At 40.1% G+C, this 288,358-nt stretch overlaps 4 protein-coding genes and 1 pseudogene across 7 annotated transcripts; 2 read left to right on the top strand and 3 right to left on the bottom strand.

Annotated features, from left to right (window-relative positions):
• Nucleotides 1–824, bottom strand: part of LOC119507571 — a 1,097-nt pseudogene extending 273 nt beyond the window's left edge.
• A 74,185-nt stretch (nt 825–75,009) lies between these two features.
• HNRNPA0 (heterogeneous nuclear ribonucleoprotein A0) lies at nt 75,010–77,825 on the top strand. The gene has a single exon (XM_037801879.1). The coding sequence runs from the start codon at nt 75,313–75,315 to the stop codon at nt 76,228–76,230; it is 918 nt and encodes a 305-aa protein (XP_037657807.1). The 5' UTR covers nt 75,010–75,312; the 3' UTR covers nt 76,231–77,825.
• A 17,854-nt stretch (nt 77,826–95,679) lies between these two features.
• On the top strand, nt 95,680–285,773 carry KLHL3 (kelch like family member 3). 4 transcript variants are annotated; one of them, XM_037801301.1, is made up of 16 exons: nt 95,680–95,776; nt 96,151–96,270; nt 109,799–109,918; nt 147,187–147,293; nt 156,452–156,573; nt 164,928–165,090; nt 203,943–204,052; nt 219,201–219,317; nt 221,966–222,115; nt 250,227–250,344; nt 250,750–250,947; nt 252,463–252,564; nt 255,684–255,812; nt 257,950–258,090; nt 260,109–260,252; nt 281,189–285,773. In XM_037801301.1, exons 2-16 carry the CDS (start codon nt 96,215–96,217, stop codon nt 281,215–281,217), a joined length of 1,806 nt encoding a protein of 601 aa, XP_037657229.1. In that variant the 5' UTR covers nt 95,680–95,776; nt 96,151–96,214; the 3' UTR covers nt 281,218–285,773. The 4 variants fall into 4 exon arrangements, with proteins under 4 accessions (XP_037657229.1, XP_037657228.1, XP_037657231.1 ...); XM_037801300.1 differs by lacking the exon at nt 95,680–95,776 and having other exon boundaries at nt 95,873–96,270; XM_037801303.1 differs by lacking the exons at nt 95,680–95,776; nt 96,151–96,270; nt 109,799–109,918; nt 147,187–147,293; nt 156,452–156,573 and adding an exon at nt 163,157–163,176.
• Nucleotides 123,382–126,591, bottom strand: LOC119507956 (centrosomal protein of 95 kDa-like). The gene is made up of 2 exons (XM_037801306.1): nt 126,194–126,591; nt 123,382–123,511 (listed from the first exon to the last, which is right to left on the bottom strand). The coding sequence occupies exons 1-2, from the start codon at nt 126,558–126,560 to the stop codon at nt 123,402–123,404; spliced, it is 477 nt and encodes a 158-aa protein (XP_037657234.1). The 5' UTR covers nt 126,561–126,591; the 3' UTR covers nt 123,382–123,401.
• LOC119507955 (eukaryotic translation initiation factor 4E-like) lies at nt 271,939–273,123 on the bottom strand. Its single transcript, XM_037801305.1, has one exon. The coding sequence runs from the start codon at nt 273,118–273,120 to the stop codon at nt 272,467–272,469; it is 654 nt and encodes a 217-aa protein (XP_037657233.1). The 5' UTR covers nt 273,121–273,123; the 3' UTR covers nt 271,939–272,466.
• Nucleotides 285,774–288,358: the final 2,585 nt, after the last annotated feature.

Raw genomic sequence — 288,358 nt, 5'->3', positions numbered from 1 at the left:
ATTGAAGATGTTCAAGGGCAGCCAGCAGGCCCCAAAGGTCACTACAATGGAAATCAACATTGTATTGATCCTCTTATTCTCACTGAGCCGGCTTTCGTTTTCCCTCTTCCTTTCTACCTTTCCATTTCTCCTGCAGAGGTACATCACAATCTTCAGGTAGCAGATGAGGGTGAAGCCCAGAGGGATATAATACTGGAGCATAAACAGGGAGGTGGTAAAGAGGAGCTGGTTCATTTTGGAGGGCCAGTTCTCTACACAGGTGACCCAGTGGGCGTATAGATCAGTGGGGAGAGAGAGGTTGCAGAAGGGCTCATTGGTGAGGTGGTAGGACATGAAGAAAGGAGTGGAAAATAGAAAACAGCCAAATCAATGTGATACCCCAGTAGGCATGAGAAACGCTGGGCTTCCAACCACAAGGGTTCACAATCAACTGCTATCTTTCAATAGCAATTAATACAAGTGTGAATATGGACATAGAGATGGAGACGCTCTGCACAAAGGAGGTCACTTTGCACATGGTATTTCCAAATATCCAGTGATCCATCAGCATGTAGATGACGGTAAGAGGGATGCACGTTACACAAACCAAGATGTCAGAGAGGGAGAGATTGGCAATCAATATATTGGTGACATTCTGAGCTTCTCTCTGCTTCTTAAAGATGATGATGATGATGGAGAGGTTTCCAAAAAGAGCCATGATTAAAACCAGAGTATAGGCTATCAGCAATAGGAGTAAGGCTGGAGAAGGGGGTTGACAGGACTCAAAGTAGTAAAATGCAGTATTGTTGCTTTTTTGCACTGGTTTTATTAGATGCTGTATGATTTAGGCTGTAAGGAGAGCTTTTCTAAGCTTACTTGTATTTCATATTTGTATTTCTAAACTCGCTTGTATTTTGCCCATCAGTTCTTGGGAAGTGCTTTGCTCTGAGGCTTCCCATGAGTAATCAGTAGCATTTAATCTTCTTTGATCTCTGTGTCTGCTTGAAGGAGACATGTGGATGCCTTGAGCATGCTCTTGAGACCCTAAAAAAACAAACAGAATCCAGAATATTAATGCAAGCCCTTAAAAATCCAGATAATTCAATGATGGGATGTTGTCTCTGGGAGGGCATAGATATCCAAAGGGTCTCTTTGTAACCTTGTCCTCTTCTCATTTCAGGGTGCTTTATTTGTCCCATCTAGTATAGCCTTTAGAACCAGTGAGGCAGGAAATGTGACAGCATCCTGTTAACTGTATAGGGCAGCCCAAATATAAGATTCCATCACAATCATCTTCTCTTTTTTTCCCACACATCTGGGTATGCACCTACCTGCCCCAGTGGACTGTAAAAGCCGTAAGTTGAAGTTAATTGGAGCATCTTTACTTGCTGTCTGTATGTCTTGTTATGTCACTTACATCTCCCCTCAGTTTTATCATCAGTAAAATGGGGATAAATAATACCTACCTGAGTTTTCGTGAAGATTAAATGAGATAAACTACTGATTGTATCCCTTAGCTTCAACATAGAGCACGTAGTAGGTTCTCAGTATATATGTTGAATAAACTTGTTAGCTCCAGCTTCCCAGAAGTAGTCCACAGCATGTAGTCTGGGGGTTAAAAATCACAGAACATGCCAGCTATGGAATAGCATATTCTTTCCCCTCTTTTCACTTCCTCAACTCTCTGGGGCTGAAGCCATGCTCAGTGTGGGCAGTTCCTGAATACACTGAGCAAGTTCTAGGATTAAGGCATGGCAGCCAGTCAAAATTGACTTTATTTAGAAAAAACTCATCCAATTCTCTTCCTCCAGGTCCCTTCTTTTGACTTTGAGAGGAAAGAGGAGTCCTTGTCCCATGGCTCAGAATGGTTTGGGGTGGTCATATTCAGTGGGATAATTCTTATTAGGATGCACAAAAGACATGATGCACCTCCACAATTCTAAGTGCTGAGGTTTCTGGCCCAAATAGGACACATTGAAAGAGGGCAGACAAAGGGAAAAACAGATATGCTCCTCATCTTGGTTTATTCTTTAGGAATTTGAGGAAAACAGCATAGAAAATATTGATAAAGGAAATGGAGCAGTAAAAAATGAAAGAGAATGAACTCTTATTTGCTGTTTCAAATTACCTTGGCCTGCACTCACATTCTCTCTGAGTTCAAAGGCTTAGCAGATTCTTAATGGAAAGAAATCACCTTAAGAGTACTTGTTACGTCTATTATGGTTTCAACAATAGATACCATAGTGAGGAGCACCATAAAAATTCCACAGATGAACAGAAACTGTTGATAAAGACAGTATATTTTATAAAGAAACACCAAAGGAACTGGTCTGTGGCTCAGATGAGATGTGGTGAGGAGAAATAACAAATTTATAAACAGTGGTATTCAGAATGAAGGTTTAGGGTTTGGGTGATTCAGGGATTCAATAGACCCAGAGTCCACAGATGGCTGGAGGGGAATGGCAAGGCAGATTTAAGCTCTTTATGATAGTTCATAGACTGGAATTATAAATGAGAAATCATAGAAGGCTTCTTGTTGCTAATTAGAGGCCTCATACCAAGCAAGCTTCACTCAGAGGAGGAAAGGAATAAGAAGGAAGTAGACAATAGCTATATATAGTTCGTTATGCTAGAATGAGTACTAGCAGAACTGCCCTGCCACTAACTAGCTGTTTGATCTTGGGCAAGTCATTCTGCTTCTCTGGGCCTCAGTTTCTCCTGCTATAAAATCAAATTTTAAAATGTTCTTTCTACTTCATACCTTATAAGAGCCAATGAAATAATGTTTTTTGAAAATTTTGTAAACTTTTAAGCAAACACTGCAGACTCAGGTACTCATTACTATTATTATTGTTATTGTTATTACAATGTTTCGGTTATTTGGACTGAATTGATCTAACTCCCATCCTCCAAAGAGCTATGGGTGCTTTCGTATCTGATGGCGCTATTTATTTTTGCAACTTCAAGTCTGGTTGGAAGGTGTAGGATTCTTATATTTCTGTTTCACAGACAGAGAAACCAAAGTACAGAAAATTCCAAGATCTTAAAGCCAAACAAAACCAGTAAAGTCTTGTGTTTTTCTCCCCCCCAATTCTCATTGTCTACATGAAAGAAAAGCTTCCAATGAATCCTGCAAAGATATGTATGAATAACAGTCTTCTCTTTACAAAAGTGAAAATTCACATAATTTTGCAGAGTTCCTAGCAGATTAGAAATAGAAATGGTAATAAAAATCAAGAGCCCTTGTGTTTCCCATGCTTGTTGATCCGGGCTGCACTTTATAGTGAATGGGTGTCACTCCCCTTCTACTCTCAAGTAGAAGTCCTTTCTGCAAAAGCAGATCTGAAACTGTGTAGAGACTCCTTTACTCTCCCCTATGCTGATTAGTAGAAAAGTACAAATTAGGTCCCCAGTCAACAAATTCCTGTTGGAGTTCAGAAAATTCAGAAGATCATGTGGGCCTCAACTGGGAGGGAAAAAAGGGGCATGCAAGAGTTACATTGTCTAATGCCCTGTACACAATACAGAGATTAATAGTAAAATTCCCAAAGATGGGCTTTAAATGGGAACATAGGATTTATACTTTACATGTGTGGCAACTATTAAAATATTTAAATCTTGCCTGTGTGGAAGCAAAATAATGCTAAGCCCTGATGCATAAAAAAAATTCCTGGGAAACATTTCTATTTTAGGAAAGATCATATTTAGCTTGTTTGATTGGAAATAACCTAAGGGTATGAGATCTCAAATTACCAAGTGACATTTGCTCAAAAATATGAGTATATGGCAGAAGTAGATAACCTTCAGCCTTTAATTTGAGTTGTATCTAGAGCATGAGGCAAAGGCCTTGAACTGGATCCATTTTATACCTTTTAATGCAAAAGCACATTGCATTTAACATATTTTGGTATTTTTGTGTTTAAAAGCTTTAAGATGACAGAATAAGAACATAACTTCACCAAAGTCTCTATGTACCTTGTTCCTTTCTATATCTGAATGTGTTTTGTTAGTGTGTGTCTTTCTCTCATCTCTTTATTCATACATATCATTTTGGAGGTGTGGGGGAGGAATAGAATCTATGGGTGTCTGCCCCTTGGTGATTTTTCCTTACCTTTCATTGCCTTCCTTTCTCTCTTTCCTTGTTTCATTCTCTTCTTTTGTTTTCCCCCTTTCCCTTAATTGGTCATAACACAGAAAAACTAAAGCATAGTTTAGATTATCTGTTATATTTCTATAGTGTTTTTAGCTGGAAAAGGGTTAAGGTTAGGGTATAGTGTTTTTTAACTGGTGCTGTAGTGTTTTTAGCTGGAAGGGACTAAAGGTCTTCTAATCTACCTCTCTCATTTGGCAGATAGCTTTGCTATTACTTCCTGACCAAACAGCCAAATCTTCTGGCTCTCAGAGAATTCCATGCTCTTTCCACTATTTTCTGCTGCCTCTTGTTCCATGTTTCCTGAATAAAGTTTCTATTTCTTGTTCTTAATTTTAAAAGCAGGTGAGTAGAACATTTTCTCTCTCTTTTTTATTAAAATATGTCCTTATGTAACTTTGGGGAGTCTGTGGCTTTGGGCAGAGTGAAGTTTTGGCCCAGCCTCCCTTGTGAGTATGTATATGAAGGGCCTAAGGTTTGCCTTATGGTAGCTGAAGAATCCTGGGGCTGGAACGGGCTCCCTTTCCAAATTGCCTGGTCTACTGTTCTCTTTCTAGACAGGATCACACTGCAAGCATCCCCACATAGAATTCTCTCTGCTTTTCCTTATACCTCTATGAATACAGATCCCATGGCTGTGTTGATGCAAATAATCTCTCGCACTTGTTTAAGGCATAATGATTTTCAAAGTATTGTCCCATTCACTAATTCATTCATCAGGAATTCATTTGCTAACAAGGCTGTCTTATTAGATCTCTCCAGCAGTCCTGTACTCTAGATAAGAATATTTTAATTCTGATTCTATAAACATGGAAACTAACACCCAGTGACTTATGTACGGTTGCAGTTGGTAGTAGAGGCAGGAATAAGACTTTTACTTTCTAAACCATACACAAAGCAATTATTCTAGTTTATTTGGTCATTTCCTTTTTTAAAAAATCGGTAAAATCATTTGTGTTCCATGAAAACAAATAGAATTAGACATGCCTTAGAGCTTTCCTTAAGAACAAAGTATATCAAGTAACCACAAGAAGCATGAAGAAACAAAAGCCTACCTCTTACAGCCCCATTAAAAAGTGAAGTTGTCTTGATTATTTAACATCTTACAAATTCCTTATCTTATTTGACTATTTACCATTCTACAAAATCAAATTTCACTTCTGTCTAATGCAGAAGTGTGTGCTGTCTTACAAGATTTGAGGATAACATTTGACCCATCCATCTATTCTATTATTACACGTACTTTGATTTTCTCTTCTACAGATGGTTCATCTGTTTTTCCTTGAATTTGACAATTTCCTGCTCCCATATAAAATGTTAGTGGAAAATGTACACACATTTCATTTCCCAAAACCACTTTAAAAATCAAGCCTTCACAGATTGCCTGAATTGGTTTTAATTTTCTTTGAAGTTTAATAACAGAGCTTTTTAATTTGCAGATGTTGGGATTTTTAAATTCTTTTAAAAAACAATACATTAAACACACCAAGAAAGGAAAGCTAAACTCTGCTAATGAAAGTAAATGTATCTAAAATACCTGTTTTTTTTAGTTTATTTATAAACAGATAAACAAAAAGTAAAACTCCATTGTGCCAATGCTAGCTTTTGGTAGTTTCTTTTGATAATTTTCTTACAATTGTGAATTCTAAAGCTGTAAGTTATTTTTCAGATCATATAAGTAAGAAGACATCTGGTACAATTAGGCCTGAAAGCAATACAGTTACAATTTTTAATTATCCTCATATATTTTAAAACTGGAATATTTTAACATAAAATGTACATTCAAAAAATACATTTGCAAGATTTTCCTTTAGCAGTTTAGATGTTTGTTTCCCAGTTTCTTACCTGTTGGAAATCTCAAGCTCTGTTACTATTCTTTTCATCTTCAACATGTTTTCTCTCCATTTCCATTTTCAATTCATTTCTCTGTCAAAAGATGAAATGTTAGCCACCTCTCCAAGTCAAAACAGCCCCCTCACCCTTCTTGGCTTATTTATCCACCAAATAATCTATAGCTTCATTTCAGAACTGCTCCCTGGAGTTGGAATAATTGCACAAAAGATCAAACTCTGAAAGCCAGTAGGTTCTGAAGGCCATTGTGAAGAGCTGGAAGGGAGGAGTCAGAAAGATCAGAAGCCAGTGATATTAGATGGAGCTCTTTTAAAAAATGTTTTCAAAATGTTGCTTTCAGTCATCTCATAGAGATACAATAAGAGTTCATCTTCAAAATCAGTGGCATTTCTTCATGTATACATGTTTATACTTTTAAAAAATTATCTTTTCCAAATTCAGACATGTGATTTAAATATTCCTGGAAAATTATTAGTAAACATTAATGGTTGTATTTGAAGGACTTACTAGCAGCTAGATAGGTTTTGTTCCTGATTTTGGTATAATTTATGAGATCAATAAAATGATTTAAAAATTGAAATTAATCCCAAATCCCCCCAGATAAGTATGGATCATAAATATAAGATTTTTTTTATCAATCACTTTGAAACTGCCAATAACTGAGCTGGTTATGGACTGAAAATGAAGATCTGGAGATTGAAGACCTCTCTTCCTGTGTTAGAAAAATTTTTGCAAGAAGGGGGTTATTCTTCATGGTTACAAAAGACTGAATAAATAAGCTTTAGAGTAAATATAAGAAATATTTCCTTACAGTGACAGTGTTAGAAAACTTTAAGAAACAAGGTTGTAGAATATTGAATGTGGTTGAAAATGTTTCTGGCACAGACTAGTAGATAGACCAGCAACATTTTGAAATATTTCCTAACCCAAGGATTCAGTGATGGAGCCCCAAATTTTAGAATTAAGCCATACAAATCAGTTCTGTTCCCCTATCCAAAACACCAAACTAACCAATAAAATGCAAAATTTCCAGGCAGGCAGCGACATTGAAATTGTGTATTTGTGTTTTATAGAACCCTGCCAGGTCACTGGCTGGGTGCAGGAGGTAGGTGGGATGGGCGTGTACTATGGGAGCAGAAACCAATTTCCTCTATAGGAACTTTTTTTTTTTATTATTAAATTCAGTTTTATTGAAATATATTCACACACCATACAATCATCCATGATATACAATCCACTGTCCACAGTATGATAACATAGTTATGCGTTCATCACCACAATCTATCTCTGAACATTTTCCTTACATCAGAAAGAACCAGAACAAGAATAAAACATAAAAGTGAAAAAAGAACACCCAAATCATTCCCCCCATCCCACCCCATTTGTCCTTTAGTTTTTATCCCCATTCCTCCACTCATCCATACACTAGATAAAGGGGGTGTGATCCACAAGGTCTTCACAATCACACTGTCACCCCTTGTAATCTACATTATTATATAATTGTCTTCAGGAGTCCAGACTGCTGGTTTGGAGTTTGGTAGTTTCAGGTATTTACTTCTAGCTATTCGAATACATTAAAGCCTAAGAGGTGTTATCTATATAGTGCATAAGAATGTCCACCAGAGTGACCTCTCGACTCCATTTGGAATCTCTCAGCCACTGAAACTATTTCGTCTCATTTTGCATCCCCCTTTTGGTCAAGAAGATACTCTCAGTCCCACGATGCCGGGTCCACATTCATCCCCGGGAGTCATACTCTGCGTTGCCAGGGAGATTTACACCCCTGGGAGTTGGGTCCCACATAGGGAGGAGGGCAGCGAGTTCACCTGTCGAGATGGCTCAGTTAGAGAGAGAGAGGGCCACATCTGAGCAACAAAGAGGTACTCAGGGGGAGACTCTTAGGCACCATTACATACAACTTTAGACTCTCCTTTGTGGTAATGAGCTTCATAAGGGCAAGTCCCATGCTCGAGGGCTCAGCACATCAAACTTCCAGTCCCAATGTTTGTGACAACATACGCTAGGGGATCAGCATCTCAAAGTTTAGAGATAGGCCTTACAATTCAGGGATAGAGTTAACTGCTGTAAGAGCTTACAATCTAGGGACTATTACAATTATTGTGTCCATGTTAGGCTATGTTCTAAGATTCAATTCTGAGTTTACACATTGTAGTTAGTCCATATTGGTGAGGCATCATCCCTCTCACCATGTTTTCTCCAACACTTTAACTCCTATATATATATTTTCCTACAATTTTATAGAGTTATATTCACATACCATACATTTATCCACAGTGTACAATCAGTTGTTCATGGTATCATCATAAAGTTGTACATTTATCACCACAATCAGCATTTGAACATACTGATTACTACAAGAAAAATTGTTTTTTTTTTTTAGCAATAAGAAAAAATGATATAAAGAAAAATAACATGTCATACAATACAATATACTACTAAGGACAGCAAATAACACCACTACCAAGAATCCCATATTACTCCCCTATATCCCCTTCTCATATACATTTAGCATTGGCGTATTGCCTTTGTTACATTTAATGGAGGTATATTACAATGTTACTGTTGACCATAGACTCCAGTTTGCTTTGATTATGTTTTTTTCCTGAATACCATCCCTTTTTCAAATTTCTACATGGTTGACATTCATGTGCTTTCCCACATGCAAAAACATTTTTATATTTGTATATTTAGTAACAGTCATTGGCCACTCCAGTTTATGCCACGTTATACAGTCCCAGTCTTTATCATCTATCTTTACCTCTGGTGTCATACATTCTCCTATCCCACCTCTTTCAGCTTTACTCACAGACATCTTTGTTCAGTGTACTTACAATACTGTGCTACCATCACACAGTATTATGCTATCTATTTCTGGATCTATGCAATCAATCCTAAACATTCTGTAGTCCTTCAGTATTGAATGGCTGATCTCTGCCCTCTTTCTATCTCCTGGTCGCCTGTGTTGTCAGCTTTTAACTCCCAAAGTTTGTTCATTAATGTCTGTTCATATTAGTGAGACCATACAGAATCTGTCCTTTTGTTTCTGGCTAACTTCACTCAACATAATGTCCTCAAGGTTCATCCACATTATTACATGATCCATGTCTTTGTTCTGTCTTACAGCTGCATAATATTCCATCATGTGTATACACCACAGTTTGTTTATCCACTCGTCCTTTGATGGACATTTGGACTGTTTCCATCTCTTGGCAATTGTGAATAATGCTGCAATAAACATTGGTTTACAGATGTCTGTTTGTGTCTTAAGTTTCAGTTCCTCTGAGTATATACTCAGCAGTGGAATAGCTGGGTCATATGGCAAATCTATATTTAGCTTCCTGTAGAACCTCCATACTGTCTTCCAGAGTGGTTGCACCATTCTACATTCCCACCAACAATGAATAAGTGTGCCTCTTTCTCCACATCCTCTCCAGCACTTGTCATTTTCTGTTTTTTGGATAATGGCCATTCTGGTAGGTGTGAGATGATATCTCATTGTGGTTTTGATTTGCATTTCCTTAATAGCCAGTGAAGTTGAGCATTTTTTCATATGCTTTTGAGCCATTGTATTTCCTCTTCAGAAAAATGTCTGTTCATGTCTTTTGCCCATTTTTTAATTGGATTGTTTGTCTTTCTGTTATTGAGATGCAGGATTCCTTTATATATTCGGGATATTAAACCCTTATCTGATATGTGGTTTCCAAATATCATCTCCCATTGTGTAGGTTGCCTTTTTACTTTTCTGACAGAGTCCTTTGATGTACAAAAGTGTTTAATTTTGAGGAGATCCCATTTGTCTATTTGTTCTTTGGTTGCCCGTGCCTTGGGTGTGAGGTCTAAGAAACCACCTCCTTTCACAAGATCTTTAAGATATTGCTCTACATTTTCTTCTAAGAGTTTTATGGTCTTGGTGCCAATGTTTAGGTCTTTGATCCACTTTGAGTTAATTTTGGTATAAGGTGTGAGATGGACATCCTCTTTCATTCTTTTGGAAATGGATATCCAGTTCTCCAAACACCATTTATTGAACAGGCTGCTCTTTCCCAGTTGCTTCGGCTTCACTGCCTTATCAAAGATCAGTTGTCCATAGATGTGAGGGTCTACTTCTGAACACTCAATTCGATTCCATTGATCAGTATATCTGTCCTTATGCCAGTACCATGCTGTTTTGAGCACTGTAGCTTTGTAATATGCTTCGAAGTCAGGTAGTGTGAGACCTCCCACTTCACTCCTCTTTCTCAAGACATTTTTGGCTATTCAGGGCACCTTACCCTTCCAAATAAATTTAGTTATTGGTTTTTCTATTTTTGTAAAGTAAGTTGTTGGGATTTGAATTGGTATTGCATTGAATCTGTAAATCAGTTTAGGTAAAATTTCCATCTTAACTATATTTAGTCTTCCAATCCATGAACATGGTATGTTCTTCCATTTTTTCAGGTCTTGTTCAATTTCTTTTAGCAGTTTCTTATAGTTTTCTATGTAAAGGTCTTTTGTGTCCTTGGTTAAGTTTATTTCTAAATACTTGATTCTTTTGGTTGCTATTGTAAATGGGATTTTTTTCTTGATTTCCTCCTCTTGTTGCACATTACTTGTGTATAGGAACACTACAGATTTTTGCGTGTTGATCTTGTAGCCTGCTACTTTGCTGTATTCATTGACTAGTTCTAGTAGCTTTGCTGTAGATTTTTCTGGATTTCCTACATATAGAATCATGTCATCTGCAAATAGTGAAAGTTTTACTTCTTCCTCTCCAATTTGGATGCCTTTTATTTCTTTTTCTTGCCTAATTGCTCTAGCTAGAACTTCCAGCACAGTGTTGAATAGCAATGGTGATAGTGGGCATCCCTGTCTTGTTCCTGATCTTAGAGGAAAAGCTTTCAGTCTCTCCCCATTGAGTGTGATGTTAGCTGTGGGTTTTTCATATATTGCCTTTATCATATTGAAAAAGTTCCCTTCTATTCCTATCCTTTGAAGTGTTTTCATCAGGAAAGGATGTTGAATTTTGTCAAATGCCTTTTCTGCATCAATCGAGATGATCATGTGGTTCTTCTGCTTTGATTTATTGATGTGGTGTATTACATTAATTGATTTTCTTGTGTTGAACCAGCCTTGCATACCTGAAATAAATCCCACCTGGTCATGGTGTATAATTCTTTTAATGTGCTGCTGGATTCGATTTGCGAGTATTTTGTTGAGGATTTTTGCGTCTATATTCATTAAAGAAATTGGTCTATAATTTTCTTTTTTTGTAGTATCTTTGCCTGGTTTTGGTATTAGGGTGATGATGGCTTCATAGAAAGAGTTAGGTAGCTTTCCCTCTTCTTCAATTTTTTTGAAGAGATTGAGCAGGATTGGTACTAATTCGTTCTTGAATGCTTGGTAGAATTCACATGTGAAACCATCTGGTCCTGGGCTTTTCCTTTTGGGGAGCTTTTTGATGACTGACTCAATCTCTTTACTTGTGATTGGTTTGTTGAGGTCATCTATTTCTTCTTGAGTTAATGTTGGTTGTTTATGCTTTTCTAGGAAGTTGTCCATTTCATCTAAGTTGTCTAGTTTATTAGCATATAGTTGCTCATAGTATCTTCTCATTATCTCCTTAATTTCTGCAGGGTCGGTAGTTATATTTCCTTTCCCATTTCTGATTGCATTTATTTGCATCTGCTCTCTCTTTTTTTTTGTTAGCCTAGCCAGTGGTCCTTCAATTTTATTGATTTTCTCAAAGAACCAACTTCTGGTTTTGTTGATTCTCTCTATTGCTTTCCTATTCTCAATTGCATTTATTTCTGCTCTAATCTTTGTTATTTCTTCCCTTCTGCTTGCTTTGGGGTTAGTTTGCTGTTCTTTCTCTAATTCCTCCAGGTGAGCAGTTAACTCTTCAATTTTTGCTCTCTCTTCTCTTTTAATATAGGCATTTAGGGCAATAAATTTCCCTCTCAGCACTGCCTTTGCTGCATCCCATAAGTTTTGATAAGTTGTGTTTTCATTGTCATTTGCCTCGAGGTATTTACTAATTTCTCTTGTAATTTCTTCCTTTACCCACTGGTTTTCTAAGAGGGTGTTGTTTAGCCTCCATATGTTTGTGAATTTTATGACCTTCTGCCTTTTATTTATTTCCAACTTCATTCCATTGTGGTCTGAGAAAGTGTTTTGTATAATATCAATATTTTTAAATTTGTTGACACTTGCTTTGTGACCCAACATGTGGTCTATCCTAGAGAATGTTCCATGAGCACTTGAGAAAAAAGTGTATCCTGCTGTTGTTGGATGTAGTGTTCTATAAATGTCTGTCAAGTCTAGTTCATTTATCATACAATTCAACATCTCTGTTTCTTTAGTGATCCTCTGTCTAGATGTTCTATCCATTGATGAGAGTGGTGTATTGAAGTCTCCAACTATTATTGTAGAGGTATCTATTTCTCCTTTCAATGATTGCAGTGTTTGCCTCATGAATTTTGGGGCATTCTGGTTTGGTGCATAAATATTTATGACTGTTATGTTTTCTTGATGAATTGACCCTTTTATTAATATATAGTGTCCTTCTTTGTCTCTTTTAATTGTTTTGCTTTTGAAGTCTAACTTGTCTGATATTAATATAGCTACTCCTGCTTTTTTCTGGTTGTTGTTTGCATGAAATATCTTTTTCCAACCTTTCACTTTCAGTCTATGTTTGTCCTTGTGTCTAAAGTGAGTTTCTTGTAGACAGCATATAGATGGGTCCTGTTTTTTAATCCATTCTGCCAGTCTGTGTCTTTTTATTGGGGAGTTTAATCCATTTACATTTAGTGTTATTACTGTAAGGGCAGTACTTTCTACTACCATTTTGTTTTTTGGAATTTATATGTCATACCTTATTTTTTCCTTTCCTTTTACCTTTCCTGATAATCTTCATTTCTGCACTCTTCTCCAACTCTCTCTCTCCTGTCTTTTCCTATCAACCTGTAGCACTCCCTTTAGTATTTCTTGTAGTGCCGGTCTCTTATTCACAAACTCTCTCAGTGTCTGTTTGTCTGAAAATGTTTTAATCTCTCCCTCATTTTTGAAGGAAAGTTTTGCTGGATATAGAATTCTTGGTTGGCAGTTTTTCTCTTTCAGTATCTTAAATATATCATGCCACTGTCTTCTTGCCTCCATGGTTTCTGCAGAGAAATCTGTACATAGTCTTACTGACTTTCCCTTGTATGTGATGGATTGCTTTTCTCTTGCTGCTTTCAGTATCCTGTCTTTGTCTTTGACATTGGACAATCTGACTAGTAAGTGTCTTGGAGTAGGTCTATTGGGATCTATTCTATTTGGGGTATGTTGTACTTCTTGAATCTCTAATTTTCTGTCTTTTATAAGAGTTGGGAAATTTTCAGTGAATATGTCTTCCATTACTCTTTCTGCCCCTTTTCCCCTCTCTTCTCCTTCTGGGATACCCATAACACGTATATTTCTGCGTTTCATGTTGTCACTCAGCTCCCTAAGACCCTGCTCATATTTTTCCATTTTTTTCACCATCTGTTCTTTTGTGTGTATGAATTTGAATGACCTGTCTTCCAGTTCACTGATCCTTTCTTCTGCCTGTTCAAATCTACTGTTGTGTCCCTCCATTGTGTTTTTCATCTCCTCCATTGTGGCCTTCATTCCCATGAGTTCTGCCATTTGTTTTTTTAAGTTTATGAATTCTTCTTTATGGTCAGCCAGTGTCTTCTTTAGATCCTTCAGCTCTTTTGCTATATCTTCCTTCATTTCATCAAATTTATTTAGCATTAGTTGCCTCCACTCCTGTGTCTCAGCTGAGCTATTAGTTTGTTCCTTTGGCTGGTCCATGTTTTCGTGTTTCCTGGTATGGTTTGTTATCTTAAGTTGTCTAGGCATCTGATTCTCTTGATTAGTTTATTTTGGAGCTTGTTTTCTGTCTTTTACCTAGTGGTTTTCTTGTTGGTTGGCTTTGTTTTCTGGCCTCTGTTATTCAGTTCAACTTATTCTAGACCTCTAACTTAGGTTCTATTTAGTTGATCAGAATTTTTCCCCTCTTGTTTTTTCTGTTTCTTGCTCTGCCTCTATGTAACCTTTTTGTGAGTGGGTCTCCTCAGATATGGTCGACCCTAGTCAGATTTTCCCAGTCTAGTGAGGCCCAGGTCTCATTGGGAGGGTATGGAGTTTTCCTGAGAATGAGACCCTCCTATGAGGCCTTTAGAATTGGTGCTTTTCCTCTCCTGTCCAGCAGGTGGTGCTGGCCAGCCCGCAGCTCCCCCACCAGTGTAAGGAGGTATGGAGCCTTTAGTTCTCCTGGTGACTCTGATCCTGTCAGGGGCGTGGCTGACTGAAGCTGGAATCTGAATTCCAGCCCTTGGGGTCTGAATTCCCAGAAGGAGGACTGCCAGTTGAGCTGGGCCTCCCTCCACTCTCCCAGTCCTCAGAATTCCAGTTGTCTCCCAGGGGCACTATTCCCTTCTCCTCTCTCCTCTTTGGGGCCTCTCCAGGTAGATTCCTTGGTCAGCCTGAGTTGCCAATTAAAGACAGGGCTGGAGGCCTTCAGTAGTGAATACAGAACTCAAAGACACTGTGGGTACTCTGTCTCCCCTCAAGCCCAGCCTAGTCCCTCAACCTGGGCTTTCTGATAGAAAATAGCCACATATATTACTTTTAGATTAAAAAAAAAAAAAAGTAGAAAAGAAATCAAGAAAAAGAAAAAAGGAAAAAAAAATATATAAAGAGTCTCTTTTAAATGTCTTTCCCCAGCCTGGAAGTTTTGTCAGTGTCAGAATAGAGCATTTAAAGATATGCTTTGGACTATTGTCTGATAATTACTCTCCAAGTGCTTCAGTTCCACCCCTGCCGGGGGCTATTGAAATGCAAAAAGATAAGGGATCAGTGAGAAGCCAGAAGGGACAAAATGTAAGGGGAAAAAAAAAATGGCTTTTTTGGAGTCTGGGAATGGGTGCCCGCTTTTACGTGCCCCCACTTCTTGGAGCCCAGCCCTTCTTTAGCACCCCAGCTCCCAAAGTTAGTTAATTAATTTGTTAATTAATTCTGCAGTTGAGGCTGGGTTGAGCCTCCCTTCTTGCCCTCAGCAGATTGCTGTTTTTTGGTTTTTTTTTTCCCCCTTTCAGGGAGCCAGCAGCAAGACAGTCTGTGAGGTCTGGGTGGGGAGGGGTGCCAGACCCCTGGTCTGGGGAACTTACAGTGTTTGCTGCGATCTCAGCTTTTCCTCCAATTCCAAACTTGTGTCCAATGTGTGACTGGTTACTGGAGACCCCGAAAACACTGTTTCATATAGTTCTTGGGTAATTGCCAGCTGCTCTAGGGGAGAGATGAAATTCTGCTCCTCACCACTCCGCCATCTTGCCCCACCTCCTCCCTCTATAGGAACTTGAAGAGCAGTAATTAAGTTCAGTAGACCTTACCTGTTTGTTCCCCAGTCATCTTTTTAGTGGTATCCCCATTACCTGTTTGTACTTGAAGTATAGAAAGTAGCAAACTTTGGGAAGATTGTGGGGCTTATTGAAGAAACAAATATCTTTTCTATACATAGAATTCTGGCAAGAACTAGCATTGACCTCAGGTTTGGTGCACACTAAGAGATATTTCGGTTGTCTGTGATGCTGCTGATGATTTTGAGATGCAGCTTGAGTTGGACAGAACTGTGTCTGAATCCAGATTCTCCCATATACCTAGCTGAGTGACCTTGAGCTTCTTTCTGTGCTTTTGACTCCTTTTCTAATGTGACTATTGCTACCTTTCATGCAGGATTATTTTAAGATTAATGATAGTACAATAGTGGTAGTTATTGTTGATTTTTAGAATTTTTCTTTAGAAGTATATAATCCAGGTTAAGACCAGAGTTAATTGTTTTCTATTTCTGCTTCCCTTCCCAAAGAAAGTCTAGAATGCATGTGGGAAATTGAGAAATGGAAAAACCATAGTGTTTTTGTTGTTGTTGTGTTCTGGGGTTGAAGTTTATAGTTATTATTTTTTATCACTCAGGTCCGACAGAGAATTATTATAGTCTCAATATTATAAAAGTTGAGGGGCTAACAAAATGTCCCTTTTATTTCCTCTTCCCCAAGGATAGCCCTCTGACATCAAGATTGGGTGTGCCTAGGAACTAAGAGAAATATATACATGGAGGCCCACTGATTAATCTTTATTCCATTTTCTCCAGAATCACCTAGTACACATGAGTGCCTTCAAGAAAGATTTAAAAAAAAAAGAAAAGAAAAAAAGGCATATTTCAATGGAAAGACTGAACATTATATTATAAAGATTTCATTTCTTCCTAAGTTAAATATTAGTCATGTAATTCAGTTCCAATGAAAGTCCTAATAAGGCTTTTTAAATCAACTTAGAAAAAATTAAAAAGTGAGATAGCTTTGACAAATGGAAAAATTAAAATGAATGTTGGGATTAATCCTAACAAATATTAAAACACATTATAAAATGTCAGTCATTGACTCAGTATAATACTGGCTCAGGTAGAGGCAGACAGATCAATGAAATAGTGTGCCGGTTTGAATGTATTGTGTTCCCCAAATGCCATTATCTTTGTGGTCTTGTGGGACAGACATTTTGGTGCTGGTTAGATTTGCTTGGAATGTGCCCCACCCAGCTGTGGGTGGTGACTTTGGTGGGATACTCCCATGGAGGTGTGACCCCACCCATTCAGGGTGGGCCTTGATCAGTGGAGCCATATAAAACATGCTGACTCAAAGAGACTGAATGGAGTGCAGCTGTGAGTGATGTTATTTGAAGAGGAGCAAGCTTGCTAGAGAGGAATGTCCTGGGAGAAGCCATTTTGAAACCAGAACTTTGGAGCAGATGCCAGCCATGTGCCTTCCCAGCTAACAGAGGTTTTCTGGATGCCATTAGCCATCCTCCAGTGAAGGTACCGGATTGCTGAGGTGTTACCTTGGATGCTTTGTGGCCTTAAGACTGTAACTGTGTAGTGAAATAAACCCCCGTTTTATAAAAGCCTATCCATCTCTGGTGTTTTGCATTCTGCAGCATTAGCAAACTAGGACAAATAGGATAGACAGAAACAGACCCTAGTATATATGAAATTTTAATACATGATAGGGGGACATTACTACTGACTCTAAAGAACTAGATCATAAGAGAATACTATGAGCAATGGTATGCCAACCAAACTAGACAACTTAGATGAAATGGACAACTTTCTAGAAACACGTGAACAACCAACACTGATTCAAGAAGAAATAGAAGACCTCAACAAACCAATCACAAGTAAAGAGATTGAAACAGTCATCAAAAACCTCCCAATAAAGAAAAGCCCAGGATCAGGTGGCTTCACCGGTGAATTCACCAAGCATTCCAAGAAGAATTAATAGCATTCATGCTCAAACTCTTTCAAAATTGAAGAGGAGGGAACACTACCTAACCAATTCTATGAAGCCAACATTACCCTAATACCAAAGCCAGACAAAGGTACTACCAGAAAAAAAATTACAGACCAATTACTCTAACACAGATGCAAAAATTCTCAACAAAATACTTGCAAATCTAATCCAACAGCACATTAAAAGAAGCATATACCATAAACAAGTGGGTTTTATCCCAGGCGTGTAAGGGTGGTTGAACACAAGAAAATCAACTAATGTAATACACCACACTAACAAACTGAAAGCGGAAAACCATATGATCATCTCAATTAATGCAGAAAAGGCATTTGACAAAATCCAGCATTCTTTCTTGATAAAATTACTTCAAAAGATAGGAATAGAAGGAAACTTCCTCAACACAATGAAGGGCATATATGAAAAGCCCACAGCTAACATCATACTCAATGGTGAAAAGCTGAAAGTTTTCCCTCTAAGATCTGGAACAAGATAAAGATGCCCACTGTCACCATGTCATTTAACATTGTGCTGGAAGTTCTAATTAGAGGCATTAGGCAAGAAAAAGAAATAAAAGGCATCCGTATTGGAAAGGAAGAAGTAAAACTTTCACTGTTTGCAGATGATGTGATCCTATATTTAGAAAGTCCAGAAAAATCTACAACAAAGCTACCAGAGCTAATAAATGAGTTCAGCAAAGTGATGGGGTACAAGATCAACACATAAAAATCAGTGTTTCTATACATTAGTAAGAGCAATCTGACGAGGAAATAAAGAAAAAAATTCCATTTACAATAGCAACTAAAAGAATCAATTACCTAGGAATAAATTTAATCAAGGATGTAAAGGACCTATACACAGAAATCTACAAAATATTGCTAAAAGAAATCAAAGAAGACCTAAATAGATGGGAGGACATTCCATGTTCATGTACTGAAAGACTAATATAGTTAAGATGTCAATTCTACCCAAATTGATTTACAGATTCAACCCAATCCCAATCAAAAGTCCAACAGCCTACTTTGAAGAAATGGAAAAAGCAATCATCAAATTTATTTGGAAGGACAAAGGGCCCTGAATATTCAAAAACATCTTGAGAAAGAAAAACGAAGTTGGAGGACTCCCTGGCTTTAAAGCATATTACAAAGCTGTAGTGGTCAAAACAGTACTGGCATAAAGATAGATATATTGACCAATGGAATCGAATTGAGAGTTCAGAAATAGATCCTCACATTTATGGTCAATTGATTTAAAAATTTTTAAATTCAATTTTATTAAGATATATTCACATACCATCCAATCATCCACAGTGTACAATCAGTTGTTCACAGTACCATCATATAGTTATGCATTCATCACCTCAATTTTTGAACATTCCCCCCCCCAAAAAAGAATAAAAATAAAAGTGAAAAAGAACACCTAAAGCATTCCATCCCCCCATCCCACCCTATTTTTCATTTAATTTTTGTCTCCATATTTCTACTCATCTGTCCACACACTGGATAAAGGGACTGTGAGCCACAAGGTTTTCACAATCACACAGTCACACCATGTGAGCTACGTAGTTACGCAGTCATCTTCAAAATCAAGGCTACTGGGTTGCAGTTCAATGGTTTCAGGTATTTCCTTCTAGCTATTCCAATATACTAAAAACTCAAAAGGGGTATCTATATATAAGAATGCCCTCCAGAGTGACTTCTTGATTCCATTTGAAATCTCGCAACCACTGAAACTTTATTTTGTTTCATTTCACTTCCTCCTTTTAGTCAAGAAGATTTTCTCAATCCCACAATGCTGGGTCCAGGCTCATCCCTGGGAGTCCTTTCCTACATTGCCAGGGAGATTTACACTCCTGAGAGTCATGTCGCACATAGTGGGGAGGCAGTGAGTTTACCTGCTGAGTGGGCTTAGAGAGAGAGAGAGAGGGGCCACATCTGAGCAACAAAGAGATTCTCTGGGGGAGACTGTTTGTCAAAATTATAAGTAGGCTTAGCCTCTCCTTTGCAGTAACAAACTTCATAAGTGCAAGCCCCAAGATAGAGGGCTCGGTTTACTAAATTGGTAGTCCTTAATGTTTATGAGACTATCACTAATAACCCAAGTGTGGAAGTCCATTTCCACATTTTTCCCCAGTTCCTCAGGGGGCGCCCTGCAAATACATTTTTATTCCCTGCCCAAAATATTTTGAGATGTATTGGAATTTCACACCAACCCATACAAACCTATCAGATCTTACTTCCTATTCGGACTTCCATGTAATTACAGTGGTACCTTGGTAGTTATAGCTAATTGGATTCTGGGAGGCATGAGTACCAAAAATGATGAGTACAAAATTTTTCCTGTAATGAATAATATAAATAAAACCAAAGACAATGCACATTTTTAAGGCAATATGTAAAAAGATGTGGTTGTATATCATTACATGAGAAATAAACCTTAAAATTAATAAATAGATTAAATAAAATAAAAACTTCACTTTACCTGTAATGAGAGGAGTCTATGGCCTAATGGCATGGTAGGAGGAGAGTGGTGAGGAGGAGAGGTTACATGGAGTGTTGCTTAGAAGGCGAGTCCCCTTCCAATACAGCATTGAGCACTTTCACTTCAGTTCTTTCTCTTTTTCTGCCTTTTTCAACTTGCACCACAGGCTCTGACACACTTTGTCACCTTCACTAAAAACTTATGCAATGAGGACTACTTCTGTCTTCTTTTCAGAATTCCTTGAAAATGTGAAATTGGTCATTCAATAAATTCACATTTTGCTTGTCAGTGCTTTGTCTGGATGGTTCTTTTGCTGGTTTGGATGTATTATGCCCAAAACGCCATGTTCTTTGATTCAGTTTTGTGGGGGCAAATGTACTAGTGTTGATTCAGTTGGAATCTTTGGATTTGTTTGCTTCCATGGGAGATGTGACCCACCCATCTGTGAGTGACACCTTTGGTTAGGGTGTGACCTCTGATAGACTGTTTCTATGGAAGTGTGGTCCTGCCCATTCAGTGTGGGTCTTGATTAGTTCACTGGAGTCTTATAAAAGAGCTGACAAACAGAAGGAACTCAGTGCTGTAGCCAAGACAGATATTTTGAAGACAGCCATTGGAAGCTGACACTGACATTTTGGAGAATGCCATTTTGAATCGCATTTCTGGTGTTTTGCAGAATGGCAGCATTTGCAAACTGGAACAGTCCCCTTCTATTTCTTTTAGTAAAGTTAGGTAATTTTCTATGTATAGGTCTTTTACATCTTTGGTTAAGTTTATTCCTAGTTACTTGATTTTTTTAGTTGCTCTTGAGCATCTCTTCAGTTAGGTCATTTCTAGTATATAGGAACATTACTGACTTAGGTGCATTAATCTTGTATCCTGCTACTTTGCAAAATTTGTTTATTAGCTCAAGTAGCTGGGTCATCAATCTCTCAGGGTTTTCCAAATATGAGATCTTATCATCTGCAAATAATGACAGTTTTACTTCTTCCTTTCCAATTTGGATAACTTTTATTTCTTTGTCTTGCTGGATTGCTCTGGGCTAGCACTTCTAGCACAATGTTGAATAACAGTGGTGACAGCAGGCATCCTTGTCTCATTCCTGATCTTAGAGGGAAGGCTTTCACTCTCTTGCCATTGACTACTATGCTGGCTGTGGGTTATATGCCCTTTATCATATTGAGGAAGTTTCCTTCAATTCCTGTCTTTTGAAGTATTTTAATCAAAAAAGAATGCCGAATTTTGTCAAATGCCTTTTCAGCATCTATTGAGATGATCATTTGATTTTTCCCTTCTGATTTCTTAATGTTATATTACATTGATTGAGTTTCTTATGTTGAAGCATCCTTGAATGCCTGGAATGAACCCCACTTGGTCAAGTTGTATGAATTTTTCAATGTGTCTTTGGGTTCAATTTGCAAGTATTTTGTTGACAATCTTTGCATCTATATTCATGAGGGAGATTGGCCCATAGTTTTCCTTTCTTGTAGCACCTTTAACTGGCTTTGGTATTAGGGTTATGCTGGCTTCATAAAATGATTTAGGTACTGTGCCAGTTTGATGTATTATGGCTCCCAAAATGCCATTATCTTTGATGCAATCTTTTTGAGGCAGACTGTATTAGTGTTGATTAGGGTGGAACCTATTGGTTCAGTGTTTCCATGGAGATGTGACTCAATCAACTGTGGGCAAGACCTTTCACTGGATTATATCCATGGAGGTGTTTCCCCACCCATTCACAGTGGGTCTTTATTGGATCACTGGAGTACTTTATAAAGAGCCACATAGGCCCAGATGCAGATCAACTGATAGATTTTGAAGGGAGCTGCAGCTAAGACAGACATTTTGGAAGACAGCTGTTGGAAGCTGACACTGACATTTTGGAGAACGCCTTTTGAAATGCAACCTGGGAGCAAGCAGACACCAGCCATGTGCCTTCCCAGCTAACAGAGATTTTCAGACACCATCGGCCATCTTTCAGTGAAGGTACCCTGTTGTTGATGCCTTACTTTGGACGCTTTAAGGCCTTAAGACTGTAACTTTGTAACCAAATAAACTCCATTTATAAAAGCCAGTCCATTTCTGATATTTTGTACAACAGCAGCATTAGCAAACCGGAACAGGTAGTGTCCCATTTTCTTCAATTTTTTTTTAAAGAGTTTAAGTAAGATTGGTGTCAATTCTTTTTGGAAAGTTTGGTAGAACTTCCCTATGAAGCCATCTGGCCCTGGGCTTTTATTTGTATCAAGCTTGTTGATGACTGATTGGATGTCTTTGCTTGTGATTGGTTTGTTGAGGTCTTTTATTTCTTCTCTGGTCAATATAGGTTGTTCATGTGTTTCCAGGAAATTATCCATTTCCTCTAAATTACATAGTTCGTTGGTGTACAGTTGTTCATAGTATCCACTTATGATTTTTTTTTTTAATTTCTTCAGGATCTTCAGTAATGTCCCCTCTCTCATTTATTATTTTGTTTATTTGGGTCTTCTCTATTTTGATTTTCTCAGTCTAGCTAAGGGCTTGTCAATCTTCTTGATCTTTACAAAGAACCAACTTTTGGTGTTATTTATTCTCTCTATTATTGTTTTGTTCACTGTATCATTTATTTCTGCTTTAATCCTTGTTATTTCTTTTCTTCTACTTGGTTTAGGATTAGTTTGCTAATCATTTTCTGGCATCTTCAGTTGTTCCATTAGTTCTTTGATTTTAGCTCTTTCTTCCTTTTTAATTTATGCATTTAGAGCTATAAATTACCCCCTCAATACCACCTTTGCTGCATCCCATAAGTTTTGATATGTTGTGTTCTCATTTTCATTTGTCTCTATATATTTAGCAATTTCTCTTGCTATTTCTTCTTTAACCCACTGATTGTTTAGGAGTGTGTTGCGTAACCTCCAGATATTTGTGAATTTTCTAATTCTCTGATGTTTATTGACTTCTAATTATACTCCATTGTGATCAGAGAATGTGCTTTGAATAATTTCAATCTTTTTAAATTTATTGAGGCTTGTTTTATGGCCCAGCATATGATCTGTTCTGGAGAAAGTTCCATGAGCACTAGAGAAAAATGTGTATCCTGGTGATTTGGGATGTACTGCTCTATATATGTCTAAGTCTAATTAATTTATCACATTGTTTAGTTTTTCAATCTCCTTATTGGTCCTCTGGTTGATCTATCTACAGGAAAGTGTAATATATTGAAGTCTCCCATGATTATTGTGGAAACATCTATTGCTTCCTTCAGTTTTGCCAATGTTTGTCTCATGTACTTTGGGGCACCTTGACTGGGTACATATACATTTGTGATTATTATTTCTTCTTGTTGAATTGTCCATTTTATTAGTATCTAGTGTCCTTCTTTGTCTCTTATGACATCCTTCCATTTAAAGTCTATTTTGTCTGAGATTTATATTGCTACACTTGCTTTTTTTTTTTTTTGGCTGTAGCATGCATGGAATATTTTCTTCCATCCTTTCACTTTCAACTTCTTTGTGTTTCTGGGTCTAAGATGAGTCTCTTGTAAAGAACATATTGATGATTCATATTTTTAAATCCATTCTGTCAATCTATATCTTTTAATTAGGGAGTTTAATCCATTTACATTATTATTACTGTGAAGGCAGTTCTTAAATCAGCCATCATATCCTTTGGTTTTTATTTCTCAGATGTTTTTCTTTTTTCCCTCTGTTTCCTTTAATGTATTGCACTAGTTTGATATATTATGTTCCGCCAAAATCCATATTCTTTAATGCAATCTTGTGGGGGCAGACGTATTAGTGTTGATTAGATTCAAATCCTTTGATTGAGTGTTTCCATGAGATGTGACTCAATCAACTGTGGGCAAGACCTTTGATTAGATAAATTCCATGGAGGTGTTACCCCACCCATTTAGAGTGGATCTTAATTAAATCATTGGAGTCCAATAAAAGAGTTCACAGAAAGGAGTGCAGTACAGCTGCAACTTAGAGAGACATTTTGGAGATGGCCACTGAAAGCAGAGATTTTGGAGATACTCTCCCAATGTTTGCTCTGGAGAAGCTAAGAGAGGACAAAACACCCCAAGAGCAACATTTTGAAGAATGCACAGGAGCTGAGAGAGGAGCTGGAACCCAAGATCAGCAGATGCCAGCCATGTGCCTTTCCACATAATACAGGTTTTTCAGATGGCATTGGCCTTCCTTCAGTGAAGGTATACTTATACCGATGCCTTAATTACAAAATTTGCATGGTCTTCAGACTGTAAATTTGTAACCAAATAAACTCCCTTTATAAAAGCCAATCCGGAGGGCGGGGCAAGATGGCAGACAGGTGAGCTGTATGTTTTAGTTACTCCTCCAGGAAAGTAGGTAGAAAGCCAGGAACTGCGTGGACTGGACACCACAGAGCAATCTGACTTTGGGCATACTTCATACAACACTCATGAAAACGTGGAACTGCTGAGATCAGCGAAATCTGTAAGTTTTTGCGGCCAGGGGACCCGCGCCCCTCCCTGCCAGGCTCAGTCCCGGGGGAGGAGGGGCTGTCAGCTCCGGGAAGGAGAAGGGAGAACTGCAGTGGCAGCCCTTATCGGAAACTCATTCTACTGATTCAAACTCCAACCATAGATAGACTGAGACCAGACACCAGAGAATCTGAGAGCAGCCAGCCCAGCAGAGAGGAGACAGGCATAGAAAAAAAACAACACAAAAAACTCCAAAATAAAAGCCGAGGATTTTTGGAGTTCTGGTGAACATAGAAAGGGGAAGGGCCCTGAGGCGCATATGCAAATCCCGAAGAAAAGCTGATCTCTCTGCCCTGTGGACCTTTCCTTAATGGCCCTGGTTGGTTTGTCTCTTAGCATTTCAATAACCCATTAGATCTCTGAGGAGGGCCCGTTTTTTTTTTTTTTTTTTTAATCCTTTTTTCTTTTTCTAAAACAATTACTCTAAGAAGCCCAATACAGAAAGCTTCAAAGACTTGCTATTTGGGCAGGTCAAGTCAAGAGCAGAACTAGGAGAGCTCTGAGACAAAACGCAATAATCCAGTGGCTGAGAAAATTCACTAAACACCACAACTTCCCAAGAAAAGGGGGGGTGTCCACTCACAGCCATCATCCTGGTGGACAGGAAACACTCCTGCCCATCGCCAGCCCCATAGCCCAGAACTGCCCCAGACAACCCAGTGTGACGGAAGTGCTTCAAATAACAGGCACACACCACAAAACTGGGCGTGGACATTAGCCTTCCCTGCAACCTCAGCTGATTGTCCCAGAGTTGGGAAGGTAGAGCAGTGTGAATTAACAAAGCCCTATTCAGCCATCATTTCAGCAGACTGGGAGCCTCCCTACACAGCCCAGCAGCCCAGAACTGCCCTGGGGGGACGGCACTCACCTGTGACATAGCACAGTCATCCCTCAACAGAGGACCCGGGGTGCACGGCCTGGAAGAGGGGCCCACTTGCAAGTCTCAGGAGCCATACGCCAATACCAAGGACTTGTGGGTCAGTGGCAGAGACAAACTGTGGCAGGACTGAACTGAAGGATTAGACTATTGCAGCAGCTTTAAAACTCTAGGATCACCAGGGAGATTTGATTGTTAGAGCCACCCCCCCCTCCCTGACTGCCCAGAAACACGCCCCATATACAGGAAAGGCAACACCAACTACACACGCAAGCTTGATACACCAATTGGACCCCACAAGACTCACTCCCCCACTCACCAAAAAGGCTAAGCAGGGGAGAACTGGCTTGTGGAGAACAGGTGGCTCGTGGACGCCACCTGCTGGTTAGTTAGAGAAAGTGTACTCCACGAAGCTGTAGATCTGATAAATTAGAAATAAGGACTTCAATTGGTCTACAAATCCTAAAAGAACCCTATCAAGTTCAGCAAATGCCACAAGGCCAAAAACAACAGAAAATTATAAAGCATATGAAAAAACCAGACGATATGGATAACCCAAGCCCAAGCACCCAAATCAAAAGACCAGAAGAGACACAGCACCTAGAGCAGCTACTCAAAGAACTAAAGATGAACAATGAGACCATAGTACGGGAGATAAAGGAAATCAAGAAGACCCTAGAAGAGCATAAAGAAGACATTGCAAGACTAAATAAAAAAATGGATGATCTTATGGAAATTAAAGAAACTGTTGACCAAATTAAAAAGATTCTGGACACTCATAGTACAAGACTAGAGGAAGTTGAACAACGAGTCAGTGACCTCGAAGATGACAGAATGGAAAATGAAAGCATAAAAGAAAGAATGGGGAAAAAAATTGAAAAAATCGAAATGGACCTCAGGGATATGATAGATAATATGAAACGTCCAAATATAAGACTCATTGGTGTCCCAGAAGGGGAAGAAAAGGGTAAAGGTCTAGGAAGAGTATTCAAAGAAATTGTTGGGGAAAACTTCCCAAATCTTCTAAACAACATAAATACACAAATCATAAATGCTCAGTGAACACCAAATAGAATAAATCCAAATAAACCCACTCCGAGACATATACTGATCACACTGTCAAACACAGAAGAGAAGGAGCAAGTTCTGAAAGCAGCAAGGGAAAAGCAATTCACCACATACAAAGGAAACAGCATAAGACTAAGTAGTGACTACTCAGCAGCCACCATGGAGGCAAGAAGGCAGTGGCACGATATATTTAAAATTCTGAGTGAGAAAAATTTCCAGCCAAGAATACTTTATCCAGCAAAGCTCTCCTTCAAATTTGAGGGAGAGCTTAAATTTTTCACAGACAAACAAATGCTGAGAGAATTTGCTAACAAGAGACCTGCCCTACTGGAGATACTCAAGGGAGCCCTACAGACAGAGAAACAAAGAAAGGACAGAGAGACTTGGAGAAAGGTTCAGTACTAAAGAGATTCGGTATGGGTACAATAAAGGATATTAATAGACAGAGGGGAAAAATATGACAAACATAAACCAAAGGATAAGATGGCTGATTGAAGAAATGCCTTCACGGTTATAACGTTGAATGTAAATGGATTAAACTCCCCAATTAAAAGATATAGATTCACAGAATGGATCAAAAAAAATGAACCATCAATATGTTGCATACAAGAGACCCATCTTACACACAGGGACACAAAGAACCTGAAAGTGAAAGGATGGAAAAAAATATTTCATGCAAGCTACAGCCAAAAGAAAGCAGGTGTAGCAATATTAATCTCAGATAAAATAGACTTCAAATGCAGGGATGTTTTGAGAGACAAAGAAGGCCACTACGTACTAATAAAAGGGGCAATTCAGCAAGAAGAAATAACAATCGTAAATGTCTATGCACCCAACCAAGGTGCCACAAAATACATGAGAGAAACACTGGCAAAACTAAAGGAAGCAATTGATGTTTCCACAATAATTGTGGGAGACTTCAACACATCACTCTCTCCTATAGATAGATCAACCAGACAGAAGACCAATAAGGAAATTGAAAACCTAAACAATCTGATAAATGAATTAGATTTAACAGACATATACAGGACATTACATCCCAAATCACCAGGATACACATACTTTTCTAGTGCTCACGGAACTTTCTCCAGAATAGATCATGTGCTGGGAATATTCAAAGCACATTCTCTGACCACAATGGAATACAATTAGAAGTCAATAACCATCAGAGACTTAGAAAATTCACAAATACCTGGAGGTTAAACAACACACTCCTAAACAATCAGTGGGTTAAAGAAGAAATAGCAAAAGGAATTGCTAAATATATAGAGATGAATGAAAATGAGAACACAACATACCAAAACCTATGGGATGCAGCAAAAGCAGTGCTAAGGGGGAAATTTATAGCACTAAACGCATATATTAAAAAGGAAGAAAGAGCCAAAATCAAAGAACTAATGGATCAACTGAAGAAGCTAGAAAATGAACAGCAAACCAATCCTAAACCAAGTAGAAGAAAAGAAATCACAAGGATTAAAGCAGAAATAAATGACATAGAGAACAAAAAAACAATAGAGAGGATAAATATCACCAAAAGTTGGTTCTTTGAGAAGATCAACAAGATTGACAAGCCCCTAGCTAGACTGACAAAATCAAAAAGAGAGAAGACCCATATAAACAAAATAATGAATGAAAAAGGTGACATAACTGCAGATCCTGAAGAAATTAAAAAAATTATAAGAGGATACTATGAACAACTGTATGGCAACAAACTGGATAATGTAGAGGAAATGGACAATTTCCTGGAAACATATGAACAACCTAGACTGACCAGAGAAGAAATAGAAGACCTCAACCAACCCATCACAAGCAAAGAGATCCAATCAGTCATCAAAAATCTTCCCACAAATAAATGCCCAGGGCCAGATGGCTTCACAGGGGAATTCTACCAAACTTTCCAGAAAGAACTGACACCAATCTTTCTTAAACTCTTTCAAAACATTGAAGAAAATGGGACACTACCTAACTCATTTTTTGAAGCTAACATCAATCTAATACCAAAACCAGGCAAAGATTCTACAAAAAAGGAAAACTACCAGCCAATCTCCCTAATGAATAAAGATGCAAAAATCCTCAACAAAATACTTGCAAATCGAATCCAAAGACACATTAAAAAAATCATACACCATGACCAAGTGGGGTTTATTCCAGGCATGCAAGGATGGTTCAACATAAGAAAATCAATCAATGTACTACAACACATTAACAAGTCAAAAGGGAAAAATCAATTGATCATCTCAATAGATGCTGAAAAAGCATTTGACAAAATCCAACATCCCTTTTTGATAAAAACACTTCAAAAGGTAGGAATTGAAGGAAACTTCCTCAACATGATAAAGAGCATATATGAAAAACCCACAGCCAGCATAGTACTCAATGGTGAGAGACTGAAAGCCTTCCCCCTAAGATCAGGAACAAGACAAGGATGCCCGCTGTCACCACTGTTATTCAACATTGTGCTGGAAGTGCTAGCCAGGGCAATCCGGCAAGACAAAGAAATAAAAGGCATCCAAATTGGAAAAGAAGAAGTAAAACTGTCATTGTTTGCAGATGATATGATCTTATATCTGGAAAACCCTGAGAAATCGACGATACAGCTACTAGAGCTAATAAACAAATTTAGCAAAGTAGTGGGATACAAGGTTAATGCACATAAGTCAGTAATGTTTCTATATGCTAGAAATGAACAAACTGAAGAGACACTCAAGAAAAAGATACCATTTTCAATAGCAACTAAAAAAATCAAGTACCTAGGAATAAACTTAACCAAAGATGTAAAAGACCTATACAAAGAAAACTACATAACTCTACTAAAAGAAATAGAAGGGGACCTTAAAAGATGGAAAAATATTCCATGTTCATGGATAGGAAGACTAAATGTCATTAAGATGTCAATTCTACCCAAACTCATCTACAGATTCAATGCAATCCCAATCAAAATTCCAACAACCTACTTTGCAGACTTGGAAAAGCTAGTTATCAAATTTATTTGGAAAGGGAAGATGCCTCGAATTGCTAAAGACACTCTAAAAAAGAAAAACGAAGTGGGAGGACTTACACTCCTTGACTTTGAAGCTTATTATAAAGCCACAGTTGCCAAAACAGCATGGTACTGGCACAAAGATAGACATATAGATCAATGGAATCGAATTGAGAATTCGGAGATAGACCCCCAGATCTATGGCCGACTGATCTTTGATAAGGCACCCAAAGTCACTGAACAGAGTCATAATGGTCTTTTCAACAAATGGGGCTGGGAGAGTTGGATATCCATATCCAAAAGAATGAAAGAGGACCCCTACCTCACACCCTACACAAAAATTAACTCAAAATGGACCAAAGATCTCAATATAAAAGAAAGTACCATAAAACTCCTAGAAGATAATGTAGGAAAACATCTTCAAGACCTTGTATTAGGCGGCCACTTCCTAGACTTTACACCCAAAGCACAAGCAACAAAAGAGAAAATAGATAAATGGGAACTCCTCAAGCTTAGAAGTTTCTGCACCTCAAAGGAATTTCTCAAAAAGGTAAAGAGGCAGCCAACTCAATGGGAAAAAATTTTTGGAAACCATGTATCTGACAAAAGACTGATATCTTGCATATATAAAGAAATCCTACAACTCAATGACAATAGTATAGTCGGCCCAATTATAAAATGGGCAAAAGATATGAAAAGACAGTTCTCTGAAGAGGAATTACAAATGGCCAAGAAACACATGAAAAAATGTTCAGCTTCACTAGCTATTAGAGAGATGCAAATTAAGACCACAATGAGATACCATCTAACACCGGTTAGAATGGCTGCCATTAAACAAACAGGAAACTACAAATGCTGGAGGGGATGTGGAGAAATTGGAACTCTTATTCACTGTTGGTGGGACTGTATAATGGTTCAGCCACTCTGGAAGTCAGTCTGGCAGTTCCTTAGAAAACTAGATATAGAGTTACCATTCGACCCAGCGATTGCACTTCTCGGTATATACCCGGAAGATCGGAAAGCAGTGACACGAACAGATATCTGCACGCCAATGTTCATAGCAGCATTATTCACAATTGCCAAGAGATGGAAACAACCCAAATGTCCTTCAACAGATGAGTGGATAAATAAAATGTGGTATATACACACGATGGAATACTACGCGGCAGTAAGAAGGAACGATCTGGTGAAACATATGACAACATGGATGAACCTTGAAGACATAATGCTGAGCGAAATAAGCCAGGCACAAAAAGAGAAATATTATATGCTACCACTAATGTGAACTTTGAAAAATATAAAACAAATGGGTTATAATGTAGAATGTAGGGGAACTAGCAATAGAGAGCAATTAAGGAAGGGGTAACGATAGTCCAAGAAGAACAGATAAGCTATTTAACATTCTGGGGATGCCCAGGAATGACTATGGTCTGTTAATTTCTGATGGATATAGTAGGAGCAAGTTCACAGAAATGTTGCTATATTAGGTAACTTTCTTGGGGTAAAGTAGGAACATGTTGGAAGTTAAGCAGTTATCTTAGGTTAGTTGTCTTTTTCTTACTCCCTTGTTATGGTCTCTTTAAAATGTTCTTTTATTGTATGTTTGTTTTCTTTTTAACTTTTTTTTCAGACAGTTGATTTAAAAAAGAAGGGAAAGTTAAAAAAAAAAAAAACAAGGGAAAAAAAAAGATGCAGTGCCCCCTTGAGGAGCCTGTGGAGAATGCAGGGGTATTCGCCTACCCCACCTCCATGGTTGCTAACATGACCACAGACATAGGGGACTGGTGGTTTGATGGGTTGAGCCCTCTACCACAGGTTTTACCCTTGGGAAGACGGTTGCTGCAAAGGAGAGGCTAGGCCTGCCTATAATTGTGCCTAAGAGCCTCCTCCCAAATGCCTCTTTGTTGCTCAGATGTGGCCCTGTCTCTCTAGCTAAGCCAACTTGAAAGGTGAAATCACTGCCCTCCCCCCTACGTGGGATCAGACACCCAGGGGAGTGAATCTCCCTGGCAACGTGGAATATGACTCCCGGGGAGGAATGTAGACCTTGCATCGTGGGACGGAGAACATCTTCTTGACCAAAAGGGGGATGTGAAAGGAAATGAAATAAGCTTCAGTGGCAGAGAGAATCCAAAAGGAGCCGAGAGGTCACTCTGGTGGGCACTCTTACGCACACTTTAGACAACCCTTTTTAGGTTCTAAAGAATTGGGGTAGCTGGTGGTGGATACCTGAAACTATCAAACTACAACCCAGAACCCATGAATCTCGAAGACAGTTGTAGAAAAATGTAGCTTATGAGGGGTGACAATGGGATTGGGAAAGCCATAATGACCACACTCCACTTTGTCTAGTTTATGGATGGATGAGTAGAAAAATAGGGGAAGGAAACAAACAGACAAAGGTACCCAGTGTTCTTTTTTACTTCAATTGCTCTTTTTCACTCTAATTATTATTCTTGTTATTCTTGTGTGTGTGCTAATGAAGGTGTCAGGGATTGATTTGGGTGATGAATGTACAACTATGTAATGGTACTGTGAACAATCGAAAGTACGATTTGTTTTGTATGACTGCGTGGTATATGAATATATCTCAATAAAATGAAGATTAAAAAAAAAAAAAAAAAGACAAAATGCTGAGCAAAATAAGCCAGGCACAAAAAGAGAGATATTGTATGTTACCACTAATGTGAATTCTGTGAAAAATGTACAATGTTTTATACTGTAGAATGTAGGGGACCTAGAGATACCAATTAGTGGAGGGGGAATGATAATCTAATAAGAACAGATAAACTATGGAGGGTAATCTCAATGTTATGGGAATGCTCAGGAATGATTATGGTTTGTAAACTTTCTTGGATATAGTAAGATCATGTTGGAAGCAATAGAGTTATTTTAGGTTTTTTTTTTCTCTTATTCCTTTGTTTTCTTAGGGGTTGTTAATTTTCTTGGGGTATGGTAGGAACATGTTGGAAGCAATGTAGTTATTTTAGATTATTTGTTTTTCTTACTCCTCTGTTTGGACATGGTTTATTAATTTTCTTGGGGTATGGTAGGAACATATTGGAAGCAAAGTAGGTATTTTAGGTTATTTGTTTTCCTTAATCCATTGCTTTGTTTGAAATGTTGTGGGGTTTTTTTGGTTGTTGTTTGCCTGTTTGTTTTTAATTTTTTGATAAACAAAGTTAAAAAATTGAAAAAAAGTCAGTAGAAAAATGGGAGTAAAAACTAAATGACAAATAGGGTGGGATGGGGGGATGGTTTGGGTATTCTCTTTTCACTTTTATTTTTTATTCTTATTCTGATTCTTTCTGATGTAAGGAAAATGTTCAGAAATAGATTGTGGTGATGAATGCATAACTATATGATCATACTGTGAACAGTTGATTGTATACCATGGATGACTGTATGGTTTGTGAATATATTTCAATAAAACTGAATTAAAAAAAAAAAAAGCCAATCCATTTCCAACAGCAGCAGTAGCAAACCAGAACAGGTACACTTACTATAGTTCTTCAGTTCTGTGTCCTTCACCAGACATCTCTCCCCTTCCTTTCTTTCTCAGCTGGTAGAGCTCCCTTTAGTATTTCTTGTAGGGCAGGTCTCTTGTTAGCAAATTCTCTCAGCATTTGTTTGTGAAAATTTTAAGTTCTCCCTCAAATTTGAAGGAGAGCTTTGCTGGATAAAGAATTCTTGGCTGGCAATTTTTCTCTTTCAGGATTTTAAATATGTCACACTACTGCCTTCTTGCCTCCATGGTGGCTGCTGAGTAGTCACTACTTAGTCTTATGTTGTTTCCCTTGTATGTGGTGAATTGCTTCTCCCTTGCTGCTTTCAGAACTTTCTCCTTGTCTTCAGCATTTGACAGTCTGATCAGAATAGGTCTTGGAGTGGGTTTATTTGGATTTGTTCTATTTGGAGTTCATTGGGCATCTATGATTTGTGCATTTTTGTCATTTAGAAGGGTTGGGAAGTTTCCCCCAACAATGTCTTTGAAAACTCTTCCTAACCCTTTACTCTTCTCTTCCCCCTCTGGAATGCTGATGATTCTTATATTTGTGCCCTTCATGTTGTCCATCATTTCCCTGAGATCTTCAAATTTATCAATTTTTTTTACCATTTTTTTTTTGTGCTTTCACTTTCTGTCATGCTATCTTTGAGTTTGCTAATTCTTTCCTCTGCCTCTTCAAATCTGGTCTTATGTGACTCCAGAATCTTTTTTTTTTTTTTTTTTTTTTTTTACATCCATATGACAGAATTTTATTTGGGCATAAAAAGGAAAGATACTTGTTATAACATGGATGAACCGTGAAAACAAAGGCCATATATCATATGATTCAATTTACAGGAAATGTCCACAATAGACAAATCCATGGAGACAGAAAGTGTATTAGCCAATGCTATGAGCTGGTTGGAGGGAGGAAGTGGGAGTGACAGTGAATAGATATGGGGTTTCTTTTTAGGGTAATGTTCCAGTTTGGTAATGCTGCTGTTGTGCAAAATACCAGACATTGATTGGCTTTTATAAGGGGGGTTTATTTGGTTACAAAGTTACAGTCTGAAGTCCACGAAAATGTCCAAATAAAGGCATCAACACTCATATACCTTAACTAAAGGAAGGCCAATGGCATCTAGAAAACCTTTGTTAGCTGGGAAGGCAAGTGGCTGGCGTCTGCTGATCCCAGATTGTGTTCCAGCTCCACGCTCAGCTCCTGTCAAGAATCTTTTTAATTTGATCAACAGAATCTTTTATTTCCATTAGATCCACTATTTTTTAATTTACTCTTGCAAATTGTTCCTTATGCTCTTCTAGGGTCTTCTTCATATCCTTATATTCTGAACCACGATTTTGATGTTTATGAGTACTTCTTTGACTAACTGCTCCAAATTCTGTGTCTCCTTTGGCTTTTTAACTTGGACATTTGGATTATCCACAACTTCTGGTTTCTTCACATGCATTACAATTTTCTGTTGTTTTTGGCCTCTTGGCGTTTGCTTATCTTGATAGGGTTCTTTTAGGATATGCAGGATTATTTGAACACTTATCTATAATTTGACAAAGCTACAGCTTGGTTGAATGCACTTTCCCTGTCCTATCAGCAGATGGCACTCCTGAGCCACCTCTTACCCTCAAGCCTGTTCTCCCCAACTTCATCTATGCACTAAGTGGAAGTCCAAACCATGTGGAAGTCTTATCAGTGCACCAATTTTCTATGTGCAGCGGGACCACCAGCCCTGTGGGTGGGGGCATGTCCTCTGCAGTTTGGCAGGGAGGCCGCTTCAGGACACAGTAATCTCAGTCTTTCCCAGGACTGCAGGTGGTGTACCCTGGGGCTGCAGACCTGTGCATCTCCCCTTCCAGGTCATATGCCTCACAGTCTCTCTCTGCAGGGTGCCCATGGTTCCCCGGGATTGGGGGAGGGTTCCTGGCACTTCTGTACAGCACCTCTGCCTCTAGGCTATGCACACCATGGGCCCCCGTGGAGGAAGGGTGGATGCCGTCACAAGCCTGCCGATCCTGAATTCCCTCAAGTATGCTTTCAACTGTGACACTGTGTAGATGTCTCCTGGCCAGCTACAAAGATAGCCACATGGGGCATGGAGAGTTACCCCCTTCTGCTCTCCTCTGCATGCTGCAATTTCTTGTACCTGGCATGGGGGTTCTTGGCTGTGGGTCTGCTCATCTGTGGCACCGGCTGCCCATTCCCCCAGTGGCTTTCTGGGCCAGACACTCACCTGCTCATCTGTGGCTTGGCTGCCTGCTCCCCAGTGGCTTTCTGGGGGCAAACACTCACCCACTCATCTGCAGCTTGGCTGCCCATTCCATGGGTGGCTTTCCAGGCCAGACACTCACCCACTCATCTGCAGCTTGGGTGCCCATTCTGTTCCCCGGCCAGTACACTTTTTAAGATTGCATTTTTTGTGAAATTGTTTTATCTCCAGGAGAAAGCTTCATTTCCTCTGTTCCTTCTTCAGAAATAAATGTTGATCTATTGTTTGTTTTTGTGCAGAATTTTCTCTCTAGCTTCTAAGATTTCTTTAAATTCTGTCCGTCACTCAGTGCCCCCTTTTCCTTACAATTTTCAGTTCTGGGACTCATCCTGTCTTACAGGAGTTTAGTCTCCCTGTTTTTTTTTTCCTGTGAGACTTTTCTAGCTCCAGTTTCTTCCCCATTAGGGTATCCCACCCCATAGGCCCAGATGGGTCAATCCAGAAAGGTGAGTCAATCCAGAAAGGTCCACTTTGAATTTAGGTGGTTGTTCCAGTTTGCTAAAGCTGCCATCGTGCAAAATACCAGAAATAGATTGGCTTTTATAAAGGGAATTTATTAGGTTACAAATTTACAGTTCTGGGCCATAAAAGTGTCCAAACAAAGGCATCAACAAGAGAATACCTTCACTGAAGAAAGGCCAATTGCATCCGGAACACCTCTGTCAGCTGGGAAGGCACGGGGCTAGCGTCTGCTCATCCTTTGCTCTCAGGTTGCATTTCAAAATGGCTTTCTCCAAAATGTCTCTGGGCTTCTGTTTCTCTTAGCTTCTCTCAGCTCTCTGCTTGGTTCTCCTGGGGTGTTTCTCTCTAAGCATCTGGGGAGTCCTCTCTTAGCTTCTCTGGGGAAAAGTCTGGGCTTCATATCTTAGCTTAGCCTCTCCAAACATCCTTCTATCTGCATCTCCCAGTGTCTTCAAGCATCTGGGTCTGTGTTGGCTCTTTGCTTCTCCCGGGGGCAAACTATGAATTACATATCTTAGCTTCTCTCCAAAATGTCTCTCTCAGCTTCTCTGAGCTCCTTGTTTCTGTGAGCTCTCTTGAAAGATTCCAGTGAACTAATCAAGACCCACCCTGAATAGGTGGGATCACACTCCATAGCAACAATCTAAACAAAAGGTCTCATCCACAGTTGAATTGGTCACATCTCCATGGAAATACCCTAATCAAAAAGGTCCCAACTATAAGTCTGCCCCAACAAGACTGTATTAAAGAACACAGTCTTTCCTGGGTTACATAACAATTTCAAACCAGCACAGTGGTACAGCCATCAGAGACTGGATTGAGTGTGTACACCTCTTGCCAGAAGTTCCACCACAGTATCTCTTTTTTATCCCCCACCCTACCCTGGGGGTCCTTTTGTGTGTAACACTCCTCAGTTGCTTGTGTTCCCCCTGGTTTTCTGCAGACTTGGGTCCCTGTGCCTGGAAATGCAGGGGTTTCTAACTGGATGCTGTGAGTAGCTCTATAATCTGCATACACAGCAGGAGGGACCTGGGCCATGATGCCTCTGTGTCACTCCCACACAGCACCAAGTAAGGGGGCGGGGTTCAGAGCAGTGGGCCCTGGATGGGAATCTCCTACCTAGTCTTGGAGATTCTTTTCCTTTTTCTTCAATTCATCCTGTGAAGTCCTTCTCCAGTCTCTATTATCCTCCAGAGTTCCAAGCAAGTGAAATATTTTCTTTTATTAGTTGATTTTGAGGGGAGATTTTTCCAGGGGATATCTTACATCACCATGTTGATGACATCACCTCCACCTTGGTATCTGTCCTTGAAAGAAAAGTGGGAGGATTTTTTTAATTATTATTTAAAACAAAGCTTTGTTGTATCAAGGTTGAAATTCTTGAACTTCTTAGCTGCGTTTAATGGGATTGCATAAAAGAATGTTCTTATTCATGGGAAATGTATATGTGAATTATATTGTTTTTCAAGGATGTGTGCAGCTTGCTCTCATATGTTCAGAAGACAGAGCAATAGACAATGGATGATAGGTAGGGAGGGAGGGAAAGAAAGAAAGAAATGGTGGTGTGACAGGATGTTAAAGGTGGTGGATCAGGGTATTGGGGGAGGGGGGTAGGGGTATGCTGGAGTCCTATTTATGGGGTTTGTACTGTTTTTGCAACTGTCCCTGTAAGTTTGAATTTATCTCAAAATAAAATTTCTTATAAAAAATAAATAAAACAAAGCTTTGGAAAAAGTTCTATTGGAGGTTTTCATGCTTTGAGGTATTTGTCTGACATGGGATCATGAGACAGTGATTAGGTCTGGATATGAGAAATTAAGATATCAAATATAGTCAAACATCACTGTGCTCCAGGCTGTTTCTTCCTTAAGATAACTGCTAGAGATTAATGTGGTCTAATATTTAAACACAAAGAAAATTGTTGCCTATAACATGGTGTTGTTTATAGTAAGGAAAAATCTAGAAACAACCTAAATGTCCATCAATAGAAAATTTGCTATGCTTTATCCATAAAATGAATTATTATTGTAAAAGGATGAATATTTTAAAAAATGTCTTGATTTGTTACTCATTCCCACCCCTACCTCTACCCTATCCTCCAAACCTAATCTGCCATCTCCAAAGAGAAGTAGGAGAAGGTGGGATCTTTTCATAAGAAAGGCTTAAAAGCAGACCTTGTCAAGAAATAAAGGATTACTTTAGCTTCCATTTAACAATCAAGGGTCAAATCTAGCCATCAGCTCTTAGAATTCTTGTAGAGTGAAGAAGATACCCCTGTTCCTATTAAACTTTATCCATAAAATTGGAATTGGGAAGGACCTGATGGATTATTGGGAAGGGGAGAAATATAAAATGAAGTTGGAGAGGTAGGTAGGAACCAAACCATGTAAGACTTTGTAAGCAATAGTAGAGAATTTGGATTTTATTAAACTGCAATTGAAATTCTGTTGATAGGCTTTGGTAAAGAAGTGGCATGATTTAACAAATTTTTCACAAGTCATCCTGGTGAAATAAGGAGAAACAATTGGAAGGAGGCAAAGAAAATGTTGGGAGACAAGTAACTGTATTGTAGCTTTAGTTCAGGTAAGAAATGATGATGGCTTGAACTAGGGTGAGTAAATTAGCAGTAAAGAGAAAAAGGATGGATTTATGAAGCATTTTGGAAAGAGTAATACTCTAAAATGCTAGAAGTGATTGTATGATAATGGTGATATTAAGATTATTTTGCCTCATTTTTATTTCCCCAAGTTTTTAAATAATGTTGCTATACTAGTTTTAAAATAAAAACTTTTAACTTAAAATAATTAAACCCTAAAATAAATAAATAAAATCAGATACATCTAAGCAGACCCATGCCTAATATTTGTGTGGTCCAGAGCAAGAGTACAAATGAAAGCTCATACCATTTCTCTTAATATTTAAAAGTTATAAAACAAATGGAAAATCTGTTAAATAAAATATTTAGCCACATACTTCAACAAAATAACAATAATATGTTCAAAGCTATAACTTTATATGACTAGAAGTTGACAAAATATCAAACAATTGAATTTAAGTATTATTGCACATGTCTGGATGTAATGTTGATGAGCTGGTAATGTCTGGATGATTACTCAAATAAAAATATATAAAATTCACAAATTACAATATTTATTCCATAAAATTTATTTTTCTTGCTTAATTTCATAAAAGTCATTAATTATGTTATAAACAAGATTTCTCATAATTTGTGTGATATTTCCAATAATGACCTGAAGAACTAAAAATAAATGTAATTTTATTTAAAGTGTATAAAATATGAAGATACTTTCATCAAAAATGTATATCAAACATGAGAAATCAAAAATTGAAATTATTTCCATATTTGTTTTTGAATGCTATTTCTTTCAAAATAACTTCTAAAAATTAAAAGGCAAAATACAAATTATAATTAACAAACATTTTCAGTAAAATTATAACATTCAAATTTATATATAATTTTTTAAAAAATTAATTAAATCTATGATGTAGTTTTTTTTTTAATTTTATTTTGAAATAAATTCAAACTTACAGGAACAGTTGCAAAAACAATACCACCCCATACACAGAACTCCAGCATGCTCCAACCTCCCTCCTCCGATACCCCAATCCACCAATTTTAACATCCTGTCACACCACCATTGCTTTGTTTCCCTCTCTCCCTCCCTCCCTCCCTATCTATCATCCATCATCTATTGCTCTGTCCTCTGAACATATGAGAGCTAGCTGCACACATCTTTGAACAAACAATATAATTCACATATACATTTCCCATGTACAAGAACATTCTTTTATGCAATCCCATTAAGCACAACTAAGAAGTTCAAGAAATTCAACATCCATACAAAGCTTACATTCTATACTTCTTTTTTTTTTCTTGTGTCCCATCTGTGTCCCTTTGAGCTTCCTCTCCTCCATCCTCAGATACCATCCAGGATCATCCTTGGCATTTAATTGTCATCTATTTAGATTGTCTTTTTTTTCAATTGTGGAAACATTTATATAGCCTAAATCTTCCCATTCCACCCCCTCTCTAGCATTCCATTAGTGGGATTAATCACATTTAGAATGTTGCAATACTATCACCTTCCCACCATCCATTACTAGAAATTTCCCTTCACCCCAAACAGAAACCCTACACTCATTTCTTAACTCCCCATTGCCCCTTCCCCCACTTCTCATAACCCATACTCTACTATTCATCTCTATGGTCATATTCTCTGATACTTTCTTTGTGTTTACCGTGGGGCTTAAATTTAACATCTTAAATCTATAACAGTCTTGTTTTTCTTTGATGCCAATTTAACTTCAATATGACACATAAACTATGTTCCTGTACTCCCTCATTCCCCCACTTTTATGTAGTTCTTGTCAAAAATTACATATTTTACATTGACTCCAAAACCACTGATTTATCATTACAGTTTATGTATTTTAGATCCTGTAGGAAGTAAATAGTGGAGTTACAAATCAAGAAGACAGTAGTATTGGTATTTATATTTACCATGTGATCTTTACTGGAAATCTTTATTCTTCATGTGGTTTCAGTCAATTGTTTAGTGTCCCTTCCTTTCAGCCTTCTCGACTCCCTTTAGCATTTCTTATAGGACTGATCTAGTGGTGATGAAGTCCCTCAGCTTTTGATTATCTGGGAATGTTTTCATCTTCCCCTCATTTTAACCCTCCAGGTGTTTGTGAATTCTCCAAGCCTGTGATAGTTGTTGACTTCTATTTGTATTCCACTGTGGTCAGAGAATGTGCTCTGAACATATTCAAATTTTTTTTTTTTTTTTAATTTATTGAGGCTTGTTTTATGTCCCAGCGTACAGTCCATTCTGGAGAAAGATCCGTGTTCACTAGAGAAGAATGTGTGTCCCGGTGACCTGGGATGTAATGTTCTATATATGTCTGTTAAAATTCTCTATATCTCTCTCTCCTTTCTTTGTTTCTCTGTTGATAGGGCTCCCTTTAGTATCTAAAGTAGGGCAGGTCTTTTATTAGCAAAATCTCTCAGCATTTGTTTGTCTGTGAAAAATTTAAGCTCTCCCTCAAATTTGAAGGAGAGTTTTGCTGGATAAATATTCTTGGTTGGAAATTTTTCTCTCTCAGAATTTTAAATATGTCATGCCACTGCCTTCTCACCTCCATGGTGGCCGCTGAGTAGTCACAATTTAGTCTTATGTTGTTTCCTTTGTATGTGGTGAATTGCTTTTCACTTGCTGCTTTCAAAACTTGCTCTTTCTCTTCAGTATTTGACAGTCTGATCAGAATATGTCTTGGAGTGGGTTTATTTGGATTTATTCTATTTGGAGATTGCTGGGCATTTATGCTTTGTGTATTTATATTGTGTAGAAGGTTTAGGAAGTTTTCCCCAACAATTTCTTTGAATATTCTTTCTAGACCTTTACCCTTTTCTTCCCCTTCTGGGACACCAATAATTCTTAAATTTGGATGTTTTATTTTATCTATCATATCCCTGAGATCTGTTTCGATTTTTTTGATTTTTTTCCCCATTCTTTCTTTTGTTCTTTCATTTTCCATTCTGTGGTTATCAAGGACTCTGAGTCATTGTTCAACGTCCTCTAATCTTGTATTATGAGTATCCAGAGGCTTTTTAATTTGGCCAACAGTTTCTTTTATTTCCATAAAATCTTCTGTTTCTTTATTTACTCTTGCAATTTCTTCTTTATGCTCTTCTAGGGTCTTCTTTATGTTCTTTATATCCTGTGCTATGCTCTTTCATCTCCTTTATATCCTGTGCCATGCTCTCATTGTCTGTCTTTAGTTCTTTGATTAATTGCGCCAAGTACTGTCTCTTCTGATCTTTTGATTTGGGTGTTTGGGTTTGGGTTCTCCATATCATCTGGTTTTATCATATGCTTTAAGATTTTCTGTTGTTTTTGGCCTCTTGGCATTTGCTTTACTTGATCTCTAATTTGTCAGAACTACAGCTTGGTGGCATACACTTTCTCTGACTAACCAGCAAATGGCATCCGTGAGTCACCTATTCCCCCTCAAGTCAGTTCTCCCCAACTTTGTCTTTGTGGTGTGTGGGGATCTGATTCTTGTGGGGTCCAATTGGTGCACTAAATTTGAGTGTGTTGTTGGTGCTGTCCACCCTGAATGTGGGGCGTGTGTCTGGGTGGTTAGGGAGGCAGAGCAGCTTAAATAATCAAACCTCCCAGGTGTTCCCGGTGATTTAAGGATGTTGCAAGAGCGTAATCCTTCATTTCAGTCTTGCCACAGGTTGCCTCTGCCGCTGATCCACAAGTCCTTGGTATTGGCATAGGGTCCCTGGGATTTCCAAGCGAGTCCCCCTTCTCAGCTGTGCTCTTCCAGGACCTCTGCTGAGGGAAGGTTGTGCCACATCACAAGTGCGCGATGGCCTACCAGGGAAGCCCTGGGCTGCCGGGCTGTGCAAAGGCATTCCCAACCTGCTGTAAAGATGGCTGAATGGGGTGTGTTAATTTCCCCCGTTTTGCACAGCTCTGCCTTCCCAGCTCTGGGACAATTAGCTGTGGGTGCACTAAAGGCCACTGTCCATGGCCAATATTGTGGCATGTGCACGGTGCTGTGGGAAAGACTCCCCATCACACTGGTTTCTTGGCGCGGCTCTGGGCTGTGGGTCCGGCCCCGGGCAGGAGTGTCCCCAGCCGCCGGGGAGATGGCTGCAAGAGGCGCAGTTTCTTTCTCCTTTTGGATCCCCACTGCTCCCCTGGCCCCGAGACAATCAGCAGTGGGTGTGGGAAGGGCCATCCTTCATGCCAGACACCGAGGCATTGGCCCAGCCTGCTCCTGCCATGCTTCACTACATGGTTCCCCCCATCATATCCTCAGCTACTCTCAGCCTTGTTTGTTTTTTTTTAAAGAACTAGTCTGTCTCTAAATGGCAACCCACTGTTTCCACCCACTGCAGCATGGCCACCAGACTTTTAGCCAGCTCACTCACTCATTTCAGAATGCAGACTCCCAGTTTCACCAAATGCACAGTCCTTGTGGATTTAGCACACCTTGTCTGGCTGGTACATTGCTGGGACTGGTGTTCTGGGTCACTTTCTGGTTTTTATCTAGTATTTTTCATGGAGGTGTTCTTTTCCCCTGTCTCACCTAGCTGCCATCATAGGTTCTCCCTATAATGTAGTTTTATAAAAATATAATTACTCACAATTCTGGGGTTCAAGCCTCTCCACTGCCAATATCAATACAGTCATACCTTGGTACTTGACTACTCTAAAACTCAATGTATTTTGATGCATTTTGTCACATCATTTCTTTGGTACTCAACACACAAGCTAGAACTTTTTGGTGCCCATTACCTCATGACTTGCTACCCTTTCCAGTTGAAACAAAGGGTCATGTGTTAGTCACATGGTAGGTCTTGCCCTGGGAAGATCCCCTTGTGGTCTTATCTTAGCTTCTGTGGTCATTTTGTGTATTTTTGCATTTTTTTCTCATCATGGGTCCTAAGAAAATGGGCAGTGTTAGCACTGAGCAGGAAAGAAAATTACTTCACACCACCATTGAGCAAAAAAAGAAAGGAATAGGCAAACATGATAGCAGTATTCGCATTACTGATCTTGCTAGGGAATACAGTATGCCTAGAACAATGGTCTCCACTATCATTAAGAATAAAGAAGTAATTTTCAAAAGGCTGATGTTGCAAAAGGAGTTATAGCAGTAACAAAGTAATATTCCCCAACACTTGAGGAAGTTGAAAAGCTGCTGTTAATTTGGGTAAACAAGAAACAGCGGGCGCAGTGTATCAGTGTTAGAAACCATGATATGTGAAAAAGCAAAAGTGTTGCATGCTGATCTTTTGAAAAACAAACAGGGATCGAGTAATGAAAGTGTAGAAGTTTTTAAGGCTAGCCACAGCTGGTTTGATAATTTTTAAAAGAGTACTGGCATCCATAGTGTCGTGAGGCATGGTGAGGCAGTGAGTACTAATAAAAAGGCTGCTGCTGCATTATTCACAATTGCCAAGAGATGGAAACAACCCAAATGTCCTTCAACAGATGAGTGGATAAATAAAATGTGGTATATACACACGATGGAATACTACGCGGCAGTAAGAAGGAACGATCTCGTGAAACATATGACAACATGGATGAACCTTGAAGACATAATGCTGAGCGAAATAAGCCAGGCACAAAAAGAGAAATATTATATGCTACCACTAATGTGAACTTTGAAAAATGTAAAACAAATGGTTTATAATGTAGAATGTAGGGGAACTAGCAGTAGAGAGCAATTAAGGAAGGGGGAACAATAATCCAAGAACAGATAAGCTATTTAACATTCTGGGGATGCCCAGAAATGACTATGGTCTGTTAATTTCTGATGGATATAGTAGGAACAAGTTCACAGAAAGGTTGCTATATTATGTAACTTTCCTGAGGTAAAGTAGGAACATGTTGGAAGTTAAGCAGTTATCTTAGGTTAGTTGTCTTTTTCTTACTCCCTTGTTATGGTCTCTTTGAAATGTTCTTTTATTGTATGTTTGTTTTCTTTTTACCTTTTTTTTTTCATACAGTTGATTTAAAAAAGAAGGGAAAGTTAAAAAAAAAGAAAGAAAGAAAGAAAGAAAAACAAGGAAAAAAAAAAAGATGTAGTGCCCCCTTGAGGAGCCTGTGGAGAATGCAGGGGTATTCGCCTACCCCACCTCCATGGTTGCTAACATGACCACAGACATAGGGGACTGGTGGTTTGATGGGTTGAGCCCTCTACCATAAGTTTTACCCTTGGGAAGACGGTTGCTGCAAAGGAGAGGCTAGGCCTCCCTATATTTGTGCCTAAGAGTCTCCTCCTGAATGCCTCTTTGTTGCTCAGATGTGGCCCTCTCTCTCTGGCTAAGCCAACTTGAAAGGTGAAATCACTGCCCTCCCCCCTACGTGGGATCAGACACCCAGGGGAGTGAATCTCCCTGGCAACGTGGAATATGACTCCCGGGGAGGAATGTAGACCCGGCATCGTGGGACGGAGAACATCTTCTTGACCAAAAGGGGGATGTGAAAGGAAATGAAATAAGCTTCAGAGGCAGAGAGAATCCAAAAGGAGCCGAGAGGTCACTCTGGTGGGCACTCTTACGCACACTTTAGACAACCCTTTTTAGGTTCTAAAGAATTGGGGTAGCTGGTGGTGGATACCTGAAACTATCAAACTACAACCCAGAACCCATGAATCTCAAAGACAGTTGTATAAAAATGTAGCTTATGAGGGGTGACAATGGGATTGGGAAAGCCATAAGGACCACACTCCACTTTGTCTAGTTTATGGATGGATGAGTAGAAAAATAGGGGAAGGAAACAAACAGACAAAGGTACCCAGTGTTCTTTTTTACTTCAATTGCTCTTTTTCACTCTAATTATTATTCTTGTTATTTTTGTGTGTGTGCTAATGAAGGTGTCAGGGATTTATTTAGGTGATGAATGTGCAACTATGTAATGGTACTGTAAACAATCGAAAGTACGATTTGTTTTGTATGACTGCGTGGTATGTGAATATATCTCAATAAAATGATGATAAAAAAAAAAAAAAGGCTGCTGCTGAATTCGTCAGTGAATTTTAAGACTATATAGAGGTTGGGGGTTTTATTCCCTATCAAGTTTTTACCTGTGATGAGACCAGACTTTTTTGGGAAAACAATGTGGAGTAGAACCTACATCACAAAAGAGGAGAAGGCATTACCAGGCTCACTCTGTTGTTGTGTGAGAATGCTAGTGGGGACTTAAAACTCAAGCCTCTCTATTCTATCATAGTGAATACCCATGAGTTTTCAAGAAGCTTAATGTCATAAAAAGCAAACTCTGTGATGTGAAGGGCAAACAAAGCTTGGGTCACAAGGCAATTTTTCAGAGTAGACAAATGAAGCGTTTGGTCCCTCAGTGAAAAAATATTTGCTGGAGAAAGATTTGCCTTTGAAAGTTTTGGACAATGGGCCTGCCCACCCTCCAGACTTGGAGGATGACTTACTGGAGTTCAGCTTCATCACTATAAGGTTCCTACCCCCCAACACTACTCCTCTCATCCAACCCATGGACCAGCAGGTCATTTCAAACTTCAAAAAGTTGTACACCAAGGTGCTTTTCAAAAGGTGCTTTGAGATCACCTCTAACACCCAATTGACCTTCACAGAATTTTGGAAGGAGCATTTCAATATCCTGCATTGCCTTAAGCTTATTGATAAGGCCTGGAATGAAGTCTCTTATAGGACAATGAAATTTGGCATGAAGAATTTGTGGCCAGATGCTGTGACTCACAGAGACTTTGAAGGGTTTGAGTCTGACCCTAACCCTGCAGGTACAGAGGTTACCATTGTGCAGGATATTGTATCTTTGGGCCAATCCATGGGTCTGGAGGCTGATACTGCTGATATTGAGGAGTTAGTGGAGGAACATCATGAATTGCTCAGCACTGAGGAGCTGCAGGAACCACAGAAGGAGCAGCAACAAGAGGTGGCTGAAGAGATTTCTTCAGGTGAGGAGGGGATAAGGGAGGATGTGCCCAGATCCTTGATAAAAGATATGTGTGCAAAATAGGCAGAAGTACAAAACTTTGTGGAGAAGTATTGTTCCAGTTTACTAATGCTGCCATTTGGCAAAACACCAGAAATGGATTGGCTTTTGTAAAGGGGGTTTATTTGGTTAAAAAGCTACAGTCTTAAGGCCATAAAGTGTTCAAGGTAAGGCATCAACAATAGGGTACCGTCAATGGAGAAAGGCCATTGACATCCGGAAAACCTCTGTTAGCTGGGAAGGCATATGGCTGGTGTCTGCTTGCTCCCAGGTTGCATTTCAAAATGGCTGTCTGCATCAGCTTCTAACAGCTGTCTTCAAAATGTCTGTCTCAGCTGCAGCTCTCTAAAATGTCACTCACAGCTGCTCTGAGTTCCTTCTGTTTGTCAGCTCATTTATATGGCTCCAGTAATTTAATTCAGACTCACCCTGAATGGGTGGGGTAACACCTCCATGGAGATTATCCAATAAAAATCATCACCCAAAGTTGGGTGGGTCATATCTCCATGGAAACAGCCAATCAAAAGGTCACACCCTAATTAAAAAGATTAATCAATCTGCCCCACAAGATTACTTCAAAGAACATGGCTTTTTCTGGGGGACATAATGTATACAAACTGCCACAGGGACCTAAAAAGATGGAAAAATATCCTGTCTTCATGGTTAGGAAGCCTCAGTGTCATTATGATGTCAATTCTACCCAAACCGATCTATAGATTCAATGCAATTCCAATCAGAATTCCAAAAACCTTCTTTGCAGACTTGGAAAAGCTAGTTATCAAATTTATTTGGAAGGGAAAGCTACCTCAAATTGCTAAAAACATTCTAAAAAAGAAATATGAAGCAGGAGGTCGTACACTTCTTGACTCTGAAGCTTATTATAAAGTCACAGTAGTCAAAACAGCATGGTATTGGCATAAAGGTAGACATATTGATCAATGTAATTGAATTGAGAATTCAGAAAATAGACTCCTTGATCTATGGTTGATTGATCTTTGATAAGGCCCCCAAACCCACTGAACTGGGACAAAACAGTCTCTTCAAAAAATGGGGCCTGGAGAACTGGATATCCATATCTCATTGAATGAAAAAGGACCCCTACCTCACACTGTACACAAAAATTAACTCAGAGTGGATCAAAGACCTCAATATAAGAGACAGTACCATAAAACTCCTAGAAGATAATGTAGGGAATCATCTTCAAGACCTTGTATTAGGAGGTTGCTTCTTAGACCTTACATCCAAAGCACAAGCAATGAAAGAAAAAATAGATAAATGGGAGCACCTCAAATTTAAAAGCTTCTGTACCTCAAAGGACTTTGTCAAAAAGCTGAAGATGCAGCCAACTCAATGGGAAAAAAATATTTGGAAACCATGTATCTGATAAAAGACTGATATCTTGCATATATAATCAAGAAATCCTACGATTCAATGACAATAGTATAAACAACCCAGTTATAAAATGGGCAAAAGATATGAAAAGACATTTCTCTGAAGAGGAAATACAAATGGCTAAAAAACACATGAAACAATGCTCATCTTCACTAGCTATTAGGGAGATGCAAATTAAGACCACAACATAAGATATCATCTCATACCAATTACAATGGCTGCCATTAAGCAAACAGGAAACTACAAATGCTGGAGAAGATGTGGAGAAATTTGAACTCTTATTCATTGCTGGTGGGACTGTATAATGGTATAGCTACTCTGAAAGACAGTTTGGTGGTTCCTCAGAAAACTAGATACTGAGTTACCCTATGATCCAGCAATTTCACTTCTCAGTATATACCCAGAAGATCTGAAAGCAGTGACATGAACAGATATTTGCACAGCAATGTTCATAGTGGCATTATTCACAATTTCCAAGAGATGGAAACAATGCAAATGTCCTTCAGTAGATGAGCTGATAAAATATTGTATACACACACAGTGGAATACTACATGGCAGTAAAAAGGAACAAGGCCGTGAAACATATAACAACATGGATAAACCCTGAAGACATAATGCTGAGTGAAATGAGCCAGACACAAAAAGAGAGATATTGCTAGTTTGAGGTGAAGTTCAATAACCCAGTCAATTCCCCAGGAGACTGAGGCTTCAAGAGCTGAGCAGACCTCTACCCTTACCTTCACAAACACAGATGAAGTAGGAAAGCCAGCCAGAAGGTCTCGGTTGCCTTCCACTCCCAGCATGAATTAAGACGTGGCAGTGGCTGGATCCAGAGGCCTGAGTTGCCCAGCCCACACATGTGTGGGACTCGGGAGCTATGGGATGCCTCCCATTGCAACAAGTGAGGAGATGTAGCCCAGAGCCCATGGAGCGAGGAGGCCTTGCTGAAGGGACCATGAAGAGATGGCCATGGCCATGACCTGCATCTGCTGATGACCCAAGAATGATGGAGCCATGGGCATCTTACCTGTTGTTGACTTGTAGATAATGGCAAGGAGGACTCACTGCTCCTCCTTGGAAACTTGGACTTGGCCTCAGGTGAAGGAGATACTTCTCCCTGTTACCCTGTTCATTTTACTGTGTGCATGTATTACCCATTTGAAAATAAATAAAATAGCATTGCTATATTGCAAAAAAAAAAAAAAAAGTGTACCACATATCTGGGGCAAGAATCAGGTGAAAAAGAGGTGAGAAAATCTGAATAGTTAAAGATGGACTACTCTAAAGTTCCAGAATAAGTTGGATGCAACATCAAAGAAGAGCCTTAACACAAAGTTAATGTACAATAAAACCCTAGAAAAATAAAAGTGACCTTTAGAGTTAACTCATCAAAATAGTCACATACTAGACACCAGCAAAAAATTACAAGCCATATTAAGAAATAGGAAGACATGGCTCATTCAGGGGAACAAATTGAAACTTCAGAAGAGACTCAGAAATTGGAACAACTAATCAAAGATGTTTTAAGTAAATCTCCTAAATCAATTCAAAGTGTTGAAGGAAAATATGCATAAAGAGATAAAGGATATTAAGAAAATAATTTGTGAGCATAAAGAAGAATTTGAAAATTCAAAAAGAAATGTAACAGAAATTATGGGAATGAAAGGCACAATAATAGAGATTAAAATACAGTAGAAGCATACAGCAGTAGATTTGGACAGGCAAAAGAAAAGAATCAGTGAACTACAAGACAGAACAATCAAAATCATACAGTCAAAAGAACAGATAGAGAAAAGTATAAGAAAAATTGAGCAGTGTCTCAAGGAATTGAGTGACAGCACGAAGCACATAAACATATGCATTAGGGGTGTCCCAGAAAGAGAAGAACATGGAAAAGGGGCAAAAAGAATATGTGAGTAAATAATGACCAAAAATTTCCCAACTCTGATTCTTGCCCTGGACATGTGGTACAATTTTAAGATAGCACTTTTTGTGCAGCAGTTTTACCTCCAGGAGAAAGCTACTTTTCCTCTGTTCCTTCTCTGGCAATGTTGATCTTTTCTGTTTGTCTTTGTGCAGAATTTTCTCTCCAGCTTCTATGATTTGTTTAAATTCTCTCCTTCATTTAGGTTCCCCCTTTTTCTTACACTTTTCAGTCCTGGACCCATCCTGTCTTACATCTGTTCGGTTACCTCCACACTTTTTTTTTTCTTTGTGAGGTTTTTCTGCCCCAGGTTTCTTTTCTGTTAGGGTATCCCACCCTGGGGAGCCAGATGGTTCAATTCAGAAAGTTGGGTCAATCCAGAAAAGTCCATTTTGTATTTATATGGCCCAGCCAGCATAAACTGGAGTGGGTACATGCCCTCTTGTCAGTGGGTCTGCCATGGTCTCATTCTTTTTTCCCCTGGGGGCCCTTTTGTAGCAGCACACAGCCTGACTCAGTGGCTTGTGTTCTGCCCTGTATCTCTGAGAACTTGGGTCCCTGTGCCTGTATATGTGTGGGGTTCTGCATCCATGGCTGGAGAGACCTGGGCAGTGCTGCATCTGTGCAACTCCCAAGCTGTGTGGGACCAAGTGAAGGGGAGGGGTATGGATCTGGAATAGTAATTTCCTTCCTGTTCTTGAAGGTTATTTTTCTTTTCCTTCTATTCAGCATTTGTGGAGTCTTCTCCAGTCTCTGTCATCCTCCAGATTTCTATGCAGGTTTGGTTTCTCTTTTTATTGGCTAGCTCTGAGGGGAAATTTTTGCATGGGATGTCTTTTGTTGCCATGTTGATGACATCACATCTCTCCCACTCTCTTTTGGTTAATATTAGCATGGAATATTTTTATTCCTCCTTTCACTTTCATTCTATTTGTATCTTTCAATTTAAGGTGGGTCTCTTGTGAATAGCATACAGTTGGGTCATGCTTTTTTATCCATATTTCAATCACTGCCTTTTCACTGGAAAACTTAACCCATTTACATTTAAGGCAACTACTGACAGTGCAGGAGTTGTTTTTTTCCATTTTGCTTCTTGATTTTTGTAACTCTTACACATTTGTCTTTCAATTTTTCCATTACTGCTTGTTCTAGTTTGCTAATGCTGCGGAATGCAAAACACCAGAGATGGATTGGCTTTTATAAAAAGGGGGTTTATTTGGCTACACAGTTACAGTCTTAAGGCCATAAAGTGTCCAAGGTAACACATCAGTAATCGGGTACCTTCACTGGAGGATGGCCAATGGTGTCCGGAAAACCTCTGTTAGCTGGGAAGGTGCGTGGCTGGCGTCTGCTCCAAAGTTCTGGTTGCAAAATGGCTTTCTCCCAGGACATTCCTCTTTAGCAAGCTTGCTCCTCTTCAAAACGTCACTCACAGCTGCACTGGGTTCCTTCTCTTTGAGTCAGCTCATTTATATGGCTCCACTGATCAAGGCCCACCCTGAATGGGTGGGGCCGTGCCTCCATGGAAATATCCCATCAGTTATCATCTACAGTTGGGTGGGGCGCATCTCCATGCAAACAACCTAATCCAAATGTTCCAACTTAATCCCCACTATTATGTCTGCCCCACAAGATTGCATCAAAGAATATGGTTTTTACTGGGGGACATAATACATTCAAACCGGCGCACTGCTTATTTGTATATTTAGTTGTCTTTTGTAGTGCACCCTTTAGAATCCCTTTTCATTTCCTTCTTTGTATATTTTCCAGTATTTTCTTTGTGGTTTACCCTAGGGCTTAAATTTCGCATCCTAAATCTATAACAATCTCAATTGATTTGATGCCAACTTAACTTCTATGGTATGCACAAACTATGTTCCTTTACCCTACCACCCCCACCTTTATTTAGTTATTTTCATAAATTACATATTTATACATTTGAGTCCAAAACCGTTGATTTACCATTACTTTTTATGCACTTGCATTTTAGATCCAGTAGGAATAATACAAACAAAAAATACAATAGCATTGACATTTACATTTACCCATGTCATTACTTTTACTATAGATCTTTATTACTTTATGTTGCTTTAATCTGTTTGACTAGTTTCCTTTCTTTCAACCTGAAGAACTCCCTTTAGCATTTCTTGCAAAGCCAGTCTAGTAGTGATGAGCTCCTTCAGCTTTTCTGTATCTGGGAATGATTTCCTCTCTTCCTCCTTTTTAAAAGATATGTTTGCTGTATATATAATTCTTGGTTGGCAAGTTTTTGCTTTCAGCACTTTAATATGTCATCCCACTGTCTTCTTGCCTCTGTGGTTTGTGTTGAGAAATCAGCACTTAATATTATTGGGGCCACTTGTATGTGACTCATTGCTTCTCTCTTGTGGCTTTCAGAATTCTCTTTCGTTGGCTCCACAGTTTGATTATAATATGTCTCGGTTTGAGTCTATTTGAATTTATCTTGTTTGGAGTTTGTTGAGCTTCTTGGATGTGTATACACATCTTTCATTAAATTTTGAAATTTTTCAGCCATTATTTATTTGAATATACTTTCAACTATATTATCTTCATGTTCATTGATTCTTTCTTCTACCAACTTCAATCTGGTGCTAAACCTCTCTAGGTAATTTTTAAAATTCTATTGTGGTCTTCAGCTCTGTTTGGTTCCTTTTCATTACTCCTATCTCTCTATTCATATTCTTTTTGTGTTCATATATCATTTTCCTGATTTTATTTAGTTCTTTGTGTTTTTGTTCTAGTTTGCTAATGCTGCCAGAATGCAAAACACCAGAGATGGATTGGCTTTTATAAAAGGGGGTTTATTTGGTTACACAGTTACAGTCTTAAGGCCATAAAGTGTCCAAGGTAACACATCAGCAATCAGGTACCTTCACTGGAGGATGGCCAATGCTGTCCAGAAAACCTCTGTTAGCTGGGAAAGCACATGGCTGGCGCCTGCTCCAAAGTTCTGGTTTCAAAATGGCTTTCTCCCAGGACTTTCCTCTCTAGGCTGCAGTTCCTCAAAAATGTCACTCTTGGTTGCACTTGGGATATTTGTCCTCTCTCAGCTTCTCCACAGCAAGAGTCTGCTTTCAACGGCCATCTTCAAACTGTCTCTCATCTGCAGCTCCTGTGCTTTCTTCAAAGTGTCCCTCTTGGCTGTAGCAGCTTGCTTCTTCTGTCTGAGCTTATATAGTGCTCCAGTAATTTAATTCAGACCCACCCTGAATGGGTGGGGCCACACCTCCATGGAAGTTATCCAATCAGAGTCATCATCCACAGTTGGGTGGGGCACATCTCCATGGAAACACTCAAAGAATTACAATCTAATTAACACTGATAGGTCTGCCCACACAAGATTGCATCAAAGATAATGGCGTTTGGGGGGACATAATACCTTCAAACTGGCACAGTTTTCCTTTAGCTCTGAAAATATTTCAGGTAATGTTTTACAAAGATCATTTTGTGGTATGTCCAAAGTCTGGTTTCTAAAGCATTATCCTGTTTGTTTATATGGGCTGTGATTTTCTGTTTCTTTAGATGTTCTGTAATCTCTTTTTTTGCAACCTGAACATTTTGATATTTTAACGTTTTATCTCTGGAATTTAGATACTGACCTTAAGCTTGTATCCAGCTAATGTTATGATAGAAATTTCCTTAAATTCCAAGAACTAACTAAACAAAATCAAATAAAAGATAAGAAAAGCAAACACCTTTCTCAGTCTGTGCAGATTAGCCTGTGCAAGTGCTGTCCCTCATAGTTTGGCCATCCTAGCAATGTTTAGAAAATTTCCTGAGGTGAATTTGTAGAGTCCTGCCTGTCCTTTTCTGAGCATACATCTTGCCGTGGACATGCACACACAACCCTAATAATTGCCCTGTTTACATGGATCCAAATGTCCCTTTTCTGTTAGGAAACGGTGTTTCCTCCTGGTCCTGGTCACTACACTTTTGTCCCAAACTGGCAGTCATTTGCCCCATGCAGGTGGGATTTCACTGTTTTATAGCATTCTTCTGGAGAGCTCAGTGGGCCATCTTTACATGCAGGGAAAGTTCTGGAATGATAACCTGTAAAGAGTATCCTGGTTTTATTCTTCAGGCTGCCACTCCACAGAATGACTCAGACTTACATGTACCCTAGTATGTACTCAAGGGTTTATCTGCGTCCTCCAGAACAGGTACCAGGGACCTGCACTGCGAGTGCAGTCTAGCTCCATGTCAAGCTGGTGAGGGGAAGGTAGAGAGGCCAGCAAGGGTGCCATGTGATTTTCTTTTTTTTTTTGATTGAGCACTCATCCTCTTACCGCAACCCTTAAACTATTTTGCAATGCTTTGAGAAAAATGGTTCTGCTAGTTCTTGCTAGTTGCTTCCATCTTCTGTGGGGCGATGGAACCCTGGAACATTTCACTCCAACATGTTGATGACTTCTTAGGGGGAGGAAGTTCATTTTCCAACAATCTGGGGCCCATAGGGTTGAGAGGCAGTGTACATAAATTTCTACCACCCTATTGGGATTTCAGATCACTCTTTTCCAACTTTGTGGAATTTCATTCTATTTGGGTGTATCCTCTCTAACCTTTCACTTTGTTGTCATTTTTAGATCCAGATCATTATCTTCTATCTCACTTCTAAGTTCAGTAAAGATTGAATTTATCAATCTGTAGCATTTTTTACATCATAATAAATTCTTTTCTTATCCTGAGATCATGAAAATATTCTCCTATATAATCTTCTGAAAGCTTTGTAGTTTTGTCTTTCATGTTTAGGTTTATAATCTACTTGAAACTTATTTTTTAGCATGGTGTAAGGTAGAAGTACAATTTCCTTTTGTTCTTATAGGTATTTGATTGACCCGGGACTATTTACTTAAAAGACAGTCCTTTCCCCATTATTTCACAGTCGCACCTCTGTCACTAATCAAGAGTCTGTAGATGTATAGGCCTATTTCTGGCTCTGTATTTTGTTCTGTTTATCTTTTTGTCCACCCTTGTGTCAATATCACACTATCTTTACTGCTCTAGTTTATTAGTCTTGCAATCATAGAATATGTTCTCTCATGTTGTTTGTTTTTCTTCCTGGCTATTCTCATTCCTTTGTGTTTCCATGTCAATTTTAGAATCAGCTTGTCAAGTTCTACAAATATACCTGCTGGTGATTTTTACTGTGATTGTCTTGAATCTGTAATTCATTTTGGGAGAATTGACATATTTAGAATGCTGAGTCTTCATTCCACGAACATGATATATCTCTTCATTTATTCAGGTCTTCTTTAATTTCTCTCTGTAAAGTTTATAATTTCCATGTAGGGCTTGGCATATCTTTACTTTTTAAGATTTATTCTTATATGCTTCATATATTTTTTGCTAATGTAATTGGAATTTTCATTTGTTTGATTATTACTGGATGTATTAATCTATTTTTCCAAACTGTCTTATTAATTTAATAATTTATCCTTAAATATTCTTGAATTTTCTGTATTTGCAATCTGCAAATGATGTGATAGTTTTATATCTCTCTTTTTGCTCTCTATTCCTTTATTTCACATTTTTGCCTTACTGGGCTGACTAGACCCTTGAGGACACTGTTGAATAAAAGTCATTTTCACAAGCATTCTTTAAAGGCAATGCTTGAAAAATTTTACCATTAAGTATAATATTTGTGCTAAGTTTTTTGTAAATACCTCTTTTCAGTTTAAGAAAATTCTTCTTGTCCCATTTGTTTTATTTTTTTTTTACAAAAATCTCAAATAGATATTACCTTTTATCAAATACATTTTTCTATCATCATTAGTATGAACATCTTTTTTTTTCTCCTCTAATCTGTTATTGTGGTGAATAACATTAATGAATCTTCTACTCCTAAACTGACTTTACATAAACCTGTGTTGATCATGTTGTATTATCTTTTTTTATATATTGTACTTTATTCTATGTGCTCATATTTTATTTTGGAAGTTTGCATCTATGTTCTTATAATTTTCTTTGAGATCCTGTCTCAACACAATTTTGAGACTGATTAGAGGTCTGCCAATTTCCCTTTAAGGCTCTAGACAGAAGCCCATCCATTCCCCTCTTGAGCAGCCAAGCCTACTCTAACCATACTCTAACCATTCCCTTTATCAGGCTGTCACACTTGGGGGGCGGGGCACCATGTACCCACCATAATTGCCCTAGGGCGAGGTCCCTGACAGCTAGGGATAGCTCCTATGCCCTGGAGCCGGCAAAAGTATTTAAATTAGCCAATCCACAGGGAACCTGCAAAAGCTAGTTAACCCCATCTCATTTGCTATGCTTAAGCTGCCTCCTACAGTTCCAGCTTGTTGCAGCCTTCTCTTATTTAGAGCTGTAAGTAATAAAGACTTCTGCTTTTCACCTGAGTTTCTTTGTGTTGTTTTTTCATCCAAAGAATTTATAATCATACCTAAAGTTTTATAAATATAAAACAGTTCTTTCATGTACTTACCTGTAAGTTCCCCTTTTCTTACTATTCTTAATGGATTTTGGTGTCTGGATTTTGTTAGGCTCATAAAAAATGTGTTAGGGAGTGTATTCTCTTTTCTATTCAAAGTGTTTGTGTATTATTGGACTTACCTTCTTCCTTGAATGCTTGTAGAATTTGCTGGTGAAGATATCTGGGCCTGTAGTTTTCTTTATGGGAAAATTGTTTGGAAAAATAGAATGCTTTATAGTGTGTGTTGGTTACTATTCACTGCATTTGATAGATAAGGTACAAGAAGGAGATAGGCTCAGAAAAGAGTCAGCTGATTTGCAGGCAAAAAGAGAATTTAATTCCTTAATTTGAAAGGAAATTAAGAGAGTACAGAAATTCAGGATTTGCAGGTTTGGAAGATGTAAGTGATTCTCATTTGCATCTCATAAAAGATAAAACTGAGAAGACCTTTTAATGATAAAGTCTGATTTAAAATGCTTAGCTTCCAAATCAAGGATCACATCAAGGGGGTAGCCATTGATACTCCCATTGTTAAAAACCTCTAAATGGATTAAAGTAGCATTTATTAAATCCTTTCAGTTTGACAAAATGATCAAGGAAAGAGACTAAGGCTGTATCTATCCCACAGAAACCTGATAAGCTTAAGTATCTGAATTAACTGTATTGAAAGAGGATTGTCTTGAAAAGAATTGTGGGTGTGGCGAGTGGCACATGGAGCTGATTAAAATTAAAAAAATAAAAAGCTAAGTGAGTTTTTGAGACAGAATTGTACATTTAAAGAACCACCAACCTAGAATAAAAAAGCCTGTGTTTATTAGCCCCCTACCTTCTCTGGGCAGGAAGCATGTAGAGATAGTTGTTCAGTCCCTAAAGAGGACATATTTTTCAGTGCCCTCTTCACAGAGATAATGAAGAATAATAGAAAAGAAAATGCCCTCCCAGAAAGTCGAACAAAGGGTCGTGTTGAACAATGGATTAGGTAGTCACTCCTAGGGAGTGAAATCAGGACATATTCAAGAGCATGAACTCCTTGTAATAGGCTTCCCAGTGGGATTTTAGAATTGTACAAACCATTGTGTGTCTTCCACCCTTCGCCTTTCTAAATGGGAGTGTTTATTGCAATTATCCTGACCTGTTCTGCTACTGGATATTGTACATGGGTTGGGGTAGGGTGGAACAGGTAACTTGTATTATTCATTTATAGGTATATACATTTCAATGAACCACATCTAGACCAGATGTAGAGATTAACACATCACTCAGAGCTCTTGGACTTTGATCTCAAAGCAGTGACTGTATGGAACTTTAAGATTTTCTCACTTGAGGAGGAGGTAAGTATATTTGTATGTGAGGGGGGAGGGAACTGAATATTTGATAACAAGGGTGGACTGTGATAGAGTTTTTATTATTTACAAATGTTTGGTTCCCTTCCTTACAAGAGGGTTGTACTTTAAATGTGAGCAGAAGTGACATATGTCACTTCCTTCTGGAAGATTTAAGAGACAGCATGTTCTTTGCTATACTCTTTTCCCTCTCCCATGACAATCATTAATATTTGTCAGGGTCCAGAGCAAAGATGTTGATCAGTATTGCAGCTGACTTACAGTGAACATATATAGAGAGAAAAAAATAAATGCTTGTGGTTGTCAGACATTGGGGTTTTTGGAGCCATGTATTACTGCCACATAACTTAGCATTCCATGGCTATACAATTATGCTTACAATGATTAAAGAAATAAAATAAGAGCCTGAAAATATTTTCAGTAAACAGGAAATTATAAAAAGGTGCAGAGCTTCTAGAAATGAACTTCTAGAAATGAAAACCAAATAACTCAGTGGAAGGGTTTGACAGAAGCTAAAGCCAACAAAATAATTAGTAAACTAGAGAATAGATCAGAAGAATTATCCATAATGTAACAGAGAGATAGAAGGATGAAAATTATGGAAGAGAAATTAAGATATGTAGAGGATAGAGTAAGTGGATTTGTCATTCATTTAGTTGGGGTTACATAAGGAAAGAAGACAAATAATGGGGCAGAGGCAATATTTGAAGATGTAGTGACTGAAAATATTTTAGAATGGAAGAAATACACCAACCCACATAGAGAAGCCCAGTAATCCTAAGTAGGATAAATAAGAAAAAATCATTCTGAGACACTTCAGAGAAACTACAGAAAACAACAGGAAAAGAGAAAAATCTTAAAAGCATCAGAAGAAAAAAAAGTGGGTTACTTTTAAAAGAGCAACAGTTAGATTGACAGTTGACTTCCTAGTAGCAGCAATGGACAGGTGACAGTGGAATGGAAGCTTTAAAGAACTGGCATAAGATAGTTGCCAACCTAGAACTTATACTAAAAATATATATATATCTTTTAAGAATGAGAGCAAAAGAAACATTTTTCAGACAAAAGCTGAGAGAGTTCATCTCTAGCAGATGCTCACTAAAGAAATTTTTAAAGGATGTACTTAGTCCAAAGTAATGTGATCCCAGAGGATACATCTGAGATGCAAGAAGGAAAGAAGAGCAAGGAAAGTGGAACACTTATGGATAAATCTAAACAAATACTGACTGTATAAATAAAAATAATAATTTCCTAGTAGGTTTAAAAATCAGAATTAATAATAATAATAATAATAATAATAATAATAATAATAAAATCCAAGAGGGGGATAAATGGATTTTAAATGATCCTCATATCATCTAGGAGTAGGATAAAGATATTCATTAACTTTATTTTTGACAAGTAAAATATGTATGTGGTAATTTCTGGGCTAACCACTAAAAGAAAATGTGTGCAATTTCTAAACCAGCAGACAAAGAAAAAACGGAGGATAAAATATTAAATATTTAGAAGTTGAGGGTGAAAAAAGCAACAAGGATGACCTGAAGGTTTCTGGGTTTGACAACCAGGTGGGTGATGGTATATTTAGCTGAAATAGGGAACAGGAGGAAGGAGAAGGTTTGGAAGTACAATGGTGACTTCGATTTGGAACAAGATGAATTTGAGGTGTGTGTCGGTTTGGATATATTATGTCCTACACAAAAGTCATGATCTTTTAATCCAATCTTGTTGGGTGGAACCTTTGGATTGAGTGTTTCCATGGAGATGTGATTCACCCAACGGTGGGTGAGATCTTTGATTAAATTACTACCATGGAGGTGTGGACCCTGCATATTCAGGGTGGGTCTTGATTGATTTGCTGGAGTAGTTAAGTGAGCTCAAGAGCTGGCACAACTCCAGATGCTTGGAGACACTGGCAGATGCAGACAGAAGGACATTTGGAGATGCTGAGTTAAGAGATGAAGCCCAGAGTTAGCCCTGGAGAAGCTAAGAGAGGACCCCTAGATGCTTAGAGAGAAACACCCTGGGAGAACAAGTATGGATGCACAGGAGCTGAAGAAGCTAAGAGAGACAGAAGCCCAGAGACATTTTGGAGAGAGCCATTTTGAAACCGGAACCTGGGAGCAAGGGACCAGCAGATACCAGCCTCGTGCCTTCCCAGCTGAAAGACGTGTTCTGGACGCCATTGGCCATTCTTCAGTGAAGGTATCCTCTTGCTGATGCCTCAGTTTGGACACTTTTATGGCCTTGGATGTGTGAATTTGTAGCCTAATAAATCCCCTTTATAAAAGCCAATCCATTTCTGGTGTTTTGCATAATGGTAGCTTTAGCAAACCAAAACAAAGTATCTGAGGGAGAGTCAAGTGAGGGAAGACCAGAAGGTAGCCATTAAGTTTCCTCAAGGAGCTCAGGGCCAAGATAATGGGTCATTTTCCACCTTTTTATTTATTTTTTTTTGTAAATTCTTTTTAAGTTAAAGTGATTCTTAGTTCTTTTTGGACATATGGATATATCTAACTATTCTGAGTTCATCTTGCCTTTGTTGTATTGGTGTACATTTTGAACAGGGTCCCCAAATATCAGTTGGAATAAAATTGTGAAAGTGATATCTTTGGAAGCTTTTAAAAATAAGAAGTTTTTCTATTCTAAGAGGTTTGGGTTTGCCTCCTATCCAGAGTGCTGGACTTCTCCAGATCTAAGAAAAGGGTGTGTGGGTTTTTTTGTTTTTTTGTTTTTGTTTGTTTTTTGTTTGTTTTTAATTATTTACGAATTTATTCTCTGCTCTTCTCTGCCATCTGGTGGCATCTGAATGGAACACTGCATTTGGATGGAAAATGTGGAATTTGAACTATTTTGAAATATGGTAACTTGCTGAAGAGAAGCAACATATGGTTGTGTGTGTTTGTGATTTTAAACTTTGAAACCACTAAATCGCAACAATAATTTTAGGGCACAGAGATTTTTCTGTCTGTGGTATTTTCTGTATTCTCCACCCACTCTTTGCTTACCTTTCTTGCCCTCCTTTACTATGTGGCATTTCCAGGCTCAAATGTAGTGCTAAGTAAACTGAGTAATCAAAGATAAAAATTTCCTTCAGGACTTTTCTTAATTAAATCAATGCTGACTTTATGACCTGGTGCAAATGCATGGTCTCCTTAAGCCCATACCTGGGCTTCTTCACTTCAGTCTCTTCAGCCTCATGGTGGGTAGAATAATGGCCCCCTAATCAAGTCCAACTCCTAATCTCCAGAAGGTATGAATATGTACCTTACATGGCAAAAAGTACTTTGCAGATGTGTTTAAGGTTAAGAACCTTAAAATCGGGGAGATTATCCTGGATTATCTGGATAGGCCACATTGAATCATATGAATCCTTTCCTGGTTGCAGAGAGAGGGGGTTGGAAGAAGGGAGGGAGGGGGAGGGAGGGAATGAGGATGGAATAAGGGACAGGAGAAAGTTGAAGTGTAAAAGGAACTAGATTCACCATTTTTGGCTTTGAAAATGGAGGAAGGGGCTATGAGCCAAGGTATGTAGGCAGCCTCTAGAAGCTTGGAATGGTGCCTTAGTTTCTTAGCTGCTAAAACAAATACCATATATAGTGGTTTGGTTTAACAACAGGAATATTTTGGCTCATGGTTCTGAGGCTAGAAGAAGTCCAAAATCAAGGCATCAGCAAGGTGATACTTTCTCCCTGAAGACTGTGGTGTTATGGAGCTGGCTGCCAGTGATCCTTGGGTCTTTGGCCTTTCTGTCATGTAGCAGTGCACATAGTGGCATCTTTTTTCTCTTCCGGGTTCTGCTGACTTCCAGCTTCTTTCCCTTTCTATTGCTTTCTCTCTGTGGCCTTTTTAAATGAGGCCTCCAGTAATAGTCTTAAGATGCATTCCAATCCAGTTGGCTACACCTTAATTAAAAATAATATCTTTATGATGCCTTGAACAACTGATTGTACACTGTGGATGGTTGTATGTTATATGAATATATCTGTATAAGATTATAGGAAAAAACATAAATAGAGGTAAAAGTGCTGGAGAAAACATGGAGGGAGGGATGTAACTATTTACTGTTGATGAGGAGGCAGAATCGTGTAGCCTTTCTGGAGGTCACTGTGGTGGCTCCATATGAAGGTGAGTATGTGGGGCCATGGGGTCCTGTGACCTCATTGTGGGGTGTGTATTTGGAGGATCCGGGAGCAGAGACATGGGTGGACATTTGCACACTGGTGTTTGTGGAGGCAGTGTTCATGATTTGCAATGGTGGAGGTGGCCTAAGGGTACACTGACTGAGGAACAGAATGGTGAACTGTGGTGTATGCATACAATGAAATATTGAGCAACTATGAGAAGGAGTGAAGCTGTGAGACACGCAACGAGGTGAATGGATTCTGAGACAGCATGTTTAGTGAAGTACGCCACAAACCAAGGCAAACACTATAATGCCTTACCAATATGGGTTAACTACAATGTGTAAACTCAGAATGAAATCTTAAGAGCACAGCCTAACAGGGAAATGATTATTGTAATGGTCCCTAGACTGTAAGCTCTTACAGCAGTCAAATCTATTCCTGAATGGTAATGGCTGTCTCCAAACTCTGAAATGTTGATCCCTTAATGTATAACCTGATTGGTCTCTAGAACATTGGGTATCTGTGTTACACCTGAAACTCAGAGGTAGAGCTTGGCAGATATGAATATCAGTATTTACGCATACAGCAACTGTTAAAAAAAAAAAAAGCTGAAACAGAGCACAGACTTCAATTAGAGATATGAATAAAGCAGATCTGATTAAGACTAGAGCAAATTGGGTCAAGGGGTAAAGGTTGAAACTGACTGTGTTCAAACTTCACCTTCCATGTGAGACCAAGAGAAGGGATGTTTATCTGGTGTAGGATCTATATTTTCTAAACAATATTACTTCTACAGTCAGTTTGTTCAAACACCACAATTACATGGAACTTTGAACAGGAAGTGAGCTATGGTAGGTCTGTATAGATTAGAATGAAATAGCAACACATCCTAAAATAATTTGGGTGAAGAATAAAAATATATATATTCGGGGGCCCCCCTGAAGAGCTGGGGGAGGATGCAGAGGTGTTGGACTTCCTCACCTGGATTGCTGCTGATGTTTCACAAACACTGGGGACTGACGGCTTGATGTACTGAGCCCTCTGTCTTGGGGCTGGCCCCTATGAAGCTTGTTGCTGCAAGGAGAGGCTAACCCTGCTTATGATTGTGCCTAAGAGTCTCCCCATGAGTGCCCCTTTGTTGCTCAGATGTGGCCCTCTCTCTCTAACTAAGCCACCTTGGCAGTGACCTCGCTGCCCTCCCTCCTACGTGGGACCTGACTCCCAGGGTTGTAAATCTCCCTGGCAACGCAGGATATGACTCCTGGGGATGAATCTGGACCCAGCATCGTGAGATTGAGAACATCTTCTTGACCAAAAGGGGGATGCAAAATGAGATGAAATAAAGCTTCAGTGGCTGAGAGATTTCAAGTGGAGTTGAGGGGTCACTCTGGTGGACATTCTTACGCACTATATAGATAACACTTTTTAGGTTTTAATATATTGGAATAGCTAGAAGTAAATACCTGAAACTACCAAACTCCAACCCAGTTGCCTTGACGCTTGAAGACGATTGTATAACAATGTAGCTTACAATGGGTGACAGTGTGATTGTGAAAACCCTGTGATCACACTCCCTTTATCCAGTGTATGGATGGATGAGTAGAAAAATGGGGACAAAACCTAAATGAAAAATAGGGTGGGATTGGGGTGGTGATCTGGGTGGGTTTTTTTTTTTTTTTAACTTTTATTTTTTATTCTGATGCTGATTCTTTCTGGTGTAAGGAAAATGTTCAAAAATAGATTGGTGATGAATGTACAACTATAAGATGGTACTGTGAACAGTTGATTGTACACCATGGATGACTGTATGGTATGTGAATTTTCTCAATAAAACTGAATTTAAAAAAATATCTTTAAAAGGTCCTATTTACAATGGCTTCACACCCTTAGGAATGGATTAGGATTAAGAACATGTTTTTGATGGTACATAATTCCAAGTCACCATAAACAGTAAGGAAACAGATTCTCCCCTAGAGCCTCCATAAAGAAATGCAGTCCTACCAGCACCTTGATTTTAGCGCTCTGAGGCCCACATCAGATTTCTGGCCTACAGAACTGGTAAATAAATTTGTGTTTTTAAGCTGCTAGGTTTGTAGTAATCTGTCACAGGAATGATAGAAAATTAATACAAGCCTCCCTGCCTCTCTCCTCCCCATTCCCACCCCCAAGCTTTGGTTAGAATTGGATCTAGAAGCCTGGATTGACAAGGGTGCAGAGGTAGCCTAGATTTAGCTAGTGGTAAACCTTAGGAACTTGAGGCAGGGGTGCTAATAAACTAGTTTCTTTGGAAAATTCATTGTTCCTTTCTTTCCAGGTTATGACAATATAACCTTTTCAAGTTCCTAACTACCCTGTTATTTTCACTCTCCTCTTTTTTCTAGGTTATTTTGTGGCTTCCTTTCTCACCTTTTTTCCTCTTCTTTTCTTGCCTAAAGGTCAGCATTTGGAACAGGTTTAATTATTTTACAAATATTTATTGAATAGGTATCATGTGCTGGGTAGTTCACAGTTCCTTGAAAATTTCATAATTTAGTGAGGAAAACAGACAAGTAAACAAACACTGCAAATCTGCGTGTACAAGCAATAATAGCAGTAAGTGTAGGATGCTGTAGGAGCACCTTTTAAGAGGCACTGAACCTAGCTGAGTAGTTCAGGAGGCTGACTGGTCCTTTAAATTCATTATCACAAATCTTAAACGGACATTCAGAATTACCTGGAAATCTTACTAATTTTTCACATATTATGTTCATCCTTCCACTCTCAGAAACAGCTATTTCTTATCTTAATCTGTATTCCTGTGTATGACTTACAAGACTAGGTGATAAAAAACATTGTGTCTTCCTTTGCTCTCTTTCTCATTTGGATCATGTACTCTGGGGAAAGCTGAGTACCATATCAAGCAGCCCTTTGGAGAGGGTCACATGCTGAGGAATTGAGGCCTACCTACTGCCAAAAGCTATGTGAATGAGCCATCTTGGAAGGAGATCCTCCAACCCTGGCTGACATCTTGATGACAACCACAAGTGAGACCTAAGCCAGAATCACCCAGCTAAGCTGCTCCTGACTCACAGAAACTGTGAAAAAATAAATATTTGTTGTTTTAATTTAATTGTCACAGGTAACTAATTTAATTGTCACAGGTAACTAATACAGATTTTAGTACTTGGAAATGGGGTTTCTTCATAACAAAGAACTAAAAATGTGAGAGTAGCTTTGGAACTAAGCAGTAGGCAGAAGGTGGAGCATTTGAGGAGAATGTTTTATATATATGGGGGGGTGGGGGGAGAGAGAGAGAGCTTTGAAAAGTCTGTTAGGAGGCCATGAGTGAGAGATTAAAGGGAAGTAAGGAAAATATTATTGGGAACTGAAGGAAGGGGATCTTTTTATTTGGCGGCAGATAGTTTAGCCACACTGTCACCTGTGTTAATGTGGAAAGTAGGCAATGTACATAAAGAACTGAATGTGTCTTAGTTTGCCAGGGCTGCTATGACAAAGACCACACAATGGGTTAGCTTAAAGAACAGGAATTTATTATCTCACAGTTTGGGAGGGATCCTCTTGCATTCTTTTGGATACGAATATCCAGTTCTTCCAGCACCTATCATTACATTTTTGCTTTTCAGAACCTATAGGCAGTAAAAAGTGGAGTTACAAACTAAAAGTACGTAGTACTGGGATTTTTATTTATCCCAGTCATTACCCTTGCCAGAGATCTTTATTACTTCATTCATCTTTGATCTATTGTCTGTCATCCTTTCCTTTCAACCTGTAGAACTATCTTTAGCATCTCTAGTAGGAGCTGGTCTAGTGGTGATGAATTCCCTTGGCTTTTATCTGGGAATGCCTTGATTTCACCCTCATTTTTGAAAGACAGTTTTGCTGAGTATAGGATCCCTGGTTGGAAGTTTTTGCTTTCAGGACTTTAAATTTTAATGTCATCCCTTCTTGCTTCCACAGTTTCTGATGAAAAATTGGAACTTAATCTTATTGAAGCTCCCTTGTTTGTGACACGTTGCTTTTCTCTTAAGGTTTTCCAAATTCTCTCTTATCTTTGTAATTTGCAGTTTGATTATAATATGCTGCAACATGGATCAATTTGGGTTTATCCTGTTTGGGGTTTGTTGAGCATATTGTATATGTATATTCATGTGTTTTATTATGTCTTTGAATATTCTCTCTACTCCTTCCATTCTTTTTTCTCCTTCTGGGATTCCCACAAAGTTTTTTGTTTTTTGTTTTTTTTTTTTTTTTAGTTTGCTTGATGGTGTCCCATGGGTTCCTCAGGCTTTGCTCACTTTTGTTCATTATTTTTTCTTCTCAGTCTGGATGATTTCAATAGTTTTATCTTCAAAAATCACTGATTCTTTCTTCTGCCAGCTCTAATCTGCTATTGAACCCTCTAGGGAATTTAAAATTTCTTTTACTGTGGTCTTCAGTGCTGTTTGGTTCCTTTTCTTAATTTCCATCACTCGTGATATTTTCTTTGTGTTCATCTATCATTTTCCTGATTTCCTTTAGTATTTTGTCTATGTTTTCCTTTACATCTTTGAGTATAATTAGGACCATTTTTTAAAAAGTCTTTGTCTAGTATGTCTCAGGTCCAGCCCACCTCAATGTTGGTTTTTGATGCTTTAATTCTCTCTTTTGCTTGGACCATTACTTTCTGTTTCTTTGATTGTTTTGTAATCTTTTGTTGAAACCTGGATATTTTGATATTTTAATATGTTGTTGCTGGAATTTAGATTCTGAGGTATCTGTTCCTTAGGCTTATACCCAGCTAGTTTATGATAGAGCTTTCCTTAATGCCAGGAGCTAATAATAATAATAATGAGGAGGAGGAAGAGATGGAAAAAAAAGAAAACACCTTTCCCAGTCTTGGCAGATTGACTTGCGTGAGCATTCTCTTTCAGGGCTTATCTGTACAGTCAATTTAGAGAGTAGCTCCAGGCAAGACTTTTTTTACTTTAAAATTGAGAAATATAAGCAAAAGAATTCAGAAGGATCCTACTTCTAGTCCATTGCATTTCCACTGCCCGGCATGTTGGGCACAAACTTGTTTTTGCATGTTATGGTAGCAAATACTTGGCACACCTTGGGCAACTTAATGTCTTAAAACCTCAGTTTCTTCAACTGGAAGATTGGGGTAATAATAAAATATACATCTCAAGATCCTTGTAAGGATTCAATAACAAAATGTATGACATTGAGCACAGAGCATTGATATCACTGGCATAAAAGTAGAGATCATAGAATCCTCTTTTAGGATTAGTTTAAATAAGAGAGGTTAAAACAAGTTTCTCTCTTATTACCTAAATTGGGCTTACCTAAGAGCCCAATGGTGGAGGAACTAAGATGGCAGCTAGCTGAGACAGGGCGAAAAAAACGCCTCCATGAAAAACACTAGCTAAAAACCAGAAAGTGACCTAGAATACCGGTTACAGCAATGCACCAACTGGATGAGGGCTCCTAGCTCCAGAGGGGCGGTATACTTGGTGAAACCGGGAGTCGGCATTCTGAAATGAGTGAGTAAGCTGGCTGGAAGACCCGCAGCCACGCGGCGGGCTAGGGAAGCCAGGGTTCAGTGTATGGAGACCAGCTGGCTCTTTAAAAAAAAAAAAAAAAAAGGAACGGCTCCAGTAGCAATTGTGGGAACCATGCAGTAAAACACAGCAAGAGGGGGCTGGGCTGGCCTCTTGCTGTCTGGCCAGGAAGATAGCCCGCAGGAGATACCCTTGGGTTCGGGGGAACGGAGGGGAGAGCCAGAAGCAGAAAGAAACCCCGCGGCTAGCAGCTAGCCCCCGGAGGGCTGGATAAACTCCTGCCCGGGGTCGTGCCCGCAGCCCAAAGCCCCGCCAGTTGTCCTGGAGCTGGGAAGGAGGAACAGTGCGAGGAGGAGGGGGCTGAGATGCCCTGCTCGGCCATTTTTGCTTTGGGCTGGGAGTGCGCCGCTGCATGGCCCGGTGGCCCGGGGCTTCCCTTGTGGGACGGCGCGCACTGATGACGTAGCACACAGCCTTCCCTTGGCTGAGCTACTGGAGGAGCGTGGCTGGGAGGGGGGATCCGCTCGGAGAACCCAGGGACGCTACGCCAAGTCTGGTGGTTTATGGATAAGCGAGAGTGAGAGGCTGGGGCTGAACTGAAATGAAGGCTTAAACTTGTGCGGCGGCCTTGAATCTCCGGGATCCTGGGGGATTTGAACATTAGAACTGCCCTTCCTCCCTGGCTACCCATACACACGCCCCACATTCAGGGCGGACAGCTCCAGCAACACACCCAAACTGAGTTCTCCAACTGAACCCACAAGAATCATTTCCCCACACAAAGCAGAAAAAAGGTTGAAAACTGACTCGAGGGATATAGGTGACTCACGGACACCATCTGCTGGTTAGTTAGAGAAAGTATACGTCACCAAACTGTGCTCCTGAAAAATTAGATTGATATACCTTTTTCTTTACAACTTGAAAGAGCCCTATCAAGCAAAACAAATGCCAAGAGGCCAAAAACAACAGAAAATCTTAATGCATATGATAAAACCAGAAGATATGGAGAATCCAACTCCAAACACACAAACCAAAATATTGTAAGATACACTATACCTCACAAAGTTAATCAAAGATCTACAATCAAGGAACGAAAACATGGCAAACGATTTAAAGGACATCAAGAAGACCATGGCCCAGGATATACGCTACATAAAGAAGACCCTAGAAGAGCATAAAGAAGACATAGCAAGAGTAAATAAAAAAATAGAAGATCTTATGGAAATAAAAGAAACTGTTGGCCAAATTAAAAAGACTCTGGATATTCACAATACAAGACTAGAGGAAGCCGAACAACATCTCAGTGTCCTAGAAGCCCACAGAACAGAAAATGAAAGAACAAAAGAAAGAATGGAGAAAAAATAAAAAAGATCGAAATGGATCTCAGAGATACGATAGATAAAATAAAATGTCCAAACTTAAGACTCATTGGTGTCCCAGAAGGGGAAGAGAAGGGTAAAGGTCTAGAAAGAGTATTCAAAGAAATTGTTGGGGTAAACTTCCCCAACTTTCTACACAATATAAATACACAAAGCATAAATGCCCAGCTAACTCCAAATAGAATAAATCCAAATAAACCCACTCCAAGACATATTCTGATCAGACTGTCAAATACTGAAGAGAAGGAGCAAGTTCTGAAAGCAGCAAGAGAAAAGCAATTCACCACATACAAAGGAAACAACATAAGATTAAGTAGTGACTACTCAGCAGCAACCATGGAGGCGAGAAGGCAGTGGCACGACATATTTAAAACTCTGAGAGAGAAAACTTTCCAACCAAGAATACTTTATCTAGCAAAACTCTCCTTCAAATTTGAGGGAGAGCTTAAATTTTTCACAGACAAACAAATGCTGAGAGACTTTGCCGATGAAAGACCTGCCCTACTTCAGATTCTGAGGGGAGCCCTGCTGGAGGAGAGACAGGGAAAGGAGAAAGAGATATAGAGAATTTTAACAGACATATATAGTACCTTACATCCCAAATCACCAGGACACTCACTTTTCTCTAGTGATCACAGATCTTTCTCGAGAAGGGACCATAAGCTGGGTCATAAAACAAGCCTCAAGAAATTAAAAAAAAAACACAAAACATTGAATATACTCAAAGCACATTCTCCAACCACAATGGAATACAAATAGAAGTCAATAATTTTTGAACTGTAATTCCACTAGTTACTTCCTACATGATATAAAATACACAAACTCTAAGGACAAATCAGTGGTTTTGAACTCAATGTAAAATATGTAATTTTAGACAACTATATAAAGGTGCGGGAATGAAGGAGTATAGGAACATAGTTTATGTGTCCTATTGAAGTGAAGGTGGTATCAAAGAAAAACAAGATTGTTATGGATTTAAGAGGTTAATTTTAAGCCCCACAGTAAACACAAAGAAATTATCAGAGAATATAACCATAGAGATGAAAAGTAGAGTTCGGGTTAAGAGAAATGGGGGAAGGGGCAATGGGGAGTTAAGAAAGGAGTGTAGGGTTGCTGTTTGAGGTGAAGGGAAATTTCTAGTAATGGATGGTGGGAAAGAGCATTGCAACATTCTAAACGTGATTAATCCCACTAATGAAAGGCTAGGGAGGGAGTGGAATGGGAAGATTTAGGCTGTATATATGTTTCCACAACTGAAAAAAAAAAAAAAAAAGTCAGTCTAACTAGATGACAATTGAATACTAAGGATGAACTTGGATGGGACAGGAGGATAGAGGACAGGTGGCTCAAAGGGACACAGTTGAGACATAAGGACAAGGAAATATAGAATGTAAGCTTTTTATCATTGTTGAATGTATTGTACTTCTTAGCTGCGCTTAATGGGATTGCATGAAAGAATGTTCTTTTTCATGGGAAGTGTATATGTGAATTATAGTGAATGCTCAAGGATGTGTGCTAACTCTCATACGTTCAGATGATAGAGCAATAGATGATGGATAATAGGGAGGGAAAGAAATAGCAATGTGACAGCAAGTTAAGTTGGCGGATTGAGCTACCGGGGGAGGGGCGGTCAGGGTATGATGGAATTCTGTGTATGGGGCTAGTATTGTTTTTGCAACTGTTCATATAACTTTGAATTTATTTCAAAAAATAAAAAATAAAAAAAAAAAGCCCAATGGTAGGTAGTCTGTGGCTGATATAGCAGCTCCTTGGTGTTCTGGGTTCTAGTCGTCCTTCTGGTATTTACCTCTACATTTTATTAATAGGGCATGACTCTCAGTGTTCCAATTGAGCTTAGCCCCAAGACTGAGAAACATGGCAGGCATGGAGTTAGACATGAGTTGAATAGGACTTACTGATAGGAGATGATTGTTCCCCGGTGGCGGCCACCCAGGAAAGATGGAAGTTAGCACTCCAAAAAGCGGGGGCTGTCATGGGGTGGTTTATAAGGATTAGGACAAGGAGTGTGTGAAAATAGTTTTGGCAGTTTTCAGTTTCACTGTTTGGCAGATCGATAGTGATCAAGGGGAGGGGAGTTTCAATACTTTGTTTACATTTTTTCTTCCCCTGGGGAGGTCTGATGACTTTTAACATCTGTCCCAGTCAAGTAGGGGACTATGTGCAATAGCTCATTTTCACTATGGGGGGGAGGGGTCCCAGGCCCTGGATCCCCACACTCAGCTTCTAGAACCGATATAGAACAAGCCATCTCATTCACATTCACAGCAGCAAGAAAGAGGTAGAAGAAGGAAAAAAGAGAAGGAGGAGGGGAGTGGAGAGAGGAGGTTGGAGGAGGGAAAGTGGGAAGGGGAGGTGGAAGGGGAAAGAGGAAGAGGGAGAAGGGAAAGAAGAAAGAAGAGGAGGGAAGGGGGAAGAGAAGAAAAGAAGAAAAGATTTAAGTGGTAAAGGGTACATGCTAGTTGTGTTTTGAGAATGTTTCCTAGAAGCTTCCACTCAAAACTTCTGCTTACATTTCATTGACTGGGACATCATCACATGACCATACATAGCTGCAAGAAAGGCTGGGAAATCTGGAAGCCAAGTGCCCAGCTAAAAATCATAGGTTTTATTATGAGATAGAAGGTGGTACTACATTTTAGGGTAGGCCACACCTTCACTCTCCCCTCACTTACACTGCTGTAACAAGAACTCTAAAACAAAAAATCCACCTCACCTGCCTCCTCTTTTCCCCTCATTTTGATGGCTTAAACTATTATCTACATATCACAAAATAAGAAACTTCATCCACAAAATCAGTTTATCATCATATCCAGTCAATTCCAACTCCTAAATACCTCTCAAATAATTCATCCTTCCCACCCAATCCCTACTGCTTTTTTCTTACGGCTTTTGAGATGTTCACCAGTATTATGTACTGCACAGGCATTCTAAATGGATTCCTTTCTCAAGTCATGTCCTACTTTAATCATTCTTGTCAATTGAGAAATAACAAACTAAGTTGCAAGGCAACAAAGTCATTTCCTTGGAGTCTTAGAATTGCAATTCAGGGAGCACAGATTTAGGTAGCAACCCAAATCCTGTCCCCTCTTGGTGTTTCCAGGGAAGGGTTTTTAAAGAATAAGATTTGTGGTTGGCAGACCCAAATGTCTTTCAGGTTAATAGTTTACTGAGTTCTTTGCCTTGTAATTTGTTTATTGTGTCCAGATGTCCTTAGGGTTTTGAGGCACTTTATTGCTTAAGGCTTTGCATACTTTGGCAGTTTGTGATATCTGGTTGATATTTGCTTAAGAGTAACCTCCAGAATGACCTCCTGATTAATTTTAAATCTTTTAAGCCATAGTAACTCTATTTTATTTCTTTTTTACACTTGTCTGTACAGCTTACAGGGCAATCTTTCTAACTACAAATCTCTGTTATCCTTTGCCTTAAAAATCTTCAATGGCTTTATGTTATTTATGGAATTAAAGGCTGAAATCTTTAGCAAACATAAAATAATTCTTTTTGATCCACCCTCTACTTATCTTTCCAGCCTTATTTTCTTTTTCCCACTTGAAGTAGGCAGAAAAATGCCCCCCAAAAGATGTCTATGCTCTAAGTCCCAGAACCTGTGAATATGTTATATTATTAGATAAGAGAGAATTAAATTCCAGAACCTGTGAATATGTTATGAGGTAAGAGAGAATTAATTGCAGATGGAACTAAGATTGCTCATCATCTGACCTTAAAAGAAAGAGATTATCCTGGATTATTTGGGAAGCAAAAGAGTCAGTGTCAGAGTGACCAATGTCAGAAAGACTCAGCTGGCCGTTTCTGGCTTTGAAGGTGGAAGGGGTCTACAAGCCAAGGAATGTGGGCAGCCTTTAGAAGTGGGAAATACAAGAAAACAGATTCTCCCTAGAGTCTCCAGAAAAGAAGAGATTATATAGGTTGGTATATTCTCTTGCTTCAGTAGAATCCTTGTTAAAGACAATTCTCATTCAGACTGCCCCCCCCCCAAGCATTTTATTGAGGGTATTAATTTCAGATGGCCCAAGAAGGGACAGGAAGAGCAGCAAATGTCTTTGAGTGACAGAAAGTGGAAGGAGCTCTGATAATGACATGTTGAAATTTTTGCCATTTGGTCAAGCTTGGGTTGAAAGTCAGACCTAATTTGACTTGGTAAAATAACTAATGTGACCTTTTCACACATCATGATGGTATAAAATTCATACCAAATACAATGAATTACTTTCCCTCTACAATACCAATTTAAGTGTTTCATAATATTCTTAGCTGGAATATTTATTTAATTACTTCCCTATTTATTTACTTAGGTTCCTATTTTGAGGCAATTATGTTGTTTCCATTTTTTTCTAGTACAAACAACATTGAAATCGACACCCTTATAGTTAAATCCTTGCACAGATCCTGAATTATTTCCTTAGGATAAATTCCTAGAAGTGTAATTGCTGGCTCAAAAGAATGGGTCAAATTTTATGGCTTTTGGTATGAGCTGCTATAGAATACACTAGAAAGACTGTATCTTACCACAAAGGGCAGAGTGCCATTCTGGAAGGTTCTCCTTAGGTAAATAAAAATGGATCACTAACTACAACAAACTCTTGGATTTAATAAAAAGTTGACTAAAAAAATTAGAGTTACTATTTTCTGGAAATATAACTAATCATAGTTTTGCCCTTTTTTCCTCAGTTCCTTCTTTCTTCCTCCCTTTCTCCCTTCCTCTCCAAAACAGTATCTTTTCTTGGAGTTTCTAGTTCTGTAATCCTGCAATTTTAGGCTCCCTGGTTTCAAACACAGGAAACCTTCAATTTCCCTCTTTCTTTATCATCAGTTAGCAAATCTAACATATGATTTTTTTTTTTTTTTTTTTTTGGTACTGACCTTCCCTCTGTTAGTTTTCTCACTGGCACTTATCACTATCTAACATGCTATATAGCATACTTATTTGTTGTCTATTTCTCTTTAAAAGAATGTAAGCTCCATGAGGTAAGAGATATTTTTCTATTGTTTACTACCATATCCCCAGCACCTGGCACATATAAGACCTCAGCACTTGTTGAAAAAATGGAGCCAGGCACTGTTCCACATTTACATGAAGAATCTTAATTTTTACCACACTGGGGATGTGGTTTTTTATTGTTATTATTATAAATTTTTCAGGTGATAAAACTGAGGCTCAAAAAGGTTAGGTAATTAGTCCGAAGACACACAACTTGCTAGTCTCAGGCTGAGCAGGTGGTATGGCCAGACTCTAGTTTGCCCCCAACCTTTAAGTTTACCTATATGCCTTTGGAATAATATTCAAACTTCCAATCTAAAATTCAAGAAATTCCGTAATATTAAGACCCTCAAACTACATTACCTCTTATTTTCTATCAAAAACCTCCTTCAGCCAAACTGGTACACTCAATGCCTCCTGAAAATACGTAGCTGTGTTTCCGCCGGATTTTGCTCAACCGCCCTATAAAAATCTTAAAGGTGCAACGTTTTCTTCTTTCACAAAATCATCTCGGAACACACAGGCATATGAGGAGGAATTCCTCAACTTCAAGACTTACCACACGGTAATACTTTTGAGGCTCTTGGTCACGTAATGCCTCTTATTAACCATGTTCCACACCATGTACTTGACACACAAAGTTTCAATAAAGGGAAGCCGTTATAATTTTCTCATATTCCGACCTGACCCAGTGTCCTCCGGGCAATAATTTATCAGGGGTGCGTGATATATCTATATAATTTCATCTGTCTAACTCCCTTGGCTCCTCGTCTATGACACGCCTTTAAAATGCTAACATTTTAGTTGGGAAAAAAGCAACTCACAGATAACCCAAGTTAAGCACAAAATGATGTGTTCACCGAAGCAAAACAAAAATGTCTGCCGTCAGAGTGTGTTTAGGGATGAGAGGGACGACGCGGGAGGGAGGGTATCATGCATGGCGTAAGGCGGGGCGGGAGTATCGCGCCTAGCCTCTGTCAGAAATTCAAAAGCGTTTAGAGCCAAGGTGTCTTTCACATTGTCTTGGGCTCGCTTTTGCGCAGGACCACGTGTCAATGTTTTAGTTTAGCCGTGCGCCGGGCCCACAGTAAACGGTTAATAACCGCCTTCCTGGGCTAGGCCTCCAACCTCCATCTTTGTGCGGACGAGAGGAGGGGAGGGGGCGCCAGGTGTAGCAGCCCCGCCGAGAGGCGACTGGTAGACCCAGGCCCCCAACTCAACAGTCAAGTTTTCAAAAAGCCCGCGCGTGACGCCCCGGGCCGCATCCGTTGGGAACGGCCCCCAGCGCGGCCCCCGCTCCCGCCCCCGCCAAGGCACAGGCAGGAGGAGGCGTAAGGATTGCAAATATGCTCGCACACAAGGAGTCTGGGCCAGCGCGCAACGGGGAGCGCGCCCGTCCAGCGGCTCCCGAAAACGGAAGTGAGTGCGAGGGGATCGCGCTGATTGGCTGAATTGCCACGTCTCTCAAGGGGCTGGCGCGAACGCCACTGCGGAGTTGGGCGAGAGTTTAAGGGAAGGGGAGGGGGAGCAACATTGGGAACAGCCGCGGAGGATTAGGGAACGAATCGCGGAGGCGCGCGAAGAACAGGGAGAGGCCCTCGTAAGGGCACATTGGGGCGCCTGATTCTGAAAATGAGACCGTAGAAGCGGTGGCAGGAGCAGCGCAGATTTAGGACTTGAATAGACCGCGGAGGGCGGGGAGCCCATGGTAGAGAGCGGCGCTGCGGCGTGGGAGGCGGGACTAAGGAGAGCGAGGCAGGAATTGGCCGGCAGCCCTAGATTGCCGTACGTCGGTGGTGACGCACGCCTCGGGAAGGGTGCGCGCGCGTTCAGCGGCCTCTTTGTGTGGTGCTCAGATAGGGGAGCGGAGGTGGCGGTGGTGGCGGTCTTGGTTGTCTTCCAGTCTCCTCGGCTCGGCCCCTAGCCGACACCTTTCCCCTTCCCTCCCCTTTCCTTTTTTCCTTCCTTCCCTTCCCTTCCCTTCTTCCCTTCCCCGTCGGTGACCGGCGGTGGCGGCTCCAGCAGCGGCTGGGCCCAAACTGTGAAGAGTCCTTTTCCAACGATAACGGCGACGGCGAAACCTCGGAGCTCGCAGGGCGGGGGGAAGGCCCGGGCCGTGGAGATGGAGAATTCCCAGTTGTGTAAGCTGTTTATCGGCGGCCTCAATGTGCAGACAAGTGAGTCGGGCCTGCGCGGCCACTTTGAGGCCTTCGGGACTCTGACAGACTGCGTGGTGGTGGTGAACCCCCAGACCAAGCGCTCCCGTTGCTTCGGCTTCGTGACCTACTCCAATGTGGAGGAGGCCGACGCCGCCATGGCCGCCTCGCCCCACGCCGTGGACGGCAACACGGTGGAGCTGAAGCGGGCGGTGTCCCGGGAGGATTCAGCGCGGCCCGGCGCCCACGCCAAGGTTAAGAAGCTCTTTGTTGGGGGCCTTAAGGGAGACGTGGCCGAGGGCGACCTGATCGAGCACTTCTCGCAGTTTGGCACCGTAGAAAAGGCCGAGATCATTGCCGACAAGCAGTCTGGCAAGAAACGTGGCTTTGGCTTCGTGTATTTTCAGAATCACGACGCGGCCGATAAGGCCGCGGTGGTTAAATTCCACCCCATCCAGGGCCATCGCGTGGAGGTGAAGAAGGCCGTCCCCAAGGAGGATATCCACTCCGGTGGGGGTGGAGGCGGCTCCCGGTCCTCCCGGGGCGGCCGAGGCGGCCGGGGTCGCGGCGGTGGGCGAGACCAGAACGGCCTGTCTAAGGGCGGCGGCGGCGGTTACAACAGCTACGGTGGTTACGGCGGCGGCGGCGGCGGTTACAACGCCTACGGAGGCGGCGGAGGCGGTTCGTCCTACGGTGGCAGCGACTACGGTAACGGTTTCGGCGGCTTCGGCAGCTACAGCCAGCACCAGTCCTCTTACGGGCCCATGAAGAGCGGCAGCGGCGGCGGCGGGGGAGGAGGCAGCAGCTGGGGCGGTCGCAGTAACAGTGGACCTTACAGAGGCGGTTATGGCGGTGGGGGTGGCTATGGAGGCAGCTCCTTCTAAAGAAAACAAAAAATTTTAAATGCCTGGGAGTGGCTATAGGGGTAGCTCTTTTCGACAACCCAACTAGGGTCAACTCCTAAGTCCCTTCCCCCTCCCATCGCCTTCCCCATTTTGCCCTTTGGGGAGCTGCTACTAAGGCTGCCACTCCTTGAGGGTGTTGCCCTGTTTGCCTGCCACCTCTCTCGTCTCTCCCTCTGAAGATGGACTCGCCCCACATACACATTTTTGTGTTACAGTCATTGATGGACTCTATTTTTTTATTATTACTTGGACCTTGGTCGTTTTTATACTAGCAGAATGTCTTGTTTTAATTTGTGTTTTTTTGGGGGGGGAGGGAGTGAACTTGCTGATTCTGTAGCAAAATCTGGGAGGGGTTTGGGGTGGGGGGTAGTTTACTTTGTTGTAAGGACTTGATACCTGGCTACAGCGTTTTCTATGAAATCTACTTGGATCCCATGCCTGAAATTTGGAAGCATATGTACAAAATCATTTTTACGTTTTATTTTTAATAAATCATTGTGTTTGACGGTACATGTCTAACATTTTTTTTCTAGGATCCATTCCGTACCGTTTTTAAGGGTTATTAGTTGGAAAATTTTTCTTGTTAATTCTTCTTGATGTGTGCTTAGAAAAACTTTTTAAGAGGTCCTGTGGTATTTTTTTTTCTTTCTGTTGCCCTGCTAGTGACGTGTTGAATTTTATCCCTTACAGGCAAAACTTTTGAAGTGGTGGATGTGGCTTCTTAAAATCTTCAGTTTCTGTGCATCCATCTCTTGTACTAGGCGATTTGCTTATCTTGACATGGTTGGTCACTTCTTTCTATGAGAATTTACTTCAAAGTATGTATTATGTAGTTCTAAAATAGTTTTGTGTTAAGCATGTGTTTTCATTCATATAAACTGTTTAAAAATTTTCAAATGGCCTACTTTCAGCCCTCTTACTGGTTTGTCTGTAAAGAATGGTTACAAATAAGGGTTACATTTTACCCTCAAATTAAATGCATTTTTGTATTTTCGGAGCAGGTTTAAACTTTTTTTTTTTCACTATACTTGAACGGTTGTCGTTATGGAAATCCCCACCCTTCCAAACCTTTGTAGCACCACCTACTGGCAGAATGGCAGTATATCTACAAAGCGATTTGTTAAAAAAAAAAAAAAAACAAAACTTGTTTAGGACAATTGCAGTCGATTTGGATGTTTTACTATTAAAATCTGTGCAGACTTGGAAGTTACACATTTACTTGTAACTGAGATGGGCTTCACAGGGATGTAGTTAATAATCCATATCACAATTGTCCTTTCTACATGAGATTTGGAAGTGTAAACTGCTATGCATAGCTTGGTCGATAGTTCCAAATTGCTATGACAACTAATGGACCAGCTACGTGTACTGGTATCTTAGGTGCAAGTTGTAAAGCAAAAATCTGTATTCTGCTTGGTTAACAAATGTATATTTGTAGCCCTTTCATGCAATAGAATTAAAGTTGTTGTTTATAAAAAACAAAACAAACGATAATAGGAGAAAATTGCCTTCCTGGATAGATATAGAATAGCAACGTTTATGGATATTGCAAATAAAGAATTCAATTCTTTACATGATTGAGTCAGAGTATGTATAACCTGGCGGGTGGGTTCAAAGTACGTATTAATCTAGTGTATTGAACTTGATTTAATGTTAAAATATTTGACTTAGACCTTACTGTTAAAAGCCCAAAGCTGTACCAAGAAGCCTTCTGAAATGGACATTATTGGACTTCAAAGAGTATCTTAAACTGCTTTTTTTGTTTGTTTTGCTTCTAGTTCTTGTCAGTGTGTTAATTCTTAAGGTCTAATTCTTGCCAATTTTTTCCCCCTCCAATTGTTAGGGTTCTACTTGAAAGATGAAGAAAGGTCAAGATTGCTAGGTTAGGTTATGACTGCTTAACAATTAATTCACTTCGACAATGATAGCTGATGCTTGGTACAAATACCTAAGTACCTCTGATGAATGGGATAGATGTTTTTGAACATTGATAAAGTAATAAACCTAGTCATATCTTTTGCTCTCAAATGAATCGACAGTTTCCTTAAATTTGTTTTATTTTTCACTTTTTGGAAATATACTTACTGCACGTGGGCTTTTTCACTCTTGATAATTTGGTTCTGCTTTTGGGGGCCTCTAGGATTCAGAAAATGATTTGCCTAAACTTTGCATTATAATTGCTAAGTATTTCTCTGCTTGCCCTTAACTCAGCTTTGGTGGAAGGATTAGTTCTGCTGGATCAATTGGAATAGTCCACCTTTTTGGGGAGGTTTCAAGTTGGTAAGGTTATGGTCCTTTTATATTCCAAGTAGAGTGATTTTTGAAAAGTTACCTGGCAAATGAGTTATGTAAGAGGATTTTCTGTTAATTAGAAAAGCAGCCTAGTCTTCCTTCATGGCATATCAGTACCTGACTGTCATGTACCTACCCTTATAAATTTCTATAATCTGGACTGGTATTTAGTGAAGGAAAAAGCTTAGTGATGTTCAGTCTTTCCTGGACTAAGAACTGAAAAAAAAAAAAAAATAGTTTTTATGTAAACATTTATGGCATTGGGACTTTTTTTTTTTTTTTTTAAGGCAACCTTGTTTTGAGAACTATCCAAATGTTATGGCTTCAAATTTAACAAAGAATTCATGGGAAAAGGTGGTACAGAACCTAATCGATATTTAATACAAATTTTGAGCCATGGACTAGATGCTTAAATCTAAAAAGAATGGCAAAATTAAAATGAATGTATTTTGTCTCCCTTATTGTGCTTGCAATATTTTTTTAGAGTCAATTCAGGGATACTTAGTTGGAAGTGGTTTGAGAGGTCTTTAAAGATGGTAGTCGTTTGAAATCTTTTCAAAAGCTTGCAAATGATTAAGATTGATAGTGTTAATTATCATCAGAATGGCTGTACAGGTATGATTATTTTTCCCTATAACTTAGTTATTTGGAATGTTTATTAAATCTTGAGAATAAATTTTTGTTTTAAGCAAGAATAAAGGACTGAGGATTTGGCATTTATGATTAATTCCCTCAAGACCAGAAATGGCAGTGCCAGTTACTAGATTTGTAGATGTATTTATTTTCTGAGAATTTGCATTTTAGTTTACTTTTTTATGCCCATGTCTTTGCTGATTGAAGTCGGTGTTTGGATGTTGGATTGATTTGCACAAAATTTCAAGTAGACAAAAAGTATGGATTTTAATCTAAAAAGACATTTGCATTTAGGTTAAGTCTTTTCCATTTTAACCAACTTATGGTTTGGATATATTGAGAAAAGTTCCCTTCTCTCCAGCCCTGTTTTGGCCCTCTGAAACAGGCAACAAAGACTGTCTGTAAACCTGAGTTGAGCAATGCCTTTTGCTTAGTGTCTTACTGCAGTATACATTGATGTGCCACTTTTTGTGCTTTCTATTAAAAGTGAAAACAAACATTTCTTCCAATCAAAGTTTGAAAGGATGAAACCTAAGAAACATAACTTCTGTATGAGTTACTTTAAAAATCGTAATAATTGTACAACATTTTAACTGTACTTCAAGTCACAGAAAATGCCCATACTACTAGAAAGTAGTAAATATAGAAATCTTCCTGAATCTTCTTGGGGCTGGTGTATTTTTTTTTTAACTAGATTGAAGGTAAATACTACTGCTGTAGTAACTGCTGCAAGATTAAACAAGTAAAAATCCTATCAATATGAGGAAACCTCCTTCTCAAGGTTAATTACTGTTAATAGGTGTAATTTAGCTAGGTCTTTTTTTGTGTGTGCACCTACATTCATTTTTTAAATAGAATTAATAGTTTGGCAGTTTTTATCTTGAACATTTTTGCATGTCTACAAGTAGACCTGCCTCATTCTTTTAAAGACTTGTGTAATATTCCATAGTGTTGCTGTAACATAACTTGTCCTCTGTTGATGGACAGGAAGTTTCTTCCATTTTTTGCTGTTATGAATAATACAGTGATTATTATTTTTGCAGTTACATTGTTACTCAGCAAATGCACACTTCTTAATTGATGGGATGGCTACCCCAGAGTTAAATGTGCTGAATGATGAAAATGCTGCAGTTCCCGGGTATCAAGTGTTTTTCACTTTTCAGCATACACATAGACCTAGAGGGTCCATACTCTTGGCTTTTTTAAAGCCTTGGGACAAATTCATTTAAAACATTTTACTGAAGTTTTTCAAAGCTAGATTATATAACATGGTAAAACAGTATATTGGCTTATGAGTTAGAACTGAATTAGACCATTATATTGTCTGTCCTCTCATCTCCAGTAGTTTTTACTATAGGAACAAGTATATTGACTAGTTTTTCTATATGACAATCACATTTGATACTTAAGGAATTTCATCACTGAAGAAATAAAGCGACCATTTATTGAGTGTTTACTATGTGTTTTTGCACAGTGTTAATTACTTTGTATGGATCATTTAATTTTAGTCCTCAGAATAATTCAATGAGGAGATCCTATAATCTTGTGCATATTAGCTACAGGCTTACCTAAGTTAAGTAAAGTAAGCCCAAGTTCACATAGATGGTAAGAATAAGAAATAAGGATCTTTTTATTGTGTATCTATGGTTTGGGGGTCAGAGTTTTAGGTATTTTGAATGTCAACTTAGAGGAAAATTGTTATTTTCATCTTAAACTTTTATAATTTTTTTAAAAAGTATGCCTATTTTTTAAAAAAAGTATGCCTATTTTTAAGAGACATTGTAAAGTAAAAAAAAAAATTGCACACCTTCCCATTTTCTCCCAGTGCCAGAGACAACAGCTGAATTGTCTACTTCTAGATCTTTTCATTTGCATGGCTAAACATATACAAAAACACTTTTTTAGAACAAAAATGGCACATATATTTTATATGGTAGTTTATCAGACATCCATCTCTGTACATATTGTTCTATCTCATATAACTATGATATTCTGTAGAATAGATACACCATAATTAATTGGTAAACATGTTTCCAGTTTTTCTTTTGCTTATAATTTAAAACTCCTTTGCAGGGCTTCAATGTGTTATGTTTATAACATATTGAAGAAGAAAAAAGGGAAGGTTCAGCAGCCTTACTGAAGCCTTTGGTTATACTGGTGTCCAGATAGTTCTCTAAGAAATCTGCTAGAGTCCTGTAAGGAATTATTGCTTATTCTACGATCTTAACATTTCAATTTTGCTTTGTCGTCCCTCTCCCCACCCCTGATTTTATGCTTTAATTTTTTTTATGAGAAAGACTTGATTAAAAAATATGTAACTTGTCTTCATCGAAAACAAGCCTTAGTACCCTTATATTCTGAAGGGACTATACGCTGAGCTCTGGGATTACATTAGAGCAGTAAATATGCCATTAGTTTATCCTACCTAAATAGAGGTTTCTTAGTGCAGAAATTACCTCTAATTGAATTTTAAGTGATGTACTAAATATTTTCTCAAGAAACTTGAGAAAGCTGAGAAAATTACAAAGTGGAAACGAGTATCCTGGGAGAGGTTTGCTCTGGATCAGAGGTGAGCAGCACTCAAAATCTGGATTTCCAGTTGGACTGTGGATTCAGATCTTGCTGTTCAGCCTTGGTAAGTCAACTTCACTTTCCTGTGATATGAAGACTATATAATCTCTTATATTGCTTTCAGTTTGATATTCTTTATTCACATTTGGTAATTATTGAATTATAGCCTTCCAAGAAGAAACTTTAGATTAGTTGGTATAACTCATTCAACAAAAAATTTTTAAACATTACTTCACTAAATAAGGCTCTGCCTCTGCTCTCAAGGTACCCACACTTTAGTTTGCATGGTGGGAATTTAAGCCAAATACTTAAAATAGAATGTGGGCATTTTAGTCAGATATATATGAGCAGTAGTGGTGACTTTCTGTGTGGGTCAAGGAAAATATTGACATTTGGACTAGGTGGATTAGGAGGCAAAGCTTATGCCAAAACAGCTTGATGTATTGGGCTCCTTACATTTTTTTCTTAGATTGCTAGACCACAAAGACCTTAAAAGCACATCATCCATTTAATTTATTATTTTGCATTTCTTTGTGGTTCATGATTTCTGGTAAGTATTAATAGGAAAACCAGCTATGAGAGGCAGAACTTAAAATGTTCAATGGTAGGAATAGAAGTCAGTTGAGATCTTAAATAGGAAATAATAATCATTTTATATTAATCTTTCCAAAAGGAGTGTGATTCATACTTTGGAGGCCCTCTTTATTAACTAGCTAACAGTATGTATGCTCTCCATTCTTAAAACATTTTCTTCCTCTCTCATGCCTTCCCCATATTTTGACTTCATAGTTGATTTTAAAAGATAATCTTATTAGAGGATAACTTCTGCAATAATTAAATGCATTTCTGATAAAAAAAGAAATATCTGTAATTGGACAGTTCTGTGTGCCCCAAATTTCACTTTAGAGATAAAGTTAATGGTGGTATAATTTGAGGGGGGAGGGTGAGATTAGTTTGGAAAATAATAAGTGGGCATGAATTATTTTAAAATTGAATTTGAGTTTAGCACATCGTGGGTATTCTTGATTCTTCAATTTAGTGTCTTACTAAATACAATGTGTGAAAGTATCTTACTTGAGAAATAGAATTTAATACTTCTTCCAAAGAGAGGCACACAACTGGTTTGAGAAAATTAGTGTTTCATTTTGGTACCTGCTTTAGGGTGAACATCATTCTCCCTAAATGAGAATTTAAATGCTACTAGATAAAAATTCATCATTAAAATGAGGTATTTGAAAAGCTATTTTTATAAAGGAATCCAAAACTAGGAAGGCCAGAAGGGTCAATTTGTCTCTCATTGTATTACTTTTTCTACCCACTTTTTTCTTTGACTTTGAAGCTAGATGATTTGAATCTTAAGAGAGAGAAAGGATTCAAGAGGATGCTTCTGCTAGGCATTCTTAATTCTGTGTTCCTTTCTCTACCCAGGCAGACTTTCTTTGGCTCCTTTGATTCTTTTTGCCACTTTATATATTTTTCTATTTTGCATTTTTTATATGGGTTATTTAAAAAAGGAAAGAACTTACCCTGAAATATCTTTGTCATCTCCTGCTCTGAAATAGTCTGATGTAAACTTGTGCCATTTAAACAGTATGCTTATTTCTCAATGTTCACCTTCACTTTCATCAGATATTTTTTTAGCATCTTTGTGCAAAATACTTCTAGGATTTGAGGATATATAGCAATGAGACAAAACATGATTCCTGTTTTCAAATAACTTGTATTCTAATAGGAATTTAATTTTTTTTGAAATGATGCACTTTTTTTTCCTTTTCAGCATATGACACCATCTCAGATTGTTCAGACCACCCAAAAAAATTGTGGTAAGCTCCATTGTCATTGAAGGAATGTTCTCTGATTAAAATTAAGACTCTTCCTTTATTGGTTACTTATTACTTTGGAGACCATATGCAAGGTACATTTTGTCTATGCAATTTCCAACACAGTGAGTGCATAATTTAATATCTCACAGCACTTTGGCACTTTCATTTGGCATCAAATTGACCAGGTTCTATTCTTTAACCTGTTACATTCTAGCTCTCCAACCTTGGACAAATTGCCATGAGCCTCAGTTTCCTTATGTGTCAAAAAGGAGATGCTGATAATACATGCCTCATGGGGCTGTTGAACAGATCTGATGAAAGAATGCTTGTAAAGGCTTAGTATAGTCTCTGGTACACAGTAATATAAACTATTATTTTACTCCTGATAAGAGGTGTGACTGACTAGCAAAAGGCACACCTCTATTTATTCCCACCTCAGTCACACAGTATTTGCACAGTTAATGAAGTAAATGACTAATTGTTTTGAAAAGAGTAATGACATATGCATGTGTACTCCATAGAGCACTCTTAGTAGCTGATACTTGGTGTTTAACCAAGATTTGCCCTTTACTTGTTGGGTGAGCTTGGATGTGGGAGCTCCCTAAACCTCTGCCTTTTCAACTCTAGTAGAAAGATTTGAATCATGTTACTATCTGTAAAGTTTTAAGTATTCATTCTGTAAGGAAGATACAGATAAAATACTGTGAAAGTTGAGGAGAGGTGACTTCCAGGTAAGAAGAATCAGAAAAAAACATTGTGGAGGATATAGCACTTGACCTTAAAAGATTAGGCAAATAGAGAAGGCAGGAGGGGGAAGAGGGCATTTCAAGTAGAGGGACAAATAAAGCATGGAGCATATGCAGACAAGTATGCTTACTGTGTGCTAAACACATACATGTTCACAAAATTTCTCATTGGGCCCATTCATCTCTATGAATGAAGTAGCTGAAGCTTATCTCAGGAAGGTTAAATAACTTTCCCAAGGCCACCCAGGTGGTAAAATGATCGAGTTGGGTTGAATCCAAGTCTGACTGATTGAAGTGCTTCATGTTCTTTCCACTAAACTTCATTGTCTTCCAAATAACAAATGGCTAACTTGATTGGGAAAACTAACTTAGAGCCATATGCCCAAGGTCTTTAAGCACTAGGCCAAGGAGTTTGGACTTTATCTGGTGGGCAGTGGACATCATTAAAGGTTTCTGAGCAATAATAGTGATAGTAAAACTAATTCAGAAAGGTTAGTCCACTAGCACTGAGTAAAATAGATGGCAGTGGGAGAATGTTTCAGGTGGCAAGGCTGCTAGGACAACTGATTTTAACTAGCATAAAGAGGGAGCATTGGAAATAGACTGAAAGGGAATTTGAGAGAAGTTGTGAAATTATCATAGATATGTGAGGAACAAGAAAGAGGAAGTAGTTGAATCAAAATTACTAATGTGTGAGTGGGAAGAGGAGGAGATCTGGAAGAAAGACTTGGATGTAGTGAGTTGAAGATGCCGGTAGCACCTTGAAGCATCATGTGTGTTTTAGTTTCCTAGGCTGCTTAAAGCAAATACCACAGTATGAGTTGGCTTAAGCAACGGGAATTTATTAGCTTACAGTTTTGAGGCCAGAAAAATGTCCCAGTCAAGGCATCATAAGGTGATGCTTTCTTCACAGAGACCAGCTGCTAGTGATCCTTTGCGCCTCTGCCACATGGCAAGGTAAAATGGTGTCTGCTGGTCTCTCCCTTCTAAGTTTCATTGATTTCAGCTTCTTGCTTCCATGGATTTCTCTCTCTCTCTCTCTCTCTCTCTCTCTCTCTCTCTCTCTCTCTCTCTCTCTCTCTCTCTCTCTCTCTCTCTCTGTCGGTGTATGTGTATTTATTCCATTTATAAAAGACTCCAATAAAAAAATTAAGATCCTTCCTGATTGAGGTGGGTCACACTTTAACTGAAGTAGCCTCATCAAAAGGGCCTACTTAAAATTGGTTTACACCCATAGGAACTGATTAGATTTAAGAATATGTTTTTCTGGGGGGTACGTACAGCTTCAAAGCCCTTCAGTGTTTTGTTTTTTTTTTTTATTCAATTTTATTGAGATATATTCACATACCATACAGTCATCCCCACTGTACAATCATTTGTTCACAGGATCATTATATAGTTGTGCATTCATCACCACATTCAATTTTTGAACATTTTCATTACCATACACAAAAAAGAATAATAATAAAAGTTAAAGTGAAAAAGAACACCCAAAACATCCCATTCCCGTCCCTCCATATTATTCATTTACTTCTTGTCCTCATTTTTCTATTCATCTGTCCATACACTGAATAAAGGGAGTAGGAGCCACAGTTTTCATAATCACACAGTCACACAACTTCAGTGCCTTTTGCGGATAGCTTTACAAAATGGTCACTGTGCTGGATATTCTCTTTTTGCAATTCCTGATTCACTTTCCACCCTTCTCTCTCTCGCTCTGTTTCTGGAAGGCTGATTCTTGAAGAATTGTATACTGTCTTCTCTAGCTTCATGTTGGTTTTGGGCAGTGGGAGAAAACAGTTGATCTGGAGGTTGAGAGAAGGGGGTGGTCAAGGTATTTATTCCTCCCACCCCTAAATACATATACTCAGCAACAAGTTATCAGTAGCCACAGCTCTACTCCAGTGACCCTTTCTTACAGCTCTAGGTCTATTCTGGCCTCTGGTAACCACTCCCTCCTCTGGCTACTTCAGACATGCTGTTGCTAGCCCCAAGATGGTTCACCAAACCTTGTTGATCTCCCTTAATAGCACCCATACCATTGTTAGCTGTTCCTTTTATTAAAACTCTTCAGTTACACTATTCGCATGTGCCATCTGTTGTCCTGTCTTCAGTGAAATTCATTTAATCCCTTCCACATTTTCCAATGACTTTGCTCTCTCAGTCACTTGGAGAAGATCTACTACTTACACCAAGTTATTCTTCTCACCTGTCTTGAGTTTTTCCTCATTATTTAATATTCAGTGTCTCCCTATTTCCTACTACATCAGGTTAAAATTTATTACTTTTCTGCTTGACCATTCAACCAGAGATAAGCAGTGAACCAGAGTAAAAAAAAAAAAAAAAAAACCCTGCCCTTAATAGAGCTTATATTTCAGTGAGGAGAGACAGACAATAAAACAAATTAAATGTTAGAAGATGATGAGTAGTATGGAAAAAAATTAAGTAGGATGTTTGTGAATATAGTGCTATTTAAAATAGGGTGGTATGGGTAGGTGTCTCTGAGAAAGTGACATTTGTGCAAAGACCTGAAGGAAATGTGGGAGTGAACATTGTAGATATTTGGGGGAAGAGCAAAAGCTCTGAGGTAGGATTGGGCCTGGCATCTTTGAGGAACAGCAAGGAGGCTGTAGTGGAAGCAAAGAGGGAGGAGGTGATCAGGTCAGAGAAGAGCCAGATCATTAAGGGCTTTGTAGACCATCAGAAGGATTTGGGCTTTTACTAAGTGAAATGGTGAGCCATTTCAGGGTTTTGAACAGGAGTGACATGATCTGACTTGAATTTTAAAAGATTTCCTCTGGCATTCCCTTGCTTAAAATGCCTAGTCCTGTGGCACAGCTGCTTTCAATGAGATTTTATGAGGAAAACAACTACTTGGATTAAAGTGCAAAAGACCTACATCCTCTTTAATTGTATCACAGGTATATGCCTTTTTTGAGAGATGATGCTTTTTGGCCAAAATGAATCTTTAATTGGTGGTATGCATTGACAAGTTATGTATTAGGCTGAGGTTACTATTTTTAGAAGGTCCCATTTGTCAAGGTTGGCCCTTGGCTGGCATTTGGGAATTTAGATTTTGGGAGTGATCCCGCCGTTCATAACTGATAAGAGTGGTTCACTGTGCCTAGACTGTGCAAGCAGTATAACTGATGCTAGACACTTGTTTTCCTTCTGGAAGTCTGAAATTTTGGTTTGTGCTAGTCAGAGAGTGTCTATGTGACCAGCTCCCATTAAAAACTTTGGGTACCGAGTCTCTTATGGGTTTCCTTGGGCTAAAACATCAGACACATGTTGCTTCATTTTTGCTGCTGGGGGAAGAGTGTGCTCTGGGAGGGAGAGAGCACAAGGAAGCCTGCACATGGATTCCTGCATACTCTGCATGTGTCTTTTCCACATATGATCCATCTGGCTGTGTATGCTTACTGTGTCACTATAATAAATCTTAGCCGTGAGTACAGCACTTAGTCTGCTGAATTCTGTGAGTCCTTCTAGCAAATCTCAGAACATGGGGCTGGGTACTCCTGATACAGGTAGAATTTTTTTAGTGTAACGAAGTTAGTTGGAAAACATCAGGTTGTGAGTAGAGGGTGCAGTTTTGGGCAAACCATCATATAGGGTAGCTAACTCTGTGTCTAGACCTATTTCTGGTTTGTTAATCCCTTTCCTTCTCCAAAAGCTCTAGGTCTCTTCATTATTGCAGCTTCTAGCAGTTTCGAGGATGGGGAGGCTCACTGCGATCAAGTAAATCCTTTGTAAGTGAGTTTATAAAAAGGACTGCCTTGTATGGGTCTTTAAAATGATCTAAGTGAAGGTAGTTGTTGACATAGGTGCCATAAATAATTCCTTAGGGAGAAAAGAAGTGTAACTCCTAGAAGCAACAGCATCCTATAACAGGTGTAGGTATGTCAGTATGCTCTTAGAAGGAGCACATTATTTTTGTTTGTAAATTCTTTGCAGTGAAATGTGTTGCAAGCTGGTTTGATTGAACAATACCATTTTACTCCTCTGTGAAGAAAGTTTTTCTGTCCTAATCTTGTAATCAGGAAATTTTCGTACAGATAAGATGAATCTTGGGTCACAGAAAAGAGACTGGAAAAAATGTCCATTTGACATATATCTCTTCTGAATTCCTAATTTATTCTTGACTTCAGAGTCACATCCAGTTCCCCTCAAACCTCTGGATCCGTGAATTTGAAAACTTATTTTCAATTGTTGGAGTTATTTGCTTGCTTTCCTGCAATTTGTTTTAGCTACACTTTTGTAACTGAAATTGCAGTAGTAACTTCTTCATTAGGCTGGGAAAAATGGGGAATGAGGAGAGTGCAGTATGGCTTTATTTAGTAAGAACCATGAAAGTATTCACATCTTTTGGCTCTAGTACTCTGTTAGTTGGAACCTAAGAAAATAATTCAATGAAAGCAAAGTCTTTTTACAAAGATGATCATTATAGTATTATCTATAGCAACAAATTGGAAAACATCTAAATATCAGGCATTAGGGAAATATTTACTAAATTGTGCTGTCAAAAGGTGAAATATTTTGTTGCTAATAAAATGAAGATTATAGAAATGTGGGAAAAGGTGGGGTGTACGAAAAAAGTAGAATTCAAAACCCATAGTAGGTATTATTGAATGCAATGCAATATGTAAGTATGTTAAAGTAGTGGGATGAAGAAATTCGACTTTAAAAATTATATTAAAAATTAAAAATAAAATGGAAAATTGAAATTACCCAATTGTAGCAATTATTTACAAGTGTGAATACCCTTTTAAAAACCCTACAGAATTATTTATTACATTCTCAATTTTGTTTCTATTCCTTGTGTCCTCCTCCTTCCTTCATTGGGTTTCCATAGTAACTTTTCTGCACTTTTCTTGAGTCTCTTATTATTATTTTTTTTTAACCATTGTGTATATGAATATGTCTAAATCCTCAACCAGCTTGTAAGCTCTTTTGCATTATATTCATATAGGATTTATGTTGTAATTCCCTAGAACAACCCATTGCATAGACAGAGAAGGTATGCAGTGAGACTTATTTGACTGGACTATAAGTATGCAATTGTCTGAAGGTAGAGATTGAGCAGAATGTTTGAGCATACTTGCATGTGGGTTTGCATTATTTAAACATGTGCCATCCTCAATTGTGTGTACCTGCCAACTGGGCAAACCTGACCTCTCCCACATACTCACTACTGCTGTGTTCTTGACTTTGGGGCAATAGCCATCTATATTTTTTCCTTTTCATATTAAACAGCCTAGTTTCCTTTGTACCCAGGAAGGGAAGATGAAGAGGTGAGACAGAGCAGCAGATAAAGGACCAATGCAGTCAATTCAAAGTTGCATATTCCTATGAAAAAGTTGTAACTAAGAATTAATACTCTTTCTTGAATAGAATGTTCTGTGAAGGAAGCAGATTTGTTTTCCTTCATAAGCCACTGGTAATAATTAGGTTTCATTTTTGTTATTAAGAGCTGCATATGTTTACCAGCAGAGGGCACCAGTTACCGGCTACAGATTCGAAAGGGGACGTCTCAGGGAGACCCTGGTAGATGAGTGTACTGGCCTGTATGAAGCACCCTTCTTGCTGCTTTGGTTGATCTGACTTCTCTTTGACTCACCTGGGGTTCAGTGGTGCTCCTCTAGATTTCTCTGAGAAAATCTTTGGCTAGACTTGGTTGGTAAGCTAGGGGACCAGATGAATCCAGGTAGAAGGACTGTATGATAGTAGGTATTTGGAAGACTCAGAGGCTAGCCTGTGTGAAATATCCTTAGGCATTCAAATGTTCTCATCTAGAGGTGAGGCGAAAAGGGCATTAGGCCAGGCATCTGAGGGTCTGGTTCCATACCCAGCTTGACTCCTGTGCCAGTTGGAATGTATTATGTCCCCCAAACACCATTATCTTTTATGTAATCTTGTGTGGGCAGACCTATCAGTGTTAATTAGATTGTAATTCTTTGAGTATTTCCATGGAGATGTGCCCTACCCCACTGTGGGTGATGACGCTGATTGGATAATTTCCATGGAGATGTTGGCCCACCCATTGGGTGGGTCTGAATTAAATTACTGGCACACTATATAAGATCAGACAGAAGGAGCGAGCTGGCTACAGCCAAGAGGGACACTTTGAAGAACGCACAGGAGCTAAGAAGAAGAGCTACAGATGAGAGTTTGAAGATGGCCGTTGGACGCAGACTTTTGCTCCAAAGAAGCTAAGAGGGGAAGAACACCCAAAGAGCAGCTAAGAGTGACATTTTTGAGGAACTGCATCCTAGAGAGGAACGTCCTGGGAGAAAGCCATTTTGAAACCAGAACTTTGGAGCAGACGCCAGCCACGTGGCTTCCCAGCTAACAGAGGTTTTCTGGACACCATTGGCCATCCTCCAGTGAAGGAACCCGATTGTTGATGACTTATCTTGGACACTTTATGGCCTTAAGACTGTAACTGTGTAACCAAATAAACCCCCTTTTATAAAAGCCAATCCGTCTGGTGTTTTGTATTCTGGCAGCATTAGCAAACTAGAACAACTCCCAACTCTGATCTTGAGCCTCAGCTGGCATATCTCTAAAATGGAGGTAATAACATAGGAATTGTGCCTTCCCTGCACAGTGTGTATAGTGGACTCTGAAGTCAGGTAGACCTGGGTTTGAATTTCACCTTCACCATTTACTATGTATAGGGCCTTGGTCAAGTCATTTAACTTTCAGAAACCCAGTTTCCTCACATTTAAAATAGGGATAATAGTCCCTTTTCACGAGGTTGTGGTGAGGATTGAATGAGCAGGTGCTCATTCAAAGTGTTGAGCCGGTAAGTGTTCAAGGAATGGGAGTTATTACTATTGAGAGGGTGTTATCTTGAGTCAAAGGAGCTGATGGATGTGAAGCACTTTATAAGCTGTAAAGTGAAACAAATGTCATGAGTGATTATACTCTTGAATTCACTCAGGGCATGGATTCTTCTACCCTCAGAGGAGGAGTCCTGAGGGAAGCCAGGCTTTACTCTAGTTAAGCTGCTCTTCTATTTATCTTTTGATTTTTTTGGGCCTCAAGTTCCTGTACAGTTTCCACCTGGCTTCCTGGGGAGACTCTAAGAGGCAACAGGGAGAGTCCATTCAGCAAGTGGTCCAGAATCTAAGGAGAGGTTTTGGCAGTACAGGCTTTAGGTGGCTTAATTTAGCTCTAGTTCTTGTCTAGTCCTTGCTGACCTTTGGTGATAGTGACCTCTAGAGATGTGAAAATAGTTCCATGAGAAGCCCAGGGCTGTGCTTCCTGGCACACATTACCCTGGATGACTTTCTTCTTAATCCCAGAACCAAGGGCTCACAGAGCTATAATTTGGTAGCATTGCTGTAAACAATGAAAATAATTGCTGATAATGGTTACTGAATGCTTATTACAGGTCGGCTCTCTGCTAAGTTCTTACGTACTTTCACATTCAAACTTAACAACCCAGGGAGGTAGGTACTACTATTATCCCCCTTTTTTCAGATGAGAAAATTGAGGCTTATAAAGTAACTTGCCTGGGGTAATATTTCCGGTAAATACATTTGGACCCTGGTCTGTCTGATACTAATGATCTGGACTCTTTTCATTGTCTGCAATGGTCTTTACATCTGCCTGTGTATTAATTAGAGTAACCTATGAAGTTTACAATAACTCCCACTGTTCTGGTCCTAATTCTATAGGTGTGACACAGAGCTCAGTCCTCCATTTTTCTTTTTTTTTATAGATTTATTGAATGTTTTGGTTTGCTAAAGCTACCAGAATGCCCTATAACAGAGAAGAGTTGGCTTTTACAATGGAGATTTATTAGCTTACAAATTTACAGTTCCAAGGCCATGAAAACTTCCAAATTAAGGCATCAACTGGTTGATACCTTCTCTGAAGAAAGGCAGCTGACATCTGGGACACCTCTGTCGCACAGGAATGCACATGGCTGGTGTCTGCCGGTCCTTCTCTCCCAGATTTTGTTGCTTTCATCTTCTGGCTTCAGTGGCTTCTTCTCTCAGCTCCTCTGGGGGCTTTTTCTCCCTAACCTGTCTTGGCTTTTTCTGTCCTTTATCTTCTTATAAAGGACTCCAGTAAAAGGATTAAGACCTACCTTGTATGGGGTGGGTCACATCTCAATTGAAATAACCCACCAAAAGGTCCCATCCACAACAGGTCTGTACTCAGAGGAATAGATTAAAAGAACATGGCCTTTTCTGGGGTACATAATAGCTTCAAACCACCACATCGAGATATAATTTATATAAAATAAAATTCATCCACTTTAAGTGTATAGTTTAACTAGATGTAGTCATTGTATACAGTTGTGCAATTATCACCACTATCAAGAAAAAGAACATTTCCACAACCCTAAAAAGTCATCTTGTGCCTTTTGATCCTCTGGCTCTTGCATTTTCACTAGCTAAGATAGTTCTGATGCACAAGTGAAGACCTGGAGCAGTGGAAAGAGGAAAACAGATTTTTAAAAGGAAGAATAATTGGTTTAGATGACTTCAGATAAACTATGTTCTACTAGCTCTGTTGTGTAACGACGGAGTGTGGAGAAAACTTTCTAGACCAACATGGCTTCTTCCCAAGTCACATAGAGCCAGGGGATTCTGAACAAAGTCAGTGTAGATGACCTGTTAAATTATTTTGGGATGGAGAGCTGGGGCTAATAGGTTCTAATAGGCTGTGGAAAAAGCCTTGGCTACTGAAAGGAGGGCTGGGAAGGTATCTGTTATTGCTGGACAATCTGGTCCTTTTTGGTTCCTTTGACTGTCCTCTACTGCAAAGACCCAAAAGCAACTCTCCTTAATCTGAAGTCCAGTCAGGAAAATTAGCCTGGACCAAACAGGTTCAGGCCATGGCCCAGAGAACATTTGGATAATAAAATAGAAAGTGTAAAATGCAGCTTTGAATCAGGGAAGATTGAGGTGGGCACCTTGGGTCTGGAGACCTTGATTCTTGCCTCAACTCTGATAGATGCTGGTTTTGCTAGATGACCTTTCTTTTCTGGATGATCTTCTCTAAACTGTTACCTGTTCTGTCTACCTCTCATGGAGAGGGTAAGTGGTGAATAAAGTATGCAGATGGTATTAATACAGTTTCTACATATACTTTATAGTGACATTGGTTAGCATGGCAAAAGTAGGCTGCAAAGGCAATTCTATAGGATTTTGGCTCTCAATAACTGTATCTTGAAACCTGAATATGCTCAAGTCCTTAAGCATTTCTTTTTTGATCTTTTTCTTTCTCTCTGGTTTGCTGGATGTAGCATATGCTGAAGTTGTGAATGAGGGAGTGTACAAATGGGGATTCATCTCATTCTTTTTTTATGCATCACCCATTTGTCTTCCTGGTGGATGTCTGTACCCTGGTACAGATTCTGGAATTCAGTTTCCTTATTTGTGATGTTCAGCTTCTTTTGCTCCCTGTGACTCACCACAATAGGAAATATGTGGAGCAGAACTTTGAGGTTGATTAGAGGAGGAAAGGACAGAGAGGGAGAAAGATACAAGAGGAGTATTGTTGTGAAAGGAAGTGGTGATACAGGGCCAAAGGGTTAAATAAAAGTACCCAGATTTCTCCTCACTTGAGAAAGAGGGATTTGCAGTAAATAGCCTCAACCAAGGCCATTTCAGGGAGATAATATTTGAGAATAACTCCTCAGCCAGTTTAACTTCTGGAGGTTGTATAAAATTTAAGTTGTTGTTAATCTCCATTACCTCATTGCCTCCTATTCTAGTTTCCCTGCTGTTAAAACAAATATAGTACAATGAGTTGACTTAAAGGGAATTTATTAGCTCATGGTTTTGAGGCTAAGAGAAGTCTCAAATCAAGGGATCAGCAAAGAGATGCTTTCTTTCTGAAGACTGGTATTCTGGGGCTGGCTGTCGGTGATCCTAGATCCTTGGTTTTTCCCTCACATGGCAGTGCACATGGTGGCATCTTTTCCTTTCTCTTCTGGGTTCCATTGACTTATGCTTCTGGCTGCTCCCCATGGGTTCTTTCTCTGTGTCCAGTTTCCTTGGCATATAAGGGCTTCATCCATATTGGATTAAGACCCACCCTCATTCAGTTTGGTCACACCTTAACTAATAACATCTTCAAAGTTCCTATTTATAAATGAGTTCACATCTACAGGATCAGGGGTTGAGATCTGAGCATGCCTTTGGGGGGCATGATTCAATCCCAACAGTCTCCTCCTTCTACCATGGCTTCAGGGCCTTATAGCATTGAAGAAATTTAACAGGTTAAAATTATAACAGTAATAGATTTGCTGAGCATCTTTTGTATTTTCACATCATGTTATTCTCATTGAAGCCCTACAAACATTAGAGTCCAAAGAAAATTTCTTCTTAAACACTGAGAAGTATGGAACTTTTAAAACATTTCTAGGATCATATGATTTTAGAGCTGAAAGGGACTCGAGAGATTGTCTGGTGTGGGGGAAAAGACTTGTTGAAAGTCACTCAGCTAGCTGGCAGTAGTATGGAACCTGAAAAACAGGGATGTAACCCTTGGGGTTCTCAGAACAGAGATATTCATGTCTGGTTTTTTTTTTTTTTTTAGACATTAGGGAAGCTTCTAAAGTAGTTTTCATGGCTGATTTAATCAACCATCAGGGGTTCGGTGCCCCAGTTACCTCTCAGCTTCTTGGCTGTGTCTGGGAGCCACAGACTGGCTCTTTCCCTTCCACAAGAGTATTCTTTAGTATGGGAGACAGGATATGTGAAAAGATAGTGCATTACCCAAGACAATATATTAGGTATGAGATGCAGTAAGGACAGCACATGCTGTGGCTGATAGGTTGTTGTTGGTATGATTAGGGAAGTTTTTATGAGGAGATGGGATTTGAACTGATCTCCCAGAAAAACTGGGGACTGGGACTGCAGAGGGCATTCCAGGCAGAGGGATTTAAGTTGGCCTGAGTTGAGCTCAGCAGCTGGAGAGTACAGGGTGTGTGAGAGCTCTTTGGCTAGAGATGGTACAGTAGGAGACTTACTAGTAGGAGCCACAGCTTAAGTCAAATTTTAATAAGATAGTCTACAGGAAAGTTATTTTAGGATTTTTCATTTTGCTATGAAATTTGTGGTCTTTCAATGTGGCCTAGGGAATCAATGCGGGCAGAATTCATTGTGATGGATTTACTGCAATAGTCTTTGGCTTGTGGTAAAATAGGGTGTATTTCAGTTTCACCTATTTCTACCGGCACTCTTTTTCACTGTGTTCTCAGTTATTTCTGGCTCTTTTCCCTAACTTCTCTCCATCTTTCAAACTGTCAGAGCTACTGTGGATTTTCAAAGGAGGAATCAATATAAGCTATGACCCACAGTGCATTTGCCCAGGTGGATAAACTCCACTGCAAGCCACAGAGGGGCCTCCTCATTCCGGCAATCTGGTCAGGCTGACAGACTCATTGCCTAATGGGGGCAGGGAACAGAGTGGGAGCCAGTATTTCTCAAGCTAGTGAGTAACTGCCTGAGCCTTTGCAGCCTAGGCAGGGGAGGTGGGAACCACTGGGGTGGGCCAGGACGCTGGATTGGGGATGCCCGGGCAGATGTGGAAGCAACTGGAAAGGCGGCACCGCACTTGGTTAGCTGTGCTGCCGCCGCCGCCGTTCCTAGGAGACCGAGGAGCAGCAAGATTGAGGGGGAGGGGGGAGCAAGTGGGTTGCTGCTTTTAGCAGCTGAAAGGGCTGCAGGGAGCTCTGGGTAAGACATTTTCTGCTGCTGCTGCTGCTTCTGCGGTAGAAGCTGCTGCGCGCGAGTAAGTCCGAGGAAGGAGGATCGAGAGGGAGGAGGCTTCAGTTGCAGCCATGCTGAATCACTGTTGCTAATCAGATCCCCCGCTGGTCGTCTGGGAGAACCGAGAGGACTGGGGAACTGGGCTAGGATCCCCGGGTGCATGCAGAGTTCAGCAGCTACCGCTCCGGCTGGGCCTCGCACAATGGAGGGTGAAAGGTATGTGTATATAAGTGATGTGTGTGTGTGTGTGTAAACGTGTGCTCGTAGTGCAGCCACTAGCTTTTGTGTTTGCATTGGCTAGGCAGGGTTGGAAGAGCTGGCCACTGATGGATTCCAGAGGGCGGCAGAGTCGGAGCAGGGAAGCCCCTTTCCAAATCCACTCCTTCCAAGGCTTGAATCTCCAAGAGAACTGGCTTCCGTGAAGTCAGGTCTGGGTTTGCTGGGCAGCAGCAGAACACCCTGAGAGAAGGGACTTCCTGGCTGGTGTTGAGGAATAGTTTCAGCATAGGCTGAATCAGGATTACCTTTCTCATGCTGTTTCAAGGAGGCGTTTCCCCTTCCTGGCTTCTTTCCCAGGGTGCTTTTTCTTTGGTGAGGGATGTTTTTTTGATGTCATAGCAGGCTGGCCTAGCATATAGTATACTTGCATTTTCACACAGAAATGCTGAAATCTTCAGCAAGCAAGCTTTGCTGGTGTCTTTCCTAGAAGTGTGTGTGTACGTGTGTATTGCAAGCACCTGTATATACACACATTCAAGTAAGAGGGAGAGAAATCCATTCAGGTGACACTGAATTTTGTTTCATTTGTATCGAAAAGTTCATGGATGACACTGGAAGAGTATGTGTTTTGGAGAAACTCTTGCTCCTTCCATTAGGGGCTTCTTATTAAATAGGAATCAACTGAAGGGATTTTAACTACTTGTGTTGAGCTTGATCTGACTAGTGAAGGTTTATTTCCTGGCAGACAAATTCTCATAAATTTTCGAAATATTTGAGATCCTGACTCTTTCATAGTGAAGGTGCTCAGTGCAGGGCAGGGATGGATTGGTTTCTCTGTCTACAGGCTAAAGCATCTCCTGAGTGCCAGCCTCTTCAATCTGGGGTCTGCAACTGGTAGAAAACAAGGCTTGCCCTTTTCCTTGAGGAGAGGAGAGAAGACTGTAGGGAGGGGTTGGCCACAGCAGTACAACAGAGTTGCCAGGCTGTTATAGACAGTAACCAGCTGGTTAAATGATAAAGGGTTCAACTAAGTCAACACTGTCTGGAGAGTACCTCAATGAGCATTTTCCTTTGCATGGATTGCCTGTGACTCCTCCCTCTCATGGGACAGGGTGATGTCATGAAGCATCTCTAGACCCTATTAGAACTGGCATGGTCACTGGGTGTCATCTTGTCCTCTTGTTTGAAGAGACCCTGGGGGACTCTGTTTCTTGATGTGACTCCCACAGGAAGAGTCTGGGACTTCTCACACTGTGTGCTGCTGGTGTAGCTTCCCCTTGGGCACTCTTTGCAACAGGAGCTTACTGTTGAACTCCATGTGGCCTGCAGGCAACAGAGCATCTGAAGTCCTGTTTCAAGGCGTGGGGCAGAGGTGGGCAGTGTCCTTCCCTTCTATCAGTCTGGTGGCTAGCAGAAGGGCAGAGGTGATGTGATGGAGGTTGAGATGTTCCTGTTCACTTAATCAGGCCTATTTGCTTAACCTGTGGCATATTGGGGCTGTCAGTTCCCTGGGGGACTGGCAGCAGCTGATTAAAGGTAATATAAATACTGCTTCACAAACATTTTTGGGGCACCTACTGTGGGCCCAGTTCTGTGTTCAGAAATGTAATGAATTCCTGCTCCCAAGGAGCCTTCTTATTCTTTAACACCCTGATGCCTCTCAGCTGGGGTGGCTAATATCTATGGCTTTAGAACATCTGATTATACGTGTTTCTTGGCTTCCCCCCTGCTTTCTGCCTTTTGGTTAGTCCCCAGGTACCAAAGACATCTCCTGGAGGCTGAGAGAATAAGAAATTCAAATTGAGCAGCTTCCAACTTTCACCAGGTCACCTAGCTCACTACATTTTGTTCCCACTCCAAGTCCAGCTTACCATGCCAGGCATTGAAGTCTTCTGAAATTGGGCTCCAGTCTCCATTCCCACTTCCATTCATAACCCCTCTCAGTTCTATTAGGCTCTTTCATTACCACCTAACCAGTATATTAGTTAATCCAGCCTCAGAGCCTTAGCTCCCAGAGTTCCTCTTGCTTGGAATGCCTTTCCCTTCCTCTTATCCAAAAGTTATTCATCTATCAAGGCTGTTTTGAAATTCTACTTTGTCTTGGAAACATCAGATTTTTTAGTTCCTGCTGATCTTCTACCAAATTTCAGTACCTCTAGTTTGTATCTCTTACTTGGGCACTGAATAATAGGTCCACCAGATCTTTTTGCGCTTTTGTTCCACATATCTTACAAGTTTCCCAAGCTGGAGATAGCTCCTCTAGGCAAGGATGGTGCTTTGTACCCATGAATACTCCTCGACTGTTACGGTGCTGCACACATAGTAGGTGCTTGATAATTATTAGCTGTTTAACTGATAACTGCTGTGGGCAGCTCTGATAATTAAAAAAGTTGGTGAGAGAGCAATTGAAACCTTTGGCAAACAGGTTCATCCTTGTATATCTGCCTTATTATCTCAACACGGGTAATTGACCCCATGGAATGCTTTGAGGTAGGGGCAGAGTAGAGGAAAGTAGTCTTGTTTACAAGTTTCCTGGGAAACCCAGGGCCAGAGAAGCTGAGTGACTGGCCTAGTATCACATGTCCAACCTCCGGAGACTGGAGGGGTCCTGTGTCTGGGGCTCATTCCACATTTAACCCACTAAAGCTTAATCGGGGCTGTTTTTAAGCATTAAAACTTTTCATTCAAGAGATTGCTAATGAACAAATTTCTTTCTTTGCCATGAGAGTCTGAAAATAACTCTACCTTGAAAGGCTATTAGTTAAAAGCATGCACTTTGGAGTAACAGACCTAATAGTGAATCTACTTTGTTAGCTGTATGACCTTGAATGTATCACAGTTTTTCAGAACTAATTTTTCTTTTCTGTGTAAGAAGAGAATAACAGTACCTATACCTCATTAGAGTTGTTGTGAAGATTAAATGAGACAGTATGTGTAAAGCACCTAGGAAAGTTTCCCTGACAGAGTAAGTACTCAGTAAGTGATAGCTGCTATATTGTTGGTGTCAGTCTGTTTCCCTGTTGTACCCCATGACCTGCTGCTGGGATACTAACCAAGGCATATTTTAGGGCCTACTTGTATTTATCACCCAAAGCAGATAATATGGGGCCATTCTCATGAGAAAATTAGGGAGAACTTCTCAGGCTATCATTCTGCTTCTTACCTAAACTATCTCCTCATAGTAAGATACCATATAGAGCCTGGCATTTCCCTTTCGAGGTGTCAAGTTCTACCTAGTTCCCCTTTTTTGTAGACATCCTAAGGCAACTAGAGACCTTAGTGGTTTGGAACCATAAGCTGGATATTAGCCTTTGTTCCGGTCAAAATCTTAAGAAGAACCTGTGAATTTACGCTCACCGTTGCTTCATCCTCCCATCCCCCCAGCTCTCTGCTGGACCTTCTGATGCTAAGTCTTCCTCAGCTCCCTCTGGGAGGATCACTGTGGCTTGATCAGTTGGAGAAAGGTGACTTTGTCTTCTGTTTTACAAAGGAAATGGTTCTCTGGTTCTCAGCTACTACAGTGATAAATCGTGGTGTGGGTGTGTGTACAAAGCAGATAGACCTTGAAAATGGCAGTTGCCCTTGCTACGGGATTTTATTTCCATTCTGGAAATCAGCCTTATGGATGGATTAAAATATATCTCCAGCCAAGCCTCTGGCAGTTCTGCAAGAGTTGAAGAGAACTGCAATTTTTTGGAAGAAGCATCATAAAAAAGGGGAGTTCGTTGATTTAAAAAAAAAAAAAAAAAGAGTTGGTCATTTTCTTCATCAGAAGCATGGGGATGCCCCTGCTTTGAGAGTGGCATTGTGCCTCTGGCACTATGCTATGGATTTGTGTGAGGAGATCTCCTTGGAGGAGAGCCTGTTCCTTAACCTCAGGGAGCTTCTAAATTGAAAGGAGCTTATTTTTTCACCCTTGATCCAAGAACAGAGAGATCACATGTTCTGAGAAGACATGACTTAGGAACTGGTGCTCCCTAAATGCAGAGTTTTGCAATGCCAGGTAAAAGGCCACAAGACCCTATGAAGAGTGTGTGTTGAAAAGCATAGTCTTTCTCTCTTCCCCCTGGCAATTCACTTAGTTCTCCCCTCAGCCCAGAAGTCATGGGTAGAAGCTTGTAGAAATTTTTGGGCATTGCTGCTGCTTGCAGCAGATGTGCATTTCAACCGTGATAATTGAAACCAATTTTTCCATTTTAGAAATACTTTTTGGCGAAGTAAGGTTTTCAACTGCAAAACAAAGTCAGTGAAGGAAACCTCTTGATTTCCCCACACCCACATTCACGTTTTTAGTACTTTGCTTGCTAAGTTTTAGATTGTAAGACAGATCCAGCTAAGAAAGATTTTGTTTAAGTTTTCTAAAGCAAGTGCTTTATTTGATGGAATTTGCCACTGTAGAACTGACCTAATTTTTTTCAATTTCTAGATGAAATCTAAAACTAGGTTAAACTGTATAGAACATTACTAAACTATGTAAAAATTAACTTAGCATGTTCTGTTTTTAGATATTATCATATTAAGTAAATTCAGTGGTTCTCAAGTTAGAATTTTTAAAATTTGTGAGGCTTTTTAGATTCTCAGCACAACTTTTCTGAACTTTTCCTTTTAACTTAGGGACGTCCCCTGTAGCCTCTATCAAAACCACACGCATGGAAGAGCACAGCTCCTCTATTCAAACCAAATATAAGCTTGGCTTCCAAAGTGCCACATAATGAGGGATGTGTTTTCTTTTAGTCTCTCTCTCTTCTTGTCTAATTCTGTCTGAACTCAAGCAATTGTCTTATGTTTTACATTTTCACACAGTCTACTTAAGAGTTGTTTTCCCCCTGGATTTTGAAGAAAGCAGTCTGAATTGGGCTCTTGGGGGTGTGATTAGTAACATACCTGTTTTTGAGCTTGTTTTTGAAGGAGCACATTATAGGAATGGCAGTAGCTGTTTTGATGAATCATGATTAGCTTGTGTGAAGGCCTGAGTATGGAAATTCCAGGCTCAGTACAATTGATAATGTTGACTCCAATATACATGCAGTTTCCCACAACTGGCAGAGTGAAGTAGAGTTATATCACAGGTCCTAGAGGATTTAGTCTTCTTCATTTGGCCTGATTTGGCCACACAGTGAGGAATCTCAGAGAGTGGGAGACAAGGATTGAGCTCTCCTTGTCTGACAGAGTAAGCACTGTCTGGTTGATTCTGGCTCTCTCTCTCCCCTCATTCTTCTGATACTGTATCACCAATACGAGGGACTGGACTGGCTAAGAAAGTTCTCCTGCCATTAGGGAGAAGGAGAGAAGTTGAGAGAGACAAAGTCATAATTATTTTATGATGGGCTGTGGACATTATCTTAAGTAAATGGAAATTGTTATTAAATGCACAGACTTCTGGGGTCAGATAGACCTGGATTTGAGTGCCAGGTCTCCGCTTATTAGTTTTGTGGGTCCTCGAACAAGTTTTAGTTCAGTGCCCCAGGAGATAATAGTACTTACCTAGTAGGGTTGTTTTGAAGATAAAATGAGATAATAGAGGTAAAGTGCTTAACATATCGTTAACTATCAGTAAATGGTAACTGTTATTAACCGTTACCCAGGAGCTGTAGCTTATCGATGCAGATCTTCTGTGTGTCCATGTGTGCTATTGTAGGGAGTCAGCCTGATGCCCGTGAATTGAAGTGACACCATTAAAAGGGTATGAAGAGTATGCGGCTCTATGGCAGCCTGTGTTTAAATAGTGTTTCTTGATTGCTGGACTGGGTATCTTCAAGTGCAAGGTCCTTCATTTATCTAGAAGTAGAAATCTAAATTTGGTCATTTTGACCCTGAACTTTAGGATTCAGATACATGCTAGATCTGCAGTTTGCCAGAGCCCTATAGGTTCAGAAATCTTGTCTTGCTGCCCAGACTTAGAGAAGCAGAGTCATGCTGATGAACTCATGAGAAACTGAAGTACAACAATCAGAGTGCCAGTTTATTAATTTGCAGTGAAAACTTACTGGCAAGATGTTCCTGAGGCTTGCCTGCCACTTTCTTTCTCCATGAAGTAGAACTATGGGGGAGGCCAAATTGCTTAAAAGGCTGCATAGTGAGCTGGGGACTGAGTGACAGCATTTCAATATTTATAGGCTTCAGGCTCCACCACAGAGATCTGATCTGAGGTTGAGCCAAATGACTATGTCTGATGAGTAAATCATTTTCTTTCCTAGATAGTGTGGGATGGGCTGGACCAAAGGCTTTCTCTGATTCTTGTTTTTCAGTTATTCCTTTCTAAAGGTCACTTTCTTTGTTGAGGGATTTTAACGCCTTCAGTATAGTCTGGATCAGAGTTGTTTTGTCTCCTCTAAGTGACTTTGTCTCTCCTTACTCTGTCACAGATGTTGAACGTGGTTGGGTCGCATGTGGCCTAGTACCTGTATGGGATCAACCCTAAAGAAATACAGCTCCTGGCTCCCTGATCTTTATTTGCCTCTCTTGGAGACTTTCCAAGGGGATACAGTTCACAACACTCAGGAGTACTTCTCAGTCTTCCCTTTCTGTTCCTCCCCATTCTCTCACACCCTGGATGCTTTGGAGCTCCTCATTTGACAAATATCCCAAACAAACTTCTGCACCATCGGCTTGCTCAGATGTTTTTCTGTCTCCTGCCTCTCTGGCATCTTTTTTAGTACTATTTCCTTTCCATTCATTTCCTGAATTTCCCTCAGCAATTGAAAGAACCTAGGAACTGACAGAGTAAGCACTGTCTCTGGTTGATTCTGGCTCTCTCTCTTCCCTCATTCTTCTGATACTGTATCACCAATATGAGGGACTGGACTGGCTAAGAAAGTTCTCCTGCCATTAGGGAGAAGGAGGGAAGTTGAGAGGGACAAAGCCATAATTTTTTTAAATGAGGAGAAGTGAGGAAAGATTTAATAGCCAGTAGTTGCACCTATTATCTATTTATTCATTTAATCAATAACCATTTATTGAGTCCCTATTATGTATCAGCACCTAAGAATACAGAGGGAAATAAGACACCTTCCTGATCTTCATGCCCCTCCTGGTCTAGCGGGGACAGTGGTGTACTGGAGCTAACTCTCACCCACTAGCAAGAGCTGATTGTTAAATTTTCAGAAATGTTGGGAGTCAGTTGTTAGACACAACCATTATTAAAAATTAAATTATATATACTTACAAATAAATTGCATTAAAAACAAATGTAATAAATCCTCAAAAATCATCACTTCTTAACTGCTTTTCTGTATTATACTATGAGCTAAGTCTTTGAGGTTTATGTTGGAAATACTATAGAGTGATATAATGTATTCTGCTGCACATCTCTTCCCAGCTCTGCATGTTCAGTGACATCACATTGGTCATTTGAAATCTGCCATGGTGAGATTATTTTTGCCATGGATATTGGGAAATGCTACAAATCAGGGCTCCTTTGTCCCCACAACCAGTAGTTAAACATTTGCTTTCTTAGCACACACTGAGTTGGGGAAACAGACAAATATAAGAATATTACAACGTAATATGGAGGGAAGCACAGAGTACTATGGGAACAAAGAAGAGAGGAACCTAATCTAGTGGGCAGTGGAGGATGATAGGGAAGGCTCCCAGGGAGAAGCTTGAAGGACAGGAAGGAACTAGCTAGACACAGGGAGAATGAGTGGGGATTGAAAGTGTTTTCTAGCCAGACAAAGCTGCAGCAAGCAGGAGAGCCTAGTATATTTAGACAAGTGCAAGTATTTTAGTACTGTGGGAACAGAAAGTGTTCAGGGTGATGATTGGATTATGAAGAACTGCAGTGAGGAACCTGTGAGAGGTTTCAAGAACCTACCTTGGTCACAATGACATTGTGTAAAGGTCACTCTGGAGTCTGAGAAGAGGTTATAGTAATCCAGGCAGAGCTCATGATGACCTGGACTGAGGTTGTGGTAGTAACTGTGAGAAGGGAATGGGGTAGAGAGATATTAAAGTGCATAGCATTGGTACAACTGGTGATTGCATGTGAGGGGAGAGAGAGAGAGAGAGGGAGAAAGAGAGAGATGAGATATCAAGGATAAGATCCTAGTTTCTGGCTTTGATGGGTGAGTGGGTGGGGGTTTCTGAGCCTGGTGTGGTTTAAATAGGGGTTGAGGCTTAAGGGAGTGTTGAAGCTAGAGCCAGTCTTTTCTTTTGGAGAAATCAGCCACTTTGGACTTAGAGGAAGAGCATTTACTGAACAATGTTTTTCAGCAGAAAATGTCTTGTGGCTGAGTAGTCTGCCAAGATCTCTCTCTCTCTCTCTCTCTCTCTCTCTCTCTCTCTCTCTCTCTCTCTCTCTCTCTCTGTGTGTGTGTGTGTCATTTTGGCTTCTGGGTCTGGGTGGGGTGAAAAGTATGGTCTTAGACCTTGGCCTTGGACAAGGGAGTAGGAACATACCTCAGTGTGGTCTGTGAGTCACAGTTGGGAAGAGGGGATGCACTAGCCTTGTCTAGGATCAAGAACTGATGATGTGGGGAATGGGGCCCCTATAAGGTAGAGGTGGGGATATCTGTTGGGGACTCATTAATTAAGATCTGTTATTAATGAAGGGAAACAGGGGTAGGGGAAGGGATGGTGGGATTCAGCAACTCTGGGCCTGAGCGTGTGAGCAGAGGCTGAGGCATATGCGTGTATATGTGGATGCTTGTGCACGTATGCACATCAGGTACTATACTACTGGAGTGTGTAGGCTGTAGTGGAAATAGCTTGGGCTTAAGTCAAGAAGACCTGAGCTCAGATCCCATCTCTGCTGCTTATTATCTGTGTGACCTTGTACAAAATTCTTAACTTCTATAAGCTCACCTTAACATCCCACTCCCTGGAAGGTCACTGAGTTGCCAAGAAGCTTGTACCTTCTAGAAACCAGAGTCCCAGAATCTATACCAGACTTCCCATGTCTTCACATTAGGAGCAGAACAGGGGAAGAAAGAAAGGGACCTTGGGTTCCTCCTGATGTCAAGCCTCACTTTTACATCAAGGGAGGAAAGGGCTCTGGATGAAGAGTTGGGAAACTCAGTGTCCCTTCTCAAGTCAGCCTATTGGTCCTCAATGAGTTACTTTCTCTTTCAGGGAGACTTTAGGTGCAAATTGCATTTTGTTGAATTTGTATTCTCTGATAACAGTAAATCAATGTTTGAGACCTTTTGGTAGCATAACCTTGGAATTAAAAGGGATACATCATTACTGGACCTTCTGGAAGGATGGACAGTTCAAAATGCAACACAACAAGGAAGAGCAAGCTTCTTGTTCACTAGCCACACTGGAGATTATTGTCAGTGCTTCTAAATGGCTCTATTGATCTCGCACCTGCTTTGTATCTGTAAAGCAGAGCTAATAATATCTGTCTACTGGCTTTTAGAAGCCCCAGTTTTATTAGTTCCTAGTCAAAAACCTCAGTGGTTCCAAGGTCCATACCAAAATTATAATTTCTCATCCTGGCTCTAAGACTCTCTACAGTTTGAAGACAACAGTTATAATGAATGTTTGTGCAGTTTATAATTTTACCTCAGGAATGCAAATATAGCTTAGTATTAGAAAGTATATGTATAAGTGGCATTCACCACATTGACAGACTAAGGGAAAAAAACATGACCATCTCATTAGATGCACAAAAACATTTGATAAAATTCAATTTAACAAAAAAAAATCAATATAACTTTATGATTAAAAACTCTTAATAAATGAAAAATAGAAGGGAATTTTCTTAACCTGATAAACAACAGCTATATAAATCCTATAACAAACATACACAATGGGGAAACATTAGAAGAACATCTTCAAAATCAGAAATATGACAAGAATATTCTCTAGCACCCTTCTGTTCAACATTTTTTGGCCATCCTAGTCAGTGCAAAATTTATTTCAAAAAAGAAATTAGAGGCCTAAGAGCTGGAAAGGAGGTAATAAACCTTGGCATTATATGGAGGTAAGATTGTCTACATAGAACACCTAATTGAATCTCCAGATAAAAAATTAGAAATAATAGGAATGTTTGGTAAACTGGTTGGCTATAAGATCAATTTGCAGGAATCAATTGCATTTTATAAACCAGAACAATCAGAAATGTAATTTTGAAAATATACCATTGATGTTATAAAACAGCCATAAAAATTATAAAGTATTTATTAATAAACCTAATCAAATATGTGTAACATCTTCATAAAGAAAATAAATGGAGAGAAACACAATGTTCATGGATAGCAAGACACACTATCAGAAAGATATTGGTTCTATCAATATTGATCTATAGATTCAATACAGTTTCTATCAAAATCCTTCAGGGGTTTTCATGGAACGTGAGCTGTTACAAAAGTTTATATGAAAGATTAAAGAACGTAGAATAGTCAAGACACTTCTGAGGAATAATATTAGGAATTGGGACTTACCCTATCATATATCAGGCCTTGTTATAAAGCTACAGAAATAATGTGGTGTTGGAACAGAGACAGAAAACCTGACTGATAGAATAGGTTAGCGAGTCCAGAAATAGATCCTTGATCATTTGAAACTTTGATGTATGACTAAGGTGGCATGACAGATGAGTGGGAAAAATAAGAAGTATTCAATAAGTGGGACTTATGGGGAAAAATTAGATCACTACTTCACATTGTAACATGAAAGTCAACGTCAGATAAAATAAGGGCTTAATTAAAAAAAGAAAAATGTTAAGCTTTTATTAGGAAATAGAAACAAATATCTTTCTGTCCCCGGAGCAGGGAAGGACAGTAACTATAAAGGGAGTTATGCTTGTGAAATTTCTTACATGAAGTTTTTCATCTTTGCAGGGTGCTTTCTCACCCTGATCTCATTTTCTGGCCTGAGATTTTCTTTACTCACATAGACACACGACCCTAGTCATCTGCCTTCATGGATTTCTTGATATTTATCCTCCTATGCTCAGCTAACTTCCTTGTACCCAGAGTCCAAACAGTCCCAAAGTTCAGATGTCCTTGGCTTACACGTGCATGCTGAACTGAAGGTGGGTCAGGAAGCCAAAGGAGGAGCCTGACGTTGTCAGACAAACTGGGTCTGGCATGTTCATCTTATTTCAATGTTCCTACAGTTACAAATTGCAGTGTGAGATCTGCAGAGACTGTCAGGTCTCTGGAATATTCTCTTAACCACAGCAGCTCTTTTCTCTAGCCAGTTTGCAAGCCATGGACAGAGGAACCCACGGGGGAAAGTCAAAGAAGATTACCCCTAGTGTCCTAGAGTTGGGGTGATGTGTGGGTCCCCAAATCTACGTGAGTAGAGAATGTTCTGTTTTTCTATTAGCAGAGCTAAGCTGTGCCTGGTATAAAAAGAGGTAACTTCAAATTTCAGACTTGATCTTGGAGCTGAATAGTTTTCACTGGTTTGGGGGAAAATGTCCTTTCTTGTGTCTCCTTTGCTCATTCTTTTGATCTTTCCCTCCTAAACCCAATGAAGTTAAGATGTGTTGGTCAGGAGTTCTTGGACAGCTAGCTGATGTTTCATAGGAATCTGTGTGTTTGTTGCTTGATTTTGGTTCGGAAGGTTTTGAGATTTTGGGTGTCTCTGGCTAGTCATCACTTGCTCAGTCAGCCCACACAGATAGCCTTTCTTTCCATGACAATTACAATTCCTTGTCATTCTATGGGATTATGGTTTCCCAAGAGCCTTCACTTGTGTGCCTCTGTTCTTCATACCATAAGCAATGTGATTTTTCTAAAGCACAAATTTGTTCACTTGCTTCCTGTCCCTCTTCTCTGTTTAAAACCCTTTGGGAGGTGGGGGAATGCAGAGGTGTTTGGCTTCCTCACCTGGATTGTTGCTGATATACTCACAAACATTGAGGACTGGCTGTTTGATGTGTCGAGCCCTCTATCTCAGGACTTGCCCTTATGAAGCTCGTCACTGCAAAGGAGAGGCTAAACCTGCTTATAATTGTGCCCGAGGGTCTACCCCTGAGTATCTCTTTGTTGCTCATATGTGGCCCTCTCTCTCCAGTAAGCCATCTTGGTGGGTGAACTCCCCCCTATGTGGGATCTGACTCCCAGGGGTGTAAATCTCCCTGGCAACATGGGATGTGACTCCAGGGGATGAATCTGGACGTGACATCATGGGACTGAGAACATCTTCTTAACCAAAAGGGGGATGTGAAATGAAATGACATAAAGTTTCAGTGGCTGAGAGATTCCAAATGAAGTCGAGAGGTCACTCCAGTGGGCATTCTTATGCACTATATAGATAACCCTTTTTAGGTTTTTAATGCATTGGAATAGCTAGAAGTAAATACCTGAAACTATCAAACTGCAGTGCAGTAGCCTTGACTCTTGAAGATGATTGTATAGCAATGTAGCTTACAAGAGGTGACAGTGTGATTGTGAAAGTCATATGGATCATACTCCCTTTATCCAGTGTATGGATGGATGAGTAGAAAAATGGGGACAAAAAAGCTAAATGAAAAATAGGGGTGGGAGGGGGGTGTTTTGGGTGTTCTTCTTTACTTTTATTTTTTATTCTTATTTTCACTTTTGCTGGTACAAGGAAAATGTTCAAAAAATAGATTGGGGTGATGAATGCACAACTATATGATGGTACTGTGAACGATTGTCCACTTTGGATGATTGTATGGTATGTGAATATATCTCAATAAAATTGAATTAAAAAAAAACCCTTTGAGGGCTTTTCAGTGTTTCAGAATGAAGTCCACACTACTTAGCTTTGCTTCTAAGAATCCTATAAGCCTGCTCACTCTTTAGCCTTTTCTCTTGATACTCTCCTCTTGTGCTCTACTGTTTAATTTTACTGAACTTTGAGTACTTTGAACACACTTTGCTCTTTTTCTCCTCCAAGTCTTTATGCATACTGTTTCTTCTGCTTGGAATACTCTGAATCTTATATATATATATATATATATATATATATTTTTTTTTTTTTTTTTTTTTTTTTTTTTTTTTATTTTATTTTATTTTTCCCCAGGCTAATTTCTCTTCTTCCTGCGGGCTCAGCTTCCAGGAAGTTTACCCTTAGCCCACCTACCTGTTTCCTTCTCTCTGTGCTTCTGTAACTCCTATTGAACCATAGCCTTCAAGACAGAATGTTAAATGTTTACTTAAAAGGCTTTCTCTTCCACTGCACTCTAAGCTTGGATAGGGACTATACCTTGTTTGTTGTTGTGTCTCCCAATTAAATACAGGGCCTGCCACGCAGTAGGCTCCAGTAAGTGATTGTTGAATGAACAAACATCCCTGTGAAGTGAATGGTATTGGGCTTGGCCCTTTGATGGTGGGATGGAGGTTAAGGACTTCTACAAAGTCCTTACAAGTACTTGGTGGAAGGAGCTGACCTAGGCCTGGCCCCCTCTGGTGGAATGCACTTTTCGCTGGAAGATCCTGTAGAAATGCCCAACCCAGTGCATTTCCTTTCCTGCTGAGTCTGTGGTGAGGAGAACAGGCTGGCAGAGATGCCCCTGGTAGATGAGTAAATGCATGCATGCATTTGTGATAGTTGGGTTTACCAATGTGTGATCCTCTTTCCCCTCCCACTCCCTTCTTGTTCACAGCGTCAAGTCGAGCTCCCAGCCCCCAGTGCAGGCGGGGGAAGATGAGAGGAAGCAGAGGACGATCACTGTCAACCCTGCCCACATGGGGAAGGCGTTCAAGGTTATGAATGAACTGCGGAGGTACTTTTCCTATCTTGTCTGTGCCCTTTCTAGAGAAACTTGGGGGGTGAGTGTCATGGGGGACTGAGCATAAGAGTGAGAACACCACTGCTTAGCTGGTTCTGACTCTTTCCCACCCACTCTCAGAGAAACTCTCTTGGTTCTCTTTTAAACTCTGATTGAGACAGAACAGCTTTGCCGGAAATCTCTCTGTCTTTCCTTTTGTATTTATTTAACACCTGTCATTTTAGTGTTTAATCACAGGGGACAAATCCTTTATGGTTACAGCAGGATGGTTCATAAACTGATTTCTAACTGAATCAGCTGCTTGAAGACCAGTAGTAGAATGACTGCAACACCTACACACAATTACAGATTAAAGATCGTAGATGCCATGTATTTTCTTTTGGCGTCCCTCTCTTGTTCCTTGATCTGTACTTGGCTTGGCAAGGCAGTGGCATGAATAGAATACCTAGCTGCTCAAATGCAATTTAACTCTGTAAAGAAAGAAATGAAATGCAGATTTACTCACCCTCCCTGAACTAAATGGTAAGGGATATGCAGGCCATTTGTAAGGCCAGTGTGCCTATGATGAGATGGTTGCAAGGCAGATTGAGTGCTGTCCCTGAGTTTTCCTCTACAAAACCTGTACACACAGCCTCTTCCTTACCAAAGACCTCAGAAGCTTCCTTTTCCCATGCCATTATTTACCATTTGCTTACTCCTGTTGTGAGCTGTGATCCTTTGTTTCCCTTTAGTTTATGAGTGAGCTCCTTGAAGGCAGGGCCACTTCTGAGTCATTTCTATCTCCAGAACCTGGCACTTCACAGAAGCTTCATTCATTCACCAAAGATGACTGGAAGCACTAGCTGGGCCCTGGGATGGGTAGGTGTGGGTGGCGTGCGAAGTAAAACTGTAAGTCAATGAACATGATCTTTCTACAGCGTAAGTGGGTTTTATGAAGTAGGAATGCACCAGGTGCCTGATAGGTGGTAGGTATGCAATAAATATCTGTTCCTTAAAGAGTGCTGTGGAAGCAAGTATATTACATTGGAACTTCAGAGAACATTTCCGAAAGGGGTGATGCTTGAGCTGAATTTTGAAGGATAAGTAAGAGTTTAAAGATGAGGGGTGATGGGAAGAGGGGGAGGCACTCCAGGAAGAGAAAAAGGCCTGAGCAAAGGCACACATATCTGAAGAAGTGTTTCTTGAATGGGGAATTGAATTACTTTTAAAAAAAAAAGTTCCATCTAATTCTATGCTTATTTCCTCATTTCTCTTTCTGCAGGGCCCAGTCTGTGGCATGAAAATCCAAGCTAAATTAAATTTGTCTTATGCCCCACTGCTCAATTTTTATTAGGCCTCCTGCCAGATTCCCTGGAAGCCCTGCTGGTAGCTGTCTTAATGCTGGCTACCTATGCATGCTTCTCTTGTCACTAAAGAATTTATATTTGTCATGTTCCCTAGACACTATTGAGGTTCCTCATCTAGTTCACTCGAGTGTGGCTTGTGTCCTTTGTCTGATTTGAGACCCCAGGCCTCTCACCCAAGCCTTCTAATTTTGCCTGGGAGAGCCAAATCCCGTGACCAGAGAGAGAAAGCTCAAGGAGTAGATATGCACACAGAATTGTCTCCCCCACTACACTCTCCATTGCTAGCATCTTTTCTTTTTCTTAATTAACTTCAAAGATTATCATCCTACTAAGTCCTTGTTGCTTCTGTTGCAATTTGTTAGGTTTTTGCATCTTTTCTCTAGAGCATCAACTTGGATTTAACTTCCTCCAACAGTCCTGTTTCGTCTTCTCTTTTGTATAAATCAGCATTTGCCAGAGTCTGTTATGAGGAACACTAGTTTTCTAAAGATGCTCTGTGGGAAAAAAGGGCTCTGTGCCCAAATGTGTTTGGAAAATGCTGTATACTGTACCCCTCTCTGAGATTCATAATGCACATAGCCATATTAAAAGCTCTGAGAAATCCTGTAATAAAGGAACTTATTTAACTGAAAGTTTCTTACACGTATTTGATATAGAACCATATTGGTGGTGGTTGTTATGTATAGACTGTTTTCTGAAACTTGTTTTGGAAAATGTTGGTTTAAACTCCAGGCATAGTCCTTTGCTGAAATTGAAGTGAATAGTGAATAACCTTGTTCTTCCTCTTTTTGTTTTTTCCAAATGGATCACAATCTGTATATGTATTGTCTGGGAAAATTTTAGTTCGGGTTTAGACATGGATAATTTATTTTTCTTTTCTTTTTTTAAATGCAATTTTATTGAGATATATTCAAATAACATACAATCCTTCAAAGTGTACAATCAGTTGTTCATAGTTGTGCATTGATCACTACAATCAATCTTTGAACATTTTCATTACTCCAAAAAATAAAATAAAAATTAGAATAAAAAAGAACATGCAAAACATTCCATTCCCCTCCTCCTCCCCATTGTTCATTTACTTTTTTTCATACTCATTCATTGTTTTTTTAACTTTATCAAAAAATTTAAAAAAAATAAAATAAAATAAATTTCAAACAAAACCAAAACAAAAGGAATAATAAAAAACAACCTAAAATAACTACATTTCTAAGAACTTGTTCCTACCATACACCCCAGAAATTAACAAACCATAGTCATTCCTGAGCATTACCAGAACATTAAGTTTACCCTCCATGATTTACCTGTTCTTATTAGATTATCGTTCCCCCTTCACTATTTGCTGTCTATTGCTAGGTCTCCTACATTCTACAATATAAACCATTTGTTTTACATTTTTCACAGTGTTCACATCAGTGGTAACAAACATAATATTTCTCTTTTTGTGCCTGGCTTATTTTGCTCAGCATTATGTCTTCAAGCTTCATCCATGCCATCATCTGTTTCACGACCTTGTTCCTTACTGCCACATAGTATTCCATCGTATGTATATACCACATTTTGTTTATCCACTCATCTGTTGAAGGACATTTGGGTTGTTTCCATCTCTTGGCAGTTGTGAATATTGCTGCTATGAACAATTGGTGTGCAGGTATCTGTTCGTGTCACTGCTTTCAGATCTTCTGGGTATATACGGAGAAGTGCAATTGCTGGATTGAAGAGTAACTCTATATCTAGTTTTTTAAGAAACTGCCAGACTGTCTTCCAGAGTGACTGTACCATTATACAGTCCCACCAACAATGAATAAGAGTATCAATTTCTCCACATCCTCTCCAGCATTTGTAGTTTCCTGTTTGTTTAATGGCAGCCAATCTAATTGGTGTGAGATGATATCTCATTGTGGTCTTAATTTGCATCTCCCTAATAGCTAGTGAAGCTGAACATTTTTTCATGTGTTTTTTGGCCATTTGTATTTCCTCTTCAGAAAACTTTTTCATATCTTTTGCCCATTTTATAATTGGGCTGTCTGTACAATTGTTGTTGAGTTATGGGATTTCTTTATATTTGCAAAATATCAGTCTTTTGTCAGATACATGGTTTCCAAATATTTTTTTCCCATTGAGTTGGCTGCCTCTTCACCTTTTTAACAAATTCCTTTGAGGTACAGAAGCTCCTAAGTTTGAGGAGTCCCCATTTATCTATTTTTTCCTTTGTTGCTTGTGCTTTGGGTGTGAGGTCTAGGAATTGACCTCCTAATACAAGGTTTTGAAGATGCTTTCCTACATTATCTTCTAGGAGTTTTATGGTACTGTCTCTTATATTGAGGTTTTTGATCCACTTTGGGTTAATTTTTGTGTAGGGTGTGAGGTAGGGGTCGTCTTTCATTCTTTTGCATATGGATATCCAACTCTCCCAGCCCCATTTGTTGAATAGACTGTTATGTCCCAGTTCAGTGGTTTTGGAGGCTTATCAAAGATCAGTTGACCATAGATCTGGGAGTCTATCTCCGAATTCTCAATTCAATTCCATTGAGCAGTAGTCTATCTTTGTGCCAGTACCATGCTGTTTTGACTACTGTGGCTTTATAATAAGCTTGAAAGTCAGGGAGTGTAATTCTTTCCACTTCGTTTTTCTTTTTTAGAATGTTTTTAGCAATTTGAGACATCTGCCCCTTCCAGATAAATTTGATAACTAGCTTTTCTATGCCTGCAAAGTAGGTTGTTGGAATTTTGATAGGAATTGCATTGAATCTGTGAATAAGTTTGGATAGACTTGACATCTTAATGACATTTAGCCTTCCTATCCATAAACAAGGAATATTTCTCCATTTTTTAGGTGTGCTTCTATTTCTTTTAGTAAAGTTATGTAGCTTTCTATGTATAGATCTTTTACATCTTTGGTTAAGTTTATTCCTAGGTACTTGATTTTTTTAGCTGCTATTGAGATTGGTATCTTTTTCTTGAGTGTCTCTTCAGTTAGGTCATTTCTAGTGTATAGGAACATTACTGACTTACGTGCATTAATCTTGTATCCCACTACTTTGCTAAATTTGTTTATTAGCTCATGTAGCTGTCTCATTGATTTCTCAGGGTTTTCCAGATATCAGATCATATCATCTACAAATAATGACAGTTCTGCTTCTTACTTTCCGATTTGGATGCATTTTATTTCTGTCTTGTTGGATCGTTCTGGCTAGCACTTCCAGCACAATGTTGAATAACAGTGGTGACAGCAGGCATCCTTTTCTCATTCCAGATCTTAGAAGGAAGGCTTTCAGTCTCTCGCCTCTGAGTACTATGCTGGCTGTGGGTTTTTCATATATGCCCTTTATCATATTGAGGAAGTTTCCTTCAATTCCTGCCTTTTGAAGTGTTTTTATCAAAAAAGGATGCTGGATTTTGTCCAATGCTTTTTTAGCTTTTAGCATCTATTGAGATGGTCATTTGATTTTTCCCTTTTGATTTGTTAATGTGTTGTATTATATTGATTGATTTTCTTATGTTGAACCATCCTTGCATGCCTGAGATGAACCCCACTTGGTCATGGTGTATGATTTTTTTAAATGTTTCTTTAGGTTCGATTTGCATGTATTTTGTTGAGAATTTTTGCATTTATATTCATTAGGGGGATTGCTCTGTAGTTTTCCTTTCTTGTAGCATCTTTACTTGGTTTTGGTATTAGAGTGATGTTAGCGTCATAAAATGAGTTAGGTAGTGTTCTATTTTCTTCAATGTTTTGAAAGAGTTTAAGACTGGTGTCAGTTCTTTTTGGAAAGTTTGGCAGAATTCCCCTGTGAAGCCATCTGGCCCTGGGCATTTATTTGTGGGAAGCTTTTTAATGACTGATTGGATCTCTTTGCTTGTGATTGGTTGGTTTGAGGTCTTCTGTTTCTTTTCTGGTCAGTCTAGGTTGTTTTCTCTACATTATCTAGTTTGTTGGCATATAGTTGTTTATAGTATCCTCTTATAATTTTTTTAATTTCTTTGGGATCCGTAGTAATGTTCTCTCTCATTTATTATTTTGTTTATTTGGGTCTTCTCCCTTTTTTATTTTGTCAGTCTAGTAGGGGCTTGTCAATCTTGTTGATCTTTCAAAGAACCAACTTTTGGTATTGTTTATTCTCTCTATTGTTTTCCTCTGCATCATTTATTTCTGCTTTAATCCTTGTTAGTTCTTTTCTTCTACTTGGTTTAGGTTTAGTTTGCTGTTCATTTTCTAGCTTCTTCAGTTGTTCCATTAGTTCTTTGATTTTAGCTCTTTCTTCCTTTTTAATGTATACATTTAGAGCTATAAGTTTTCCCCTCAATACTGCCTTTGCTGTATCCCATAAGTTTTGATATGTTGTGTTCTCATTTTCATTTATCTCTCTATATTTAGCAATTTCTCTTGCTATTTCTTCTTTAACCCACTGATTGTTTAGGAGCATGTTGTTTAATCTCCAGATATTTGTGAATTTTCTAAGTCTCTGATGGTTATTGACTTCTAATTGTATTCCATTGTGATCAGAGAATGTGCTTTGAATAATTTCAATCTTTTAAACTTTACTGAGGCTTGTTTTATGGCCCAGCATATGATCTGTTCTGGAGAAAGTTCCATGAGCACTAGAGAATAATGTGTATCCTGGTGATTTGGGATGTAATGTTCTATATATGTCTGTTAATTCAAATTCATTTATCAGATTGTTTAGGTTTTCAGTTTCTTTATTGGTCCTCTGTCTGGTTGATCTATCTATAGGAGAGAGTGATGTATCAAAGTCTCCTACAATTATTGTGGAAAAATCTGTCGCTTCCTTCAGTTTTGCCAATGTTTGTCTCATGTATTTTGGGGCACCTTGATTGGGTGCATAGACATTTATGATTGTTATTTCTTCTTGTTGACTTGTCCCTTTTATTAGTATATAGTGACCTTCTTTGTCTCTTATAATATCCTTGCATTTAAAGTATTTTTTCTGAGATTAATATTGCTACTCCTGCTTTCTTTTGGCTGTAGCTTATATGGAATATTTTTTTCCATCCTTTCACTTTCAATTTCTTTGTGTCCCTGTGTCTAAGATGAGTCTCTTGTAAGCAACATATTGATGGTTCATATTTTTTAATCCATTCTGCGAATCTATATCGTTTAATTGGGGAGTTTAATCCATTCACATTCAGTGTTATTACAGTGAAGGCATTTCTTGAATCAGCCATCTTATCCTTTGTCTTATGTTTGCCAGATATATTTTTCCCTTCTCTCTTTATTTCCTTAAAAGTACCCTTACTAAATCTCTTTAGTTCTGAACTCTTCTCCATACCTCTCTCTCCTTTCTTTGTTTCTCTGTTGGTAGGGCTCCCTTTAGTATCTCAAGTAGGGCAGGTCTCTTATTAGCGAATTCTCTCAGCATTTGTTTGTCTGTGAAGATTTTAAGCTCTCCCTCAAATCTGAAGGAGAGCTTTGCTTGATAAAGAATTCCTGGTTGGCAATTTTTCTCTTTCAGAATTTTAAATATGTCATACCACTGCCTTCTCACCTCCATGGTGGCCTCTGAGTAGTCACTGCTTAGTCTTATGTTGTTTCCCTTGTATGTGGTGAATTGCTTTTCTCTTGCTGCTTTCAGAACTTGCTCCTTCTCTTCAGCATTTGACAATCTGATCAGAATATGTCTTGGAGTGGGTTTATTTGGATTTATTCTGTTTGGAATTCGTTGGGCATCTATGATTTGTGTATTTATGTTGTTTAGAAGGGTTGGGAAGTTTTCCCCAACAATTTCTTTGAACACTCTTTCTAGACCTTTACTCTTCTCTTCCCCTTCTGGAACACCAATGATTCTTATATTTGCATGCTTTATGTTGTCCATCATATCCCTGAGATCCGTTTTGATTTAAAAATTTTTTTTCTCCATTCTTTCTTTTGTACTTTCACTTTCCATTCTGGACTCTTCCAGTTCGCTTATTCTTTCCTTAGCTTCCTCTAATCTAGTACCATGTATATCCAGAATCATTTTAATTTGATCAACAGTTTCTTTTATTTCCATAAGATCATCTGCTTTTTTATTTACTCTTTCAAATTCTTCTTTATGTTCTTCTAGGGTCTTCTTCATGTCCTTTATATTCTGTGCCATTATGTTATTGTTTGTGATGACTTCTTTGATTAATTGCTCCAAGTACTGTTTCTCCTCTGATTTTTTGATTTGGGTGTTTGGGTTAGGATTATGCATATCTTCTGGTTTCTTCATATGCTTTAAAATTTTCTGTTGTTTTTGGCCTCTTGGCATTTTATTATCTTGATAGGGTTCTTTTAGGATATGCAGGCTTATTTGAACAATTATCCATAATATGTCAGAGCTACAGCTTGGTGGAATGCACTTTCTCTGGCTTACTAGCAGTGGCGCCCCTGAGCCACCTTTTACCTTCAAGCCAGTTCTCCCCAACTTTGTCTGTGAGGCGAGTGGGGGTCAAAATCTTGTGGGGGTCCAATTAGTACACCAAATTTCTGTGTGTAGTTGGTATAGCCAGTCCTGAATTTAAGAGGGAAGGTGGCTTTAAGACTCAAATCTCCCAGGTGTTCCTGGAGACTTAAAGCTGTTGCACAAGTCCAACCCTTCAGCTCAGACTTCCCACAGTCTTTCTCTGCCTTGGGCCCACAATTCCTTGGGATTGGTGTAGGGCCCTTGGGATTTCTGCATGGGATCCTGCTTCCAAGCCATGCCCCCATGGACCTCTGCAGAGGGAAGACTGCACCGTGTCACAGGTGAGCGAAATCCCCTAGGGAAGCTCTGGGCCACGGCACCACGCAGGGGCGTTTCCAGCCCGCTGAGAAGTTAGCTGTACGGGCTGTGGCAATTTCCCCCTTCCATGGACCTCCACCTTCCTAGTTCCAGGACAATTAGCTGCAGGTGTGCGAAAGGCTGTTGTCCACACAAGATACTCAGGCGGGTGCCTGGGGTGTGGAAGGCACTCCCCACCATGCTCGACTGTGTGGTTTTTGCTGCCGGATCTGCAGCTGCTTTTGGGGTTTTTTAAAGTAATCTGTTTCCAAACACTGACCCCCAATTTCTTCCCACTGCAGCATGACTGCTGTTTCCCCAACAGCCTCACTCACTCATTTCTGAATGCAGACTCTTGGTTTCACCAAGTGTATGGTCCCTGTGGATTTAGTGGACCTTGTCCAGCCAGTATGATGCTGGAACTGGTATTCTGGAGCACTTTCTGTCTTTTATCTAGTGTTTTTCATGGAGGAGTATTTTGCTCTGTCTCTCCTAATCTGCCATCTTGGATCCCGCCCTTTCGTTTTTCTTATGCTTATTTTTGTAAAAGGAATATATTTATTATAGAAAATTTATAAAATACAGATGAGCAAAAGTCACTTATAATTTTATCGCATACTAGTAACCATTGTTAACACTTTGGGAAATGTCCTTAACTTTAAAATATGTTTCAACCTGATTTTTCTCTTAATACTTTATTAAACAAGTTGTTCTGTATTGCTATTTTACAGTATTATTTTTAAGTGGATGCATGATATTCTATTTTTTCACATAGTTCCCTATTGTTGGATATGTAGGTTTCCCCAAATCCTTATTAAGTAATTCATAAGAGTGGTTATCTCTGTAGCAGCATAGTGGTCATAAGCATAGACTGGAGCCAGAGAGCCTGCTTTCAAATCTTGGCTATAGGACTTACTAGCCTTGTGACCCTGGGCAGTTAATTCACCTCTCTGGCCTCACTTTCATCATCCATAAAATGAGGCTCCCAATAGTACCAATGAATAAAGTGCTTAAGAAGATTGACATCACCTAAATTATCCTTGCTAAATGCATAGACATGATTATTTCTATAGAATTAATTCCTATAAGTAGAATTGCTTATTCCAATAGCAGCAAATTCAGCAAGCATTTATTAGGGAGAATAATAATAATAATAATGATAATAATAAATAATAATAATACCTACTCCTTCAGTATTGTTGTGAGACATGGCACACAGTGAATATCATGTAAGTGTTAACTATTATTATGATGATGTTCTAAGCACTGTGCTAGATTATGGCAGTAAATAAGAGAAAGTCCTGCCTTCAATGAAGCTTGTATTCTAATTGGTTTCAAAGGGTGTATAAAATTCTTAGTATGTTAATATGTATTTAAATGGCTTATTTCTAAAAATTAGAGTGGATTGGGCAAGACAGAGAGAGAAGTGGTCCTGAATAGATACTTTATTGATCTGGGTGAGGTTTTTTTTTTGTGTGTGTTTTTTTTTTTGAGGTTTTTATATTTATTTATTTATATATTTATTTATTTTTAATTCATTTTATTGAGTTATGTTCACATACCATGCAGTCATACAAAACAAAGTGTACATTCGATTGTTCACAGTACCATTACACAGTTGTGCATTCATCACCAAAATCAATCCCTGACACCTTCATTACCACACACACAAAAATAACAAGAATAATAATTAAAGTGAAAAAGAGCAATTAAAGTAAAAAGAACACTGGGTGCCTTTGTTTGTTTGTTTGTTTGTTTGTTTTCCTTCCCCCATTTTTCTACTCATCCATACATAAACTAGACAAAGGGGAGTGTGGTCCATATGGCTTTCCCAATCACATTGTCACCCTTCATAAGCTACATTTTTATACAATCGTCTTCAGGATTCATGGGTTCTGGGTTGTAGTTTGATAGTTTCATGTATTTACTGCTAGCTGCTCCAATTCACTAGAACCTAAAAAGGGTTGTCTATATTGTGCATAAGAGTGCCCACCAGAGTGACCTCTCAGCTCCTTTTGGAATCTCTCAGCCACTGTAGCTTATTTCATTTCCTTCACATCCCCCTTTTGGTCAAGAAGATGTTCTCCATCCCACGATGCTGGGTCTACATTCCTCCCCAGGAGTCATACTGATCTGGGTGAGTTTGATGAGAACTGGAGAGGGGCTGGGGCATACTTGGCTTTGATGAGGGCCTGGACTAAAGCATCTTGCCATGCAATGATTAAGCTAATGAGATGTTACATGACATTCCAGGGACCGGGCGTCATTTCTTGCATTGTTTTCACATTTCCCCCCTTCAATTTTAAGCTTAAGCATACATGTTCTTCGCAATTTATGAATCACACAATTCATGAGTTTCCTATTCTTTATACCTCCGTTGAAGAGAATGGGCTGTTGGCATGGCAACCACCCAGGTTTCCTCTGCCTTTTGTACTTCACTACTCCATTCTGGCCAGACCACAGCCTCTTTTGGACAGCAGAGCCCTAATGGCTCTTTGGCTCCTGACTTACCATCCAACTGGCAGGTGGGGATGTGATCCCTTCTTGGGACAATATACCCTGACCAACTCTGGAAAGGAGGGGCAGGCAGGATGGGACACCCAATGGGTATTTAGAATCCACAATCTCTTCAATCTCATCTTGACTCCTTTAATCTCCCATTTTACCACTGGAAACAGTTCTCCACTGTCATCACTCTTTTTTTTTTTTTTTTTTTTTATAAGATATTCTGTCACTATGCCTTTATTACTAGTAATGAAACATTTAACACACTGCTTTCTATTCTTTTTTTTTTCTCTGAACAACACAGGCAGAGAATTTTTATTTCCTTTCTGTGTTACATGTAGAGCAATCATTAACAATATGAATCTGTTCAAACACCCATCTACAGTTTGGTAACACCTGCAGTTCTATCAGAAAAGGTCATCTTAGGTTAGTTCACTGTCGGCACCTAGAAAGCTGCAAGAATAGATGAGTTTGGGTGGAATTGTGGGAATATGGTGGATTAGGAAGCTCCAGGAATCATTCCTTCAACTAGAACAACTGTTAATCAGACAGAAACTGTCTGAATCAACTATTTCAAAACTCCAGAATCCAGTATAACGCTATGAGGCATCTAAAAGGAAGAGTGGATGGAAGAGGCTAGTAAATTGAGGTAAATATCAGTTAATTGCTCTCTCTGAGGTATGGTTATTTTTGACCATCACCCATTCTTGTGGCAGACAGCCATGGGATCTGGCACCTGGTGTAGCTTCTGGTGCCAGAGAGGGACATAAAAACCAAATTCACCAAGATCCAGAAGAGGGGGAGGGGCTATGATCCCATAGCTGTTCATAGTATCATCATATAGTTGTGCATTCATCACATTTTAATTTTTTGAACATTTTCATTACTCCAAAAATAAATAAAAATAAAAGCAAAAAAAGTGCACCCAAAACATCATTCTCATCCCCTCTATTATTCATTTACTTTTTTGTCCCCATTTTTGTACTCATGTGTCCATACACTGGAAAAAGGGAGTGTGAGCAACAAGTTTTTCACAATCACATGGTCACAAGGTATAAACTATTATACCTTGTTATACAATCATCTTCAAGATTCATGGTTACTGGCTTGCAGTTCAACAGTTTCAGGTATTTCCTTCTAGATATTCTAATACACTAAAAACTAAAAAGGGATGGCTATATAATGCAGAGAATAACCTCCAGAATGACCTCTTGACCTCATTTGAAATCTCTCAGTCATTGAAACTATATTTATTTCATTTCTCTTCTTCGTTTTGGTCAAGAAGGCTTTCTCAATCCCACAACGCTGGGTCCAGACTCATCCCTGGGAGTCATGTCCCACTTGCTGGAAGATTTACTCCCCTGGGCATCATGTCCCATGTAGGGGGAAGAGCAGTAAATTTACCTGCCAAGTTGACTTAGAGAGGGAAGCCACATCTGAGCAACAAAAGAGGTTCTCTCGGGGTGACTCGTAGGCACAATCATAAGTAGGCTTTGCCTCTCCTTTGCAGTAACACATTTCATAAGGGCAAGTCCCAAGATCAAGGGCTCAGCCTACTAAATTGGTAGTCCTCAATGTTTGCAAGAATATAAGGAATTCCCCAGGTGGGGAAGTTTAATATTTCCACATTTTTCCCCAGTCCCTCAAGGGGGCTTTTCAAATACTTTATTATTCTCTGCCCAAATTAGTCTGAGATGTAGTGGGGCTTCACACCAACCTGTACAAACAAAGCAGATCTCACTGCCTAGTCAAAGCTCCATGCAATTATGGTGTTTGAATAAACTGAACATACAAGTTAAATTACATAGAGTACTACAGAAAATATAGATTTTTCACCAAATAAACATCTCTTCCTTCGGTCTCACACAGAAGTTGAAGTTTTAAAACACAGTCAATATCATCCTTTACCCTTTAGTCTTATTTACCTTAATCCTAACCAAGTCCATTTTGTTTATATCTCTAATTGAAGACTGATCTCTTTTTCAGCTTCTTTAACAGTTACTGTATGGGGTAATGCTGACATTCATAGCTGATGAACTCTGGCTCTGAGTCTCAGGTGTCACACAGATACTGATAGTTCCAGGGACTGACCAGGTTATACACAAAGAGCTCAGCATATCAGAATTTAGAAATAACCATTACAACTCAAGGATAGTTGTAATTGCTGTAAGAGCTTACAATCTAGGAACTGTTACAATAAGCTTTCCCCTGATAATTTATGCTCTCGGATTCAATTCTCAGAGTTTGCACATTTTAGTTAGTCCATATTAGTGAGGTGTTATAATGTCTCTCCTTTCATTTCAACATACAAGGCTCATTTCATTTTTTTTTTTCCACTTTAGAAGACTGATTTAATAAAGTCTAATGAACCATATGAGTAGTACATTTATAGTGATTTAAAATAATTATAAAGAGTTTAACAATTTGGGAATAGACTTGATGTATTAAATTTAAAAATGCAGGAAACAAAATTATACAATTTGACCAAATCCAAGAAAGAAAAAGCATAGTAAAGAGATTAAAATACAACAAAATATTAATAGCAGTTACTTAGTTTTGAAAGGTAGATTTGATCTTTTTTTTCTGCTTCTTTTTTATTTCTCTATATGTACTTTACAAGTTTTCTGCAAGGAACATGAATTACTTTGATGATCAAGGGAAAAAAATGAAAAAATAAGTAGTTAATGCTGAGAATTAAGTATTAAATACAGATCAAGGTTCTTAAAACTCCTTCAGGAAGGTTTAACATGAGAAGTTAGTAAAATCTGCACATTGGCTTTGTTTTTTTTTTTTTGTTGTTGCCATTGTGGTATACCATGCACAAATTCAATTCTTAGGAGGAAAAGCATAAATTGTTCCAAGTAAATTCACAGACACTGAGTGCTACCTTCCAAAGGAAACTCTTTTCCATAATGATTTGGATTCTTTGGTACTTTCTGGCCCCTCCAAATGTACTTCTTGATGTGATTCTTTAAAACCCTGTTCAATGTCACCTATTTAGAATAGAGAAAAACATCATTATCACCAAAAAAAATCCCAAGGCCATACTATTCTATCTATATGGTGGTAGGGAGAGGTAAGGACATGTAAGGTACCCCCAACTCCTCCTGGTAAACTGGACTCTTGTGAAAGTGAAATTAGAATGAAGAAGGAACTAAATCATCATCCACAGTGAGCATATATTGGTAACAAACAAGACAGGCGTGCTTTAAAAGGAGGATCTGTAATTGTATTAGCAAAGTTTTATGTCTTAAGCTAGGTGATAGGTTTGTTTATTATTTTTACACTATCTGTAAGGGATGTCTGAGGCAATCAATCAAGATGGTTAGGGTGTGGCTTTAAAAAAACATCAGTTTCAACACACCTCAAGCTCCAAGACAATCATGCCTTAGACTATGAGTAAGACCACATCAAATTAAGGCTTGGATGAAATTTTCCTTAAGACTAATTGTTGTAAACCTTTCTCTACCCCACCATACTGAGGCTGTAACTCATCAGGGCAGTGATTTCAGGAGCTATGTGGATGAAACTCACAGAATTTGGATTCACCCCTCTGGATACTTCCATCCCCATTTCTACAGATTGACTGTTGCAACATCCAGTTTTACCTTTTTTCCTATTTCCATATTCACCAAGCAACATTTTAAACTATTTATGCATATTGACTTATTTAACCCTCACAACCATGAAAAGATCAGATGAAGAAACTGAAGCTTAGAGAGCATCAGTCACACAGCGAGGGATAGAACTTGGCACTGAGCCCACAGTCTGCCTTCAAAACCCTTGTTCTTCAGCTGCAAAGGATAATGCTGGCTCAGGTACCAGGTAGACGCTGCCTTGCACAGCTGATATGAATAGCAACAGTAAAGATTTATTGCCCATTATCGTTAATTGGCATGTTGAAGAATCCAATCTGCTCTCTGTAATACTGCCAAATAAAAAGGTTGGAGCTACAAAGGTGAGAATCAGACCTTAGAAAATGTTGTCCAACTAAAGTAGTGCCACATAGGTAGGCCCCATCTGAGCAATTCCCTCCTAACATGTCTAAGCTCAGTACATATTACCAATCTCCTCTGGGAATCCCTCTTGGCATTTCACTATCACCAGACTTACAGGAGTATCCTTCAGTTCTGTCCTGGTCTCTCCATCCCCACTGCCCTATCCTAGTCAGGCCACCATCATCCCTCCACTACCTCCAATCAAGCACTACATTGCAAAAGCTGCTGCAGTCATCACAACATTTTGAGTTAATCTTAAAATCTTTAGAAGGGGTTTTCAACCTCTTAACCTAACTGCCCAAAAGACTAAAAAGCCACAGAGCATCCAAATACCTACTGGTAATCTTGAAATAGGTGAGTTCCACATGTGGTTCACTTTTGATACTCTTCTCCAATTCCTCTTTCATATTTTTAATACATGGGTTATGGCTGTCTCCCTGACTTGCATATAAGTTTCTTTAAGAGGAATGAACATGACATGCAGCTTTAAATTCTCCCAGAGTACCAAGGCTTTATATATATTTTTATATATACTTTATGTATACTTTATATACATTAAACACTCGAAATTTTATGAAATAAAAATATAAATTTCCAGTGTGGCATGCTGGATCTTTCCTTCCAGACTTGACCTAAATATACTTTAAAATCTTTTTAGCAACAAGGCTAAAAGGCAGAAAACTATCTCTAAAGATTTTAAGGTTAATTTCAAATGTTGCAATCACAGCATAGATCTCACCACCAAAAATGTGAGAATCAAGAATGAGCATACCCAAATATTTTGTCCTCATTTACATTAGAATCTACATAATTGCTGTTACTGCTGAAAACTTCCTTTTGGAAAATCTTACAAGAATGGGCCATATATTATTCCATCAGTGACACATAGCATTATTTACTTAACCAATCTCATACTATTATGAGATTTAGATTCTCTCTTTTTTGCAATGATAAACACTGCAATTAAGACCATCAAACTCCTAACTTTATTTTGTAATATTTATTTAGACTAAATTCCTAGAAATGGGATTTAATGAGCCAAAGATTACAAACAGCTCTTATACATTGCTAATCCAGTTTAAATAACCATAACCTTTCTGGAAAATAATAATGCAATAACAATCTTCATAATTATCATTTAAAAACACAAAGCCAAAATTTCATACAACAAATGTCCACAATTTGGGGAAAACAGTAAAATAAATAGCATTCAGGCTGTCACAAATCTAAGTATAGGTTGAAGAGAGAAATGCACCAATTCTTCCTGCTGAGGCCTTGGCAACATCCAAATTTGTAACACAAATGGCAGTTCTGACACAGGAAATTCTAGAATAAGGAGTATCACATCACAGAATAATAGGACAATATATAATAGGACAATCACACAATAATAGGACAATATAGCCAGAAACTTAGCTTTCCTTACATTAGCCTTAAAGTAATTTACAAGCAACATCCAAGGTAGCAAAGGACATGATGACAGTCTAGGACAGACAGCTTTCAATCACTGGAACAGTAAGAATTGGAAACATACAATTACTTTATGTACACTTTATCAGGTATACTGTTTTGGTGATTCTGCTTCCTCCGAAGAAAAATGAAGGCAAAAAAGATAAAAGGCAAAAAGGGACATAACATGTAATGTATTCCAAACCAAATTTCCATTTTTAAGCTTACTTTTTTCATGAGATGTTTCACTGGTATGTTCTATGAGATACTCCAACAATCCATCAAATATTTCTAGGAGATTCCTAATAGACTCTTTATCTCCTTTCACTATATTTTCTCCTGTTATGTGAGACAAGCTGACCTGCAGGTAATCCAAGGCCAGTGAATCAATTACTGCTTGTACATTATGTGCATCATCCTCTTGATTCTTGGGAATAGCTATGATGTCTGGTACTTTTTCTCCCAAGATTGATTGATAAAGAGCAATAAAAACATTAGCATCACAATCTTCAAGTTCATGTATCCTCAGGTGTATGTGACATTTAGAAAGAAGGTTATTGGCAATGGTTATCCACTCAGCCTCTGAGCCGGCCATGTCGCGAAGGAAGGTAGCCGCCGGACTCCCAGACAGGCGCACGCGGGACGGTGTCCTGGAGGGGCCGCACAGCGAACACACAGCTGTGGGACGAGAGCGGCTCATTTCATTTTCAAGGCCCATTTACCTAGTTGCATACCTCTCAACTTTGTTCCTTCTTGCAGGCACTCAATATTCAGTTGTATGTATCCACCACAGTTCACCATTCCATTCATCAGTTGATGTACCCTTGGGCCTCTCCATCCATTGCAAATCATGAATACTGCTGCCATAAACAGCAATGTGCAAATGTCCATTCATGTCCCTGCTCTCAATTTTTCCATGTATATACCCAGTAATGGGGTTGCAGGACCATGTGGCAACTCCATACTTCGCTTCCTGTGGAACCACCACACTGCCCTCCAGATGAGCTGCAGCATTCTCCTTCCCCACCAACAGTGATTAGGTATATCCCTCTCTCCACATTTTCTCCAGCACTTGTATCCCTCTGTTTATTTTTTAAACATTCCATCCTAAGCAAACAATCAGATGTTCCAGGTATAATCGCAAAGTTATGCATTCATCACCACAATCTATATGAGGACATTTCCATTTCTTCCATAAAGAAAGAGGAAGAGGAGAAAAAAAGATGAATAAAAAAGAAAGAAAAAATAAAAATACAATACAATACAATATAAAATCCAGACAACACCACCACCACCAAGAATCCCATACCCCTCCATTATATTTTCTTCTTTTAGACATTTAGCTTTGGTATATTGCCCTTGTTACAATGATACTGTTAACTATAGACTCTAGTTTTCATTGATTGTATTTTCCCCCAATACCATCCCATTCTCAACACCTTGCAAAGTTAACATTCTTTTGTTCTCCCTCATGTAAAAACATTCTTATGTTTGTACATTTAATCACCATCATTGACCACACTAGGTTTCACTAAGTTTTACAGTCCCAGTCTTTATCTTCTATCTCTCCTTCTGGTGTCATACATTGGGCTGACCTTCTTGAATGGAGGGCTGAATTCTGATGGAAAGCACCATCCAATGCAAAGCCAATTTGCAAAGATGGTAAAAGGTTTGCTTCTTTTTGTTAGTTCCTGACACTCAAGAATATCTCTGTCATATCTCTAGCTGGATACAGACTCAAGAAATGGACATCTCAGGGAATAAATCCCAGATAATAACATTTAAAAATATTAAAATGCACAGTGTGCAACAAAAAATTACAAGACAAATAAAGAAACAGGGAATGATGGCTCATCCAAAGGAAGATGATAAAATCCAGAAAATGTCAACAAAGAAGACCAGACTGTGGATATATATATGGTCTTTTATATATATATTTAAAAATGATCTTCAGTATGCTCAAAAAATGAAAGGAAATACAGAGAAAGTACTAAAAGATATGAAGAAAACAAAGAACAATATGAGAATTTCAATAAGGAGATAAAAATTTTTAAAAGGAAATGAACTAATGGAGTTGAAGACCACAGTAACTGAAATGAAAATTTCCCAAAGGGTTGCAACAGCAGATGGGAGCTGACAAAAGAAAGAATCAGTGAACTCAAAGGCAGTTGAAATGAGTCAGGCTGAGGAGCAGAGAGAAAAAAGAATTATTAAAAGGAAAAATATCTTAAGAGACCTGTGGGATACTATCAAGTTCACCAATGTATGCATGATGGGAGTCCTAGAAGGAGAAGAAAGAAAGAAAGAAGCAAAATGAATATTCAAAGAAATAATGAGAGACAACTTTCCAAACTTAGCAAAAGATGTGAATATGCATATCCAGGAATACCAGATAACACGAAACAGGATAAAATTGAAGAGAAATATGCCCTGTCATATACTGATCAAACTGTTGAATGTAAAGACAAGGAGAGAGTTCTGAAAGCTGCAAGAGAAAAACAATGTGTTATGTACAAGGGAGTCCCAATTAGGTTGAGTGCCAGTTTCTCGTCAGAAACCATGAAGGCACAAAAGCAGTGGCTGAAATACTGAAAGTGTTGAGAGAAAACAATTGCCAACCAAGAATTTTATATCTGGCAGGACATTCTTTAAAAAATGAGGGAGAGATCAAGATATTCCAAAAGAAATAAAAGCCAAGGGGGTTCATTACCACTAGACCTACCCTACAAGCAGTTCTAAAAGAAGTTCTTCAGACTGAAAGAAAGGGACACTAGATAGTGGTTCAAAGTAGCATAAAGAAATAAAGACCTCCAGTAAAGGTAACCATATAGGTAATTATAAATTCCTGTACAATTGCATTGTACTTTTTTGGCATGTAACTCCATTTCTTACTTCCTATGGGTTCTAAAATGCAAATACATAAAAAGTAATGATAAATCTATGGTTTTGGACATAGTGTACAAAGATAAATTTGAAACAAGTATAAAAAAGGTAGCGGGGAAGAGATTGGCTGAATGGATAAAAACCACGACCAACTATATACTGTTTATATGGAACTCACCTTATATTCAAAGTCATAAGTATGTTGAAAGTGAAATGATGGAAAAAAATATATCATGCATGTAGTAACCAAAAAAGATCTGGAGTACCTATACTAACATCATATAAAATAGACTAAGTAAAAAACATTACAGGGGACAAAGACTGTCATTATATACTGATATGGGGATCAACTCAATAAGAAAATTAACAATTATAAATATATATGCACATAACAGCAGAGCCCCAAAATATATGAAGTGAATACTGACATAATTGAGGGGAAAAATAAGCTGTCTACAATAATAATAGGAGACTTTAATTTACTACATTCAATAATAGATAGAACATCTAGATAGATGATCAATAAGGGAATAGAAGACTTGAATGACACCCTAAACTGCTAGACCTAACAGACATATATAGAACACTTCACCCAACAACAGCAGAATACACATTATTTTCAAGTGCACATGGATCCTTTGGGTAACAAAGCAAGTCTCAATAAATTAAAAAATATTGAAATCGTACAGCGTACTTTTTCTGACCACATGGAATGAAGCTAGAAATCAATAACAGAGGGTGAACTGGAACATTCACAAATATGTAGAAATTAAACAATGCACTCTTAAGCAACCGATAGGTTAAAGAGGAAATCATAAGGGAAATTAGGATATATTTTGAGGCTAATGAAAATGAAATTACAATTAATCAATGCACTCTTAAGCAACTGATAGGTTAAAGAGGAAATCATAAGGGAAATTAGGACATATTTTGAGGCTAATGAAAATGAAATTACAACATACCCAAACTTATGGGATGTAACAAAGGCAGTGCGGAGAAGGAAATTTATAGCTCTAAATGCTTACATTAAAAAAAAAAAAGACTTTAAGTCAGAGATGTAATCTCAAAACTGGAAGAATTAGAAAAAGAAGAGCAAACTAAACCCAAAGCAAACAGAAGGAAAGAAATAACAAATGTTGCTGGAATAAATGAAATGAAATAGAAATAAATGAAATAGAAAGCAAACAAACAAAAAACAATAGAGAGAATCAACAAAACCAAAAACTGGTTCTTTGAAAAGATCAATAAAACTGACAAACCTTTAGCTACACTGGCAAAGAAAAAAAAGAGAGGATACAATGAAGGGGAAAAACCCCACATGATCATCTCAACTGATGCAGAATAGGCATTTGACAAAATCTAGCTCCACTTCTTGATAAAAATACTTAGGAAACTAGGATTAATAGGAAACTTCCTTAACATGATAAAAGGTGTATATGAAAAACCTATAGCTAACATCATACTTTATGTGAAAGACTGAAAGCTTTCTGTCTAAGATCCGAAACAAGATAAGTATGCCATTGTCACCACTGTTATTCAATATTGTACTGAAAGTTCTAACAAGAGCAATTAGGCAAGAAAAAGAAATGGGGCCTCATCAAAATTGAAAACTTTTGTGCCTTAAAAGACTTTATCAAGAAAGAAAAATGACAGCCTACACAATGGGAGAATATATTTTGAAGCCACATGTTCTGGTTTGCTAATGCTGCCATTATGCAAAACACCAGAAATGGTTTGACTTTTATAAAGGGGATTTATAAGGTTACAAATAACCTAAGTTCTAAGGCTGTAAAAGTGTCCAAGCTATGGCATCAACAAGAGGATACCTTCATTGAAGGAAGGCCAATGATATCCAGAACACCTCTGTCAGCTGGGAAGGCATGTGGCCAGCATCTGCTGGTCCTTTGCTCCCAGGTTGCATTTCAAAATGGCTTTCTCCAAAATGCCTTTGGGCTTTTGTCTCTCTTAACTTCTCTCTCTCAGCTTCTGTGCATCCTTGCCTCAGCTTTTGTCTGTCTTAGCTTCTCTCTCTCATCTCCTGTGCCTTCTTTGCTTGTTCTCCCAGGGCATGTCTCTCAGAGCATCTGGGAGTCCTCTCTTAGCTTCTCTGAGGCAAACTCTGGGCTTTATCTCTTAGCATCTCCAATCATCTTTTTTTCTGCATCTCCCAGCATCTCCAAGCGTCTGGTCTGTGTTGGCTCTTAGCTTCTCCTGGGGGCACACTCTGGATTGCATCTCTTAGCTTCTCTCCAAAAGGTTTTTCTCAGCTTCTCTGAGCTCCTTGTTTCTGTGAGCTCTCTTAAAGGACTCCAGGGATCTAATTAAGACCCACCCAGAATGGACAGGGTCACATCTCCATGGAAATAATTTAACCAAAGTTCTCACCCACAGTTGGGCGAGTCACATCTTCATGGAAGCACTCATTCAAAAGGTTCCACCCAATAAGATTGGGATTAAAAAATCATGGCTCTTCTGGACTCCATAACAGTTTCAAACCAGCACACTGCATATATGATAAAGGCTTAATATCCAGAATATATAAAGAAATCCTTCAACTTAACAACAGAAACACAGACAACCCAATTTAAAAATGGGCGAAAGACTTGAGTAGACATTTCTTCAAAGAAGATACACAGATGGCCAAAACGTGCATGAAAAGATGCTCAACACCATTAGCCATCAGGGAAATGCAAATCAAAACCACGAGATACCATTTCATACCCACTATTTAACAAATGAAAATTACAAGTATTGGAGGGGATGTGGAGAAATAGGAACACTCATTCATTGTTGGTAGGAATGTAAAATGGTGTAGCTGCTCTGGAAGACAGTTTGGCAAGCCTTCAGAAAGTTAAGCATAGAATTACCATATGACCTGGCAATCCCACTTATAGTTATATGCCCAAGGGGATTGAAAGCAGGGACTCAGATATTTACACACTCATGTTCATTGTGGCATTATTCACAATTCCCAAAAGATGGAAGCAACTGAAGTGTCCATCAATATATGAATGGGTAAACAAAATGTGGTATACACGTACAATGGAATATCATTCAGTTGTAAAAAAGAAATGAAGTTCTGATACTTGTGACAACATGGATGAACCTTTAAGACATCATGTTGAATGAAATAAACCAGCACAAAAGGACAAATATTGTATGACCTCACTGATAAGAAATAATTAGAATAAGTCAGCTCGTAGAGTCTGAATCTAGAATATAGGTTACCAGGGGACAGGGAAGGGGTAGGAAATACAGAGATAAGGCTTAAAATGTACATAGTTTCTATTTGGAATGACAGAAAAGATTTGGTAATGGATGGTAGTTTTTGGTAACATAACATTGTGAATGGAATTAATAGTACTGGATACTATATCTGAATGTGGTTAAAAGGGTAAATTTTAGGTTGTATATACATGGCACTAGAATAAAAATAAACAACATGGAACTATACAATGCAAACTGTGACCCCTTAAGTTTAACCATAGATTATAATTAATATACAGTTTTTAAAATGTGCTTTCACCAATTGTAACAACTGTACCACACCAATGCAAAGTGTTAATAATTGGATGGTATATGGGAACCCTGTATTTTATGCACAATTTTTCTGTAAACCCACAACTTCTCTATTAAAAAAAAAAGAACACATGAGCTTAATTGCTATAATTGTGCCTGTTTAGAATTCTGGTGCATAAAAACTTCCAATTTATTGAATCTCCAAGAATTACCAAGAAGCATTGTTTAAGTTTGTTTTCTAACCCAGAAACCATCCAAATTATTTATTTTTTCCATTTTTTTGGTAACAGCTTTATTGAAGTATAATCCATATACCATATAATTTGCTCAGAGTATACATTTTAATGGCTTTTAGTATAGTCACAGAGTTGTGCATACATCACCACAATCTAATTTGAGAATTCAAAAAGAAATTCCCATACCCTTTAGCAGTCACCCCTCTTCCCACCTCCCCCTAGTCCTAAGCAACCACTAATCTGCTTTCTGTCTCTATGGATTTCCTATTATAAATATTTCATATAGATGAAATAATGTAATATATGGTCTTTTATGACTGACTTCTTTCACTTAGCATAATGTTTTCAAGTTTCATCCATATAGTTTGTGTCAGTACTTCATTCCTTTTTATTTGCAAATAATATCCAATTGTTTGGATATGCCATATTTTATTTCTTCATTCATCAGTTGATGGACATTTGGGTTGTTTCTACTTTTGGCTGTTATGAATAATGCTGCTATGAACATTTGTTTATAGGTTTTTGTTTGTATATAAGCTTTTATTTCACTTGGGTATGTAGTTTGGAATGGGATTGCTGGATCATATGGTAACTCAATGTTTAATCTTTTGGGGAACTACCAAACTGTTTTCCAAAGCAGTTGCATCATTTTACATTGTCACCAGCAAAGTATGAGGGTCCCAATCTTGTCACATTCTTATCAATACTTGTTATCATCTATCTTTTTTATTATAGCCATCTGGTGGGTGTTAAGTGGTATCTCGTGGTTTTGATTTGCATTTCTCTGATGACTAATGATGTTGAACATCTTTGTCTTAGTTTGCTAATGCTGCAGAATGCAAAACACCAGAGATGGATAGGCTTTTATAAAACGGGGATTTATTTCACTACACAATTACAGTCTTAAGGCCACAAAACGTCCAAGGTAACACCTCAGCAATCGGGTACCCTCACTGGAGGATGGCCAATGGCCTCCGGAAAACCTCTGTTAGCTAGGAAGGCAGCTGGCATCTGCTCCAAAGCTCCAGCCTCAAAACGGCTTTCTCCCAGGACGTTCCTCTCCAGCAAGCTTGCTTCTCTTCAAAACATCACTCCCAGCTGCACTCTCTTTCCTCTTTGAGTCAGCTCATTTATATAGCTCCACTGATCAAGGCCCACCCCGAATGGGCGGGGCCACGCCTCCATGGGAACATCTCATCAAAATTATCTCCCACAGCTGGGTGGGGCACACTCCAAGCAAATCTAACCAACACCAAAACTTCTGCCCCACACAAGACTATAAAGATAATGGCATTTGGGGGACACAATACACTCAAACTGGCACAATCTTTTTATGTGGTTATTAGCCATTTGTGAATCTTCTTTGGAGAAATGTCTATTCAAGTCCTTTGCCTAGTTTGCTGGGTTGTCTTTTTAATATTGAGTTGTAAGAGTTCTTTATATACTCTACATACAAGTCGCTTATCAGATATATGATTTGCAAAATTTTTATCCCATTCTGGGAGTTGCCTTTTCACTTTTTTAAATGCAATTTTATTGATATATATTCACACTCCATATAATCCATCCAAAGTAAACAATCAGTGGCTCACAGTATCATCATATAGTTGTGCATTCATCACCATGGTCCAGTTTAGAACATTTTCATTACTCCAAAATACAGAAAAAATAAAAATAAAAAAGAACACCCAAAACTTCCTTACCCCTTATCCCCTCCTTTTATTTATATATTTTTGTCTTTATTTTATTACTCCTCTGCCCATACACTGGACAAAGGGAGTGTCAGTCACACAGTTTTCACAATCACATGGTCACATGATAAAAGCTATATAGTTATACAATCATCATCAAGAATCAAGTCTATTGGATTACAGTTCAACAGATTCAGTTATTTCCTTTTAGCTATTCTAATACACTAGAAAGTAAAAAGGAATATATATATAATGCATAAGAATTAACTTCCAGAATGATCTCTCAACTCTGTTTGAAATCTCTTAGCCACTGAAACTTTTATTTAATTTCTTTTCCCACTTTTGGTCAAGAAGGCATTCTCAATCCCATGATGCTAAGGCCAAGCTTATCCTGGGGAGTCATGAACCACATTGCCAGGGAGGCTTACACCCCTGGGAGTCATGTCCCATGTAGGGGGGAGGGTAATGAGTTAATTTGCAGAGTTAGCTTAGAGAGAGGGGCCACATCTGAGCAACAAAAGAGGTTCTCTGGGAGTGACTCTTAGGTGTAATTATAAGTAGGCTTAGCATCTCCTTTGCAAGAATAAATTTCATAAAGGCAAACCCCAAGATCAAGGGCTCAACTTATTAAATTGAGAGACCCTATGCTTGTGAGAATATCAGGAATTCCTCAGATGGGGAAGTTTAATATTTCCACATTTTTCCCCAGTCCTTCAAGGGGACTTTACAAATACTTTTTTTATTTTTTTGCCAAAAATACTCTGGGATGTATTGGGGTATTACATTAAGCTGTACAGATTAACATGATCTCATTCCCTATTCTAGGTTCCATGTAATTATGTTTAAATAGACTGACCATGCAGGTTAAATTAGATAGTGTGCCACAGAGAATATAATTTTTGTACCAAATAAGCATCACTTAAATAACAGTTAAAACTCAGGAATAGATGTGACTGCTGTAAGGGCTTACAACCTAGGAACCTTTACAATAAGCCTTATTGAACAGTCTGTACTCCTGCATCATCAATTACCCAATCTCTATGCACATTCTATCCCCTGATAGCCTTTGCTCTCAAATTCAGTTCTCAGCATTTGCTCATTATAGTTTATATTAGTGAGGACTTACAATATTTGTCCTTTTGTTTCTGGCTTATTTCACTTAACATAAGTCCTCAAGTTTCATTCACCTAGTTGCATGCCTCACAATTTCATTCCTTCTTGCAGTCACTCAATATTCCATTGTATGTATACACCAGAGTTTGCCTTTCTGTGCACCTTTTGATGTACACTTAGGCCACCTCCATCTATTGCAAATAGTGAATACTGCCGCCATAAACCACCACTGTGAAAATGCCTATTTGCAGTCCCTGCTTTCAGTTTCTCCAACTATATACTAAATAACTGGGTTGCAGGATCATATGGCAACCCTATACTTAGCCTCCTGTGGGACCACCACACTGCCCTCCAGAGGGACTGCACCGTTCTACTTCCCTACCGATAGTGAATATGTTTCTCTCTCTCTCCATAGCTTCTCCAGTGCTTGAATATTTCCGTTTATTTTTTAAACAGTTTTATTCACACACCATACAATCCATCTTAATTGAACAATCTATAGCTCCAGCACTTGTATCCATCTGTTTATTTTCTATACATTCCATCCTAAGTAAACAATCAGTGGTCCCTGGTAAAATCACATAGTTATGCATTCACCACCACACTCTGTATGAGAACATTTCCATTTCTTCCACAAAGAAGGAAGGGGAAAAAATCAAAGAATAAAGAATAATAAATAAAAAGGAGAAACAACAGCACAACAAGAATCCCATACCCCTCCATTATATTCCCCTTTATTGACATTTAGCTTTGGTAAATTGCCTTTGCTACAATTAATGGAAGAATATTACAATATACTGTTTACTATAGACCCTAGTTTGCATTGGTTGTATTTTTTTCCCCATATACCATCCTGTTTTCAACACCTTGCAATGTTAACATTAACTTGTTCTCCCTCATGTAAAAAGTTTCTTATGTTTCTGCACTTAATCACCATAATTGTCCACTCTAGGTTTCACTAAGTTACATAGTCCCAGGTTTTATCCTCTGTCTTACCTTCCTCTTTCAACCATACTCACACTCACACTCACACTTAGTTCATTATACTTACAGTACTGTGCTACCATCATATAGTATTGTGCTATCCATTTCTGGACCTTTCTAATCAATCCTGTTGAACATTCTGTACTCCTTCAGCATCAAATGCCCAATCTCTACCCTGTTTCTACTTCCTGATAACCTGTGTTCTTATCTTTAACTCTAAGAGTTTGCTCATTATAGTTAGTTCATATTAGTGAGATCATACAATATTTGTCCTTTTGTTTCTGGCTAATTTTGCTCAACATAATGTCTTCAGGGTTCATCCACATTGTTGCATTCGTCATGACTTTATTCTGTCTTTTGGCTGCATAATATTCCATTGTATGTATATACCACAGTTTCTTTATCCACTTGTCCGTTGATGGAAATTTAGGCTGCTTCCATGTCTTGGCAATCATGAATAATGCCGCCATAAACATTGGTGTGCAAGTGTCCGTTCATGTCCTAGCCTTCAGTTCCTCCAAGTATATACCTAGTAATGGGATTGCTGGATCATATGGCAATTCTTTACTTAGCTTCCTGAGGAACCACCAAAATGCCTTCCAGAGTGGTTGCACCATTTCATAGTCCCACCAATAGTGAATGAGTGTACCTCTTTCTCCACATCCTCTCCAATGCTTGTAGTTTTCTGTTTTTGTTTTTTTTTATAATAGCCATTATAAAAGGTGTGAGAGGATATCTCATTGTGGTTTTGATTTGCATTTCCCTAATAGCTGGTGAAATTGAGCATCTTTCCATATGTTTTTGAGCCATTTGTATTTCCTCTTTGGAAAAGTTTTTGTCTATGTCTTTTGCCCATTTTTTAAAACATTTTTTAAAGTCAATTTTATTGAAATATATTCACATACCATACAGTCATACAAAGCATACATTCGGTTGTTCACAGTACCATTATATAGTTGTGCATTCATCACCAAAATAATTTTTGAACATTTTCATTACCACATAAACAAAAATAATAAGAATAAAAATTAAAGTGAAAAAGAACAATTAAAGTAAAAAAGATCACTGGGTACCTTTTCTTTTTGGCCCCCATTTTTCTACTCATCCATCCATACACTGGACAAAGGGGAGTGTGGTCCATATGGCTTTCCCAATCACATTGTCACCCCTCATAAGCTACATTTTTATACAATCAAGTTCAAGATTCAAGGGTTCTGGGTTGTAGTTTGATAGTTTCAGGTATTTATTGCTAGCTATTCCAATTCATTAGAACCTAAAAAGGGTTGTCTATATTGTGCATAAGAGTGCCCACCAGAGTGACCTCTTGGCTCCTTTTGGAATTTCTCTGCCCCTGAAGCTTATTTCATTTCCTTTCACATTCCCCTTTTGGTCAAGAAGATGTTCTCCATCCCATGATGCCAGGTCTAGATTCCTCCCCGGGAGTCATATTCCACATTGCCAGGGAGATTTACTTCCCTGGGTGTCAGACCCCACGTAGAGGGGAGGGCAGGGATTTCACCTGCCAAGTTGGCTTAGCTAGAGAGAGAGGCTTTTGCCCATTTTTAAATTGGGTCATTTGTCTTTTTGTTGTTGAGTTGTAAGCTCTCTTTATATATTCTGGATATTACACCCTTATCTGATATGTGGTTTCCAAATATTGTCTCCATTGTGTAGGCTGTCTTTTTACTTCCCTGACAAAGTCCTTTGATGCGCAAAAGTATTCAGTATCCTTTGTCTAGATGTTCTATCTATTGATGAGAGTGGTGTATTGAAGTCTTCAACTAGCATTGTAGAGGTGTCTACTTCTCCCTTCCTTATTATCAGTTTTTGCCTCATGTATTTTAGGGCACTCTGGATCAGTGCATAAATATTTATGATTGTCATGTCTTCTTGATGAATTGTCCCTTTTATTAATATTTAGTGTCTTTTTGTATTTTTTAATTGCTTTACATTTGCAATCCAATTTGACTGATATTCATGTAGCTACCCCTGCTCTTTTCTGGTTGTTGTTTGCATGAAATATCTTTTTCTAGTCTTTCACTTTCCACCTGTTTTTGTCCTTGGGTCTAAAGAGTGGCTCTTGTAAATAGCATAGGGATGGGTCTCTTTTTAAATCCATTCTGCTAGTCTGTGTCTTTTGATTGGGGAGTTTAATCCATTAACATTTAATGTTATTACTGTAAAGGAAGTACTTTCTTCTACCATTTTATCTTTTGGATTTTATATATCACATCTTTTTTTCCCCCTCTTTTTACCCTTACTGATAATCTTCATTTCTACACTCTTCTACAAACCTCTCTCTCTCTCCTGTCTTTTCCTATCTGCTGTAGCACTCCCTTTAGAATTTCTTGTAGAGCCAGTCTCTTGTTCACAAACTCTTGTCAGTGTTTGTTTGTCTGAAAATATCTTAGACTCTCCCTCATTTTATTTATTTATTTTGTTTATTTCATTTCATTTTATTTTCTCTCCCTGATTTTTAAAGGATAGTTTTGCTGGATATATTGGTTGGTAGTTTTTTCTTTCACTGTCTTAAATATGTCATGCCTCTGCCTTCTCACTTCCATGGTTGCTGCTGAGAAGTCTGCAGATAGTCTTATTGAGCTTCCCTTGTATGTGATGGATCACTTTTTTCGTGCTGCTTTCAGAATTGTCTCTGTCTTTGACATGTGACAATCTGATTAGTGTGTTGGAGTTGGTCTATTCAGATCTCTTCTCTTTGTAGTATGCTGTACTTCTTGGATCTGTAATTTTTAGTGATTATTTCCTCCATTATTCTTTCTGCCCCTTTTCCATTCTCTTCTCCTTCTGGGAAACTCATAACACTTATATTTTTGTACTTCGTGTTGTCATTCAGCTCCCTGAGACCCTCATATTTTTCCATTCTTTTCCCTATGTGTTCTTTTGTGTGTAGGATTTCAGATATCGTGTCTTCTACTTCACTAATCCTTTCTTCTGCCTCTTCAAATCTGCTGTTGTATGTCTCCATTGTGTTTTTCATCTCTTCTATTGTGCCTTTCATTTCCATGGTTCTGCCATTTAGTTTTTCAAGCTTTCAAGTTCTTCTGTATGGTCACCCAGTGTCTCTTTTATGTCCTTCATCTCTTTTGCCACATTTTACTTTAACTCATTGATTTGATTTAGAATATTTGTTTGAACATCTGTAATTAGTTGTTTCAACTCCTGTATCTCATATGGAGTGTTAGTTTGTTCCTTTGACTGAACCATATCTTTGTGCTTCCTGTTATGACTTGTGATTTTGCTTGTGGCTAGGTGTCTGATTTTCTTGATTTGTTTATTCTGGAGGTTGTTTTCTCTCCTTTATCTAGGGTTTTCTTGTTGATTGGCTTTATTCTCTATTTTTTCATTGGCCTTCATTTCTAGACCTCTAGAATGGTTCCTGTCTAACTGATCTGAAAATTTCAGCTCTTGATTTTCTGATTTTTGCTCTGCCTATATGGAAGTTTTGTTTTTTTTTTTTTTTTTTTGTTGTTGTTGTTGTTGATGATGGTCTCTCCAGATAGGATTGACCCCAATCAGATTTCCCAGACAAAACAGGTGCAGGACTCAGATAGTGGGTATAATCAGTATCAAGGTTTCCTGGGGATGAGATCCAGCAGGGTGCCAATCTTTCCTATTGATTCTGTGCTTTTTCTGTCCTGCCCAGCAGTTGGCTCTTGTCAGCCCACAGCTCCCCACTGGCATAAAGTGGTGTGGTGCCTTTAATTCTCAGCAGACCCTCCACCTGCCAGGGGCATAGTTGAGAAAGAGGCTGAGGCAGAGGGCAGGCTTAAACTGTTTCTGTTTTCCAGCTCAGGGATTGAATTTTCTCAATGAGAGTCCCCAGTTGTCCTGGGCCCTACCCCCCCTTTTCTTAGGGAAGATAGGCCCTTCAGGGAATTATCTCTTTCACCTGAGCAGTTACTTTGTCTCTCAGACATTTCTTAACTATGCCCTTGCCTGGATCAGTGCTGACAGCTGAAAAAAGACTGCTACTTTCTTTGTGCTAAAAAGTAAAAAAAAAAAAAAAAAAAAAATCCTTTTCAGAGCTGGTCCTCAGCTCCCCAGGTTTGCCAATCAAGAGCTGGAGTTGGTACCCAGTTCCATGTGTCTCTTTTCTTGGGGCACAGCCTTTTTCTAGTATTCTGCACTCAGCTAACTCCAAACACCTCTGTTTTATTTTTTTTTCCCCCATCAGCTCCACCTCTTCTCTGCTAGGGAGAGACCTCTGGGTTCCTTTTGTGCTTTCTCTGAGTTTAGCTGTGCTCAGAGCTTGTGTTCAGCAGTCCAAATTTGTTGATCAAATCCACAGTTGGAGCTCGGTTGATCTATCTTCTCTTGCTCCTAGTAGAGACTGCTTCTTTTTCCCATAGGGAAGTGACTCCACACCAGCCTGCCATGCTAGTTGGGGAGGAGCGCCAGACTCCACAGATTGGGAGATTTTACCTACGGATCTGTGCTGTGAGCTTGGCCCTTCCACCCATTCCAGCCTGGTGTACAATGTGTGTCAGGTCACGGAAGTCCCCCAAACAGTTGTTCCAGACAGTTACTGGCTATTTATTAGCTGTTTTAGAGGACAAATGAAATTCCACACTCCCTATGCCACCATCTTGCCCCACCTCCTTTTTCACTTTCTTGATGTTGTTCTTTGAAGCACACAAGTTTCAAATTTTGGTAATGTCTAATTTATCTATTTTTTCTTTTGTTATTTGTGCTTTTGGTGTCCAATCTAATCAACCACTACTTAATCCGAGGCCATGAAGATTTACGCCTATTCTTTCTTTTAAGAATTTTATAGTTTTAGGTCTTACATTTTGTCCTTCGATCCATTTTGAGTTAATATTTGTATATGGTTTGAGGTAGAGGTCTACCTTCATTCTTTTGTATGTGTATATCCAGATGTCTCAGATTCATTTTTTTTTATTAAATTCAGTTTTATTGAAATACATTCACACACCATACAATCATCCATGGTATACAATCCACTGTCCACAATATGATAACATAGTTATGCGTTCATCACCACAATCTATCTCTGAACATTTTCCTTACATCAGGAAGAACCAGAGCAAGAATAAAATATAAAAGTGAAAAAAGAACACCCAAATCATTCAGATTCATTTTTGACTGTTCTTTCCCAATCAAATTATCTTGCCAGCCTTGTAAAAAATTAAAACTATTTATTGATCTGTATTTATTCATATGTCAATACCACACTGTGTTGATTACTGCAAGTTTGTAGTAGGTTTTGAAACTGGGAAGTGTGAATCCTCCAACTTTGTTCTCATTTTTATTAAAGATTATCTGGACTGTTTTGTGTATCTCAGATTTCCATATGAATCTTAGGATCAGCGTGTCAGTTTCTGCAAAGAAGCCAGCTGGAATTTTGATAAGGATTGCATTGAATCTGCTGATCAATTTGGGGAATATTGCCAACTTAAATATTGTCTTCTGGCCCATGAACTTAGGAGGTCTTTCCATTTATTTATGTCTTCTTTAATTTTTTTCAACAATGTTTTATAGCTTCAGAGTATAGGCTTGTACTTTTATTATTTTTTTCTTTTGATGCTGTTGTAAAAGGAATTTTTCATTATATTATTTTTGGGTTGTTTATTGCAAGCAATTGATTTTTTTTTTTTTTTAGTTTTTTTTTTTTTTTTTTTTTTCAGACAACAGCCATTTTATTATGCTCACTGATTCTGTAAGTCAGGAACTTGGACAGGCACAGTGGGGTTGATGTGTCACTGCTGGAGGCTCAGCTGGGAAGGCTTGATGGCTGGAGGCAGCTTCACTCATGTCTGGGGGTTGACAACAGAGTACCTGCGTGTGGTAGTTCTGTGTGGCTTGGACTTCCTCCCAGCATGGTAGCGTTAAGGTGGTCTTAAGGTAGCCTTAAGGTGCTTAAGGTGCAACTCAGAGTTCCAAATGTGAATTCCAGGAAACAAGGCAGAAGCTAGCCTTGGAAGTTACACAGCATCACTTCCTTTAGGCTGAAGCAGTCATAGATTAAAATAAAGGAGAATTAGACTCCATTTCTTGATGGTAGAATGGCAAGGTCACTTAGTAGAAGAGCCTATGGGTGGGAGCTATTGTTGTGGCCATCTTTGGAGATGCCACATTTAGCCCTTTTGGTCACAACAATTCTTATGTAAAATGCCCACCTCTACCCAAGTCCCCCCAAGTCTCATTCCAATTTGCATCACCCTTAGGCTCAGAGTCCAGGATTTCTTTATATAAATCAGCAAGCAATTGATTTTTAAATATTGATCTTGTATCTTGCAATGGTGAATTTATTAGTTTTAATAGCTTACAATTGATTTTTAAATATTTATCTTGTATCTTGCAAGTTTGCTGAATTTGTTTATTAGTTCTAATAGTTTGATAATGAATTCCTTAGGATTTCTTGTATACATGATTGTGTCATTTGTGAGTAGAGACAGTGTTACTTCTCTTCCAATCTACAAACCTTTTATTTCATTTTCTTGCCTAATTGTCCTGCATCATTGCCCTCACCTTATCTTACCTGTCAGCAATATTTGACCCAGTTGCTCATTCCTTCCTTCTCATAGCTCTGCCTTCATTTGGCTTCCTGGACACCACACTGTCTTGATTTTCCTTCTGTCTCACTGGCTACTTTTTGGTCTTCTTTGCTTGTTCTTCCTCTTTCCCTCAATCTCTTAACCATTTTCTACCTTGAGCTTTCCCTTGAATTCTGCATCCATGTATCCACTTGCCTACTTGATATCCCCACTTAGATGTCCAATAGTCACCTCAATTTAACATGTCCAACACTGATTTTCTAATCGTAAATTTAGTGGGAGAAAAGAAGAAAAGAAATAAGCTAATATTTACTGAATGCTTATTATTCACACTATGCTGATACCTTAACATGCATTATCTCATTTACAATGCATCTCAACTCTATGACACTATTGTATACTTGCTAGGGTCACATAGCTAGAGAGTGGCTGGGAAGAGGCTTGAATGAAGGTCACTGATTCTAGGGCTCAAGCTCCTTCCTAACAACTATATGGTACTTCTTGGCAAATCAAAAAGGGGGTGTGCCAGTTTGGATATATTATGTTCCCCAAGAAAAAGCCATAATCTTTTTTTTTTTTTTTAATCTTCATTTTATTGAGATATATTCACATACCACGCAGTCATACAAAACAAATCGTACTTTCGATTGTTTACAGTACCATTACATAGTGGTACATTCATCACCCAAATCAATCCCTGGCACCTTCATTAGCACACACACAAAAATAACAAGAATAATAATTAGAGTGAAAAAGAGCAATTGAAGTAAAAAAGAACACTGGGTACCTTTGTCTGTTTGTTTCCTTCCCCTATTTTTCTATTCATCCATCCATAAACTAGACAAAGTGGAGTGTGGTCCTTATGGCTTTCCCAATCCCCTTGTCACCCCTCATAAGCTACATTTTTATACAACTGTCTTCGAGATTCATGGGTTCTGGGTTGTAGTTTGATAGTTTCAGGTATCCACCACCAGCTACCCCAATTCTTTAGAACCTAAAAAGGGTTGTCTAAAGTGTGCGTAAGAGTGCCCACCAGAGTGACCTCTCGGCTCCTTTTGGAATCTCTCTGCCACTGAAGCTTATTTCATTTCCTTTCACATCCCCCTTTTGGTCAAGAAGATGTTCTCTGTCCCACGATGCCAAGTCTACATTCCTCAAAGCCATAATCTTTTAATCCAGTCTCATGGGATATTGGGAGTAGGTTGCTTCCACCCAACTGTGAGTGACACCTTTGGTTAGGGTGTGACCTCTGATTGAATGTTTCCATGGAGGTGTGGCCCTGCCCATTCAGGGTAGGTCTTAATTAAATCACTGGAGCTATATAAGAGAGCCTGCTAAGAGTGACATTTGGAGCAGCAGCTAGAAGAGACATTTTGAAGATGGCCATTGAAAGTAGACTTTTGCTACTCCAGAGTTTGCCTGGGAGAAACTAAGAGAAACCCCCAGATGCCTAGAGAGAAATGTCCTGGGAGAAAGCCATTTTGAAACACAACCTGGGAGCAAAGGAAGGACACCAGCCACGTACCTTCCCGGCTAACAGAGGTTTCCTGGATGCCAATGGCCTTTCTCCAGTGAAGGTACCCTTTGTTGATGCCTTCCTTTGGACACTTTATGGCCGTAAGACTATAACTTTGTAATCAACCGAATAAACCCCCTTTATAAAAACCAATCCATTTTTGGTGTTTTGCAAAATGGCAGCATTAGCAAACTGGAAAAGGGGGTATCCCTACCTCTATCTCTTCAAAATTGTCCTTTGGAGTAGTGTGATACCTCAGAAAAGATGGATCCTGCAGGATCCCTTGTATTGGAATGGGAGTGCTCGTGAGCTCTGCAGTGCTTCAGGGCTATCTTTTCCCACTTCCATGTGGAACAGATGCTTAGAGATGTCTTCTGTGTGCAGACAGCTGCCTCACCTCCAGGGAAAACACGCCTTGAGTTTTTGGCATGTTTCTCTTAGTCCTTTTCCTGGGTTAGGGTTTCTCTGGCTTTGAGGTACACTTCTGACCCATCAGAACTGCTCTCAGCATTTGCTTATGTGGCTTTTCCATTTTCCTTACCCTTTCCTTCTTGTCCTTTCCCATTTGTTCACAACTTATCAGCTCCTCTGGGTCTGTTCCCCACTCTGACACTTGCTTGTTCAACACTTAGCATTAAAAATTTGCTCAGTATTTCTGATCCATCTGTGTCAAGAGTTTCCTTATTAAAATACTGGCTACCAAAAAATACTGATTACTCTCAAATAGCAGTGATAACTTCATTTTCTCCCTAAAGTCCTTAATAGAAATAAAAATATCCAACATGAGTCTATTCCTATTGGGAATAAATTTTTATAGTAAATTTTGACCAGACTGAAAAACCAGTCTGTTTCCAGAAGGCATCTGCAATTCCCTTTGGTCCCCATGATATATGTCCCAAAGGCAGCTAGGACAGGTGAGAAAACTGTGGTAGTTCTTTTGTCCATGGTCTCATAGCCAGTTGGGAGCAGAGCCCTTTCTGTTCTCAGTTGAGTCGGTTTATTCTGAGCGAGTGGATGTGTAGGGCCTGCAGTCCAGTGCAGTGTGAGGTCCCACCTCCAGGTTTTGCATCTTGTGTCCAGAGGTCTCACCCTTCCCAAGAGCCCTCTCACTGTACCTTATTCCATATGCTGAACCTTTCCTGACCATCTCTCCCTGTTGGAGTTAATCTGTCTTCTGTCTTTTCCCATTCTAAGTGTTAACCAATTATGAGGCATTGTGTTACAGTGGAAGTAGCACTGTTATCTGGATTCAGAGAAACTGGATTCAAGAATCAGGTTTTTGTGGCTTTGGACAAGTCTCAACTCTTCAAGCTTCATAGACCAGATGATATCTAAGGGCATTTGCAATTCCAGCCTTCTCAAGCTTTCTCATTCTATTTCTCTGATAAGTGAACCTGGCCTAATATCTCAATAGTTGGTAATGGCTTAATGTGCTACACCAGAGGTGGCAAATAGGTAGCTTCTCTTCCATTTGTCAACTGTGGCAGACTCATTAATTGGTCTCAGCAGTCTCACACTGAACCCAGTCATGGCCTTAGACTTCTTAAAATAGTTTAATGTGCTAAGTAGCCACAATCAGTGGATCACATTTGAAATCTGCCTGTATGCTTTGTCTTCCCTCCTACCTCCAGTGCATTAATCCAAAGGTGGTGGTTAGGATACCATAAAAGTTAAGATCATGGGCTCTGGGGTTCAGCTACCTGCATTCAAATCCTGTCTCCACCTCTTCCTTTCTGTGTGACCTTGGGAAATTTACTTAACTTGTCTGGACCTCAATTTCTTCATCTGTAGTATGGGGCAAAAGAGTAGCCCTACCTCATAGGGTTGTAGGGAGGATTAAATGAAATAACATGTATAAAGAATTGCTTACAACAGTGCCTGGCATATATAACTCAATAAATGTTAACTATTAATAATGGGCATGTTAAGAACATGAAAGGCTGGTAGAAGAAAAATTCTTGAGTGGACAGGGCCTTCTTGAACCCTTTCAATTTCCAAAATAATCAAAGATCCGTTCCATCTATGAATGTGGATTGAACTCACTTATGCATTTATTCATTCATTCATTCATCTAGTAAAAAATTTAGGACCTACTTTTGTGCTAGGAATATAAGTAGGTGTCTAAGATATAACACTAAACAAGACAATTCCCTGTTGGAGTTTCCTTTATAGTCAGGGTAAAAAACAAGTGAAAAAGCAACTACAATATTCTATATAACTGCAATGATTGGAGCTTGGACACGGTTCTTAGGGAGTACTGTATATGCAGGCAGAGTCTTATTGGTGGTAGCGTTAGATTTGGACGCTAGAAGAAATACTAAGTCCTTGAGATCTAGCTTGCCCCTGCAAATATTTTGTATGCAGTGGATCCCTTGGGCAATACTTGTCACTGGTGCCACCCCTCGGCATGCTCCTGCTCCTTGACATTCATTCAGTTGTTTGACTGACAGCCTAAAACTTCTACTGCTGTCTCCTGAGCTGCTCTCTCCCTATGTGTCAGTCAGAGCTGATGGAATTGGGAGGCGGAGATGTGAAGACAAATTTGCAGCCACAGAGTAGTTGGATCTCTCTGTGTGCCTCAGGAAAACATGAATGTCAGGCTTGTCAGGGACTTGGAAAAGTCAATGAGTCCATCCCCTGGCCTAATTCAAGGTAGAGCATGTCTCAATGACAGCCTTATTTGTCTGGGGGTGGGTGTTGTTCATACCATGACCCTTCCTGTTCCCTCATTGGTGTCTTACAGTAAGCAGCTGTTGTGTGACGTGATGATTGTGGCGGAAGATGTTGAGATCGAAGCCCACCGTGTGGTTCTGGCAGCCTGCAGTCCCTACTTTTGTGCAATGTTCACAGGTATGGTGGGAGCAAACAATAACCCACAGTTATGGGGCTGCAGCCTCCCTGGGAGAGTGTCATGGGTGGTGGCATGAGGGGAAAGAGGGAAGCATTGGAACCCTACCATGATGAGCTTCTCTGTGCCAGATTATGTGCTTTGCACTCTGGAGGACTTGATGAAACTGTAGTCTCAGCCAGGCCAGTCATGCATTTAGCCCCTCATCCACTTGTCCTCCCTGAGGGAAAAAGAGGTAAAATAATATAGTCCATTTGTTCTCAAACTTCAACATGTGTCAGAATCATGTGGAGAGCCAATTCAAGGCTGAGTGCAGGCACATTTTAGCTGAATGGGCTCTAAACCTTTCCAATCATGGCTTACAGCCTCTGCTGGGCAAGAATGGTTCTTCTTGGGAGAGTCTTGGCACTTGTGTCTTGAGAGTTCGTCACATGTGTGTCCCCCTTGGCCTGTCATGTGAAGGAGCTGGTCTCAACTCAGAGCTGTGCCTCTGCTAAGTGGAGCAAGCCACTGTTACCTCACATTGGGCCTTGGGCCAGAAATTTCACAATGTGGCCTGGAAAACCAGCTAATTTCATTACCTGGAAATTTTGAGCCATGTTCCCTTTGGAGCAGTCCCAAACCCTGCTAACCAGGTTTTTCTTTTTTATTTTTCTCATCTATCCATCTCTCTTCCTTTTTAAAAAATTCATCTTGTCTGCAATAGTTCTGTAGCTGGAACTTCAATAAATAGCCCTGCCAGTCCTTCTTTGTGTGTGGTTTGGAAGGTTCAGTGTTGAGAGATGAATCTGTTTGCAATTGCAATGAATTGTAGTGTTGGTTCTATATTATGCTTATGAACTTGTCTCTGGGGGTAGTCTAAGCAAAAACAAAGTGATGTTCGAAATGGGGAGAAAAGGTGCTTCTGAGGTAGGTCTTAGGTTCTAGTAATAGAAGGGAGGGGCGAATTAAGAGAAGAAAGTAGTCTGTGATGTCCATCTAAGCCTTCTATTGAATCTGGTGACCATCCCTCCTTCCATCCATCCATCCTTCAAACACTATTTACACTTGTCACTGCAGAAAAAAATAGAAAATGTGAGCAAGCAAAAAGTAAAAAATTGCATTTAATATAACATCTAGGTAAGATTATTGTTTTTATCCTTTCTGATTTTCTATAAATATATATCTAATACATTTTTAATATAAATGAGTTCACTTAATGTATAGAGTTGAATAGTCTTTTTTGATGTGTATACTTAAGAAAAATTACTGTACATTTTCCTGGAATGTTCTTCCTCCCTGCCTCTTTGCCTGCCTAACTCCTGTTTATCCTTCATTATTGCTTAAGCATCACTTCCTCAGGAAGGTCTTCCGTGACTCCTGGATTGGGTTAAATCCCTTTGTTACTTGCTCTTATGGTACCTTATGCCTCTCTTTAGTATTACTCATCTCATTACTTGCTCAATATCTGATTTTCCTCATCCATCATAAGCTTTTTGAGGGCAAGAACTATACCTTTTTTTATTCGCTGCCTGGAATCATCTTCTTTTTAGTAAGTACTCAATCAAGATTTGTTGAATTGAACTTAGCAATATGTTATGAATATCTTTCCATGTCAGTGGAACCACATCTACATCATACTTTCAATGGCTTCATAAGATTCCATCATGTAATGAATCCTAATTGAAAAACCATTTCCTTATTTGTTGGAATTTTTTGTCCTTTCTAAAATTGCTATTATAAATAACGTTATAATGGATATCTTTGGATCTTATTCTTTATTTACATTTCTGATTATTTCCTTAGACTGGATTCCTAGGATAAGAAATTCTTGGTTAAAGGGCTATGTACATTTTTAAGACTCTTGGGATACATGCCACATTGCTACCCTGAACAGTCATACTTCCTTGTACTGCTATCAGCAATATATGAGATCTCTGTATTTTTGAAGTTTCCTGGCTTTGCTTAGACCTTGACAAACAGGTACAAAAACCATCAGCAACATTGCAGAATTTTGTTCTAATTATCAAGTTCAACTTCAAGCACATAAAATTAGTAATGAAATGCCCAGCTGACTCTTGTTAATAGGTCCTTTTCTCTCACCAAGTTTAAGGTCAAAAGAAAAAGAAAATACTTGTGGCTTTCTTCTGACCTAGGGGGGTGATTAGAATCTTTTACTTGGGCTCCAAGTGTTCTTATTTTTTGTCCTCTGAGCTCATGTTGCCCAAATGTGCTGTGGTGGTTCCAAATACCATCTTCACACTCCACACTCCTTGACTGTGTCCTGCTCACAATAACTTGGAATAAATATGAAATGGAGATCTGAGTGCCTACCAGAGAGTGTCCAAATCCAGCCAGCCTATGAGAAGGTCTGGATGGACACTCAACCTGAATGTCCTCCCTTTCTTTCAGGATGGTGTGACAAGAGACACCAGAGAGGCCAGCTGTGCTGTGGACGGCACACCTTTTCCTATGGCTAAAGAATACTTAAGATACCTGCTTTGTTATTTTTCTCCCCAGCCAGTTGCTCCATCCCAGGGGAAGCAATTACCCCAAAATAGCCTAGTTAGTTTTTCTCTTTTTATCATGTCCTTTACTTTGTGTTCTGTGTATTACAGTATTTGTACTCTGTATGAGTCCCTGACCTACATGTCATCCAAATACTTTAAAAACAACCCCCCATTTTATGGTGTTAAAGGAACTGAGGTTTAAAAAAATATGTGGGCTCAGGGTCTCACACCCACTGTCATGGCTAAAACATATTAGGGCTTCCATCCCAAATATGATGGGATGTGAGCGTCCCACTCTTTAGTTCTATTGTACTTTAAGTAGTGGCTTATTGGCTGGGTTTTTTGTTTTTCAAAGAAGTGTTATTGTCCAGTTTTTATTAGACTTAGGCCAATATTCACTTGGTGTCTTTGAACAGTTGGTGAGTAGCAATAGGGAGGAGAGGTCATGAGTGTGCTGGGGGTAAGAAGCAAAGGGCTTGGAATTTGAGTGGACATCAATGATCCGTAAAGCCGAACGGTGAGGGATGGCTCACTCGCTCACCTCCCAAGTACACACGCATCCTGTAGAACCTTTGTTCCACCCTGTCTGCATGCCAGTCCCTGCCAGGCCCTGGCTTATGTCTGTGTTCTGGGTATTTGTAGGTTTGTTGATGCCTTTGAAGAACTTTTCATAACATGCAGCTCAGCAAGACTTAATCCGACACAGTGGTGCAGAGAGATGGTGGTGGTGGGGGCACTAGGGAACTGAATTCGTTCTTTGAACAAAGTGGGCATTGAGAGAGGCTGTGGAGGAGGAGTAGTGGACAGGGTCTGGTTTGGAGAGGTTTTGCCTCTGACGAGTCAGGGATTGAGCAGAATAGCTCAGGAAAATGAGCTGGAAGCATCTGAGGCTGCCTAGTGCCTCACCTTCCACGTAGTTGTCTTCCAGACTCAGTCTTCTTTGAGCTGAAGTGCAGTGACCTAGGGTTTCTTCTTCCTGTCTCTAACATATCACGTCGAAGTCAGGTGTCCTTTTCTGGCTTAAGAGCCCAGATTTTGGGGTGAGGGGTGCAGTGATGGTATCCAATGTGTTGTTCTTGATGTGGAAATGGTGATTTTTTTTCAAGAAGTGATTTGGATTGCGGTAGTGCCTAGGAAAACAGATTGCTGCCCAGCCACCCACCAGCCTCCTTGACCTAGGAGGTTTGATCAAGTTGTTTTGGGGAAGACTTTCCTGGGCTTATTTAGCTCAGCCTTAAAACTCAGGTGGGAGCTCACCATTGATAAGGAAAATTTATAAAGGTTCATAGAAGAGGTTTGGATTTGGTGATGTAGAGGCCACTTTGCTCAGGATTAAATACAAGAGTGGTAATGCCAACCTTGAATTGGGAGATAGTGTGCTATTGAGGAAAGGGCTTTGGACCTGGGTTCCAATTCTGACTCCAGCACTTAGGAGATGTGTGGAATATTCACTTAATCTCTCTGATCCTCAGTTTCTTATCTGTGAGACTGGAATAATAATAGTACTAGGGAACAGATACAGACAGTGGGCTTAAAGCACCCACTACTGAATAGGTACTTGATAAAATTTACTCTTATTTGTAGAACACTTCATAGTTTCCAAAGCTATTGTAGATGTGAGGGGTGGCTGTGACACCTGCCTACTGGAGGGTGCTTAGAACTGATTTGTGACATCTGTGTGGAAACACAGGCAATTTACTTCCTGACTGGCTGCTCCATGTGCCTCTAGCTGGTGGAGGAGGGATGAAGTTCCAGGTGATGGAGTGCTATCCATCACTGCAACTCTGCTGTATCCTGCTAGCACAACTCTCTTACTGCCATTGTCTCCTTTGACTCTCACACAGCTCTGGAATAAAGGTAGGGCAGGGAATGTCATTATTTTACAGCCTTTTGCAGTCAAATGCCCCAGACCACTCATCTGCAGGATTCAATAAGGTGGCAGGGCAGTTCTCTCTCTCTCATGTGAGGTTAACATGTGATATAGGCCTTTGTGCTCAGCTCTAGCCAACTGAGTTGGCAACCCAGACATTAGGACTTACACTTAGATGAGGATTTGAGGGACGAAAGTTTAATAACATCTTAACACACATGAACAATTGTGTAAAGGATGAGGATCTTCTGTCTTCTTTCTACCCAGAACATTAGACTAAATTGTAGCAGTAAGGGTTCAAATTGGGAGTGAAGAATAATTCTATAACATTAGGGCCCTTGACCTTACCCTTTTATTCCCCTTAAGGACTTAAAACTTTGTAAGGGTGGTCTGTGGTTTAGCTATGGTTCTTCAGAGAGACCGGCTAACTAATCTACCATTCCTTTCTCATTCTTGAATAACAGGGTTAGATTTATACCAATGACCTGGAAGATGAGCCAGAAATTTCCTGAATTTCCTAAGTCTTCTGAGATAGTGAAAGATTTCCCCTGTTTACTCCCCAAGTACTACCTCCTCCTATAAAGAGCTCAGTTGTGCACATAGTGTGTTTGCTAAGGTCTGCACTATGACTTGGACATATATCTAATCGGGATGTGGGATTGCTTGCTGTCCTGGGTTCTCTGCGGTTGTTGGAGACCCCTAGGTACAAGGCCCTAAGGTGAGTCTGAGGATTCAGAGAATTCAAGACACAGTCCCTCAGTCCTGGCTATCATCATATCACACCTGATTTACTGCAGCAGCCGTCTGGTTGATCACCCTGCCTCCTGTTTTGTTCCCTCACCCCCAGCCCATTATCTGTGGTGTAGCCACAGTGATCTTTCCAAAGGATAAATCTGATGTTTCCCTCACGTGCTTAAAATCTATCAGGTGCTCCCCATTGCTGTCAGGATGAAGTCTAAACTTGTTTTCCTAGGCTGCAAGGCCCTTCATGGTCCAGACCCTGCCTGTGTGTCCAGGCTCATCTCACCATTTCCCCTTTTGCTTGCTGAGCTCTAGCCTGACTGAACTGCTTATGGTTTCTAGAGCAGGTCATACTCTTCCTTAACCTCCAGATCTTTACATACATTGTTCTCTCTTCCTGGAATACATTTCCCTCATATTTACTCCTCTTTGGAATAACTATGACTTGTTCTTCAGATCTCAGCTTAGATCAGTGGTCTTAGCCATTTTGGTTCAATCTGATGAAACCAATAGACTCTCATCAGAAAATGTGCTCTTGTGTGCTCATGAGTTTTCCATACAGCTTCAGGGTGCAGGAATCCCTAGCTCAAAAACCTTTCAGGCTGAGTCTCCTCTCTAGTGCTTAACACACTGTGTATAATTATCAGTTTACTTGTCTCTCTCTCTGCTAGACAGCTCCATGAGGGCAGGGTCATGACTTGTTCACCATCCTCTGGGCCTAGCACAGTGCTTGGCACAAGGAGACATGTTTGATGCATGCTTTTTGAATGAATGATTGAATGAATGAATATCTGTCTTATATGGATCATGTTCTACTTGGTGGAACAGGACATGCATGTTAACAGATGATCAAGCAGAAGATATTCGAGGCTAAAAAGATGTGCAGCTAGTAGACATTCTCTGAAAGCTCAGAGCTAGAGGTGGCTGGGCTCGGCCTCTTGGGAAAAGCCAGTGGAGGGAGTCCTGTGGGTTGGCCTTGAAGATGAAAGGACTAATAGAGCTCATGTTCTGTTTTCTTGAAATATTTTATCAAAGTGCTACAGGGTGAGTGAAGGAGCAAGAATGACCAAGCCTCTGCTGCTTTCTCCCTCTCAGGAATTTCTGAACACTGTAGAATTTTGAGATGCCAAGAAAATGTCTCCCTTCTTCCTTTCTTCCCTCCCTACAACAAATAGTTTTAAATTTTTATTATATACTGAGCACTGTTAGGGGTTATGGATATCTCATAAATAAGCTTGATAAGATCCCAGAGCTCTTGGTTCTTGTTTGCTTGATCTTAAATAATAAGTTTTTCTTAGACTGAACCAAGGTCTTGAGTTGGGGAATACTTTTATCAAGGTTAATGAGTTAAGGTCAGTTTTAAATTACAGAGGAATTTCGTAGAAATGACACTGGAATTAGGCAAAGGTTTAATCCCAGCCCTGCCTCTTAACTCGCTGTGTGCAAATATCTCCGGGAATTCCAGTTCTCTAATTTGTACGATGGAAGTCATATCTACCTCTTGGGTTTGTTGTGAGGATGAAATGAAACAGCGTGTGTAAACCCTTAGCAGAGGCACTGGCACACAGCAGCAACTATAATTCTCCAATTTTCAGGGACTGTTTAAGCTGAAGCCTTTGACTAGTATGGTAATGTCTCCTGGTTCATTAGAGATATAAGATTGTTTTCTATAAATCTGTAAAATTAGATTATATGTCTCCAATTTCATATAAGGGAGTTTTCTGAGAAGATAACTATTGTCTTTGAGGACCTGGTCTCTCTTTCACACCCTTTTTTTCTTGCTTATTGAAGCTTTATGTACTTAATGTAGAAAAAAACTAGAGATTTCAGAGTTGTGTAAAGAAGAAGGAAAGAAACATCCAAATGTCCCATCATCTAGAAAACTGGTCATAGACCCCTTTGAGAATCTGGTAAAAACAATCTGTCATCCCCTCCCAGAAAAAAATGAATTTTTGTACATCCATGCAAACATTTGTACACAATTTCAGGAGTCTCCATTCGTGCTCCTCAAAGTTACAAAATTCTAACCTGGCTCTCCCAAGCAGAGATTCCATGGGGAGAAGACATTCAGTCCAGACTCTGTTTTGCCCTTTCTTTTTAGTCTTGTTTTTTTAAGACCCAAGTTAGACTAAGAATTGGTTATTTTCAAATTATCTTTTGCAATATAATTACCAACTGGACCCTCATTAATGATCTCCTTTTAGCTGTTTAGAGTGATAGGTTTAACATCAGATTTCCTTGAGTATGCATGTTTTTAACTATCTTGGACTAAACTCAAGAGAGCCTATGTGATGGGTGGGGGAGGAATCCACCATCTTTTCCTCTTTCCTCTTGGCCTCTTTATCCTCCCCCTGGACTCTTTGCACTGGTGGCCTCAGACCTTCTACCAGCAGCCAGAGAGAAGTGAGAACAGAATGCAGTGTCTGGTCTACCTGATCTAGCAGTGACAGGAGCACGCAGGGTTTGGAATGTCTTTTTTTTCTTTTTCTTTTTCTTTTTCTTTTTCTTTTTCTTTTTCTTTTTCTTTTTCTTTTCTTCCTGTTCCAGAGTCATTCAGCTCTCCAGCTGTGTCAGGATGGGAGCCGGGGATGGGTGGAGGAACCCTGTGCAGTCTGTGCAGCTTGGAGGTGGGCGTCTGCAGCCCACATGCTGTACTGCACTTTATTTTCTTGGCTCTAGCATACAAATTCCACAGAGAGAAAACAACCACCCAGGCTCTGTTTTCACACTCACATAAGGGCTCCTGAATCCATTGTCTCATGAAGTCAGGTTGCCCTTTATTTGAGTCCACAAAGACATGTCTTGCCTCTCTTTGCCTTCTGAAATGAGCCTTCTTGTTGAATGAGCCTGACCCTAGATAAACCTGAGTGTTGTGTATAGAGCGCAGGCCCTAGTTCACAGGCCCACACCCTCACTTTCTTGGACTATTTTCAGGGCCTTCCAAATGGTCTCCCTGACCCTGACCCAGTTTCCACCTTGCATCCAGAATTTCATTCAAAACCTCCCATGTGTTGATATCACTCTCCTGTTTAAAACCTTTCAGTGGTGCTTCATTATCCTTAGGATAGAGTCCAAACTCATTCACATGGCTTACAGAGCCTACAAATCCTGGCTGCTCTCTACCTTTCCAGCTTCTTTCCTCTCGCTGTCATCCCATGCTCCAACCACACCGGCTTCTCGTCATTCCCCAAATTCACCCTTTTGGCAGTCGTCTCCCTTTACATTTATGCTTCCTACATCTGGATCATCTTTCCTCACCTTTGCTGCCTGTTGAACATTTCTTCTTTTAGTACAAGCTCAAATGTGATCTCTGACTAGGATGCTTTCCTAAATCCTCCAGGCTGGGTTGTTGCTCCCATTTTTGCATGTTTGGAGTTTGTGGGTTCTAGAATCAGACAGTCTGGGTTTCAGTCCCTGCCTGGCCCTTTCCTCGATGTATGACAGTGGGAAAAATGAATTACCTACCTCCTGTGCCTCAGTTTCTTCATCTTTAAAATGGGGACACTATTAATACACTTCATAGATTGTTGTGAGGATTAAAAGAAGCAACACTTTAAAGTGCTCGGCACAGTGCCTGACCATAGATAGTACTCAATAAACGTTATTTTTTTGTCATTGTTGTTATCACAGTGCTCTGAGTACCTCTACTAAGCTCTTATCACCTGTGTTTATAAATATTTTCATATATCTGCCCTTCTGGGCAATGTGCTTCTTCAGGACAAGTGCATGTCTTGTTCATTTTGCCTGGCCCGATGTGTAGAAGTTCACAATAAATGTTGGTCAAATGAATTAGTGCACGCAGATTTGCCTTCAAAATGGAAACAGGCAGCAGGCAGATTGGGAAATACTTAAACTCAGGTTTGCAAGTGATCACAGCCCCAAAGCTGACATGATCTGGATGTCAGCTGGTTTATCCTTCTCAGTGTCTGAGTCCCTTCTGCTGCCTCCCAGAGCACAGACTGTGCTTTTATGTTGCCAAGGAGGGGCAGGAGGCCATGCAGAAGTTAAGTATACTCCAGGCATTGAGGTCATATCTGTTTTGTTTTGGTTTGAACTATAGGTGACATGTCTGAGAGTAAAGCCAAGAAGATCGAAATCAAGGACATGGATGGGCAGACGCTGAGTAAGCTGATTGACTACATCTATACTGCCGAAATTGAGGTGACTGAAGAGAATGTCCAGGTAAACCCAGCCCCCAAAATAGCTCAGCATCTTGCACATTCATTGCCTACCACTTTACGTGCATTATTTCACTTAAGCCTCATAACCACTCAATGTGGTAACTGAGGAGGAACCTAAAATTCTAGAGAGGTTCGGTGACTTGCCCTGGTTCACATGGTCAGTAGGTGGGTGAACTGGCTTCAAGCTGACGCCAGCCTGACTCTACCTCCCATGCTCTATACCACTAGGCTATGACACTTCCAAATGAGCTCACGTCCCAAGAGCAGAAAATCGTAAACTTAGGTCAGTTAAAAATCATGATGAAGAAAGAATGAGAAGACTGGGTGATCTAGCTCCTCCCCAGGTTGTCCTCTCAGAAATTTTGTGTATTGAACTGTGAGGCTTTTACAGTTTTTTTCCTTTTTCTACATTAGTCAACCAAATACCTCTGAGCCCTTGTGATGTCAAACACCAGGACTGAGTCTCAGCAGAACTATGAGGTTTTGAATCTGGCTCCTGTTGAGATTTATTGGTTAAATTTATTGATTTAGTTATTTATTGGGTGGGTCTCCAAAGTACGTTTCTTCAAAACATCTACAATAGATGGAAGAAGATTTAATAAATTACCATGCAAAGAAAAGAAAGATCTATTCTGTGCCCCTTTCTTCCTTTCACTGCCCCTCCCACATCCTCAGACAACTGGAACCTTGAAAAGAGAAGCCAGCAGAGATATTGCTTCACCCAAAGGAGTGTGTCTTTGTGGGAACATGAGGCATTAGACTCATGCCCCATTAGGGGAGATGCTAGTGGGTATGGCCCTCTCTCGAACCCTAAAAAGCACTGGGCAAAACACTTACAGGATACACTATATCTTATCCTTAAGGATTTTGCTATTTATTTAGAGTGATGAAAATTACATTGGTGTGAAGGTTTTACCTTTTTCTTTTCTTTTCTAGTTTTAAAAACACAATACAACCTTACTTATTTACTGTGAGGCAGATACTTTTCTAGTGACCATAATACTTATTTCCCTTATTTGGAACACCACACCACCCTCTTTTCCAGGACTGAGACAGTGGGGAGGCTGAGCTGATAATCATTCATTCATTTGATTCAGCCCAAGTGTTTGAATGCCTCTTCTGTGCCAGTGTTGGGCGCTGCGGTTTTAATCATAAGCAGTGGCGAGTCCATTGCCTGCCCTCATGGAGCTTTCAGTCAAGTGGTGAAGACAAATATTCATCAAAAATGCACACAAGTAAAGTCTATGTACAAATTGTGATAAATCCTTTGAAGGAAAGGAACATGGTACAATTAAAGAGAATATCAGGAGGCCTCAGTTTGGATGCGTGTGGGAAGGGTTCCTTCAGGAGATGAGATTTAAATTAAGTCCTTCAGGATGAGTGTGAGGCAGTTTGATGCAGAGGTGGCTACTCATCAGGGGTCAGAACATAGACAAATAGGGTGAGGAGCACTGTATTTCGGCCTGCAGAGCTTACCCCATTGTAGAGCTTGCCTTAGTTTCTCACCCCTGAGACATTCTCTTGGGTTGTATAATTTCTGCTGTCATTTGGTCTAATTCTCTCCACCCTCTGCCTTGCTCATTGGGGTAAAATGCACAGCCTTTCCACTTTTGTTGCTGGTCTTTCCCATGCAGAAAGGGGTAGGCAGTGCAATGATTGCTTCCTGGATCTAACAGCAGAATTTTGGGGCAGCAATAGTAAATGCAAACTAAAAAAAGAATAAATTGAGTACAAGACTGAGGGAAGGTTGTAGAATTGTATGATTAGAATGGGTGGAGCTAGTCAGTGCAGTAAATTCTGAGCCTGGTTTAGAAGGAGAAATTGTTTTAGCTTTCTTCTCCCTTTTTATCATATATTTATTCAATAACTTTCCCACTGCAAAGTATAAAGTGTTTACAAACTTGGGTAATTGGATGACGTCTCACTCTGGATCCTTATTGCCTGGCTGGCTATTTATCTTTGTGACTTTGTTCTAACCCAGTGGTTGGTCTCTCTAAATTAGTATACTAAATTCAGTTATCTTAAGACAGCTATCAGTAGCTAGCCCTATCAGAGGACTCTGAAGAGAATGGCTTCATCATTGCTTTTACAACCACTTTTTGGGGTGGGGAGGGAAGAGTGAAGATGTACAGAGTCAGAGGAATTGCAGAGGCAGGAGTCAAAGATGAATGGAGACCTGGGTCTCCTGGGTCCAAGCCTCAGCATTGCCATTAATTCACAGAATGTTCTTATTTTAGCTCTCTTCCACTACAAGATCTCAGTTTTCCCATCTGCTAAGTGAGGCCCTGGCATTCAGTAACCTCCTAGATCCTCCCAGTTCCCTGGCAGAGAATACATTAATTCTGCTACCCTCTGCCTTGCTTTCTCTATGACAGCCTCCCCCACACCTCCACTGACACGCTGTCTTGAGGAGGATCAGTTTTCTCATCTGTAAAACAGGAATCATAATAGTACTCATTTATTGGGTGGTCATGAGTTAGACTGCCTGCATTCAAATCCTGACTCTACAATTTCCTACCTGCGTGACCCTGAGCAAGTTACTTAACCTTTCTGTGCCCCACTGTCCTCACCTGTAATATAAGCATAATAATACTGGTGAACCTCACAGGGCTGTTGTGAGGCTTAAACAAATTAATGCAGGTAAAGCACTTAGAACAGTGCGTGGCTCATGGTAAACACTCAATGAATGTTGGCTCTTGTTACTGAAACTAGGGAGGTGGTGATGGAGTCATGTATGCACGGAAGGCTTCAGGAGTGAGCCTGGGTGCTGATGGGGTGTTAGGGGGACAAACCAGGTGGGGTGGGGCATCATGGTAAGGGGTGGGCGTGCAGAGACTAACACCATCTGGCTTGGAAATGTCCAGAAATTCTCCCGAGGTGGTGGTGGTGGTTTGTGATACTGTTGCCTAGGATGTGCCCAGAATGCTTGGTGATGACAGAGGCCCAGGTCAGGTGCCAGCTGTTGGTCTGCAGAGTGGGCCCTTTAAGGGATGCATTAAATAGCAGGGGGAGAGTAGAAGTGTGATCTAGAAGGCATAGGGCTATGAGGCTGTTTCTGTCCTTCCTCTTTCCTGGTAGTAGACTATGTCTGGGGTCTCACTGCTTTACTCCTCTGTTCACTAATTCATTCATTCATTTAGTACACATTTTCTGAGCTGCTATCCTGTGCCAGCAGACAGTATGGACACAGAGGGCATTGTGACAGGCTGTTCCCCCAAGGAGCACATGGTTGGATGGTGGAGACAGATGGCTGAGCAAATGGGAACCCTATAGTGTGGTAGGGCCAGGGTGGAGGAACCCAAGAAGCAGGAAATGGTCATTGCTGCCTTGATGAGAATAGTCATTGCTTGAGCTGGATCTTGAAGGAAGACTAGGGGGTCAGGCCTTCTTCCTATGCCTGCTTTCTATGTCCCCACTGGTCTGAGAGCCCCTTGGGGTGGGCATGGGGGCTGCTGTTAATCCTCTATGTGTGGTGGAATCAGGGTGGGGGCAGCATGTCCGGGGTCCCTTTTGGGAGGCACCTCCTGGGAACTGTGCGTTGTTGGAATCAGTGTGATATAGAACTATTCTTTTTCCTTTTCCTCCTCACTTTAAACTGTGTTGTGTTAGGGGTGACTTGGGGGGAAAACAAAACAGAAAAGGTTGAGAAGAGAGTTTGGCTCAAAATGTGGATCCTTCTTCATGCTGCTCTGTGTCTCTGGAGTCAGTGGCCCCCAAACTGTCTACAAAGACAATATTGGTTGAAGATTCTGTTCACTGAGGAGATGAGCATGGAGGCACTGGGGCTCTCCTGAAAGCCTTAAGAGGAAGGCTCAGAGGTTTGGGGCTTGGTTAAATGGCCCTTGAGAGCTACCCCCTAAACCTCTTCCCAGCCCCACATACCTTGGAGAGACTGTGCATTGCCATTCCATGGTGGCAGTAACAACAGCCACGACTGCCACATATCAGTACTCATTATAAACCAAGCATGTGTCAGTCCCCTAGTATATCATTTAACTCTCCTAACCAACCAACGAAGCATGCTATGATTCCTCTTCTACAGTCCAAGAAACTGATCCTCCGTGGGGTTAAATAACCTGCCCAAAGTCACACAGGTAGTAAGTGGTAGAGTTGGAATTTGAACACAGCTCTCTGTGACGCACTGTGCTCTGTGGCTGTGGTAAACTCTAGTTTCTTGTTGAATAAATCATCTGAATTTGACTTTAGCTTATAATGATGAATAATAATAAAAACCAATGCTAACTGAGCACTCCCTATGTACCAAGCACTGCTTTAAATGCATCATCTCATTTGATTCTCACAACAAGCCTTTCAGGTAGTACCATTAGTATCCTCATTTTACTGATGAAGTGACAGAAGCTTGGAGAGGTTAAGTAAATGCACTCAGTCCTATGGCTGGAAAGTGGACTTTAGTAACTGGACTTAATGACTGGTAAGTGACTTTAAGGTCAGAATTCAAAGTTCACACTTTTAATCACAGTGCACTTCTGCCAGCTCTCCTATTCATTCACACATCTCTTTTTTCATTCTTTCTGTCTTTATTTAGTGTTATTTCTGTGTCAGGCCTTGTGTCTGCACTGGCAGAGACAGGGCTGCTGCCTGGCTGGAGTAGAGGGCCTGGAGCAGCCCCATCCCAGGCTCTCTGGCTGGTACCCTCCCCTGTCCATGGCCCTGCCTCGCTGAAATTCCAGCAGTAGGTGCTTTTTGAGGCAGGGCATTTCCTCTTGTTTTTGCTAAAGGAAACAAACTCTGGGACGGGATATCCTCTGCTGTGTTTTCATGCTATCCGAGGGAGGGAAAAAACAAAACGGGGCCTGTGCATGAAAAATGGAAGGGAATCCATTTGCAGGTTGGAGAGGAACCTGTGAACTCTTTGCTGACAATCATACACAGTCTGTTTTCTAAGAACCGTAAAGCTGAGGTGGTGAAAGGCAGGCTAAATGCTTTTGGACTTGGAACAATCTTCCATCCTGGCTAGAAGGCAGTGGTTCCAACTGACTACTCCTTCCCCTGACTCAGCTTCTCCCCTCCAGGGGCCAGGAGGTACTGCCCCAGGGATTCCACCAGAACAGTCTTGCTTAAAAGCTGACAACTTGCTTGAGGGAGGACAGTTTCACACACGATAAGAGAAAAGGAAATCCTCTCAAGGCCCTTGCTGATGTGGGGACAGGGAAATGAGGACAGTCACCCCATGGATGTTTTGCTCTTTTCTCTTGAGCCTCTGGAGATTTGCTTTTGTTCTTGTGTCCAGGGCCCAAAACCCCATTGGATTGGACACCAGTTTGTTCCTAAGACCCAGAATTTGAGCAGTGACAAATCTTCCAGTAATCACCTCTTTCTCTTCAGCATTCTGACTTCCTTTACTTTTCTTCATGCTTTCCTATATGAAGCGAGTAGTGGGAAGAAAAAGGCCTTTGACTCATAGCTAATTGCAGTATAAGATCAAAGACAGGGAAGGAGCATTTATAAAAACCACAAGTGCCGTTCATTTTAAGAAGTCAGTTTGGGAGTGCTTTTGGGACTGAGTGGACCCAAACAGGATGGGGGGTGTGGAGAGGTGGGAAGCCTTATAATTTCTGCCTACTAAATGGGTTTTCTGAACAGTAGGGAAGTTGAAAGCTACGTGGGTAGCCTTATCCAGGGAGATTTTTAAAACTGAAAGTATAACCCAAGAATTGTGTTCAGGAAATATTTATTATTTCATTTCTCTGGCTTGTTGACATGAGCTTGAGAATTTAAGTACCAAACTTTGCTGCTGTCTTTTTGGTGAGGAAGAGGAAAGGGGGAGGGTGTTTGTGCCTGGCATGGCCCCTTCTTAGCAGCCTGGGGGCAGATTGGACTCTCAGAATCCTCCTCTGTGGGGCTAAAGGCCTGCAGTCCTCTCCCTGCCTCTTCTCACTCCTGGCACTTTTGGGACTCAGCACAACTCTGGGTGGAGTATGTCCTGTCGGGGCAACATTTGATTCCTCCTCCCTCCCCACCCCCTTCCCTTGGCGTCTTGTGGGAGATGGGTAACCAGGCCCTAGGGTGAACAACCTTCCCATTTGCCTGGGATTGAGCAGTTTCCCAGGATGCAAGATTTTCCATGCTAAAACTGGGAAAGTCCCAAACAAACCAAGATGGTTGATCAACTTACAGCCCTGACTCTATGCTTTGTAGGTGCTGGTCAGGGGGATGTTGTGGTGGTCATTTGGGGGCTTGGAACACAGCTCTCCATTCCTGGTGTGTATTCAGCAAGAGTAGTTAACGGGGCCCCACTTAACTAGCAGGTGGAGACTAATCTAATCCTGCAATCTGCTCATCCAGGCTGAGCAAGCTCACAGGTTAATTGAGTTTTCCAGTTTGTGATTGCCAAGTGGGGTGGACTCAGGTGGTTAGATTTGGAGCCAGGCTTTGCTCACTTATGGTCTAAATGTCTCAGGAAAGAGTGATTTTGTCTTTTTCTTTCTCAGGAATGAATCAATGGTTCAGAAAATACCAAGGACATGATGCTAGTTTACTATTCTGCTGGGGACATAGGAGAGTGGAAGAGAGGCTGGAGGAAGGGAAGAGGAGCATGGCTTCTAGAACTCAGCTGTTGTGAAGGAGAAGCATAAGCTTATAGGTAGGGCTCTCCTTGTTGAGAGCAGGTGTTTAGCTCGGGACTGTGACCATGGATAGTGGAGGCTCTGGGTGCCAGATGGGCAGGGATAATGGAGGGTGACCACATGTCCCAGTTTTAGCACTGGCAGTCCCACATTCTGAGAAACCACTCAGTCCTGGGCCAACTGCAAAGGTTGGTTATCCTAGTAGAGGGAAAAGACCCAAGAATGGGCAGTAGGGCAGTGTTTGCCATGAGCAGAGCCAGAGCTGAGGGCTCAGGGCTGTTTTGGGAGAAGATCAGGGTCCAGAATTTAAATCACCTAAAAAAAAAAAAAAAAAGACACGTAGTACCCTGAATCAAGTAAACAAATGCATCTGCAGGCCCTATCTTTCTGAGCAGGTCCCTGTGGATGGGGGCAGCTGGCGTCTCACTGGCCCAGTCTCTCTGAGAGCTAGTAGAACAGCTGAGAGCAAAGGCCTGGGATGTGGGGTTTGTTGTGGGGTGAAATGGATGCTGGGGTTCCCTAGCTGAAGTAGCCTCAAAGCAAAGTATTCTCTATGATTTTTTCTAAAATTCTTTTTTGGAAAATGACCCTCAGGCTCTCTGCCCCTTCCACAGGTGTGAGCTGGAGTTGAGTAGGACTTTGACCTTCTACCCTGCAGTTTTGATCCAGAGGGCAGGCTGCAGCAGCCATGGGAATGTCCCAGGGAGACTTGACAGGGTTGGCAGGCAGAGCACCTTAGCTTTTCTGATAAAGCCAGTCTTCCCTGGCTCTTAGGAAAAACACATGCACCCACACCTGTGCAAGAACTATTTCTGTGTTCTAGAATACATATAAATGCTCATGTGTCCTGTGACCTTTTAAAATACAACTCAGCTCTCCTTTTTCTGAGAATGTACCTAACGAAGTTCTTTATTTTTTCATCTGTTGGATGGGAGAACTACGTGTGATTACCCGAGTTCCAAGGTGGGTCTTTAGTTCCAGTAGACTATGAGTCCCTCTTATGGAGAGAGGGGATCTTATTTATCTTGCTTCCACTGACTCCTAGAGCCTTGACTAGAGCTTGGAGCACAGACTCGAGGTAAGTGAGTAATTGAGCTAGTGCACAATTCAACAGGTACCTTTCTGAGTATGTACAGTGCTCTCTAAAGGCTGTACAGTAGATGTTCTCAAACTTGGCTGTACATTAGAAGGGCCTGGGGAAATTTTTAAAAACCTCAATGCCCAGGTCACATCCCATCCCTATTAAATTAGAATCTCTGGGGGGTGAGATGCAGGCATCAGTATTTTTAAAACTCTAGGTGATTCCAATGTGCAACCAAGTTTGCGAACCTGTACCACAGGGTCTTGGACCAGAATATAAATCACTTTAAATCATTTAAATCATTTTGGGTTCTTGGACCAGCAGCTACAAGCATTACCTGGGAGCTTGTTAGAAATGCAGAAACCCAGGCCCTACCCTCAACCTATTGATTTAGAACCTACATTTTAATATGATCCCCGGGTGATTCATACGCATGTTAAAGATTGGGGAGCACTGTTGTAGGCTGTCGGGGATACAGATAACCCACTGGTGCCTTGGATCTATGAAGTGGAGAGCAGTGGGAAACAAGACTGGGGCTGCCCTGAGAGTCAGGTTTGGACTTAATTTGGCAGGCAGCAGAGAGCCTGTAAAAGATCTTGATCATGGGAGGGATATTAGAACAGTATTTCAGGAGCTGAATCCCTGCTGATGGCATGAGGTGTCTCAGAATGTCAATGCCTTCTCCAGGTGCTGCTCCCGGCAGCCAGCTTGCTGCAGCTCATGGACGTTCGACAGAACTGCTGTGACTTTCTGCAATCTCAGTTGCATCCCACCAATTGCCTGGGCATCCGTGCGTTTGCAGACGTGCACACCTGCACCGACCTTCTGCAGCAGGCCAACGCTTACGCAGGTAATGGGGAGCCGGGCTGCTGCTTCTCTTCTGAGCTTGTATATTCAGTAACCTGCTCTGCTGTGGACTTCTCAAAGATTATGAAAAGTAGTTTCAGCTGTGAACCAGCTGTAATTTAGTTAGGGCGACAAGACACAGGTGGAAAGATAATTAACAATAGAAGAGATTTGCTCATTGCCAAGGGGACTCTGATTAGTTACTAAATGGATGGTACAGAGTAATTTTCACAAGAGTAGAGTAAAGAGATCTGAGAAGCCTTCATGGGGGAAGAATGATAGGAGCTAGGGTTTGAAATAAACTGTTTTTTGTTGTTTAAGAAAAATTCTATTTTATCAAAGTGTTCTATGAACATGATTTTAAAAATCAAACACTATTGTAAGGCTTATAAATGAAAAGCAAGAGCCCCCCTGCCCTTCCTCCCCATACCTAGTCTTGCTCTCCAGAGATGCTCACTTTCAATTCTGAAAGAATTAAAATGCAGGTTAGGATTCAGCTAAAAGCTGCTTCATCTGCTGTTTACCTCCATATATCTAAATAGTATGTTTATACCACTATTTATTTATTTTAGATATTATCTGCTGACTTCTCACAGAATAGGATTGAGTTTTCATATTTCCTACATGTTCCCTTCATATACCTACTCTTCCCCTCTTTACTCTCATAATATCATTTCTACAGCTGAGCTAATTCACTTACAATACTTCAGTTATTTTTATCAGAAAAAAATTTTGATTAGAAAAGCAGTTAATAGTTCCCTTTTTCTTTTGCATAGGAGTGTATCTACCAATAATTCTTGTCAGACAGATACAAATGAATAGTCCTTCTCAGTACATCAGATATTCTGTTGATTGCATTTTATTTTTCTTGAAGACTTTCTCCCTCTACTACCTTATTCACACTGCTGCTCCAAAGCTTGTCATCCTGTTATTTTGGTAGGTTTTGGGGATGAACTGGAGATAAATGCAAATGTTCAATCAACCATGTTTGGCTGGAAAGAAACATCATTACTACTTATTTCTTGAGGATGAAGGTCATGAGGAACCTAGAGAATTGATCTGGCCATTTTAATTGATAGATTTAGTCATGGCCACCTCTTTCCCTTGCACTAAAGCATCTCACCCATCCCCCCTGCGCAAACACACACTGTCAAGCCTGCTGTTCTGCTCTGTCTCCTGTCCAGCAATGCCTGGAAATCAGCTGAGGGCCTGCTGGCTGCCACCTGCCAGCTCTCTGTGCTGTGTTAGCTTCTTGATCTACAAGGCAAGAAGCATTTGCTTTGTTTCTTGGCATCCTTTTGTTCTCTGATCTCAAGCCTCTGGCCCCAAGAGTCTGCGAATTCTCATTTCTCCCTGAATTCTGTTTCTGAGGACACAAATGGTGCCAATAGTTAAAATCATCTTAATTATGAAGATTTTGGGGAAGGACATTCCCCAGGATCCCGAATCCTGAATTCTGCTATCTCTTTCTAGTTCTTAACCCAGCTTGTTTTCTCCTTGACTCTCCTGTTTCCTCAACTTATTTCTCTGCCACCCTTCCTGTGCTCCCTTTTCCATGTAGATTCCTCACCCCTTTTTGGTCTTTTCTCAGGGATCCCTTTCTCTGTCTGGAGCCCAGCCTTTGAAGGCACCACTTTCTTGAAGGATGTACTCAGTCTTTTTTTTTTGGCACAGCAGAGAGCTTGGCCAAGGCTCAGATCAGCATGTAAACATTTGCTGGTACAGTAGCAGAGGGTGCTTAGATGCCCAGAATTCTCCCTCTCCTTCCTTTCTTTTCTTCCTTCCTTGTCATCCCTCCTCAGTGTGTCATGCATGTGCACACACATGTCACACATCCCATGCTTTTGTTGTTGGCTGACTCGGTCACCTGAAGTTTGGGGCACATACTGCACCCCCACCTTTAACAAAGTCTCCCAGTTTCTCCTGGTTTGGCTTTCCCCCACTTTTGAGATCTACGTTTCCTCCCTTTGCTGTTCACATTGTCCGATGGAGACTCATCTATGGGAGAGTGGGGGGGTTGCCATTGGGAACATATCCATCTTGGAGCTCTCTGGCCCTGATGCCTCAGTGCCTGGGTTCTGCCAGCTGTGTAGGTACATTTGGGCTCATGTGCATATGCAGGTATCCTGGGAAATGGTTTTACACTAACATTTATTGAGCTCTCACTGGGCTACACTCTATGCCAAACATTGTATGTGTATCACCTCACTTAAATTGCACAGTAGCTGAGGAGGAAACTTAGGCGCAGAGAGATTAAGTCATTTGTTGTTGTCATACAGCTAGTAGAGACAGAGGCAGGATTCAAACCCAGATGGTGATGATTACAGAGCCAGTGTTTATAACTACTGCATTCTTTGGCTTCCAGGCCCAGTTTGGACGTAAGGCAGCCCTGTGAATCAGTAATTGAGGAGTGTAGGTGGCTTGAGTTGGCATTTTCCATTGGAAGTCTGTACTTTATGGTCCCCAAATCCCAACAACCAGACAGTGTAGACAGACATTCAGCTGTCTCTGCTAGACACAGGGTGGTTAGTCATCTTGGGGTGGAGGCAGCAAGAGGTCGTTGTCTTCTCTCCCCTATTGAGAGGCTCCTGCTGCCTGAATGAGCCCTCCCGCTTCCCTTGGCTTGTCAGTGTGCTCTTCCCTGTTTGCAGGCCTCTGTAGAACCAGTGGCCATGTCCCAAATGGCTTTCTTTGCAGGCCTCAGCAGTGCATAGCACTGAGGTCATATTTTTAAGGTGGCATGGGAATGCAGAGGTTGATAAGACTATGGTGAGAAGATATTGGAAGAAGTGGTGTGAACGTAAGACTGTATAGAGTAGGAAGTAAAATATTGTCTGTGCTTACACCCCCACCCACACAACAATGTGAGCCTACTTTGTTTCCTTGGTCTTGCACCTCCTGACTTAAATGGAAGCTGGTGTTGTCTGCCATCACTGCCTCTTGAGACAGAGCTCCACTATGTCCCACCAAAAGCATGGAGGTATGGGCACCCCGTAGGTCCCACATGAGGGGCAGTGTAGGCCTCTTGTGGTCACAGGCACTACTGGGCAGGCTGGGGAAGGTCCCTCATGTCACAGGCTTCTCTGGGTCAGGCCTTACTTTAGGAAGTGTTTTAAGCCAAAAAATACAAAGAGACCTTCCCAATCAGGACTAGGAATCAGACCACTCAAAGCTGAGGGACCCTGGGCCTCTTTTCTCCTCTCTGCGATGGGGATAGTTCAACCTGCTTTGCCTCTCAAGGTGGTTTGGGGATTGGTGGGGATAGCGAGGAGCATGCCCTGCCGAAGTAGACACGGCTCAGTCATTTCCAGGGCTTCTGATCTGGGTTTCCCTTTATCCAGATGCAAGGCAGGTTGTGCTGTGCTGCTTCCCACTTCCCCCAGTCTCTGGCCAGCCGGGCTCTGTCTTCATTTGTCCGCAGCCCCCAGCTTTGCCTCTGAATTCTTTTTCCCTCTTCAAGATGAGCTTTCTTTTTCTCTTACAATCATGACTGCTTATTGGTATTTTAATACAAAGTTTATTCCTGATCATTACCAAAAAAGCAGACAGGCAGAAAGAACATGAAAAGCGTCACAATCCTTCTCAGAGAGAACTATGGGCAGCTTTGGTGCATATCCTTCCAGATCTTTTTCGTTGCATATGTATGTTTTACAGCTTGGAAAAAAAATCTTAACTATATTCTGAACATCTTTCCTATGTCAGCAGATGTATTTCTATACCATTGTTTTAAAACTTTAGAAAATATATTCAACAAAAGCATCTTATATCTGTAAGAAGAAAATCAAACAGCAAACAGAGTTATAAATGCAAAGTAAACCTCCCAGTCTTTCTCTACAAAGGAGGCAGGGGGATTATCTTGAGTATCCCTTCAGAATTTGTATGTCATGCTTTTTTTTGCCATTTTATCCATTTTTAAGTGTACAGTATTAACTGTATTTACGGTATTGTGTTACAAGCACCACCATTATACTTTCTAATTTGCACAAATAGAAGCATTCTGTACTTGTATTTTTTAAAAAAAACTTAATATTAAATCTTGGGGTTCTCTTCAGACCCTTGTATATGGTTATATCTTATTGTTTTTTATCAGATGCATCATGTGGGTGAACCATAATTTATTTATCTAGTTAGTCCTCTATTGATGGACATTAATTTTTCCCATTTTTCTCTTATGCTTCAGTCAGAATTCGTATACCTTATATTTTGGAGCACATTTGCTTGTATACCTGTAGGGTCCAATCTTAGTAGCATAATTGTTGGATCAAAGAGAATATGCATTTTAAAAATTTTGACAGATATTGCCAGATTGCCCTCCAAAAAATGGATACCTTTATTTTTAAGGTCAGCCTCTGCTTTCTGGTAAGTATTCAGCTTCCCTGGTGAGAAGGGGATGACATAGAATGACTTTATGGGGGCTGGAGCCTCCTCTTTCTCCATCCAGCTGCCTGTTTGGTTTCCTGTTTGGAATGGCCCTGTCTTTTCCTGCTGTGGCAGTGCCTCCTGCTTCCTCTAGATCCAATTTCTCTCTCCAGATTTTTATACCTCCAGATTTTTGCTGTGGTGTGTGCTATCCTGGGGTGGGGGTAGGGGGTTGGATCCCACATTTAGAAGCTGACTGCTCAGACCTCTGCCCCTAGATGACTGCAACATGGTCCTCCTGGTAGCTGCTAACTGGGAGAGAGACCCTAGTGTTTTGCATGTCCTGTTTCTTATACTCATTATTGTTGTTTCCAGAGGCTGCTTAATCTTTAACCTCAGAGGCCAGGGCCCAGGTTTATGAGGAATTTGTTGTTTGGTAATTGGGCCTCCATGCACTGGGACATCAGCAAAGCTGGCTGGGAGGGATGTTAATGGGACCCCATTAATGAAATGGCAATTAAAATTCTTTAGACATGTTGTTTACATCAGTCTTCCAAAGCTGAGCTGAAACCCTCCAGCCATGGGATGGAAAAGCCATCAGATTTCACGTGCTCAGGGAGAAAAACGGCTTTTATTTTTATTTTTATTTATTTATTTATTTTTTTATTGCGTCGTATGAGCTCATGGAATGGAGTAATTTAAATTAAGGGCAGCAAAAAATTTTTGAAAAAGCGTCCTAAAAACATGAACCTCTGACCCAGTGAGGATTATCTTGTGTAATTTCTGCCTCCAAAGATGATGATGATGATGATGAAGATGGTAGGAGTTTCTACCATTTTTGAGCACTTGCTCTGGGCCAGGTATGGTGCTACCCACTTTACAGGCATAATCTTGTTTGGCCACATAACTGTAAGAGGTACTTATTACTTTCCCAACTGATAGATAAAGAAACTGAAACTCCAGGGAGGTTTAGTCATTTGCCTAAGATCACATAGCTCATAAGTAGCCATGTCAAGATTCGCAGCAAGGCTGTCTAATTCCAGAGCCTGTGCTCTGAGCCCCATAACTTATTTTCACATTTGCCCAAGCCAGTATATTCCAGCTCTCCAAGGCAGTTGCTTCATTCCTGCCTCCCCTTGATTTTCTGCTTCTAGCTTGAAGTTGGCACATGAAGCAGTAGAGCTGATGCAGATAGTTTTTGGTAGCTGTTCTCCTTGTTGGGATGTTAGGAAACTTCCCTTATTCCGGCCATTCTCCGGGTAACTGGGAACTTGAGTGTTGAACCAATAGCAGTGAAAACTAGGCAGTTTGACATAGCCCTTGGCTCTGGTTCTGTGTGTGTATGTGCATGCATGTGCATGTCAGTGTGTGTATGGGATGGAGAGAAAAGGGAAGGGTAATACATATATTTCTTGGTTTAAGCCAACATGGAAAGAGAGCTCATTTCCCACCATCACCAGCAAGGGTTGAGGTTGTAATATTTATAATTTGGGGGCTAGCAGCCATGAGTATTCTGGGCAGGGGTTAAGGTAGGTCTCTCACTGCCCTTTAAGCACTGAGACTTTTACCTAGAGCAGAAAAACTGTGGATCTAGAAAACCAAATATTGATTCAAGAAAGCTTGCCTCTGCCCTCCAAACATAGGGTAATAGGGGGCAGGAGAGAGAGAGACAGAGACAGAGACAGAGGCAGAGAAGGCAGTGCTGTTTTATTTTTTTTGCTCTGTGAATTGTTTTGTTTTGTTTTTTTTTAGTTTGTTTTTACATTAGGGTTCACTGTGAAGTACAGTCCTATGGTTTTTTTTTTTAAAAGAATGTATTCTAGTAACATATATACAACTTTAACCACATTCAAATATATGATACAGTGGTCTTAAATACATTCACAATGTTGTGTTATGACCACCACCATCTTTTACCAAAAGTTTTCCTTCATTCCAAACAGAAACTCTGTACCAATTAAGCACTAACTCCTCATTGCCTACCCCCCACCCTGACCACTGGTAACCTATATTCTAGTTTCTGACTCTATGAGTTTGCTTTTTCTAATTGTTTCATATCAGTGAGGTCATATAATATTTCTCCTTTTGTGTCTGGCTTATTTCACTCAATATGATGTCTTCAAGGCTCATTCTTACGTTATATGTATCAAAACTTCATTCCTTTTTATGGCTTAATAATATTCCATTGTATGCATATATGACATTTTATCCATTCACTGTTTGGTAGACACTTGTCTTGCTTCCATCTTTTGGCAATTGTGCATAATGCCTCTATGAATATGAGTGTGCAAATATCTGTTTGTGCCCCTGCTTTCAATTATTTGGGTATTTACCCAGAACTGGGATTGCTGGCTTGTGTGGTAATTATATACTAAACATTCTGAGGAATCACCAAACTCTCTTCCTTAGTGGCTGCATCATTTTACATTACCACTACCAAGGAATGAGTGTGCCTATTTCTCCACATCTCCTCCGACACTTGTAATTTTCTGTTTTGTAAATAGTAGCCATTCTATTGTGTATGAATTGGTTTTGATTTGCATTTCCCTAATGGCTAATGATGTTGGGCAACTTTTCATATGTTTTTTGGTCATTTGTTTATCCTCTTTGGAGAAGTCTATTCAAGTTCTTCATCCATTTTTAAATTGAGTTGTTTTTCTTTTTGTTGTTGAGTTGTACGATTTCTTTATATATTTTCTGGATATTAAACCCTTATCAGATACGTAGTTTCCAAATATTTTCTCCCGTTCTGTAAGTTGTCTTTTTACTGTCATAATGAAGTCCTTTGAGGCACAAAAGTTTTAAATTGTGATGAGGTCATATTTATCTATTATTTTTTCTTTTGTTACTTACACTTTTGGCATAAAGTCTAAGAACCATTGCCTAACACAAAAATTATGCTTCCTAAAGATGTTTTACTATGTTTTCTCTAAGAGAAGTTTTATAGTTTTAGTTCTTATATTTGGGTTTTTAATCCATTTTGTATATCATGTGACATAGGGGCCTGCCTTCATTCTTTTGCATATAGCAATCCAGTTGTCCCTCACCATTTGCTGAAGAGACTGTTTTTTCCACAAATCGAAATCATTTGGCCATAGATATGAAGGTTAAAATCTGAACTTTCAATTAAATTCCATTGGTCTATATGTCTGTCCTTGTGCCAGTAACATTCTGTTTTGATTACTGTAGCTTCCTAATAAGATTTCAAATCAGGAAGTGTGAGTCCTCCAACTTTGTTATTCTTTCTCAAGATGGTTTTGGATATTTAGGGCCCCTTACCTTTTGTGATGGCTACGTTCATGTGTCAACATGGCCAGGTTTTGGTGTCCAGTTGTTTAGTCAAGCAAGCACTGGCCTGATTGTTACTGTGAGGACATTTTATGAACTTAAGTCATCAGAAAGTTGATTGCATCTATGACTGATTACATCTACAATCAACTGAGGAGATTGCTTTCAACAATGAGAAAAGTCTTGTCCAATCTGTTGAAGGTTTTTAAAGGAGAAGTGATAATTTCAGCAGTCAGAACAGACAATTTCCATCTCTACTTCTCCTGGGGTATTCATTGAAAACCTTCTTCAGAGTTCCCAACTTGTGGCCTGCCCTAAAGACTTTGAATTTGTGTACCCCTATAGTTGCATAAGACAATTCTTGTAAAAATCTCATAATATTTACAGATCTCTCCTTTTGATTCCATTTCCCTAGAGAATTCTGATTAATACAGCTTTGGTACCTGGAGCGATTCTTGAGAAGCAGAATCTTTTTTTTTTTAAATTCAGTTTTATTGAGATATATTCACATAACATCCAGCAATCCATACTATAAACTCAGCTGTTCACAGTACCATCATATAGTTGTGTATTCATCACCACAATCAATTTTTGAACATTTTCCTTACTCCAAAAAGAATAAAAATAAGAATAAAAATAAATGTAAAAAAGAACACCCAAAGCATTCCCTCCCTCCCATCCCACACTATTTTTCATTTAGTTTTTGTCCCCATTTTTCTACTCATCTGTCCATACACTGGAGTGTGAGCCACAAGGTTTTCACCATTACACAGTCACACCATGTAAACTACATAGTTATGCAGTCGTCTTCAAGAATCGAGACTACTGAGTTGCATTTCCATAGCTTCAGGTATTTCCTTCTGGCTTTTCCAATACACCAGAAGCTAAAAGGGGATATCTATATAGTGCATAAGAATGCCCTCCAGAGTGACCTCTTGACTCCATTTGAAATTTCTCAGCCACTGAAACTTTATTTCATTTCACTTCTCCCTTTTGGTCAAGAAGATTTTATCAATCTCATGATGCTGGGTCCAGGCTCATCCCTAGAAAACATGCCCCGCATTCCCAGGGAGATTTATACCCCTGGGAGTCAGGTCCCATGTAGTGGAGGGGGGGTGAAGTGCAGTGAGTTCACCTGCCAAGTGGGCTTAGAGAGAGAGGCCACATCTGAGCAACAAAGAGGTTCTCTGGGGGAGACTCTTAGTCACAACTAAAAATAGGCCTAGCCCCTCCTTTGCGGTAACAAGCTTCATGAGGACGAGCCCCAAGATTGAGGACTCGGCCTACAAAATTGTTAGTCTTCAACGTTTGTGAGAATATCAGTGTTCTGGTTTGCTAATGCTGTCGGAATGCAAAACACCAGAGATTGATTGGCTTTTATAAAAGGGGGTTTATTTGGTTGCACAGTTACAGTCTTAAGGCCATAAAGTGCCCAAGGTAATGCATCAGCAATCGGGTACCTTCATTGGAGGATGGCCAATGGCATCCAGAAAACCTCTGTTAGCTGGGAAGGCATGTGGCCGGCATCTGCTCCAAGTTCTGGTTTCACCAAAATGGCTTTCTCCCAGGACGTTCCTCTCTAGGCTTCAGCTCCTCAAAAATGTCACTCTTAGTTGCTCTTGGGGCATTTGTTTTCTCTTAGCTTCTTTGGAGCAAATGTCTGCTTTCAACGGCCGTCTTCAAACTGTGTCTCATCTGCATCTACTCTGTCAGCTTCTGTGCATTCTTCAAAATGTCTCTCTGGGCTGTACCTCCTCTTCAAAGTGTCACTCTCAGCTGCACTGAGTTCCTTCTGTTTGTCAGCTCATTTATATGGCTCCGGTGATTTAATTTAGACCCATCCTGAATGGGTGGGGTAACATGTCCATGGAAAGTATCTAATCAGAGTCATCACCCACAGTTGGGTGGGGTGCATTGCCACGGAAACACTGAAAGAATTACAATCTAATCAACACTGATACATCTGCCCACACAAGATTACATTAAAGACAGTGGGATTTTGGGGGACATAATACATTCAAACTGGCACAATCAGTAATAATCCAGGTGGGGAAGTCCAAAATACCCACATTTTTCCCTAGTTCATCAGGGGAGCCCTGCAAATATATTTTATTCTCTGCCCAAATTACTTGGGGATGTATCGGGATTTCGCACTCACCTGTGCAAACCTACCAGATCTCACTTTCTATTCAAGGTTCCCATGTAATGTGGTGTTTGAATAAACTGACTGTACAAGTTAAATTATTTAGTGTGCTGCAGAAAATATAGATTTCTGCCCCAAATAAACATCTCTTCCCTTGGTCTCACACAGAAGTTTAAGTTTTAAAACACAGTCAGTAATGTCCTTTACCCCTTGGCCTGATTTGCCTTAGTCCTAACCAGATCTGGAGAAGCAGAATCTTAAGGATGAGATTTCTGAATTGTTTTGGTGTTTTGGAATTGTTTCTCTAATCTGATTAAATTCAAATGCATTAATGACTCTATTTCCAGTAATTAAGATGGCACTGATGGTCCATTGCATGAGTTGGCAATAAAGATATGCAAAATATCACTGCTGTATACCACTACTCAAATGCTTATAAGAGGCAAGGCTCTGGTGAGAATGTTTTTGACATATTAACAGAGTTTTGTGGAGTTATTTAGTATAAGGATGTTGGCTGGTTATTCCTAAATATGCTGGATACAGTTATAAAAGAACGGGATGAGCTGACGGCCTCAAATTTGCAACTTAAGTGCTGCATGAAAGATAGTTTCTTTATGGTGCCCTGAAAGAAAATCTTACTTCAGGTGTAGCTGTAGACTTGAGATTTCTGAAAAAATAGACCCAGAGTCTCATTATTCAAGTGGCTGAATTACAACATAAACTAAATTCCCAGCCTTGCAGCATGTCTGCTGTTAAAGGGAAGGCATTATTTGGAAAGGAATTGGATCCTGAAAATTTGAATGGGAACATATAGTTTGATAATGATGGCATTGGGGATGTTGAAACCCTATATTTGCTGAGTCTTTGCCAGATAAACCTGTAATGGTCTGCCTTGAGGAACCAGCTTCCTGACTCCAGTCTGCCCTGAGGAATCTGCCATCCAACCTCCACCTAAAGATATTAACCCTGACATGCCTGATAAACCTGTAACCACCTCCCCTGAGCAAACAGCCCTTACTCTGTATGTCTGAAGAGATTAATTTTATTTCACCAGATTATACTGCAATGGAATGCCCTGAGGTAACTGGCTTGTAAGACACTTTTAATGTTCTTGTGTCCCACCTCCACCACCCCTCTTTCCTTCCAGACCTATAACTAGACTGAAATCCCAACAGGCCCCAAAAGGTGAGGTGCATAGTGTGACCCATGAGGAGATGCACTGTATTCCAAAAGAACTGTGTGGATTTTCCAATTTATATAGACAGTAATCAGGGGAATGTGTGTGGGAATGGATATTAAGGGTGTGGCATAATTATGGAAATAATATAAAGCTGAATCAGGCTGAATTTATTGATATGGGCCAACTAAACAGAAATTCTGGATTCAGTGTTGCAGCTGAAGGAGTTAGAAAGGGCTCTAACAGTTTGTGCTGGTAGTTGTCTGAAACATGGACCACAAGGTGGCTTACATTACCTGAGATTGAATTGCCAGAAGTTTTGTAGTATATAATGTAGATGAGGGGATCCAAAGGCTTAGAGAGATTGGAATGTTAAAGTGGATTTTTCATGAAAGATCTGCTTACCCACCCCAGGAATATCCAGAGGACACACCTTTTACTGGGACTGTGAGGAATAAATTTGTGAGACCAACTCCATCATCTCTAAAGAGTTCTGTGGTTGCTCTTCTCTGTAGGTCAGATATTACTGTGGGAACTGCTGTCACTGAACTTAAACACAATGGGAATCCTTAACACAATGGGGATGATGAGATCCTGGGTTGGCAGAAGCCAAGCAGTAGCACTTTATCACCAAAGACAAGGTGGGCATGGCTATTATAATGGAGAGCATACTCAAAGCAGCAATCAAAATATTCTAAATCTCAGACCTATGGCACTGGCTGGTAGATCATGGAGTACCTGGAAGTAAAATAGATTGGCAGTTACTAAATTTTTACTTGATCTGTATAAGCAGAAGAGTTCTAGGTCAAGTGAACAAAAGTCTCACTTGAATTACAAAAACAGAGAGTCATGTCCCTAACTCAATTCCCAGACTTGAGGCAATTTACAGACCAGAGCTCCTTGAATGAAGGAAAGGCTGAGTTCCCTTGGAAGGATCTTGTTACACTGCCAAAATCTTATACTGTTACTCTTCCTCCCAGCCTTCCCCAAAGAGACTTACTGCCTTTTACCAGGTAACTGTGCACTGGGGAAAAGGAAATGATCAGACAAATTGGGAATTATTAGACACTGGCTCAGAAGTAACTTTAATTCCAGGAGACCTAAAATGTCACTGTAGTCTACCACTAGAGTACGGGCTTATGGAAGTCAGGTGGTCAGTGAAGTTTTAGCTCAGGTCTATCTCACAGTGGGTTCAGTAGGTATTTACCCAGTTCCAGAATATATAATTGGAATGGACATATTCAACAACTGGCAGAATTCCCATATTGGTTCTCTGACTTGTGGAGTAAGGGCTATTATGGTAGGAAAGGCCAAGTGGAAAACATTAGAACTGCCCTTACCCAGCAAAATAATAAATCCAAAGCAATACCAGATTACTGAAGAGATTAGTACCACCATCAAGGACTTGAAGGATGCAGGGGTGGTGATTCTGACCACATCCCCATTTAACACTTCTATTTGGCCTGTACAGAAAATGGATGGATCTTGGAGTATGACAGTAGATTATTGTAAACTTAACCAAGTGGTAACTCCCATTGCAGCTGCTGTTCCAGATGTGGTATTGTTGCTTGAGCAAATCAACACATCCCCGGGTACCTGCTATGCAGCTGTTGATCTGGAAAATACTTGTTTCTCAATTGCTGTTAATAAAGATCACCAGAAACAGGTTTGCTTTCAGCTGTCAAGGCCAGCAATACACCTTCACTGTCCTACCTCAGGGGTATATCAACTCTCCAGCCCTATGCCAAACCTTAATCTGCAGGGTTCTTGGTCATTTCTCCCTCCCACAAGACATCACAAGACATCACACTGGTCCATTATATTTATGATATCATGTTGACTGGACCTATTGAGCAAGAAGTGGCAACTATTCTAGACTTATTGGTAAGGCATTTGCATGTCAGAGGATGGGGAATAAATCCAGCAAAAATACAGGGGCTTTCCACCTCCGTAAAATTTCTAGATGTCCGGTGATGTGGGGCATGCCAAGTTATCCTTTCTAAGGTGAAGGAGAAGCTGTTGCACCTGGCCTCTCCTACAACCAAAAAAAGACACAATACATAGTTGGCCTTTTTGGATTTTGGAGACAACATATTTCTCATTTGGGTGTGCTACTCTGGCCCATTTAATAAGTGAACTGAAAAGCCACTAGTTTTAAGTGGGGGACTGGAATAAGAGGAGGTTCTGCGACAAGTCTGGGCTGCTGTGAAGGCTGTTCTGCCACTTGGGCCATATGATCCAGCAGATCCAATGGAACTGGAAGTGTTAGTGGCAAATAGAGATGCTATCTGGAAACTTTGACAGGCCCCTATAGAAAAATCACAACACAAACCCTTAGGATTTTGGAGCAAAACCTTGCCATCCTCTGAAGGTAACTACTCTCCTTTTGAGAAACAGCTTTTGGCCTGCTGCTGGGCCTTAGTCAAGACCCAGTTCTTGGGCCACAAAGTGACCATGAGACTTGAGTTACCTATCATGACCTGGGTGTTTTCAGACCCACCAAGCCATTAAGTTGGAATCCAAAGCAGCACTCCATCATGAAATGGAAGTGGCATATATGAGATAGGGCTTAAGCAGGTATGGAAGGCACAGGCAAGTTATGTGAGGAAGTGGCCGAAATGCCCATGGCCCCCACTCCTGCCACATTACCTTCTCTTTCCCAGACCACAGCTATGGCCTCTTGGGGAGTTCTTTACAATCTGTTAACTGAGGAAGAGAAAATTCAGGCCTGGTTTATGGATAGTTCTGCACAATATACAGGTACCACCTGAAAGTGGACAGCTACAGCACTGAAGCCCCTTTCTGAGACATCCCTGAAGGACAGTGATTAAGGGAAATTCTCCTAGTGGGCAGAACTTCAAGCAGTGCATCTGGTTGTTTATTTTACTTGGAGAAATAGGCAGAGGTGTGTTTGTTTACCGAATCATGGGCTGTCACCAATGGTTTGACTGGGTGGTTAGGGACTTGGAAGGAACATGATTGGAAAATTAGTGAGAAAGAGGTCTAGGGAAGAGGTAGGTGGATAGACCTTTCTGAGTGGGTGAAAACCATGAAGATATTTGTGTCCCATGTGAATGTTCACCAGAAGGTGATTTAAGCAGAGGAAGATTTTAATGGTCAAGTGGATAAGATGACCCATTCTGTGGATACCAGTTTGCCTCTTTCCGTAGTCACTCCTGTCATTGTCCAATGGGCTCATGAACAAAGTGGTCATGGTGGTAGGGATGGAGGTTATGCATGGGCTCAACAATGTGGACTTCCATTCACCAAGACCGACCTGGCTGCAGCCACTGCTGAGTGCCCAATCTGCCAGCAGCACAGACACACACTCAGTCCCCAATATGGCACCATTCTGTGAGGTGATCAGCCTGCTACCTTGTGGCACATTGATTACATTGGACCACTTCCATCATGGAAGGGGAAGTGTTTTTTGTTCTAACTGGAATAGACATATACTCCAGATATATGCCTTCCTTACATGCAAAACTTCTGCCAAAACTACCATCCATAGACTTACAGAATGTCTTATCCACTGTCATGGTATTCCATGCAGCATTGCTTCTGATCAAGGAATCCAGTTCACAGCAAATTAAGTGCAGGAATGGACACATGCTTATGGAATTCACTGGTCTTACTGAAGCGACTGAATAAATAGAATGGTGGAATGGCTTTTGAAGACTCAATTATGGTGCCAACTAGGTGGCAATAACTTGCCAGACTGGGACAATGTTCTCCAGGAGGCTTTATATACTCTAAATTAGCATCCAGTCTATGGTGCTCTTTCTCCCATAGCCAGGATTCATGGGTACAGGAATCAAGGGGTAGAAATGGGAGGGGCACCACTCACTATTAGCCCTAGGGATCCACTTAAAAATTTTTTGCTTCCTGCCCCTGCAACCTTAAGCTCTGCTGGTCTACAAGTCTTAGTTCCGAAAGAAGGAGTGCTTCTACTAGGAGTCACAATAATGATTCTATAGAATTGGAAGTTAAAGCCTCTGAATCAACAGGCAAAGAAGGAAATTACTGTACTGGCTGGGGTGATTGATTCTGCCTATCAAGGGGAAATAGGACTGCAACTATACAATGGAGGTAAAGAATACAGGAGATTTCCTAGGCTGTCTCTTAGTACTACCATGACCTGTGATTAAAGTTAATGGAAAACTGCAAGAACCCAATCCAGGCAGGAATACCAATGGCCTAGAAACTTCAGGAATAAAGGTTTGGGTCACCCTGTTAGGCAAAGAACCATGGCCAGCTGAGGTGCTTGCTGAGGGTAAAGGAAATATGGAGTGGATAGTGAAAGAAGGTAGTTATAAATATGAGCTACAACTTTGTGACCAGTTACAGAAACAAGAACTGTAATCATTATGAATATTTCTTCCTTTTTTGTTATGAGTATGTTTGTATATGTACATAATGCAAATATTGTTGTTTTCTTCCCTATCTTATCCTCTTATCATATATATAAGTTATATTAGCTTCACATAGTAGTATTTAAGTTATATGATATCAAGTTTAAGAGTGAATGTTACTCAAGGACTTGCACCGTATTTGGCGGAGAGCTAGTGTGTTTCCGGTTGTACACAGGACAGTTGAGTATCGTTAGGAGAAAACATGACTGTTACTGTTTTTATTTAGAGATTAAGTATGGTTTAAGGTTTATGGCTGCGAAGTTGACAAGGGGTGGACTATGATGGTTAAGTTCATGGGTCAGCTTGGCCAGGTTTTGGTATCCAGTTGTTTAGTCAAGCAAGCACTGGGCTGATTGTTACTATGAGATGTCATGGACTTAAATCATCGGTAAGTTGATTGTATCTGTGGCTGATTACATCTACAATCAACTGAAGAGTTTGCCTTCAACAATGAGAGAAGTCTTGTCTAATCAGTTGAAGGCTTCAAAAGGAGAAGAGATGGTTTCAGCAGTCAGAAAAGAGAATTTCCATCTCTACTTTAGCCAGCCAGCTTCCCCTGGGGAATTCATCGAAAACCTTCATTGATGTTCCCAGCTTGCAACCCGCCTTACAGAATTTGGACTTGTGCATCACCACAGTAGTGTGAGACAATTCTTATTAAAAACCTCATAACATTTATAGATGTCCCCTGTCAGTTCTGATTTCCTAGAGAACCCTGGCTAATATACCTTCCCATGTAATTTGATGATTGGCTTTTCTATTTCTGCAAAGAAGGTTGTTGGGATTCTGACTGGGATTACATATGTAAATCACTTTGGGGAAAATTGACATCTTAATGATATTTAGTCTTCCAATCCATGAACATGAATGTCTTTCTATTTATTTTGGTCTACTTTGATATCTTTTAGCAATATTTTATAGTTCCATGTGTAAGTCCTTTATATTCTTGGCTAAATTTATCCCTGGATATTTGAAGCTTTTATTTGCTATTGTAAATGGATATTTCTCTTGATTTACTCTTCAGATTGTTTATTATTAGGATATAGAAACACTGCTATATTTGCATTTTGATCTTGTATCTCAGCACTTTGCTAAATTTGTTTGTTGGTTGTAGTAGCTTTGTTGAGAATTTTTCAGGATTTTTTGTATATAGTATTATGTCATTTGCAAATAGGGAAAGTTTTACTTTTTCCTTTCCAGTTTGGATGCTTTTTATTTCTTTTTCTTGCCTAAATATTCTGGCTAGAACTTCTAATACAATGTTGAATAATAGTGGTGACAGTGGGCATGTTTGTCTTGTTCCTGACTTTCAAGGGAAAGCCTTTCAGTCTTTCACCATTGAGTATGATGTTAGCTGTGGATTTTTCACATATGCCTTTTACCATATTGAAGATGTTTCCTTCTGTTCTAGTTACCTAAGTGTTTATATCAAGAGGCAGTGCTGTATTTCATCAAATGCCTTTTTTCATCCATTGAGATGATCATGTGGTTTTTTCCTTTGTTCTTTTAAATGGTGTGTTACATTAACTGATTTTCTGATGATGAACCATCCTTGCATACATGAGACAACTCCCACTTGATCATGGTGTATAATTCTTTTCATGTGTTGTTGGATTTCGTTTGCTAGTATTTTTGTTGAGGATTTTTACACCTATATTCATAAGGGCTATTAGTCTGTAGTTTTTTTTTTTCTTGTGATAATCTTTTACTGGCTTTGGTATGAGGACCATATTGGCTGCATAGAATGAGTTAGAGAATATTCCCTTTTCAATTTTTTGAAAGAGTTTGAACTGGATTGGTGTTAATTCTTCTTGGAATGTTTGGTAAAAGTTCCCTGTGAAGCCATTTGATCCTGGACTTTTTCTTTGTTGGGATGTCTTTGATTACTGATTCAGTATCTTTCCTATTTCTTCTTGAGTTAGTGTAGGTAATTTGTGTGCTTCTAGGAACTTTTCCATTTCATCTAATTTGTTGGTGTCTAGTTGTTCTTAGCATTGTCTTCCAATACTTTCTATTTGAGTGGGGTTGGTATTAATGTCTCCTTTTTCATTTTTGATTTTAGTTATTTGTGCCCTCTCTCTTTTTTCCTTGTCAGTCTAGCTAAAGGCTTGTTGATTTTATTGATCTTTTCAAAGAACCACCTTTTGGTTTCATTTTTTCTCTCTATTGTTTCCTTATTCTCTATTTCATTCCTCTCCACTCTAATCTTAGTTATTTACTTCCTTCTTCTCACTTTGGGTTTAGTTGTTCTTTTTCTAGATCATTCAGTTTTGAGGTTAAGTCTCTGATTTGAGACCTTTCTTCTTTTTAATGTAAGCCTTTAGAGGTATAAATTTCCCTCTCAGCACTGCTTTTGCTGCATCCCATAACTTTAGGTATGTTGTGTTTTCATTTTCATTCCCCTCAAGATATTTCCTAATTTCCTTTGTGATTTCTTCTTTGAGCTATTGGTCATTTAATTTTCAAATATTTGTGAATTTCCCATTTCTCCCTCTGTTGTTGGTTTCTAGCTTCATTCCACTGTGGTCAGATACATTGTATGACTTCAATATTTTGAATTTATTGAGACTTGTTTTTTGACTTAACGTATAGTCTATCCTGGAGAATAATCCATGTGCACCAGAGAAGAACGTGTATTCTGCTGCTGTTGGGTGAAGTGTTCTATAAACATTTGGTAGGTCTAGCTGGTTTAGAGTATTGTTGAAGTCTTCTATTTCCTTATTGATCATCTGTTTAGATGTTATATCCATTTCTTGAAAGTGTTGTATTGAAATCTCCTATTAATGTGGAACCATCTATTTCTCACTTCAAATGGGTCAATATTTGCTTCATTTATTTTGAGGTTATGCTGTTAGGTGTATAAATATTTAATTTGCTTCATCTGTTCTGAGGTTCTGCTGTTTGGTGTATAAATATTTATAATTGTTATGTCTTCCTGTTGAATTAACCCCTTTGTCAGTATGTAAAGATCCTCTTTGTCCCTGTAACTGTTTTTGACTTTAAGTCAATTTTATCTGAAATTATTATAGCTACCCCAGCTCCCTTTTCATTACTACATGCATGAATACTTTTTCCGTCTTTTAAGATTCAACCTACTTATGTCTTTGAATTTAAGGTGAGTCTCTTATAAACAGCATATAGTTGGGTCATGCTTTTTTTATCCATTCTGCCAACCTCTGCTGTTTGACTGGAAAGTTTAATCCATTTACAATTAAAGTAACTGCTGATAATGCATGACTTTCTTCTACCATTTTGCTGTTTTGTCTTTGTAAGTTTTTTATTTTTGATCCTCAATTCTTCCATTAATGCCTACTTTCATATTTATTTGTTTTTTTTTTTTTGTATTGTACTATTTTTATTCCTTCTCATTTCTTTCTGAATATATTTTTCATGAATTTTCCTTATGGTTGGTTACCATAGGGCTAAAATTTAACATGCTAAATTGATAACAATCATTTTTGTTTCTTTTTAATAGCATATATATACCCTATTCCAATACCCCTTCACCCCTCTACTTCTTTTGTACTTGTTACAGATGATATCTTTATGTATTGTACATTCAAGATGATTGATTTATCATTACTTTTTACCTGTAGGAAGTAAGAAATGAATTTACATACCTAAAAATACAATACAGTAATGCTAGCATTTATAATTACTGTTTCAATTTTCTAAAGCTGCTAAAATGCAATATACCAGAAATGGATTGGCTTTTACAATGGGGATTTATTAGTTCACAAATTTACAGTTCTAAGGCCATGAAAATATCCCAGTGAAGGCATCAACAAGATGATACCTTCTCTGAGGAAAGGCCACTGGCATCTGGGGTTCCTCTGTCACATGGGAAGGCACATGGTCAGAATCTGCTGGTCTTCTCCTGGGTTTAGCTTCTGGTTTCCATGGCTTTCTCTAAAATGTCTCTGGGCTTCTGTCTTAGCTTCTGTCTTAGCTTCTCCTAGGAGCAAACTCTGGATTACATATCTTAGCTTCTCTCCAAATTTTCTCTTTCAGCTTCTCTCAGCTCTTTGCTTGTTTCTCCTGGGGCATTTTTGTCTTAGCATCTCTCTTAGCTTCTCTGGGCTCCTGTGGGTCCTCCTTGCTTCTCCCGGGGGCAAACTCTGGATTATATATCTTAGAGTCTCTCCAAAATGTCTCTCTCAGCTTCTCTTAGGGCAAACTCTGAACTTCATCTCTTAGCTTAGCATCTCCAAACGTCTTTCTGTCTGCATCTCCAAGCATCTGGATCTGTGTCGGCTCTGAGCTGTCTCTCTTCTTGAGCTCTCATAAGGACTCCAGTAAACTAATCAAGGCCCGACTTGAATAGGTTGGGTCACACCTCCTTGGAAACAACCTAATTAAAAGGTCCCACCCAAAATTGGGTGGGTCACATCTCCCTGGAAACAAACTAATCAAAAGGTCTCACCTGGGGTGTTGGAATGGCTCAAGGAGGTAAATGACATGGTGGAACTGTAGCCTATAGCATCCTTTGGGCTATAGCTCTATAGCTGCTCACTGAATTGTGTCTTGAAGGTCTTCACCTTTCTGTATATACCTTGTATTGCATAATAGGGAAGAGACTGAGACTGTGGAACTGTAACCCGTAACAGTTTTTGAAATTACCTATATAACTGCTTATTGAGCTGTACATCGGGAATTGATACCTTTCTATATGTATATTTTACCATAATGGAAATGGCTGAAGTTGTGGAACTGTGACTGATGACATTCTTTGAAATTTGCTCTCTAACAACTTGTGAAATTGTACTTTGAAAGTCATCACTGTTGTGTGTATATGTTAAAGTTCACAATAAAAAAATAATAAAAAATTTTATAAAAAGGTCCCACCTACAACAGGTCTGCCCTTATTTTAATCCACAAGAATGGATTAAAAGAACATAGTCTTTTAAGGGGGTACATAACAAATTCAAACCAGCACAATTACCCATTCGCTTACCTTAATTGGAGGTCTTTATTTCTTTATGCTGCCTCAATCCACTGTCTAGTGTCTTTTCCTTTCAGTCTGAAGAACTCCCTTTAGAATTGCTTGTAGGGAAGGTCTAGTGGTAATGAACTCTTCAGCTTTTGCTTATCTGGGAATGTCTTAATATCTCCCTCATTTTTGAAAGAAAGTCTCGTCGAATATAAAATTCTTGCTTGGCAATTGTTTGCTGTCAGCACTTTTAATATTTCATATCACTGCCTCCTTGCCTTCAAAGTTTCTGATGAGAAGTCAGCATTTAATCACACTGGAATGCCCTTGTACATAACTCATTGCTTTTCATTTGCAGCTTTCAGAACTCTCTCTTTGGCATTGGATAATTTGATTAGTATGTATCTGGGCATAATTCTTTTTGAGTTTATCATATTTGGTATTTGTTGGGATTTTTTTTTAAATTTTATTTTGAAATAAATTCAAACTTATAGGAACAGTTGCAAAAACAATACAAACCCCATACACAGAACTCCAGCATACCCCGATCCCCTCCCCCAACACCCTGATCCACCAACTGTAACATCCTGTCACACCACCATTTCTTTCCCTCCCTCCCTCCCTCCTATCTATCATCCATCATCTATTGCTCTGTCTTCTGAACATATGAGAGCTAGCTGCACACATCCTTGAACGTACACTGTAATTCACGTATACACTTCCCATGAACAAGAACATTCTTTTATGTAATCCCATTAGGCGCAACTAAGAAGTACAATAGATTCAACAATGATACAAAGCTTACATTCTATATTTCCTTTCCCTTATGTCTCAACTGTGTCCCTTTGAGCCTCCTGTCCTCCATCCTCCAATCCCATCCAAGTTCATCCTTGGCATTCAATTGTCATCTATTTAGACTGTCTTTTTTTTTTTTTTTCACTTGTGGAAACATGTATACAGCCTAAATCTTCCCATTCCACCCCCTCCCTAGCATTCCATTAGTGGGAGTGATCACATTTAGAATGTTGCAATGCTATCACCTTCGCACCATCCATTACTAGAAATTTCCCTTCACCCCGAACAGAAACCCTACACTCATTTCTTAACTCCCCATTGCCCCTTCCCCCACTTCTCGTAACCCATGCTCCATTTTTCATCCCTATGGTCTTATTCTCTCATACTTTCTTTGTTTTTACTGTGTGGCTTAAATTTAACCTCTTAAGTCTATAACAATCTTGTTTTTCTTTGATACCAACTTAACTTCGATAGGGCACATAAACTATGTTCCTTTACTCCTCCATTCCCCCACCTTTATGTAGTTCTTGTCAAAAATTATATATTTTACATTGAGTCCAAAACTACTGATTTATCATTACAGTTTATGTATTTTAGATCCTGTAGGAAGTAAATAGTGGAGTTACAACTTAAAAATACAGTAGTATTGGTCTTTATATTTACCATGTGATCTTTACTGGAAATCTTTATTTCTTCATGTGGTTTCAGTCAATTGTTTAGTGTCCCTTCCTTTCAGCCTGCTCAGTTCCCTTTAGCATTTCTTATAGGACTGATCTACTGGTGATGAAGTCCCTCAGCTTTTGATTATCCAGGAAGGTTTTCTTCTCCCCCTAATTTTTACCCTCCAGGTGTTTGTGAATTTTCTAAGTCTCTGATGGTTATTGACTTCTATTTGTATTCCATTGTGGTCAGAGAATGTACTTTGAAGAAATTCAATTTTTTTTTTTTTTAATTTATTGAGGTTTGTTTTATGTCCCAGCATATGGTCTATTCTGGAGAAAGTTCTGTAATCACTAGAGAAGAATGTGTGTCCTGGTGATTTGGGATGTAATGTTCCATATATGTCTGTTAAATTTCTTTATATCTCTCTCTCCTTTCTTTGTTTCTCTGTCGGTAGGGCTCCCTTTAGTATGTTAAGTAGGGCAGGTCTTTTATGAGCAAAATCTCTCAGCATTTGTTTGTCTGTGAAAAATTTAAGCTCTCCCTCAAATCTGAAGAAGAGTTTTGCTGAATAAAGTATTCTTGGTTGGAAATTTTTCTCTCTCAGAATTTTAAATATGTCATGCCACTGCCTTCTCGCCTCCATGGTGGCCACTGAGTAGTCACAACTTAGTCTTATGTTGTTTCCTTTGTATGTGGTGAATTGCTTTTCTCTTGCTGCTTTCAGAACTTGCTTCTTCTCTTCAGTATTTGACAGTCGAATCAGAATATGTCTTGGAGTGGGTTTATTTGGATTTATTCTATTAGGCGTTCACTGGGCATTTATGCTTTGTGTATTTATATTGTGTAGAAGGTTTGGGAATTTTTCCCCAACAATTTCTTTGAATATTCTTTCTAGACCTTTACCCTTCTCTTCCCCTTCTGGGACACCAATGAATCTTAAGTTTGGATGTTTTATTTTATCTATTGTATCCCTGAGATCCATTTCAATTTCTTTTATTTTTTCCCCCATTCTTTCTTTTGTTCTTTCATTTTCCATTCTGTGGTCCTCGAGGGCGCTGAGTCTTTGTTCACCTTCCTCTAATCTTGTATTATGAGTATCCAGAGTCTTTTTAATTTGGCCAACAGTTTCTTTTATTTCCATAAGATCATCTATTTTTTTATTTACTCTTGCAATTTCTTCTTTATGCTCTTCTAGGGTCTTCTTTATGTCCTTTATATCCTGGGCCATGCTCTTATTGTTTGATTTTAGTTCTTTGATTAATTGCGCCAAGTACTGTGTCTCTTCTGATATTCTGATTTCGAAAGTGTTTGGGTTTGGGTTCTCCATATTGTCTGGTTTTATCATATGCTTTAAGATTTTCTGTTGTTTTTGGCCTCTTGACATTTGCTTTACTTGATAGGGTTCTTTCAGGGTCTATAAAATACCAATCTCTAATTTGTCAGATCTACAGCTTGGTGACTTACACTTTCTCTAACTAATCAGCAGATGGTGTCTGCGAGTCACTTATTCCCCTCAAGTCAGTTCTCCCCAACTTTGTCTTTGTGGTGTGTGGGGATCTGATTCTTGTGGGGTTCAATTGGTACACCATGTTTGGGTATGTTGTTGGTGCTGTCCACCCCGAATATGGGGCATGTGTCTGACGGTTAGGGAGGCAGGGCAGCTTTAGTAATCAAACCTCCTAGGTGTTCCCAGAGATTTAAGGCTGTTGCAAGAGTCCAAGCCTTCACCTCAGTCCCGCAAGATTGTCTCTGCCGCTGACCCACAAGTCCTTGGTGTTGGCGTAGAGTCCCTGGGATTTCTGAGTGGGTCCCCCTCTCAGCCGTGCTCTTCCAGGACCTCTGCTGAGAGAAGGTTGTGCTGCATCACAAGTGCACGCTGGCCCTCCAGGGAAGCCCTGGGCTGCTGGGCTGTGCAGGGATGCTCCCAGCCTGCTGTAAAGATGGTTGAATGGGGTGTATTAATTTCCCCCTTTTCTCACAGCTACACCTTCCCAGCTCTGGGACAATTAGCTGTGGGTGCCCTAAAGGCCACTGTCCACAGCCAATATTGCAGTGTGTGCGTGATGCTGCAGGAACCACTCCCCACCACACTGGGACTCTTGGTGCAATTCTGGGCTATGGGTCTGGCTCTGGGCAGGAGCATCCCAAGCCCACCGGGGAGACGGTTGCAAGGGGTGTGGTTTCTTTCTCCTTTTGGCTCCCTTCTGCTCCCCTGGCCCTGAGACAATCAGCAGCAGGTGTGGGAAGGGCTATCCTGCACTCCAGACACTGAGGCATTGGGACAGCCTGCTCCTGCCATGCTTCACTGCGCAGTTCTCACTGTTGTATCCGCAGTTGGTCCCAGATTTTTTTTTTTTTTTTTTTTTTTTTAACAAGAACTAGTCTGTCTCCAAACGCCAACCCACAGTTTCCCCACACTGCAGCGCGGCTGCCAGACTTTCAGCTGGCTCACTCACTTGTTTCAGAATGCTGACTCCCAGTTTCACCAAATGCACGGTCCCTGTGGATTTAGCAGACCTTGTCTGGCTGGTGCATAGCTGGAACTGATGTTCTGGATCACTTTCTGGCTTTTATCTAGTATTTTTCATGGCGGTATTTTTTTGCCCTGTCTCACGTAGCTGCCATCTTAGGTTCTCAGGCCTGTTCATTTTTAATAAAATTTTCTTCTTTCTGCTCTTCAGACAGCTGTCTTGTCTTTAAGATCACTGATTCTTTCCTCTGCCACCTTCAATCTGTGGATGAAACTGTCTATGGAATTTTTCACCTCAATTATTGTGTTCTTCAACTCCAGTATTTCTCTGGAAAAATTCCTATATTTTTCATCTATTGTTTTCCCCATATCCTTTAGTTCTTTCTCTGCGATTTCCTTTATCTCCTTGAGCATACTGGGGATCAATTTTTTTTGTCTCTGACTAATAATTGCAAAGTCTGGTTCTCTTAATTGATGGTTTCTGGATTTTTATCTTGTTCCTTTGGATGGCCCATCATTTCCTATTTCTTTGACTTGTAATCTTTTGTTGCACAGTGTATATTTGAATATTCTAAATTATTAACTCTGAGATTTAGTCTCTGTTCCTTGTTTGTGTTCAGCTAGTGAAATGACAGAGAATTTCTTAAATTCCAGGAGCTAATCAAAACCAAGAATACAAGGCAAAAATCACCTTTCACTGGTTTTTCAAATTGGCTATACTTTGACTGGTGGTCTGGCCCTCCTATCAAGATCAGCCTGAGGCAAATGTGAAGTGTAGTGTCCTCTTGGTCTTAATATTCCAGCATGGAACTGGAGCCATTGTGCCTTCTTCTTTTCCTGGGCTTGTGCTTGCTAGAGGCTTTAGGAATGCTCTGTTTACAGTTTACAGGAGTTCCAGTGAATGCCTCCTCTACTTCCTTTAAAATAGACCTCCTACCCTTACTAGGTGCTCTATTGGGTGACTTAATGCAAGTAGTCCTTTGCCCCAGGCTGCTTCAACTTAACTGTTTTGTACACTGTCCCAGCTGTCTGCAAACTGCTTCACAGTCCTCAGGACAAATTCTGGGAGGACAACTCACATTCCCTGGCTCAGACTCTCAGACTTCCACCCAATAGATTGGCACTGACATATATGCACACCCGGTATGCACACAGGGGCCACTCTACTGGGAACCCACAATGGGAGCACAAGCTGGGGCCACCCTGCCTTGTAGAGGGTGTGGGAGAGGGGCCAACAAGTGCACCAGGAGCTTTTTCTGTGACTTTTGAAGCTATATTTTCTTGATTCAGCACTAGCCTGGTTAATGTAGCCCTTTAACTGTTTTCCATAGTTTTGAGGAAGGTTAATGTCTTTAAGATTCCTCTTCTGCTTTTGCCTGAAGGAGGTTGGAACATTGGTTGCCCTCAGAGCTGGCTCCCAGTGATCTGAAGTAGCTGATCAAAGGTAAAGATCTGCAGTCAGACCACTCACCCTCGGAGTTTGAAAGATTAGGGCTTGATGACCCACCATGGCACCAGCAAACTGTGCCAGGAGCCTAAACTCCAGTCCCCACTGCTGCCTGCCCTGAGGCTGTGGGGAGTGGGGTGGTAGCTGCTGCAGGGAGTGTGAAACTTACTGGTATTTATCACAGTTTACAGCCTCTTCTTCTTGCTCCTCCCTGGATGCTGCAGAGTGTTCCACTAGACTCCGGAGTTTCAAAGTAGTTGATTCAGGCAGTTCCTGCCAGTTCAATAGTTGTTTTGGTGGAGGGACTGATTCCTAGAGCTTCCTTCTCTGCCATCTTCCCACAATCCTCCAGGGGTGCTGGATTTTGTCAAATGCCTTTTCTGTGTCACTTGAGATGATCATGTGGTTGTTTTCCATGATGTACTACAATTAATTGATTTTCTTATGTTGAACCACCCTACATTCTTGGGATAAAACCCACTTGATTATGGTATATAATTCTTTTAATGTACTATTAGATCCAGTTTGCTAGTATTTTGTCAAGGAATTTTGCATCTATATTTATAAGAGATATTGGTCTGTAATTTTCTTTTCCTGTGGTATCTTTTTCTGGCTTTGGTATAACGGTGATGTAGACCTCATAGAATGAGTTAGGAAATGTTCCCTCAATTTTTTGGAAGAGTTTGAGCAGCATTGGTGTTAATTCTTCTTGGAATATTTACTAAAATTCACCTATGAAGCCATGTGGTCCTGGGCTTTTCTATGTTGGGAGGTTTTTGATTACCTATTCAATCTCTCTACTTGTTATCGGTCTGTTGAGATCTTCTATTTATTCTTGAGTCATATAGGCAGGAATTTTTCCATTTCCATCTAGGTTATCTAATTTCTTGGTGTTTAGTTGTTCATAGTATCTTCTTGTAATCCTTTTTACTTCTGTGGAGTTTTGTAGTAATGTCTTCCCTTTCATTTCTGACTTTAGTTATTTTCATCCTCTCTCTTTTCTGTGTCATCTAGCTAAAGTTTTGTCAATTTTATTGATCTTTTCAAAGAACCAACTTTTAGTATCATTGATTTTCTCTCTCTCTCTCTTTTACTGTCTATATATTTATCTCCATGCCAATCTTTGATATTTCTTTTCTTCTGTTTGTTTTGTGTTTAGTTTATGCTTCTTTTTCTAGATCATCCTGTTTCAAGGTTAGGCCTCTGATTTGAGATCTTTCTTATTTTCTAATTTAGGCATTTAGAACTATAATGATCCCATAAGTTTTGATACACTGTGTTTTCATTTTCATTCAACTCAATTTCCTAATTTCCTTTGTGGTTGCTTCTTTCAACTATTGGTTGTTTAATAATGTGTTGTTTAATTTCCAAATATTTGTAAATTTTCTATTTCTCCTTCTGTTGTTGATTTCTAGCTTCATTCTATTGTGGTCAGAGAAGATATATTGTATGATTTCAGTTTTTTTGAATTTCTGGTGACTTGTTTTGTGACCTAATGTATGGTCTATCCTGGAGAATGATCCACGTGCACTGGTGAAGAACATGTATTCTGCTGCTGTTGTGTGAAGTGTTCTATAAACCTCTGGTAGGTCTAGCTGGTTTAGATTATCATTCAAGTCTTCTGTCTCCTTATTTATCATCTGCTAGATGTTCTATTCATTCATTTTTTTTAAAAGAAGTTTTTTATACATTCTTGACTGTGGTGTATTGAAATTTCCTACTGTTGATGTAGAACCCTCTTTCTCCCTTTAAATCTATCAATATTTGCTTCATATTTTGGGGGTCTCTGCTGTTAGGTATATAAATATTTATAATTTTTATGTCTTCTTGTTGAATTGACCCCTTATCAGTTTATAGTGACATTCTTTGTCCCTTTTAACAGTGTTTGACTGAAAGTGTATTTTGTCTGACATTAGCATAGCTACCCCAGAACCACTTTTGGTTACTATTTGCATGGTTTATTTTTTTTTCAGTGCTTTCACTTTTAGCCTACTTGTGTCTTTGAATTTAAGGGGAGTCTTTTGTCAACAGCACATGTATGCATACCTTAGAGATATTGAGGGTTTGGTTTCAGACCACTGCAACAAAGTAAATATTGCAATAAAGTGAGTCACATGAATTTTTTATTTCATTGTGCATATATAACTTATGTTTACATATGCTGTAGTCCACTAAATGTGCAATAGTATTACATCTAAAACAATGGAGATACCTTGATTAAAAAATATTTTATTGTTAAAAATGCTAACCATCATCTGAGCCTTCAGCAAGTCATAATCTTTTTGCTGGTGGAGGGTAGTCTTCCCTTGATATTGATGTTGATGACTTCTGACTGATCAGGGTGGTGGTTGCTGAAGATTGGAGTGACTGTGGCAATTTCTTAACATAAGACAATAATGAAGTTTGCTGCATCAATTAATTCTTCCTTTCATGAAAGATTTCCCTTTAGCATGTGATGCTGTTTGGTAGCTTTTATGCACAGTAGTGCTTCTTTCAAAATTGGAGTCAATCCTCAAACCCTGCTGCTGCTTTATCAACTAAGTTTATGTTATATTCTAAATCCTTTGTTATCATTTCAACAATGTTCACAGCATCTTCACCAGGAGTAGATTCCATATCAAAAAAGCACTTTTTTTTGCTTATCCATAAGAACAAACTCCTCATCTGTTACAGTTTTATCATGAGATTGCACAATTCAGTCACATCTTCAGACTCCACTTCTAATTATAGTTTTCTTGTTTTTCCCACCACATTTTCAGTTACTTTCTCCACTGAAGTCTTGAACTCCTAAAAATCATCCATGAGGATTGGAATCAGTTTCTTCCAAACTCCTGTTCATGTTGTATCTTGACCTCTTCACAAATGTTCTTCATGGCATCTAGAATGGTGAATCCTTTCCAGAAAGTTTTCAAGTGACTTTGCCCAGACCCATCAGAGGAATCACTATCTATGGCAGCTTTAGCCGTTTGAAATCTATTTCTTAAATAATAAGACTTAAAAGTCAAAAAGATCCTTTGACCCATGGGCTGCGGAGTGGATGTTGTGTTAGCAGGCATGAAAACAACATTCATATCATTGTACATCTCCATCAGAGCTCTTGGGTGAACAGGTTCATTGTTTATGAGCAGTAAGATTTGGAAAGGAATCTTTTTTTCTGAGTAATACATCTCAACAGTGGGCTTAAAACATTCAGTAAACCTTATTGTAAGCAGATGTGTTATCATCCAAGCTTTGTTGTTCCATTCAGAGAGCATAGTTTGAGTATATTTAGCATAATTCTTAAGGGCCTTAGGATTTGGGGAATGGTAAATGAGCATTAGCTTCAAATTAGAGTCACCAGCTGCCTTTTCACCTAAAAAGAGAGTAAGTTTGTCATTTGAAGCTTTGAAGCCAGGCATTGATTCCTCCCCTCTAGCTATGAAAATCCTAGATGACATCTCCTTCCAATAGAAGGCTGCTTCATATACAGTGAAAATCTGTTGCTTAGTGTAGCCGCTTTCGTCAATTATCTTAGCTAGATTTTCTGGATAACTTGTTGCAGCTTCTATATCAGCATTTGCTGCTTCACCTTGCACTTTAATGTTATGGAGAGAGCTTCTTTTCTTAAACCTTGTGTACCAACCTCTGCTAGCTTCAAACTTTTCTCCTGTAGCCTTCATAAAATGGAAGAGAATTGGGGCCTTGTTCTGGATTAGGCTTTGCTTTAAGGAAATGTTGTGGCTTGTTTGATATTCTATCTAGACCACTAAAACTTTCTCCATACTAGCAATAATGCTGTTTTGCTTTCTCATCATTTATGTGTTCAGTGGAGTAGCACTTTGAATTTCCTTCAAGAACTTTTCTTTTGCAGTCACAACTTGGCTAACTCTTTTGTGCAAGTGGCCTATCTTTTGGCCTATCTTGGCTTTCAACATGCCTTCCTCACTAAGCTTAATCATTTCTAGCTTTTGACTTGAAGTGAGAGGCATGCAACTCTTCCTTTCACTTGAACACTTAGAGGCCATTGTAGGGTTATTAATTGGCCTAATTTCAATATTGTTGTATCGCAGGGAATAGGGAGGATTGAGGAGACTGAGAGAGACAGGGGAATGGCTGGTGGTGGACCAGCCAGAACACACACAACATTTATCGATTAAGTTAGCCGTCTTGTGTGGATGTGGTTTATGGTGCCCCAAAACAATTACAATAATAACGTCAATGATCACTGATCACAGACAACCAATATAACAATAGTGAAAAAGTTTAAAATATTGGGAGAATTACCAAAATGTGACACAGAGACATGAAGTGAGCACATGCTGTTGGAAAAATGGCACCAATAGACTTGCTTGATGCAGGGTTGCCAGAAACCTTCAATTTGTTAGATAGATAGATAGATAGATAGATAGATAGATAGATAGATAGATAGATAGAGAAAGAAAGAAAGAAAGAAAGAAAGAAAGAAAGAAAGAAAGAAAGAAACCCACAATATCTGCCAAGTGTGATAAAGTGAAGAGCAATAAAATGAGGTATGCCTGTAGTTGGGTCATGCTGTTTTTATCCATTCTGCCAGTTTCTTCCTTTTGACTGGAGAGTTTAATTCATTTACATTGAAAGTCACTACTGATAATGCAGGACTTTCTTTTGCCATTTTGCTAATTGGTCTTTGTAAGTCATATCTTTTTTTGTCCTTTAATTCTTCTATTAAAGCCTACTTTCATATTTATTTGATGTTTTTATATTGTACCATTTCTCATTTCCTTCTGTATATATTTTTCAGATATTTTCTTTGGTGTTACCATGGGGCTTAAATTTAATATCCTAAATGTATAACAACTTAGCTTTAACAGATCACAAATACACTGTTTCTATACCCCTCAGTCTCCCTCACCTTTTTGTTGCACTTGTTGCAGTTTATGTCTATATACATTGTATATCCCAAACATAGATTTATCACTGCTTTTAATCCATTTGCATTTTAGCACCTATAAAGAGTAAAACGTGGAGTTACATATCAAAAAATTCAATGCAATTAATATAAATCTATTAATATTCATATAATTATTTATAAATACCCATGTGGTTACCTTTACTGGAGGTCTTTGTTTCTTTATGCTGCCTTGATCTACTGTCTAGTGTCCTTTCCTTTCAGTCTGAAGAACTCCCTTTAGCATTGCTTGTAGGGCAGGTCTAGTGGTGACAAACTCCTTCAGCTTTTTCTTACCTGGGAATATCTTAATCTCTCTCTCTCATTTTTGAAAAACAGTCTCTCCAGATATAAAATTCTTGGTTAGTAATTGTTTTCTTTTCTTTCAGCATGTCAAATATTTTGCCCCACTGCCTTATGCCTCCATGGTTTCTGATGATAAATTGGCACTTAATCTTATTGGGACTCCCCTGTATATAACACATTTTTCTTGCTGCTTTTAGAACACTCTTCTTGTCCTTGGCATTCGACAGTCTGGTAACTATGTGTCTGGGCATGGTTTTCTTTGAGTTTATCCTGTTTGCAGTTTGTTGTGATTCTTGAATGTGCATATTTACGCCTTTTGTTAAATTGGCGTAGTCTTCAACTGTAGCATTTCTGTTTTGTTCCTTTTTAAAATTTCTATCTCTTTATTGAAATTCATGTATTGTCCATTCCTTGTTTTCCTGATATCCTTTAGATCTTTCTCTATGTTTTCCTTTATCTCCCTGAGCATATTGAGGATCATATATATTTTTTTAAGTCTTCGTCTGGTATGTCCAAAGTCTGGTCTTCTTCATTGATGGTTTCTGGATTTTTATCTTCTCCCGTTGGATGGGTCATCAATTCCTATTTCTTTGTTTGTCTTGTAATCTTTTGTTACACTCTATGCATTTTATTATTTTAAAGTGTTATCTCTGGGATTTGGACCCTGACGTGCTTGTTCCTTAAGTTTTTATCTAGTTAATGTTATGACAGAGATTTCCCTGAGTGCCAGGAGCTAACAAAAACAAGCAAACCAATGCAAAGAACACCTTTCACAGTCTTTGCAAATTTTCCCTGTATTTGGTGGTTCTTTCCTTCTGAGTTTAGCCACCTTATCAAGATGATCAGCCTGAGGCATATGTGCTGTACAAGGTCCTCTCTGTCTTTTCAGAGCTGGTGCCTTGTCCTGGGCTTAGGATTGCTTAGGGCCTTTGGTATTATCCTGTTTACAGGAACTTGAGTGCCCCCCCCTCCCCAACCCCAATCCCTATTAAATAGTCTTTCTCTCCCTCCTGGGTGCTCTCTTGTGTGACTTAAAGCAGGTAATCCTTTGACCCAGACCTCTTTGACTTAATTATTTCTTACATTGCTTGAGCTGTCTGCAAGCTGCTTCTGCCTGCAGGGCATGTTCTGGGAGGGTGAGGCTGAAAAGAGTTTCCTGATTCACTCTTTCAGGCTGCCAACAATAGATTGGCACTGACATATTGGCACCATAGTATTTGACAGGGGTTAATTTGTTCCCTTCAGACCAGAGCCAAGGACCCACCATAAGAATGCAGGATGGTGCCACACCATGCTAGGGAGGGGCTGGAAGAGGGGCAGAAAGGCCCCATGGGCTTCTCCTACTGCTTTTTAAAAATTTTTTATACAATTTTATTGCGATATATTCACATACCATACAATCATCCAAAGTGTACAATCAGTTGTTCACAGTATCATCACATTCATCACCACAATCAATTTTTGAACATTTTCATTACTCCAAAAAGTAAGAATAAGAATAAAAATAAAATAAAAGTAAAAAAGAACACCCAAAACATCTCATATTCCTTTCCCCCGCTATTATTCATTTCTTTTTGTCCTCCTTTTTTCTACTCATTTGTTCATATGCTGGATAAAGGGAGTGTGAGCAACAGATTTTCACAATCACACAGTCACACCGTGTAAGCTATATAGTTATACAGTTGTCTTCAAGAATCAAGGATACCAGATTACAGTTCAACGGTTTCAGGTATTTCCTTCTAGTTATTCTAATACACTAAAAACTAAAAAGGGATATCTATATAATGCATAAGAATAACCTCCAGAATGACCTCTCAACTCCATTTGAAATCTCTCAGCCGCTGAAACTTTATTTTGTTTCATTTCTCTTCCCCTTTTTGGTCAGGAAGATTTTCTCATCCCAAAATGCCAGATCCAGGCTCATCCCTGGGAGTCATGTCCCTCGTAGTGGGGAGGGCAGTGAGTTTACCAGCCGAGTAGGCTTACAGAGAGATAGGCCACATCTGAGCAACAAAAGAGGTTCTCTGGGGGTAATTCTCAGGCACCATTATAAGTAGGCTTAGCCTCTCCTTTGCAGTAACAAGCTTCATAAGGACAAGCCTCAAGACTGAGGACTTGACCTACTATACGGTAGTTCCCAATGCTTGCAAGAATATCAGGAATTCCCCAGATGGGGAAGTTTAAGGTTTCTGCATTTTTCCCCAGGCCCTCAAGGGGCTTGCAAATACTTTTTATTCTATGCCCAAATTGCTCTGGGATGTATCAGGGCTTCATGCTAACCTGTACAAACCAACCAGATCTCACCCCCAATTCAAGGTTCAATGTAATTATGGTATTTGAATAAACTGACCATACAAGTTAAATTATATAGCATGCTACAGAAAGTATAGCTTTTGCACCAAATAAATATTTCTTCCTTTGGTCTCACACAGAAGTTGAGGTTTTAAAGCACAGTCAATGTCATCCTTTTCCCTTTAGTCTGGTTTACCTTAGTTCTAATCAAGTCCATTTCATTCATATCTCTAACTGAAGTCTGATCTCTTTTTCAGCTTTTTTAACATTTGCTCTATGGGGTAATGCTGACATTCATAGCTGCCAAACTCTGGCTCTGATCTCAGGTGTCACACAGATACCTGAAGTTATAGGGACCAACCAACTCAGTGTCTCAGAATTTAGAGATAACCATTACAACTCACAAATAGATGTGACTGCTGTAAGAGCTTACAATCTAGGAACTTTTACCATAAGCCTTCCCTTGATAACCTATGCTCCCAGATTCAATTCTCAGAGCTTGCACATTATAGTTAATCCTTATTAGTGAGGCATTATAATTTTTGTCTTTTTGATTCTGGCTTATTTCACTCAACATACTGTCCTCAAGGTCTGTTCACCTAGGTGCATACCTCATGACTTCATTTCTTCTTTCTGCCACTCTGTATTCCATTGTATGTATACACCACAGTTCGCCGTTGTGTTTATCAGTTGATGTACCCTTAGGACACCTCCATCCATTGCGAATCATGAATATGGCTGCCATAGACACCAGCATATCATGTCCACTCATGTCCCTGATCTCAGTTCTTCCAAGCATATACTCAATAATGGGGTTTCAGGACCATATGGTAACCCCAGCATTAGCTTCCTGTGGAACCACCACACTACCCTCCATCTGGGCTACACCATTGTACTTCCCTACCAACAGGGAATAGGTAAATCCTTCTTTCCACATTTTCTCCAGAACTTGTATCCTTTTGTTTATTTTTTTCACAGCTTTATTCACACACCATACAATCCACCCTAAGTAAACAATCAATGATTCCCAGTATAATCACATAATTATACATTGATCAGCACAATATATAGGAAGACATTTCCATCTTTTCCCCAATGAAAGAGGAAAAGGAGGAAAAAAATGAAGACTCAAAATACAAAAGATAGAAGAAAAATAAAAATAAAATACAATGAAAAGGTCAGACAACATCACTACCACCAAGAATCCCATATCACTCCCTTATAGCCTCCTCTTACAGACATTTAGCTTTGGTATATTGCCTTTGTTACAATTAATGGAAGCATCTTTCAGTATTACCATTAACTATAACTCTAGTTTGCATTGATTGTATTTTTCCCCATACCATCCAATTTTCAACACCTTGCAATGTTGACATTCATTTGTTTTCCCTCATTTAAAAACATTCTTATATTTATACATTTAATCACCATCATTGACCACTCTAGGTTTCACTAAGTTATGCAGTCCCAGTCTTTATCTTTTATCTTTCCATCTGGTGTCATACCTGCCCTTAGTCTTCCTCTTTCAATCATACTCACACTCATCTTTGTTTGGATTACTTACAATATTGTGTTACCATCACACACTATTTGCTATCCATTCTATTTCTGGATCTATACAATCAATCCTGTTGAACCTTCTGTACTCCTTCAGCATCAAATGCCCAATCTCTAACCTCTTTCTATCTCCTGATAACCTGTGTTCTCAACTCTCAAATTTCTCTCATCAGTGTTAGTCCATATTAGTGAGACCATACAGTATCCATCCTTTTTTTCTGGCTAATTTCATTCAATGTAATGTCTACTGTCTACTATTTTATCTTTTGGATTTTATATGTCATATCTTATTTTATTTTTATTTTTCCTCTCTCTCTTTTTACCTTACTGATAGTCTTCATTTCTACACTATTCTCCAAACTTCTCTCTCCTGTCTTTTCCCATCTGCCTGTAGTGCTCTCTTTAGTATTTCTTGTAGAGCAGTTATCTGGTTCAGAAACCCTTTCAGTGTCTGTCTGAAAACATTTTAAATTTTCCCTCATATTTTGAAGGACAGTTTTGCCAGACTTAGAATTCTTGGTTAGCAGTTTTTCTCTTTCAGTATCTTAAATATATCATACCATTGCCTTCTCATCTCCATGGTTTCTACTGAGAAATCCATACATAGTCTTATCTACTGACAAATCCACACATAGTCTGTGTGTGATGGATTGCTTTTCTCTTGCTGTTTTCAGAATTCTCTCTTTGTCTTTCACATTTGATAATCTGATTATTAAGTGTCTTGGAGGTGGTCTACTCAGATTTGTTCTGTTTGGGGTATGCTGTGCTTCTTGGCTCTGTGATTTTATGTCTTTCATAACAGATGGGAAATTTTCAGTGATTATTTCCTCCATTATTCTTTCTGCCCCTTTTCCCTTCTCCTTCTGGGATACCCATGATATATATATTCGTGTGCTTCATGTTGTCATTCGGTTCCCTGAGACCCTGCTCAAATTTTTCCATTCTTTTCCCTATCTGTTCTTTTGTGTGTAGGATTTCAGCTGTCCTGTACTCCAGTTCATGAATCTTTTCTTCTGTCTCTTCAAATGTCCCGTTGTATATCTCCATTGTGTTTTTCATCTCTTCTATTGTGCCTTTTTCAAACTTTCAAGTTCTTCATTATGTTTGCCCAGTGTCTTCTTTATATTCTTCATCTCTTTTGCCATACCTTCCCTCAACTTGATTTGATTTTTGTATTGATTTAGGAAATTTGTTTGATTAATGATTAGTTGTTTCAATTCCTGTATCTCAGTTGAAGTGTAAGTTTGTTCCTTTGACTGGGCCATATCTTCAATTTTCCTAATGTGACTCGCAATTTTTTGTTGTCTACATGTCTGGTTTCCTTGATTACCCCAAAAGGATTTTCCCAGACAAGACAGGCCCAGGGAACTGGAGGAGGTTGTATTCAATATCAGGTTTCCCTGAGAGTGAGACCCACCAGATTGTCAGACTTTTCTGTGAGGCCCGTAGACTCTGTGCTTTTTCTATCCTGCCCAGCAGGTGGCACTTGTCAGCCCACAGCTCCCCACTGGTGTAAAAATGTGCAGCCTCTTTAATTCTCAGCAGACCCTGTCCTGGCCAGGGGCCAAGGGTGTCAGAAGCCAAGCTTAAGTTATTTCTGGTTACTCCCCACCCAGGCCCTGGGGTCTAAATTCTCTGAGGGAGGGCAGCCACTTGAGCTGGGACCTGCCACCCTTTTATTAGGGAAGATACACCCTTATGGAGTTATCTGGTACTCTTGAATTCCTCTTTTGTTTCTCTCCCTCTTTAACTCCACCCTTGCCTGGGTCAGCACTGACACCTGAAAATGCCTGAGGCTTTCTTTAATGAGCTACTTGGAGTGGGAGAAAAAAAAAAATGGAAAACAGAGAAAGCCCCTTTTCAGAGCCAGTCCCCAGGCCCCCAGTTTCACTGGTCAACTGGTGTTGGTAACTGGTTCTCTGTGCCCCTTTTCTTGGGACATGGCCATTTTCCAATATTCTTAGCTCAGCCATCTCTAAAAGCTTCTGTTTTAAGTTATTATTTTTTTCTATCAGCCCCACTTCCTCTCTGCTGGGAGCCATCTCAGGGGTATGTTCCTGCTTGGTCTGGGTTTATCTGTGCTTGTAGCTTGTATTCAGTCATCCAGATTTGTAATTAAAACTGCAGTTGGAGCTTGGTTGAGTTACTTTCCCTCACTCCTAGTAGCCTGCTTCTTTTTTCCACAGGGAAGTGTTCCACCTAAGCCTGCTGTACCAGTGGATGAGGGGTGCCAGCTCCACAGTTGGGGGAGGTTTACTTATGGTTTTGTGCTGTGATCTCAGCCATTCCAGCCATTCCAGGCTGGTGTACAATGTGTGTCCAGTCACATATGTCCCCCAACAGTTTTTCCAGACTATTTACTAGTTGTTCCTGGCTATTTACCAGTTGCTCTAGAGGACTAAGTAAATTCCACACCTCTGTGTGTCACCATCTTGTCTCCTACTGCTTTTTTGTTTTCTTGATTTGGCATTTGTCCAGTTACTGAAACCTTTTTTCTGAAGTTCTGGGGAAGATGGCTCTGCTACTTTTTATTAGGTGTTCAGAGATTCTGTGGGGGAATGGTATTCTGGAGAATCTTTCACTGTCATCTTGATCAACTGGAAGTCCTTGCTCCCTTGCTTTTACTTGAAAGTCTGTATTTATGAAAACTTAAAAAATAATAGACTATAGTCTTAAATATTCTCATAGTTAGGAAGGTCTTTGGAATGTTTAACCTAAAATCTCTCTAGCTTTAACTGAAGTATTTTTCCTAGTGACATGTAGGGAAGCAAAGACCAGCTTCTTACTCTGCTAACTTCAATAAAGTTCCTTCCCTTCATGGAAGTCTGACTTTTATATTTGTCTTGTTATATACAATTATTCCTGGTATATTTGCACAATGGTTCTGCATCAGTCTAGTAAACGAGGGTACACGGGCAAGCTTTAATCGTGGCCATAGTGATAACATTAGGCTAGTGGAGAGGTATAACCACTTAAAGTTATCCAAGAGGCTGTCAAGTCAGAGAGGGGTCACCAAAGAAGGAAGGAGGAGGCCTGGAACCTGGTAGGCCAGGGACACAGATGCTCCTTGGGATGATGGTGTAGGGCTATCAGAAAACTTAGAAAGAAAAAAGATCTAGGGCAGATAATAGGGTTCCTATGATCACCAGAGCCTGCTGCATGAGAAATTATCAGCTCTGGGGTTGGCTGACCTTGAAATAGCTTGCAAAACACTTTCATGGACCCTTTTTCATCAGAGCATGGGAGGGAGTCAAGGCCAGTGACTTTATCCCTGTTTTACAAAAGAGGTTAGTGAGGTTCAGGAAGATGATGATATTGTCCCAAAGACACTGTATAGATGCAAAGCCAGGAATTGAATCTAGGCCCCTTCTTTCTGAAGTGGGTGCTTTTCCCCTGACATTTCACTGCCTCTGTAACAGCAGGAATGTAGCCTGAGCATATGTCAGGGTAGGAATTATCCCTGGAATTTCCCTTGTGTATAATGCCACTGCAGCCTAAGGTAGGTTTTGGTCTTGTGTTAGGTGCCCCCAAGGCCACCTCCATCTTGGGCCAGCCGTGTGGCTGCCATGCCTGGGTGGATGCTTTGTTTGGCCTCTTTGTGAACCAGACACTGGCTATGATAGGCTCAACTTTGGTCAAGAAAGGACGATCTCCTCTTCAACCCTTCTAATGTTGACTTCCTACCAGAACCTCCAGGGACTTCAGCTACACAGCAGTCCTGACTCGCTTCTGTTTGTTTGTGCTGTGGGGTGTACCATCCACAGCTCTACTATCTCACACCTTGAGGGAAAATGAGTTCAATTAAGTAGGCAGATCCCAGTGAGGCTTTTGTGCAATGTCATTATTAATCTCATGGAGCATGGAAAATATATAACCTCAGCTCTCCCTTCTGCATGTTTGCCTGTGTCAGTGTTTTGGAGGAAGACCACACAAGGTGATATCTTTACTGCTGAATTAGAAGGCTAGTTCCCTCTAGCTGGGATGTCTGTCTGTCTAGCAGGACTCCATTGTGAATTCTATAGATTATTATGACATTGGTTCAAGAAAAGGCAGAAGAGTTTAAAACTTTGTTTTCTTAACTTCTGTTTATTTTGTTTTATTTTTTGAACAGAGCAGCACTTTCCAGAGGTGATGCTGGGGGAAGAATTTCTTAGCCTAAGTCTGGACCAGGTGTGCAGCTTGATATCCAGTGACAAACTGACCGTTTCTTCAGAAGAGAAGGTATGGCATGGCTCTTTGTGGTGAAACAGCAGCCTCGTGATCTGGTCATGGGAAGGACTTGTGGTTCAGTGACATCATTTTCCCTTCCTCCCTCCCTCCCTCCTTCCTTCCCTCTCTCCCTCCCTCCCTTCTTTCTTTTTGGATTCAAAGCTTATTTCTAATCCTTTTAAACTTTAAAAAAAAGTCTACTGGCCCATGACCATTACACTTGCTTTCTGGACTCCTTAAAGAAGAAATAACAGTGATGATGAGTAAATAAGAAATAACAGTGATGATGATGATGATGACTATGACGATGACGATGACGACAAAGACGACGACATAGCTGCCTCCACTTCCTAAACATTTAGTGTGCCGAGCACAGTGCAAAGTGCTTTATGTTCTTCAATTCATTCAGCATTTACCTCAGCACTGTGAAGCAGACATTGCTGTTGTCCCCATATTACAGATGAGGAAACCAAGACTCAGAGGAGTTAATTAACCAGGGTCTACCTATCACCAAGTTTAACCACTGCCCTGCATGGCCTCTTATGAGTATCATCAAGCATTTGAGGCAGAGTGGACTTTTTGACAAATCCCCTCATTTTGCTGATGGGAAAACTGAGGCCCAGAGAGGGGGTAGGAACTTCTCAAGGTCAGTGGCCAAGCCAGGACCAGAACCCAGATCTCCTGACACTGGTCCCATTACTCACTGACCACACACATTTTCCTTTGTGCTGGGAGCTTGACTTCTCACTGCTTTAGCTGACCTGTGACTGCTGCTCCGTCTTACCTCCAGGACTTTCCTCTCACTGTCCTCTCTGCTTGGATTATTTTCCCCTCCCATCTTCACCTACAGAATTCCAAACCAGTTCAGATTCCTCTTCTACCAGAAAGAATTTCTATATTCTAGGATATATAGTCTGTTATAGTGAAAATAACATAAAATTTGGCCAACAGGGTTCAAATTTCATCTGTAATATTTACTAATTTGCTATAAGACCTTGGGCAAGGTACTTTGCCTCTGTGTCTGTTTCCTCATTTGTAAAGTGAAAATAGTACTAGAACATATTTCATAGGGTGGTTGTGGGGTTAAATAGGATAATGTATATAAAATGCCTGTATAATTATAATATCTGGTATAATATCCGGTACCTAGTAGGTGCTCAGATAGTGTTAGCTGAGATTATTATTGACTTTGCGTCTAGAATTGATCTCTCCTCCGCACCTTGTCCTGCTTTTGATTATAGTTAGTTCTGGGCTGGTCTTACCTCCCCTGCTCAACTGTGAATTCCTTGATGATCGGGACCAAGTCTTATTCATCTCTGTGTCTTCAGAGATGCTCCATGAATGTTTCTTGAATTGTCTTAGTCCACTCTTAGTGCCCAAGCTGCAGGCCCCTTCCTGAGGGACTGTTCTCCAGACAGCCTTGAAAAGGGTTTTACATCAGAGACAAGTCTCTGCTCAGAGGCACGTGTTCTGATGAAGGGGTGAAATTCACAAGCCCCTGCCTGTCATCCTGGAAGTTTGATCAAGAAGAAAAGCAGTCGTTTATTAGGCCTGTGGGCTGCCCTGGGGCTTTAAATGGATCCCCAGAAGGTAGCTGGCACAGCAAACTGGACTCTCCCATAGGCCCAGGGAGGCCCCTGCTTCCCTTAACCCTCATGTGAAATAGCACTTTGAATGAAAAAAAATGCCTCTGGCCAGACCACAGGCCTCTTCCTGCCTTAACCTCAGAATCAGAGAGGACTCTCTTGCTTCTTGCCAAGCCTATTGACTATCTTCTCTGGGTCATGTTGCTGAATTGGCACAATTTGAAGGAATGAACTGGTCAGTTGATTGGCTGTGTGAATGCTGGGGAAGTTCATCAGTTTGGGGGCTGTGTGAGCGTGTCCTCAAGTGCAGGTTGAGAAAATGGGAATGGTCATATAAACAGTAAACCTTGGATCAATTTGGGGATGTTGGGGTTGAGGGGGGTACCCTGCTACCTAGAATTTATGCTGGCCTATCCTGATCCTAGTAAACTTTCCTTAAGTGAAGGCTTACCTGTGCTCACTGTGCCAGGTGGGGGTGGGGTTGGTGAGTTGTTAGTAAGGAAAGGCTTGATTGTGCCTTGGAAACCGCGTGGGCTTTGGACTCAGGCAGACTGGGGTCCAGTCCCAGCTTGACTGCTTGCTGGCTCTGTGATCTTGCCAAGTCATTGGTCTCCTTGAACCCTAATTTCCTTAAATGTAAAATGGAAATACTAAGAGTACTTCCTTTATAGAATTATCATGAGGTTAGAAAACAATGGATGTAAAATATCAAATACAGTGTTTGGCAGGTCCTCAGTAAATGGCAGTCATCATTGTTATTGCCATATTCCTTTATTTTGAGGCAGCATTCATAATGGTAACGCTAATGGTATCAATTTTGTCATTGATCATGGTAAACTACACCCTTGAGTTAATTGCATCTTTCTGGAAATAAATATTATAGTAAATGTACACACTTAAAAATTGTCTATAGTGGTTCTCATTTGTTCATATGCTTACATATGAGTTGCTTTTTCTATATAACCAGAGTTGACTTTAGATATTTTTCCCATTAATGAAATTCTTTATCACATTTTGTCCTCAGAAGTTATGTGTAGTTTCAGAGTTATGATGCTTTTCATAAAGCAGATTACTCATGATCTTGATCGCTTTAGTACCTTTAAGGCTGGCAGTGTAATTTCAAGACTTGTCAAAGAATAGTAGGATTTGGGCTGCATTTTCTCTTTGGCTAAACATTTAGTTTTTTTTCTTTTTAATTGATTACATATTGCTGGAAGTTAAATAGCTTCTCTTGAAAATCAGCTGGAAGCTTCTGACAATTAGATTACATTTGTCATTTGAGTGGTAGTCCTTTATGATGTATGAATCAGTCACATCAATCTCTTTAGACTGAAAATTCTGCATTTCTGTTCCAGGAGATATGACAGTGTCTACTCCCTTTAATTACATTGCCTGTGTGTGACAGGCGGTCTTTTGTAGGAACAATAGCTTTTCCTTTCACTGTTGGATTACAATGAAATTTTTTGAATGCATTTGAAGTAATGTTTGGAATCTTAATATAAGATAAAATTCAACTGCATATAATATTAAATTTGTAGAAAACTCAGCTGAGGTGGTAATCAAATAACCTGTGTTCAGCTAAATCCACGCTTAACTGCAATATCAGCTATATTATGACCTACTCCTCTGCCTGCAGCCCACGGAGTTCTTTCAACATGTAAGATGTAGCCAGATTTAGACATATTAAATTGTGGGAAAAAAAAACATGCATATGAAAATAAAGGAAATGTGGTATTTTACTGTTAGTGATTAGTACAAATGGCAGTGGTTGAGCCCAGGCAGCTTGGTTGTTGGGAGATTGAACAGCCTAGTGGTTAAAAATAGAGGTTTTACAGTCGGAGTGGCTGGGTTCAAATCCTGTCTCCACTACTTAAACTAGCTGGGCGACCCTGAGCAATTTATTTACCTGCCTCCAGAATATAAGTAAGATTTAGGCAGGGATTTTGTCTGTCTTATAGTCACTGCTAGAGTAGTATCAGGTTCATGGTAGATACTGAAAAAGTATTTGTTGGATGAATGAATAAAGAAGTCTCTCTAAGCTTCAGTTTCCTCACCTGTAAAAGGGGGATGGTGATAGTGTAATATCTACCTCATAAAATTGTTCCAAAGATGAAATGAGAATGAAAAGTGCTTAGCACATCCACAAACAGATGAATGGATGAACAAAATGCCATAAACATACAATGGAATGTTACTTAGTCATAAAAAGGAATGAAGTTCTGGTACGTACTACAACATGGATAAACCCTGAAGAGAGTATGTTGAGTGAAATAAGATAGACACAAAGGGACAAATACTGCACGATTCACTTATATGAAATAGCTGGAATATGAAAATTTATAGAGACAGAAAGTAAGAGTACAAGTTACCAGCGAGGCAGGAAAGGATGGGAAGTTATTTCTTATCAGCTACAGAGCTTCTGTTTGGAGTTAATGAAAGTGTTTTGATAATGGATGTTCGTGATGGTAGCAACAATATTGTAAATGTAATTATATCACTGAATTGTATACATGAAAGTTGTGAAAATAGAAAATTTTGTGTGGTACATATGTAACAACAATAAAAAAAAGTCACTGGAAAAACCCCAAATCTAGTAGAATTAATTAAAAAGTCATGTAGACAATACAAATGCCTGTCAATAGCTTTCCTGTATTGAATGTGTACAAGAAATAGCATAATTTAAAAATGACAATCAAAAACTATAAAGAATCTATGAAGTGTATAATTGCGAATGGATAAGATGAAGCAAAACCAAAAATAAGCTACATAGCACTGTATCACTGAGGGGTATAAAAGAAGATATAAAGAAATGGCAAGACATCATGTTCCTAGTGGAAAAATTAAATATTATAAAGAGGACCAAATTCTCTTATATTAATTTATATGTTTAATTCCCAATCTCAGAAGTATCAGAAAGTACTCTGAAACAGGTCTGGAAAAAAATCCCATGAACATCAGGTAAAACTACCATAGAGTAATAATAATGATAATAAGTGCTTAGCACCTGGGACGTGCTCATTACTGTGAGATATGATTATTATTGCTATTATTGTTAGTATTATTATTATTATTATTAGTGGTAGTAGTGGTAGTAGTTGACTGGGGCCTTCCTCAAGGGGCAGCTGTTCCTAGAGCCCATCTAGATCTGAGCTGTTGGAGTGACCTGGGCTCGGTGTCCAGCGGGGGCTAAGAACGGTGGTGACCTCTTGCTCCCCAGCACCCCCAGCCCCCCCAGCCCTGTCTGGAGCTCTCCCAGGACTCAGTGTTGTTCTTCTGCCAGCATCATTTGCTTTTGTTCAGCCTTGTCTCCTCCTCCTTGAGGTCTGTGATTGTGTCTCAGTCATCTCTGTATCCCGCTTCGTCCCTCACACGGTGCCCTATGAGGCACCCGGGAGGTGCTCTGCAGCTCTTCCCCAGAAGTGGGAAGGCTGGATCTGCCCCAAGCCAGCAGAGATTAAGGGAATAATTACATTCTTTTCCCAGAGAATGAGAACAGCTGTGGGAATTAAAGGGCAGGGAAGGCCATGGATCTTTGCCCCCTTCTCTCTTGTTTTTCCTTCAGGTGGTTTTTGTTTTAAAATCCCTGTTATTTGAGAGAGGACAAATGGATCTGGTGGGAATCATAAAATCACAAGTGGTATGGTAGGAACTTTGCCCCACCTTCCACAGGAGATACAGCCCAGACTGAGGAGCAAGGCCCTCCCTGTTATCTGATTCTTTTGCAGGGGAGGTCTTGTGGGGTCAGAGCAGAGAGAGAGCCTGTGTATTGTATTTCCCTTTGAGATAGAAAGTTGGAATGACTTAGGAGCAGGACGAGCAACCTTCTGGGACTCACACACCTGAAGGAAAAGAGATATGACCCATGAGTTCTAGGGGCGGTTTTGCCACTGAATTGCTGTGGGATCTGCCAGGTTACTGGACTTCGATGAACCTTTGCTCTTTTAGCTGGCAAATATGTTTTTACTTCTTGAGAATTCCATGCCTTCTTATGAAATGCTACTGAAGCTTTTCAGAGATAGCCCTGAGTCAGTATTGGTGGGGAAATGGTCCAAATTTTAGATAAAGGTCAGGAAAGAAATTGAGATATCCTCTTAAAAAATTAGATAAGTGTCAAATATGGGTTATAGGAACTACGAGTTAGTTTCTCTTTGCATTATCACATTTTAAAATGTGCTGTTGTCTCCCAACACTGTCCTTCAGGGGCCAGACTCCAATATTGAAGGGATTGAGCCCCTGTCTCCCAGGGTCATCAGTGTTGCATGCCCCACTGTCTTAATACCCAGCCTCTCCAGTCTGCTGTGGGCATGAGTGACTGCTACCGAGGCCTTGTCAGATGACTGAGCAGGTGTACCCCTCTGTCCTTGGCTGAGCTGTCGGCTGCCCGCCTTACTCTGAGGTTGGTAGTTAGAGTTGTCTCAGCCCCTGCCTCAGTGTTACTCTTTTTACTGTTCTCCTTTGGAGACGGCGGCGCAACAAACATCTGAGTGGAACCCACAGCTCTATGACTGAAAAACTACCCTTAATGTCCACTCTCAGGTACATTTCACACTTCATTTTCCAAAAATATGAAGTTTTTATTGAAGTAAGTTCACAAAGAAGTGTACAAATAAAAAATGTGCAGCTCAACTTTTCATAAAGTGAAACATCCAAATAACTAGTGCTCAGATCAAGAAACAAAATCTCAGAACTCCCTTCTGATCACTACCTCCCACCCTGGGAAGAGTAGCTACTATCTTGACTTCTCATAGCATAGATAGGTTTTGCCAGTTTTTTAAAAAAATTCTTTTGAAATTTCAAACTTACAGGACAGTTGCAAAAATAATACAAAACCTATAGAACTCCAACATATCCCAAACCCAGATACCCAAATCCTCCAACTTCTAACATTTTGCTAAATTTGATGTATCATTCTGTCTGTCCGTCCGTCCATCCATCTGTCCATCCATCCGCCCATTCATCCATCCACTTCTCTCTCTCTGTTTTCTAAATATTGAAGAGTAAGTTGTCTACTTCCTTGAGCACTTAATAATTCCATGTAGGTTTCCTAAGAACAAGAATATATATTTATGTAACCACCTAAGTGCAGTTATCAAGTTCAAGAAATTTAACATTGTTATAAAGCTTATAGTCTAATTCCAATTTTTTCATATGTCCCAATAGTGTCCTTTTGGGCATTTTCTCCTCTCATTACATCTAGTCCAGGATCATGTATTACATCAATTTTTGAACCTTAAATAAATGGAATAGCATTGTATGACTTCTTTTGCTCAGTGTGATGTTTGGCACATCATTTTTAATCCCCACAACAATTTACAAGGCAGAGATTATTGTCTCCATTTTGTAGAGGGGAAAAGGGAAGCTCAGAGAAGTGATACAACTTGTTAACAATTGATAGCTCTGGGAACTGGAGCTGGGTGTGTCTGCCTCCCAAGCCCCTGCTCTTTGTTAATGCATCCCCACATCGGAGGAAAAGGGTAACCTAAGAGTGACGTCCTAGGAGGGTTTGAGTGTTGTAATTAGAATTACGGGTTTAGGGACTTACTTTCTCAACTCAGCAGTCTGCCCAGGTTTTTCACCTAATCGTGCGTCTGAGATGCAATTTTGCGTTATGTTAGGACTTGGGTTTTGGAGTTCACATCCCAGACCTACTACTTCCTGGCAGTATGACCTTGTACAAGGTCCTTAACCTCTCTGATGCTGTTTCCTCAACCCTGAAACATGAACCATAATTCACAGAGTTTTTTTGGTGGATTCAATGAGATCATGCATATAAAATGCCTAGCACAGTGCCTGTTGTTGTTGATAAAGTTAGCCCCTCTCAGACTCTGAGTAACAAACTGGTCTGTGTAAAGGAACCTAGTTTTTCCCTGATGTTGTCAAAGTTAGCTTCCTTCACTCCCCTCCTATGTTTCGCTGAGAATCACCCTTAACTGGACTTTTCCCCTTGCCAAGTCACTGCCCTAACTCTTTCAATTTGAGTTTCCCTTCTTAATTCTGAAAACACAGTTCAAAAGCAGAATAAGTGCGCTGGGGCTCCGCACTTTACTCCGGTTGTGCAGGTACAGAAGGATTGGGTTCATTTGGTATTCTCTGGCCATGGCTTGTGCTTACGTCTAAAGAGTGGTGAGCCAGGAACAATGAAATCTGATTTTCTCCAACTCTTTTCCACATAGCAACCTCATAGCACCCAAGAAATTGATTTTGGAACATGAAGCAGTAAGGAAACGATGCTGTTTCTTTGAAAGTGAAAGGTTAAGCGTGCCTTGTGGGTAGCTGATCATTTCATTGTGGGACCCGTGAAGAATATTTTCATCTGGGAAGGCATTACCTTTAGTCCTATGCTTGAAGCCCCAGGGTCTTTGCTTAAACTCTAGAGATAAGAGGTTGACAAACTTTTCCTCTAAAGGGCCAGATAGTAAATATTTTAGACTTTGTGGGCCATGTAGTCTCAACTCTGCCATTGTAGTGGAAAGCAGCCATAGACAAAATGTAAACATTTGAGCATAGCTGTGTTCAGTGCAATTTTACTTACAAAAACAGGTGGCAGGCTGGATTTGGCCTGTGGGCTGTAGTTTACCAACCCTTGCTGTAGACATTTGAGAGGGAGTTAAGAATAGTGGGTAAGACCATGGGTGTTGGGGTTGGGTTTGAGTCTGGAACTCAGTTCTGCTTCTTTCTAGCTCTGTGACTCGGGCAAGTCACTTATAAGGGGTGCTAGTATCTACCCACAGGGTTGTAGTGAGAATTCAGGGAGAGGATGTGAATGAAGAGTGCAGGCCAGGGCATGTGATGAAAACTAGCTGCTATTTGTTGCCCCTTGACTTGTCCAGTCCCTTGATGGGAGGGGCTGTTGGGAATGATTTGGGGTATGTTGAAGGCTCAAGCTAGTTGGAAATTTATTTGCATGCTTATTTTTTAAGCACGGAGTCTAAGTGAAAAAAAAAAAATGTGGCCTTCCATAGCTAAGGTGAAGGTCACAGTTGTTGCTGAGTGCTGTGACTTTCACAGCTGAGGAGGTAAACAGTGCAGCTAAGCAGAACCAGTTGGACAAGACAAGCCAAAAATAAAGATAAAGTTAAATATCGACCTCGTCAGACTGAGCTTGCTCTTTAGGTTTTATAACACAGGCTTAGCTGGCTGATGAGGAAGGTCGTGAACTCGGTTCTATCATCTGTAAATCCTACCTAACCTAAGAACTTGTAGTTCATTTTTCTGCAAAGTTTTGTGAACCAACCACCAACGTGGTACCTGGGTGCACTGGGCAGCGTTGGAGGAAGGAGGTACAGTGACAGAGCAGGTACGCTTCCCTGCAAAAGCTCACAGAATAGTAAAGGGGAGTAGAAAGAGGTGTGGATGACCACAGCGCAAGGCAGAACGGGATCGCGGCTGCCGAGAACCTAACCCGGCAGCCTTTGGTCTATCCCGGCTCTGCCCTACCTGCCGAGAATCTAGCCCCTTCTTCCCCAGCCCAACTCATTACATGTTTATTCTAAACATATTTGTCTGTTCATTCACTAAAAAAGTATTTAAGTATGTTATCTGCTAGCAAAAATGGTAAGGTCTCTGTTCTCATTGAGCATAAGGGCTAGTGGAAGAAATACACAGTTATTCACGAAGTAATGCTATGAAGACGAGGGGGCATAGTAAGAGTTTATAACGAAAATGAGCTAGACAGGGAAGACAGAAGCATGGAGGGAAAGAGGTGTGTGTGGGCATACGTGTTTATGTTTTATGCATATATATTTTATGCAGAAATGGAAGCAAACTATTTGCACTGTCCCTTCCTTCCCCTCCTCTCTCCTCCCCTTCCCTTCCTCTCCCTCTCCTTCTCTATTCCTTGCCGGATTTGAGTTATGACCAGCCTGACTTATGTATATAATTAGGAAATAGGGTCAAGAATGCTAGGGACAAAGCATCATGAACATATCAATACACACAAAAAATTTAGTTAGGCTAAGAAAAATTACATTGTTTTTCCTAGCAGATATAGCTTTCATTTTAACGTAGTGCTACATTGTAAATTTTGTTATAGAGTTTTCCTTTTCTCTTACACTTTCTTTTCTTCTCTCCTCTACATTTTATTTTGAAAAATTTCAAACCTATAGTAAAGGTGAAAGAATGGTAAAATGAATGCCCATATAACCTTCACTTAGATTCACCAATTAACATTTTGCCTCATTTGCTTTGTCTCTCCACATATTTGATCTTTTGTCTTGCTTAACAATTTGGGAGTAGGTTGCAGACATTATGACACTTCACTTCCAAATATTTTAGTAAGCATCTCCTAAAAACAGCACATTTTCTTTCTAACCATAAAGCCATTATCACACCAAAGAAATTTAATAATGACACAATAATATTACTTTACACGTAGTCCTTATCCAAATTTTCCTAATAGTCCCAAAGAAGTCCTTTAAAAATGTTCCTTTTTAAAAAAATAAACTTTATTTTTTTAGGCAGTTTTAGATTTACAGAAAAATTTTAACTATAGTACAGAGATTTCCCTTATGCCCCTCACCAGTTTCCCCTATTATTAGCATCTTACATAAATATGGCATATTTGTTATTAGGGAACAAATATCAATACATTATTATTAACTAAAGTCCATACTGTATTCAGAGTTCCTTGGTTTTTACCTGATATTTTTCCTTTTAGTTGTCTCCTTAGATTCTCTGGCATGCATCCATCTATCTATCTATCTATCTATCTATCTATCTATCTATCTATCTATTCATTGTGTATATCTTTGCAGATTTGTTTTTTTTTAACTTTGTATTATAAAATAACTTCAAACTTACAAGACAGTTGCAAAAATAATACAAAACCCATACAAAGAACTCCAACATACCACCACCCTCCCAGACACAGAAATGCACCAATTTTAACATTTTGCCACCTTTGACATTCCTTCTTCCGTCTCTCCCTCTCCCTTCATTTCTTGCTTTCCTTCCTCCCTCTCTCCCCCTCCTCGCCTCCCCTCCTCTTCCCCCCTCCCCTCCCCTCCCCTTCCCTTCCCTCACCTATCTATCTATCATCTTTTGAATATTTGAGAGCAGGTTGCATACATCATACTCCTTGAACACATAATACTTCCATGTACATTCCCTATGAACAAGGATATTCAATTATGTAATCATCCTAAGTGCAGTTATCATATTCCAGAAATTTAACATTGATATAAAGCTTACTTTCTATATTTCAATTTTTTTCTTAGGTTCAAATAATATCTTTTTGGGCCTTTTCTCCTCCATTCTTAGATCCCATCCAGTATCATGTACTGCATTTAATTGTCATTATCTCTTCAGTTTCTCTTCCTTTTTTTTTTTTTTTAAATTGTGGTAACATATATATAACATGAATCTCCCTATCTCAACCCCTCCCCAGCATGCCATTCAGTGGGATTAATAACATTCACAATGTTGCAGTACGCTTACCACCATCCATTGCTATAACTTTCCCTTCACCCCAAACAGAAACCCTGTACTCATTTTGCATTAACTCCCCCTTGCCCCTGCCCCACACCCCTGGTAGCCTGTACTCTACTTTCTGTCTCTATGAGCTTGCATATTCTTTGATATTTTCTTTGTAGTTACCATGGGACTTAAGCTTAACATCCTGAATCTATAACAATCTTGTTTGCTTTGATACCAACTTAAATTCAATAGCTTACATAAACTATGTTCCCGCACACCTCTGTCCCCCCACCTTTATGTAATTCTTGTCAAAAAATATTACACATTATGAGTCCAAAGTCATTGATTTATCATTATATTTTATGCCTTTGCCTTTTTGATTCTTTAGGAAGTAAAAAGTGGAGTTACAAATAAAAAATATAATAGTACTAGTATTTAAGTCATTATCTTAACTGGAGATCTTTATTCCTTCATGTGACTTCAGTAATTGTCTAGTATCCTTTCCTTATAACCTGCAGATCTCCCTTTAGCACTTCTTGAAGGCCATTCTAATGGTGATGAACTCCCTCAGTTTTTGTTTATTGAGAATTGTCCTAATCCCACCCTCATTTTTGAAAGATAGTTTTGCTTGATACAGAACTCTTGGTTGGAAATTTTTTGCTTTCAGCATTTTAAATATATCTTCCCACTGCCTTTTTGCCTCCCTGGTTTCTCATGAGAAATAGGCACCTAATTCTACTGAGGCTCCCTTGTATGTGACAGGCAGCTTCTCTTGTGCAGCTTTTGGAATTCTCTCTTTATCTTTGGCATTTGTCATTTTGATTGTTACATGGTGCTGTGTAGGCTTATTTGGGTTGAATGTCTTGGATGTGTATATTGATGTCTTTTGATAAATGAGGGAAGTTTTCTGCCATTATTTCCTTGAATATTCTCTCTTACCTATGTCTTTCTTCTCCTTTTGGGACTCCTACAGTACGCATATTGGTATGCTTGATGGTGTCCCACAGATTGGTTCCTCAGGTTCTGTTCATTTTTTTTCATTCTTTCTTTCTTCTGTTCCTTAGACTGGATGATTTCAGTTGTCTTATGTTCAAGTTCACTGATTCTTTCTTCTGCCAGCTCCAATCTCCTATCAAACCCCTCTAGGGAATTTTTGATTTGTGTTACTGTGGTATCTTTTTATAATCTCCATCTCTATTGACATTCTCTTTGTGTTCATCCATCATTTTCCTGATTTCCTTTAGTTCTTTGTCCACATTTTCCTTTAGCTCTTTGAGCATATTTAAGACCATTTTAAAAAAGTCTTTGTCTGGAATGTCTCAGGTCTGAGTCTCCTCATTGATGGTTTCTAATGCTTCTTTATATGTTTTGTAATCCTTTGTAGAAACCTGGGTATTTTTATATTTTAATGTGTTATCTCTGGAATTTAACTCCGATGTGTCTGTTCCTTAAGCTTGTATCCAACTAGTGTTATGACAGACCTTTCCTTGCATGCCAGGATCTAATTTAAAAAAAAAAAAAAAAAAAAGGAAAAAAAAGAAAACACTTTTCCTAGTTTTTGCAGATTGACCTGGGTTAGTGCTCTCCTTCAGAGCTTATCCATACAATGAGTTTATAGAATGGTTCTGGGCTAAAGCGTAGGGGCCTCCCTGGTCCTTTCTGCACATGCATCTCATTCTGTGTATTTAACCCTATGGGAATTAAATGGATATGAATGTCCCCTCTTCCCTAAGAAGCAGTTTCTACATGGTCCTGGAAACTGCAGTGTATGTCCTATAGCCAGCAATCCCTTGACCTAGGCAGCCACTTGACTTCCTTCCCACAGCCTTCTGTAGGAGAAATAGGTGAGCTGTCTTCTACACAAAGGGCGGGTTCTGGGACAGCTACCAGACAGATTGGACTAGATGTGCACCCTTCCAGTATGTGCGTGAGGGTTACTCTGCTCCTTCTGGAGCCAAGACCAGGGAACTGCACTGGGAGAATGGGCTGAATTTGTGCTGAGCTAGTGAGGGGGTGGGGGGGAAGCCAGCGAGGGTGCCAGGAGATCCTACCACTTTGAAGTGGCCTTTTTCTCAATTTGTGGCTTGCCCTCCAGTCCTTTAACTATTTTCTGGAGCTTTGAGAAAGATGTTTCTGCCAATTTTTGCTGGTTGTTCAAAGCTTCTGTGGGTTTATGGAGCCCTGAAGTTTTTCACTCTGCCATCTTGATCAGGGCAGGAGCTTTTCCTTTTTAAATCAAGATCTGATCAAGGATCAAGCATTGCATATTGCATTTGATTGCCATGGCTCTAAGTCTCCTTAATCTAGAACTGTGTCTCTGCCTTTTTTTTTTTTTTTTTTTTTTTTTTTGGTCTTTCATGATACTGACAGTTTTGAAGAATACAGGCCTCCTGTCTTATAGGCTGTTTCAAACATGGATTGGTCTGATTGTTCCTCACTATTAGATTCAGATTAAACATTTTAGGAAGAATACTAAATAGGAGATGTTCTGTTCCTGAATCCTAATTAGCAATATAATGTCAGTTTGTCCCATTTTGGGTGGTATCTATCAGATCTCCCCGTTTGAGGGTATCTTTTCCCCTTTGTAATTAATAAGTAATGTGAGGGGTTATACTTTGAGAAATGTGAATATCTTGTTCCCCAATAACTTTTAACCCATGATTTTAGCATCCATTCCTCAATGGTCTTGGATGAATCAGTTATGACATTTGTGGTTGCAAATGGTGTTTTTCTAATGCTATCATTTCTTCTATATTATCTGGCATTTTTCTGTAAAGAGCCCTCACATACTTTTTAAAGTATACTATGGACTCATGAATTCTTTTTTTAATCATTGTGTTGTCCATTACTATCATTAATCTTTTTTCTAAAAATATGTTTAATAGCGGTATGATTTATACACAGTGAAATGTACAGATATTAAGTGCACAGTTTGATTAGTTTTGACAAACGCATATCCCCATGTAATCCCCATCCCTATCATGATATAGCACATATCCATTATCACAAAAAGTTTCCTTTGTGTCCCTTCCCAGTCAATCATCCCACTTACCAGAAGCACTGCTGATTTGATTTCTTCGTTATTCTTTTTGATGTTAAATTGTCCCAAATTTTGGCAATGAAAGTCCCTTCAAGTTGGCTCTGTGTTCTTTTGACATGTCTCCCTTAATTTCTGAGCACTTTCTTGCTCTCTGACACAAGAAGATGCTTTGCTTTCTTCTTTTGAATAGCATAATATTCCATGGTATGGGTACGATTTATTTGATAATTTCTCCGTTAATAGACTATAGGTTGTTCCCTTTGTTTTCCTGTTACAGCAGCCATCTTGGTACACATATCTTAGGTTTGAATATTTCTGGAAGCTGGAGTGGTAGTTCCAGGTTAAAGGGTATGCACATTTAAGATTTTGATTGATACTGCAAATCCTCCCCTTCCCTCTTAGACAGCTATATTAAGTTTCCACAAACAGTGCTGGTTTCCCCATAGTCTTGCCTTCACTGAATTTTATCTGCTGTGTGTTTATGGCAGTACAGAGTTTGAACTTGGACTCATCCTTGAGCAACGTGAACATCCAAACCATAGTTCCTCCATTTTGGTTCCAAGCCCTTCAGTTTTGATTTGTATAGAAATGAAATCTCTTCTCTAAGGCCAGGAGAAAGGGAGAAAGTTGCCATTCTCTGTCATTCAGTGCTGCATTCTCAATTACAGCTACCTTTTGCAGGGGCACTCTTAATTCTTTTTATTCTGTATTAACTCTAGGTTGGAGATAATTAGGAAACTGGAGGTGGGAGGAGGGGAGAGGAACATTGCCCTGAGGGCTTCTGATCCTCTCAAGCAGTCTTTATGAAATTTGGTCCGCAGTCACTGTCTGTATTTCTAACCTTAAATGGCTATTGTAAAGGATTCTTTTTTGCAGTGAATCATGATGCTTTTACATTCAGTGTAGCAGATTTATCATAGCATTGTGTGTGTGTGTGTGTGTGTGTGTGTGTGTGTGTGAATGAGATCACTCTTTGAGGCTAGCTAATAAATAGAACCCTTCTGGGTTTTGTTTTGTTTTGTTTGTTATTTTTAAAAATATTGAACCTTAAGTTACACAAGGGGGTTGTTTGAATTTTTTTTTTTTTTTCTGATGTTACCTGTGTTACTTTTTGCCATAGGTGTTTGAAGCTGTGATTTCCTGGATCAATTATGAGAAAGAAACCCGTTTAGAGCACATGGCAAAGCTGATGGAACATGTCCGTCTTCCTCTCTTACCTAGGGATTACCTAGTCCAGGTGAGTGCGGTGTGAAGAACCAAGCACTTCCCTGTTCACCCAGGGCTCTAGGAATAGCAATGGGCAATCCTGGTTGGATGGAGGGGTTTAGGAGTTTTATGGGTACTTCTGCATGGGTTGAGGGCACCAACCCACTGGGTTAAGTGTGAGATGTGGTAGTGTAAAGTTTAAGAGCATAGGTTTTGAGAATAAACACTTATGTTTCAATTCCTGCTATACTACTTATAAGCTCGGAGTTCTTATTTAACTTCTTCAAACATTAATTTCTTCTTCCATAGAATGGGTATTATAATAGCGCCCAGCATGACTGTTGTGGGGACCAACGGAGACACATTTGCAAGTGAAGTGTTTAGCATGGAGCCTGGCATAATAAATGTTCCATAAAAGTTAGCTGTTCTTATTGTTGGAGGATCAAAGCAAGAAGGATCATTTGTATAATGTTTCTGTGCTCCCTTTTTGCCTTAGTTTTAGGCAGCTTGGAGCCTAATTCAAGTCTAAAAACTCCTTGAAGGTGCCTTGAATACTTACAGCTTCCATTTCCTTGGATAAGGAAAGAAAAATTAAGAATTATGAGGTTCCCCCTATGATGCTACAGCTTTCTCATTTAATCCTCATAACAACCCTCCAAGGCAAAGATGATAAGCCCCTTTTTACACTTTTGGGTGAGGCTTATGGAGGTCATGCTTTATCTGGAGTCACCAGCTAGTAAGAGACGGGGTCAGGATTCAAATCCAAGTCTGTCTGGCTCTAAAGCACACACGTCTTCTACTCAGCTGGCTTCCACCTTTAATACTCTGTTCTGTTTACTCATTGCATGACTTGTTTTGTACAGTAAATGGCATTAGACACAGGCAGACAGAGAATTAAACCATAAATATATGAACAAAACAAAACTCTGAGGTGGTAGGTCAGTCCTTAGCTGTCCCTGAAGAGTCTCTGGAAATACTGGAAAGTATGATGCAGGAAGTGGGTAGGCTCATCAGTTTGGCCTGGCTCGGTCCCTTCCCTATAATATTGGGCAAATCTTTAACTTTTCTAAATCTGCTTTCTAATATGGTAAAAAATAGCACCTGCCCTACAGGGCTGTTTGGGAATAAAATGAGATAATCCCTGTGAAGCCCTTAGCACAGTGTTCATTGGTAGCCAGTATCATTCTCTTCATGATCACTGCTACTATTGGTAGTAGCAGGAGACGTAGCATCTTAGCAAACACTTATAAAGTCCTCAGCTCATGACCCTGTTGACCACAGGTTCAAGGGGTCGGTGAAATGTTCTCTGAATCTCTGTGTCTCGAAGCCTGTTTACCTGCCCTGCATTTTACACTTTGGGCGGCACCACTGCCACCTGGTGGCAGCATATCCTTCCTGCAGAAAAGGTCCCCTAAGCTGAGGGGCTGAAATTGCCTGAACTCAGTGTCAGTCAGAACTCACACTATCTGGAGGGAAACCTACCACAAGGTGGAGGTGGGAGTCTGGCGTCCAGTGCAGTCTCACTTCCGGAAGGAGGGACCTGGGCTCCAGAGAAAGCTAAAGGAGACTTAGAGATTCCCTAGTCACACCCTCCATAGGTGTCCACAACCAGAATTTAACAGAGACATTAGAAAAATGGTTCCTGGGTTTTTATGGCAGAGTAGAGCTTAGATCTGGAGAATAAGGGGATAAAAGGCAATGGGCATGTGAACTTTTGTGTGGGATCTTTTCTTTTTTTTTTTAAGGACTTTTTTTTCAGGCCCCTCAGGGTGAACACTTCTGGGTGAGGATGTTGCATTAACACTCACTTAAACTTGAAACTTCAAGCTAGTATAACCTGCTGGGGATAGCTGATGGTGGAGGAGGAGAAAGGGAAAGTTCTTGGCAGACCTGCACCAACCATGCCCTGACTTCTGGGGGAGTTTAATTCAAGCTGAACAAGTTGTTTGGGAGAAGTAGCTGCTCATGCATTTCTCCTTCTTCCCAAGATTTTCTAGAGATTTTCTCCCACCCTTTTTATTTTTTTTTAACGGATACTAAAAGTTTATGATTTGCCCAAGTCTGGCTCAGTCCTTCAATGGGAAGGAATAAAACCTTCCAAGAAAATGAAGTGCTGCTGGGGATCTTCTCTGGGGAAGGAGGTGCTCAGAGGTGGCAGAGGCCCTGTCTCGCCATTTTTCTTTTCCTTTCAGCTCCAACACTGCCAAGCAGAGCTTGGCCATGGCCATATTTTCATTACTATTGACAGGTGCATGGTAGAGAGGGTGAGCCAGGACTCATGCATGACTGGCTTGAAGGCTGAGATAACTGAGGTAGGGAGGCCCTTCTCATTCTCTGACTGGACCTGAGCTCCTCAGGGTCAGAAAACTTGTCTCGTTCATCATTTTCATCCCGGGCTCCAGTGCAGGACTGACAACCGGGAGGCATTCAATCAGTGTTAGCTATTGAATGGAAGACTGTCTTTTTGATGCTGGTGGTTGATTGTTTACTCCATTATGCTCTTGAAAAGCAGGAGGTGAGCACTACTAAGTTGTAACTCTCTGGACCTTTCTCTTCGTGTCTGATACAGTGTGATGTAGGAATGAATGAGTGTGAGTGCAGGAATGACAACCAAAGGAGAGAGCTTAGGAAATGTGGTGAAACTCTGCTCCAGGATCACCTGTGGGTTCTTATCTCCAGACGGTTGAAGAAGAAGCTTTGATAAAGAATAACAACACCTGTAAGGACTTCCTCATTGAGGCCATGAAATACCATCTGCTCCCTCTGGATCAGAGGCTCTTGATTAAGAACCCAAGGACCAAGCCCAGGACCCCAGTCAGCCTGCCCAAGGTAAGCCCTAGCCCAGCTCTGCCAAGAGTTGGGACTGTGTCCTGGGAAAATGACCTACCCCTGCCTCCAGTCTTTCCTCACCCATGGCTGCCCTGCACTGTTGTTGCGTTTAGGATCTAGGGAGAAGGAGTTGGCTGGTTCCGCTTGAATCTGCTGTTACTTCTCTCTTCTGGGCTCTTCCTTTCCTAAGAATTTTAAGGTAACCTCCATTGTCTTCAGGGAGGTTTCAGAGTAACTCAGAGCTCTTCCCTCTCTCCTCCTTGTTTCATACCATGGTTTGGCCCTACTGTATTGGAAGGAGAGGAATGGCTGTGTTGGTCTTAGCGGTGACCATATCAGTCCTCCTTCTAGGCCATTCTTTGAGTCAGAACAGTCTTGATCTGCTTCCTTCCCTCAACCTAGAACCATAAAGAGCAATTAAAGCTAGCAGAGGAGAGATGGGGCCTTGAGGAGTCTGATGGGTAATGAAGCAGGGGAAGGAAATGGGGGGTGTGAGAACTTGTGAGGGAGCAGCCAGGGCAAGGGAGGGATGAGCATAGGAGGGGACCCCATGACTGAGTGTCTATACTGGGTTCTGGCTGCCTCAGTTCCCTGCAAGTCCCCTCCCTCTCTGGTCCTCAGGTCCCTTATCTGCAAAATGAAGGATGTTGCACTAGATAATCTCTAAAGTCCTTTCTGGCCTGGCTTTCAAGTAGTCCTTCTGGGATTCTCACGTGCTAGTGTTTGGGGGAAGGTCCCAGCCAACCCAGCAAGAAAGACGGGAGGAGAGGGTGTGTCGTGTTGGCTCGTTGACCATGCCATAGCCAGCACCTGGGAATTATTAGGCCCTTGCTCTTTTCCCTTCCTCATCTTTCCAGCTGCCTGCCACTCCCAGGAAGGGTTTCCCGGGGGTGGAGAAGCATGTTGTTGTCCAAGAACAAATGTTGGGATTCTCTGAGGTTTGCAATTCCTCCTCCCCACTTGGGATCAGTGAGAGTGTAGGGTGGCAGTAGGTGCAGTGTGACTGGATGTTACAAATGTCGCAGACAGTCATACAAACAGCTGACATTTATTGAGTGCTCATTTATGCCAAGCACTGAGCTGAGGTTAGCACATACAGATCTAATTTAATCCTTTCAACAACCCTACCGGGTAGGGACAGTTATTATCCCACTTCTACAAATGAGGAAAACTGAGGTTCACAGAGGTTATGAGACTTGTCCAAGGTCAATATAGCTAATGGGGTAGAACCAGGTTTTAAACTGAGTCTTTCTCACCCTCCAAATTAGTTCTCTGAACCCATACCATCTTTGGTACCCCTAAGAGTGGAAACCTTCTGCCTCATGTTGCCTTGTGCTGGTTAGAAGGTGCAGCTGAGGGCGAAAGCCTTGGTCTGGCCGGCTATTTGCTTTACTGCATGTTGACTCCTTTGGTTTTCTTCTGTTGAACTATTGCATCGAAACATCTTCATATTTTTCACAGTGAAAATAACATAGCTTTCTTTAATTATAAAAATATGTGCTCATTGTAAATCTATAATACAAAATTAAAAGGATACTGCAATTTTGAAACAAGAAAATAAAAATCACCTGAAGTCCCTCCATCCGGGGACAATTATTGCAACCACTTTGGTGAGTTTTCTTCCAGACTTATCTCTCTGCACTTATTCACAAATAGATAAAAATGTACACTTGTAGATAAATGGTATCTTGCTATACAGATTGAAATCTTCCCCACCCCCCACTCAACCGTATGTTATCAACTACTTTCTATGTTGTCAGAGATCAGCATTTAAATTGTAATGGGTACATGGTATTCAATTGAATTTATATACCATAATTTATTTAACAGTCTTCTATTGACGGGCTTTGCAGTAATTTATATTTTTTGATATAAGTACTTTTGTGTCAAATATCCTTGTATGTACATCTTTATATATTTATGCAATATCTCCTTAGGATAAATTCTTAGACATGGAAAAGGTATATGCATTTAATACCTTAGAAAGAGTACTACATTTGCTTCTGAGAAGATTTCCTCTTTTAACACTCCATTAGTATGGGGGGCATTGGTTTTCACACTTTTGTCAACAACAGGTATGAAACATAAATATTTGACAATGTGGTAAGTTGAAAAATAGCATCTTGTTTTAGTTTGCATTTATTTAATTAAAAATGAGATTAATCTTGTTTTCCTATGATTATTGGCATTTATATTTCTTTTTTGGGGGGAAATTCTCTGTTCATGTCCTTTGCCCATTTTTCTATTGGGCTGTACATTTTTTACTAATGGTGTTTAAGGGCTCTTTTCACATTAATGAAGTTAGGTATTTATTGTATGTGTTTCAAATTTTTTTTTTAGTTTGCAGTTTGCCTGTTAACTTGGTTATGACAAGTATTTTGAATTTTGAGAAAAAATTTAAGTAATCAAATTGATCTGTTTTGCTTTATAGCTTGAGTTTTACATTATGCTTAGAAAGATTGGTTTTCCCTACTCTATTAAAAAGAATTCTCCCATGTTTTCTTTAAGTATTTTTATAATTTCTGTGTTTTGCACATTTGAATCTTTGATCCACTTAGAATTTATTTATGAAAGGAGTGAGGGTAGGGATCCAGCTTTATTTGTATTGCAAATGGTGAGACAGTTGTCGCATAGCTATTTTGCTGACTATTCAATCCCCCTCTTCCATGGATTTGAAGACCACCTTCATCATGATCAAGTTCCCACAAGTCTGTGTCTTGAGAATGTGGGTTCTAAGACACCCCATTTTAATCCCTAGGGTTTTCAAGCAGGCATTGATGTGTGACTTGGACAGACTTCCTTTGAATCTGTTGAAGGAAGGAGAAAAAGGCACCTTTTCTCTTTGCCTTATTGTTTTCCTGTTTTTAATCCTTGTATGATTTAAGGTTATATTGTCCAACCTGCCTCTCAAACTATACCCTTGTGATCATTGTCTGGGCAATTAAATTAATTACCGTCCCTGTGGGGGTTTTGAGGAATCGGGGTATGCTGGGGGAAACAGTTCCTTTGATGATCATCAGATTATCATTAAATCCTAACAATAATAGATAGGTGCTATGCCTGTCCCTGCTTTACTGAGGCTCTGAGAGGTTAAGTAACTTGCCTAGTTACACAGCCAGTAAGTGCAGAGCTGAGTGTGAAGCAAGGTCTGTCCCACTCCAAAGTTTTTGCTTTTTGTCTTCTACTAAACGCCCTCCCAGGGAGGTTTTGGTGGCAGATGAAAAGATTATTTTCTTTTAAATTCAGAATTATGGAAGTATAATAATTTTCCTTTTAAAAGGACAGAATCTGGTGACTTTTGTAAAATTTGTCCTTTTAAAGGACAGAATCTAGTGACTTTTGAGAAGTTCATACGGTTATGTAATTAGTGCCCCAATCAGAGTATAAAATATTTTAATCTCTCTAAACAATTCCCTTGTGCGTCTTTGTAGTCATTCCCCCTTTCCCATCCCAGCCCCTGGCAACCACTGATCTGATTCCTGTCTCTATAGTTTTGCTTTTTCTAGAATATCATATAAATGGAATCATGCAGTATATAGCCTTTTGAATTTGGCTTCTTTCTTGTAGCATAATGCTTTTGAATTCTATCCATGTTGTTGCATGTATCAGCAGTCCATTCCCTTTTATTGCTGAGTATTCCATTTTATGGATGTGCCGTAATTTGTTTATTCACTCGCCAGTTGGTGAACATTTAAGTTATTTCTAGGCTTTGACTATTACAAATAAAGCTGCTATAAACATTTGCATAGAGATCTTTTGGTGGATATTGTTTTGATTTCTGTTGGGTAAGTAACTAGGCATGGGATTTCTGGGTTGTATGGTAAGTATATTTTTAACTTTATAAGAAACTGTCATACTGTGTTCCAAATGACTGTACCATTATGCATTCCCACCAGCAATGTATGAGAGTTCCAGAGTCCACTAGCACTCAGTATTGTCTATTTAGTTAAATTTTAGCTGTTCTGGTAGGTGCATAGTGATATCTCAACATAGTTTTTATTTGCATGGTTCTAATGACTAATAATGTTGAACATCTTTTCATGTGCTTATTTGCCGTCTGTATTTTTCTTTGGTGAACTGTTTAAATCTTTTGCCCAATTGAAAAATTGGGTTATTGTCTTCTTAAAAAGTTATGAGTTCTTTATGTATTAAGGATATGTCTTTTTAAATAAATTATTTTTAATTGTGGTAAAATATACATAACATAAAAATCCTTTTAGCCATTTTAAGTGGACAATTTTTGATGTTAAGTACATAGACACTATTGAGTAACTTTCACCACTATCTATTTCCAGACTATTTTCATCATCCCAATAAAAGATTCATTTAGCAATAACTTCCCATTTCCCTCTCTACCTACCCCTGGTAAATACTATTCTACTTTCTGTCTGTATTAATTTGCATATTCTAAGTATTTCATAAAAGAGAAGTCATACAATATTTTTGCTTTTATGTCTGGCTTATTTCACGCAACGTTATGTCTTCAAAGTCCACCCATGTTGTACTATTTTACTTCTTTCTATGGTTGAATAATATTCCATTGTATAGACATACCACATTTTCTTTATGCATTTAACTGTTGATGGGCACTTGGGTTGCTTCCACCTTTTGGCTTTTGTGAATAATGCTCTGATGAACACTGGTATACAAATACCTGAGACCCTGCTTTCAATTCCGGATATATACCTAGAAGTGGAATTGCTGGGTCATAACTATTCTATGTTTAATTTAGAGGAACTGCCAAACTGTTTTCTATAGGGGCTGCACCATTTTACATTCCCACCAAAAATGTATGAGTGTTCTTCTTTCTCCACATCCTTGCCAACACTTGTCTTTTTTAGTTTTTTAAATAGCCATCCTGGTGGGTGTGAAGTGGTATCTCATTGTAGTTTTATTTTGCATTTCTTTAATGGTTATTGGTGCCGAACATTTTTTCATATGCTTATTGGCCATTTGAATATCTTCTTCACAGAAATGTCTATTCAAATCCTTGGCCCATTTTTAAATTGGGTTATCTTGTCTTTTGCTGTTGAGTTGTAGTTCTTTATATATTCTGGATGTTAAACCCTCATCCAATACATGGTTTCCAAATATTTTCTCCCATTCTGTAGATTTTCTTCTCACTTATTTGATAATGTCCTTTCATAGACAGCAGTATTTTTTTTTTTTTGCTTTCATAATGTTTTTTTTAATTGAGATTGTTCACATACCACACAATTATCCACAGACCAAAGTTTATAATCAGTTGCCTACGGTACCATCATACAGCTGTGCATCCATCACCACAATTAATTTTTTTTTCAATTTTTAGGACATTTTCATTACTCTAGAAAAGATATAAAGACAATAAAAGGAAACTCAAATCCTCCCATACCCCTAACCACCCCCCTCTGTTATTGATTCATAGTTTTGATATGGTACATTTGTTACTGTTGATGAAAAAATGTTAAAATACTACTAACTATAGTATATAGTTTGCAATAGGTATATATTTTTTCTTATATGCCCTTTGTTCTGGTTTGCTAATGCTGCCTTTTCACAAAACACCAGAAATGGATTGGCTTTTATAAAGGAGGTTTATTTGGTTACAAAGTTACAGTCTTAAGGCCATAAAGTGTCCACGATAAGGAATCAACAATCGGGTACTGTCACTGGAGGATGGCCAATGGTGTCCGGAAAACCTCTGTTAACTGGGAAGGCACGTGGCTGGCATCTGTTCCAGAGTTCTGGTTTCAAAAGGGCTTTCTCCCAGGACATTCCTCTTTCAGTTCCTACATGTTCTTCAAAGTGTTCCTCTTGGTGTAGCAAGCTTGCTCCTTCTGTCTGAGCTTTTATAGGGCTCCAATGAACTAATCAAGACCCACGCTGAATGGGCGGGGCCACACCTCCATGGAAATTATCCAATCAGAGTTATCACCTACAGTTGGGTGGGTCATATCTCCATGGAAACACTCTAAGAATTACAATCTAATCAACACTAATACATCTGCCCTCACAAGACTGCATCAAAGATAATGGCATTTTGGGGGACATAATACATTCAAACTGGCACACCCCTCTATTATTAACTTCTAGTTATAGTGTCATAAATTTGTTCTAGTTCATGAGAGAGATTTCTAATATTTGTGTGGTTAATCACAGACATTGTCCACCACAAGATTCACTGTTTTATGCATTCCCATCTTTTAACCTCCAACTTTCTTTCTGGTGATATATGTGACTCTGAGCTTACCCTTTCTACGACCTTCACACACCATTCAGCGCTGTTAGTTATTCTCACAACATGCTACCACCATCTCTGTCCATTTCCAAACGTTTAAGTTCACCCTAGTTGAACATTCTGCTCATAATAAGCAACTGCTCCCCATTCTTTAGCCTCCTTCTATATTCTGATAACTTTTATTTCATGTCTCAGTTGACATATTATAATTAGTTCATATCAGTGAGGTCCTGCAATATTTGTCCTTATGTGTCTGTTTTATTTCACTCAATATAGTGCCCTCAATGTTTCTTCTTCAACCCATTTTTTTAAGATGGTTTTGTTCACACACCATACATTTCATCCTAAGTAAACAATCGATGGTTTCCTATATAGTCACGTATTTATGTATTCACCACCATTGCCACTATCTATATAAGGACATCTGCATTTCTTATGCAGGGGAGGAGGAAGAGTCAAAGAAAATAGAGAGATAAAAGAAAAAGAAAGAGAGAAAGAAAACATGACAGCTAGGAAGCAACAAAAAGAAAGAAAGCATTCAACTAAAGTAAAATAAAGAGTCAGACAACATCATCAATGCCAAGAGTCCCAAACCCTTTCCCTATGCCCCCCCATATGCATTTAGCTTTGGTATATTGCCTTTGTTATATAAAAGGAAGCATAATATAATGTTTCTGTTAATTATAGTCTCTAGTTTGCATTGATTGTATTTTCCCCCCAATCCCACCCTATTTTAAACACCTTGCAATGTTGATATTCATTTGTTCTACCTCATGTAAAAAGATATTTGTACCTTTTATCACTATCGTTGAGCACCCTAGATTTCACTGAGTTATACAGTCCCAGACTTTATCTTTCCTCTTTCCTTCCGGTGTCCCACATGCTCCTAACCTTCCTCTTTCAACCATACTCATAGTCATCTTTGTTCGGTTTATTTACATTGCTGTGTTCCTATCTCCCAAAATTGTGTTCCAAATATCTCTCTCCTGTCTTTTCCTTTCTGTCTGCAGTGCTTCCTTTAATGTTTCCTGCAGAGCAGGTATCTTGTTCACAAACTCTCTTGTTGTCTGTTTGTCAGAGAATATTTTAAGCTTTCCCTCATATTTGAGGGACAGTTTTGCCAGATATAGGATTCTTGATTGGTGGTTTTTCTCTTTCAGTATCTTAAATATATCACCCCACTTCCTTCTTGCCTCCATGGTTTCTATTGAGAAATCCACACATAGTCTATCAAGCTTCCTTTGTACGTGATGGATTGCGTTCCTCTTGCTGCTTTAAGGATTCTCTATCTTTGACATTTGATAATCTGATTGTTAAGTGTGTTGGCATATGCCTACTCAGATCTATTCTGTTTGGGATACGCTGCACTTCTTGGATCCATAATTTTATGTCTTTCATGAGAGATGGGAAATTTTCATTGATTATTTCCTCTATTACTGCTTCTGCCCCTTTTCCTTTCTCTTCTCCTTCTGGGACACCCATGACACATACATTCCTGCGTTTTGTGCTGTCATTCAATTCCTTGAGATGTTGATCATATTTTTCCATTCTTTTCTCTATCTGTTCATTTGTGTGTAGCCTTTCAGGTGCCTTGTTCTCCAGTTCCTGAGTGTTTTCTTCTGCCTCTTGAGATCTGCCGTTGTATGTCTCCATTGTGTCTTTCATCTCTTGTGTTGTGCCTTTCATTTCCATAGATTCTGCCAGTTGTTTTTTCAAACTTTCAAGTTCTACTTTATGTACTCCCAGTGTTTTCATTATACACTTCATCTCCTCTGCCATATCTTCCCTAAACTTTTTGAATTGATTTAGCATTAGTTGTTTAAATTCCTGTATCTCAGTTGAAGTGTAAGTTTTTTCCTTTGACTGGGTCATAACTTAGTTTTTCTTAGTGTAGGTTGCAGCTTTCTGTTGTCTAGGCATCTGGTTTCCTTGGTTACCCCAATCAGGTTTTCCAAGACCAGAACAGGCTCAGGTCTTGGAAGGAGGCAATAGTATCTGGTTTCCCTGAGGGTGTCTTAGAAGATCAGTACACCCTGTGAGGCCTCAAGTCACTGTGCTTCTCTGTCCAGCAGGTGGCACCTGTCAGCCTGTAGCTCCAGACTGGTGTAAGGAAGTGTGGCCTGTAGCTGCTTTCCCCCAGGCTCTGGTGTCTGGTTCTGAATGGAAGGCAGTAGTAGACTGGCACCACCTTCTTCCTCTTATGGAAGATACACCCCAGGTTTTATGCTGTGATCTTGGCATTCCTCCCAGTTCAGGTTGGTGTATGATGAGTAGACAGTCACATTTGTCCCCCAGCAGTTATTTCAGATTATTTACTAGTTCTTCCTGGTTATTTATTAGTTGTTCCAGGGGGACTAACTAGCTTCTGTTCCTCTCTATGCCACCATCCTAGACAGAAGTTTTTAATTTTGATGAAGTCTGTTTTATCTAATTTTTCTTTTATTGCTTGTGCTTTGGATGTAAAATCTAAAAATCCATTGCCTGCTGAAGATATTTCATTATGTTTTCTTATAAGAGTTTTATCTTATTTGCCCTTATATTTAGGTAATTGATCCATTTAAAATTAATTTTTGTGTGTGGTGAGAGGTAGGGGTTCACATTCATTAAAAAAAATTTTTTTTTTTGCATGTGGGTTTCCAGTTGTCGCAGCATCATTTCTTGAAGAGACTGTTCTTTTCCCATTGAATGGATTTGATACCGTTTTCAGAAATCAACTGGCCATAGATGTGTGGATTTATCTCTGATTTCTCAGTTCCATTCCACTGATCTATATGTCTATTGTTATGCCAGTGTCACACTGTTTTTTTTTTAATATTCATTTTATTGAGATATATTCACATACCACGCAGTCATACAAAACAAATCGTACATTCTGTTGTTCACAGTACCATTACATAGTTGTGCATTCATCACCCAAATCAATCCCTGACACCTTCATTAGCACACACACAAAAATAACAAGAATAATAAAGTGAAAAAGAGCAATTAAAGTAAAAAAGAACACTGAATGTCTTTGTTTGTTTGTTTCCTTCTCCCATTTTTCTACTCATCCATCCATAAACTAGACAAAGGGGAGTGTGGTCCTTATGGCTTTCCCAATCCCATTGTAACCCCTCATAAGCTACATTTTTATACAATCGTCTTCAAGATTCATGGGTTCTGGGTTGTAGTTTGATACTTTCAGGTATCTACCACCAGCTACCCCAATTCATTAGAACCTAAAAAGCGTTGTCTATATTGTGCATAAGAGTGCCCACCAGAGTGACCTCTCGGCTCCTTTTGGAATCTCTAAGCCACTGTAGTTTATTTCATTTCCTTTCATTTCCCCTTTTGGTCAAGGAGATGTTCTCCATCCCATGATGCCAGGTCTACATTCCTCCCCAGGAGTCATATTCCACGTTGCCAGGGAGATTCACTACCCTGGGTGTCTGATCCCATGTAGGGAGGAGGGCAGTGATTTTACCCACCAAGTTGGCTTAGCTAGAGAGAGAGGGCCACATCTGAGCAACAAAGAGGCATTCAGGAGGAGGCTCTTAGGTACAATTATAGGGAGGCCTAGCCTCTCCTTTGCAGCAATAGTCTTCCCAAGGGCAAATCCTGTGGTAGAGGGCTCAAGCCATCAAACCACCAGTCCCCCCTGTCTGTGAGCACATTAGCAACCATCGAAGTGGGGCAGGCCAATACCCCTGCATTCTCCACCAGCAACTCAAGGGGGCTCTGCATATTTTTTCCTTGTTTTTTTTTTTTTAATTAACTCTTTTTTTTTTAAATCAACTGTATAAAAAAATTAAAAAATAAAAAAAAACATTCAATAAAAGAAGATTTCAAACAGACCATAACAAGGGAGTAAGAAAAAGACAACCAACCTAAGATAACTACTTTACTTTCGACATGTTCCTACTCTACCCCAAGAAAGTAGCCTAATATAGCAACATTTCTGTGAACTTGTTCCTACTATACCCATCAGAAATTAACAGACCATAGTCATTCCTGGGCATTTCCAGAATGTTAAATTTACCCACGATAGCTTATCTGTTCTTATTCGATTATCTTTCCCCCTTCCTTAATTGCTCTCTATCGCGAGTTCCCCTACATTCTACGTTACAAATCATTTGTTTTACATTTTTCAAAGTTTACATTAGTGGTAGCATATAATATTTCTCTTTTTGTGCCTGGCTTATTTCGCTCAGCATTATGTCTTCAAGGTTCATCCATGTTGTCATATGTTTCATGACATCGTTCCTTCTTACTGCCGCATAGTATTCCACTGAGTGTATATACCACATTTTATTTATCCACTCATCTGCTGAAGGACATTTGGGTTGTTTCCATCTCCTGGCAATTGTGAATAATGCTGCTATGAACATTGGCGTGCAGATATCTGTTCGTGTCACTGCTTTCAGATCTTCTGGGTATATACCGAGAAGTGCAATCACTGGATCGAAGGGTAACTATATCTAGTTTTCTAAGGAACTGCCAGACTGACTTCCAGAGTGGTTGAACCATTATACCGTCCCACCAACAATGAATCAGAGTTCCAATTTCTCCACATCCCCTCCAGCATTTGTAGTTTCCTGTTTGTTTAATGGCAGCCATTCTAATCGGTGTGAGATGGTATCTCATTGTGGTCTTAATTTGCATCTCTCTAATAGCCAGTGAAGCTGAACATTTTTTCATGTGTTTCTTGGCCATTTGTATTTCCTCTTCAGAGAACTGTCTTTTCATATCTTTTGCCCATTTTATAATTGGGCTGTCTGTACTATCGTCACTGAGTTATAGGATTTCTTTATATATGCAAGATATCAGTCTTTTGTCAGATACATGGTTTCCAAAATTTTTTTCCCATTGAGTTGGCTGCCTCTTTACCTTTTTGACAGATTCCTTTGAGGTACAGAAACTTCTAAGCTTGAGGAGTTCCCATTTATCTATTTTTTCTTTTGTTGCTTGTGCTTTGGGTGTAAAGTCTAGGAAGTGGCCGCCTAATACAAGGTCTTGAAGATGTTTCCCTACATTATCTTCTAGGAGTTTTGTGGTACTTTCTTTTATATTGAGATCTTTGGTCCATTTTGAGTTAATTTTTGTGTAGGGTATGTGGTAGGGATCCTCTTTCATTCTTTGAATATGGATATCCAACTCTCCCAGCCCCATTTGTTGAAAAGACCGTTATGACCCAGTTCAGTGACTTTGGGGGCCTTATCAAAGATCAGTCGGCCAAAGATCTGGGGGTCTATCTCTGAATTCTCAATTGAATTCCATTGACCAATATGTCTATCTTTGTGCCAGTACCATGCTGTTTTGACAACTGTGGCTTTATAATAAACTTCAAAGTCAGGGAGTGTAAGTCCTCCCACTTCATTTTTCTTTTTTAGAGTGTCTTTAGCAATTTGAGGCATCTTCCCTTTCCAAATAAATTTGATTGCTAGCTTTTCCAAGTCTGCAAAGTAGCTTGTTGGAATTTTGATTGGGATTGCATTGAATCTGTAGATGAGTTTGGGCAGAATTGACATCTTAATGACATTTAGCCTTCCTATTCATGAACATGGAATATTTTTCCATCTTTTAAGGTCCCCTTCTATTTCTTTTAGTAGAGTTATGTAGTTTTCTTTGTATAGGTCTTTTACATCTTTGGTTAAGTTTATTCCTAGGTACTTGATTTTTTTAGTTGCTATTGAAAATGGTATCTTTTTCTTGAGTGTCTCTTCACTTTGTTCATTTCTAGCATATAGAAACATTACTGACTTATGTGCATTAATCTTGTATCCCGCTACTTTGCAAAATTTGTTTTTTAGCTCTAGTAGCTGTATCGTCGATTTCTCAGGGTTTTCCAGATATAAGGTCATACCATCTGCAAACAATGACAGGTTTACTTCTTCCTTTCTAATTTGGATGCCTTTTATTTCTTTGTCTTGCCAGATTGCCCTGGCTAGCACTTCCAGCACAATGTTGAGTCACAGTGGTGACAGCGGGCATCCTTGTCTTGTTCCTGATCTTGGAAGGCTTTCAGTCTCTCACCATTGAGTACTATGCTGGCTGTGGGTTTTTCATATATGCTCTTTATCATGTTGAGGAAGTTTCCTTCAATTCCTACCTTCTGAAGTGTTTTTATCAAAAAGGGATGTTGGATTTTGTCGGATGCTTTTTCAGCATCTGTTGATATGATCATTTAATTTTTCCCTTTTGATTTGTTAATGTGTTGTAATACATTGATTGATTTTCTTGTGTTGAACCATCCTTGCATGCCTGGAATGAACCCCACTCTGTCATGGTGTATGATTTTTTTAATGTGTCTTTGGATTCGTTTTGCAAGTATTTTGTTGAGAATTTTTGCATCTATATTCATTAGGGAGATTGGCCTATAGTTTTCCTCTTTTGTAGCATCTTTGCCTGGTTTTGGTATTAGACTGATGTTAGCTTCATAAAATGAGTTAGGTAGTGTCCTATTTTCTTCGATGTTTTGAAAGAGTTTGAGTAAGATTGGTGTCAGTTCTTTTTGGAAAGTTTGGTAGAATTCTCCTGTGAAGCCATCTGGCCCTGGGCATTTACTTGTGGGAAGCTTTTTGATGACTGATTGGATCTCTTTGCTTGTGATTGGTTGGTTGAGGTCTTCTGTTTCTTCTTTGGTCAGTCTAGGTTGTTCATATGTTTCCAGGAAATTGTCCGTTTCCTCTACATTATCCAGTTTGTTGGCATACAGTTGTTCATAGTATCCTCATAATTTTTTTAATTTCTTCAGGATCCACAGGAATGTCACCTTTCTCATTCATTATTTTGTTTATATGGATCTTCTCTCTGTTTGATTTTGTCGGTCTATCTAGGGGCTTGTCAATCTTGTTGCTCTTTTCAAAGAACCAATTTTTTGGTGATATTTATCCTCTCTATTGTTTTTTATTTCTCTATGTCATTTATTTCTGCTTTAATCCTTGTTATTTCTTTTCTTCTACTTGGTTTAGGATTGGTTTGCTGTTCATTTTCTAGTTTCTTCAGTTGATCCATTAGTTCTTTGATTTTGGCTCTTTCTTCCTTTTTAATATATGCATTTAGTGCTATAAATTTCCCCCTCAGTACTGCTTTTGCTGCATCCCATAGTTTTGTTATGTTGTGTTCTCATTTTCATTTGTCTCTATATATTTAGCAATTTCTCTTGCTATTTCTTCTTTAACACACTGATTGTTTAGGAACATGTTGTTTAACCTCCAGGTATTTGTGAATTTTCTAAGTCTCTGATGGTTATTGACTTCTAATTGTATTCCATTGTGGTCAGAGAATGTGCTTTGAATAATTTCAATCTTTTTAAATTTACTGAGGCTTGTTTTATGTCCCAGCATATGATCTATCCTGGAGAAAGTTCCATGAGCACTAGAGAAGAATGGGTATCCTGATGATTTGGGATGTAATGTTCTATATTTGTCTGTTAAATCCAATTCATTTATCAGATTGTTTAGGTTTTCAGTTTCCTTATTGGTCTTCTATCTGGTTGATCTATCTGTAGGAGAGAGTGATGCGTTGAAGCCTCCCACAATTATTGTGGAAACATCAGTTGCTTCCTTTAGCTTTGCAAGTGTTTCTCTCATGTATTTTGTGGCACCTTGATTGGGTGCATAAACATTTATGATTGTTATTTCTTCTTGTTGAATTGCCTCTTTTATTAGTATGTAGTGGCCTTCTTTGTCTCTCATAACATCCTTGCATTTAAAGTCTATTTTATCTGAGATTAATATTGCTACACCTGCTTTCTTTTGGCTGTAGCTTGCATGAAATATTTTTTTCCATCCTTTCACTTTAAGTTTCTTTGTGTCCGTGTGTCTAAGATGAGTCTCTTGTGTGCAACATATTGATGGTTCTTTTTTTTTTATCCATTCTGTGAATCTATATCTTTTAATGGGGGAGTTTAATCCATTTACATTCAATGTTATAACCATGAAGGCATTTCTTGAATCCGCCATCTTATCCTTTGGTTTATGTTTGTCATATATATTTTTCCCCTCTGTCTATTAATATCCTTTAATGTACCCATACCAAATCTCTTTAGTACTGAACCTTTCTCTATGTCTCTCTCTCCTTTCTTTGTTTCTCTGTCTGTAGGGTTCCCTTTAGTATCTCCAGCAGGGCAGGTCTCTTGTTAGCATATTCTCTCAACATTTGTTTATCTGTGAAAAATTTAAGCTTTCCCTCAAATTTGAAGGAGAGCTTTGCTGGATAAAGTATTCTTGGTTGGAAATTTTTCTCACTCAGAATTTTAAATATGTCATGCCACTTCCTTCTCACCTCCATGGTGGCTGCTGAGTAGTCACTACTTAGTCTTATGCTGTTTCCTTTGTATGTAGTGAATTGCTTTTCTCTTGCTGCTCTCAGAACTTGCTCCTTCTCTTCCGTATTTGACAGTGTGATAAGAATATGTCTCCGAGTGGGTTTATTTGGATTTATTCTATTTGGAGTTCGCTGAGCATTTATGATTTGTGTATTTATGTTGTTTAGAAGATTTGGGAAGTTTTCCCCAACAATTTCTTTGAATACTCTTCCTAGACCTTTACCCTTCTCTTCCCCTTCTGGAACACCAATGAGTCTTATATTTGGACGTTTTATTTTATCTATCATATCCCTGAGGTCCATTTCAATTTTTTTCATTTTTTCCCCACTCTTTCTTTTGTTCTTTCATTTTCTGTTCTGTCATCTTCCAGGTCACTGATTCATTGTTCGGCTTCTTCTAGTCTTGTACTATGAGAATCCAGAATCTTTTTATTTTAGTCAACAGTTTCTTTAATTTCCATAAGAGCATCTATTTTTTTAATTTACTTTTGCAATTTCTTCTTTATGCTCTTCTAGGGTCTTCTTGATGTCCTTTATATCCTGTACTATGCTCTTCTTCATGTCCTTTATATCCTGTGCCATGGTCTCGTCGTTCATCTTTAGTTCTTTGATTAATTGCTCCAGGTACCGTGTTTCCTCTGATCTTTTGATTTGGGTGCTTGGGCTTGGGTTATCCATATCGTCTGGTTTTTTCATATGCTTTAAAATTTTCTGTTGTTTTTGGCCTCTTGGCATTTGCTTAACTTGATAAGGTTCTTTTAGGATTTTTGGACCTATTAAAAACCTTATCTCTAATTTGTCAGATCTAGAGTTCGTGGAGTACACTTTTTCTAACTAACCAGCAGGTGGCATCCATGAGACACCTATCCCCCTCAAGCCAATTCTCCCCTGCTTTGTCTTTGTGGTGACTGGGGGAGTGAGTCTTGTGGGGTCCAATTGGTGTACCAAGCTTGTGTGTGTAGTTGGTGTTGCCCGCCCTGAATATTGGGCATGTGTCTGGGCGGTCAGAGAGGGGTACCACACTGTTTTAATTACTGTAGCTTTTGTAGTAAGCTTTTAGATTAGGAAGTTTGAGTCCTCCAATTTTGTTCATCCTTTTCATGATGATTTTGGCTCTTCTGGGCCCCTTGTAATTCCATATTAATTTGAGGATCAGCTTTTCTATTCCAGCGAAAAATGCTGCTGGAATTTACTCTGTGTTTTTCATAAATGCCCTTTATCATGTTGAGAAAGTTCCCTTCTATTACTAGTTTTTCTTGTGTGTGTGTGTTTTTTAATCATGAAAGAATTTTGGATTTTGTCAGATACCCTCTCTGCATCAATTGAGAAAAACAGTGTGGTTTTTCTTCCTTCATTCTATTAATGTGTTTTTTTGCATTGATTGATATTTTTATGTTGGACCATCCTTGCAATTCCTGGAATAAATCCCACTCGCTTATGGTGTGAAAACCTTGTAACATACTATTGGATTTAGTTTGTGAATATTTTGTTGAGGATTTTTGCATCTCAGTTCATAAAGAATATTGGTCTGTAGTTTTCTTTTCTTCTGCTATCTTTTTCTGGTTTTGGTATCAGGGTAATGCTGGCCTCATAGAGTGTGTTAGGAAGTAATCCCTTCTCTTCTATTTTTTTGGAAGAATTTGAGAATGGTTGGTGTTAAATCTTCCATAAATATTTGGTCAAATTCAGCAGTGAAACTATCCAGGCCTGGATTTTCTTTGTTGAGAGGTTTTTAATTACTGATTCAATCTCTTTACTTGTTATAGTTCTGTTGAGATTTTCTATCTATTCTTGCATCAGATTAGGTAATTTTATGTTTCTAGGAATTTGTCCATTTCATCTAGGTTTTCTAATTTGTTGGCAGATAATTGTTCATAGTACCCTCTTTTTTTTTTTTTTTTTTTTTTTTTTGGCTTTTATAAAAGAGGGTTTATTTGGTTACACAGTTACAGTCTCAAGGCCATAAAGTGCCCAAGATAACACATCAGCAATCGGGTACCTTCACTGGAGGATGGCCAGTGTATAGTACCCTCTTGTAAGCCTTTTTCTTTCTGTAAGGTTGAAGGTAATGTCCCTACTTTCATTCCTGATTTTAATTGTTTATATTCTCCCTCTCTCTTTTTCTTTGTCAGTTTGGCTAAAGGTTTGATATTTTTCAAAAACTATCCTTTGATTTTGTTTATTCTCTCTATTATTTTCCTATTCTCTATTTCATTTATATCTGCTCTCATCTTTACTATTTCTTTCCTTCTTCTAACTTTGGGTTTGGTTTGCTCTTCTTGTTCTAATTTCCTTAGATGTGAATTTAGGTCATTGATTTGTGATCTTTCTTTTTTAATGTAGGCATTTTGAGCTATAAATTTCCCTGTGAGCATTGCCCTTTCTGTGTCCCACAAGTTTTGGTATGTTGTGTTCTCATTTTTCATTTATCTCAAGATATTTCCTGATTTTCCTTGTGATTTCTTCTTTGACTCATTGGTTGTTTAATAGTGTGTTGTTTAATTTCCACATATTTATATATTTTCCAGTTTTCCTTCTGTTATTGATTTCTAGCTTTATTCCATTGTGGTCTGAGAAGATACTTTGTATGAGTTCAATATTTAAAAATTTTTTAATATTTGATTTGTGGTCTAGCATATGTCTATCCTGGAAAATATTCCATGTGTACTTCAGAAGAATGTATATTCTGCTGTTGTTGGATGAAGTGTTCTATATATGTCAATTAGGTCTCATTGGTTAATGGTATTGTTCATGTCTTCTGTTTCCATATTGATCTTCTGTTTGGATGTTCTATCAATTATTGAAAGTGGTGTGTTGAAATATCCAACTATTACTATGGAATTATTTATTTCTCCCTTCAATTCTATCAATTTTTGCTTCATTTATTTTGGGGGCTCTGTTGCAAGGTGCATGTATGTTTATAATTGTTGTATCTTTTTGCTGCATTGAATATTTTATCAATATATAGTATCCTTTTTGTCTGTTATAAACTTTTTTGACTTAAAGTTTATTTGTCTGACAGTTACAGAGCCACTCCAGCTCTCTTTTGATTACACTCTGCATGAAATATATTTCCCCCATTTTATTTTAAACCTGTTTGTTTCTTTGAATATAAAGTGAGTCTTTTGTAAACAGCATATTGATGGATCATGCATTTTTTCATCCAATTTACCAATCTGCCTTTTAATAGGGAACTTTAATCCATTGACATTTAAGGTAATAAATGAGAAGGAAGTATTTGTATCTGCCATTTAGCTATTTGTTTTCTCTGTCTTGCATGTGTTTTACTCATTTACTCCATTACTGCCTTTTTTTTATATCTCACTGTTAGGATATAAGTCTTTTATCAGATGTATTTTTTGCAAGTATTTTCTCCTATTCTGTGTTTTGTCTTTTCATTTTCTTAGCAGTACCTTTGGAAGAATAGAAGTTTACATTTTAATGAAGTCTGACATCATTTTTTTTCTGTTACAGTTTGTGTGTTTTATGTTTTATCTAAAAAATCTTTGATTAATCTAAGGTCCCAAATAGTTTTTCCCATACTTTCTTCTAGAAATTTTAGAATTTTAGGCTTTACATTTAGTCCTGTGGTCCATTTTGGGGTGATATTTTTACATGGTATGTAAGATAAGGGTCAAGCTTCATTTATTTTGCATATGGATGTCCAGTTGTTCCATACCATTTTTTGGGAAGATTATCCTTTCTCCACTGAATTGCTTTGATACCTTTATTGTAAATAATCAACTCTCTGTGTTTCTTTCTCTTTCTGTGTGTCTGTTTCTTGATTCTATTGTCTTCCATTGATCTCTTTGTCTATTTTTACAAAAATACCATATTTTCTTGATTAACTTTTTATAGTAAGTTTTGAAATCAGGTAGTGTGAGTCTTCCAATTTTGTTCTTATTCTTCAAAGTTGTTTTGGCTATTTAAGGCCCTTTGCATTTCCATATCAATTTTAAAATCAGCTTGTCAATTTCTACAAAAAGCCTGTGGGGATATTGATTGGGATTGTGTTGAGTCTGTAGACCAGTTGAGGGGAATCACAGCTTAAGTACTAAACATTCTGATCCATGAACACAGTATATCCCTCTATTTATTCAGATCAGCCTTAGCAATGTGTTATAGTTTCCAGTGTACAGATCTTACATCTGTACACAGGTCTTACGTCTTTTGTTAGATTTATCTCTATATTTCATGGTTTTTGTTACTATTGTAAATGGTATTATTTGTTTAAATTCCAATTTCTGGGAATTTATTGTTAAGATGTAGAAATGGACTTGATGAGAAATATTACTTGGTAAAGAAGAGGTCAGGTTGGTGATGGCTTCACTGGTTTCTGATAAATGGGACAGCAGCTCCAGGAGATTACTGTATGACCAGGATGACACTTCAGGCAGGTATTTAGGATTCTCTTCTAGAGTATTAGCTCTTGCACTCAACAGTAGTTTCCATGACAGCAGGTGTTATTCATCTGTGTCCTTGGCAAACAGCCCAGATCCTGGCATAGGGTGGGAAATAGCAAAATTTCTCATGAATGAAAGAAATATATTTTTAGAGAAGAAATAACTTTATGGAAATTTATTTCTGACCTTTTATATCACTGTTCTAGTTTGCTAATGCTGCCAGAATGCAAAACACCAGAGATGGATTGGCTTTTCTAAAAAGGGGTTTATTTGGTTACACAGTTGCAGTCTTAAGGCCATTAAGTGTCCAAGATAACACATCAGCAATCGGGTACCTTAACTGAAGGATGGCCAATGGTGTCCGGAAAATATCTGTTAGCTTGCGTCTGCTCCAAAGTTCTGGTTTCAAAATGGCTTTCTCCCAGGACGTTCCTCTCTAGGCTGCAGTTCCTCAAAAATATCACTCTTAGTTGCACTTGGGATATTTGTCCTCTCTCAGCTTCTCTGGAGCAAGAGTCTGCTTTCAACAGCCGTCTTCAAACTGTCTCTCATCTGCAGCTCCTGTGCTTTCTTCAAAGTGTCCCTCTTGGCTGTAGCTCCTCTTCAAAATGTCACTCACAGCTGCACTGCACTGAGTTCCCTCTGCCCATCAGCTCATTTATATGGCTCCACTGATCAAGGCCCACCCTGAATGGGTGGGGACACACCTCCATGGAAATTCTCATCAGTGTTACCACCTACAGTTGGGTGGGTCACATCTCCATGGAAATCTAATCAGCACCAAAACATCTGTCCCACAAGCCTGCATCAAAGAATATGGCTTTTTCTGGGGGACATAATACACAATCACCCTTAGTTTTTCTCCAGTGCTTGCCAGCATTCATACATGGATGTAGTGAGGATTATGTCCTACTTTATCGCTTGCTTTTAATAGGGAACTTTAATCCACTGACATTTAAGGTAATAAATGAGAAGGAAGTATTTGCATCTGACATTAGCTAATATAGATCCTAGAACATTGGCCCCACACAAGTCCAATATTTAATGAATTAGAAGGGTTGTGAGACACTTGGACTAAAAGAAAAACAGACAAAAACAGTAATAAACCATAAATTATTCATGCATTAATTCATTGATTTATTAATACATTCATCCATTACATATCCATAGAGAAGTCACTGATTGCCAGGCACTGGGCTCGGTGCCCCTGGGGACTTCTAGAGTTGGGGGAGGGGAAACGGATGTAAAAACACAATTATAATGTAGTATGTAAGAACCACCATGAAGTATGAGCAAGCTGCTCTGGGAGCACAGAGAGAGGTGAGGGGTCAGAGAAAGCTTTCTGCAGGACCTGAGGCCTGAACTGAGTCTCCAAGGCCAAATGCAAGTTACTTTTGAGGATAACCATCCAGAAACTGGTTTAGATGACTATGGGAGGGAACTGGCTCACACCCCTTGGTGGCCACTTAGAGTAATTTGTACTTTGTGCCTTATTATTTCCCTGGGGCATTGTCCTTATTACCAAGGCATTGATGATGATACAAGTAGTATTGTCATTAACAACAGTAATTATAACCAATTACTGAGCAGCTTCCCTGTGTTTTAAGGCTGGGCACTTTAAACACATTATCTTATTCTATCTTCATAATAACTCTGGAAGCTTTAATGTTGGAGAACACTGGGGTTCAGTGAGATTGTGTGACTTGCCCAGGGCTTCACAGCTCCTAAGTGGCAGTGTGAGGACTCAAATCCAGATCTGGCAGACTCAAAGCCTATGCTTTGAACCACTGCACAATTCTAACCCCCCAGTGTTGATAATAACAGAACTCAATTATCAAGCACTTCTCATGTGCCAACTCTGAGCTAAGTGATTTGCATGTATTGTCTCATAGGATTTTCATAATTGTTTGGCAAATGAGGAAATTGAGTCTTGGTTATGTCACCTACTCATCATATATTAGTTAACTATTACTGCATTACAAATTATCTAACTCTGGAGACCTGAAACAACACACATTTGTTAACCCATACTTTTTTGTGGGTCAGGGATCCTGGACTGGCTCTGGCTTAGCTGGGTTGTCCTGGCTCAGGGCCTCTCATAAAATTGCAGTCAAGCTGTTGGTTGGGGCTGCCATCATCCCAAGGCTTGTTTGGGGGAAGATCTGATCCCAGGCTCACTCATAGGATTGCTGGTACAGGCCTCAGTTTCTTGCCACTTGGTCTCTCCATGGGCTGCCTGAATGTCCTCGTGACACAGCCCCTGGCTTTCCCCAGAGCAAGTGACCCAAGAGCAAGACAGTGAGAGAGTACATCTACGACAGAAGTTGCAACCTTTTTATGACCTAATATCAGAAATGATGTCCCATCACTTTTGCTGTATTTTATTGTTAGAAGCAAGTCACTAAGTCTAGTCCACACTCAAGGGGATGGGAATTAAGTTCCATGTCTTAAGTGGAGGAGTCCCAAATAATTTGTGGACTCTTATCTTTAAGACACAGCAAATGGCTGAGCTGAGGTTTGAGCCTTGGATAATGGACCCCAGAGCCTGTGCTCTTAACTGTTCTTTTATATTGCCTCCAAATTTCATGAAGCATTTGTGCAGAAAGAAACCTGATTCGTACCCTTTGGGGACTTTTTTTTTTTTAATTCCATTTTATTGAGATATAGTCACATACCATGCAGTCATACAAAGCGTACATTCAGTTGTTCACAGTACCATTATATAGTTGTGTGTTCATCACCAAAATTAATTTTTGAACATTTTCATTACCACACACACAAAAATAATAAGAATAAAAATTAAAGTGAAAAAGAACAAATAAAGTAAAAAAGAACATTGGATGCCTTTTTTTTTTTTTTTTTTGCCCCATTTTTCTACTCATCCATCCATACACTGGACAAAGGGGAGTGTGGTCCATATGGCTTTCCCAATCATATTGTCACCCCTTATAAGCTACATTTTTATATAATCATCTTCAAGATTCAAGGGTTCTGGGTTGTAGTTTGATAGTTTCAGGTATTTCCTGCTAGCTAATCCAATCCATTAGAACCTAAAAAGGGTTGTCTATATTGTGTGTAAGAGTGCCCACCAGAGTGACCTCTTGGCTCCTTTTGGAATCTCTCTGCCACTGACTTTGGGGATTTTTAAGACTTTTAGTTTTAAGATGTCACTCTAAGAAAATAAGGTATAAATATATAAATGGCCAAATAAGTGGAAGAAGAGGAGAAATGAAGACATAATTGTATAAGTTGGAGAAGCAGCCACAGGAAATCCAAGGACAGGTTTATTTGGGCATTCATGAATTCAGTCCAGATAGGCTTTCTGACAGAGCAAACTTTCAGGAACAAACTGATCAAGAGAGATTTGCTCTATTCTCAGCAATTCTCAGCAGTGAATCTGTTTGCTGGCCAAGTCTCTGCCCTGAAAGGAATATAACTCTGCCTTGATTGAGATAGCTGCAGAGGCAAATAAGGGTGTGTGTGTGTGTGTGTGTGTGTGTGTGTGTGTGTGTTTTTCCTGAGCTGTATATGCACAGATCATACTGACACATCCAAGATGGCACAGCTAATATCTTAATCTTGGCTCCCACACATTCACCAGCAAGCACTTTCTCTGAGCCTGGGTTGCCACAGACAACCAGAGACTGTCTCCCAGTCACTCAGAACACTCCCACATTACCCCGTTCCACAGATGGCAGCAGGGAAATGAGGTTCCAGGAATATCAAAATGAACCCTTTGGAAATGTACTGAACCTGGCACTCCTCATTGTCATTCTAGTTTAGTTGGCATCTCTATTAAACTATTTAAAAATGATGTGGAAAAGCCATTTTGGCCGAAAGTGGGCGGCTTCCTCCTGAATTGTGCTGTCCTGCTTTCAATGGATGCTGTTGTAAGCAGAGGCTGCCGGCAGGGTGGGTGGGATGACCTCTCACCTGGGCAGCACTGCCCCTCTTCCATCTTGGCCCTTGGCCACATCCTGGAAAACACCCAGGGGTCCTGGAAAAATCCCATAGTCAGCCCTGGTATTAGTGGCAATCACCCTCCCATTCACAAGTTCTTAAGTGTGCTTTTCTACCATTTATGGGGAATCTGGTTTTTTTTAAGCAACTGCTTTAAATAATGACATAATAGTGTTGATCTAACAGGAGAAGCTAACATTTATCTAATGTGTGCTATTGACCAAACACTGTGCTAAGTGCTTTGGATCATTTACACTTCCTGACACCCATATGAGAAACATCTTATTATCTGATGTTGCAAATGATGAATAGGAGGCTTAGCAAGGTTAAGCTGCGGTCATACAGCTATTAAATGTCTGGGCTGATGTTTGAGCCCAGGTATGTCTGACCCCAAAGCCCATTATCCCCCTGACTCTTTCTCTCTCCCTCTGGGCCCTATCTTCATGTTGCCTGTCCTCAGACCCCCAGTGACTCTGCACTTGGCTCTCAATACTTGCCCAGAGCCCCTGTTGCTCAGGAACCTGCTTGGACAAGTCATCTGGCTCGACCTCAACACGCTCCTTCGGATGAATTTTTGGTGTTAGCCCTGCGGCCCCACGCACCAGGGTAAGAGAGACTCTCGCTTCCTGCCCTGGCCCGAGGGACCGACTGGCTGGGCCTGCCTTCTGCCCAGCACACTGGTCATGGAAGCGGTTTTGGACACACACTACCCTGGGCCAGTGAAAAAAGTGTGCAGAGCCCGGGTTGTTCCTCTACTGTGATTTTCATCTTCCGTGGAGATTCTAAGGACTTATGTGGTCCTGAGGCCAGAGTTAAGGCCTTGATCTATATGTGGGCTGGAAAGCTCTGCTCTCTTCACCAACTGCTTCTTTCCCTGGCCAGTCTCTGGCACGTAATGGCTCTCAGACATAGGGTGGACGGCATCAGAGAAGATGGACCAACATGCCTTGTGCCCACAGCATTGGCGGGGTCAGGACCATCTATATACGAGGGACAGCATTATAAATATATATTTAAATCAGTCACTTTGTTATGCTGGGAGTGAAATTTCCTTCCTAAGGAATCAGGTACCCTTCCTGGCCTCACTAATCTCCCAGAAGTAAATGACCACTTGACTTTCCAGAATGAGAGCATTTTCCTTGGGAGGTGCCTAATAACCATCCCTATCCACACAGTCGAGTCTGGCTTACCTGTTTTTTCTCAACCAGAATTCTCCACGCACCAGAACTTCTGCAGCCTTCAACAGAGGGACAATTGAGATTTGAGATCAGAACCCTGAGGTGCCCTGCAAGACACCCAAGCACATTGCAATGCTGTGAACAATTACATTATTTTCAGTCCAGTACAGTTATTAGCCTAGAACCAGTTCTTTAGTTTATTGTGATTGCCACATGACTGAGAGTTCTTACCTGGGGTTACCAGGAAGGAGAAGTGTTAAAAACAGTCATCATTAAATTAGCTGATTTGATTCAGTAATTTCTATTAAAGGCATACAGATATTTAATAAATTGGGATTTAGAGGTGTTGGGGAAGAAAGAAATATGCCTATTAAACTCCCTGGCCCTGGTTTCTGGAAATAAAAAATGAGGGCTTGCAGGAGATAATTGTTCAAGTCTCCTTGCTCTGATATCCTGTAGTCTAAGTAGCTGTCTTAAGTAGCTAGATGTTTACAATGTTGGAGACATAATATATGCAGACTTTGGGAGACTCATTTTTGCCTAATAATTGCTAAGATCAGGTATCTATGAAAGCAACCACCCTTTAGTATTCCAGATAGGAAATTTATTCTTTTTACTCTGAATGTTCAACACAGTGGGGAGTATAGTGGACCTCGGACAGTGGCTTCTTGTAAAACCTGCCATAAAAATCAAATTTTTTATGCTTGTTATGGAGGCAGAAGGTACCCTTGCTCCTCCCTGCTGCCTTCAGCTGCTTCCACATTTTCAGCAATTGATGATCCTTTCTCACAAAGCCTAATAATTACTCTCCTCAGATTACTGTACGAGTTTTGAATATTAAAATTAGTCTCTTATCAGTGGTTTTTTTGAGCTCAATAGTAAGTTTATTTTGAAAACCTTGTCCTGTATTATTATTATATTATTTTTTACTCAGGTTTTTCTTTTAACACAAAATATTTTGCATTTCTAGAATGTTGAGTCTGTGTTACTATGAAAATCCCCAGAGATGAGTGGTGGATTTTCTCTAATATGAATGTATCCTCTCCAGCCCTAGTGGAAGCCAGTTTCTGGGCCATGGTGAGGTACCTGAAAGCTTTGCCTTTTTAAAAAAATTTATTTACAGAAGAAGCCAGATAGCTTGTGCAAAGAATACGCAACCTTTCTTCTGGTGCTGAAAGCACTCTGTCTCGTTTCATTTTGTTTTCCTCAATGTCCCCAGGATTGTAATTTGGTGTTCTAACATGTCTCAACCAAAGTGACATTTCCTGCCTGGTCTGTGTATTCTTGTTATTTAATTCCTTGCATATGCTTCTCACTTCTTATTCATTCATTCTGTCTCTATTTCAAATAAATACTTGAGTCATTACTTAGTCCCTGGTACCCTAAGGCACTGGGGTTATCCTGGTGAGTGAGGCAGATGAGTTCTGTGCCTTGGCAGAGCTCCCTGTCTAGGAGGGGGGCAGATGAGTGACCAGAAAGTTACAACACAATGCGGGCATGTTTTTTGTTTGTTTGTTTGTTTGTTTGTTTTGTTGCTGGTTTTCTTCCTGGACTTCTTGTGGGCATGTTTTAATAGAAGACTACAGGGCATGCAGGAGCTCAGGGAAGGGACATATATCTCAGACTTGGAGGTCAGAGAAGTCCTCCTGGAGGAAGTGAAACGTAAACTGAGAGCCGCAAAATAAGCAAGTGTTCAAGCAAGGGGTCAGAATTGGGGGAAGAGTCCACCAAAGAGAGGGAATTCATTGCAGAAAGAAAAATAAAAATTGGTTTTAATCTCGCTCTACTCCAAAAGTAAGATGGCCAAGGAAACCCTTTCAATATTTTGCCTTCAGTTTAGCTTCACCAACTCAAACCCAGAAGAACAATGCAAGTGGTAGGTGAGTTTATGAATGCAGGGCTAGTCATTCTGCCTAGAGGAGTAAGCTGGGCACTGTCTGAAGCTCACAAGAGGCTGTGTTTATTAACACCCCCCCAAAGAAGGATTCATGGATACCTACATAAGCAAAGCATTGCAGATGGGAAGTAATGTAGAATTCAGCTTTTCTCCGAAAAAAGGCTGCCCTTGACACAGAGCAGTTGGCCCTGTGAATATCCCGAGATATTCAGGAAGGTCAAATGCAGAATGTTGATTTCCGGGAGCAGCAGCAGCTCTGAACCTGGACTGTATGTCCTGGGCTCCTTCAGGATACTCAAGAAGTCAGAACTGAGTTCTGAGTGTTTGAACATTGGTCACCCACATCTGGCTACAGGCAGCTGTGGACTAACTCTGAAGACCACTGACCACCCAGATGGGCAGTGTGGGAGCCTGCATCTGGGATCCTGAGGTACAAATAATTGACCTTGAGCCACTGCTGCAGCCAGAGATTGTGGGTGATGTTTGCCCAAGGGATGTGCTCCTGTCACTCACACAGACCTTGGACATCACCCTTCTCCCCAAAAACACGTTGTGGGGAAGCAAAGAGCACTCTGACAATTCAAAATGGCGATTGTTAATGGCATACCAGGAAATACCCACAGGCCATGGGTTAAAACAGTGGTAAAAAGAGTGATTTTCAAAGTATGAATTCTGGAACAGCAGCCATAGCACCCCAAGGAACTTGTTAGAAATGCACATTTGCAGGCCGTAATCCAAACCTGCTGAATTTGAAACTCTGGGGATGGGGTTAACAAGCCCTCCAAGGGATTCTAATCTAAAATTTGAGAACTACTGGGATAAATAAGACAAGTAATGAGAAAAGCCTGTGATTGATATTGGCTGGCAGTGACTTCCACCTCTTTCTCTCCCACTCAAGAAAGCATATTGGACTGCCAGTGAGTGAGAACGATGTCATTAAAAGGACAGCCATTAATTTGCATCAGTTTATTAAAACATATAAACCACTGTTAAATTTGGTACTTTAATTTTTATTAATACTAGGTAACATGGGACAAAAGTCACAACAAAGGGACACGACAGTTAAGGATTGCAGTACTACCAATCCAGCCAGAGCAGTGGCTTTCAATTTTATTTTGCCCACATCCCAAAGTAGGAGGTACGTTTAAATTGCTACCCAGAAGATCCTGCCTGTGTGGTCCACCAGAACAAAGATAAGAAACAACACCCTTACTGTGACATTTTCTATTCTGTTCTAGTAAAAGTGTGCTGGTAGCAATCCATTAAATTGCTCCCATGACCCACTAAGGAAATGTGACCAATAGTTTAAAAAACATGGATGTAGAAGCCTGTCTTTCCATGGACACTGTCCCTAGAGCAGGAGAGGGGTGAGGCTGGCCTCACCTCTGTGTTAGGTAGACTCTGATTTCCTTGTCTGCTCCACCACTCCTAGCTGTGTGTGACCTTAGGCGATTTCAGTATGTGTGCTGAGCTTTGCTTTCCTCCCCTACCAGTGGGGATGACAATGTTTACCTCACAGAGTTGTTGACAAGCAAATGAGTATCCACAACATGCTTCACACAGTGCCCGAGTGGTAGCTACTGCTTTAATTGTGGGAATAGTACTGTTAGCACTGTTTTCCAGAACATCCTCAGTTAGATAGCTTTTTGTGGTAACCAGCACAAAACAGTGTTCCACAAGTTTTTTTCTTTACTGCAGTAAGTGCCCCCTGCATCTAGGGATTCAGAAATATTTTTTTGAAGTAACTTTGTCTTAAAAATGCATCCAAATTCTGTGTCTATTTCAAAATATATTCAAGTTTGTTTTGAATTAAAATGTAGGTCTCCTTCTACCATTCAAGTCATGGAGAGTGTTGGGATTGCAGACCTTACCCTGAGTGGTTTCATGTACCTCCATCATTGTCCCCACCAGGACATCAGGAAAGCAAAGACCTTATGATTGTGTTTCCCTGGGAAAATGCTCATTAGACTTGGATATTCATGTGTTGGTGGTCAGGGGCAGCAACTTCATGAATGTAGCTCTGTAACCTGACATTTCAGATCACCCACAGACCCTGGGCCATAAGCATGTGGAAGTACCAGGGGTTGGTCACCCAGCAGCTCGGGTGTTGGGGAGACCCACCTAATGTCCACTTGTCTTTCTGGAGGTCATGATTGTGGTCGGCGGCCAGGCGCCCAAGGCCATCCGCAGCGTGGAGTGCTATGATTTCGAGGAAGACCGGTGGGATCAGATTGCCGAGCTTCCTTCCAGGAGATGCAGAGCAGGTGAGCACTCTCTCCCAGCTCTGCAGGCTGCCTTTCCCCAGCTTTGGCTTTTCATGTTGGGTGCCAGAAGTCATGTGCTTCTCCTTGTTTCCCCAAACATCTGTGCTTTGCAGCTCCCTTCCTCTTTGCCACCTGCAGTTTCTGGCTGCCCCTTCTAGAGTCATTTCTTATGTGTTAGGGAGTCTGAGCAAATTCAAGTATTTGCTTGATTCAAGTGAAATTACAAAAACAAATGTGAAAGTAAATCCAATGAGCCTCATAATGACTTCTAAATATATAAAGTTCAAGATTATCTTCTGTGGGGAATTATTCATGTGCCTGCCTTGCTCTCCCCCTTTGTTACCCATCAAGATGAGTACCCAGCCTCCTGAGATGACCTTGATGCCTTGGTTTCCTGTGCCTCAGGTGTGGTGTTCATGGCTGGCCACGTGTACGCGGTGGGCGGGTTTAATGGCTCGCTGCGCGTGCGCACAGTAGACGTATACGACGGAGTGAAGGACCAGTGGACGTCCATTGCCAGCATGCAGGAGCGCCGGAGCACGCTGGGTGCGGCGGTGCTCAACGACTTGCTCTACGCGGTGGGAGGCTTTGATGGCAGTACTGGTAGGTCCAGGACAGGTTTCCAACCCCTCCCAGCCTGGGGCGCACCCTCCCTGCAACCTTATTTTGTTGAGCCACTTCTGTGTGCCCATAGCTACCACCCCAGGAACACACCCATCCTTCCTTCTCACCAGCCTTGGGTGCCAGAGCCAGCACCCATGAGCTGTGATTTCTAGGGCTCTAGGAAGGACCCTCCACTCAGAAGAGTCCCTTTTCTCCTTTCCAGCATCTGGGAACCTATTTTACTCAGAAGAGGAGACTTAGAAAAAGAACATGGAGGGAGGGGGTCTTAGAATTCTAGGCTGAACCATTCTGTTGAACAGATGAAGGAACTGAGGTTCAACAGTGGGAAGAGAGCTGGCTCAGGCCACAAGTGGGCCAACTCACCCAAGTCTTTGTCTATTCCCCTTTCCACTGGCCGCTGATGCTTTGTAAAGTGAGTCCACAGAAGGGGAGTTCCCCTTACCCTCCTGATTGTTAATCTAATTTCAAAGTGTGAATAAAAACTAATTGTGGACATGGACTTGGAAAGATTATCTTATCTTTCTTCCTGTCTTCAGGTAGATATCTCTGTACACAGTAACTCTGTTAAACTAGAAGATATCCTTTGACCCCCAGGGAGATGAAAAATGGTATCTTTTTTATTTCTCTGAATTTTCATTTGTGTCCTTACAAATGGGTGACCTCTCCCAGCCTTCTCTTTGCCTCACTCAGCCACTTCCAGGGGGGTCTTTAGCCCTTCGGAGGGTGCCTGTAGTGAGTGGACCTGGGAACAAAAGGGCACAGTTCATTGGTTCTTTTAGGAATTGCTGACTAAACTGTGGCTTAAATAAAGGAGGGTTTTTGTTTTACTGATGAAATAAGAAGTCCAGAAGTTGGCAGATGGGGACTTGATCCACTTGCTCAAGGATGTTGGGGCTAGGTTCTTTAAAGTTCTCTTGGCTTTTTCCTCATGATCACAAGAGGGCTGTTACAGCTCCAGTCAGCACATCTGTATTCTAGGAAGCAGGGAGGAGTGGCACCTGTATCAGAAAAGGAAAGGCTATTTTAGAAATCTCCGTTAGACCTCTGCTTAGGTCTCCTTGACCTAGCCACCTCTAGCTGCATGGGACTCTGGAAAGGCAAGTTTTTACTTCTCTAGCTTCTGACGTAGAGGAAGGCAAGGGAAAAGGAGGCTGGAATAGGTGTTGAGAGATGCAACCTCAGGTGTTCTCTTGGAATCAGAGTATTCCACTCTGTAGTTGATTTAACAATTTACATTTGCAGGGTGGTTCAGTTACACCCCTGCCCTCTCTCAAGCCACCCTCTGAGGCAAGCCTCCATGGTTCCTCAGATAGATGCACTGCAGATGGCTTTACGGGAGTTACCAAGGGCCACATGGCAAGACAGTGGTGGAGCTGAGAGATACGTCCAGGTTTCTGGCCTCCAGGTCTGAGTGCGTCCCCCTCCTCGCTGCCACTTGGCACAGAGGGTTGAGGCCCGGTGCCCCGGAATGCTCATGAGTCTCTTGTCTCCCAGGCCTAGCGTCGGTGGAAGCCTACAGCTACAAGACCAACGAGTGGTTCTTTGTAGCCCCGATGAACACACGGCGGAGCAGCGTGGGTGTAGGCGTTGTGGAGGGTAAGGAGGCGGGGGCAGCAGTGGACGGTGGCCGCTCCCTCCCCTCGCCCATGGGCCTCGTCCTGTGTCATCATCACACCTCACACTTTCCTTCCCTTAGCTCTGTTCCTCACGTCACTGTTCTGTGTTAGGTCTTATTATCCTGATTTAGCCGATGAAGAATGTTGAGGCCCAGAGAGGTGAAGCAAGTGGCCCAAAGCCCCACAGCTAAGTGGCTGAGCTGGGCTGGGGGGTGTAGGAGGAACCCAGAGGGGAAATGCCAGCCTGCCACTGTGGCCACTTGGTGGTGGCTTTGTTTAAGGTTGGGGAGGGAGAGGAGCAGGGAACCCAGAGTCAAAACATAACCCAGGCGTTCAATCCGGTGTTGGTGAGATTAATTGCCTTTAATTGATTCTGTTCTCATGTTTATATGTTGAATATTAACAGAACCTTGATTGAGCTGGGCATTCCTTTCCAGGTCTGATTACTATCTCTGCAGGGCAGGTTGATGATAGGAAAGGTGGGTGGGAGGAGGCGGGGAGGGCATGACAGAACTGGGGACTGGTTAGACAGTGCACCCTGTAGTTTATTAAGAGCTTTCATGTCCATTTTCTCATTTGCCATTTCCAGAACTCCTCTGAAGGAGATAGGCAGGACTTAGAGGGTCCTCATCTTCCAGATGGGGAAACTGAGTCCCAGAGGGGTTAAGTTATGTACCAAGTTACACTAATAGCAAATAAAACAGTCAGCCCTCAAGCCCATTAACCTGTCCTGAAGTGGGAATTTAGCTGGAGTTGCTGTGTATTCAGACGTGTGCTAGCATATTCAATCTCTCTCTCTCTCTCTCTCTCTCTCTCACTCACACACACACACACACACACACACACACACACACACAAGCTCTGGGGAGAGTGTAACACGCAATAAGTTAGACATTAACAGATTCTTTTCTCTCAAGGTATTCCTTGGTCTCTACTGATATCGGGTAGTTTAAATTTTCATTTAAAGGTATATTATTCGAACATACTAAACAAGTCATCTTAGTGAGGGTAAGGATTTTGTCCTCCCAAGGTAAATGGTGTCTTGCCATCTTATCCTCGTGATGGAACAGAAATTGATTTGTCTGCCAAATGTAAGTGCTTTGTCTAGCCACCTTCCCTTTCCCTCCCTTGTTCCTTAGCCAGGAATATCAGACAATAGACTAGGGATTAAAAATAGCAACTCTCTGTTAATAAAGTTAATGAGAAACCTTGAGTGGGTATTTTTTCAGCTGAGACAGGGTTGAAATGGTGAGTGGGGGTTAGAGGGGGTGCCTGAATGGTAGTAATTTAAAATACTCCCCTTGACAAGGGCTTTTGTCATCATGTTCTGTTTGTGGGAGAAGGGAGCCCAGTTGACAGGCTGGGAGTTTGCTTCTCTTGCCTCTTGTGAAGTTGAAGCTTGCTTGGAAGTGGGTCACACTGGGGCAGCAGAGTCCAATTTATAGCTATGGCTGGAATGTGGAAGGAGGAACTTGCTTGGACTCTGTATCACCGTGGCCTTGTAGATACAGCTTTCCACCCTGCCTGACCCTCTCCTTCTCATCATCTCCCTACCATGGCGATATAGTCTGAATGACACTGAAAAAAATGAAGGAAATCAAGATAATTTGCTGCTGGCTGCCTGGAAGAATCCCTACTTAGGAAAAGGGACAAGGAGGTTGGGAGTCTAGGCAAAAGCTCACCAAGAGAGGAGACTATGAGAATAAGGTTTTCAAGACAACTGGGGCTGCCCCAGGAGCTTCTAAACTCCCCAGGCTCCCTCCTCCCCAAGTGGCTGAGGCTTTGATGAGTCATAGGCAGCTTGGTGCGCAGACGGCTATATCAGAGTGGCCTGGGCCCTGGAGGAGCCGCTGAGTCAGTGTTTTTGTTTTTGTTTTCTTCTCTTCTTTTCCGCTTGACTTAGATGAAGGTAGAACTGGGGTAAGAGGTGTCCCATCTTCAAACGGATCAGTTGAGAGGATCCTGGGGCAGAAAACAAAACCAGACTCAATGATGGTGGAAGAAGTAATTTTATATTTGATACAGTAGTCCTGATGGTAGAGCAGAGTTTTGAGCCTGAGGATCCCTTTCTGACTTAAAACGATTACTGTTTCTCATATACTATGGTTGTACTCTTGGTATCTCTCAATTAAGAAAGCACATAATGACAAAACAAAACAAACAAACAAAAAAGCCCTATTGAATAAGTAATAATGTTAAATGAGTTTTCATTTGGTGGTGGTTGTTTAGTCTACACTTAGTGTTAAAGGATTGCCTGGGTTTTCAGATCCTTGTTAAAACTCCATGGTCCCCCATAGACCTGACACCCACAGGAGAGGTAGGACCCCCCTCACACACACATACACACACTTCTCAGCCCCCCGACAGAAGAGAACTTCCCATTGCATTCTAAGACTACATGTTAAATCCAAAATGTTTGAATTTCTGTTCTGGGATGGCTCAAATCCCAATTTCATGCTCTGCTGCTTAACCTCACCTTCCTGAACCCCAGGTAGATGCTCTTGGATATTTAAAAAATAGGTGATGGTGCTTCAGGGTTCTTGTGCCTGGTTCAGAGATAACAAGGGAATCTGAAGATATGTTCCAGCCATCCCAGCCCAGGATGTACACAGAACACCCATTCACACATTCCACCCACTGGAGTGAGGCAAGGAGGAAACAATGGCTGAGATAGGGTTTGCGTTCTCAATGAAGAATTTTTTTCCATATTTTCTTTATCTGCTATTGTGAGCCTTTAGCCAGAAAGTCTGTCTGTCTGTCTGTATAGCTGGGTCCTTCTAGCATTCCATCTGTCCAGTGCCTGGTTCTAGAGAAAACTTAGCATGGTTCACCAGCAAGAATATGTTGAGCCCCTGCAGTGCTAGGCCATAGCTTCATGCTAGGTATTTGGGGGTCCTTATTTAGAAAGAGGTTCAGTGCTGCTCCTGAGGAACTCAAGGCTAAAGAGGGAGGAAAAGGCAGAAATGCGAAGGATGCTTCACCCAGTTGGGGCATGGGGTGGTGCCCCCCAGAGGGAAGTGGCCCTGAACTCTAATTGAGGTAAGGGGGCCTCAGTGGACTTGTCACTGACATCACCATTAGCTGCTTTGTCTGTTCCAGGGAAGCTCTATGCGGTCGGGGGTTATGATGGGGCTTCTCGGCAGTGCCTGAGCACCGTGGAGCAGTACAACCCGGCTACCAACGAGTGGATCTACGTGGCAGACATGAGCACCCGCCGCAGTGGTGCAGGTACCGGGGAGGCCTCAGGGTTCAGGCAATGTCTCTTTTGCTCACAGGTGGCTCTTGAGACCAACAACTTAACATTATACTTTATTTTACCTCCCTTTCTTTTCCTTTAATGTGAATAATCCCATCAGGACCTTTGCAGTTAGACAGCAAGGATTTATAAATTAGCCTTTCCTGGGAGAGCACTCACAGAGATGTGTGGCTGCTTCTAGAACTCCTCCAGCGGTGGGGTGGGGGGGGGGGGTGGCGGCACACAGTGCGATGCCATGAAGACAGATCTAGCCTTTGAAAATCTGGACTAATCCCTGTTGGTGGAGCTGCCTCCTCTCTGTCAGGCTCCCTTGGGGGTCTTTGTTAGGTGATCACTTAACCCAGTTCCCACCTCTCACTTGGGCTGCAGATCCTGGATGGTGACAGCTCTGCTCCCTGTGGCCCTAGGAGGCACAATAACCTCGATTTAGGGGATGGTCCCTCTTCCAGAGGTGGGCTCTTTCCTCAGATTATTGTCAGAGCCCTGGCCTTAGGCTCCCAGAGCAGCCTTTTTATGGTGCTACCCTATCCTAGGATTTGGGGAACTCTCACCTCTGGAACTGGGAATGCACATACTTGTCCTGGGGTGGGGGTAGGGGGTGTGGTTGATGGCTGAGGACCCAGAAACCAGAGACCCTGGCTGCTTGAGGCTCCTTGAGACACTGGGAGCCTCTATGGCTCTAGGTCTAGGAAACTGGGTGAAGGTTATGGATGAGGCTACAGAAGGGCAGTTGCCAGGACAGTGGTGCCCTCAGTGCTCGGATGGCTGCTAACTTCCTCAGCAGGGTGTGGACAACACCAGCAGATGGTTATGGGGAAAAAGAGGCCATTGCTGGGTCCCAGGGTGTGCTGGTTCCTGCTGAGCTTGGAGAGGGGAAGGTGAGGCAGCTTTGGAACATTGCTTTTTATAAAACCAAGTGTAGCTATTGTTGGTACAGGAGTGCCACCTGCTGTCAGCTCAGGGCAATTGCTAGGAATCACTAGTGCACTAGTATAAATTGCTAGAAGGGATTTTGCGTATTTTGTCATTTGGACAGTATTTGTTGAGAACCTTCTACCATCAGGGACTGGGAAACAGAAGTGGATGAGACAGACATGGTCTTTGTCCACACGAAGTAACCAGCCTGCACATTCCAATCACTTCAGGTGCTCTGTCTGATTTTTGGCCAGTGTTTCTGGGAGGGAGGCCCTGGAATCTCTTTTCAAAAAGCTCCCAGCTGATTGAGATGCAGCCTGTCCATGGGGTGGAGTAGTGCATGGTCCATGGGTATTATTGATCTAGTCCAATTCGCTCTTTACAAATGGGCCCAGGAAGGGGAAGAGCCCTCCCCAGCAGGCAAGTTAGGTCAGAACCAGATGTCTTAGCTACCAGATCAGCTGCCCTTTTTAGGGTACCATGCTGCCCTCCTTCTTTGTGGATTTTATTTCCTTGACTTGTATGAAAGGATTTTAAAGGATTACCCTAAAACTTTTACATGATGCAGTTCAGCTCTGGCTGAGCAACATTGTGAGTGACCTAATGCCCATTCTACCATCTAAGGAGGAGAAAAGGGGGCAGAAAAAGCAGCTTCTGCTTAAAAGGCAAGCAGGGAAATCTCCATAATTAGCTCAGCCAGTCCAATGGGTGGCTCTGTTCAGTTTTTAACTCTTTTTGCTCAACAGATATAAGGCTGAGTAGTAAAAGTGATATACATTGTAGGAAAACTAGGCAATTAGAAAGGCCCAAAGGAAAACAAATGTAATCCTACCACCCGGGAATAACCACTTCTAATATTTTAATAGATTTCTCTCAGTCTTTTTTTGTCTTTTTCCTTTGCATCTGAATACCCACCCCTCCCCTAACATACACACTTCGTATATTTATGTTTCTTTGAACAAAAATGAGGTCATAGTTACTTTATGTTTCAAAGTTTTGCAGTGGACAGTCTTTTGAAGTGGGCAGGTGTCATTGTATTTGTTTTACAGATGAGGACACTACAGTTCAGGGAGATAAAACAGCATTCCCCAGGGCCCCCCACTGGTGAGGACTGGCCAGGTCTGGATGCCCGGCCTCCTGGTTTCTGGTCCCTGTAACAAGCCCGAGGCTGGGACACTGTGCTCTGCCTTTCAGGGGTTGGGGTGCTGAGCGGACAGTTGTATGCCACAGGTGGACATGATGGGCCCTTGGTGAGGAAGAGTGTCGAGGTTTACGATCCTGGAACAAACACCTGGAAGCAGGTAGCAGACATGAACATGTGCCGGCGCAATGCAGGTAACAGGTGCTCTCCCCTTCTCCCCTTTAGGGGTTGTGGGTATTTCCTCCCTGCAAATGCTAACCCTAAGACAGACGCAGAGGGGTAAATCTCCCAGGGCCTGGGACTGATCTTGTACCTGGGACAGTGGCTGTCCATTTGCAGGGTGGGTCCTGGGTTAGAGGAGAGGAGAGCTTGGGACCCAGAAATCTAGCCACAGGGCCCCACTCTGAGATGCAGGGGGCCCCTTCTCTCCCATTGAAGCATTACGACTCTCACTGCCCACAGATGGGCACAGACCCAGAACAACCCTGCTGGTTGTCGTCTGTGCCCCCTGCCCAATGGCTTTGTTGGGTAGCTAAGCCCAAAGCTGTGCAGACGTGGGCCAGACAACGACCTGGTTCTAGCTCTACTTTGCCAGCACCTGGCTATGCAAAGCACTTACTTCCCACCTGAAACCCATCTCCTCTCTTTCAGGGATAGCCAGGCCCTGGTTGATTCTCCTTATTCTCTTCTGTGTCCTACCTCTCCGTCCTTTCCTTCCCTTCCCCTTTTCCTTCTTGTATAGTGAGTCACTGTAGAATGCCTAGATTTTTATTTTCTGGAGCCTGACACCCTGTTAAGCTATTTCCTTTTAGAACTTTGGCCTATGAGTCGTATCCTGTTTTGCTATATCTTCTTTTATGCCTCCTTGCTTTATGCAAGTGTAGGCTTCTCCCAGCTTCCTGGGTTGGAAAGACAAACAGGTGACTTTCAGGCAGATTTATTTCTTTCCTACTCATAATACCTATTTGCTCAGCCCATTTGTAGCTCACTTGTTGGATATATAAACAGAAGGGATTTTATTAATTGACTCATAGCCTAAAGCTGCTGTGATATTACTTGGCATTTAGCCTCAAGCCACACAAGCAAGGAATTACAGCGCCATCAAGAAAGCTAGTCTTCTAGAAGCTGAGAGTTAAGTTTAGATGGAAATATGTGTAAATATAAGTATTCACATGTAGATATTTCTATTTTTTTATAAAACATGGAATCACTCTAGAATACTATTTTATAACCTTTTAAAACATATGTTACAATCTTTCATGAATATCTTTCACTACACTAAATATATTTACCTGATATTTAAATAGCTATATCATAATTTAAATAACTAATCTACTATTGGACGCTTAGGTTATTTTCAACTTTTCTTTACTGTAAGTAATGCTTTGATTATTGTAAATGGCCCTTATAGCTGAATCTATGCACATATTTTAAATTATTTTTTTAAAATTAAAGTCCAGAAGTGAAATTTTTGAGTCAGAGGGAGCATATATGCTTTCGACACCTTCCAGGGAGGTGGTGCACTTTATACTTTCACCAGCATTTGAGTCTACTGATTTTCCTACATCGTCACTGGTGCTAATCACTGTTTTGTTTTTTTGAATGTTGTCAGTCCCTTAATCTAATTTTGAAAAAACACACGATGTGGCCTTTTCAAGTCTTGGTGACCACCAGTTACATTCTCCTACTTGAGTCCCTGCTGCATGAGACGTGCAGACCGGTTCCTTCTGAGATCAGGGTGGGTGGGGCGCCTCATCTCTGGGAACTGTGTATGAATTTTGACTCCACCCATGTCAAGGGATCGCAGACACAGTCACTAGCATCACACAGTGCAGACTGAACATAAGGTTTATCGGGGGGAAATCTTGGCAGCAGAGATGTAGCAGTGCAGCTCAGCTGGGCATGGGAAGTGGGCTGGCACCTAGAGCATGGCTCAGCGGGGAGGGGCCAGCCTGTAATGCTCTACATATCTAAAGGGTTGGGGGCAGGGAACTTCTTTGGGACCATGGAATAAAGGAAGCTCCCTGGTCAGAGAAGTGATCTTGTTAAATAGGGGAATTCTTCCAGTGAGCAAACTCAGTCCCGCAGACCCAATTCTCTTTCCATATAGCGGGGAAAGAACCGCCAGAGTTGTCTACGTTTGTCTCTCATGGATGCCCACCCCTCAGTGCTCCTGCTGTCATGTCTCCTATGGCCTCTGTTTGATTCCCAGGGGTCTGTGCAGTGAACGGGCTTCTGTATGTTGTTGGAGGGGATGACGGATCCTGCAACTTGGCTTCAGTGGAGTACTACAACCCTGTCACCGACAAATGGACGCTGCTGCCGACCAATATGAGCACAGGGCGGAGCTACGCAGGTCAGTGCCTCCCGCCGCCTCCACTCCTCTGCACGCTCTCCCTGTCCTGGCTCAGACTCACTGGGCATGCATGGCAGAGGGGTAAGGTCGCTTAACTTGGGACTGAGCGCCTCCTCCAGGGATGGCGGATAATTGGGTGGCTGCCATGCCTTCATTCGGTGCCCATGGCAGATACTTATAATTAGCACTTGTTTCCCCAGTGAACCCAAAGTGCAGCCTCAGAATTCTTAATACAGTGTTCCAGGGAACCACTTCCAGTTGTCTGTGATTTTAGAATTTCATTGCCATTCCTGGTTTATTTTGTACCTGGCTCCCTAGGTGTGGAATAAGATACAGTTCTTATTCTCCAGATTCTTAACTGGAAAGATAAGACTTGTCTACACAAAACGGTTAGGGAAAATGCAAGAGGATGTACACCCAAATTCTAAATTTAACACACTCTACATGCTTGAGGATATGACAGACAGGTGAGAACTGGCAGAGCCAAGGAACCCTTCCTGGAGGTAACAGGACTTGAGTAGAACTTGAGGGTGGTCACAGTCCTACAAAGAGCTGCCCTTTATGGGGCACCCACTCTGTCAGAAGTGTGTTAGGTATGGTGGATACATTCTCTTACAACTTTTCAACAACTCTTCAGGTTGAATGGGACTGTTTCCTTCCATTTTACAGATGGTGGAACCGAGATTAGGAGAGTTTAAGTAACTCACTCCAGGCCACATGATTAATAAATGGCAAAGTCAGAATTCAAACCCAGGTCTGACTCCAAATTCCATGCCTTTTGTACTAACCCTGTACTAACCATGTGCTAGAGTATTCTGGACAAGAGGCTGGTGCACAGGCCTCTTCTTGGGGAGCGTATGATGGGTTGGTGGGTGAGGTGAGAGGGGCTTGGGATCAGAGTTGGTGCCCTGGAGGTTGGAGTCTGTGATGCAGCCCAGCTCTTTGTATCTGATTTGCTAGAAACTGGAATAATTAGAGCTAACATTTATTTATTGAGCACGTACACTGTGTGTTCTGGTTTGCTAGAGCTGCCATTATGCAATATACCAGAAATGGATTGGCTTTTTTTTTTTAATTAATTTCAGTTTTATGGAGATATAGTCACATAACATACAATCATCCATGGTATAGAATCAGCTGTTCACAGTACCATCATATAGCTATGCATTCATCACCCCAATCTATTTTTTAACGTTTTCTTTACACCACAAAGAATCAGAATAAGAATAAAAAATGAAAGTAAAAAAGAACACCCAAATCACCCCCCCATCCCACCCTATTTTTCATTTAGTTTTGCCCCCATTTTTCTACTCATCCTTCCATACACTAGATAAAAGGAGTGTGAGCCACAAGGTTTTTACAATCACACTGTCACCCCTTGTAAGCTACATTGTTGTACAGTCATCTTCAAAAGTCAAGGCTACTGGGTTGGAGTTTGATAGTTTCCGGTATTTGCTTCTAGCTATTCCAATGCATTAAAAACTAAAAAGTATTACCCATATAGTGCGTAAGAATGTCCACCAGAGTGATCTTTCAACTCCATTTGAAATCTCTTGGCCACTGAAATCTTATTTCATTTCATTTCGCATCCCCCTTTTGGTCAAGAAGATGTTCTCAATCCCATGATGCTGGGTTCAGGCTCACCCCCAGGAGTCATATCCTGTGTTGCCAGGGAGATTTACACCACTGGGAGTCAGGTCCCATGTAGGCGGGAGGGCAGTGAGTTCACCTGCCAAGTTGACTTAGCTAGGGAGAGAGAGAGAGAGAGCCACATCTTAGCAATAAAGAGGCACTCATGGGGAGTCTCTTAGGCACAATTATAAGCAGATTTAGCCTCTCCTTTGCAGTAACAAACGTCTTAAGGGCAAGCTCCAAGATAGAGGGCTCGGCATACCAAGCTGTAGGTCCTCAATGTTTGTGAGAACATCAGCAACAATTCAGGTGAGGAAGTCCAACACTTCTGCATTTTCCCCCAGCTTCTCAAGGGGGCCCTGCATATATATTTTTATTCTCTGCTCAGATTACTTTGGGATGTGTCGCTGTTTCACTCTAACCTATACAAACCTACCATATCTCACTTCGTATTCAAAGTTCCATGTAATCGTGGTGTTTGAACAAACTGACTGTAGAAGTTATATTGTTCAGAAAATATAGATCCTGCACCAATTAAACATCTCTTCCCTTGATCTCACATGGAAGTTGAAGTTTTAAAACACAGTCAGTTTCACCCTTTACCCTTTGGCCCGATTTGCCTTAATCTTAACCAGGTCTGCTTCATTCATATCACTAATTGAAGTCTGGGCTCTTTTTCAGCCTTTTTTTTTTTTTTTTTTTTTTTTTAACAGTTGCTGTATGCGCTAGTACTGACATTCATATCTGCTGACCTCTAGCTCTGAGTTTCAGGTGTCAAACAATGTTTCAGAGACCAGTCAGGTTATCCACAAGGGGATCTGCATCTAAGAGTTTTGAGATGGCCATTACAATTCAGTAATAGATTTGACTGCTGTAAGAGCTTGCAATCTAGGGACCATTACAATAATAGTTCCCTTGTTAGGCTGTGCTCTAAGATTCAACTCTGAGTTTACACGTTGTAGTTAGTCCATATCGGTGAGGCATTAAAGTGTTTGCCTTTGTTTCTCATGTACTTCAGTCAAAATACTGTCTACAGGATCCATTCACCTCGTCTGTCTCATAGCTTCACACCTTCTTGTAGTTGCTCAATATTCCATTGCATGCATACACCACAGTTCACCATTCTGTTCCTCATTCGATATACCCTTACACTACCTCCACCCTTTGCAAATCATGAATAATGCCTCCATAAACACCAGTGTGCAAGTGTCCATTCATGTCTCTGCTCTCAGATCTTCCATAATGAGGTTGCAGGATCTTATGGCCCCCACATATTTATTTTCTTGTGGAACCACCACACTGACCTCCAGAAAGGCTACACCGTTCTGCTTCCTCATCAACAAAAAATAGGTATATCCCTCTCTCCATGTTTTCTCTAGCACTTTTACCCCTATTTATATTTTTTCCTACAATTTTATAAAGATATATTTACATACCATACAATTATCCACAGTGTACAGTTGTTCACAGTATCATCATATAGTTGTACATTTATCACCATAGTCAGCACTTGAACATATTGATTACTGTGAAAAAAAGTTTTTTTTTTTAGTGAGTAATAAAAAAGATAATGACAAGAAAAATAAAATGTCATACAATACAAGAGTAAGGACAAAACAACACCACTACCAAGAATCCATCCCATATCCCTCCCTTGTATCCCCCTCTCATACACATTTAGCTTTGGTATATTGCCTTTGTTAACATTTAATGGAAACATATTACAGTGTTACTGTTGACCATATACTCCAGTTTGCTTTGATTATGTTTTTTCCCAAATACCATCCCTTTTTCAATACCTTGCATGGTTGACATTCGTTTGTTCTTCCACGTGTGAAAACATTTTTATATTTGTACATTTAGTAACAGTCATCGGCCACTCCAGTTTTTGCCAAGTTATACACTCCCAGTCTTTATCATCTGCCTTTACCTCTGGTGTCATACATTCCCCTATCCCACCTCTTTCAGCTTGACTTACAGACATCTTTGTTCGGTGTACTTACAATATTGTGCTACTGTCACACAGTATTATGCTATTTTTGGATCTATACAATCAGTCCTGCTGAACATTCTGTAGTCCTTCAGCATCAAATGCTGGATCTCTACCCTATTTCTATCTCCTGATAGTCTGAGTTATCAGCTTTTAACTCTCAAAGTTTGCTTATTAATGTTAGTTAATATTCGTGAGACCATATAGTATTTGTCCTTTTGTTTCTGGCTAACTTCCTGCAACATAATGTCCTCAAGGTTCATCCATATTATTATATGTTCCATGTCTTTGTTCTGTCTTACAGCTGCATAATATTTCATCATGTGTATATACCACAGTTTGTTTATACACTCATCCGTTGATGGACATTTGGGCTGTTTCCATTTCTTGGCAATCGTGAATAATGCCACAATAAACATTGGTTTACAAATGTCCATTCATGTCTTAACTTTCAGTTCCTCTGAGTATATATACCTAGCAATGTAATAGCTGGGTCATATGGCAAATCTATACTTAGCTTCCTGAGGAACCTCTACACTGTCTTCCAGAGTGGTTGCACCATTCTGTATTCCCACCAACAATGAATAAGTGTGCCTCTTTCTCCACATCCTCTCCAGCACTTGTAATTTTCTGTTTTTAGGATAATGGCCATTCTGGTAGGTGTGTGATGATGTCTCATTGTGGTTTTGATTTGCATTTCCCTAATAGCCAATGAAGTTGAGCATTTCTTCATATGTTTTCGAGCCGTTTTTATTTCCTTTTCAGAAAAGTGTCTGTCCATGTCTTTTGCCCATTTTTTAATTGGATTGTTTGTCTTCCTATTGTTGAGTTGTAGGATCCTTTTATATATTCAGGATATTAAACCCTTATCTGATACGTGGTTTCCAAATATCATCTCCCATTGCATAGGCTGCCTTTTTACTTTTCTGACAGAGTCCTTTGATGTACAAAAGTGTTTAATTTTGAGGAGATTCCATTTGTCTATTTGTTCTTTGGTTGTTCATGCCTTGGGTGTGAGGTCTAGGAAACCACCTCCTATCACAAGATCTTTAAGATGTTGTCCTACATTTTCTTCTAAGGGTCTTACGGTCTTAGCACTAATGTTTAGGTCTTTGATACATTTTGAGTTAATTTTTGTATAAGGTGTGAGATAGGGGTCCTCTTTCATTCTTCTGGAAATGAATATCTAGTTCTCCAAACACCATTTATTGAAGAGGCTGCTCTGTCCCAGTTGTTTTGGCTTGACTGCCTTATCAAAGATCAATTTTCTATAGATGCAAGGTTCTATTTCTGAACACTCAATTTGATTCTGTTGGTTAGTATATCTGTCATTATGCCAGTACCATGCTGTTTTGAGCACTGTAGCTTTGTAATATGTTTCAAAGTCAGGTAGTTTAAGACCTCCCACTTCATTCCTGTTTTTCAAGATATTTTTGGCTATTCGGGGTACCTTGCCCTTCCAAATAAATTTGGTTATTGGTTTTTCTATTTCTGCAAAGTAATTTATTGGGATTTTAATTGGTATTGCATTGAATCTATAAATCAGTTTAGTCAAATTGCCATTTTAACTATGTTTAGTCTTCCAATCCATGAACATGGTATGTTCTTCCGTTTTTTTTAGGTCCTGTTCAATTCTTTTAGCAGTTTCTTGTACTTTTCTGTGTAAAGGTCTTTTGTGGCCTTGGTTAAGTTTATTCCCAAATACTTGATTCTTTTGGTTGCTATTGTAAATGGAATTTTTTTCTTGATTTCCTCCTCTTGTTGCACATTACGTGTGTATAGGAACATTACAGATTTTTGCATGTTGATCTTGTAGCCTGCCACTTTGCTGTATTCATTGACTAGTTCTCGTACCTTTGCTGTAGATTTTTTTTGATTTTCTACATATAGAATCATGTCATCTGCAAACAGTGAAAGTTTTACTTCTTCCTCTCTAATTTGGATGCTTTTTATTTCTTTTTCTTGCCTTATTGCTCTAGCTAGAACTTCAAGCACAATGTTGAATAACAATGGTGACAGTGGGCATCCCTGTCTTGTTCCTGATCTTAGAGGGAAAACTTTCAGTCTTTCCCCATTGAGTATGATGTTAGCTGTGGGGTTTTCATATATTGCTTTTATCATATTGAGAAAGTTCCATTCTATTCCTATTCTTTGAAGTGTTTTCATCAAGAAAGGATGTTAAATTTTGTCAAATGCCTTTTCTGCATTGATCAAGATGATCATGTGGTTCTTCTGCTTTGACTTATTACTATGGTGTTTTACATTAATTGATTTTCTTGTTTTGAACCAGCCTTGCATATCTGGAATAAACTCCACCTGGTCGTGGTGTATAATTCTTTTAATGTGCTGCTGGATTCAATTTGCAAGTATTTTGTTGAGCATTTTTGCATCTATATTCATTAAAGAGATTGGTCTATAGTTTTCTTTTTTGTAGTATCTTTGTCTGATTTTGGTATTAAGTTGATGTTGGCTTCATAGAATGAGTAACGTAGCTTTCCCTCTTCCGTGTTTTTGAAGAGTTTGAGCAGGATTGGTACTAATTCTTTCTTGAATGCTTGGTAGAATTCACATGTGAAGCAATCTGGTCCTGGGCTTTTCTTTTTTGGGAGCTTTTTGATGACTGACTCAAGGTCTTTACTTGTTATTGGTTTGTTGAGGTCATCTATTTCTTTTTGAGTCAATGTTTGTTGTTTATGCTTTTCTAGGAAGTTGTCCATTTCATCTATGTTGTCTAGTTTATTAGAATGTAGTTGCTCATAGTATCTCCTCATTATCTCCTTTATTTCTGCAGGGTCAGTAGTTGTATCTCCTTTCCCATTTCTGATTGTATTTATTTGCATTCTCTCCCTCTCTCTCTCTCTCTCACTTGTTAGCCTAGCTAATGGTTCATCAATTTTGTTAATTTTCTCAAAGAACCAGCTTCAGGTTTTGTTGATTCTATTGTTTTCCAGTTCTCAATTTCATTTGTTTCTGCTCTAATCTTTGTAATTTCTTCCCTTCTGTTTGCTTTGGGTTAGTTTGCTGTTCTTTCTCTAATTCCTCCAGGTGAACAGTTAATTCCTCAATTTTTGCTCTCTCTTCTCTTTTAATATAGGCATTTAGGGCAATAAATTTCCCTCTCAGCACCACTTTTGCTTCATCCCATAAGTTTTGATATGTTGTGTTTTCATTGTCATTTGCCTTGGGGTATTTACTAATTTCTCTTGTAATTTCTTCCTTTACCCACTGGTTTTCTAAGAGGGTGTTGTTTAGCCTCCATATATTTGTGAATTTTATGACCTTCTGCCTGTTACTTATTTCCAACTTCATTCCATTATGGTCCGAGAAAATGTTTTGTATAATATCAATATTTTTTAATTTGTTGAGACTTGGCTTTGTGACCCAACATGTGGTCTATCCTAGAGAATGTTCCATGAGCACTTGAGCAAAATGTGTATCCTGCTGTTCTGGGGTGTAGTATTTTACAAATGTCTGTCAATTCCAGTTCATTTATCGTACAATTCAACATTTCCTTTTCTTTATTGATCCTCTGTCTAGATGTTCTATCCATTGATGAGAGCTATGTATTAAAGTCTCCAACTATTATTGTAGAGATATCTACTTCTCCTTTCAATGTTCTCAGTGTTTGCCTAATGAATTTTTGGGCACTCTGGCTTGGTGCATAAATATTGTTATGTTTTCTTGATGAATTGACCCTTTTATTAATATATATTAATTATAATTAATTATAATAATTATTAATATATAGTGTCCTTCTTTGTCTCTTTTAATTGTTTTACTTTTGAAGTCTAATTTGTGTGATATTAATATAGCTACTGTTTTTTTCTGGTTGTTGTTTGCATGAAATGTCTGTTTCCAACCTTTCACTTTTTCCAACCTTTCACTTTCAGCCTATTTTTGTCCTTGTGTCTAAAGTGAGTTTCTTGTAGACAGTTTCCTATCAGCCTGTAGCACTCCCTTTAGTATTTATTGCAGTGCTGGTCTCTTATTCACAAACTCTCTCAGTGTCTGTTTGTCTGAAAATATTTTAATCTCTCCCTCATTTTTGAAGGACAGTTTTGCCAGATACAGAATTCTTGGCTGGCAGTTTTTCTCTTTCAGTATCTTAAATATATCATACCACTCTCATCTCACCTCCATGGTTTCTGTGGAGAAATCTGTACATAGTCTTATCACCTTCCCTTGTATGTGATAGATTGCTTTTCTCTTGCTGCTTTCAGAATTCTCTCTTTGTCTTTGACATTGGACAATCTGATCAGTAAGTGTCTTGGAGTAGGTCTATTGGGATCTGTTCTGTTTGGGATATGCTGTACTTCTTGAATCTGTAATTTTCTGTCATTCATAAGAGTTGAGGAATTTTCAGTGAATATTTGTTCTATCATTCTGTCTGCCCCCTTTCCCCTCTCTTTTCCTTCTGGGATACCCATAACATATATATTCATGTACTGCATGTTGTCACTCAGATCCCTAAGACCCTGCTCGTATTTTTTCCATTTTTTTTTTCACCATCTGTTCTTTTGTGTGTATGAATTCAAATGTCTTATCTTCCAGTTCACTGATCCTTTCTCCTGCCTGTTCAAATCTACTGTTGTGTCCCTCTATTGTGTTTTTCATCTCCTCCATTGTGCTCTTCATTCCCATAAGTTCTTCCATTTGTTTCTTTCAAGTTTACGAATTCTTCTTTATGGTCATCCAGTGTTTTCTTTATATCCTTCATCTCTTTTGCCATTTCTTCCCTCAGCTTATTGAATTGTATTAGCATTAATTGCCTCAACTTCTGTATCTTGATTGAACTATTAGTTTGTTCCTTTGGCTGGTTCATATTTTTGTGTTTCCTAGTATAGCTCATTATCTTAAGTTATCTAGGCATCTAATTTTCTTGATTAGTTTATTCTGGAGCTCATTTTCACTCTTTTACCTAGGGGTTTCTTGTTGGTTGGCTTTGTTTTCTAACCTTTGTTGTTCAACTCATTCTAGACCTCTAGCTTAGGTTCTATGTAGTTAATCAGAATTTTTCACCTCTTGTTTTTCTGTTTCTTGCCCTGCCTCTGTGTAGCCTTTTTGTGAGAGGGTCTCCTCAGATATGGTCTACTCCAGTCAGGTTTTCCCAGTCTAGAGAGGCCCAGATCTCATGAGGAGGATATGGAGTTTCCTTGAGAATGAGACCCTCCTGTGAGGTCCATAGACTCGGTGCTTTTCCTATCCTGTCCAGCAGATGGCGCTTGCCAGCCCATAGCCCCCCCTCCAGTGTAAGGAGGTGAGGTGCCTTGAATTCTCTGCAGACTCTGAGCCTGTCAGGGGTGTGACTGACTGAAGCTGGAATCTGAATTCTAGCCCCTGGTGTCTGAGTTCCCAGAAGGAGGGCTGCCAATTGAGCTGGACCTCCCTCCACTCTCCCAATCCTAGGGACTCTAGCTGTCTCCCAGGGGCACTATTCCCTTCTCCTCTCTCCTCTTTCGGGCAACTCCAGCTTAATTCCTTGGTCAGCCTGAGGTGCCAATTAAAAACTGGGGTGGAGACTTTCTTCAGAAGTAAATCTGAAATTCAAAGAAGTTCTGGTTACTCCATCTCCCCCCAAGACTAGCCTAGACCATCAACTTGGGCTGTCTGATAGAAAATAACCACATGTTACTTTTAAATTAAAAAAAAAAAAGGAAAAGAAAAGAAAAAAAAAGAAAAAAGAAAAAAAGAGAAGTCCCTTTTAAAAGCATTTCCCCAGCCTGAAAGTTTTGTCAGTGTCAGAATAGAGTATTTAAAGATGCACTTTGGGCTATTATCTGGATAATTACTCTCCAACAGCTTTAATTCCACCCTTGCAGGGAGCTACTGAAGTGTAAAAAGATAAGGAGTCAATGAGAAAGGAGAAGGACAACATGTAGGGAAAAAAAAGCCTTTTTGGAACCAGAGAATGGGTGCCCACTTTTATGTGAACCCCTTCCTAGAGTCCAGCCCTTCTCTAGCACCCCCAGCTCTAAAAATTAGTTAATTAATTTGTTAATTAATTCTGCAGTTGAGGCTGAGTTGAGCCCCACTTCTTGTTCCCAGCAGACTGTTGTTTTTTTCCTTTCAGGGAGCCAGCTGCAAGACAGTCCATGGGGTCGGGGCAGGGAGGGGTGCCAGACCCCTGGTCAGGGGAACTTACAAAGTTCACTGCAATCTCAGCTTTTCCAGCAGTTCCAAACTTGTATACAATACATGACTGGTTGCTGGAGATCCCCAAAACACTGTTTCATACAGTTCCTGGGTAATTACCAGTTGCCCTAGGGGAGAGACTAAATTCCACACCTCACCACTCTGCCATCTTGCCCCACCCTCCTTGGATTGGCTTTTATAAAGGGGATTTATTAGTTCACAAATTTTTAGTTCTGAGGACTTGAAAATGTCAAAATTAAGGCATCAATAAGAGGATACCTTCTCTGAAGAAAAGGCTGATGGCATCTGGAATTTCTCTGTCACATGGAAGGCATGTGGCTGGCGTCTGCTGGTCTTTTGCTCCCAGGTTGCATAGCTTTCAGCTTCTGATTCCAGTGGCTTTCTCCTTAAGCGTCTGTGGTTCCTTTCTTGGCTTCTGCAGGGCAAACTCTGAGCTTCATCTCTTAGTTTAGCATCTCCAAATTCTGGGTCTGTGTCAACTCTGGACTCTCTCTCCCTCCCTGAGCTCTCTAAGGACTCCAATAAACTAATTAAAACCCACCATGAATGGGTGGGTCACATCTCCACGGAAACAACCTAATCAAGAGATCCACCCACAGTAAGTCTGCACCCACAAGACTGGATTAATGTAACATGGCTTTTCTGAGGTACATAATAGATTCAGACCAGCACACTACTAGGCATTGTCCTTAGATTTTACAACCATCATCTCATTTACAACTCCAGTGATATTCTTCTTATTCCCATTTTGTCTTGTTTGGATGGCAGTGCAAAGGAAAATCAGTGCCGTGCAGGATAGATGGTTTGTTATTTTTTTTTCTTCTCCTGTAGGGTTTTTCTTACCCTGTCACATTTCTCTTGGCTAAATATAAAAGATTTTAGAGGCATTTTGGTCCTAGAGTGATTATGTTCTCATGGTTAATTATTAAAAGCAGCACTGTCATTGTCTTTTTGAACTGGTAGTTGAAGAGCAGGGCATTTTCCAGGATGAGGCATCAAGGCAAGTGAGGGATCCCCCCTGGTCTCCATGAGTCTTCAGCAGGAGAGGAAGGGTTAAGTATGAGTGGTCAGAACTTTGTATGCATTGTCTACTTTGTGTCTGTTTCTTCATCTGCCTACCCTGAAAAGTAGGTGGGAAGGAGATAGCAAATAAACAATTTTGTGTTCATATGCATTGAGTGATTCTGCGTCTTAGAATATAAGGAAATGTCCTGAAATATCAAAGATTTATGGCCAAAATTATTTATTGGAACTTTATAATACCAAAAACCTGAGAACTACTTAATGTCCAACATGAGAGAAATAGTTAAATAGACTGTAGAATATTTATACAGTGAAAGTGGTTTCTTTTTCCTTTACTTTTTATTTTGAATTAATTTTAAACTCACAGGACAGTTGCGAAAATAATAGAAAACCCATACAAAGAGCTCTAACACACTCCCACCCCCAATACCCAGATCCACTAATTTTAATATTTTGCTACATTTGCTGTATCTATCTGACAACCTACCTAATATCTGTCTGTCTTTCTGTCCACCCATCCATCATCTCATCTATCTGTCTGTCTGTCTTATAAATATTCAAGAGCAGGTTGTACACACTATGTTCTTTGAACACATAATACTTCCCTGTACATTTCCTAAGAACAGGATATTCACTATGTAACCACCTTAAGTACAGTTATCAAGTTCAAGAAATTTAAGGTTGATATAAAACTTATAGACTATATCCCATTTTTTCATATGTCCCAATGATATCCTTTTTTTTTTTTTTTTTTTTTTTTTGCACAAATTAATGTTTATTCCACCTTTTTGTCATATTCCTGGATCCTTCACCAATGTTACATGAAGAAAAAAACAAAAGCAAAACAAAATGAATAACTGAAATCAGAATCACTAATGTTATCAAGTAGGGAAACAAATAAATTAAAATCCAGCAGCCATCAGCAAGAGTACAGCAAAGACAATGCTGTAAAAAGAAACAAAGAAAATTGCTAGAAAACTGTATGCATCATATTCTTCCAAACCAGCAAAATATGCTCCTGCATACAATGGAACATTGAATTTTTTTTCCTTTAAGGTATAGAAATGCCAAGTTCTTTTTTGAATATAGTGGATGGGTAAATGTGTTTGTAATGTAATTCTACTAAGCTATTACAGAGTGGGCCAAGAACACATTTATGGATTCTGGGGATGATGTGTACTGTAATTCTTTGATTAGGTAGTGGATATGCTAGCCAAAATTAAAAAAAATAATAATAATATATGAACACAGAAGTACAAGACAAAGGCGAATGAGACTTCTCTTATATCTTAGCAACATTTAGATGGAAATCAAATTTAAATGCAGTCCACTCTGCTTTTGAAGAGGCTTTGGTTCAGCTCCCAAATCTCGATTGCTTGACGCAGTCTCCTATGAGAATACTCAGAAGGTGTCTTCTTAAACAACAAACCTATTTTTAGTGGTGGAGCCGCTCTTAGTAGCTGTGTCTGCATGGGACTGATAACCAATCACTATCTTTGGAGGAAGTCCTAACCTTTCCTTGTATACCCTCCCTATATGTGTAACAGCTTCTCTGTTTTCACATTCAGTAGTCCATATTGCTATCTTATCACCTTTAGTTCTAACATTAACAACGGCTCCACATACATCATCACTGTAGTCATCAAAAGATTCTCCAATAAGGCACAGCAGTGTCTCTAGCCAAAAGCGATCGAGGTCACTTCGTCTCTGCTGTTTGTTCAATGTAATTAGCCATCGTCCTCCTCTTTTGTTTTTTTCATCTTCCCACATGGGCTCAATACCATCCTTAAAAAGTGAGTAGTCACAGCCAGGCATTAAATTACTAGACAACTGGATATGGTTGTACAGAGCCCAAAAGTCTTCAACAGTATCAAATTTAGAGATCAGTCGAAGGTTTGCTTGCCAAGTTTTGCTTTTATCATTTTTAAAAAACCAAAGCGCCCATCTGTTCTGTAGTGGATGTTTAATATAGTGTTCTGGGTTAGCAACCTCCTGATTAAATTCTGTTTTCTCTTCTTCTGTAGGTGGGGGATTAGGAGTTGGGGTGGTTTCCGGTTCCACAGTTGCCATCTTAGATCGATCTCCCAATGATGTCCTTTTGAGTCTTTTCTCCTTCATTCTTTTTTTTTCTGTTTTTTTTTTTTTTTTACTTTTGAAATAAATTCAAAGTTATGTGAACAGTTGCAAAAACAATACTAGCCCCATACACAGAATTCCATCATACCCTGACCCCCTCCCCTGATAGCTCAATCCACCAACTTTAACATGCTGTCACATCGCTATTTCTTTCCCTCCCTATCTATCATCCATCATCTATTGCTCTGTCTTCTGAACATATGAGAGTTAGCTGCACACACCCTTGAACATACACTATAATTCATGTATGTACTTCCCATGAACAAGAACATTCTTTTATGCAATCCCATTAAGCGCAGCTAAGAAGTACAATAGATTCAACAATGATACAAAGCTTACATTCTATATTTCCTTTTCCTTATGTCTCAGCTGTGTCCCTTTGAGCCACCTGTCCTCTATCCTCCAGTCCCATCCAAGTTCATCCTTAGCATTCAATTGTCATCTAGTTAGACTGTCTTTTTTTTTTTTTTTTTCACCTGTGGAAACATACATACAGCCTAAATCTTCCCATTCCACCCCCTCCCTAGCCTTTCATTAGTGGAATTAATCACGTTTAGAATGTTGTAATGCTCTTTCCCACCATCCATTACTAGAAATTTCCCTTCACCTCAAACAGCAACTCCACGCTCATTTCTTAACTCCCCATTGCCCATTCCCCCATTTTTCTTAACCCAAACTCTACTTTTCATCTCTATGGTTATATTCTCTGATAATTTCTTTGTGTTTACTGTGGGGCTTAAAATTAACCTCTTAAATCCATATCAATCTTGTTTTTCTTTGATACCACCTTCACTTCAATAGGACACATAAACTACGTTTCTATACTCCTTCATTCCCCCACCTTTATATAGTTGTCTAAAATTACATATTTTACATTGAGTTCAAAACCACTGATTTGTCCTTAGAGTTTGTGTATTTTATATCATGTAGGAAGTAACTAGTGGAATTACAGTTCAAAAATTATTGACTTCTATTTGTATTCCATTGTGGTTGGAGAATGAGCTTTGAGTGTATTCAATTTTTTTCAAATTTCTTGAGGCTTGTTTTATGTCCCAGCTTATGGTCCCTTCTGGAGAAAGATCTGTGATCACTAGAGAAAAATGACTGTCCTGGTGATTCGGGATGTAAGGTACTATATATGTCTGTTAAAATTCTCTATATCTCTTTCTCCTTTCCCTGTCTCTCCACCAGCAGGGCTCCCCTCAGAATCTGAAGTAAGGCAGGTCTTTCATCGGCAAAGTCTCTCAGCATTTGTTTGTCTGTGAAAAATTGAAGCTCTCCCTCAAATTTGAAGCAGAGTTTTGCTGGATAAAGTATTCTTGGTTGGAAATTTTTCTCTCTCAGAATTTTAAAAATGGCATGCCACTGCCTTCTCGCCTCCATGGTGGCCGCTGAGTAGTCACTACTTAGTCTTATGTTGTTTCCTTTGTATGTGGTGAGTTGCTTTTCTCTTGCTGCTTTCAGAACTTGCTCCTTCTCTTCAGTATTTGACAGTCTGATCAGAATATGTCTTGGAGTGGGTTTATTTGGATTTATTCTATTTGGAGTTTGCTGAGCATTTATGCTTTGTGTATTTATATTGTGTAGAAGGTTGGGGAAGTTAACCCCAACAATTTCTTTGAATACTCTTTCTAGACCTTTACCCTTCTCTTCCCCTTCTGGGACACCAATGAGTCTTAAGTTTGGATGTTTTATTTTATCTATAGTATCCCTGAGATCCATTTTGATTTTTTTGATGTTTTTCTCCATTCTTTCTTTTGTTCTTTCATTTTCTGTTCTGTGGGCTTCTAGGACACTGAGACATTGTTCGGCTTACTCTAGTCTTGTATTGTGAATATCCAGAGTCGTTTTAATTTAGCCAACAGTTTCTTTTATTTCCATAAGATCTTCTATTTTTTTATTTACTCTTGCAATGTCTTCTTTATGCTCTTCGAGGGTCTTCTTTATGTCACTTATATCCTGGGCCATGGTTTTCTTGATGTCCTTTAAATCCTTTGCCATGTTTTCATTCCTCAATTGTAGTTCTTTGATTAATTTTGCGAGGTATAGTGTATCTTCCGATATTTTGATTTGTGTGTTTGGAGTTGGATTTTCCATATCTTCTGGTTTTATCATATACATTAAGATTTTCTGTTGTATTTGGCCTCTTTGCATTTGTTTTGCTTAATAGGGTTCTTTCAAGTTTTAAAGAAAAAGGAATGTCGATCTAATTTTTCAGGAACACAGTTTGGTGGCATACACTTTCTCTAACTAACCAGCAGATGGCGTCTGTGAGTCACCTTATCCCTCAAGTCAGTTCTCAACTTTGTTCCCATGGTGTGTGGGGAAATGATGCTTGTGGGTTCAGTTGGAGAACTCCGTTTGGGTGTGTTGCTGGAGCCGTCCACCCTGAATGTGGGGCGTATGTATGGGTGGCCAGGGAGGAAGGGCAGTTTTAGTATTCAAACCCCCCAGGATCCCGGAGATTCTAGGCCACCACGAGAGTCTAAGCCTTCATTTCAGTTCAGCCCCAGACCCTCTCTCTTGCTGATCCACAAACCACCGGACTTGGCGTAGCCTCTCTGGGTTCTCCGAGCAGATCCTCCCTCCCAGCCATGCTCCTCCAGGAGCTCAGCTGAGGGAACGCCGTGCTATGTCACCAGTGCGTGCCGTCCCACAAGGGAAGCCCCGGGCCACCGGGCCGTGTGGCGGCACGCTCTCAGCCTGAGGCAAAAATGGCCGAACGGGGAGTCTCAGCCCCCTCCTCCTCGCATAGTTCCTCCTTCCCAGCTCCGGGACAACTGGTGGGGCTCTGGGCTCTGGGCATGGCCCCAGGAAGGAGTTTATCCAGCTGCTAGCTGCGGGGTTTCTTTCTGCTTCCGGCTCTCCCCTCCATTCCCCCGGACCCAAGCGTATCTGCTGTGGGCTATCTTCCCAGCCAGACACCGAGAGGCCCGCCCAGCCCCCTCTTGCTGTGTTTTACTGCGTTGTTCCCACAATCGCAGATGTAGCCGCTCCTGGGTTTTTCCATTTTTTTTTTTTTTTAAAGAGCCAGCCGGTCTCCAAAGGCTAAACCCTGGCTTCCCCAGCCTGCCGCATAGCTGCGGGTCTTCCAGCCAGCTTACTCACTCGTTTCAGAATGCCAACTCCTGGTTTCACCAAGTATACAGCCCCTCTGGAGCTAGTAGCCCTCGTCCAGCTGGCACATCGCTGTAACCAGTATTCTAGGTCACTTTCTGGTTTTTAGCTAGTGTTTTTCACGGAGGCATTTTTTTCACCCTGTCTCAGCTAGCCGCCATCTTAGTTTCCCCTCTCCTTCATTCTTATATCCATTTAATTGTCATGCATTTAATTGTTATTGTCTTTTTAGTTGCTCTTTTTTTTAGATTGTGGAAACACTCATGCAACATAAACTTTCCTGTTTCAACCACTCCCAAGCCTATCATTCAGTGGTATTAATAATACTCACAATTTTGTACTACCCTCACCATATCCATTAAACAGAACTTCCCCATCACCCCAAAAAAGAAACCCTATAGTCATTATGTGTTAACTCTCCATTCCCCCTTCCCCACCCCTGCTAACCTGTACTTTACTTTTTGTCTCTATGAGACACATTCTAGCTATTTGTATATTATAGGTATTTCACATAGATAGAATCATATACAATCTGTCTCTTTGTGGTGTCATCAAGGTCCATTCATGTTATAACATGTATCATACCTTCATTCCTTTTTCAGGCTGAGTAGTATTCCATTGTGTGTATATGCCACTTTTGTTTATCCATTCAGTTGCTGAGGGACATTTGGGTTGTTTATACCTTTTTGTCCCTCATTTATTCCTTACATTACTATTTTTGTATTTCATTGATATTTTTTAGTGAATCCTTGAGAATTCTTTCTCATTTCCTTCTGTGCATATTTTTCTGATATTTTCTTTGTGGTTAAATTTAACATCCTTAATCTATAACAATCTTTTTTGGCTTGATATTAACTTAACTTCGATAGCATACATAAACTATGTTCCTGTACCACTCTCTACCTCCACCTTTATGTTGTTTTTGTCACAAATTATATATTTATACATTGACTCCAAAACCACTTATTTGTCCTTACTTTTTATGGATTTGCATTTTAGATTCTGTAGGAAGTAAAAAGTGGAGTTACAGACCAAAAATATCACAGTACTGGCATCTATATATACCTATATTGTTACTTTTACCAAAGATCTTTATCATATGGCTTCAGTCAGTTGTCTAGTGTCCTTTCCCTTTAGCCTGCAGAATTCCCTTTAGCAGTTCTTATAAGGCCAGTCTAGTGGTGACAAACTCCCCTAGCTTTTGTTTATCTGGGAATGTCTTAATCTTGCCCTTATTTTTTGAAATACAGGTTACCCAGATATAAGATTCTTGGTTGGCAATTTTTTCTTTTCAGGACTTTAAATATGTCATCCCACTGCCTTCTTGCCTCTCTGGTTTCTGATGAGAAATCAGCATTTAATCTTATTGAGGCTCCCTTATATGTGACATGTTACTTCGTTCTTGTGGCTTTCAGGATTCTCTCTTTATCTTTGGCATTCCAAAATTTGATTATAATATGTTTTGGCATGTGTCTATTTGGGTTTATTCTTGAGCTTTTTGGATGTGTATATTTGTATCTTTTGTTAAATTTGGGAAGTTTTCAGCTACTATTTCTTTGAGTATTCTCTCTGGCTCTTTCTCTTTTTCTTCTTCTTCTGGGACTTCCACGATATGTAAATTGTTATACTTGATGATGTCCCATAGGTCTCTTAGGCCCTGTTCACTTTTCTTCATTCTTTTTTCTTTCTGCTCTTCAGACTGAATGATTTCAATTATCTTACCTTTAAGTTCACTGATTCTTTCTTTTGCCAGCTCCACTCTGTTGCTGAACCCCTCTAGGGAATTTTTTATTTCTGTTACTGTGGTCTTCAGCTCTGTTTGGTTCCTATTCATGATTTCTGTCTCTTTACTGATGTTCTTTTTGTGTTCATTTTTCATTTTCCTGATATTCTTTAGATCTTTTTCCATGTTTTTCTTTAGCTCTTTGAACATATTTACGACTATTTTTAAAAGTCTTTGCCTGGTATGTCCCAGGTCTGGTACTCCTTGTTGGTGATTTCCGATGTTTTAATCTTCTCCTTTGCATGAGCCATACCTTCCTGCTTCTTTGTATGTTTTGTAACCTTTTGTTGAAACCTGGGCATTTTGATATTTTAATGCATTACCACTGGAATTTAGACTCTGAGGTATCTGTTCCTTAAACTTGTATCCAGCTAGTATTATGACAGAGATTCCTTGTATGTTAGGAGCTAACAACAGCAACAAAAAGCAAAAAGGAAACACCTTTTCTAGTCTTTGCAGATTGGCCTGTGTGACGCTCTCCTTCAGAACTTAGCTATCCTAATAGTGAGTTTAGAGACTAGCCAAAGGTAGAAGCATCGGGGCTTCCCAATTTTTTCTGTGCACATATCTTGTCCTCGACATGCACTTGCCCCTAGTACTCCCCCTGTCTATACAGATACAAATGTCCTCATTTCCCTAGGAAGCAGTGTTTCCTCACAGTCCCAAGTGCTTCACTCTGTATCTTATAGCTGGCATTCCTGTGCTCTGGGAAGCTGTGATTTGGCTGTTTTTCCTACAGCTTTCTGTAGGAGAGCTCTGTGAGCTGCCTCTTCACTCAGGACAGCAAGCCTGTGATGTGTGTCCTGGTTCAGTCCTTCAGGTTGCTCCCAGACAGATTGGCAGAGACATATGTACACCCTCGTATGTGAACAAAGGTTACTCTGCTCTTTCCAGGACTGGAACTAGGGACCTACACTGGGAACACAGTCCAGCTCCCCAGCAAGCTGGTGAGGGAATGGAAGAGGGGCCAACAAGGCACCACAAGGAGGTTTTCCTACCATTTTTTAAACTTGTTTTTTTCTTGATTTGGCAGTCACCCTGTTATTTAAATCTTTTAACTGTTTTCCAGGCTTTGAGAAAGATATTTTTGGCAGTTCTTGCTGGTTGTTCAAAGCTTCTGTGAGGGGGAAGGAGGTCCCTCAGTGGAAGTGTTTTTAATGTTATGAGAAAATGTTTGTAACGGACTGTTAGATTAAAAAAAGAGGAAGCAAAATGATACATACTGTGTGAGCTCAGTCATATAGTCCTGTATCATGGTGGAGATCTGTAGCTACTGGTTGAGGATATGAATAGTGGAGTCAGATCTGATTTTACTTTCCAACTCTGTTACTAGCCCTGGGACTTTGGGCAAGAAAATCAATCTAACTGAACCTTTGTTTCCTCATCTGTAAAATGGGAATAAAATAATACCAAGCCTCTTAGGACTGTTGTGGGAATGAAATGCAGTAATATGTGTAAAGTGCTCAGCACAATGTCTACCTGACACATAGAAAACAGTTAATGATTGTGATTGTTAGAAGGCAGGAAACCTACCGAAAAGATAATGGTGGTTCTCTTTGTATGAAGAGATTACACTTTTTTTCTTTGCATCCTGTGTTTTCCAAATTTTCCATAATTAGAATGTCTTACTTTTATAATGAAAAAGGAAAGTTTATCTAAAAAAGCAACACAGGAGCCTGCTTTAAAAAAAAATACTACCTTGTGAAAGAGGAGCCTGAGGTTCAGGCAAGATGCTATCAAGGTCAGGCAACACATCTGGATCTGAGGATTCAGATTTTGCCCACCTCTTCTAAACTTCTATATCTGCTTCTTTATCCAGGAATTAACATGCAATAAATATCTCAGTAGAATCTCTGCAGTGGGATATCCTGGGGTTTTTTTTTAACAGGGCTGCCTGTCTCATCTTCAACCAGACGTTTTATAGTGGTGGGAATATGTTAAAATAGACTCCAGTCACCACCTTATCTATAAACAACCTGTATATTAGGGTTTTGTTCAGCTGTAGACAATGGAAAATCTGACAGATAACCTGCTTACATAAGAAAAAAGGTGTATTTGTCTCAGGCAGAAAAAAAGTACAGGGCTGGCTTGGGGTTCAGGACTGCCACTGAAGAACCAGGCTTCTCTATTTTCTGTGCTGTCATCTTTGCCAACAGCTGCTGCTGCCTCTTGGGACTTGCATGAGTATTCTGGGCAGGAAGAAGGACAAAACCAAAGTCGTAGTGCTAGCAGACTTGCATTTACAATCTCACTGGCCAGAACTGGGTCATTTGGCCACTGCTAGCTGCAGGGAGTCTGGGAAGCTGAGTCTATAATCTGCTGGTCTCTATAGTAGAGGTCCAGCAAATAGAAAGGATGTTGACTAAACAACCTACAGTATCTGCCACATAGCCGCAGCCCATTACAGTGAGATTTTAGGGTCACAGATGGGATTTTCAAAGTTCGGTGCTGAGTTCTGTTCGACTTGACTAAAGCAGTAACAAATACATGTTTGGAGTATTTATCGAAGGATAGAATTTAGCACCAGAAGGGCCCTTCAGTGAGGTGACATTAAATAGTATGGGAACTGAGGCCTAGAGAGGTGAGTGGATTTGCAGGCTAAATGGTGGCAGAGCTGGAATTTGAATTTATTTCTTACTTCCATGAAGTTAGTCCTCTGTTTTTTTTCCAGTTCATTCCAGTGTCTTCTAAAAGCAGACATGGATCACTCATCACTTCTCTTAAAGTGGTATAAATTTAGAACTGGTAGCTGCCTCTGGGCTTCCAGCACCAGCTGAGTGTTGTTGAGCTGAGTGCTGAGGTTGGGAATGGGAGTCATTACAATGCTGGATGAGTCTCTGTGATGGTGCACGATGGGACCACCAGCCTAGGGTGTTCAAGGGGCTGCGATCCTGTGTTCAAATATCTTGCTGGGACTTGGCTGTTAGGGTGGAAAACAGCCAGCTGCTGGCAGCCTGTGTCCACAGGCTCTCCAGTATTTGGGTAAAAATTGTGTCCTTTCTCTCAGCTGTGACTTAAGATGCCTTAAATTTATGAACTTGTTGGGATTCTGAATAACTCTGGAGAAGCTAAGATGATAACTTTCTCCCCCTTTCATATTAGGTGTTGCTGTGATTCATAAGCCCTTGTGACCCAAACTCCCACTGCCAGGAGGTGGAAGAAGGGAGAGGGTGCTGCCTGTGACTCAGAACAGTGGGACCAAGATGACTAGATTCAGCTCGCTTGGGAGAGTCTGTGGTGGTGCAAGAACCACCTCCTCTGACCTGGCAGGTGACACTGCAGTGTGACCACCCATCTGTGACTCACCTCCTGCTCCCCTCAGGTGCTCTGCCTCTGCCCTGAGCAGTGGGGTTCCTGACAGCCCTGAGCAGCGCCTTTGGGCATTTTTGTGTTTCTACACAGACAGCAGAGAACCTAGAACATGTGTGTGTGTAGAACACGAAGTTTCACTGAGTTAGGGTGTAGGGGTGTGTGATAGTCTACTGGATTTCCTAACTACTGATGCTTTCACTATGCGAAAAAATCAAATCACAGAAACCTCTCTTCTGGATTTGGCCTCTGGGGACCCTGAACTACTAAAGCTGCTGTCTTCTGGAGGTCCAGTGGGACAGGTTGGGAAGGACCAGAAATAACCGGTGAGAGGGCCAGCGCCCTGCCCACGCCCACTTACGTTATTTGACTACTGTAACTGTCTGTGGAGAAGCTGAGAGATTCTCAAAGTGGCCCCATGTTATCTGGGCTAGAAGTAGTGAGCACATGGATCCCCAGTGCTCCTCAGCTGGGCACTCTTCCTCATGCTCTCCTCCAGGAAACAGACAAGAACTGCCCGCTCTTCCTATTTGAGCCCGTGGTCCTTGATGTCAGGGATTCCAGGTCTGGGAGATTTTTCAATCTTTTCAGGTGGAAAACTAGCGCTTCAGATAAGCCCTGAAGAAAAAAAAAAAAATAAGCAAGATGAAAACGAAACAAAGCAACAACAAATTGGTAAGAAGCCAGTCCCTGCCCATAATGATCTCAGAGAGGGATCCTAGTTCTGGGTTTGCCCAGGACTGGAGAGCCCCTGTTAATATCTGTTATCTAGGCTTAATTATGCATAGCACCCCATTTTACTTTCAAAAGTGTTCCAGTTTGGAGGATAAGTAAAAGGTCCCCTACCTCCAAATCCAAAGATAGACATGTCCCTATATTGGATGGTGTCATGTGTGATTCAGCTGGACATGGATGAATTCAAAGGAACAGACTGCCCGAGGGTGGCCCTTGGCACTTTGTGACAATGATCAAGTCTGTACGATATCTTTGTCTTCCTTATCTTGTCGTCTACTCAAGGGCCTGTACCTTCAGCCTCACCCTCAGGATCCCCCCTCTCCTCCTTGCTACCCATGTGGGAGAGTGGTGGGCCCTGGGTGTGTGAACTCTCCCAGGTGTACATGCATTTTGAAAGAGGAACTTGATCAGTGCTTTTCTAATTCACAAGTAAAAATGATTAAGGACAGAATTTCCAGCATCTTTTACAGAAAAGAACTTTAAAGCCTGTGCTGTTCCTGAAGTAGCAAGTTGATTGTGCTGGATTTCCAGCATTGGGAGGGGAGGTCTTGTGTGTGGAGAACAGTCTCACATCCTGGAGGTAGAGGTGTAATTCTCCCTGATGTCAAACTCTGCCTTCAGGAAGCCAAGGGGCTTTGTAAACCCTGATGTTAGACTTCGGATGCAACTGGGCTACTTCCAAGCAGATACTGCAGGAGAATGGCAAGCTCTCCTCCCCCATTTAGAAACCAGGATGCCCCCCAGCCAGTTGGTCAGTTTATGTATTTACTGTCTATTTATTGTGCACTAAACACACAATTCTCCTGAGGAGGAAAGTACTCCTTCTGATGTTGAGCAGTTGTTACTTGAGGATGTCATTTGGAGAGCACCAAGGCACCCAAAACTTTTTAGCAGCCTTGGGAAGAGGCTAAAACATCCAGTTTTGGAGGACCAGGAAGAAATGTGTCCAAAGGAATCAAGGCACACTTTTAATTGGGTGCTCTGGCCTCACGCAGCAGATGAGATAACTGTGGTTTCAGTACTCTGCCGGGCTCTGGCTTGGAAGCGGTGTAATGAGTTCTGTGGCCCAAATGTTTTTCTTCCCTCTCTGAGGAACGTTTGCGACTTTGTTTTGGTGTGTTTATTGTGGAGATGTGGTTGGCGGTTGGGGTCAGATACATGCTATTTATACAAGCTCCTGGTTTCAGATGAAAAGTGAGCCCCGCATCCCCACCATCTAGAAGCTGGATGTTCATGCTTATGGCAGAGATGGTGGAGGAGGGGGCTGGAGATTATTTTTTTGTGTGTTGTCCTCTCAGAAGGGGTCTCTCCCCTGGAAAACAGCTAGCATATTTTCTGCATTGGAGTTTTGCTATTGGTTCCATCTCCCGTCTCCCTTTCCAGAAGCACTGTCCCTGCTGGTCATGGCCATGTTCATTTCATCTCACATGTACTTTCTTCTGGGGACTAGAACACTGATACGTCATCACCAAAAAGCCAGTCTACTCCAGCTGCCCACGGATGCCATCCCAAACTGCCCTTTATCGCTAGGTACGAGTCCCTCTCCACAGTGGGGCACAGCAGATTTATTTTCAAACCTATACTGGTCACCCAGTGGGTAAGAAGCCCCCTCCCCCCAATGAGTGGCCACTGCTGCTTGTGATGTGTCTGAAAGTCTGATTGCAGTGATGAACTGGAATTGAGGTCCAAGGTTAGAAGCAGCTTAGACACCACTTGGATACTGATTTGGAAAACCTATGTCAGCCTGAATTCCAAAGTAATTTCTCATCAATACCCAATGGCATCTCTCATTTAAAAAGTTGCAGTATTATGCAAATGAAAGTGACCTCATTTTCTGCTATGCAATAAGAATACTTAATTCTTTTTCATGACAAACCAGTTGCAATATCCCCTAAGATGCTTTTTGAGCTGTCTTACTTTGATATCTGTTGTGTAATGTTTGTATATTTCTGAGCCAGAGCCTTTCAAAGATTGCCTTTTTATAAAATTGAAGCTGTAGCTTTCAAGCTAAAACTTTAATGTAGATATTTTTATAAGATCATTTTTCAGGATAGTTGAATTGCTTTTTATTGTCCACAGTGATGAAATATTATGTTCCATATGTCACTCACTCTCAAACATAGTTCATGCCTATAGCTGTTTTCCCTTTATTTCTCACCCTCCCCCAAACTCATTTTTCACTAGTTCCAGGTAGACAAGCCCCTTTGACTTGGAGTCTTCTTACTTATACCATATTTAAGGGGTACTGTGGAATTTAAAAAAACATTCAACTGGTGGCTCTTGAACTCCTAGGGACTAATGTTAAGCTTGAATCAGCACTTGCCCATCTTTATTGCCTGTCTCCTTGTTTTGGAGTCTGCTGTCTGTAGGGGTGAGGCTGGCCTGGCCCATGTCCTGGAGGCTCTGGCTGCCTGGCCCCCAGGCTGGCTGATGGTGGTGTGGAAAAGCCCCAGGGCAATCGCCAGGAGTTTCCTAGATTCAGCACACCTTTCCTCAGTCTCTTCTGTCCCCTTGTTCTTGTGAAACTTCCAACAGCTTAAGGCCTTCCCTACCGGATGTTGTCCCTTTTGGAAATGTCTTCTCTCTAAATTTTAAAAGAGGAGTCAGTCCTCATGATCCCTGTTAAGAATGTGTTAAGTGTGTGCTTTGCAGATGCTCACACTAAACTTACAACTTACTTGCCTCTTGAGCTGTGTCTACACTCCAGGCTTTATTTTATGTGTTTATTTGCCATTGGCCTTGTGTTTTTTATGTACGTGTGTTTGTTTGTTTTTATTCAATATTTTTATTATTGTTGGGACGGGTGCCATTTTGAATTGCCTCCATGCTCCCCATTTGCACCTTGTTGGATCAAGTTGGGAGGTTGAGCAAACTCGTATTCCAGTTAGCTGGAGTTTTCAAGGCTCTGCTTGCCTGGAAAAGCAAGGAGGTTGGAATGTCTTTTTTTTTTTTTCCTAAATGTTTGCACTATTTTGAGTCCTAAGCCTCTCGTGTCCAGCTGTGTATCTGCTGACCAAGCAGGAGAGCTGGCGAAATGTCTGACCTTTGGGAATGGAAGAGGCTTCTTCTTTAGTGGATAATCACAGCCTCACAGACCCTGTGCATCCGTCGTTGTGGGACTCGGTGATTCATGGATACGGCATCAGCCAAGGCAGACACGCACAGGCCTGTGGCATTCGGGTAAACAAATTGCCGTCGTGCTGTGTTCTTGCCTTTGGGTATGAGATTGTAAATTATTTTTCCCCCTTTCAGTGGCAATAAAGGACCCTTGTTGGACTCCTTGTTTAATTTGTTTGGTTTTAATTTGTTTATGATGTGTAAAATACTTTCTTTGAAGGAAAACTTGACATTGAATGTGTATCTCCGTGTGGGTGCTCTGTCCCCATGATTTCCACCAGCCATCGGACTTGGTTACTGCTGCCCTGTACACGGATCACATAGGAAAGGTCCTTGATCTGGTGTTTTCTGCAGGAGTGTTAGGGACCGTATATCTTGTAAAAGAACACTTGTCACATGCTTGATCAGTTACAGTGAGAGCTGAAGAAACATTCCCTCAAATACATTATTTTAACAGCAATCATGTTCTAGTTTCCCAAACTTTACATTACTGTAATTTTAATAAAAGCTGAACTGTGTGAACCTTTCTCAGTGTTTCATTTCCACAGACCAATCTCTCCACTCTCTCTCCCCAGAAGGGGCTGAGCAGGGCAGGCTATAGGCAACATCCAGCCTCCAAAGGGGGAGCACCACCACCTTGGAGGCTGTCCTGGGATTAAAGGCCAAGTCTGTGAAGTACTTAGCAGGGCGCCTGGCACAAAGTAAATAAGCAGCCACCAGGGGCTACTGCTGCCATCACCGTTACAAGGATAAATATGATTATTTGCCATCAACATAAGATGGGGATACTGTTGGTCCAACTGGCCCGAAAATGAAGGCGACAATATTTTTGTTTAACCATGTCCAAGGAACCAAGAGGGTCCTGATTCCTTTGGCCTCTGTCGCCTGACCCCAGCGCTGTGCCAGATCCACAAAGAGCTTTGTGAGTGAGGTCCTGTTCCTCCAGGAGGTGGGAGGGGGGTGGGCAACTGCTCTGTGACTGCAGCGAGGTGAGGGTGGTTAGGGTGGTTGTGCTGGTCTCGGGCATGGCAAGGCAGAGGCAGGGATTCAGCTGTAAATCAACAGTGATTTTTAAAAATGTCATAAGATCTAGAGATTTTATAGGTATTAGTTATGTTTAGAATATTAAATATACACATGTTAATTACATTTTATTAAATATATATAAATTATGTATTAAATCTTTAAATTTATAAAACGTCAACTTACACGATATAACATAAATAACTAACATTTACTGAGTGCTGACTTTGTGCCAGGAACTTTTCAAAGTGCTTTGCTTACATCAACACGTTTAATCCTCAGCATAATCCTCTGGGATAGTCACTATTATTCTCTTCATTTTACAGAGGATGAAATGAAGCTCAGAGAGGGTAAACAACTCACATAAGGTAGCACTGCTACAAAGGGGTGGAGGATATTAACAGCCCCCAGAGTCTGCCACTGCTCACCCAGGAGGCGGTGATGGGGGGCAGGGGTCTGAGAGGCACCAAAGAGAGGGAGGCAGGCGGGGTCACTGGGAAGTGCAAATATGGTTTAAAAAAAATATTGTAGCCCTCATTTTAAGGCCAGTTGGACCAACAGTATCCCCATCTTATGTTGATGGCAAATAAATATTTATCTCTGTAACGGTGATGGCAGCAATAGCCACTGCTGGCTGCTTACTTATTTTGTGCCAGTCCTGCTAAGTACTACACAGACTTGGCCTTTAATCTCATAACAGCCTCCAAGGTTGGTGGCACTGCCCTTTTGGAGGCTGGATATTGCCTATAGCCTGCCCTGCTCAGCCCCTTCCTGGGCTCCTCACCTCCGAGGACCTGTGAACTGGTGTCCCTCATGGTGGCACACAGTCACCCTTGGGAATCACTTGGAGCTAAATCTGGAGAGGAAGATAGAGGTTAAGCTGCATCACCATCTGGGAGGTGAGACCTTGGTGTTGGCTGAGCTGTGACATCTCAAAGCCTTCTGCCTGGTTAACAAACTGGGAAGTCCCAGTCTCCTTCAGGATGCTGGTGGCCTTGCCCCAATCCAGGTGACAGATTGGCAGCACCATGCTGCCAGGCTCATCCTCAGGCTGGGGAGACTCAGGGGACAAGTGGGAGCCTCTCAGGCAGATCCCTCCCCATACCTGAATAGTAGATTTTGCATCTTGGCGTTTAGCACTCTGTTGGCGCTCAGGAAATATCTACAGAAGGAAGAAAGGCAAGCATGAAGGGTGAAGAGGTGGCACCTTCACCTCCTCCACCTCTCTCCCCTCCCCTGGGCTGCCCTCCAGCTCATCGGCATCTGGCTGTGGCCTTTGTTCTTTCACCCCATGCCAGTCAATGGAGAGTGGGAGGGCTGGCACTGCTCGCCATTGCATCTGCAGAGTGGTCAGACTTCTCAGAATGATGAGGTAAGGCTGCTTGGAGCCCCACAATGGCCCTGGGGGCGGGGGGGGGGGCAGGAATGTCTGTCCCCCAGGGAACAGGTAAGTGAGTGGTGGAGCAAACCTAGTTAGAACCTTCTAGCTCTTGGACCCACAGTTGAGTTTGCTAATCAGCCTGAGAAGAGTGCTAGGGCTTCAGCTGTTGGAATAATCACAGTGGCTGGCATTTATTTTGTGCTTCCTGTGTGCCAGGCCCTGGGCTGAGCCCTTTACCTGTACCATCTCAGTTAATCCCAGCAGCTCGTCAAGGCAGATGAGGACCTCGTGCTTTGCCTAATGGACAGGATCACAGGGTTTCAGTAACGGGCCCAGGGTCACACACAACCTTGAGAAGGGACCAGGCCCCCTCCTCCTCCAACTGCTGCTTGCAGAGCTGTGTCATCCTCAAATCCTAGAGAGCTAGACCCATGGGTGCATCCTGGGGCTGGGCGGTCCCCAAAGTCTGGGCTGGAGGACAGGCTGAAATGACCTTCGCTGTGGCCAGCCTCCCGTGGGCTCTTCCCTCTGCACCTGGGCTTTGCCTGCCAGAAGGCCCTGCTGAGGGGCTGGCAAGGGCTTTGTTGGGGCACCAGCCCCTTCCCCCACCTTGACCCCATTGGCCAGGTTTTCCCTAACCTGGGGGGAAGTTCCCAAGTAAACTCACATTTGGTAGTCTTTCTCTCAACTTATTTTTCTTCTCTTTA

The sequence above is a fragment of the Choloepus didactylus genome, chromosome 13 (assembly GCF_015220235.1).
Source record: "Choloepus didactylus isolate mChoDid1 chromosome 13, mChoDid1.pri, whole genome shotgun sequence".
NCBI lineage: Eukaryota > Metazoa > Chordata > Mammalia > Pilosa > Megalonychidae > Choloepus > Choloepus didactylus.
This window is presented reverse-complemented; position numbering and strand designations above follow the sequence as displayed.

Bases quoted from the DNA above. Each gene is read 5' to 3' on its own strand.
- HNRNPA0 (XM_037801879.1), top strand. From the start codon at position 75,313: ATGGAGAATTCCCAGTTGTGTAAGCTGTTTATCGGCGGCCTCAATGTG.
- KLHL3 (XM_037801301.1), top strand. From the start codon at position 96,215: ATGCAGAGTTCAGCAGCTACCGCTCCGGCTGGGCCTCGCACAATGGAG. The intron at 147,294-156,451 runs GTATGGTGGGAG...TTTGAACTATAG, and splicing joins CTTTTGTGCAATGTTCACAG to GTGACATGTCTGAGAGTAAA. The intron at 260,253-281,188 runs GTCAGTGCCTCC...CTTTCATATTAG, and splicing joins CACAGGGCGGAGCTACGCAG to GTGTTGCTGTGATTCATAAG.
- LOC119507956 (XM_037801306.1), bottom strand. From the start codon at position 126,560: ATGGCCGGCTCAGAGGCTGAGTGGATAACCATTGCCAATAACCTTCTT. The intron at 123,512-126,193 runs GTAAGCTTAAAA...TATTCTAAATAG, and splicing joins TGAAACATCTCATGAAAAAA to GTGACATTGAACAGGGTTTT.
- LOC119507955 (XM_037801305.1), bottom strand. From the start codon at position 273,120: ATGGCAACTGTGGAACCGGAAACCACCCCAACTCCTAATCCCCCACCT.